Genomic DNA, 288,358 nt, shown 5'->3' on the forward strand with positions numbered 1-288,358 from the left:
CTTAGAACCATATTAAGACTGCTGTGTGCCTTAACGAGGGTTTAGACAACACTTCTCACTAAAAACATTTGAAAAGGATGTGAAATAAAGCTATTAAAAATCCCCAGCTTTGCTGTATATGATAAGATTATTGTTCAATACTAAATAACCTTGGGGGAGATATGATCATAGACATACAAAAGCCTACAGTTGGAGGGGAAGAAAACTTTTAAGGCGCTTCAAAACTTCTCCTTAATGAAGTAGCTTTATTTCCAATACTCTTGATATTTATGCAGTCCCCATGATAATGCTTTTAGTAATTAAAAAGAAAAACACAACTTGTGTCTTAAGCTACAATTCATTCTGCTCTTAAGCACATCAAATTAGTTTTTTGAAATCAGCTTATTAATTAGAACACGCCCCCTAATAAAAACATTATATATGCATCATAGAGGAAGAACAGTTTATTTACTCTTCCACTTAAAAGATCTTCAAATCTTCAAGCACTCAGACAATTTTTGTGTCTCTCTGAACCATTCACCCCTACCCCAAATCTATCTCCACTCCCACATATCTCAAGCCTTTATCTTCATAACTTTTTTTTAAAAATTTTTTTGTTCAAAATATTGCAGATGTCCCTTTTTCTCTCCATTGACCCATTCCACCCCCCCACATCCCTCCCCAGTCCCTCACCACACCATTGTCTGTGTCCTTGGAAAAGCTGTGGGACATTTACACCATGGAGTACTACGCAGCTATAAAGAAGACGGATCTCATACCCTTTGGGACAGTATGGATGGACCTGGAGAGTATTATGCGAAGCAAAATAAGCCAGGCAGCGAAAGACAAACATCACATGATCTCACTTATATGTGGAATCTAAAGAATTTAATAAACTGATGGACAGAAATGATTCAATGACATGGAAGTGGGAATCAGACTGATGAATCTCGGAAGGATGGAGGGGGGTGGGTAGGTAGAGGGGGAGAGATTCACCAGAGAACTTATATGCATAAATGCACAACCCAAGGGTATCTTCATAATTCTTAAGACATGATTTTCACAAGCTACTTCTCTGTTTTGTGGTTTCATCAGTATGCATATGTTTTTCTACATTTATATATGGTGTCCAGATGAATTTTAAAGCTAACCCATTTAAGGAATCATAAATGGATGGATTTTATTTTAATTTTTTGCCTTTATTACCTTGAAACGACCTACTTCTTTTCTATGGTTTCCAACATCCTTTCTTTGTCACATTTTTATTGTTTATGACTTTGTCCAGCCCATTCTTGAGATTGCATCTCATTGATTGTTCTACATAAAGTCAATAAGCTTACTTATTCTGTCAATATTTCCTGAGAGGTTTAGAGTTTCACTCCAGCCAACTCTAAATCAGAACTGACCAACAATAGTTTGAACCAGAGGTAGCTTTTTATAGCTTTGAAAGTGGCTTATGCTCAAAGAATATAATCATGAATTATATGCCATGACCTTTCAAAGATGCCACATTATATTCCACTGTAGAGTAACTTGGGGATATTTAATGAGTCAATCAGTATATAATACAAAAAAATGACTCACTTGTAAGTTTATGCTGATGAGACAAGTGAATGTTGTATACCTTTTATCAAAACAGTCTCCCTTTTGAAGTTTAAAGATTTTGAATGGGGCAGTTTTCCAGTCTTAGTTCAGGAAATAAATGTCTTGTAGCTTCAAAATAAAAATAAAAAATCTAAGAGAGGATTCGGGATCAGTGTCTAATGATGTGTTTTTTTCCTACGACAAATTAAGTTATTCAAAGTAAACTATATTATCATTTTGCACAGCACTTTCAATACATATTTCTCTTTCACAGTGCAATTTTCTTTAGTAGACTATACGGAGGAAAGTCTGAAAAAAATAACCAAGATTTTAGAGTGAAAAAGATGACCTCGATCTCAAACTTTTAAAAGCATCAACTTGGTGGAAGATAATACACAGTATGGGTTACATTAGTTAGAGGAAAAAATAAAATCTGCTCATTAATAAGAGTTAAATACTCAAGTTTTAAATATTATCTTATTTAAAGCATCAATATTGGCTTGACTAAAAAGGAAAATAAATGTGTACTATGGAACTGCAAAGGATATAAATATAAGAAAAGGTTTTCTTGAATGAAATAAAACTCTCACGGATCGAGCCTGCAACCTGGAAAGGAACATTGGAAGACCTGAATACCAATTTGTTGCTTAAGAAATGGCAAGGTAAGAGGGGAGCTCACCGTGTGACAGTTCGCTGGATATAAGCCAATCTTATAAAGATAGAAGTGCAGAATTCTAAAGGAGACTGGCAGACATCCCAGATCAATTAAGAAAGAAATCCTGCAGTATAAGCAACATATTCATCATTTAAATCTCAAATTTAGATAATGCTGCTGAAGGAGAGACATATGAAAGTAAAAATATAACTAAACTGAAGAAAAATTATAGATATAGGGATTCTTTTACATTGAGCTGAATCACTGGTTAATTCAATGAAGGAAAACTAATGCTTCACAGAGCAGATTATCTGATTGACTGATTGGGCCTGTTATCAAGGAGCCAAACTGATAATCTCACCTACAACCGTTTAAAAGATCAAATCTGAAAGTTACTGTTCAAACTGTGTCAGCACTAGAGCTGGATAAATTGTATTTGACATGCTATGTAGGATTCTAGATAAAATGTGGTAACTGTGTATATACAGTACGTATAGAGTAAACCATACAGTGTAGTGTAAACTGAACACACTTGGGCTCATGACTGTATTACCATGTACTATGATTTTCTTCCAATTAGGACCTGGAAAATAGAAATTAGGCTTGCATTTGAGTCTACCAAATAGAAAGAAACATCATCACAGTTATCTTTTACATTTATGGTATACATTTAGTATATGCTATTGAAATTGATACTTAACAAGAACGAACTCAGTGTCCTGGTCTGTTGAGGAAAGGCAATGCTCAAGGCACAGGCTTCCTCACCAGTAATGGGAAAGAAAAGCAAATTAATGCTGCTTTGAAATGAACTAAATAAATCAATGTATCAGTTCTTTAAAGAGCCCTAATTTCAAAGTAATTTCCTCCCTCCTCAAACACAGAGAGCATAATACTTTTTAAGAAAAGTGTTTTAAAAGCCATTCTACAACTTATTTTACTCTTAATGAAAATGAGAATGAAAGAATAAATATAATGCATGTGGCAAACAAGTCGGTTAAAAATATGAAAGAGTTTAACAAAAGGATAACTTTAATTATTAAAAGACAAACATTAGATGGGTTAAAAAATGGTGTGCTTCTTGAGTCAACATAATTTAATGATATATTTTGCACATACTTGATACAAAATATTCTGTAACTATGTTAGTCTTCTAGGTCTTTCAAATCCTTAGGAGCAATTTAGAAAAATTACCACGCTTTGTAGTCCTGGGAATATTTCATTTTATTCTTTGGCACCAAATATTCAAACATTATCTTTTATAAAATTTTCAAAATGAACTGAGCTTAATCTAGTTTTTTTGAGCCAAATCACAGGTCAAAACTGTTTTTGCTAAATGTCTTAAGGCATCATAGTCAATTTCTTTTCCAAATTTGTCATACTTTTAATCAACTGTATTTCATCTATATAGTTACTTCTACCACTAAAACACATTCTCCTTATCTGTGTTTTTATACATTTGAAACCACTGATTTCTTTAAAAGAAAATACAATTTTGAAAATAAAAGTAATTATTAATGTTAAATCTTTGAGCTATCATTTTATTATATATTATCATTGAAATTTTAAAATATCAGCTCATAAAAATTTGTAGAAAAACTCTATTCTTGTATATAGCCAAACTTTCTAACAGCCATTTAGCATGCATTTGAGTTTGGTAAAGCTACATAAAACATATGGCAAAAAATTATGAGTGAAGGCAAGATTTAAAAAAGAAAATAAAATATTCAGATTTTTTAAGGCAACCTATTATAATGCTCCCATTTTACAGGAAGACATCTAAGTCCCATAAAAATTCAATATTGACCAAACTCAGTAGTCTAGTGACAGAGCTGATTTTATAGGTTATGTCACAGTGTTTTGCTTTTCCTGAGATCTAGTGAGGCCAAGATGAGTAACAGAAGGCTGTCCTCTTTGTTTTTTGTTTTGTTCTGTTTTAAATACAGTACATATTTTTTGATTTCAAAGAGAGAAAGGGAGAGGGAGACAGAGAAACATCGATGATGAGAGTCATTGATCGGCTGCCTCCTGCACGCCCCCTGCTGGGGATGGAGCCTGGAACCCGGGCATGTGCCCTGACCGGGAATCGAACCGTGATCTCCTGGATCCTAGGTCAATGCTCAACTGCTGAGCCACACCGGCTGGCAGGGATGTCCTCGTTGAATGGACTAGGCTCTACATGACTGCTAGAGTCAAGAAAAGGGTCCTGCAATGAGTTGTAAGTTTACTTTTTTTAAAAGGCTTTGGTATGAGCCTTGCAGGAATGAGAAGGCTTCAAAGCGGCCATACCACGTTTCACTCCTTTTCCACCATAACTTTTATGAGGCAGGTGAAGAAGCCAAGCACATTTGAAAACGTCATGGAAAACACCATTCTTATGTCCTAATAGTGTAAGAAGAAGAGTAGATGATAAAAACAGCGTTACATCCTAACCTACGCTTTTTATCAAATCAGTACTGTTAGAATATTTGTTTGCGATAAATGCCATTGTAGATCAATCTGTTATGAGTTGCTCTCATTTTTTTTTTAATTTCTAAACAGTAGAAGTGTCTTTTATATGAAAGCTACTGAACAACGACTAAATATAGAATAGTTGATTTATATTATTCTGAGTAGTAATAAATATTTATAAAATCTGATTTCATTTTGTTGGTTCCTGTAGTGGCAAATTTAATGTTGTGGTAAGTCAGTTTGAGATACATGTAAAAAATAAGTTGAAACGGTCTTATATTATATCAGGCCCTTTCCACTCAATATATTTTTACTAAGAATCTATTCTGTATAAAATAATATCTTAGTTGGTATAATCAATCTAACTGGTAAGAATTGATTATCAAGTAGTATTTAAAACCAGGATCAGAACAATTGGTTAGGCTTGGCTGCTTAATTTTTGGTCTTATCATTGATTTTGAATATTCACTAACATTAAAAATAATCAAGAACATACTGATTATATGTGATGTCCTTTACTATTTTTAGCTAAATTATTTGACACTAAATTCACAATGCGCTGTGAGTACACAGTATTGATTAGTATCTTGGGCATACTACTTTAAATTTAATATTTAATATATTTAAATAAATAATCCTCATTAACATTTTGATAGTTGTTATTGTTCTCATTTTTCTTATATTCTCATGTTAGGAGGTGGGTATAAAATTTTAATGAGCATTTCCAACCACTTTTTGAAAATGGTATCATATATTTTAATCAATCCCACAATCCAATCTCATCTGTCTCTGTCCCTCTTACCAGTACAGATATGCATTTACTTGTCTATAGTCTTTCTCCTCCACTAGAAAGTAAACTCCAGTGGATTAGATAAGTTATCTCCCTTTTTCACTATTTTATTCTCCAGGGTTTTTAGAGTAGACCCTGGCAAAAGGAAAAATCTAATAATTAATACTTGCTGAGTGAATAAATGTTTCAATGCAAATCCAGGTTTTGGGCCTCCCCTTGGTGCCACTTCCAGGGATTGTGTAGATTTTGAGACAGAGTGATTAGAACTTTTTTCAGTGGCTTTCAAACCTTTTTGACTATGCCCCACAGAAATAGCTTTCATAGTCTTGGGTGTGTGTTTGTGTTTGAAACAAAATATTCGTGAAATAATACTTAACATTATTATCTTCAGTGAACCCTGATAAATCTCAAAGCTATTGTAACCATGCTATTTATTTAAAGAATAATGCTGGAGCATGGAAGATTTTTAGAGCAGTGAAAACGCGTATGATACCATAATGATGAATCTGTATGGTTACATATTTGTCCAAACCCATAAAATGTACACCACCAAGAGTGAACCATAATGTAAACTTTATGTATACCATATGTAACCAAGAGTGTACCATCAGGTAAATTTGGGGCTTTTAGGATTTTATGTAGGTTAGTAAATTGTAACAAATGTACCACTCTGGTGGTGGATGTTATTATGGGAGAGGCTATACACATGGGGGTACAGAGGTTATATGGGAAATCTATAACTTCCACCCAATTTTGCTATGAACATAAAAATGCTCTAAAAATATAAAATATTAATAAAAAAGAATGCTGATCTTGACATTGATTTCACAACCCACAATCCTGCAGTTTATAGAACAGTGTTTTAGGCAAAAATAACAAGGGATGAACCACATTAATCTTGGAATATGTGGAAAGAACACATGTACCCTAGTAAGCACTGGATGGTGTAACTGCAAAGTCTGTCTTTTCCTGAACTCTCTACCACCTTCCCAGCCACTTCCAGCTCTCTCTGTGTGGATACCACTTCCTTTTCATAGCCCTGACTTTCAGAAGCTAGAAGCCCTGAAAAGAATGGAAAATGTCCCTTCTAGATCTCACGGGTGAGCAGCTGAGACATTATGTAAATTTGGACTTGGATTCAGCTACAAACAAAGCAATATACTAAAATTATTTTATATAATTCTCACCATAACCATACAAACTAAGAATTGCTACTCTCCTTTTATAAGTTAAAAAATTGAGGCTCAAAAGGTCCAATGACTTACTCAAGGCGACAAAGCTAATGAGCAGCAGAGTCTAGACCCACTCCTGTTGCAAATATAGTCTCCCGATGGGGGAGACAGATGCCTGATGTAGAAAGAAGCTCCTGGAATCCAGAGACATTTCCTCTGGACCTCAGAGCTTCCAGATTCTCAGCGTGGGGAGGTCCAAATGCCTGGATGCTCAGGCCCCTTCCTATGGACCATGAAGTCAAAGAGCACAATGCTCTCTCTGAACTTCACCTTGCCAGTCTGTACCCTCCTCAAGCCCACCCTGATGGTGGGCGGGGGGGGGGCATATAGAAACAGCCCTGCTCATTTATTGTACAGTTCGGCCCATGGGCCCGTGACTACTAGAGCCCTGTGGGCTCGGAAGGACTGACCGCTGTTCCCCATGAGAAACTAACCTCGGCTCGGCTAAGGTCATACCCGCTGCAGCTCCGAGTAAGGCACGGAACTGGGCTCCTCTGCCATTGCATTTTGTCCAGTCTTTCAAGAGTGAAATCTTGACTAAGCAGAGCTCGTCAAAATGTACTGCAGACTAAACACTTGCAACTCCAGCCCCCTCCCCAAGCCCCGCTATCACCAAAGGCGTGAGCTCTGTCCCGTGCGTGAAGGAGCCAGGCCCTCCGGAGAAGGGCTGGGGCTCCACCTCTGCCCACCTCCTCCCGGCCACCTTGCTGTCTGCCCCCCTCCTGGGCTAACGGCTAGGGTTCGGCGCAGGGTGGCGGGCAGAGGCCCGGCCGCCGTGCGCAGGGGCCGAGCGGGTTGCGGCCGGGGCTGGGGAGCGGGCGGCTCCCGCGGGCGCAGGAGCCCGAGCGCGCGCAGCTCCGGGCCGCACGCTCCGCTCCGCGGGGCTCCGCTCGGCCGGGCGCGGCTGGCGGCCCGCCCCCCGCAGCCTGTGCTGCAGCCGCCGGCCGCCGGAGGGGGCGAGCCCGCGCCGACCTGTTGCTGGCGGCGGCCCCGCTCACCGGCTCGGCGCCACGAGGAAGCGCGGCCGCGGCGGGCGCGCTCCGCGGCAGGAAGTTCGCGCGCGGCTCGCGCACTAGCCCCGCGGCCCGGCAGGAGCGCAGCGCGGCGCGCCGTCCGTCCGGGAGCCTGTCCCGGAGTTTTCTTGGAGCGCCGCTGTCCCCGGGTCGCTGATCCCAATGCACCGGCTCGTCTTCGTCTACACTCTCGTGTGCGCAAACTTTTGCAGCTATCGGGACACTTCTGCAGCCCCGCAGAGCTCATCCATCAAAGCTTTGCGCAACGCCAACCTCAGGCGCGATGGTAAGAGGCTCAGCTCTGATTTTTTAATTTAAATTTAATTTTTTAAAAAGTCACTTTGGGTTGTCATTGACTACCCCCCTCCCCCGTTCATCGTTCATCTTTCATTCGAACCCTGGTGGAGGGGGGTGGGGGGTTCGTGCCTGTCCCCAGGCGTGAGAGCGCCCCTTTTTCTGGAGTAGGACCGAGAGGTTCGGGGTGCGCGCGGTGCCAGAGGGGCTGGGATGCGTGGGGTGGCTCATCCCCCTCTGCTCGGAGAAGTCAGCTTGGCGTCCAGTCGTCACTGATACAGAACCGCGGAGTTGCAGAAAGTTGCAGGCTGCGCCGCCCGTCGGTTAAGCTCTTAACCTTTTGAACTTGAAACTCATTTATAATCGATGGAGGGACGCAAGAGTGACTTTCTCTGGGTGATTTGTTTTAATTTTTATTCTTTTAGTGGAAAGAGAATGAGTGGTACATTTCAGTCCCTCAGTCACATCTGGGACAGAGTGACAACTTTTATATTTATTATTTAGGTTGAGAAGATGGTTGTGTGCCCATTTTTCCCGAGTGACTTTCGCACTGGGACTCCAAGTGGCTCAGAAACTCAGAGTCTGGGAAAACAGGGGTTTGGGGGGTCCATCTATACCACAGGGGGACAGAGCGCCTGCTGTTAGTTTCCTTGCACAGAAGTCCTTTCAACTGTTTGCAAAAGCAAAGCTCTTTAAGCAGCTGTCCTAAGCGAGGTCCCGAGCAGGCTTGTTTGTTTGTTTTTTACTCCGGAGGACACCTGGGTCATTGGGTCCCAGAGACTTTAATTGAGTTTATTTATTCTCTGGGCCTCTACCAAGATCTAAAGTTGATTTGTTTCTCAATTCTCAACTACAGCTGATGTTGCCAGTATTTTGCAGCTGTTTCTGCCACCTACCTGAAGTGACCCACAGGTTTTAGATTTCTCCTTCATCAGTAATATCTTCCTCTTCCTCTGCTTGCTTAAGGTTCTAACACATCCCCTAAGGAGACCACCAAGCTAACCTGAGGGCTTCCCCGTTTAAGCTGGTAACATCTGACTATTCTCGGGTAAATTCTTATTAGCCATCTTATGCCCTTATCAGTTTCTCTCTGGGAATGTCCTTCATTTGGACTTCACTGAAAGGCTCTTGAACTTTGAAACGAACAAACAGAAAAACACTTTATTCTATTTTCTGATGACAAGTAGACTGCAGATTCCAGCATGTTCAAGTCACCTGGAGTGGTATATGTGTGTGGAGAGTACAGGGAAGCCATAGTGTCAACTCCTGGCCAGAAGATGCCCCTCTATTTATAGAATTACTTCATTACAGTGTTTTATGTAAAATGTGCTACCAGAGCCTTTCTGATAACTTTCCAACTTAGTTAAAGCACAACACTTTCTTATTAAACTTTTTAAAAAAGGTTTAGGCTTAAGACCAGTCTTTAATATTTCCATCATTAATATTTCCATCAAAAAGCCTTTTTACTAGCTGAGGTTTTAGATTTGTCAGTGTTTGCATGTTATGTGCCCTTTCGGCTGCAGAGAGTGAAATGCCATTTCTAATTTGCATGACTTCATACCCATAATTTTGTAATCCTTGGCCTCCCAGTATCGGTTACAAGAAGTCAAGGACAGAATATAAAAGTATGTAACCATTGCCCGTTAACCCAAGATTCCGACTAAAACCAAGTCATGAAACTCATAATTTTAAAAAAAAGAATAATCTCATTTTACTATTCTATGTCAGAATTCCGTACATCTATCTAGTCTATATGACAAATGATGTGTTTTATCAGAATTTTGAGAATTACCCTGGATGTATTTCTTCATATTTTAGCTAAAGCAATTTTGCACTTACTCAAATAGTAGACACACACACAGACACACACACACACACACACACACACACACACACAAAATTTTGATTAGATTGTTCAGTACTTTTCTCAATGTCAATGTCATTCTATAAACAGGACTAAGAAAGGGGAAAAGGTAGTTAGATTAAAAGAAAATTATCACACACCAAGTGAAAAATTTTTAACTTTCATAATGTTTGGTTATTTTGGGAAATTTTCAAAAGGCAGCTTATTCTTAACTGTTATGGAGTACACATTCCTAAAGAGAAAAAATATTGCCCCAAAGTGTCAAAATTGCATCTCAGGAGGTGAAACAATCTCTGATATTACAATGGTTGGCGGTCTTCCAGAGGGCCAGTGCATATAAACAAATTAACAGTCTATCTGTAGGGTTAATATTTCATAGGGAGGAGATGTGATTAGAAAAAAAGCAAGCCTAATAAAAAGGCTCCTTAAGTGTGGATTGACGATAATATAAAAAAGATTGAGAAATATTGCCATAGACTTTTGGGGAGAGAGTAAAATGAGAGTCTTTGAAAGAGTCTAGACATTGTCTGGAAAATCTTAATGGCAAGAACTGAGCTGAAGAGAAAAAGTAATAACTTACTAAATTAAACCCTTGTCTGATTCTAGACATTTGCAACTCGTTGTCCCAAAGTTCTCTAAAACCTCATTAAAGACAGTATTCTTGATCTTTTGACTATCAGATTAAGGTTGGGTATAAGCTTGGGAAAGGCATGGCCATGGACTATAATAAGGGGAAATATAGATGGTAAATGTTTCCAAATATTAATTTAGGGTCTCTAAAAGATCTGGCCCTCAGATTACAAATGGTAAGAAATCGCAACAAAAAAATTAAAAATAACCCTTGAATAGGGGTTTAGAAACTATTACCTCATGATGGAACTATTACACTTGAGCTCCATGGGTTTCTCCCTGCTGATCCTGTTAGCTGCTGCCTAATGTTGGGGTTAAGAAAGGAACAAAGAGGGCAGGCATCCTGTACTGGTCATGAGGTGTGTGGGATCCTGTCCAGCCTGATTTTTTAAAAATAACTTGATCTACCTGTACTTAATAGCTCCAGATAACTAGAGTAGCTAAGAAATGATACAGAAACAAAGAGTAAGGTTGATAAATAATACAGTTTTCTTCGGTCCAGTGTAGTAGGCTGGTCTGCTGCTGTCACCTGGCCTTCCAGAACTCCTCATTATATAATACAGTTGACCCTTGAACAACTTGGGAGTTAGGGTTGTCAACCCTCCACCAGTCAAAAATCTAAAAATAACTTTTGACTCCCCAAAACTACCAATAGCCTACTGTTGACTGGAAGTCTTACCAATAACATAAATAATCCATTAACACATATTTTGTGTTATATATATTATATACTACATTCTTACAATGAACTAAGGTACAGAAAAGAAAATGTCATTAAAAATTATACGGAAGATAAAATACATGTACAGTACTTATTGAAAAGCAATCCTCATATAAGTGGACCCATGCAGTTCAAACCTGTGTTGTTCAAGGGTCAACTGTATTATTGTCCTTAAAGGGATATTGGTAGAACCCTTCCCAGCGCCTGCAGATGACTGAATGGATGGAATCTGGTCTCTGTATCCAAGAGAAAACTAGGTTCTACAGCTGAGAAGAATTAAAATTATTTGCAGTACTTCATTGAATATTTATACTTCTTTATACCATATTTATTATTCTTTCCCAAACTGATTTACTTTTGATACCCCTTCCCGATTGACCTCTTGGCACAGAGAAGAATCTTCATTTGGCAATAGCGTTCCCGTGTTCTTATTTTTGTGCCTAGGTACTTGGTGCTTTTTAATAATAACTGGCCACAACTGGCTTTATTCAAAGTGTAGATCAAGAAATGTAAAGGTAGCAATTAACTGACAGCATGACTTACTTACCTTTAAATCAAACTGGATGTGACTTCCTGCTTTTGGCGTTGAGAATACAGAGTCACTCATCACTTTCTTGACCTATTGTTGCTTTCGGAAAGTACAGGTGTTCTTGGTAAGTGATTCTGAATTTAGTTCTGTTGTGTTGTTTAATAGCCCAGTACTTGAATCATCTATTACATTATCATTATCTAGTGTCAGGCCTACAATTTTTGTAATTGTGGTCTTAGATTTTTAAGCACTCAAGCTTGTTTCTTAAATAACCTGGGTTTCTATTATCCTCATTGAAGACAGCACATTGACTTTGGTGCAAGGATCAAAGCTTAAAGGGAAGGCGGTAAGACAGGGGACAGTGTAAATAAATTAAAGTGTCTGAAAGGTAAGAACCAGATTAGTGTCTAAATCATATAATCTTCTGTGTTTATATTTCTGTTCAATTCTATGAGTATTAAAGCCTCATAATCTTACAGAGCATAGTGGTGACCACATATTTTAAATGCAACAAAGCTTTGACTCGCCACCATCGATTACATTGTGTAATAGAGTTTCCTTTTAAAAGGCTCGTTCGGCCTGGTGTCCATATACTTTGTAATAGAAGAGGCCACTAGGTTGTGAGTTACAGCAATGACCATGTTGTATTTATTAAATGACAGAGATTTTTGTCTGCAGGATTTTCCCTTTCAGTGAATGAAACCAAAACTTTATTGAGTCAGAACAATAGGGTCAAAGAGCGGGGGCAATGTCCACAAGAGTCACTGAGATCTGATGACCAGCCATAAGCAGGCTGTCACAGGGGACTCCTGAGCCTAAGTGGTCTCAGATAATCTCATCATTCTAAAAGTCTGGAAGGACATGCATAGTTATGTCACTGTCCTGGAGAGCTGAGTCATAATGCAAATCACTTTCCTTCTGGAACGTACTCTTGAACTTTCTTTGCTGAAATGATCTGATTAGCATAAAAGGCACCTCCTGAACACCTTAATAACATTCTTCCTTGTATTAAAATAGGAACATCTTTTAAGCAAACCAGGTGTAGGATGTTTCTAACCCTTCTATGCCATGCCATTTCTGTAATGCATTGGTCATTACAAAAGATCGAAACAGCTTTAGAGAAGAGATTTCTCCTTTGCACTACCTGATTCTTTTAAAGCTGTCTCTTTTCAGCTCATTCTCTACTTGATCTGGACTGTCTAAAGATGAAAAAAAGACAAATAGTTCTTTATCCTGAGCTCTGCTGCTGACCTGCTGAAACCCTTATTCATTTATTCAACAATTATTTATTGAAGAGCTAATATCTGTCAGTTTTTGTGCCAGATGCTCAGTTATTAAACGCATTATGAATGAAACAAACATGGTTCCTTCCTTCTTGGAGCCTATGGTCTAGTGGGCAAGATAGAAAAATAAGGGCTTAGTTCCAGTGTATTGTAGTTGTGTTTGCAGATGCATTCTGGAGAGTCCCAAGGTTCTCAAGAAGTATCTTAGAAGCCAGCATAGGCATACATGGGAGGCTGAACATGAATAGCTTCAGGTTCTCCACCCCTTCTTCAACAGAACAATCCCATGTATCTCCACATTTCTGTTTCACATGATTCATTCTAATATTTTTGCTTAGAAAAAAAATGTATTTCACAGTTTAAAAATCATGAAACCACTGTGTAGTATGATAGGTGCTTTAATAGAGGAAATGCACAAGGAGAGTTCACAAGGAGGACCTAATATTGATTTTAGGGATTGGAGAAGGCTTCCTGGAGGAAGTGATGCCTACACTTGGGAATGAAGGATGAGTAGGAGTTAAGAAGTCAGAGGCAGGGAGGAAGGAGGGTGGAATTTCCTAGTGCAGAGAATAGCACGTGCCAAGATATGGAGACAAGAATATAGGGAAGCAGGTGTCTGCTAGTGAAAGGCCTGGGAAGTGATGTTAGGGAGTTTGGCAGTCATGCTGAGGGCCATGGGAAGCCATTGAAAGATTTAATTCAGGGAAAGATATGTCCTGTTCTGTGTTTGAATGCTGAGTATTGTAGTGTTTCTGAGAAGTCAGCCAGGCCAGAGCTGTGATCAAGACCAGTCTTTCTACATCTCCACTGCCTGTGGGACATGGACACAGAATTTATTTTCAATATGCTAGAGGAGGACATGGCTGACTTTCCTTCTCCAAAATCTTCAAATATTAGGGACCCAGTGCCTCGGGACATCGTAGAGGTCCCCTCACACTGCGTACCTCTCTGCAGCTCAGCACCCCAGATATTAGAAACTGTTTACTGTATCTGTGAAAGTAACCTGTTTAGTGCTTGACCACATTTTAAGTTATTTCAAATGTTTACAGTTCATAATTAATGCAATTTGAAAGAAAGCATTTTTTACATTAACTCTTGTGAGAAGGACAATTTTCGACAAAAAACTACAAGGGAACAATATATAATAGCAAAAAAGAAAGAATCCATGACAAATGCTGTAGCAGAAATGTTCTGCCTCCCCACACAGTAGTTCAGGACCAAATGTAAGTCATAAATAAAGAAATAAGCCCCTGAGACAGGAAAGTGTACAAGTGCACAGACGGGAGGAAATATTTTCTTCCTAGGATTTTTTTTCAGAACAGGAATGAAGGAAACCTTTCTTACAAGCGTTGATGCATATAATAATGTATCTTTTCTCTGCTTTTCACCTATGCAGACATCTCTATAGTAACTTTAATGTCATTCAATCAGTACTGTGTTTTCTTGGGTTTTGTGCCATGTGCAAACTAGTGGTTTTTGTATAATTGGAAGACAGTGAGGTGAGTGAGAGAAGCATGGCACAGCCATGTGAGCTGTATTTCACTATGGGGAGTGATCATTTCTCAGATACTAGGTTTTTGACTGGAGCACCTTTCCATATAGAGTGTTTATGAAGACATAGTTTCAGGTGCAGTGCTCTGCCTATGAAAGTGAGCCGAGCATGATTTGAAAGTTTGTGTATGAGGATTCTTGATTTCCGAAGTTTGAAACCCAGCGTGCCTTCTTTGGCCTGAGGGAGCTTATTGACAATTGCTGGATGTGAGTTATGAGCAGGAGTTGAATATGCTGTGTTAGTTTTGAACAAGTCACTTCAGACCCAATTGCAAGAAGCTGCTGACAAGTTTTGTATTTCGCTGAAACACTTAATAAGCAATATAGCACCAGCCTGCTTTTATAGGATTTCGCCATTCAGCAACCTCAGCTATGTAAAACACAACCAAATGAACTTAATAAACATGCAACAAATTCACTTAAAAGCCAGAATGAGTGTCACAACGTGTATAAACAAGTTCATAAAAGTTCACGTGGTAGACATTAAAAGACCATTTGCCTTACTTTCCATGTAATTTCATCCCACTTGCTTATGTGGTCTCCCTCCATATCCCCAGCAGAATGGGAGCTTGCTGTTGGATCAGAGAGCAGGACTGGTTCGAGTTATCCCACTATTAGCATTGAGAAGTGACAGCTAGTAGTTTTCCTGCCTCCTCTTATATTTTCAAGCTTTGGAAAGCTTTCCTAAGACCAAAGCAAGCACAGCTGGCGTAGGCTTCTTACTGAATACTGTGAAAAATGATCCAACCTGCAGTGAACTGAATGTTTGTGTTGCTCCCTAAATTTATACCTTGAAATTTATAACCCCCAATGTGATGATACTAGAAAGTAAAATTTTGGGGAGTTGATTAGATTATGAGGGCGGAGCTCTCATGAATGGGATCAGTGCCCTTGTAAAAGAGACACCAGAGAGATCCTTCCCTCCTTCTGCCGGGTAAGGATGCTGTGAAAGGACATTGAATTCACTGGCACCTGGATCTTGAACTCTAGAATGGTAAGAAATACATTTCTGCTGTTTATAAGCCACTCTACCTATGATATTTTGTTTTAGCAGCCCAAATGGACTAAGACACAACCTATTTCCCTATATCACCAGGGAATCATTACATTACAGTAAAGTTGCTCATGTTTTTAATCATGTCCTTGTCATAAAGGAAAGTTTAGATTATATTTTTGATAGGTTTGCCAGGATCCTAAAATGGAAATGGTATTAGCCTAAGCATATATGGATTTCAACCAGAAAATTTACAGTGCTTATTTTTACAGCCTCGTGAAAAGGAACCATTGTAGCCTGGATGATAATAAACTGTTATCATTCTTTTAGTGGTAACTGAAACATTTGTGTTAGTCAAGAAGGAGGTGAGCAAGGATTTCTATCAGTATTTTGGATTAGATCCTATTGGGATTAGAATCATTAATAATTTGAATGAAGACATGGAAAACACATCTTCCAAACTTGCATATTTTAGCTGGAAAGAATACTTAATAGGTTGGATTACATGCCGAGGTTGGCTGACTTTTTCTGTAAAGGGCCAAATAGCAAATATTTTAGGCTTTTTAGGCCATGAGTTCTCTGTTGCAAATACTCGACTGTGCCATTGTAACATGAAAGCAGTCATAGAAATTACATAAATAAATGGGTGTGGCTGTGTTCCAACAAAATGTGATTTACAAAAATAGTGTGCTGATTGCTGAATTAGAGAATCCACATGCTCTGAGCTTGAAATGATGGGCTTTTCCTATTAAAATGAAATTCCATAGGGATAAATGCAAAATCTAGCTCTTTGGCTAGAAAATAAAGTCTACTACATAATTATAAAATGAAATAACTCGAACTAACACCAGCTTGTGCAATGATAGATAGATAAATAAAGATAGTCTATATCTATATCTCTCTTTATCTCCTAGCTAGTTTAGTTGAACAGCCCTTATGCTTCAATAAATGACGTACTTTGCTAACCAACAATAACATCAACAGTGTAAACCTAGTATTTCGCATCAATAACTTATCTCAGAATCAGAGAGTCAGCAATGCTCTTCTAAGTCAGTCCTGTGTGTGGGTGCTGTGCCTTAATTTCCCTCCTGTGCACGATTCTACCCCTTTCTGACTCCCTCAACCCCAAGGCCTAAACCCAGAGTTTACTACTATTCCCATCTTTCAACTTTCCTTCTTATTGACTCCATCATCTCACCAACTCCTATGTTCAAGTTTATTTGCATCCTCCCACAACATATGCAAGGTGTTTCGCTGATTCCCTTCATTTTATCACCCTATTAACTTCTTCAGTCTCACTGCAGCTCAGGCTCCGCTTCCTCTCTGCTTTACCCTCTGCAATTTAGTCATCTCCACTGCTCCACTGAGCTGCTCGGGTGCGGCCACTATTGCTGGTGGCCTCCTCTGTGATCCGCAGGTCTTTTCTTGAAACGTTCTGTTCCCTTGGCTTGACATTGCCCCTTTTTTGCCTTGACTTCTCCTAAATGACATGTTTTAAATGGTGGTAGAAATAAAGCCAAAACTAACTGAATACTTACTTTAGGTTCTTTGGAGTAGCAAAATTAGAGGCCTTAAGAAGTATATTTTATGTTTTGTTCTGTCTCTGTAACTATTATGGATAGTGAGAGATCTTAGAATTTATGGGGGATCGTGTGAGTATAAAAAGAAAGGGCATTCAAAAATAACAAATAATGTCATGTTATAACCTACCAAGTTCTACAACTGCAACATTTTTGGGTGGATATGTATAAATACATATATAAACTTATAATATTTAAAATAATAGAAGGATATTTATAACAATAGAAAATGACTTTGAACAGACATAGATTTTTTCCTTATATCATTTATCTATCTATCTATCTATCTATCTATCTATCTATCTATCTATCATCTATCTATCATCTATCTATCTATCTATCTATCTATCTATCTATCTATCTATCATCTATCTATCTATCATCTATCTATCATCTATATATCTATCTATCTATCATCTATCATCTATCTATCATCTATCTATATCTATCTATCTATCTATCTATCTATCTATCTATCATCTATCTATCATCTATCATCTATCTAATCTATCATCTATCATCTATCTATCATCTATCATCTATCTAATCTATCTATCATCTATCATCTATCTATCATCTATCTATCATCTATCTATCTATCTATCTATCTATCTATCTATCTATCTATCTATCATCTATCATCTATCTATCTATCATCTATCTATCTATCATCTATCATCTATCTATCTATCATCTATCTATCTATCTATCTATCTATCTATCTATCATCTATCTATCTATCTATCATCTATCTATCATCTATCTATCTATCTATATCTATCTATCTATCTATCTATCTATCTATCATCTATCTATCTATCTATCTATCTATCTATCTATCTATCTATCTATCTATCTATCTATCATCTATCATCTACCTATCTATATCATCATCATCATCTATCTATCTAATCTATCTATCATCATCTATCTATCATCTATCTCTTGGCTTGGTCTTCATCTTCCTGTCTGCCCTATAAATACTGGTATGTTTTTTTTAAGGTTCTGACCTTAGCCTTATCTTTCCACTTTCTCCCTGATAGCCTCTGGAGGATCTTAGTTTTGTCCAAAGGGTCAACTGCTACTTATGTGCCGATGTCTTGTAAATCTACATTCATAGCTTCTGCCTCTTCACGGAGATAGGAGCTCTCCTCCTATCTTTTTACGTTATTACTTGAGGTCTACAATGGATGATCCTACTGGCTTTTAAAGAACTCTTCAATGTAGGCCTCAGATTAAAATAATTAGTTTTTTATTGTTTTGACTTGTTAATAGTTTTTTAAAATGATAATTAGTTTTTAAAATATTAAGATATTCATCCAGTGGCGCATTCTTAAACAGTATTAATCTTTTTGTTGCCATTTTTCTTCCAGATACATCGTAATTGTTTCTGAATGAAATACTGAGTGCTTGTACTGACCAGGCGTGACAGTTTAGACTGAGGAATTGCACCATTTTATGTAGCCTTGCCTGACTCCCAGTCCTCTCTATTCAGAACTGACTACTCCTTTATTTTTCCCACATTTCCATCATAAAGCCTATAATGGTATTTATTTACCTCTGTTGATATTAGCAGTCTCTGTACTTAATACAGTCAGGCATTCTCATTGCCCATTTCATTATCTGCACATAAGAAAAGCTCAGTGAGGTTTGATGAATCCAGAATCAGCCAATCACTGTCTTCTTTTTATGACTGATCATTGAGCCACATGAGCCCTCTCACTATCAGATTGTAAATGAATGGGAGAAAGGATGTTTAAACTCTCAATCTGGGGCGACTGGTAGGCCTCTGTTAGTTGTCTGGTGGCTATTTATATCACTGACTACGATAGGAATTAGGAGAGGAAGAGCAGATAAGGGAAGGTCATGGAAATAGAAAAGTAACTTGTGGACACTTTAAGCTTCAGGAACTTTTTCGGTATTCATGTGGATGAACTCTAGAGGCAGGGGGGCAAGAGAGAAGCACTTATCTGCATAAAATACGTGCAGAATAAACATGGAGTAATCAACTATCATTATCTTCAAAGTAAGTGATATTTCTGATTGCGGGTGTGCATGATAATACCTGATATTTCTTGAGTACTCCTAACAAGGCAAAGTGCTTTCTTAGCCATTTAAACAGTGGCTTGGTAGAGAGAGTTGGTTATGTTTCCAAGAGACTTTGTTGAGAGTGCCAAGATCATTCATACTTTTAGATGCTGCCTAAGCATAAGCATGACATTTTGCTGTTAATTTTGGACTTATATCAATGAAATGTGGAGAATTTTCAACTGTCTTTTCCCAACCCACCCTCCCAAAGTAAGACCCACGTATGCTCTGATTAGAATGCATCCCTTTTGATATACCTTTCCCTTCCAGTATTAGTATTTGAGAACTTTTATGTGAAGTTTCTGCTACTTAATAAAAGTTCAAAAGAAAGAAGTAAATAAAGCAAGGGTCAGTAAACAATTCTTAAAGATGAATCTTGATGATTAACTATAGAAGGCTAAGGGAAGATGAATTCATCTCCATTCTGTTTAAAAATTTATTCATATAAAGAAAACATGTTCACACTATATGTTATTATACTGAGAATTAAACAAGAGAGTTGCTATTGAATGGAACAAAGGTATACATTTCCTATAAAAACAAGAAGTTCACTGATGAAATTGCTAAACATAGAAATAAAGGATTTTTAGACAGTTATTAATTTTAAAAAAGAATGGAGTGAGAGCTATTTGGAATTTAGTTTAGGTACAGTGTAAGAGGAGATTATTTAAATAACCCTGGAAGAGCCACTATGGCTTTATATTGTTTTGATTCAGTACTTAAGTTCACTAAAGTTCAGTGTATTTTTCACCAACCCCAACTGCAGTAAACATAAACACTACTCATTTGTTCAATAAATATTTATTGAGTACTGACTATGTGCAAAAAACTCTGGATGAAGCACTGAGGCAGAAATAGGTAAGCCTAAGGCACAGTCTCTGCTCAGTTAAAGCTTATACTTTGGCTAAAGGGATAAAATATGTGTATAAATAATTATACGGCAGGTAGCATCATCTCAGTGCTGTGATTATGTTACCTAGTCTATATATTTTGTAAATGTTGTTCATTAGATTCCATATATGAGTGAGATCATATGGTACTTGTCTTCCTCTGACTTGCTTACTTCACTTAGCATAATGCTCTTCAGGTCCATTCATGCTGTTGGAAATGGTGAGATTTCCTTCTTTTTCACAGCTGAGTAGTATTCCCTTGTGTACATGTACCACAGCTTTTTTATCCACTCGTCTACTGATGGACACTTGGGCTGCTTCCAAATCTTAGATATTATAAATAATGCTGCATTAAACATAGGGATGCATATATTCTTTTGAATAAATGTTTCTGATTTCTTAGGATATATCCCCAGAAGCGGAACTGCTGGTTTTTGAGGTAACCCCATCCTGCTTGCCACAGTGGCTGCACCAATCTCCATTCCCACCAACAGTGCACTAGGGTTCCCTTTTCTCCACATCCTTGCCAACACTTGTTGCTTGTTGATTTATTGATGATAGGCATTCTGACAGGTGTGGTTCTCATTGAGGTTTTAATTTACATTTTTCTGATGATGAGTGACATTGAGCATTTTTTCATATGCCTATTGGCCATCTGTATTCCTCTTTGGAGAAGTGTTTATTCAGGTCCTCTGCCCATTTTTAAATGGGATTGTTTGTTTTTTTGGTGTTGAGTTGTGTAAGTTGTTTTTAAAGTTTAGAGTAATAACCCCTTATCAGATATATCATTGGTGAGTATGTTCTCCCATTGGGTGGGTTGTCTTTTATATTTTGTTGATGGTTTCCTTTGCTTTTCAAAAACTTTTTAGTTTGATGTTGTCTCATTTGTTTCTTTTTTCTTTTGTTTTTCTTGCCCAAGGCGATATATTAGGAAAAGTATTGCTACAAGAAATGTTTGAGATTTTACTGCCTATGTGTTGATCTAAGATTTTTATGGTTACGAGTTTAACATTTAAGTCTTTAATCCATTTTGAGTTTATTCTTGTATGTGGTGTAAGAAGGTGGTCTAGTTTCATTTTATTTGCACATATCTGTCCATTTTTGCCAACAGCATTTATTGAATAGACTATCTTTACCCTATTGTAAGTTTTTGCCTCCTTGGTCAAATATTAATTGACCATAAAGTCATAGGTTTATTCCTGGGTCGTCTATTCTCTTACCATTCATCTATATGTCTGTTTTTATGGCAGTACCATGCTATTTTGATTACTATGACCTCTAGTATAGTTTGATATCGGGTAGCATGATTCCTCCAAGTTTGTTCATCTTCAAGATTGCTGTGGCTATTCAGTCTTCATATAAATTTCATATAAATTTTTGGGATATTTGACAAGTTCTGTGAAATACGTTGAATCTATAGATCACTTTGGGTAGTATGGACATTTTAATGATGTTAATTCTTCCTATCCATGGGCATGGTATATGCTTCCAATTATTAGTGTCTTCTTCAATGTCTTTCTTCAGTGTCATAATTTTCTGAGTACAGGTCTTTTACGTCCTTGGTTAAATTTACTCCTAGGTGTGTGTTTTTTTAATGCAATTGTAAGTGGGTTTGTTTTCTTAGTTTCACTTTCTGATAGTTCATTGTTGGTGTATAAAAATGCAACTGATTTCTGGATATTTATTTCGTATGCTCCTACTTACTGAATACATTTATCAGTTCTAGTAGTTTTTTTGTGGTTGAATCTTTAGGGTTCTCTATATACAGTGTCATGTGATCTGCAAATAATCGTAGTTATACTTTTCTTTCCAGTTTTGATGCCTTTTATTTCTTCTTTTTGTCTGATTATTATGGCTAGGACTTCCAGTACTATGTTGAATAAAAGTGGAGAAAGCAGATGTCCCTGTCTTGTTCCTTTTTCTTCTTCGTCTCCTTTGAGAAGACGAACATTTCTTGTAATACTAGTTTCATGGTAACACACTCATTTAACTTTTTTTTTACTGGGAGCTCTTTATTTCTCCTTTGATTTTAAATAATAAACTTGGTGGATAGAGTATTCTTGGTTTTAGGTCCTTGCTTTTCATCACTTTGAATACTTCATGCCAATCCCTTTTGGCCTGAAATGTTCGTGTTGAGAAGTCAGCTAATTGTCTTATGGGACCCCCCCTGTAGGTAACTAACTGTTTTTCTCTTGCTGCTTTTAAGATTCTTTCTTTGTCTTTAATCTTTGCCATTTTAATTATGATGTGTCTTAGTGTGGGCCTTTTTGGATTCATCTTGTTTGGGACTCTCTGTGCTTCCTGGACTTGTGTGACTTTTTCCATAACCAGGTTAGGGAAGTTTTCAGTCATTATTTCTTCAAATAGGTTTTTGATTCCTTGCTCTTTCTCTTCTCCTTCTAGTACCCCTATGACGCTGATAGTGTTACACTTCAGGTTGTCCCAAAGGTCCCTGAAACTATCCTCATTTTTTAAAATTCTTTTTTTCTTTTTGCTGCTGTGATTGTTGCTGTTTTTTCTACTTTGTCTTCCAAATCACTGATTCCATCCTCTGCTTCAGCCAACCTACTCTTCAATACTTCTAGTATATTCTTCTTTGCAGATATTGTATTCGTTTCTGACTGGTTCATTTTTATGGTTTCTATGTCCTTTTTCGTGCTGTTCAGCATCCTATAACCAGTACTTTGAACTCTATCTCTGATAAATTGCATGCCTCCATTTCATTTTGCCTTTTTTCTGGAGATTTTTCCTGTTCTTTTATTTGGGGCCTGTTTCTTTTTCTCCCCATTTTGGCTGCCTCTGTGTGTTTGTTTCTATGTATGAGGTAGACCTGCTATGAATCCCAGTCTTTGTAGGGTGGCCCTATGTAATAGGTGTCCTGTGGGTTCCATTGTTGCAGTCTGCTTTAACACCTGAGCTGGATGCTCCAGGAATGTTCCTTGTGTGGATTATGTGGGCCCTCCTGCTGTAATTGAGTCTTGATTGCTATTGGCCAGTTCTTTCATGGGATCCATCCTCAAGCTACCTGACTGTGAAGCTCAACTTCAAATACAGTGTGCAAGCTGCTGTGCAGGTACTGACCACATGAAACAGAATTCACCTGCTGAGATCTTCCTTTGGATTTGCCACTTGTGAAGCTTATTGGATGAGGCCCCCAGAGTTTATCAGCCCCAAACACACCAAGATTTTGCCATGTGAAGGAAGAGTTCTGCTCTTATAGGGTGTGCAAGGGAAAATGGTCCCTGTCCTAGAGTCACACAACACAGACTGTCCCAGATTCTCCCATGGGGAGACAGAGCTCAGCTGGTGTGGCTATCAGGAGGGGGAGGTACCAGCAGGCTTTCGGGAAGGTGGAGGTGTGGCCTCTGCCTCAGAGCCACACAATTCTATCTCTAGCAGTTGTGTTTTTCCAAGCTCTGCCTCATAGACCAAATTATAACCATAAATCATCAATCCTAATATTTAGTTCAAAAAATGATCTTGGTAAAAATAAATGTAAATGCAAAATAAATTAATTAATTAAATTTTTTTATCTCAATATTGTTGGCCAAAAAAAAAAAAAGAATACCAGTGCTAACAGAGTGTCTGATATATAGCAAATGCTTGATATATATGAATGAATGAACAAATGAGTATCTGAGCCCTCATCATTTCTTCCCTGAATATTATAATTTCTTCCTAACTGCTCTTTTTGCATTCCACCTAATTGTCATCTACCTAATCACATACCTGGAAGTCACCTTTATCTCCTCCTTGCTCCCTCTACACTAGCCATCCAGTCCCTGGCTATTGTATTGCCTTCTAATTAAATCACCATTTCTGCTCCTCTCTAAGCTCCTGTGAAAAAAAGAGAAATTAAATTGGCTAAGCTGTTGTTGAGCACAATATTATTTCAAGATTGAAAGACAAATCTCTTATTAGTTATTACTATTATTATAGTAATTAAAACTTGAGCAGAAAAGTAACTTTTAATTATGGAACTGTGAGTCATACTTTCTTAATTTTCTCTTTTGTATATTCAGATATTAGGTTAAATATTCCTGAACCATAAAAATAAATATGTGGGCTCACTTACCAACCCAATATGACTTAACTTTTTTGTGATGTACAATATGATTATTTGATCACTGGATGGCAGTAGAAAAAGGACAGCTTTGTGTCATTTTTTAATTTACTCCCTCTCTTAGTTGGGAATGTAAATTAATTAGGGAAATTTTATATTTCCCAAATATATTTTAAAAATTAAGAATAATGGCAATCTGCCATTAATATATAACTATTCTAGTCTATATGATATCAGTAAATTTTAGATACGATTAAAATATATTGAAATATTTACATGACTATTTTATTGTTTTGTTCCCTTTACACATCTAGTTGTATGCATGTGTAAAATTTATGAAAATCCAATTTAAAAACTGGTTAGTTGAAAATAATTTCCTGAACAACATGTGCATGTGCACAGCCATTGGTTCACAAATTTCCTTTGAAACAAGGACCAGTTAGTGGTCACTCTAACTTGCCAAAAGTCCCTGGAGACTCCTTATTACTTTCCACGTAAATAGGTTTATCAAAAATAAGTTACTTTTTTGGGACAAAAGTATTATTATGATATCAGAAGTGAGAATGTTGAAGTTTCTGAGATTTTTAGGAGACATGGGGCAGAGTGGTGAGCATGTAAAACTGTACGGAAATGAAATCTTCAGCTCACTACCAAGAATCAAAAACAATAATCAGTTATAGGTGTGCATTGGCCACATAATTGTTACATAAAAAAATTTGGTTGTGCTTATTCAAAGTGATATACATAAATGACCTTTTTAGTGCAGATTGGAAATCTGTGTATTGAGGTATGTCCTAGGCTGAGTAATGGCCCTCAAAGATTTTATATCCTACTTCTGGCTCCTGTAAATGCGACCTTATATGGAAAAGACTTTGCAGGTGTGATTTAGCTAAGGGTCTTGAGATGGGGAGATTTTCTTGGATTATCTGGGTATCCTTATAGGAGACAGACCAAGGGAGATTTGACACAGGCAGAAGAAAAGAGGACAGTGTGACCACGGGAGCAGAGATTTGAGTGATGTGGCCACAAGCCAAGGAATGCCAGCAGCCATCACAAACTTAAATTGGAAGAAGCAGGGAACAGATTTTCCCCTAGGGCATCCTGCCAACACTTTGATTTTCATTCATTGAACTGATTTCAGACTTCTGGCCTCCAGAACTGCAAGAGTATAAATGTGTATTGTTTTAAGCCAGTCAGTGTGTGTCAATGTGTTACATTACAGTACCGACAAAAATCTAATAAAGGTCTTTGATATGAAAAGTGGAACTGCTAGTTTATTGAGCCCAACTGTCTAACCTTTATTAAATTTCATTGGCCAGTAAATCTGTATTGATAATTTAGTAATGCATTTAGGTCTCTGCCTTTGAGAATTTTCTAGTAAGACAAGCTTCACTTTGGCCTTAGTTCTATATCAGAATATTTAGAAAATTCTGGCTCTAAATCTTATCTATTTTTCAGATAAAATTAAGTCCTGACATGATGAAAAAGGCAACGATACTATTTCATTATATTTTCATTGATTTTTAAAAATTTCCCTTAACCCAAATATGTCATGTATGCATTTGTTGGCTTATACATTTATTTGTTTATTCCACAAACTTTTATTGTGAGTCTACTATGTGTCACTTTCTATATTAGGTTCTGGGACAAAATGTTAAAAGTAATGTGATAATAATTACTTTGTTATTTGAGCATGGGATAATTATGTGACAATAGCTACCACCCACAAAGCACTTAGTAGTGTGGAGAGTATGTTGATGTAATATGGTATGTGTCAGTCCAATGATGATTTATATATTAGATGATGGAACATAAAAGAGATATATTTAGGGAAAATATTTTCAAATATTAGGATTATTGGAAATTTGGAGTTTAGGACAGTATCAGTGAATTCCAGTTGAATTTTGAGCCCCGTTCCCTTAGCTGAAATTAAACTCAATTCTTATCACTCCAAGCCATCATTGTCTAATAGAAATATAATGCAAGCCAATGTTATTTATAAAATTTTAGTAGCCACATAAAAGAAGTAAAATAAATAGCATGAATTAATTTTAATAATATATATATATATATATATTTAATATGTCTATTGATTTTAGAGAGAGGTAGGGAGAATGAGAGAGAGATAGAAACATCAATGATGAGAGAGTCATTGATCAGCTGCCTCCTGCACGCCCCCTACAGGGGATCACGCCCGCAACCCGGGCATGTGCCCTGACTGTGAATGGAACTTCCATCTCTTGGATAGTAGGTCGATGCTCAACTGCTGAGCCACACTGGCCAAGCTTAATAACACATTTTATTTAAGCCTATATCTATTATCATTTTAATGTTTAAGAAATATTTTTTTTTAATTTTAATTTCTTTTTATATTCTTTTTATCATATTGAGTCTGCAAAATATGATAGGCATTTTATACTCACAACATGTCCTATTTCAGACTAGCAACATTTTAAATACTCAGTAGCCACAATATGGCTAGTCATTATCAATTCGGACAGCACAATATTGAAAATTATTTACTTAGACCAGCACAACTTATCATTAGTCTTTTTCCAACATAAAAAAAATATTTAATTTATGAAAACGATTTCTCTAGCTTTGTTCCAATTTGTTGAAATTGACTGAGTTACTTTTTAGGGGGATTAATAACCCAGTATGGGCAAGTTTTTGTGGTTTATATTTTGTTTTTCTAGTTATTATATCAACATCGATACAGTTGATGTATCTAGTTACTTTTATACATCCCCTTTTAAAATAAAAAACACAGTCATCTAATAAACTTGCAGTAAACCAGACTACTCAGTTTATATGCCAGGTGCAAAATTTCTGATATTTGAGAAGCTTCTTATGAAAACAGCAGCTGGTACATTATTTCTCTGCCATGGATGGGGAAAAACTGTGTTTATCCAGCATTCGTTTTTCATTTCATTTACAGCTTAATTTGACTTCAGTAATGATAATATTCTCTTTTATCACTTGACCATTTTTTAAAATTACTCTTTCTGGATGATCAGTAAAAGATTTGCGAAAAACAAAATCCGGCCATGTGTTTGGGTGGTTTAACCTATTATATCTTTTATACAGATTTTTATATAATAACCCTATCTCCTTGAATTTAGAGGCCTTGGACAACATAATTTTAGAGCATGCATTTTTGTTGTTGTTAATCTTCACCTGAAGATTTTCCATTGATTTTTTTTAGAGAGAACAGAAAGGAGGGGGGTGGGGAGAGAGAAACATCTGGTGTAGGAGAGACACATCCATTGGCTGCCTCCCGCACACGCCCCTGACTGGGCTGGGGATCTAACCTGCAACCCAGGTACGTGCCCTTGACCAGGAATGGGACCCCTGACCCTTCGGTGTGTGGGCCAACACCCTTAACCACCGAGAGGCACGAGCAAGGGCATGGAGCAGGCATTTTTAGGAAAATTAAATGTTATGAAAGCTGTTGTTCTGCATTTTAATCTCTCAGATCCACTACTTGCTGTGCCTAGAAGTGATGATTAATAAAAATTATTACAGAAATATAAACCATTCCTGCTTTTGCTAAGTGACCTATTTCTACCAAGCTTTGGGGTTGGTGTTTATTGGCATGGCCTCTTAATTTGCGTATAACTTGGGGAAGCCAAAACCTTCTATTCTGTTAAGCAAAGTGGCTTGTAAGGGTGTCCTGTTTCTCCTTAACTGACTTTAGAAACATCTCATTGCATTATGTTTGTGTGAGAGGCTCCTAGGTATTGATGCCCTGCAAAACCTTCATCGCTGTAAAATTTATTTCTTCTTTTAGTGGAGGGCCCAACCTGAGTTGCCCATTTTGATGTCTCATCCGAGGAAGGACCTCAGCACAGTGTACCAGGTTTTCAAAACAAACACCCAAGATTGGAAATTTTAACATGCCCTGTGCACCATGCTTGCTTCTCGTTACCTGAAATTGTATCTTTCGTTTTTAGCTCCGTCTTCTCCCAGGAACCTATGCTCTGTGTTAGGGTAGAGACTTGGTCTTTTTTATTCCCTACTGTATCCCTGGCTCCTGGGGTAGCACCTGGTAACGTAGGAGGTGCTCACTAAATATTTGCCGAATGACTGAATGTACATCAGCCGTGTGCCGCTCAGGTGAAGCAAGACTTGTAGCAAGAGGAAAGTGTCTGTGGGGAGTGGTGACTGCCTTTGAAGCAAGAAGCTGAAGCTTGAGGTCCCCTCCCTACCAAGGCCCTGTTATCTAATGTTACATTTATAATTTGGTATTCTTGTTCTTAAAGAGAGTATCCCAAATTGTATCAGCATCAGACCCCACAAAATCTGGGCCATTCCCTGGTATTGAGGTAGGTATATATCTAGTCATATGAGATTTGCTCTGAAGACAATGTGAAAATACCCTCCACCAGAAGAACAAACCAATGCGGCAGGAGGGCTCTTCCCTGAAGAGCTGGATTAACCACACAGTCTTGACGTAATTTAAAGCATCCTGGGCACCCGACGCCTCAGTGACAGCCTTGCTCTGGTGTTACTTCCCTTGCATGCATTGCTGTTTCTGCCACCGAGGGGCTATGTATATATCTTCCAAGGATCTGCGGTATTTTGTTCCCAAACATAGGTCTTCCTGTCGTACATCTCAATGTAATTATATAATTTAATTAAGTGGTGTGTGACACAAGAAAACATGAGTATAAAAAAGAGAGAGTTTTGTTTCAAATATTATTTAATTGAACACTTTATGCAAGCTTTAAGAGTAAGTTGTTAAAAAATATATTCTTAGGTATAAGTGAGATGACTGAATTATTCTACCAAGAGTGAAAATAAACTAAATCTGAAAAGCATGAAGGGTGCTATGTATAAATGGCTTCATACACATCTTTAAATTTTTGTCTACTTTCAAAGCAGAGAAATTGGAAATTATGGATAAATTATGAACATGGCTTATGCAAGAAAGATGACAAATAATTTTGTTAGTATGGGACACACTCAAAGACAAGGTCTTTGTACTTCATCAGAACTTGGTCACAGGAATGCACTTTTATATATTTTAAGCTAAAATAAAATGCAGAACTCCCCATTTTAATTTCAAATTGATCAATCCAGAACTGTTTCAGTGGTGTCACGCAAGAGGATTTCCAGTGTGTGTACAGAGAAAAATAATTTCTTAAAAAGAGCCTTGTCCTTGTAATGTATAACAGAGCATCTCATACCAACAGAGGTTAATGAAATTCATTAACACAAGAAGAATATCTAGCCCGATGAGAGGCCATGTGGAATAACGATTAAGGGTAACAAGACTTCAGCTGATATCCTGCCCCTACCACCTGCTAGCTGTGTCTTCTTGGGAAATTATTCAGCCCCTCTCAGGACTGAGAAATTAAAAGCAAAAAAGAAAGACACCTACATTATAAAGTGATTGTGAAGATTAAATAGTTACTGTGTGTAAAGCTCTTAGCCCCTAATAAACTATAAAGCATTTAGATATCTGCATTAAGTTGTTTATGACCTGTGTTTTTTTCATATTTCAACATTTATTCAGAGTATGATGAAAGTTGCACCTTATTACAAGTAGTAGTAATGGCTGTGTCTACGGTATGTTCATATGACTATTTCTTAGACTCATTAAATTTTAGCACTGGAAGCCTTCTTTTGAGGCAGTCTAGACCATCTTCTTGCTCTCTGGTTGATGACAGTTCTCTGTGCCATGGAAGTGCAGTCACTTGCCTAAAGTCATGACAGGGTCAAGATTCAAACACAGGTTTTTTCACTACTTATCTGTCTCTCTTTCGACAGTGTCACAGATGCCCCCTGTCTATTTTTAGGAATACCAATCATCAATCTCAGTAAAGAAGGTGATAGGAATAAAAGTGGCTTAATCAGCACTTTCTTAGGTAGTATCATCAATAAGTCTCCCTTTTCCTTCCAAAGTTGTGTTGATCTGGGGCTTTTTTTATAGTAAATACAATGGCTATATATTTTTTTTAGCATTTTGAACTAAAAAGTAGTAGTAAGAATTGAGACTGTGTGGTTCTTCCATTTTGTGTTGCTGTTTTTTTATTTATAATCTTAACTTCCAGTGTTCAGCTTACTGGAGTGTATTCAAGCCAAAGTTGTAGATCAAGCCAGTTCACAGCCAGGACAGGAGAGGCTTGACTTTGTAGCAATCTCTTTTCTGTATGTAAAAACATGAATCTAAATTAACTTGGCAGTCAAGATGAGACGGATTCCTGAGTTGCCACTCAGAGCTTTCTTTAAAGTCTAAAAGCAATATGTATGCAAATACAAACTCGTTTTAAGAAAAAAGAGAAACACCTAAGCTGCCTTAAATAATCTTATCAGGATTTGAAAAGTAGACAAATCAGTTATAATGGAACCAAAGAAAAAAAATGCAAATCCTAACCCCATTTAAAAGCAGCACTTGCAAGTGAGTTTTGCTGGATTCATCAGTTCTTTACTGAATATCTACTATGTGCCAGGCACTTGAACTGCAGGAGACTGGTAGTCAGAGAGACAGGATTCTGCACTGTGGGAGCCCGTCTGGTGGGCAGGCCCTTGAGGCCGGGAGGTCACATGCACCAGAGTAAAGGCTGAGCTGAGCATGCCCCGGGGGCACCGAGGAGGGCCCTCCACCCGGGAGCCACAGGGATGGTTCCCTAGCACCTCTTCCAAAAGAGCTTTGAGATGCCATAAAATACAAAGAGCATCTCTGAAGATAAAAATCAATAGGTTAAACCAAACCTTGTAAAGTCCAGTCAGGTGCTAGGTTTTGTGTTTTCATGGAGGCCAAAATCAAGTAATTCCAAGATGAATGGTTTCCGTTTTATTCTACAAGCATTGGCTCAAGAACCCTTCCTATTCAAGTTTGCTCCCCTCTGGCATGTTCTGAAATGTGCAGGCTAAACACAGATACTGGTTTTAGTATAAATGTTTTTCTCTAATGAATGATTTTCTAAAACAGCCCCAGCAAACAATTCCTGATCTTGGGGAATTGAGTGGCAGCTTCCTATAAATAAATAAAAATCACATGTAAAAATACAGCAGACCTTTTAAAACAGCATGAGAAGACTATTTTCCTTACACAATGTTAATGATAATAAAACCTTATTCTTGAAATAAGCCCTATAAGGAAAACGTAAAAATGAAGCCATCGTCTTTCAGGGAGCTGAGGGAGCACACCAGGATCTCAGCGCCCGGGAGGAAGCCCGAGGCACATTGGTTTCCCTGAGCAGCTCTCCCCTGGGGCATTCCCTGTGTAACAAGAATGATTTCCTGATTCACTTAAGACACCTGGAGAGCAGGTTCTGAAACTGGGATGGGGGTGCAGCACTAAGGCCTGCATCTTTGCTCCTTGATGCATCGTAATGTTGCATCTCACAGAAGGCACTGGCCATGCTTGACTTACAGACTGTGTGCATTTTCTACAGGAATTTAGAAAACTGGCCATCACTCTATGCAGTCCTCTCCCATAGTCTCAAATTCTCATTTAGCTACATCAAGAAGCTGAGGACTTGGTGATAAGAGAACTCACAGAAGGCTTGAATACTTTTTGATTTATTTGACAAATATTTACTGAGCATCTTTTCTTAGTAAGGCACTGTGCTAGATAAGATAGAGATTTAAAAAACTGACTATATCATCTATGGACAGGAATATTGTGCATATTCACACACACCCGGACACACACACCCAGATGCACGATAATATTTTACATATATATGTATAGGCACATACACTTATATGTTCAGGTGTATCATGTTACATAAATATATGTGGTGTCATTGATGTGGTAGTGTTAATTAATACAGTAAATGTTAAACCATGGTGCCAGAACAGTTCTAACCAGGGAGAGTCACCAAACCCAGCGAGTTAGGAATCTTTTATGGTAGAGAAAATGGCATTGAACCAGACTATAAAGATGTTATATTAATGTCTTCGTGCTGCTGTTTCAAATTACCACAACCTTGGTGGCTTAGAACAATAGAAATTGATTCTTTCACAGTTCTGAAAGGCAGAAGTCCCAAGTTGAGGTGTCATCAGGGCCACACACCCTGCAGAGGCTGGGGAAGGATCTGTGCCACACCTCCTGTTGGCTGTTGGCTCTCCTTGGCTTTGCCGGCGTCCCTCCAATTCTGCCTCCATGGTCATATTGCTTCTGTTCCCCTTTCCTGTGTATCAGCTACCCCTTAGCTCCCTTTTATCAGGACACTTGACAGTGTATGGAGGACTCACGTGAATAATCCAGGATAGGCTCCTTTGCTCAAGATCCCGAACTTCATCACATTTTTGGCCACACAGGTAATTTTCACAAGTTTCAGTGTAGACATATCTTTTGAGGTGCCACCACTTAACCTACTACAAATGATGACCTTTTTAAAAGCTGCATTTGGGCCCGGCTGGGTGTGGCTCAGTGGTTAAGCATAGACCTAGGATCCAGGAGATCACGGTTAGATTCCTGGTCAGGGCACATGCCCTGGGTGTGGGCTCCATCCCCAGTCGGGGGTGTGCAGGAGGCAGCTGACCAATGACAACTCTGTCATCATTGATGTTTCTCTCTCTCTCTCTCTCACTCCCTCTTCTTTCCTGACTCTGAAATCAATAAAGGTATATTTTAAAAATAAGTAAATAGATAAAAGCTTCATTTGAGGAAAGCATTGTAGGCTACGAAACTAGACTAAGCAGAGGTACAGGGGCATCTCTTCTCTAGGAAACGGAAGGCATGTATGTGGGTAACGACCAGGGACATCTGGGAGCAGCCACGTGCAGGAAGAGGAGAGAGAGAAGCTGGCAAGGGTCAGATGGGCCAGGCTGCGGAGGCCCTTTGATTCTGGGTGGCCGGTTTACAATGACTTGAGTGGGAACCAGATAGGAAGCAATCAGCATAGCCCAGGTGAGACATCAGCCACGAGAACAGAAAGAAAGGGAGAGGTGTCACTGGAGGCATTTCCAACTGCCTGCATAACAGGGAAAGGGTCTGGACATTAACAATAGGGACATTAGAAGGTAGACAGTGATTGGATTAGATATCTGGTTGCCAGTATGATGCGGGGAGGGGTGCAGTTAGAAATGGAGAGCTGGCCTCCAGGAGGGTTTGGCACTAGAGGTACCTACATTGAGGGTGAGGCTCGGAAAGGTGGAAAGGGCAGGGGAAGAGAGTGTCTCCAGAGTTACACTCCTAGAGGACTCCTGCATTTATGTTTCAAAAGGCATCCTTTTCCACACAGAGGATTACTTAATTTACAGGGTTTTACATGCACGAACTGTAAGTGAGCTCGATCTCTTCATGTCGCCGTCTTTTGGAATACAGGTAGCTATGTGAATCTTGAGCTATGACTCTTTGCATTTTGTGCTAAAGTAATTTGCTCTAATTATGACCTCATTAAAATAACATGGTTATAGTTGCACTGTGTTTTATGGTAATGACTGATAAACAAAATGCTCACTGGCATTACAATTCTGTGCTCTATTGGTTCAGATATTCAAATGGTTTAATTAGGATTTAATTTGTACACCAGCCTGAGTAATTGTCTATTCGATACTTCTTTTTTTTTTTTTTCTTTTTGTTCAGAGAAAGTAAATTATTAAGACATGGCACAAGCCCAAAGCTTTGTCACTGTATGTAGTGTTTACACTGGTTTCCACGGAAGAGAATTTTCTTTATTAACCAAGAAAATAAGCAGTTGATTCCAATTATGTCATTTTACTTGAGGTTTGTGTTGTTTCAAGTGAAAAATCACTGGCTTATCTTTGTCCCATTGGAAGAGTAACTTCTACATATAACTTTCCCGTTAGCCTTTAGTATTTGTGATTGCTGTCCCAGAGCTCATTTCTAGTTCAGTTCAGATCCATATAAACCTGTTCTTTCTCCACTTAGCAGAGGGTCATTTCTCCGGGGCCATCTGGGGCTCACCTTTTCCCATTTACCACCTGTTACTTTCACTCGTTTTACTTTTCAACTATTTCCAGCAGAAGTTATATCTCGTTTCCTCCCCCCATAGATTATGCTCAGAGGATGCGGTGTGGCAGACCAGGTTCCTGCATTAGGAATTAGCTGTCCTCTTCTTGATTACCAGCTCTTACTAGCTATAAGGTCTCCCTGTCCATTGGAAAGAGTGTGATTCTGTAGCATTGTTAGAGCAGATAATGAAAGAATCAAAGGGGATCATGTGTATTTGAAAGTACCCTGAAAAAGTCTAAGTACCGTAAAATGTGCGGTATAACTGCGCTGTATGTTTAGTACTAGATATTTAGTTATTTTATTTTGAAGTGACGCATTTAGAGCACAGAGAAGGAAAGGTGCATGGACTAAAGTTATGCATCTCAAATTTATTGTGCATGTGAATCACCTGGGGGTCGTGTCGAAATGTAGATTCTGCAGATTGACCATTGATACAAGGTGGGCCTGAGGTTCGGCATCTAACAGGTTTCTGTGTGATGTCCATGCCGCTCGTTTGCCGACCACATACTTAGTAGCAAGGACTAAAGGACTTACACTTTACTAATTCAGATTTCTCCTTAATTAAATAATAGAAGAATTTAAAAATGTGTGTGTGTGCATCTGTATGTGTGTGTGTATATATATGTATGCATATAACTGTATTATATATATAAAGTTTGTATCATCTGTGGACCCAGATACATTCTTCATAATACACATAGGACTGGGAGGAAACATATGAACTTATTTAACTCAATTGGAGAAATCAGAGAATTTTAAAAACTGGAAAACAAAATGAATCTTTTTTTAAAAATATATCTTTATTGATTTCAGAGAGAGGAAAGGAGAGGGAGAGAGAGAGGTAGAAACATCAATGATGAGAGAGTCATTGATCGAGCCCGCAACCCGGGCATGTGCCCTGACCGGGAATCGAACCCCGATCTCCTGGATCCTAGGTCAACGCTCAACCGCTGAGCCATGCCCGGCCGGGCAACAAAATGAATCTAACCAGAGATTTTGCTGTTTGAAAGAGCTATATAGGGATATTTTTTGTAATGCAGATTTCTGTCTACAATAACTGCTTTGTAAATGTGGATTTCCTCTTTAGGTTTTCTTAAAAGTTGTTTGTTTTTTTTAAATGAAAAGTTACGTATGCATTAGAATCTATTGTCTATTTTTTTCTCTGTTCAATAAATATGATAACTTGAAAGGTGATATACATCAGTTCATTTTTTTTCACTAACACATCAAAGTATTACAGTGCGTTAGTTATTACAATGTATGGATTGCTACCATTTGTTCTTAATAAAATGTTCAGAAAACAGCTACCCCGGTAACATAGGCAGCCGGAGGGCTGCAAAGCTGGAGGATAACGATGAATGGGCACGTTTCTGCTTTCAGGAGCTCACTTTCTTCTGGGCAGCCGGGCTTGTGCACAAGCAGTGGCAAAGCCCTGGGGTTACTCTGCAGGGGGGAAGGCCTGTGCTCTGAAGGAGCGTGCTGTCCGGTGGCAGGTGGAGGTCAGCAAAGCTGGCAGAAGGCAGCTTGAACTGGGTGTTAAGTGGACCTTTTGGGAAAGGCAGGAATAATGGAATTCCAGACAGAGAATTTCAGATCTTAAGTAAATAAGAAGGCCCAAAAAGGTGATGCGCACATCGCTAGCAGAATAATTTGGGGTGCAATGGGAGACCACAATCAATCACTACAGAATGTGTTATGGGAAAGTCAGCCAGCACCATCAATCAGTGACCTAGTCAACAGGCCACGGTGGTCTGTGGCATCACAGTGAGGTTTATCAAGTCGACTGCAGCTTATAGAGGCCAGGACACTAAAGGGGCTCAGTGCGTTTGGAGCACTGTCGCTTTTCCTCATATCAGTGGTCCCATTTATCTAATATGCTTTACTTCTTCTATTCTAGAAATGACACTGTAAATTTTATGTCTATAGACATATTTGCAAAATGTTTCAGTTCCCATGAAATATTTTTTAGTGCCAGGCATCGCACATTATTACATTTTTGTTTAATTCTCCCTTTCTCCAGTATGTTTACAAGCTATAGAAGAATCAAACCTCTCTTACTCACTGCTGTATCCTAAGGAGCATTTAGGATGCAATTCTGTGTTGGTCCAATGCTTAAAGATCCTGTTTTGATACCCAAATTGTAAACAACAAACTAAAAATACACTTAATATTAACAATAGTTAATTGTTCATTGTTAATATTTTGTGCAGGACACTTGGTATAATGAACTTATTGTTCAGTAGACCAGAGCTCAAGAAATGCTGATTTAGTGGAACAAAGACTAGAAAGAAGAGACTCTGGATAGTTGTCAGAGCACAACCACTGCCAAGCTGTTGACTTCTAGCAAATTCTCTAGTCTGGGACTTGTTTTTCCATATGCAAAATGAGGATACTGGTCTAGATAGACTCTAAATTCCTTCTAGTTCTAAAATTTTATGATGTATGTAAGTAAAATATGGTCAGAATCTTTTAGGAGGTTGACCCAAATGTTTGAGTGTTTCTTAAAAGTACACAGTTTGGCCCAGCTGGTGTGGCTCAGTGGCTGAGCATTGATCTATGAACCAAGAGATCCCTGGTTCGATTCCCAGTCAGGGCACATGCCCAGATTGTGGGCTCGATCCCCAGAAGGGAGCGTGTGTGCAGGAGGCAGCCCATCGATGTATCTCGTCAATGTTTCTGTCTCTCTATCCCTCTCCCTCCCTCTCTAAAAATCAATAAAAACTTTTTTTTTTAAAGTATACAGTCTAGCAGGCAGGCTAATTATTTATATCTTATCTGTAGTAAAGCATAAAATTGATGACAGATAGGGATTGGTGCAAGGTGAACTCACCTGACAGATCAAATGTTTGCGTAGATTTAGGGTGCCATAGTCATGCTTCCCATGTTATTTATCATTGGAAAAGGAGTATTTGTGAAGGTTATGAGCCAGCTGAATTTCATCCTCACGTTATTGATGTAGTAATTTATTAAATGTTTATTTTTGCAAATTAATTCATGTGTATAGTTAACAAATCAAACAGACACTTCTCAGGGTTTGTAATAATGAACCACGGTCCTAACCATCCCTTTTCATGCACAAAATCCCTATTCCCAGATCACTCTGGTTTTTTTCTTCTTTAATTGGCAGTTGTTTTATTATTTCTTCTCATATACCGCTGTTTCCAGATTTATCAATCTTAGACGTCACTCATGGGCTTTTTATACTGGGAGGTGAGGATTCGTGGCTTTTGAGGAAGGGAAGGGAAGCACACTTGTTCAATCTCTCAGGCTTAACTGGAAGCCTGCAAATGTCATTTCAGAGATGTCTTATTGTTTCTGTAAAACCATTATAAGACAGCAACCAGACTGTTAAGTCATATATAGCCTTGGCTCTCTTGGTTGTCTCATCTCTAAGGACCAAATCACGGAGAAAAGTTTAGGCCTTATGTACAGGAGAACTGAGTGGCGCCCATATCCTCAGGCGCACAGAGTTGCCTCTACATTCACCCTTCCGCTCTGGTGGGAATACCCCTCCTCGCCTCCCACCCCATTGCACCTTCTGCCTGGAGGGGACGTTGTGTCCTGCCACTCAGATCCAATGCTGCCTTCTCTGGGAGTCCTTCCCTGGCCTTCCCCAGAGCTTATGGCTTCTCACTTTTCTATTCCTGCAGTCTGTTGGTGCATACATTTTATATGCAGGGTGGGACCAAAGTAGGCTTACAGTTGTTCATATGGAAAATAATAATTAATAAATAATAACACAAAAATGAACTGTGTTTCAAGTACTCACAACTGTAAACTACTTTTGCCCCACCCTGTACTTTCTCATGAGCCCTCTACCCATTTCCCAGGCCTCTCTATTGAGACCCTTACCTTCAGTTCCCTGGTGGACACCTCATAGCTGTCTTTCATGTACCTCAAATTCATCACACACAAAACTTTCAAATGAGGCTCCCCCTCCTGTAACCTGTATTTTGGTGAATGGCGCTCCTATAAACTGAGGTTCCCCCTTATTGTCATCTCATCCACAGTCCTCCACACTGCAGGGAGCAGGTGGAAATCAGATCAGGTCCTTCTCTTATTATAATTGTTCATTGTCACCAAGTTCTGACTTCTGAGTAAGGCCCCTGTTCTAACTTCTTTAGACCTTCAAGCCTCAATTTGCCCAGCCTTTGCACAAATCTACACCCTGGGTTTCTGGCATACTAAACCACGTGCTATTTCTGGAAAATGTGATGTTCTCTCTCACCTCTGGGATTTCATATATGCTGCACCATTTGGGAATGCTCCCTTTCCTTCACTTCTCACACAGACTTCCATCATCACCTGTAAAATTCCTCATCTTGCACCAGCTCATCTTGAATTCTCTCAAAACTGAGACCAGTGCTCCTGCATTGGGCTGCCCCAAGTCTTTGGGTTTACTTTTCCCAAAGCACTAAACACTGTGATGTAATAGACACTGAAAAGTATAGCGGCCATTTATTTAGAACGTATTTTGTTCCAGGGACTGTACTGTTTTATGGGTATTGTACCATCTAGATGTAGTTGTTTAATGACTAATGTAACAGACACAGTGATCAGTTTACCTGCCTTCCCCGTGACCCTTCTCTGAGAGACTAACCACAGTCCCTGCAGAAAGGTAGTGGACCTCCTGCTCTACCGCACTGGCCTCAGGACATTAGGCAAGGACAAACACTTGACTCAGCCCGCATCAACCAGAGTCCCACTCACAGGCAGCTTGAATTTGGGCTCAGAAGTGCTAATGAGATAAGGGAGGCACTGAGAGCTAAGCCAAGAGGAGTAACTGCTTTCCATGCTGCGCATACAGAAAGAAAGAAAGCCAGTGAGAAAGGAGACAGGAGATACCCAGCTCATGGGACCTGGGGGCAGGGAGGGGTGGAGAGGAGAGTCGACCTCTGCTTCTGAGTTATTACTTCCAGCCCTTCTTGGAGCCCGACTAAACGTACTGCCTTGGGCGCCAGGAAACCTCTCTGCGGCTGCCCCTAAGTTTCCCTTTTTACCTAAGCTTAGTGAGTGGGTTCTACTTCCTGCTTTAAATCACATTACTCTTAATTAAAATATTGATCTTAACAAAATACTGACTGAGCATCTTAAGGACAGGGAGTGTGGGTTCTCAGAGATAACATATGGCCTGATAGTTTGGAGGTGCTTAATAAATGAATGGATGAACGAATGAACCAGTCAATCCTTTGGACTTGGTTCCTTCAGATGGTCCAAACCGTAGTGGAACTCTTTATATCCAGTGTTTCTGGGGTTGTACCACTTGAATTAATTGGACTTTGTTACAAGGCTTATTATCCCAGTTTAGAATTCCATTTGTATATGTGATGCATTTTCTAATCTAACACAGTCATTTATTTTAATAGTATACGTAGGATATTCTAACTATGACTAATAGGATATATTTCCTTAAAGATACTTAGCATCTAAAAAAAGTAAAGGGTAGTGTTTAATGTGTGTAATCAATTGATTACAAAATCATTAAAATCCATTATTGATTTTACAGCAGTTACCTGGTACGTAATACTCCAAAGATAGTATCGCATATGTGTGAGTAGATGTGTGCCTGTGTGTTTGTAACCTCTAAGCACCCATTCATATACACACAGCTGGATTTAGACTTGCAAAGGGTAGTGAAAACAGAACTCTTAAAAGTGTAATTGCTACTTTCATGCTTCCTGTATATTTTATTAGAAGGTGACAGGAGTGATTAATATTACGGAAGTGCATGTGGTTGTGAGAGATTCACTGGGAGAGGAAGCGTGTCTGGGATCCGAATAGCTGTCTGTCCCGGAATGGGGTCATATTAGTAGTTAAGTTATTCGTTCTGATGGCTGCTAGGTATCTTCAGTTTTATCACATCATGTTGCTGGTAAATGATATGCACAGACCCTGGATACAGGATACACCAGGGCTCAGGGAGCTGCCACATAATAGGTTATACAGTCTCTTTGAGCCTCCATTTTGTTGTTATTATTTTTAATCTATAGAATGGAATTCATAACACTGATCTTGCATTCATGCATTATATGACTAGTCTACATACAGGATGGGCAAAAGTAGAATTACAGTTGTTCATATAGAAAATAACACAATAATTAATAAATAATAATGTAAAATAATATTATAATAATGTAATAATAATATAATAATAACAATAAAAGAATAAACTGTTTTATTAAACCTACTTTTGCCCCGCCCTATAGTGTAGACTAGTGCATCATATGACATAGTACCATCTCAATAAATACTAGTGATTATTACTGCTGCTTAACTCAAAGAAAGAAAATTCATTGCTGTGATTTAAAACTTGAATGCACATAGTAAGACATGGTAGTAAGGTCCTGAATGAGGATATTATTTTCAGAGAGTGAAAGCACTTGTCACAGATAACATCATCACACTTGAATGTGCTGGAGCATCTGCACTACTTACACTAGGCATCTCCAAGTTTGTAAATGTATTTGGGAATCGTTGCTGTATTCTCCTCAGCACAAAGGCTGGAAATATAATAACTTCAAAACTCGCTTTATCATTATGACTTTTCAAAAACTGCCAAAATGTTCAGCTACAGAAGTTCCTTCAGCTCTTAAAAATATCCATAGTTTATAAAATCCTGCTTAAAATCTTGATGAAATTATTTATAGTTACTATTTCATCATTTGTGACTTATAAATATTCAATATATTTATCAAAATTAGGATGGCATTTGATTGGATGCTGGCAACTATTTAAGCTTTTATTTATTTAACAAATAATTGACTGCTTATCATAGTACCAGGCACTTTTCTAGGTCCTCAGTATACAGTAATGACCAAGAAAGGCAAAGTCCCTACTCTTATGGAACTACCTTTCTAAGGGGGAAGAGGCAAAGGACACTGATAAATAAACAGAATTGCCCCCCCAAAAGTTAAAAGTACCTTGGAAAAAAGAAAACAGGGAGTTGTGACAGTGAGTGGGTAGACAGGTGGCAATATTAGGTGAGTTGTAGAGGAATGAACTCTCAGGAATGACATTTGAAATGAGACCCAAATTATATCAAGGAATAGGTTTTGTGAAGTTTGGGAGAGGGGGGTGTCCCAGGCAGTGGGAACAATAAGTGCAAACACCTTAAGGCAGGGGAACAGAAAGAAACGTGGTATTGTGACCTGAACAATGTCCACTGAAAGATATCAGGCCCTGATCCCTGCAACCTGGGAATGCTACCCTATATGGTAAAAATTTGGAAGATGTGATTATGTTAAAGATCTTGAGATGAGATGATTTTGCATTTTCTGAGTGGTCCCTATATGTCATCACAAGTGTCCTAAGAGAGAGGCAGATGGAGATTAGACACAGACAGAAGAAAAGACCCACAGAAGATGAGAAAGCACTGTGATGTTAGAGGCAGAGATCGGAGTGATGCAGCCTTGAGCAAAAGAACGCTGGCAGCCACCAGAAGCTGGAACAGACAAGGAATGAATTTTCCGTAAGGTTTCTGGGAAGAGCCTCGCCCATGCAGCACCTTGATTTTGGCCTTCTGGCCTCCAAAATTGTGAGAGAAATTCTTATTGTTTTAAGACAAAAAGTTTGAGGTCATGTATTACAGCAGCCTTAACAAAGCTAATACACATGGTGAGTGAGAACTGGAGTGATTCCAGACAAGCAGATCTTTTAGGTTGTTTTTTTGTTTGTTTGTTTATTGTAGGCCAAATTAGATTTTTTTTACGAAGGAAGTAGAAAGGTCCTGTGTTACATAGTTTTATACAAATCAGTTTGGCTGTTGGGGGAAATAGATTATGGTAGGGAGGAGATATGGGTGGGTTAAGAGTAGAAACAAAACTGGTTATGGGTCAGTTGCGGTAATCCCATAATGGTGGCTTGGTTTAGGGTGGAAGCCAAAGAGATGGAGAGAAGCTGAAGAATTTAGACGGCACTTTTGTTTTAGTCTGGGTTTTGGTTTTTTATTTTCTTTAAATTTATTTTTCAATATAGTTGAAATACAATATTATGTTAGTTTCAGACATACAGCCATAATTAGACATTTATATACCTTACAATTTTATTTTGGAGGTAGAGCCAATAAAATTCACTACTGGACTGGGTGTGGAAACTAAGGACACCAGTATCTTTACCTGAGTGTAAGTAGAATTATAAAATTAAGGGCCTAATAGCTGTTTTGTGTTCATCCTATTGACAGGAAATACAATCTGACAAATCATAACAATTCTGTCCTTTATTTTTAAAAAAGCTAAAATTAATTATCTAATGAAATGGGTTACTTCTAAGGTATTTTTCTAAGATATTTAGATATCTTCAGCTAAACCATAACTTGAAGGAGACAAGACTGTTTGTAAGGGCGACAGGCAGAGTAGGTAATTCTGTGAAAGTGCTGATCAGTGCACCCCTTCCCTGAACGTACAGCATGACTCCTCATTTTGAGGCTCTTAGAAACTTTATAGCCGTGCGTGGCCCCAAGTATGTGCACAACAGATTTTACCAGGACAGTTAGAGTAAAATTTCATTTTCACATTTTACCATTATTTCATGGTAACACCAACATTGTGATGAAACTAATAAAGAAAAATTGGTTAATATTTATGAGTACTCATACAATATTTTTTCCTGTGAGTTGGAGTTCACTAACAAAGAATAAAGTTCAAGAACTTATGTTTATTATTAAAGTAAGATGTGTCATTGATTATTCATATTATTCAATTTTTTATTATTATGGAAATAACATTAAAAATGACCAAGATTCAAAATCAATTCATAAAAAGGAATTGGTAAGTATAATAATATTGAGATAATAATAATAATGAGATGGTAATATTTAAATATTATATTAATAGAATAATGAACTGAAATGGTAATATTTAAATATAATATTAATATAACTAAACATTAAATGTTACTGTAGGGTAGGCATTACTTTATGAGTTATTGTTTATTTATTCTGTTTTCGTAACTAATGCTAGCTAGTGGCCAGTGGCTGAAGTGGCATTTGTTAATTCTGGGCTGAGGCAGTTAAGAGTCAATGCCTCTCATACATAAGGTTCTTGTCCTACTTCATCAACCTTGGAGTTTCAAACGGTGGAGCTACAAGAGGGTCCCCCAGGCTGCTTCGATTTTATGTGAGTGAGAAACAAACTTTCAGTTAGCTGCTGAGATGTAGGTGTTGAGGTTATTTTATTACTGTGACAAAATAAATAAAATAAAAATATTTTGTTACTGACTAATACAATGACTGCATAACACATTGTGCAATCACATTGCTCTTTTAGTGTATTCTCAGAACATCATGGAAAGATAGGTTTAGTATTAAGCATATGTTTTATTTTGACAAATCAGCTAATTATACTCTTTTTTAAAATCTATCTTCATTGTTGAAAGTATTACAGATGTCCCCCTTTTCACCATTGACCCCCTCCACCACCCCCAGGCCTTCACCGCACTATTTCCTGTGTCCTTGGGTTATGCACCTATGCATAGAAGTTCGTTGGTTAATCTATTCCCGCCCTGCCCCTCCTCTTCCCTCTGAGATCTGTCAGTCTGTTCTATGCTTCCATGTCTCTAGATCTATTTTGTTCATCCATTTAGTTTATTTTCATTAGATTCTACATATGAGTGAGACCATGTGATGCTTGTCTTTCTCTGACTGGCTTATTTCACTTAGCATAATACTCTCCTGGTCCATCCATGCTATCTCAAAGGGTAAGGGATCCTTCTTCTTTACAACTGCATAGTATTCCATGGTGTAAATGTACCACAGCTTTTTAATCCACTCGTCTACTGATGGACACTTGGAATGTGTCCAGATCCTAGCTATTGTAAAATAGCACTGCTGTGTAAGACTAATGATTGGTTACATGAGGAGAAGGTAAAGGTCTCAACAAAAGCATAAATATCCAGCATAAGGAATTCTTTAAAATAATGCTATGCAAAAGTATATTATCTGTAGTAATAAGATTAGTAGACTACTTTCCTTACAGAATGGCTTTATAAACCTGCTTTCCTCATGTTATAGAGTATAAAGAAAATAATTAAAAAGATAATAGAAATAGAAGACACCAGGAAAAAAATCACTATGAAAGAGGAGCCCCCATATAAAGAGATTACAGAAGAGGCTACAGGGAACCCAGACTAAGGTCACTGAGCATTTTCTGTCTGTCTGTCTGCCTGCCTGCCTGTCTGTCTGAAGGAGAGTAGGTAAGCATATTGTTACAGCTCTGTACAAAGCAGAGGAAGAAAGAAAGCAAGTTCTTGGAGTAATATCTTAACTTCCCCTGGGTATGTATGTACATGTCAAGATTATGTTACTTGTGCAGAAATTTTGAAAAAAGATGCATGGATTTTATTGAATTTTTATCAGCACTCTTGTCTATCTACTCAGTATACTATAATGAAGTACAAAGAAAGAACATAAAAAAAAAAAATGTGAAGGGGGGTGGGGGTGGGAAGAGATTAACCAAAGAACTTTTATGCATATATACATAACCCATGGACACAGACAATAATGCCGTGAAGGCCTTGAGGGAGGTGATACAGGATGAAAGGGATCAATGAGGAAAAAGGGGACATCTGTAATACTTTCAACAATAAAGATAAATTTTTTTAGAAAAAGAAAACCATGAGAAGTTGGTCTAAGAATACCTAATGTGAATGAAATCATCCAATTGGATAAAATGATGAGAGCTGTATCTAATACTACCTGAATTTCTGCTACTTTCCTCTGTTGGCATGCTCTGCATCTTTGGAGGATATTTAAGTCCCTAGATTTCTTGAACCAGAATGGGGGTCATATGTTTCTAATAGCACAGCTAGGGTATGTGCATCCAAAAATTCGTCCAGGTGCCACTTGTCAGTTTTATCTCTACTTCACCAGGCTTCTGCAAATGAGAATTTCAGCCTAGAGGTTATCTCATCAGAGTAGATCACCAAGTGGCTTGTTTTTTTTGCAGTTCATTGCCATCTAGGATACTTAAAGGAAAACACCTGGACAGTGTCTGTGTCTAAGGAGATTAGATGGTATTTCTTTTCCTTGGTGGCAGCAACCCTTTAAGGCACAATTACTAGACCATAAATGCCAGTTTTTGTAAGCTGACAAAGATATTGCATTTATAGCTGTTACCCGTCCATCTCTCTGAATGGTAAAGCATCAGCTTTAAGAGAAAACACATCTCATTCTTTGAATACATATTTTTTAGTACCTACTGTATTCTAGCCTGTAGGGATATACATGGACAAGGTTCCTGCTCTCATAGATCTTATATTTTAAGGGTGGAGAGGCTGTGGGAAAGATGGTAAATAATCAGTTAGCTTATTGTGTTGATTCTAAGATGCACATTTTGTTTCACATTTTAACAAATTTAAGTCAGACGCAGTTGAAGATGTCTTGGTAGCAATCCACATAGCTGTCACATCCTGTTTATGCCCAAACTTTTTAAAAGATGGGCACCTTTTGATAATTGAGTTGTGTTATGTCTACACAGGTTGAGTTTATTTGCCATTTAAAATGTCTTTGAGAAAATTACACTATAATTTGACATTAAAACAAAAGTTATTATTGCTGCAGAAAGGTCAGAAAGAGAGCACTTAACTTTGATGTTAGTAAAGCTAATATTCATTTTTGAAAGGTTACATCTTAGTATTTTACCTCAAGATAGTAAATGACATATTCATGTAAAGGGTGATATGTGATAAAAATCCATGGCTAAGTAAGACTAAAAGAGACTCTTAATTAAGTATGCCATCAGAACTCAAAACGGTGAGAAAATATTCTTAGTTTAATTGACAGCATTTTGCTTTGTTAGGAATACACAAAATAATAGTGCATCTTATGACTGATCACCTCTTGGAGTCAATGAAATACAATTAATAAACCAAAAAATGTCAGGTGGGTATAAGGTCTATGAAAATAGTTAACCAGGATAAGGTTATAGAAAATGACTGGGTTCCTGTGTTATAAGGAAAAACTAAAAAGAACGTGTTCCTAGGGACATGCCAGGAAGGCAAGCACTTATTGCCACATGTCTGCTCATGATTCAAGGTGATCACAGGAGGAAACGTTGCGGGGTAAGGGGCTAGCTGATGCGGAGCACGGTGGAAGTCTTCAGGCCCTGTTATTTTTCAGACCATGGAAGGGACTTGCGTCAGGGCTCCCTTATCATTAAACCGCACCCCATGGGGCCTGAACAGCTGCCACCCAATGCTACCTGGAAAGATGAAAACATTCTTTTGAAGTTGACAAAAAAAAAAGAAGGGAAAAACTTACAAACAAAAAAGGTGACAATGACAGAGTGAGGCCTTGTTGGGAAAATGCAGAGCTCAAATTGGAGGTGGATTAATGCATGTGCACTTGTCAGTTTCCTTGGAGTTTTCTGTGACTCTTATATTTTTAAGATTTATGCAAGATTCCAGTTTATTCCAAACTTTTCAAGATACACCTGCAGAATATTTGCAATGCTGACTATAAAAAATGAGTGGTCACAGTATTTATTTGGAAACTCTGCTAAATCAATGAATGTTTAGATTTTGCCTTTCTACGTCATCATAGGATAATTTAATTTCTGAATGCAGCATTGTAATGAATTATAAACAACACTAGCAGAAAAATCAGAAATAATCATCACCACCATTCACTAAGCATTCTTTAATGTGGTGAGACAGTGCCAAGAAGTTCATGTGCATTATCTGTGTGCATTATCTCATTTAATACTCACTGTCAGTCTTCCAGGTATGGATGATTTTTGCCCTATTTTAGTGTTCAATAAATTAAATTTCTCAAGAGAAGCCAGAATTCCAAAACAGATTTGTCTCATTCCAAAACAATTCCATACTGCCTCTTCTGAATCAGTATTTTTTAATGGTAAATATGTCTTATTTATTGTTTATAGCAAGCTTGTAAAAGAAAGGAGGAATACATTCATAACCATGCATGTAGTCATCCATTTGTGTCAGCCTTTTAATGTACCCAGAAGGTCTCAACTAAGGGTGACACTACTACCCTAGATTTTCTGGAGAAGGAAACCATCATTTTTGTTGAGCCTTTAGGAAAGGGTTTGGTGTGGACTAGAGCCAAAACTAGTGAGAGAGATTCACTAGGTCATTAAAACAATTACATTTCCCTGTCAAAACTTTGCTTCACTCTAAACTCACAAAAAGCATCTAAACTTTTTCTAGCCATTTTGATATATAAAATTGATTTTATTAGTCTTTTCTGAATAAAAGAAATAAATGAACATGGACACAGCTGATTTACTGAATGTAAACATTTATAATAATTATACATAGTGAAGGCGAGGGCTTTAAAGACTATCTACTAGTCTTCTACTCATGGACACCTCTGTGACCACTCTACTGGCTGTTGATACAGGACTTTAGTGAAGGGGACTCACCACTGTATCAGGCAGCCCTTTCACAGCTGTTGGCTTAATAGTCAGTGAGTCCTTTCATGCCTTAAAGTGGAATTTACCTCCTAGAATTGCCTACAAATTGCTCTGATTTAACAGCTGCATGTGTAAGATGACCCTTTCCTCCCTCCTGAAAACTCTTAAAATATATTGATATTTATTTTGTTCTTGGCCCTTTGTGCTTGTTACGCTGGAGGAGACTGGCACATGTGTTCTCTGTTGCTGAGCTATTAACAAGGGGAAGGTAAGGATTTTAGTTGGCTTGAGCTATAAACAAAATACCTGGGAAAACACAGCACTGGGAGCCTGGCGTGTTCCACTTGAAAGCACTGTTAACATAATACAGGAAAAGGTTTGATACAGTTGAGGTCCCGCTCTCCAGGATTCTGTCTAATCCACCTCTCTTCCCACTCTGCACCCTTTCTTTAGGGGAAATCTTATTAATGCTCATCCCTGCAATCGCCATCTCTTCACTCTGGATTCCTAAGTGTACCTGTTCAGCCCACCTTTTATGTCTTACTGCTCACTGGACATCCCTGCTCGTATATTTCACCATCACCACATAAATTGCAGCATGTCTTATGTCTTTGCCATGATGAGAAACAAAACAGAACGTTCTTTCCTGCCGAATGTGTTCTTCTATGTTTGTGTCTTAGTGAGCAGCTCTACCATTCGGCCAGGCGCTTGAGCTTGATATTTCAGAGGCCTGCTTGTTTCTTCCCTCTTCCCCTCTTACCTGTCAATAAGCTCTCTTTCATCTTCTACATAGCTTCCAGAGCTTTCTCCCTCCATTCCCACCACAACCATCGTAGTCTAAGCTGCTGTTTTCTCTAGCCGGCATCACCGTGTGTCCCGCATAACCCAGCTGCGTGCTCTGTCCTCTTGTACCTCCACGCAGGCTTCAGATGAGCCGCTGGGTTCCTTACATATTCCCCGCTCGTTGCTAATGTAGATGTGATAAAACACTGGCTCCTGCACACTTACTTCTGCAGCACCCCTCTGCCTTGTCTTGGCTGTCCTTAAGGACCTTGACCCTCTCCCACGGTCGCAGCTGCAGCGCACCGCCTGCCTTCCTAGGTATGAACACCCAACTCTCTGAGTCAAGTCCAACCTCTCCGCCGCTGCTTCCCCAGCATCAGAGACCGTGTGGGGTAAATCCGTGATCGCCTTTGAACCCAGCCTTGGTGGGCTGGCTGGGCTTTTCCCAAGCAAAGAGGAGAGAAGACCAGAGTCTAATACAGTGAACAGCCTCAGAAGGACTGTGCTAGGGGCCTTGCCAAAGAGAAGCAAATGTTTTGTTACATTTCTTGATTTTCTGCAGTGAGCACCCAACGTCTACATTAGATATTAAAACAGGGAAAAGGAAAGGCAAAGGTAGTGTTAGAGAAATACCAAATCCCAGGAGGAATAGAACAGAGAAATACAGGTGTGTACAAAACAAAGGGCTTTTGAAAAACCCTTCAAAGTCCGCATTAAAACGGCAAGATTGCTAATAAGTTATTTATTTTTCCTTTGAATTCATGAATTCGAAAACAAAGACAAATTCCACTTTAAGCATATTTAATTAATTGAATTCATGGCCTCAGGATATTATTGACTCATAGTTTACTAGCTTGAAAATTGATAGAACACTTATTAATAATAGATGCTCATCCTCACTATTTAACATTCACTAAGCAACCGTAGTTTTTGTCTCCATGGACAAATAAAGCGCTTGTTTGAGGCAATTAACTAGACATTTCAAGAACTTTTTACTTGAATTGTCTAGGTAATACCCTGGTGCCCTCTTTGCTTTCTATATACAGACAAAGAGAATGTAAAGTTTTCTTTCTTTTTTAGAAGGCCATCTTATAGAAAAAAATAATACTTCTTTCTGAAAAACAGCACCTGGGCTAATAATTAGGACCTGAGCATTAGTTCCCAGGTATTGAATAATGACTATTTCAGTCAGAAGTTTCCAAATGCTATGCTGCTATTCTTTTACTTATTTTGTTTGTATTTGTTGATCGCTTTTTTAAGACAAAGTGAATTATTTCCCAAAGAGGATACCATACTTAATAAATGTCAACTATCATGAAAGTTCCCAGGAAAACATTCTTTTAAAAAAGGAGAGGAATTACAAAACTCCCCAAACTCCCCAATGGTTTAAATTGTTGGGATTAACATCAGTAGGGAAAAAATATAAACACAGCTGTGTAGCGTGTGTAGGAGATCCAGGGTCAACAACTGTTGTCAGTATGTGCCCCAGCTTGGACTAATAGTACTTTTTCCCTCTCTTACTTTTTTCTCCACCTAACCTTTTGTTCCATGTTTCTCTTATATACACAGTCATCAGGAGCAAGGTGCAATTCCAGGTTGTACACATTCCAAGATTGGTAGGATAAAAACTGAAATTAAGGGCAAGTTTTCTTTTTCATAAGCCTTTTGATTAGCTGGAGGAAAGAATAAATTTTATTGATCGAAGGTTGTCTTTTAAATATCACGTAGGAGCAGAAAGATACTTGGGTGTCCCAGGCTTTGCTGTTGTGTTATCAGATGTGTCACATTTTATAGACGTGAGTTTCTTCAATGGTAAAATGAGGCTGCTGTTTACTTAAAAGGGATTTTTTGAGAACTAAATAAAATAAGATATGTGAAAAATCTAGATCACTGCTCAGTATGTAATCAATGCTCAAAAAGAAAAAAAGAAAGAGAGAAATTGTTATGGTTCTCACATGTTTTTTTTTATAAAATAAGGGGACTTTGTCAGTGCCCCTGCAGGTCTGGTTTGGGAACCAGTAATAACCAATGAACTGACTCATCTGTGATGAGAGAAGTACAGAAATTAAGAGTGTATGTTACAAATTTTACATAATTTTGTCTGTTGAATAATTAAAACTAGAGCTTATGTTCGTATATATTTAACTTTTTATTTCATTTATTAGTAACTTATTTTTGCTATCTTTTACAAAATTATTGGGCAATGGCAGATTGAAAATTAAAGAAGAAAAACATAGTCCTTCACCGCAGGTGGTTTGGGTACCCTGAACCAGATGATCGCTGAGATATATTTTTCCCGGCTCTAAATTTTTGTAATTCTAGATAAACTACACACTTTTATTCAGAGAAATGTACTCACAACAGATACAGATGTTTTTAAAACATTTGATTTAGTGAAAATGTCTCTTCTAAATTAAAATTCCAAATAAATATCCCATAATATTTCTTCGCATAGTCACCTGCATTAAATAGGCTGTTAAGGTGCCTAAGAGAAAAAAAAAAAGAATGTTTCTTCATCTTCGACAATCAAATTAAACTTCCAATTTGTTCTTTAAAATCTAATCTGCTTAGATTGAAAGTTTTTTTATTAATGAAAAGCAGCAGGAGATTACCAAGCAGCTGCGACTGCGATGCTTGCTGTCACTTGGTGTCATCCATTGCTTTTGTTAGACTAAGAAGGAGGTCATTCACTTCTCAAAAACACCACTTCGTGTCATTTAATTGTCCTGTTCTGGGTGGGTTAATTGCTTGGAACTAAGGCTGCTCGGGGGCTGTCTTTGAGATAGCTGTGGCATATCTGAGCAGCCCAGTGTAATCACAAGGGCTTTATAAGTAGCAGTCAGAAGATGGAGAACCAGAGAGATGGCCGCGTGAGAAGAACCCTGGCTTTGAGGTGAGGTGAAGAGCCAGGAGCCAAGGGACGCAGGAGGCCCCTACAGCAGCAAAAGGCTCCCCTGGAGCCTCCAGAAGAGTGCAGCTTTGTTGACACTTTGCTTTTAGCCCAAGGAGGCCCACATTGGACTTCTTATCTCTAGAACCGTAAGAATAAATTTATACTGTTTGAAACCACAAAGTGCATGGTCATGTGTCGAGGCAGCCTTGGGAAATGAACACAGGCAGGCGTTCACCGGGCACGGCGCTGCAGTTGCCTCCCTCTTGGCCTCTAGCACGGCCACACCAGCCCGGGCTTAGCGGTAATGCTCTCTTCCAAAAGTGTCTGTTGATTGATTTGCCGCAGAGCAGAGAGCAGCCGAAATGTACAGATCTCTGATTCTCCCACTCCTCTGACATCTAAATAGGCACAAAAAATTATTTTAAAAATTACCAATCAGATTTTTTTTTATACAAAGTCATCAAGAACCATGAATTGATCTGAGGTTAAGGGGTAATGCAGGTTGTGTGTGGGTATAATCTTAAACAATGGGGCAGGGGAGTTCTTTTTAAAAGAAAAACCGTAAATTTAGGAATGAAAGTGAACATGTATTTAGAACGCGAGAATGAAGAATAATAAATTACAAGCAAAACTTCAAATAAGTACCACTGATATCTAAAAAACGAGAAAAATCATATATAATTTGTTATTAATTAAATGACTGTCATGTCTTTATAATGCTTTTCTATATGTTTGAGTATATACTCTTGGATTCTTTCTTCATAGGGCCATGACTGTGTCATGTCATTTTCTGTAAAAAGCATAGAAAGGTCATGCAGAATTTTTTCCAGTATGGCTAATCAATATTTTTTTCTTTTCATTTATTGATAGTTTGGGAAAGTTCCTCTTAGCATCGCAGCTTGTTATCAGCCATGTCTTGTAAATTTTCAAAATTGTTGCAAACCTCCACCAAGTGTCTTTCATATACAAACTGAAAAATGTAAAGATTTTTTTCTTAGTTCACACATTTAGAACCTTGCCTCTCCTCCACTACTTCTGTTTGTTTGGTAACCAGCACTAGGGGACTTTTTCATATCTCTGCAGACCCTTGGGCTTTGCATTTCTGTGTCCTAACAGAAGGCATGGGAGTCAGCATGGTAGGTGGCGGGATATTGCTGGAAGCCATTCCTACATAGGACATTGGCAATGACTTGACTATACAAAGACGTGAACCGCATAAATATAGCCCATTAAACCCAAACCAAATGTTTTCTCAGCCCAAATTTCCTTAGCAGGGCTCACAATGCCTCTAGACACTGCATCATCACCCAACATGAGAGAGAAAGCCTGGTAGAAGGTAAGAAAGAATGGAAAGAGATCACAGTCTTGATTGATTGCATTCAAAATATCTTACATTTCAAATTGTACTGAAATATATGACTTGGTAATCCCATTGTTAGGGCCCTCCCTCAGGGCCTCAGAAGAAGCCAAAGCCTTCAGCTTTGTCGACTTTTCAGTAAAAACATCTCTGGTAAGACATGATCCCACACACTGACAGGATTCTGTAATTCTTTTGTTTTTGAAGTTTTTCAACCCGTAATTCTGAAATCCCAAATATTTCAGTTATATCTTAGAAACATGGGTCATATGCCATGGTCAAAACATTTATTCCCATGGGCTGCTCTCCTCAACCTCGAAAGCCCCAACTTTACATGAGGATAGAGTTTTCAGACCCATTTATGTTTGAAGAAGCTTTCTTATGTGCTTTCTCTGGATTTGACTAAGATAGACATCCTTAATGCAGGTGTCTCTCTTTGCTTTCGGGAATTCCTTCCATTTATTTAATTGTAGCCATAGCTTGATTGAAAATAGGTCATTTTGCACATTCCTACCCATTTGTCATTTAGCTAAATTTAAGCATTAGGTTTTTTTCAAGTATAAAGGAAAAGTAGAGAATGATGTTACCTGGAATAAAAAAAAAAAAATTAAAAAAGATGCAGCAAGATCTCTAATGAAAGCCGAGGGAATGGATCAGAGCCTTTGTGTAGCCATGGATGGGAAGTTTCGCTGAACCGATGACTCTCTCAGCTGGGTGGTACTTTACAAGGCAGCAGGAGTAGTTCCTACGTTTCACGGCTAAGGGAGATGAGGCCCACAGAAAGGAAATGTCCCATTATTTCTGAATAGGTATTTTCCCTCTGGGCTGATAGAGTTTTATTCTGTATTTGTAAATGTTTCTATATGTGTTTGCTGATAGCATGTATAAGCCATTGAACAATTTACTTGGATTTTTAATTCTTGCAGATAGAATTTCCCAAATTTGGTGAGAAACTTGGAAAGTTTTTCATTGGTGGAAAATTGATGTGAGGCATGAAGAAATTGCAAGAACATTTGGCATTCTCAGGGTACACAGTTTTGGAAACCTCTACATAAGAGCAAGATGTAGAGTTATCACTTAGAAATAACTTTTCTAGACTAAGTGTTGTAATTTAATGCAAAACAGATTGGGTTTTTTGTGTGTGTGTTTTTTTCATGTGAGGTATGCACCTGTCCTTTAAGTTTGGAAAAGTCCAAACTTTAGTTTGGAAATACACTTTGTGAGAAACCTGTTTTAAATATGCATTTGATGCCACTTTGAATGGAGAACTTATTCTGTCTTGGTGAACTTCTGAGGGACCATGAAGCAGCTCCAGTTTAGAATTCTCTTCAATCTTAATATCAGATTACACAGGGATCACTGAAGGACCTCCCAGCATGTTCCTCTCCCCTCATATATAATATTCATGTCAGTCAGCTGACTACTTGTTCTTTCTTTTCTCTGTGCTTTTAAACACCTGTTGATTTTGTGTGTAATTCTTGTTAAAGAAAAAGCGGTCAGGGAGAGTCTTTGACATACCCTTTGCCATTCCCAAACCCTTTTCAACTCCACAGCCTGTGTAATGCTACCTCCTTCTGAAAGTCATTCTTGATTTTCCTTCTTGGAATCAATCAGTCAGTAGATGTCCTTTCCTCCCTCCCTCTTTCTCTCTCAGTATAGGTACTTGCCAAGTGTCTTCCTTATTATATTCTGCCCTGCTCTGTAAATCATTTTTAAAGACTGGCCTGTAAGTGACAAGAGGCAGGCATGATTTCCTGCGGGAGCTGTGGCTTGTACATGGCTGCATCCTTCGTGCCCGCTACAGTGTCAGGCAAAAAGGTGCTCAATCAATGTTTTCTTTTTTTTTTTCAATGATTAGAAAAATGATTTAACAATACCTTCTTGATTTCTGGGGAACTCATATAACCTATGGAATAGACAATTTCCCTCATAAAACTAATTTTTAAGTTGCTCCTCCTAAACAATGATGCCAATGCCAGTCAAGCATCCAAAAGAATAGAGTCCTCTTTCACTTAAAAGCCTTTTTCTTTATTTTTTAAATCACATCATGGGGTCTCACTTTACTAATTCTGCTTTATATTGTTTTTATTAACTGAATTCGCTAGAAAATATATCTGCACTTATAATTCTATAAAATGACAGACATCTTGCAGATGACAAAAATTAATTGAAAGCCACATTGGTCTTACATTCTTAATTGAGACTGATATGTAATTGATATGACCAGTAAAATCTTAACATGAGGACCAGAAATGTATGGAAGTATACTTCTGTAGTAAGTTAGGTTACAAAATACATTTTGTTTTGTTTTTTAATTTATCTTTATTGTTGAAAGTATTACGGTGTCCCATTTTTTCACCCATTGACCCCCTCCACCTCGCTCCCACCCCCTCCCTAGGCCTTCACCTCACTAATGTCTGTGTCCATGGGTTATGCATATATACATATAACATCTTTGGTTAATCTCTTACCACCCCCACCCCCTTTCCCTCTTCCCTCTGAAATAGGACAGTCTGTTACATGCTTCAGTGTCTCTGACAATTTTGTTTGTCAGTTTCTTTTGTTCATTAGCTTCTTCTTAAAGAAGACCCTTCAACATTTCATGTAGTACTGGTTTGGTGGTGATGAACTCCTTTAGCTTTTCCTTGTCTGGGAAGCTCTTTATCTGACCTTCAGTTCTCAATGATAGCTTTGCTGGGTAGAGCAATCTTGGTTGTAGGTTCTTGCTTTTCATCACTTTGAATATTTCTTGCCACTCTCTTCTGGCCTGCTAAGTGTCTGTTGAGAAATCAACTGACAGTTGTATGGGTGCTCCCTTGTAGGTAACTAACTGCTTTTCTCTTGCTGCTTTTAAGATTGTCTCTTTGTCTTTAACCTTTGACATTTTAATTATTATGTGTCTGGTGTGGGTTCTTTGGGATCCTCTTGTTTGGGAATCTCTGTGCTTCCTGGACTTGTAAGTCTATTTCTTTCTCCAGGTAGGGGACATTTTCTGTCATTATCTTTTCAAATAAGTTTTCACTTCTTAAAGTGGGATTAGATGCAGTAATAATGGATGTTTGAGCTGTTTTACCAGGACTTACAACCATGCTTCATTTTATAATTCCCACTGAATTATGGATCTTATATTTCAAGAAATCACCTATTTTTTCAATCTGCCTCCCTATAACTACTAGAATGGATAATTTATCTAAACTGTAGGATGATCATATGTCTAAAATGTGCCCTTTTCTCAGCAGCAGCAGCAGCATTTTTCATTTTTCCCCAGGCTGAGTTTCTTTAAGTAGAAAATTGTTTAATTTATCCAGAACCTAGAATGGTAGAAAATGAGATTTAATTGTTTATGGAAAAATAATAAATAACTAGATCTTAGTAGGATGGATTTGTTACTAATGCTATTCATGTGTAGAATTTTATTTCCTTCTACATGGGAATTTTAAGAATTGGAGAAAAGTAGGAAATAAACATAGAGTCTATTAGGAATCATGCTGTTTGTGTGGTTATAGTCATTGTTATATTAATAAATAGCTAGATTCTTGTACTTTGAAATAATAACCACCATGGGGAAAGTTTCCTCCTGTAGGATTTTACTCAATAAAAAGAAGCAATATAGTGCTTGAGTTGAAGCTGTTTTCACTAGGATAAAAAAGCATTTTTGGTGATTATGTAATGGTTAAGGATTTTTTATTTTTATACCTCTTTCATTTTGGTTGCTATAAAAAGTTTTATCCTGAGATTCTAGTTATTCTTGGAATCTTTCCTAAAACTCTCATAATCTTCTTACCATTAAGAAGGGGAACAACAATGAAAATAGACCAACAATTAACCAGCATGCCATCACCAAGCCATGATCAGAGTTCTATAACATCATTGCAGCAATTTTTATTATTTTATTCAGCTTTATCGAGATATAATTGACATACAACATTGTGTATGTTTAAAGTGTACAATGTGTTGATTTGATAAACTTATGTATTGCAAATTGATTTGCCACCATAACATTAGTTAACACCTCCACCATATCACATAATTACCACTTCTTTTTTGTGGTGAGAACATTTAAAATTTACTCTTTCCAGCATCTTTCAAGCATACAAATCAGTATTATTAAAAATAATCACCATGCTTTACATTGCCCCCAGAATTTATTCATTTTATAGCTAGAAGTTTATACTCTTTGACCAACATCTCCCTATGTCTCCAGCCCACCAACCCATAGTAACCACTATTCTAGTCTGTTTCTATGAGCTCATTTTTTTCAGATTAACATGTAAGTGATATGATACAGTATTTGTCTTTCTCTGTTTGACTCATTTCCTTTAGCATATTGCCCTCAAGGGCCACATTTTCACAAAGGGCATGCTTTCCTTTTTTCTTATGGCTGAATAATATTCCATTATCTATCTGTCTACATATGCATCATTTTTATTCATTAATTTGTTAATGGACACTTAGATTGTTTCCATATCTTGGCTGTTGTGAATAATGCTGAAATGGACATGGGAGTGCAGATCTCTTCAATATACTATTTTCATTTCCTTTGGATATATACCCAGGAGTGGGATTGTTGGATCCTATGGTAATTATATTTTTAATTTTTTGAGGAACCACCATACTTTTTTCCATAGTACTTAACCAATTAAATTCCCACCAACACTGAACAAGGATTTCTTTTTCTCTACATGCTTGCCAACACACATTACCTCTTGTCTTTTTTAAAAAGAAAGATCTGCTGATATGAGGGTTACCTTGTACATAACAAGTTGTTTTTCTCTTGCTGCTTTTAAGATACTTTCCCTGTCTTTAACTTTTTACAATTTAATTATAATGCATCTCAATGTGAGTATCTTTGGATTCATCTTATTTGAAACTCTCTGAGTGTCCTGAATCTGAATATCTGTTTTTTATACAAATTAGGGAAGTTTTCAGCCATTATTTCTTTTCCCTTCCCTTCCCTTCCCTTCCCTTCCCTTCCCTTCCCTTCCCTTCCCTTCCCTTCCCTTCCCTTCCCTTCCCTTCCCTTCCCTTCCCTTCCCTTCCCTTCCCTCCCCTCCCCTCCCCTCCCCTCCCCTCCCCTCCCCTCCCCTCCCCTCCCCTCCCCTCCCCTCCCCTCCCCTCCCCTCCCCTCCCCTCCCCTCCCCTCCCCTCCCCTCCCCTCCTTTTTTTAAATGTAACTTTATTGATTTTAGAGAGAGGAAGGGAGAGGGAGAGAAAGAGAAACATCAGTGATGAGAGAGTCGTCATTGATCAGCTGCCTCCTGCACGCCCCCAACTGGGGATCGAGCCTGAAACCTGGGCATGTGCCCTGACCAGGAATCCAACTGCAATCTCCTGGATCCTAGGTCCATGTTCAGCCACTGAGCCACGCCCAGCCAGGCTCAGCCATTATTTCTTTAAACAAGTTCTCACTCTTCCTTCTCTTTCTGTGACCTCTATAATGTGTATGTTGGTGTACTTTTTTGTGTCCTATAATGCCAATTAAGCTATCTTCACTCTTTTCCAGTCTTTTTAATTTTTGTCCCTCATTGGATGAATTCCACTGTCCTGTCTTTGATTTCATGATCCTTTCTCCTTCTTGATCTAGTCTGTTGTTGAACCCTTCTATTGGATTTTTTTAAGTTCAATTATTGTATTCTTTGGCTCTTTGAATCGTTTGGTAGTTTGATAAAATATTTTCTATCTCTTTGTTGAAATTCTCACTTTGTTCATGCATTGCTCTCCTGACTTTGGTGAGCATCTTTATGAGCATTATTTTGAACTTTCTCTCAGATAAATGTCTTATCTCTTTTTTAAGCTCTGTGTCTAGAGTTTTATCTTACTGTCTCGTTTGGCACATATTCCTTTGTTTCTTCATTTTCTTTGACTCTCTGTGTTAGTTTCTGCGCATTAGGTAAAATAGCTATCTCTCCCCATCTTGACAAAGTTGTCTTGTGTAGGAGATGGACCTCATCAATCAGCTTCTGGTTGTCTCTCAAACCTGTGTGATTGTCCAAACTGCTTTCTTTGTTCTTATTGGCTCCAGTAGTTGAGGGTGTGCCAAGACCCATTGGTGTCCCAAAGAGGAAGATTGCAGTCAGCACATAGATGCAGCCTGGTTGAAAGCTGGACCCTCAGGCAGTAGATGGGAAAATACGTAGTTAGGCCTTCCAGGGAGATGGGCATTTTTGTCTGCTAATCTGTGCTGGAACCAGGTGGATGGCTGTTTAGGGGTACTCTTGAACCCATTAAGAACTTTTTGGTTTGCTACAGTCTTGTGGGACTCCTGAATACAAGCACTGTGGGCAGAGCCAGGTGATTAGGGGTCTATCCCTCAGGTGGCAGCTGCAAAAGCTGTGACACCAGATATGTGTACAAGCTCCTTCCCAGAAGATACTGGTGACTTGGAACAGGGTAGGGATAGGGTTAGGGAGAGGTCAACTGTCTTCTCTGGTCTCTGGAGAGGATCACAGTCACCCCCTAAATGTATGCTAAATTAGAAGTCCATAAAATGACTGCAGTGAGCTTTCAATAGCAGCAGGTAAGGGCTTGGGGGAAAGACATAGCATGGGGGTCTGGTTCCTGGTTTCTTATGCCCATTAAAACCACAACCAAACTGTTGTTTGATGCTTACAAATCTTTTTAAGCTTTGCTAGGCTTTCTATCTCAATCTAGTCACTAGTTACATTATGACATGTAAGTTTATCTCAAGTGCCAAGAGCTCTCACTTAGTAGCACCTGCCCTAGGCATTGTAATGAATAAATGATTACAAATTATTGCTGACTGCCAAAATCACAGTCATCTGTAATTGCCATGAACCCATTAAAAAATTCTGCCCTGTTCATTCATTTATTCATTCATATTTTTCAGCATGAACTAGAGATTAGGTATGTAGTGGACAATACAGGTATGCTTTCTGTAATTAAATTAATTTTAGTGATGCTAACAATAATTATAGCAATAACAATTATATTTTTGATAGCTTTCTCTGTGACAGGAGCTGGTCTGAGCATTAGAAATGTGTTCTCTCACTCAACCCCCACAAATTCAACATATTATCTCCATTTGTGGCTAAAGAAATTGAGGCAAAAAGAGGTTGAGTGACTTGCCAGCATCCACACAGCTATTAAATGACCCCAGAGTGCTTTACTCTAACAGCAGTGAATTTTGTGATTGTAGTGAATCAGTGTCTTATTGTCTCTGAAATTTATAGGACTTCATCTCTTCTGGGGCATTTTTAATTTACACTGACATGTACTCATTTACTGGTTTTGCAAAATAATCGCCAGTTGAGCAGCTTAAAACAACACGTATGTGTTATCTCAGCGCATTGGTGGCTCAGGAGTCTGGTCATGGTTTAGCTGGATCCCCTGCTCAAATGCAGGTCAAGGTATCAGCCACTGCTGCAGCCTCAGCTGAGGCCTGGGGTTCCTCTTCCAGGCTCACTGGTCGTTGGCAGAATTTGCTTCTTTGTGGTTGTAGGACAAGGTCTTTAGCAACTAGAGGCTACCCACCATTTTTTGCCACAGGTTCCTCTCCATAACATGGCAGTTTGCTTCTTCAAGACCAACAAGACAGTGTCCCTGCTGCTTATCTCTCAACTCTAGATTTTTTTGTAAAGGGCTCACCTAATTTATCCTTTTGGGGATAATCTAAAGTCAACTGATAAGGGACCTTAATTATATCTGCAGACTTCTTTTACCTTTATCATATTTTGTCACCTAATTGTAGGAGTGATATGCCCTCATCTTCATTGGTCCTGCCCACACTCTGGGGAGGGGATTATATGAAGGCATAGATTATAGGGAGTCACCTTAGAATTCTGGCTACCACAGCTTATAATAAGGAGGACTTGCTTAAGCTTGTGAAAGGCCTAGAACTAAGAGTCTTTGCTTTGCCCATACAACAAAATGCCTTGCACAGAACAAGTGGTCAGTATTAGCTGAGTGACTGAATAAGTGTGGAATTTTTATCTTTTGTTTGTCAATCACAGTTTCTCACCCATCATCTCTACTGACATGTGATCAATATTAATTATGCCTGTTTCTAGAAACAGAAACAGAAACAGAAACAGGGGTCTCTGCTCTCATTATTTGGAAGTTATGCTCATGCAAAGGTAGTTTATTCAGGCCCTGAAAATAGACACAAAAAAGGCATATGTTATAAGTCTGGCTGTGTTCCTTGGTGGTGGTATGCTAGCATTCTCCAGAGCTGAAAAATGTAAGCATATGCTATCAATTAATGGGTTCACGAGGGACTTTGCAAACAAATAGTGCCAAAATGTTGAGAATTGAAATGAGCTCATCTTGTTTACAGCTGGACTGCGTGGAAGTTGAGATTGCACAGCTTACTTAGGCACATTGTCTGAGTGCTTTTAAGTCATCCACCATGGATTTTCCTGCTCCTCAGCACAAAAACGTGTGCTGCTAATATGGGTATGACTTAAAAATCCCTGTGGGGCAGTTTAATTTTTAAATGAAGATTTAGCAATGCTTCTAAAGTTCCTTTTTATAAACATTAGCCCCCTTTATGTTCCTTTTACAATCATTGTATTAGGAATTTCTGACAACCATATATATCACTCTGGACTTCTTTGTAGTACTGTCTAAATTTCAATGCATTTGTCTAATTCATAATATACAAACAAATATCTTACGTTTAACAAACTGAGAAGTTTACTTTTTCTTTAAAGAATTATGAATTCTCCATGAAAAGAAGAATTTTTAAGAATTCTTTTATGTGATACTTTTGCACTTTACTCGCTTTTACTATCCCCCTCCTTTATCTTCTTGTGACACTATTTCCCTACTGTCACTTTGGAATCTGTGGGCTTGCACAGCTCAGTTACATGAGCCGTCACCTCTATGCAGAGTATCCCTGACTCCACAGAGAGCAAATGGCACGTAAAGCAGAATAAGCATTTAGAAAACATTTAAAACTTCACAATGAGCCAGTTTGAATAATTGGTGATGCAGACATCTTTTTCCACAATAGTGTACATGGGTCAGATAACTGACCTAGTATTTGCCACGTGGACATGGTTGGTTTTGTTAATTCTCGAGGTTTGATCTCAGCTCTGGCCTCAGTCTATGTGGGGTAACTTTATCCAGCAGATGCTTTATTAGGACTGTGACATTGCTAGTGAGCTTGTGTCATTTGAGAAAACCAGTGGGTATCAAAACGTAATGGAAAGAATGGGGAATCACAATGGGAACTAAAATGCAGAGGCATTGCTTTAGCTCTCCCTCCTCACTGTAGCTGCCGATGGGGAAGCGCAGGCTTCAAGTTAGAGACCGAGGTCCACCTGCCCGCCCAGCTCACAGCTCTCTGTGGGATCGCCACAAGTTACCATATGGGGGATCTTAATCCCTGTTTCCTCAGCCTATGAAATGCTCATCAGGGAGCCCCTTTGGGAGGTTTGTAAAGTGCTTCACACAGTGACAGGCACATAAGTTGTTTCACTAAATGTTAGCTGTTATTATCATTATGTTTTATTTTTTATGATACTGACAAAAACGGCATGTCTGGTGAGCAGCAAGAAGGAAATCCTTGTTAGTGGAAAAATAGGAGTTTTCCTGTATGGTGTTTCTGTAGGTTGATGGAAATTTGCATATGGAGTCAAAGTTTGAGGTAACAAGCAGCTGTTTTACAAGGTGCTTTTGAATATTACCACCTGTTTCCAGTGATGCGTAGCCTTAGAGCCTTAGAGCAGTTCTTCCGAGAAGTGTCCGTGTAGCTGCATGTGTGGTAATTCATTAATGGAATATTTCCCAATATTGGAAAGGTTTTACAAATAGGATTTTAACAGACTTACATCGCAGACTGAAAAAAAAGACTGGTTATATTTATAAAGAAAAAAGGTAATATTTATGTAATCATTACAATATGCCAATACTCATCTAAGCACTTCACATGTGTTAGTTCATTTAATCCTCATAAAACAACCCTGTGCGGTAGACACTAGTATTAATACTGCCATTTTCTAAATGAGGAAATTGAGGCACAGAAAAGAGAAGTGACTTCTTTGTGGTCATCTGATCGCTATATGGGTAACGTGAATATGAAGCCTTGTAGAGTAGCTGCAGAGACTTTGCTTTTAGTCAATATGCCAGTTAAAAAAAGGTCATTTCGTATATTTCCAAATACTACTACCCTTAGACCTGAGTTTTAGTGGCCCCGGCCAATCCCACACACACATAGAAAAACCTGGGAAACATCACAGGAGCGTCTGGTCTGTGCTGGGGAAGTGGGGCCGGAGCCCTCAGGCCCAGAACCGCTGCAGGGCATCTCCAGCCCTGAGTCCTTAGGAGAGCAGCTGCGCCTGAATGTCCCCAGAGGTGTGTGGGTGGCACATGGCAGAGGGACCCTGCTTCCGAAGATTCAAGTAATGGCAGTGCTTCCATAAGGGAGAAGATCAATTAACCCATCACACCCATGTTCTCAGGGGGCATGCAAGCTGTAGGTCACTGCATGGAAAAACGGCATGTGCTCAATTAGTTGTGAGCACCATTCCTTCTTTCTCTCCAGCAATCTAATGTGGTATTCAGAACGTGCCAGTCAGCATTTTGCAAAACAAAACAATCCATGTTACTCTTAAAAATACAAGTATAAGCTTAGACATAAGGCATGAGGCATGACACCTACGTTGGTGACTAGATAGACATGAAGTACTAATTTGCAAGTCGTTTTTTATTTATTTCTCTTTAATTTTTTTATTTTAAAATAATTTTATTTTTCGATTGCTTGCATTCAATATTACTTTGTGTTAGTCTCAGGCATACAGCATAGTGGTCAGACAGTCATATACTTTACAAAGTGTTTCCCTCAATATTTCAAGAACCTACCTGGCACTATACATAGTTATTACAATATTCTTGACTATATTTCCCATGCTGTACTTTACATCCTTATGATTACTTCCTAACTTCCAATTAGTACTTAATCCCTTCACCTTTTTCACCCAGCTCCCCAAACTCCCTCCCCTCTGACATCATCAGTCTGTTCTCTATCTATGAGTCCGTTTCCATTTTGCTTGTTTATTTTGTTCTTTAGATTCCACATATATAAGTGAAATCATGTGGTATTTGTCTTTCTCTGACTGGCTTATTTTCACTTAGCATAATGCCCTCTAGGTCTGTTCATGTCATCGCAAATGGTAAGATTTCATTCTTTTTTCTTTTTGGCTTGGTGTGCTTATGATTTTATTTTGAAACCATCTGAGTTATCATCTAAGTAAGCACTGCACCAAGAATCAACAGCTCCAGCTCACTTGCTGAGGCCGGGCAAACCTCTTGACCTCATTTACCCTCCCTTTTAAGAGTAGAGGAGTGATGGCTTCCAGAAGTACTGTAAGGCTTGACATGTGGAAGATCAAACTATTTAGTATGAAAAGTTATTAAGATAAAAGGAAATGAATAGTGATCTCACTTAAGTCAACATGTGATTAAGTCCTAACCAAACAGTTCATCTCCTTTTAGCAGTCTGGTCTCATTACTCCTCAGCACAACTTCAATTTTTCTACCCTTTGGAGAAAGAGTTTTAAATTGTACCATGGACATTTTCTCCCATACATTCTATGCCAGTCCCTTATACAAATGTATGCCTAGTTACAAATGATAGCTTGAATTGGCCAGGTTATTAAAGACTGACCAGTCTTGAAGGAGGCGACTTAATCAGTGATCCCAGAAGGCTCTACAGCTAAAGACACTTGTAAGAGATGTTCTTTAAATGACTACATGCATAATACATATTGAAGGAAGGGACACATGAATCTTCTATGTGCCCTCTCTCACTCCAAGCTGAGTGTTTTGTGTTTAGTTGGGTCTAAAAATATTTGCAGAATGAAGAAATGGAAATTGGGAAAGTATTAGTAACTATAATTTGTTCATTACTTACTTTTCCTCATTCTAGGATGAAATCAAGAGTTGAATAAATACACTATTCTCGTTTCTTAATTTTCATTAACTTGGCTTAAATTACACAATAAACACAAAGCTCTTCATTCACGTTTTTTCATCATTATTGATATTTTGAGGAATACCCATGTTATGGTCGCTATAGGTAACAGAGCTTCATTTGTTCATTTGTTTGTTTGTTCTGGCAAACATGTAGCCTTTTTTTTATTATTTTCAAGAAAAATAATACAGTTACTGGATACTTGGATTTGGAACAAATCCTTGGAGAAAACTCAAGTTGTGGCCCATTTCATAAACTGCAATTCATAATTTTAGGTAGAAATTATTAACTTTTCAAGGAACACATTGCAGAAAAGTTAACTGTAACAGTAACAGGAGACTTGGAGTTAATGCCAGATTCTCCAAGTGTTAACGAATTCTCTTGGGAATATATTTTGGCCTATCTTCAGATTGTGTTAATTCTTTCATGCCACTGGGGTAGAATTGAATGACTTATTGTTTCAAAGTATAGGCTATGAACTCTCTGCTCTCGAACTGATAGAGCTAACTTGCACTTTTATCTCCTCATATATCAGTAAGAGGGATTTTATTTCCAGTATGAAATATATAAAGAGATAAATATGATACTAGACTTTGTAGGATGCTTTCTTCTGGAGATTGGAGCTGTACATCTGGCCTTCCCAAACATTAACAGTAATGGAGATTGCATGGGCAAGTATTCATTACAGAGATGATAGGCTTTTCGATGGAGCGTGTTTTGTAGACTAAACCTTACAAGGGAAAGACTAAGAATATTTCTTAGGTATCAAATGTGCTTCTACTACAAAAAGTAAATCTTTTTCTTTATTTTCTCTCCTCCCTTGTCATCTCTCATTTTATTTTGGTCTTTTTTTTTTTTTTTTTTTTTAATCCCTAAGGCAGTCAGTGCCACTGGGATGAGAAACAGAGGTTATAACAGGAGTTTTAGGCATGGATAAGTCTTACTATAAATGAAAGTAAGAGTTTGTAAATCTCTCTCCAACCTCCTACTTATAGGGCTGAGATTCCAGTTCCACTTCAATGGTAAAATTAGTTTTCAATAGTCAAAGTCTTATTTGTTTATTAATCTACACATTATTCTTTAGTACCTACTATAGGAGGTGCTGGCTATACACTATTGAAGAAATAAAGATCTAATTCTTGTGATCATGGAGATTATAATTTAGTTAGGTAACATAAAACAAACGAAAGTAATTAAATACATTGTCAGAAGGGAATCTGGGTTAATTTAGGTTGGGTGGATGGTTAGATAAGATATCTGAGGATATACTATTTAAACTGAGATCTGGAGAGTAAGGAGAGGTGAGGGAGGTCAAGAGTAGAGGGAAGACATTTCCAGGTTGAGGAATCTACAGGAAGAAATATTAGTCATGAAAGATCTTGATGTGTTTGAGTAACTGGCAGGAAACCAGTCTGGTTGGTGTGCTGTCATCTGGGAGGACGACTGGAAACCTAGGCAGGAGTCCAATCATGCAAAATTTTGTGGGCATATTTAGTTCTGATTTTGCTTTCAACTTAGTAGAAAGCCATTAAAGAGCTTTTAAAGGAAGTTGTATATTTTAATGATATCACGTGGCAGTATGGATTGGAGGGAGGAAAGCAAATGGGAGATCCTAGGTAGGAGACGATTGCCTTTGTCCATGTAAGGGATGAAGTCATGGCTAAAGTTTTGGCAGTACTGTTGGAGAAAAAGCCTTAACTAGTTTATGTGGATCTAGTAATAGATAATAGATTGGACAGGACATGACACTGGTAAGGGTAGTGATAGAGAAGGATAGCTCAAGGTTTTACCTTAGATTTTTGTCCTGAGCAACTGGGTACATGTTAGTGCTATTTACTGAATAAGAGAATAAGCTTTGAGGGGGGAGGTAAAGAGATTAATTTTTTAAAATTAAGTCTGGAATGCTTGTGTCTCACATAGGTTTCTGGATATATTATTCTGGTCCACAGATACAAATCTTTGCATTCTTGACCTAGAAATTATATTGTATGAATGTGACAACTTAAGGAGACTGTATGTAGAGAGAAAAGAAGAGAGGGCCAAGGTTAATTACCAAGGAATTGCAACATTTAGAGCTGGGTTAGAGGAAAGAACCAGAAGATGCTACTGAAAAATGGCAGGGGGAAGCCAGGAAAGGCCAGAGGGGAATCAAGAAGTTATGCTGATTCGGTGTCCAAGAAAGAGATGATACTAAGGTAGGGGGGGCTAGGTAATGTGTCAAATGCTGCTGAGAAAGCTGATAATTTAAGGACCAAAGCGTGTCCAATTAAATTGAACAACGTGAAGATCATTTGATGTGTAAGATAAGAAGAGTTGATGGAGTAGTGGGGGCTGATGCAAACTGGAACGAGGTGGGGAATGAGTTGGGGGAGTGAGAGTGTTGACAGTAGCTGTAGACAACTCTTTACAGATTGTTTGTCTGAAAAAAGAGTGTAGAAATTGGAAACCGGGCAATAGTTGGAAGAGATTGTGAGATTAAAAGGAATTTGTTTTAAAATAATGGATATGCCTGAATAGAAAGAGAGGGAATAGCCAAAGAGCACAGACCTTGCAAAGAGAATTAAACAGTGGGAGACAGAGGCGTGTGAGGAACTGGCCTTAGCGAAGGAAGGAGAAGAGGGGTGGAGAACCATTGCGATTAGTAATCTGGTGATGTAATTAGAGGAGGGAGGTGAACCCGCATGGATTCCACTTTCTCACTGAAGAAAGAAGCAAGGTCTAAAGGCCAGAAAAGTGAGGGGTGAAGGGGGTTGGGAGGCTTGAGAGAGAAAAGAGCAAGCTTGGTAGAAGAATATTATAGGATGTGTACCCATTTGAGAACTATTCCAATGTTTGAGACTATTGATATGTAAAACTGATAAAAGAAAAGAGGTGTTTTGTTTCAGGATGAGAGAGGAGGAACAGATCTTTGTCCATTCATTTTTTCCCCCATGTTACTGGGGAAACCCCAGGGAGACTCCCAGGCTCCAAAGCACTCCATTTGGAAACACCAGCTCTAGAGTAAATGTTCCTGGCTCCTCAACAGAGACTAAGCAGTCGGTTGCTGTGACTGTGTGTACATGTGTACAATCATGCCAATCCCTTCCAGGGCTGACCTGTGTAACATGATTGAAATCTCCCAACACCCACATCTCTTTTTCCTAAAATCTTATCACTAATTTTTTTTCTTTTCATCTTGAAGGCATATAGAATTCCCTGTGAAAAACCAAATTCTAGAAGAGATTGTGAAACTTAGGTAACTGAAAGCAGGATGAATTCATGAGACCTGGGAGACCACAAAGTGCAGAAGAGGGTCCCTCAGAAAGCAAGTGGGAGAAGAACCATGGCCAAGTCCATCTATTTTATAATTTTGTAGTAGATTGAACTTGCTTTTCCTGGGCTATTATGTAAAGTCCCAGGCCCTGACATGTTTTCAGCCTACCTGTGGAGTGGCTCCTTCTCTTCTTGGGTCAACCTTAAAAACATGAGAGGGGGTGAGAGGAAATGTGTTCAAAATCCCAAGATGAATGTGTTCTGTTTTATTCCCTTAATCACTATTAATTTTCTACTTTTTATGTGATTCAGCACATTTACTTGTGTCAGAAAAAGTCAGCAACATGGTGTACTTTTAAAAAAGGGATTATGTTTCTCAAAATTTTGATAATAATTACTTATGCATGTGCTGTTGCATAACTCTACATGCTATGCAATCATTTCTTTTAAGAAGATCAGAATTAATGTATTTTTTTTCTGGAGACAAGTTTTAATTATAAAAATGTCCTTTCACAGTGACATTTCCTAATCTGTGAGAAAACCTATTATTTTTCTGAATACCATACTAAATGATTTTAAAATGTTCAAAGCAATGGGTCCGATTTGCAGTCTGGTCTGCTGTGTGTACATAGTGCTCAGAATAGTGGAGAGTCTCAGGGAGTGGCTCTGGGGAGTTCTGCTGGGTGTGCTCACAGGCCTCTGACTCTTCTGAAAAATGTGAATAATAAAATTACCTCTCTCATGGGGCTGTTGTAAGGATTTAATAAGTTAATAGACCCCAAACACTTCGACCGGTGCCTGGTAAGCAGTAGTCATAAGCTAGTGTAAACCTATGAAGAAGCTACAGAACCTGTTGGGAGGCCACATAAGACAGCTGAAGACTGTTTTTGACTCAGACTTCCAGAGATCAAATCTTGGTGCTGCCACTTTTCCCCTGTAACTTAGGAATGTCACCTTGCTGTCCTCCATGGCTGACTTAATCTTCACTGGCTCCGAGATCCTGCTTTTTCTCTAAGCTTTAGTTTCTTCATCTTTGCACTGCATCTCAGCACTTCCCACACAGGCTAATGTGACAACTCCAGGGATGATGCGTGGAAACTGTGCAAGGGCCCCACAGAGAAGACTTATTGAACAGTTGCCCCGGGGGGTGGAGGATGCTTATATCATGTCAGCCCCACCTCTGTTCCCAGGCAGATACCTTCCCAGACGACTATGGTTGTTTGTGACAGCTCACTCAGCCCTCATGGTCTGTTGCACATACAAGTCTCAGAAAATTAGATTGTTTTTGCAATGTGGTGCAAATTTTGGAACAAGTCACAAATCAAGACTACGAAGCCATTATTTATATAATGATAATTATTATTATTTATTTTATAAACAATGAGGCTCTGTTCTTAGTACGTAAGATTTACCTCCTAAGGAGTAAGCCTCAGCTTACCCATCGCTGAAGGGCGAGCTGTGAAAACTGACCCTTAGAGACAGCTGGCCCGCCTTTCCCCCGCAAGCATGCAGAGCCCATCTCAGGGCACTGCTGCTGGAGTGAATAAAACGTGAATCGGGTTTATAATTCACACAGAGGCCGATCACTCATGCACAGGGGCGAGGTGCTTCCTGGACCAGCTCTGGCTGTGTCATGCAGAAGCAGAGAAGGGTTGAAATATGGAAATGTATTGCATGGAGGCAGCTTCTCTTCCCTAGATACAATTAAGGACCTAATGGTATCTATCCTTTAAAATAAAAGAAAGTGTTTCATAGCTCATTCTGCAGTATTAATCATTTCATTTTTAAGAAAGTGAAAATAAATTAACAAGATCTTAATTTTTAAATACAGGGTGTCCCAAAAAATGTATACACACTTTGAATAATTATAAAGGCAGTGTTTATCAAAATACATTTCATTTGCAAAATGTAATCGAAATCAGCTGTTAAAGTGTGTATACATTTTTTTGGGACACCGTGTATATTCAATGGAAAACCCATTTATAAAATTGCAATGTGCTCATTCGTACACATAAAAGCAAGCATGGTTTTGGCCAAAGACTGTCAGACTCTATTTTAATGTAACAATGCTCCTTTCTCTCACTAAGGCATCAGCTGTGGGTCTACATAAATCACTGTTGTTTGAGCCAGCTTAGGGGCCCTGGGGAACGCTTTAGGATTTCAGCCTTAAACCTGGTAGTTTGCCTAAGGGGCTTTGGAGAGACTAGTTTCAGTCTAAGTTACATCTGTTTTAAGTCAGAATATAAACTGCATCATGGGTACAATGGTGGCTGCAGCTTCTGGGGGGGGACTGCTCTTGGGAGAGACCTATAAGATCTATAACCCACACATTCCTGCAGGCTCAAGGGAAGGTACTTTCTTAGCTTCTGGGTCTGCCCGGCCTGCCTGGGACATGGGACACTGCAATCAACCATCTAGAAATTACAGATTTCATTGATAGGAACATTAATAGTTTTTCCTTGTTGATCTTAATTAATTTGAGGATGGGGAGTTGTATGTTCCACTCTTTACTGTCGGGGCCTTAAGGCAGGTGAACTGACTTGTAAATCTCTGAATCTAGCATGAGCTGAGCAGCCAACTCCAATAGACTCTATAATTTGTGCTTGCTTTGCTGTATTCTGATAGGTGTATGTTACTGAGAAGCTGTATTAATTTTGTTATAACAGATTATGTTACCCATGTATCAGGGAGGCTTTTATTTAAATCAGTTTTTGGTCGATTTTTTTTTTTTAAATATATCTTTATTGATTTCAGAGAGAGGAAGGGAGGGGGAAGAGAGAGATAGAAGCATCAATGATGAGAGAGTCATTGATCCACTGCCTCCTGCACGCCCTCCCGCCCCCGGGGATGTGCCCTGACTGGGAATTGAACCTCAATCTCCTGGATCATAGGTTGATGCTCAACCTCTGAGCCACGCTGGCCAGGCCTGTCGGTTCTTAAAGTTGAAAGTATGCAACTTGTGATAGAAAAGGAATGCAATTTCAAGTCAGATGCTCTCATTGGCTGTCAAACCATAGAGATACTTCTTACCTGTGCCAAGACCCATTTCCTCATCTATAAAGTGGAGATGATCATTTCCCATGAGGTTGGGTGAAGATCAGTTGATGTAATTCTTGCAATAGCATTTGGTAAACTCTGAAATTTTGAGCTTTATAATTAAATTTCAGATTCAGACCTTACCACTGAATTTTTATTTTGTATAAACTTGGGATCTCTAACATCAAACCTCCATCAACATCAAAATGCTTCTTTTTCTTAATTCCTGTTGTTCCAAATCCGGTGTAAATTAATTATCTGACCCCTCAATGAAGCCCATTTTTATCACATATTCAGATTTTTCCTATATTCCAAGGTTCTGTTAAAAACCTAGTCTCTTCATGAAGTACTCTCTGAGGACTCCAAAGTCCATTGTCTGCTTCATGTTTGAACACAGCCTTTGATTCACAATTTACCATTTGCCACTTATGGATTCATATGTTTATTCCTCTCTAAGTGTCTGATTTGTCTTTCCTCCCTAACTTTAGCTTTTCAATTTCCTTAAAGATAGTAGTGCCTTATGATTATTTTCTTTAACTTCTAGATGAACTTTTCCTGTAGTTCTTTATCCCACTTTGATGCTGGTGCTTACTTGAAGGAGCTAATGAAGAGTTGGTACCCTTCAAACTTTTCCAGATGTAGATCGAAGAATTTTGGCTCCATGGGTTCTATGAGTGCTTACTCAGCTCAGAGAGTCATCAGGCTGTTCTGATATCTCTTAGTCTCACCCATCCACAAGGCTGGGGTGGCTGGCCTGGTTGTTGGTCTAAGACTGTCCCACCTTTGTGCATCACCGTTCCCTGTAAGTCCTTCCCACAGCTGTCGTCTTTGTTGGGGCACTCTGCCTTCCCTTCTCCCAGAGGTTGTAATATCTAGGCAGAGTCCAAATGCAAGAATTTTAATTTTGGAATGCCATATTTTGAAACAGAAAACATACTATTCCTTACATTTCAGAAATCTCATAGGTAGTGCTTCTGTGTGTCTATGAGTTTGCCCTTTGTGGTAATAAAGATTCTCAGTACGAAGAGGTGAATTGAGTGCTGAGAGGTAAACTGTGAAGCAGTCAATAAATAAGTGATATATTGAGCCCCGAGGGTGTGGGTATGTCTAGACATTTGGAATACATAACTCTCACCTTTGGAGAACTTTAAGTATAAGGCAGAATAAACAGATAAACTTGTAATTGTTTATTTAACTGTAATACGAGTTTGTAAAATTGCCTGTGTGCATATGTGTGTGTGTGTTTTAACTGAAAATATAGTGAGCACCCACCATGCACAAGAGCTTGTATTAGCTGCAGACAACACAGAGATAAACCAGACTCAGGCCCTGCCAAAGGCCCTTATTCTACTCACGGCACTCATTTGAGTATGTTCAAGAGGCAGTTATTAGCACAGAAATAAGCCGATTAATTCTATGGAGGACAGAGATATCTTCCCACAAAATGTGCAACTTAGGTTTCCTTTAGATGGAAAATTAAGGTTTCACTGAGCAGGTGCAAGATGTGAACGGCCATAGCATGTTCAGGGGATAAGTTATTCAGGTTATTTAGCATGCCTGGAACATCGAGCATGTAAGAGGCCACGCCATGGACCTTTATTATAAGTTAGTCTAGGTCTCCCTGCCTGTTATTCCAAATGAAAATATTGTAGGCTTTTTTTAAATACGATACCTACATGAGTGGGGCACAGCACCAAGGCATGAACCAAGCCCCTGAATAAAAGCAAAGTTTCTTTGTGTTGGGGGTAAAAATGTTTCAAAAGTCGTCCCTAGGCATCCTGAACCTATACCTTGCTGAATCATTTTTCAGAAGATAAGGCAGTGCTGAGCAAACAGTAATCTGTGGGTAAATGGCTTGCCTTTGGATTCTGTGTGGGCACAATAACATAATTTAGGAATAAATTTTGTTTTTTCATGTTGTGTCAAATACATTGAAAAGGTGAAGGAATAAAAGGATGCCTAAGAGCTGAGACACAAGAGAGGAACCGTGCCTGTTTCTCTCCCTCTCTCTCTCTCTCTCTCTCTCTCTCTCTCTCTAAATCATCTACATGATGCTCCCTGCATTAGAAGCTTAACACCACTATTTCTAACTCTGTGTTTATAATTTATCCTTACAGGACTTAGACACTACTTCTCCCATGACTTGGAGCCTGTTATAAGACCACTACGTGGCACACAGGGACACTCCAATGACCTGCTGCTGATACTGAGGCATCTCTGTTCACATCTGGGTCCAGACATACGCCTCACTTTCTACTTCAATAACGTATTTTGTTTATAGAGTACCCTTTAAGGGAATTGAGCAAGAGGAGCATCTGGAAAAAAGTGACTATTATTACAGTGTTTGGGTGATATGTTTACCTAAAGTTAATATCCTTTGGTCTGAACTCTACTATGTTTATTTTTAACTAAGGTACCAGCAATGTGGAGGGGAAAATCGAATTATTAAACATTTGTGCATTCTTAGTTATAAAACTTGTTCTAAAACTTCCTTTCACATCTGTACTTAGTTCGAATCTACATTTAGATGATAGCAGAATAGAGAAAAAGCATGTCCCATAAATATAAGATGTCATTGATTTTAAGATGTACCATCAATTTAATAGCAGCTTCGAAAGAAGCAAAAAAAAAAAAAGAAAAAGAAAAGAGTATATGTGCCATTAAATGCACACACTTTCTTCTTTTGCAAAATTCACCCTAAAACTTGTCCTTCCTCCAGGTTTTATGCATACAGCAGTGCAAATGCAAAATGTATGAGCGATCACTATTTCCTCTCTTTCCATCATCTCCTGTATCTTGTTTGTCACCAAGACCTATGGATTCTACTTCCCAAAGATGCACTGCATCAGTGTCATCTTCACTGCTACCTCGGTAGTACAGACTACCACAGTATCTTACTGGGAGAGCATCTGTAGCCTCCTAGTCGATCCCTCACTGCCACTGGGACCCTCTTGCCACATTCTTTGCTGTCACCAACCACCCCAGACATTCATTGTACACATCAAAGCCAGAGGAGTGATCTTTCAAAAAGTGATGTCTTATAAATCAAATCATGTCATTCACTACTTAAAACTCTACAGTGAACTTCCTTTCCCTTAAAAATTCAACTTCTTTATCATCTAAGACACCAACTCAGTGGTTCTCAGTGGGTCAGGAAATGCTGTGCGCCCTTGACACCCTTCCAGGGGGTCCACAAGGTCAAAACACTTTTCATCATCATACTAAGACATTATTTACTTTTTCTCCCTCATTCTTTCAAGAGCATTCAGAGGAGGTTTCAGAGGACTTGTGGCATGTGATATCCCAACACATTGATTACAAAAGCGGGTGCGAGAATCCATAATCTTCTATGAAGCCAGACAATAAATAGATTTGCAAACATATAAAACAATGTATCTCTTCTAACTGACTTTTTTTGTTTTGAAAAAAAAATACTTATTTCTCATAAAATAAGTTATTTCTATGAACAGATATGGGTTTGGTATTGCTATTTTAAGTGAATTAATAAATAAATATTTTTAAATACCTCATTATTAATTGCTCACATGGTACATTTCCATAGATAAAACACATGTTTTTAAAAAAAGCTATTTGGAGTCTTCAGTAAGAGTGTAAAGTCAACACAAATGTCCTTCAGTGAGTAAATGGGTAAACAGTGGCACATCCATGCATGAGCCTCCTTAGCAATTAAAAGGTATAAACTATTGACGCAGTGCTACAGCTTGGATGGCTCTCAAGGACATTATGCTGAGAGAAAACAAAAACGCAGTTTATATAACACATTAACATTCTCCAGGAGAGAGAATTAGGGAAAAGATATCAGTGGTTGCCAGAGGTTAAGGTGGAGAAAGCGTGACTGTGAGGGGAGAAGGAGCAAGTTTGTTTGTGATCATGGAAGAGGTGTGTAGTGATGGTGGTTGTGGCTACACAAATCTACACATTATGAAATTTGATAGAAATATATACCCAAAAAGTGCAAAGTTGTGAAACCTGAATAAAATCTGTATCTGAGTTAATAGTATTCCACCAACATCAATTTCCTTGTTTTGAAATGTACTATGGTTAAATAAGGTCTTATCATTGCTGGAAGCTGGAGGAAGGGAACTATATTTATATATAATAGTATGTATATTATATGAAGTATTATTATGCAAATTCTACATTATTAATATATTATATATAAATATTCTTTATAGGGTGTAAAGGAGCTCTTGGAACAAAAGGTTTGAGAAGCGTTGTCAGTAATAAATCTGTCACCTGCCTGCCTTTCAGCCCTTTTCCTCCCTGCATTTATTACATTTCAGCTGCCTTCCTTTCCTTTTCCTTCCTTGAACCTAGCTGAGGGCCTTTGTACCAGCCTTTATTTCCCTTGAAAATCAGGCCCCCAGACTCTTCCAGGCTAATCCAGCCCCATCATTCAGCCTCAGCCTAAACATCATTTTCTTAGAGCTTCCCTGACCACATGATGAGGAGCAGTTTGGGGCCATGCCCTGCGTTCTCTACTCTGTTTTCCGCACTAACAGTTCCCACCACCTAACCTCTCCTGTTTCCCTGTTTGTTTGCTGCCTGACAACTAGACTCTGAGCTCCATGAGTACAGGCATTTCCTCTGAGCAGTTACTGATGCTCCCCAGCGCGGAGAATAGTACTTGAATCACCTTTGAAAGTGAAATTCATATAATGGTAGAAGATTTTCGAAACCTTGGATAAGGTTGAAACTCTTCTGTGATTCCACATAGCCTAACGTTTTCTCATTCACCTTCCCATTTGCATATGTCTAAATTTTTCCATATTTTAAAACCAAGATTATTTATTTTCAACAACCTCTCTCGCCTACCTTTCCACCCCGAACGGGGTGAGTGCCATGGAATGGATGGGGCTATGAAGAGAGAGAGAGGTTGATGCTAAGTTGGAAGTAACAACAGTCTTATCTGAAATTTCTCCCTAGCTTTTATTTTGTTGCTTTCATGTCAGTTGCTAATATTCATCAAACGTCATAGTCACAGATGAGAGGCTCAGTCATGATATGTCGAGTGAATGCAAGTGAAATAAATCTGTGCTCAGTAAGTGGCTCACTGCTGGTTGCTCTCTTACTGTGGTGGGCTGTCAGGATAGGAGAGTCGGGCATTTCATGCCCATGCTTTTCTATGTTCTCTTGGAGGCAGAGAAAACTCGCAAATTAAAAAGTTCAACTCTCATTTGTCACTCATCGATCTTAGCGTGTAATTGTTTTTAATACACTTTGTTCAAATCCTTGACATTATTGCGTTTATGGACAGAAATATTAGTCATACTGTTGTACCTGTGAAGAAGGAGCACCAGGGATCACTCTCGGTTATTTTTTTATAGAACTGGTGGTTGTACCACCCATTTATCTGCTACGTCGAATACTTTCTTGAGTAATTCTTTGTTTCATAATTAAACAATAAGATATAAAGACAAGGTTATTCTTTAGACTCCCTGCAGCAGCAAATACAGTACTTTTTTATTTATTAATTTGATTGCGCAAGTTGTGAACTACCAAAGTAGTTTATTTTGGAAACTCACTAGTCTGTAAGCTTCTTTTGGGCTCAACATTACATTCCTGGCATCTAATATAGTGCCTGAATTGAGCAGATGTTTATGAATATCGGTTCAATGAACAAATGAGTTGGATGGATTTACACATAATAACTGAAATACTGAGTGCCATGTATGCTTTTAAAGAGCCTGAATGTATGTATAGTCTCTAGTCCAAATCTGGTGATGGCTGGTATTACTCAAGGGGTCTTTTTTTTTTTACTTAAGCACTACTTACTTATTGTTGATAAACACATATGTCATAACTTATTCTCTTGGTAGAATCAAAAGGCTGTAGTGGTAAAAGGCCAGAGGTAATGAATTGTAGTCTTTGGAAATTCCACCTTCAGGTCAGAGCAGAGCTAAAAATGGATTTTAATGCTGTAGATATAGAAAGTCCCGTTTTCTCTTAGTAGAGCACACGCTGTACTGATCCTCTTTTCACTTCGTTTAATCCCAGTTGCTGTAAAATTAGCAACTCATCAGGCTTTTCAGCCCCCTTGTATGCATAAGCCACCATTATCTTTTGAATTAAAAAATTCAAAGAGTATGACTTGTACTTCAGAGAATATACAAAATTACACATTTGTGGAGGCTTATTGCTCTGCTCAGAAATGAAAGTTTGTAATGTGCATTTATGCCGTAAATCATGTTTCCAACCTTCTTCTTTATATCTTTGCCATTAGTAATTAATTAACGAATGTGGTAATATGTAGGTATTTAGTCAGAGATTAGTTTTTCAGATTAGAACTGCTCTATCTCTCTTCATGTTTTGGGAAATCTGGAAAGAACATTTGGAAAGGGAATTGTAGGTAGAGATTGAAAGATTCCTATAGTCTGGAATGAGCCTATCAATTCAACAATTCAGGATAATTTTAGAGGGAGAGTGAGGTGATAAAGAGGCTTGTTGCAATTCCATAGATCTTTCTTGAGTAAGTGCCTTCATCTACGCATTGCACTAAGGTTATTAAAGATAGGAAAAGACTAAGGCACACTACTTATTTTACTTGTTGGGTAGTGGAGCGTGATGTATTCAGCTATACATTGGTTTAAATTTACTGAAAGGCTTTTGTTTCAAACTTTCAGATCTGTGCTTGATATTGTCAGAAGTGAAAAATTAAATCACTAAGGTGAAAATAAAAATTTAACCAATTATTTTTAAGCAATATTCAAAGGAGACTTCCAAAAGCATTAAATGGCCCTAGCCGGTTTGGCTCAGTGGTTAGAGCATCAGCCTGTGGCCTGAAGGGTCTCAAGTTTGATTCCTGGTCAAGGGCACACAGCTTGGTTGCAGGCTCAATCCTGGCCCCGGTCGGGGCACATGTAGGGGGCAACCAATCAATGTGTCTCTATCACATAAATGTTTCACTCTCTGTCTCTGCCTCTCCCTTCCAATTTCTCTAAAAATAAATCAACGGAAAAAATAATCTCAAGTGAGGATTAACAACAACAACGAAAGCATTAAATGGAAAAATATTTCTTAATCTGTCAAATTGCTAACTGAAAGCTTCCTTAAAGTACAAGTAAACCTAAATAATGTTAAATCTTACATTTACTTGAGAAACATATATAAAATATATAAAGTACATAGAGTGAATAAATAATATGACTTTTCATAATATTTCTGCCCTCATGGGTAAGCATTAAGTACTTTATACTATGGGAACAATCATCTATATTTAAGGCCATCTTTTAATCAGAATATAATCAACTTGTTAAAAGGAAATAATATTTTGTTGGACCACTTCCAAATAAACATGACTTACATATTAATGAGTCCATACATACTCAAAAACATTTGGATGAGTTTTTATTGGAATTTCAGGTTGAGGAGCTAAACCACATGTAATACATAATAAATTACCCAGAAAAAAAGACATCATAAGAAATGCAAATTAAAAGCACAGTGGCACCCAGCTAGCATGGCTCAGCGGTTGAGCATCGACCTAGGATCCAGGAGAGCTCGGTTCGATTCCCCGTCAGGGCACATGCTCGGGTTGCGGCTTGATCCCCAGTCGGGGGTGTGCAGGAGGCAGCCGATCAATGATCTTCTCATCATTGATGTTTCTCTCTCTCTCTCTCCCTTTCCCTTCCTCTCTCTGAAATCAATAAAGACATGTTTTTTTTAAAAAAAAGCACATGGCATATCACTTCACACCTGGGCAAATGGCTATCATCAATAAATCAACAAGCAGCAAGTGTCAGCAAGGAGGGGGAGAAAAGGGAACCCTAGTGCACTAGGAGTGGGGTTGCAGACTGGTGCAGCCACTATGGAAAGCAGTGTGGGGTTTCCTCAAAAAAAAAAATTAAAAATAGAACTACCTTAAGACCCAGCCATTCCACTTCTGGGTATTTATCCAAAGAAACCTGAAACACTCATTCTAAAAGACATATGCAGCCTCATATTCATTGTAGTGGTATTTACAGTAGCCAGATATGGAAGCAGCCCAAGTGCCCATCGGTAGATGAGCGGGTAAAGATATGGTACATGTGTACAATGGAATGTTACTTGGCCATAAGAAAGAATAAAATCTTACCATCTGAGACAACATGGATAACCTAGAGGGCATTAAGCTAAGTGAAATAAATTAGAGAAAGACAAATACCATCTGATTTCACTTATATGTGGAATTTAAAGAACAAAATAAATGAACAAACAAAACAGAAACAGACTCTAAAACAAACCGACGATTGCCAAGGGATCTGGGAAACTGGGTAAAAAAAGGGAAGGGATTAAGAAGATCTAGAACAGTTGCAGAGAAGAGAAGAAACTACAATAGTTTGTGCAATAATGCACACTGGAAGTAAAGCTTTCTTTCTCTATACATTTTTAATGCTGATCTCTAGACTTCTGCACTTGGGCATCCCACCCACAGGCATGTCAAAAACCCTACATTCAGCAGGGAACTCATCATTTCTCAGCCCTCTCCAAATCCCCACTTATTCTGCTGTGCTCTTTTTTAGGGGAATGATACCACCAATTCCCAAACCAGAGTTTTTCTAACTCTGTTTTGCTTAATTCCTTCACATCTCTCTTTCTTAATTTACGCTGTGTCCCCACTTACACTGCCTTAAATCATCTCTTCCCTGGCTGTCCTCAGGACGTTCTTCTTGGCCCGTGGCTTCCGGGCACTCCATCATTCACAGAGCTGTTACAAATCCTTTTTGAAATGTTGACCTACTTTTGTCTTACCCCCTCTTTAAAAATCCCTCTACAACAGCCCATCACCTAGAGAATATAGTCCAAATTCCTAAGTGTGATACATTAAGCCTTTTAGAACAAATACATCAGAGCGTCTGGGTGTGCACCTCCTTGGACTGACATTTTTTAAAGCCTCCTTGAAGGTTTCAGTATGAGGCACGGTTAAGAAAAAATGATCTAGAGAACCCAAAAGAAGTTTATATTTTTCAAAGATGAATCTGAAATGAAAACACGAAATTTAAAAATCTTACAGAGAACTGGAGACCCCTGGACTTGTTTCCACAAGAAGCTAGAGAAGCACTGCTCTATCCTCTGATGGGAAATATCATTCATCATCATCACCGTCATCATCATCATAATTAAAGACAGTAAGTCTAGGAACAGTTTCATTGGTGGATGCAGAGAGCCAGAGCTATAAGGAGGTAGTCCTATTAAGAGGTCTTTTCAATAATCTAGGTATTAAATGCTACTGAGAGAGCTAGATGAGGCGTGGTGAAATCACAGTACCCGTCGGCAAGTGTGGCAGGGACACATGCAGGTATAAGGACAGCACCACCCAGAGGGGCAGGTGGTAAACAGCTTGGCTTGGGGACATATACCAAGGTTTTTAAAGTATTGAATTTATTGTACCGCATAAGCACAGTCTCCTATTAGGGAACAACGATGAAGAAAGGGAAGGGGCATTCCTCAGACTTAGTATGAATTTTATTTAAAAACTGAAAATTCGAATGGTGAATTCAAATAGTTGCTTTGCCAAAGACTTCTCTTACAAAGCCAAATACAGCTGGTGGTTCATTAGGGCAGTGAAGTTGACAAATTCATCAATGCCACACTTCACTGAATTATCTGTGTGTGGGAAGAAATGGCCCAGATGTATGGATTATTTAAGAAAGCAAAGTACAGGACCCTCCTGTGACCAGGGCCTTTTCATCCCAGCTACATTTGCAAGCTGCATTTTCATGTTACCACATTACAAATGATCTCTCTGGGCCATTAAGAGAAAGGTAGATGGCAATTAATATATGTTGCGTATTGTATGTGTGGACTGCTTTTACTTAGCTTACTTTAAATTAGTTTATTTAGTTTTTTAAATAATGAAATAAGAATTTATGAACCCTTCACACAGAACAAGTGCTAAAAGTTTTACAATGACCTAAATTTAATTTTATAATTTCTTCATCCACCTATTTACTTCAAGCCAAGGTAATCAGCATCTTCAATCTCCTGCTCAGCATTGCCTTGCTTTCCTTTTTTATATAATTTTGTTACAAGTTTCTTATTATATAAAACAGGTATTCCACTGTGTATAATCTTTTTCACTTAGTGTTATTTTACTATGATTCAACCATACTATTCCCTGTTACTTTCGCAGCGTATTCTGCTCTTCTGTGGTTGGTTTTGTGTACCTGAGCCTGTACCATACTTCTTCATAATCACCTTGATATCTGCTTTTCTTCACAGGTACATTTGTGGTTCCTTACTTATATATGTAAATTTATAATCACATTACCAAGGTTCATTTAAAAAGCTCTGTTGGAAATAGCACAGCATTTTCAAGATCTTGACAACAAGAAACATTTAAAATGTCCTTAAAGGAAACTTTAGGTACTTCGTATCAGTCGTCAATTGCTACGATAAAACAAATGACCTTAAAATTTAAAGGCTGAACAATCATTTATTGTTCTCACAAGATCACAGGTCAGCTGCATGCTTCTGCTGATCTGAGCTGTACTGACTGTTTTCAGCTGGGCTCAGGCAGGTATCTGTAGGCAAATGATGGGTCCCCTGGGACTGGTTGGTCTGTGACCAACTCAGCTAGGACTACAGAACTCATCCTTCTGCAAACTAGCCCAGGCTTGCTGTTATGGTGGGAACAGGAGTCCAAAAGGGGAAATTGAAATGTGCAAGCAGTTTTCGTGCCTTTGCTATGTCAAGTTTGCAATTGGCCCATTGGCCAAAGCAAAAGCCACTGGAGGTGGGGTGCATTAGCTAAAAGTGTGGATAAGATTAATGCAATCAATCTGTGACACATTTTTTTAAATCAAGTATTAATCCTCATAGACTTGATGAGACTACTTTCTATTCATGCCATGATTGAGCAAATAAGTAAACATCACGGCTACTGGGAGCCAGGTTTTTCACTTTTGAGAAAGGGAGTTACAAATATAGAAAGAAGAAAGGATAGAAGAACCCCCGGTTTTGTATTTGTATTTGAAGGATCAGTGTGAACTAATGGCTTGTCATATAGATAGCTAGACACATCTGTTCCCTTGCTCTGTTTTCTGAAAAGGCCTAGAATTCATGACACTGTAATAGGCAGGAACACATTTAGTATCCAGTTCTTCATTTCTATATACCGTTCTCTGCTGAAAGGACCAGGGCTCCCTGGACAAATGGTGGATTCCAGGGCTGGGGCAGAAAAAGTCCACGATTAGCCTGGAAAATCTTGTATGTCAGTCAAAAGGTAAGGAAGTGTTCAAAGAGTGATGGGGACATGTCAAAAGGACACAGGGGCCAACATGAAGGGGCCCCCACTGGCCACATCTGGGATAACAGGAAGGCCGTAATAGTTACATTGGAGTGCGTAACTATTAAATAAAATTAGAATTCAGGAGCTTCTCTGTAGAAGCTCTTGTTTCAGTAGAAACCCATCTGATAAGTGTGGAAGGAATGATGGAATTAGAAAAACACCATTTGTCAGCCCTTCTCATAATAACTGATGCAGGCAAAAACATCAATGATGCTAAAAGAAATGGGTGAAAGTTAAGGCGAGAATACTTACATAGTCTCAAAATATTTTTTATTAAGCTATGTAGTAATTGTAAAAGGTAAGATAATAACTTTAAAGTGGAAAAACAGCCTTGCCAGTGTGGCTCAGTGGTTGAGCGTCGACCCATGAACCAGGCGATCACTGTTCGATCCCCCATCAGGGCACATGCCCGGGTTGCGGGCTCCATCCCCAGTCGGGGGCGTGCAGGAGGCAGCCGATCAACGACTCCCTCTCATCATAGGTGTTTCTATCTCTCCCTCTCTCTTCCTCTCTCTAAAATCAATAAAAAAACATATTTAAACAAAATTAAAGTGGAAAAACATGGCAGACATCACCTAAATCAAATAATAAAAAATAATGTTGTCAGTTGCGAGTCTGATTGACAGCTTGGGCTTCCTGATAACGATGCATTGGTAAGGACAAGACAGCACTTTGGCAGGAATACCAAAGAGCACAAACTGAATCTAATCACGAGGAAACATCAGACAAACCCAAACTGATGCTTGTTCTGCAAAATAATTGGCCTGTGCTCTTCAAAGATGTCAATGTCATGAAAGAGAAAGGTTTGGAAACTATCTCAAATTAAAAAGAGCTAAAGAGACATGACAACTGAATGCAGTGCATGATCTTGTGTTTTCATTTGCTCTAGGGGACATCACTGGAACAACCTAGAAATTGAATAAAGTTTGTAACATCTGTAAATTAGATAACTCTGTGACATCAATGTCAATTTCCTTATTTTAGCAATTATACTATGATTATATAAGAGAATTCCTTGCTTTTAGAAAATATACATTGAAATAGAAATAAAGGGGCATTACATCTGCAAGGTACTCTGAAAGGGGAAAATATGTAAATAAACATAAAGAAAAAAGGGAACATGTCATAAAATGTCAAAATACCTGTGAAGGGGTATTCATAAATTCTTTGTACTAGTTCTGTAATTTTCAACTTATTTCCAAATATTTGAAAAAGTGATAGATTCACAAATATGTAAGTATATATTTTCCCACTGCTCATTGATATATTTAACGAACTAATCAGTGTTGGTGAATCTCAATTTAATACCATATGAAATGAGGAAACTATATAATAGCTTTGATAGCCGTGTACTGATTGCCACCAATATTAAACTGAAGGGTGAGATTTTGGTTGGGCCCATTTCACGTAGCGCCCCAGATCTTGGCCTTTGTCTACTTTTGGAGAGAAGGGACTTTGTATAGGTAAGTAGGGTTGGTCTTCACCCAGAAGCCCTGCTTGCTAAAGCCCCGTGTCTTTTGCCAGAGGCATCCACTGATTCTTAGCTGCTGTCTGCCTCCAGTCATTGCTAGAATATGCATAGAAGCACAGGTTTTTGAAGGTCAAACACTTTGGTAAATTATAATCTGGGTATAGTTAATGCCGTCTCTATTACTGTCCCCAGATGTTTATGTTATTGTTGTACTGGGAACTTAGGAGGGATATTTAAGTTGTGCTCATTCAGCCCCACTTTGGAAATAAAGCCTAGCTGTACACAGTGAAGTCTTGAGGCTCTCTAAAATCCCAAGTTACAAAAGCTACATGAGGAGAGGTAGTCACGGCAAAAGAAAAAAATATGATTAGCACTTGATTATACTTTAATGAAAATGTATTTCCTCATTTTGGGTTAAGCATGTGTCCACTGCCTGCAGAAGCTGGTCAGAAACAAAGCTGTTTGGTGGTTTATTACAAAAACTCTGGAGCCAGACAAACTTGGGTTCAAATCCTATGTTGATTCTGTACATAATCTCTGAAATGGAGACTTTGGTCTGTAACAGGTAGGGCATGGGTGTGGTTCAACCAGGTAACCTAGAGAAGCACAGTGTTACCATTATTGTTACTGCTTCAGTTTTTGAAACAGAGAAGGGATACAGTCAAACCACCGGCTTTCTGATCTCAGATGTTGAAAACAATTCATGCACAAGAAAATTACTCTTTAATACAGAAACATTTAAGTGTATGATAACACACGTTCTCTTTCATTTAACTGAACTGTTCGTGGCAGTTTCACACACATAATTCGCTCTCCTCTGCAATCTTATTAGCATTATTCCCATGAAACAACCAAAGCACTAAAGCAAAAGCATTTTCATTAACTCAGATTTAATACATTTTTCTTATCTGCCATTGCTGCAGATACTGGATGATCAAAACTGCACTAGGTATTCAAAATCTTCTAGTTGATCAAAGAAAGGAAACTGCAGGAAATTCAAGGCCCGAAATTCATTTAGTTCTAGTTAAGCCACAGGCATGATCAGAGGCCATTTGTCCTTCAAATATCTTTAAATTTCTGTTTTCCTACTTAAATCTAATATTATCATGGTTTGCTGAAGGAGGAGACAGTGCACCTGGTGGACCTCCTTGTTTCCTCCATCCTTACATCTGATTAATGGGAAATCAGGAGATTTCTTATGGTACATTTTGTAATACTTTGAATAGAATTTGAGGGCACATGCGTGTGTGTTTGTGTGTGTGTGTGTGTCTGTGTATGTAAGTTGATTGAATCCCAATAAAAAGATTTTTAATTTTGAAGTAATTTTGCTTACTTAATATATATGAAACTAGAAAAAAATGCTAGCCTGGCCTGTATGGCACAGTGGTTGAGCGTCAACCAAGAAGTTGCTGGTTCGATTCCCAGTCAGGGCACACGCCCGGGTTGTGGGTTCGATCCCCAGTAGGGGGTGTGCAGGAGGCAGCCGATCAATGACTCTCATCATTGATGTTTCTCTCTCTCCCTCTCCCTTTCTCTCTGTCTAAAATCAGTAAAAACATTTTTGTTAAGAAAAAGAAAAACTGCTTAGTATACTTTTCAACTGGCTGTTTTATATTGTCAGAACAATTATTTAATTCATTTAGCAGGAGTCTACTATTGGAAAAGAAATGGTTTTCAAAATGTAATTGGAAACAGCCCAAGGTCTTTTTCGATCCTGCCTCAAGAGAACCCGTTTCACTGCCCATCATGTCCACATACAGAAATATCTCTTTTAGTTTAAGATATTCTCTGTCTCTAGAGAAATGTTTGAATGCGGGCATATAATCATGGCAGCTGGCATGGCACTGATGCACACGTTTCATTCCATTTACAACACGTGTGTAAGCTCAGTACATACTCTACAGAGAAGACAGTGAATGACAGAATCCTTGGCTCCCCCTTACCTGCCAGCACCTAGCACAGTGCCTGGCCCTTATTTTGTCCTCAATAACTGCGGGATGAATTAGAATATACAATTTAGGGTGGAAGAATAAGTATTTGGAGATGTACAAACCAAGTTCTCCTCGAATTTGTTCCTGTAAGTACTCTTATTTCAACACTTGAAACAAGGGGAATAGTGCAGCTAACGTTACAGAACAGAGCTCGTCCACCCGGCACTAGCAGAGCCAAACCCTGAAGAATGATAGTGGCAGTGGAAGGGCCAAACTGCCAGACCCAGGGCTCGGGGAGGGTTTTCAGGGTGTAGGGGAACGGGTGTGTGGAAGTGCTGGTGGGCTAAGTCTTAGCTGGAGGACCTCGGAGCTTGGCCATTGATGAAAAGATGCGCCAATGCAGGGTCTCCCTGGGCAAGGGCTTCAGTGTTCAAGGTCCCGTCCAGTCCTTTCATCCTGTGTGTGTGTGTGTGTGTGTGTGTGTGTGTGTGTGTGTGTGTGTGGCGGGGGGCAGATAGGGTTGGTTCTGGGTGCAGCTGGAGGTCAAAGTTCTCTGCGAATGTTTCAGCTGTAGGACTTGTGGTTTTGGCCTGCTGTCTCTGAAAAGCATCTCAGCATCTCATTAAACAAAATAGGATCATTTGAAGCTGGCTTTGTGGTTACACTAATGCTCCAAGGGTAAGTGGAATTTGATGAATGATTTTGTCATATAAATTATGTCAATACCACCTGGAATTAGTCAGTGATGTTGATGGAGCCCAGTAACACCAGAAATCCTGTCACTTCCTCCTGAGATATGCTTAAAACTGTGCTCCAAATACACTCAGTATTTCACTGTAAACTCTGATAGAATATAACAGGTATTAATTTGTGCAAACACTTTTTTGAGAGCTTTTTAGTTTTAATTATACAGAAATTTTTATTTATTTATCTTTATTGTTGAAAGTATTACAGATGTCCCCCCTTCCCCATTGATCCCCTCCACCAGGCATCCAACCCTGCCTCTTCAGGCCTTCTCCACACTATTGTCTGTGTCCACAGGTCATACATATATGCATCTAAGTTCTTTGATTAGTCCCCTCCCCCCATGCAGACTGGCACAGCCACTATGGAAAACAGTATGGAGGTTCCTCAAAAAATTAAAAATGGAACTGCCATTTGACCCAGTGATCCCACTTCTAGAAATATATCCTAAGAAACCCAAAACACCAATTAGAAAGAACTTATGCCCCCCTATGTTCATAGCAGCGCAATTTACAATAGCTCAGATCTGGAAACAGCTCAAGTGCCCATCAATAGATGAGTGGATAAAAAAGCCGTGGGACATTCACACCATGGAATACTATGCAGCTATAAAATGGAAGAATCTCTTATCTTTTGGCACAGCATGGAGGGAACTGGAGAATATATGCTAAGCGAAATAAGCCAGGCAGAGAAAGACAAGTATCACATAATTTCGCTTATGTGTGGACTCTAATGAACAAAATAAACTGATGAACAGAATAGATACAGAGATATAGAACCATGGTGCAAACACTTTTTATTTTACTGTGATATCTCTGGGTGTGAGGTCGGGAGTTTATTGCCTACTGCGTAATGGGATGTTTCTTTTTACTTATCTGAAAGTTACGGGACAGGTTTTGTGTCATTTCACTTAGTGTTTTTACTGATTACTCACTTTTCAGATTTTACATTAATCAGACCAGACCCAGAATAGACTCCGGAAAGTTATACATTGTTAACATTCTTGATCTATTGACACTTCTGATTATTTCTAACTCTGCAACCATATATGACAGAACATACAATTCAACTCAATTCAGCTGGGGCTTTTTTTCAATATTGTAAAATTTTATTTTATGGTTTTGTTATAGAGCCTTGAGAAAGGGTTTTAGTTGATTTTAACAACCTGTGGTTAGATTCTTGTTGGAGTATGTCAGAATCTAATCAAAGACCATATATGCATTTATGCATAACCCATGGACACAGACAATAGTGTAGAGAAGGCCAGTGGGGGGGGGGAGGCGGGGACAGATGCTGGGTGGAGGAGATCAATAGGGGGAAAAGGGGGACATCTATAATACTTTCAACAATAAAGATCAATTTTTTAAAAAATCTCTAGAAGATGAGGAAGGTGCAGCACCTTATATAGTATCAGCCATTTTCCCACCTGTCGTGGCCATGGGACTGTCTCTTTAATGTCTCAACCATGATCCCATTTTCAACTTGACATCTTGTCAGGTGTGAGAATTTTATATATGATGTCATATTTTCTAAATAAAAATTAAAACATTTTAGTTACCCAGCCACATATTTTATCTAGAAAGTTTAGAAGGGTTCAGGTATTAGCATTTCTCCAACTTATTTGCTGATCAGAGTGATTTGTTCTTCCCATCTCTTCAGGATTTATTAACTTTAGATCCTTCAGGACAGAATATAAAGTTTCCAGAACTTCAACAACATTTTGTTCTAGCAAACATACAAGGTACGAAATAGATGGAGGACTTGATGTTTTTAATGCTTTATGTTTTCTAATGATTTGAGGGTAGTTCTTCATGACATTTGGATAAAGAAGGTGGAACAAAGAATTGCACAAATATTAGGCTTCGCTCAGCTGTTGCACTTTGAGTCGTCCCTACTGCACTGAATTTGATTAAGTAGTGAATGGCAATGAACGTTTCAGTTGCCACTTAATTTTTGACACATTTTTTAAAAAGCCAATTCTATTTAAGTTTTGTATTCTATTCTTATTTTATTTATATTTCTCTGCCAGTAGCTATTAGACTAGTTCTTTATAAGATATGTTTATAAGTATTTTAAAATCCCATGCCCCATACTGAGAATTATTTTTTTAAATATATCTTTATTGATTTCAGAGAGAGGAAGGGAGAGGGAGAGAGAGAAATAGAAACATCAGTGATGAGAGAGTCATTGATCAGCTGCCTCCTGCCTGCCCCCGACTGGGGATCGAGCTCACAACCCAGGCATGTGCCCTGACTGGGAATCAAACCCTGATCGCCTGGATCCTAGGTTGACGCTCAACCGCTGAGCTGGGCCTGAGGATTATTTTAATGCTAAAAAAACTTCTAAAATATATAAACCTTTAGTAAGGTGTGAGGGTAGGACAATAGTTTGTTGAAGCTGTTGAATAACTTAAAGAAATGAACGTTTGAGGTCAAGAACTAGTTCCCTGGTATTTGTATTTTATAATAACTTTAGGTTCTGTTAACTTGCAGCGTGAACAGTTTATAGTGCCTCGGTCTGAGGACAAAATTAAAATATGCAATGTACAAGAGGCAACATTTACAGGATTAAATGGAAAAACACAGCGCGACGTGAACATGGCAATTGGTCCAGAGTGATGTCTCCATGGAGAGTGGTGTACACTCTTTTATTGTTTCCTTCCCTTCCTCCATTTCACTTCTCTCTTGCTTTTTTCACCTTGCAAATACATCAAAATTCATCAAAAAACAAACTACATTCTTAGAAATAAAGCCCCAGGTATAGAAAAGGCTTTGCCTGCTTTTATGCACTGTGTTCATGTTTTGAACATCTTGCGTGATTTCATGTGTGTGCCCTGAAGGTATTCTTGAATGCACCCACCTGCCCTGCAGAAAGGACAGTTACACAATTGTCCTCATGAGCTTCTGTAGTGCATTAGGCATCTGTCTAAAGACGGCTTGGAAGTGTAAGGCAGCGTGTTCATCAGCACTTCCACTGGGCTGCCTTGCAGCCCCAGCCAAGGTGTGTATCCCATGGTCACTAAATGAATCAGTGACCACAGTTGGTTTTAGGTAATATCTGTGAAGTGTTTGAACTCAGTGGAAAGGACAACACTATTCTATTTTCTGTCTTCTAAACACATCCTAAAATCGACCAAGAAAGGCATAATTTGGATATTATTAGGGTACTCACAGAGTTATGGCTTGCATGGGGTAGATTCAGAGTGAAGACTTTGAAGGCCGGATGCCTGGACACCAAACACAGTCTCCGCTGTTGACCATAAAGCCCTGAGCAGTGGACCTGCATTTTCTGAACTTGCTTCTCTCTGTGTTCCCCTCCCTCCCTCCATTGGTATCTCACTCTCCTCCTCATCTGCCCTTTGTGACAACGAAGGCTTTTTAATGGGGCCAGGTTTAGCAATTAAAAAATAAATAAATTCACTTAAGTTTTAAGGATGAGGCGTCTGTGACTCAGTAATATTCCCAGGGTCCTCTATCTAATTATTGCTGAGCTCCCTCCCTCCCTGTCTCTCTCTCTCTCTCTCTCTCTCTCTCATATACCACCTCCCCTAAAATAGCATAAAAGGAAAGACAAACCATTAAAGGACTGGCTGAGAAGTGTCCTGTTTTACATAATGCTGGGGATGATGCTGGAGCCTGTTTCCTGAGTATGTGATTTAAAGAAGGGCCTCAAGATCTTGTGCCTTGGGAGAAAACTGCCTCCCTTACTCCCAGTGGCCTGGCCATCCCTCTCCACCCTCATTCTATAATATTTAGCAGCACTGTTGAATGGATGTCTGATAGTTTCAAAGCTTGGAGCCTGGGGCAACTGCCCTAGTTTGCTGGATCTCAGGGGAAGCTCCTCATAAAGTGGTTGTATGACCTAAATACAGGGAAGTTTGAAATTATAGGGTTTTTGTTTTGTTCTGTTTTTTCTGTTGTTGTTGTTCAGGCATGATAGATGTTTACAAAATTTTGTAGGACTATGTGGGAGTTAAAATTAATAGCACTGCCAGATCTCTTTATCCAAACCTCTGGAGAAGCCTACATATCTGATCAGCAAGCTCATTGGCATACCTTTTGCGGATAATGGCGATTAATCTGATTGATGACATTTTTGTTTTCTCCCCTTAATAGGAATTTTCGAACATGCCCCTTGTCCTCTGCAAGTAGGTTTGAATTTACTTTTTTTAAATTGCAGCCATTTAAAGGATGTTTGTTGTAACATAATCTATTATTTTTGTATGTCAGTTCTCAACTGGTTAGTGCTGTAGTAAGTTGAGGATTTAAGAGTGTGGATAAGCATAATTAATTAATATAAATACTTATTTCTAAGATATTGGTGAGGTATTGAGCTGCCACTTGAATAATTTTGCACTCTAACAAAAAACAATAATTCAATTAAAAACTTAAATGGGCCATTTCATGTCAAGTTGGTAAGATCAATTATGCAGCTTCTCACATTTTATTTGAATTCAGAAAAGGCTTTTTTATTAGATGGAGGAAGGCCGCACAGAGCCAGATCAGAGGACAGACTAGGGAAAGAACAGATGGAGGAGATGCCTTTTCTGTGGCCAAGAGCAGGAGGAATGGGAAACATCCCCGGAAGAACTGGCTCAAGGGTCTAACTCGAATGCCGGTCGAAGGTATTTGTTTCCATGTGACAGACCTTTTTTATAAGAAGAAAAGTGTTGGTAAAGGGTTTGGAATTCAGGGAAAAAGGCTAATCAGATAAAAGCTGCAGTCTGGTGATTTTCCCAGCATCCCCTCATCCGCTGACCGGCGATTCTTCATCTATGTCCTGGGCTGGGGACATTCTCTCCCTGGAGCACAGTGGCTCAGATACCCTCTTGGTCACGTGTGTCCTGGGACACAAATGTCAAATTGCTTGCAGGTCTCCTGAAGTCAGGAGACCAGTCACACATTCCAGTCCCTGGAACAATAGCTTCCTACGTGCATTAACTACCAAGCCTATTAACTATATAACTAAAGCTAAACATTTTTAACTTCTTGAATTCCCCATCCATATGAAGGAAGCACATCCAAAAAGAAGGAAGCTAAGTGGAGAAATACTATTTCTATGGCAACAGTTCTATTACCCTGCGCTTCAGTAGTAATTGCTGTGGCACTTTGGATCACTGTGTCAGGCACCTCCAAAAGACTCAAGTTGGGGCAATAACACATCGATATCTATTATGTCACTTTATCTAAAATTCTGGAAAGGTTTCTCCGAGTAAAATATATTTTAAACTGATCATGTTAATAGCGTATTTCAAGTATATTTCAGATTTTAAGAATAATAAATTTCCAATTTATTTAACCTGCCTCTTAATTCTTTAAATAATTGTTTTTTACTATTACTGCTAGGAATTGATATTTACCACATAGCCTCAACTAAGTGCCAGACATTGTGTTACTATTTTATTGTTATTTCTGTTTCTGATAATACACTTGAATTAGATGTATTATTAAGTTTCATTTACAGATAAGGGAACTAAAGCTCAAGGACTCAAGAAACTTTATTCCTACAACAAATATTTATTAAACCAGCCACTGTACTGAATGTCAAACATACAGCAATAGGTAAGAATGAGCTAAAAACTGACGGGTAGGATTCAAACTCACATCTGTGTAACTTTAAGATCTATGTACATGCTTTCTGGTAAATACCTACTGCTGAATCTGACTTTGCCTGCCAGATTCTCTGTGTGTGTTATATAAGTATATTACTTACATATGAAATAATATGCTCTTTATATATTATATATAACATATATATATATATATGTTAATTCTATGTTAATTTCTTATAATAATTCTTCTGAATGAATTGCTATTTTCTGTTGTAGTGGAGTAGTACTTCCTTTTTCCTGCTTTTCAGGAAATTTCAGGAAATTGCTTTTCCACATATGTGACATTTGCATAAAAGCCACTGGTAGTAGCAGGTAGTTTGTATTAAAATTTTAAAAGTAAAATAAACATTGATGTGCCAGATGCTATTTGCATAATATTTTCTGAGTGATAGCTATTATTGCTCTTAGTTTCAAGGTGAGAGATCGGGCTTAGTAATGTTAAGGTGCTTGCTGCGTCTGAGGTTTGGCTCTCCTCTTGCCTAAGACACATCCGGGCCCCTGTGCCTTCCATGGCATCTCCTCGCCAGGATTCTCACCTGGTACCACTTCTTTCTCCCCTATCTCTGACCTTTACTGGTGGCTTCTTTTATGCATTTTAACTTACTCAAGGATCCCCCATCTGAAAACAAACAAGCACTCTCTCTTGGCCCTCTGTCCAGTCTCCCTAGCTCTGTAACTGAGCACTTTGAAAACATTCTGCATTTGCTGTCATTATTTTCTCCTTTCCTACTCACTCCTCGCCATCTAAATCCTGTTCTCTCCCTCTTACCTCAAAGCACCTTGCCTGAAATGACTGTGCCAATCTGATGTTACCAATGATACCTCATTGCCCGTGTGTTCACTTTATTTCTAATATGATTGAACAATAGGAGTTCATGTTTCTTACCCATTTCTCACACAAATGGGTTTTTGTTGCCTGCTCAAGACTTGCCTATTTTCTTGTTATAGCTGCCCCATTTCTTTTAAATTATCACATGTTTAATGAGGAACATAGGTTATTTCATCACGCTTTGACCAACACACGATCACTGTAAAGGCCAACTGTGTGTGTGTGTGTGTGTGTGTGTGTGTGTGTGTTATAGGAGAAATGCGTAGATGGTCTCTCTGTTGCTAGTGGGAGTGGGGTCCTTGTAATATCTGGAGAAAAAGAATTTGCTGAGACTCACATGGAAGGACAAGTGACTTTTATTGGAGTGGAATGACATCCTTGAGATTCCAAAGTCCCATTTCCTTTCATCTAGTCCTGGAAGAGGTGCAGCTGGGGATTCGGCAGAGCTGCAGTTTCGGTTCCATGGTGGAGCCGGGCGGGGTACAGCATTAGGCTAGTTGCAGTCCATCAGTCCCTTGTGTGGGGTCCACATGGACGTGGGCCATGTGGGTAGATGCGGGACTGTGAGAGCCCCCAAGCCCGGAGTCGAGCCCCAGCAAGCAAGAGCACAAGTGGGCAAGTTCTTTCGTTTAGGAGATTAAATATTCTAAATGCTCCCAGTTGGCGGTGGCCACGCCTACCCTGGCCAATGGCCGGTTCCCGGGTGTGACCGACGGACGAGGGTCTTCCTTGCGTCACCCACCCTTTACTGGGCAAGCGTCTAAACCGCAGCTTCCTGGCAGAGCTGCACAAGTGGACGCCCACAATAGTTGGCCTTCCCTTCGCTCCTTGCCAGTCACGCATAAGCAGGTCGGTTACAAAGGCATCATGTGGATAACACTGAACAGCCGAGCTGGGAAGGACACCGTGCAGATACGCAGCTGTCATTTTACCAGAGCTTTGGTTCCCAGAAGCGGGGACTGCGGTCTGTCGCGTGGGGCTGTGTTGGGATGACGGGCGGCGTGGGCGCCCGGCCCCTTGCTCCCGTGGGAAGCCCCTTGTCTCCTTCCTTGCTGGCCTCTTTCGCTTCTTCTGTGACTCACGAATCTTCCACCTTCATAAATGTCTCTGTTCTGCCTCTCGCTACACTGAACCCATCTCTGTTATGTGGCAAAGCACCGTCCTAGCCGAGGCCGCCCTGCAATTTGGAAGCCCCTGGAGACTGGGGCCTTGTTCCCTGCAGTTCCATAGATTCATCAGATTTTACAGGGAGCACGTGTTGCTTTGTGTCTCAGCATATCTGGGTTGATTTCCCTGATTACTCAGGTGTGTCTAAAACCCTGTCCTGTTGCATAGATGTGCTTCTTGTTCTGTGCTTTCGATGACAGAGTATATTCTAAATAACTGACGTGGCCCCCAAAAGTTTATTTTTATGTGGATGCATATTGGTTTTCATACATGATGACAATTACATTAAAGAATATAAATTATTCATCTTCAATTTGTAGCTATTTCAGCTATTTCACATATTTTCATAGGGATACTACACAGACCTGGACCATTTTTATAATAAGCCAGTTATGTTCTAGAAGCTCTTTGGGCAAATATTAATTTCTGCAGGAATGAGTTGCCATCTCAAATTAAATGAATAAATAAAATGACCATGATTTTTAATATACATATTTATAAAAAAACAGGCACAAGCAAAGAGTTAAATTTCAGCTACTTTGCATAGAGTTTTATCCAACTATCTAAAATACAGGAGAGAACAAAAATAATGTCTCCTTGGAGAAAAATTTATACATTGTAAATGGTCTCTCGGCTTCTTAGTATTCTTTCTGAAAACTCCTGCAATATAAAAAGGGCCTGTTTTTTTCCTCCAATGTATCGTTACAAAATCAAGTTAGATTGCTATTCCACTTCGGCTCAACGGACTGAGGTTCTTAAAAAGAGTTCATCATTTCGGTTTCATAATAAGAAAGTATTTGTTCAATTAAATCTTAAGAATGTAAACCGATTAATTGGAAAAGTAAGACTTAAAATCGTAGCATGGCCAATCACAATGAACACCAATATTCTATCTCATAAATTATGTCACTGTGCCTCTGAGAGTGAATAAAAAATTCTGTTCTAGACGTAGTTAGAATAAAGATCCCCGAGGATGGAGATGGAGGTGAAAGAGCTCCTCTGACTTTTTCTGCAGCCCACTCAGAGTATCTCATACAAAACTACCTGTTCTACCAGCGTGAGTGTGGATCTGGCTACCGGTGTAGAAGCAGGCTCATGACAACTTTGACAGTCACTGTAATGGACACCGGAGACAGAAACAACTCCCTCTGCTCTGCTCGTGCCAACCAGATTGCATTAGCCCCAGTTGGACAGAAAAGGGCAAATAAACAAACACTGAAAAAAAATAACACAGAGTCTCTTTGATTCCTACTTCAGTCCATTCAACAGGCATTTTCTGACATTTCCTGAGCACCTTCTGCATCCCGGCTAGGGAATTCCAAAGCTTCCAGCTCATCGATAATTAATGAGTGTTTATTATATCTCATCGGGAAAGATCTAAATGTCTCTTAAGAAATAAAGAAAGGACTTTCTAACAGTAACGTTTTCCATTTCATGAATGTTACCTGGTAATAAAATGAATAAAGTAAGCTCCTTTTTACTCTTCTCAAGAGTTGTATGAATCAGGATAGGCTAGGGTTTGCTGAATTTCTGTTGGGTTCTCCTCCTTGTTGTCACTCAGAATTGGGAAGTAGGTGTAGGCCAGGCTTTGAAATTAACACTGTGCAGTAATTCAAAAGCATGTCGGCTTCAGCCTGGAGCTTTTTACAGAAATAAAAAGGAAGGAGGACCTGAAATGTGCTTCAAGGTGGATGAGCCTGAGCCTCGAAAACATGATGCTCAGTGAGTGAAACCAGACACAGAAGGCCACATGTTGTATGAGTCTATTTAGATGAATACCCAAAACACACAGGTCCGTGGAGACAAAACCCAGACCGGTGGCTGCCAGAGGCCAGGAGGAGTGGGAAGGCCAAGCAGCTGCTTGCTGTGTGCAGGGCTCCTCTCGGCCTGATGAAACGTTTGGGACGAGATAGGTTTGGTGGTTGTGCCACGTTGTGACTGTGACGATATTGCCACTGAGTTGTTAAGTTAGAAATTGTTAATTTTATGTCATGTGAGTTTCACCTCAAAAAAAATGAGCCAAATCTTTAATTTTTTGAAAATTCAAAACAAGCACATTGGTTATTTGTGTGTTTTTAGCATATTTGATTGCATTCTATAGATGAAACAGTAGTGTATGTGTAATATATGGCAGGCATTTTCATTTAATAAATGTCCTATCCATAATGAAACTATTTGAGAACTGATATTTTCTTTTAGGAATCACCACTCTACTCTTTAAGATTTTCACCTAGAATTTTTCCCATCTGTCTGTGTTATCTCACTGTGTAATTGCCTGCCTGCCTTGCATTTTAAATCTTCCCAGGAAGCTGTATATTTTTTTCAACTTAACTTGTTATTGTGATGTCGGAAGTTTGTGTTTGGATAACCCCCACAGTAGAATAATTTTTGAAGCTCCATCACATGCTGGTTTTCCTCTCGCGCACCATTAATGAAGGTGTCAACTAGAAAGGTCGCGAACAGCAACGCTAGCAGCACCCACTGATCATTGGCGTGGAATTTGATGTTTTGCTCCTAATAATTGCCTTGTCCTTGTCAACTAATTCTCAGTTCATGTTGGGTGCCTCATGGTCAATACAGTTAAAATTAATTTTTGTCATTTTATGGTAGTGAGATGGTTTCTAATCTACACTGGCAATATCTGAGCACCAAACTTTCTTTGCTACTATCAGGCACTATTGCTGCAACACTCTTATTTAATTATTACTGTAGTTAATGACAGCGGTTTCTATAACAATGGAGGGCTGATTTTCCACTTCTGGATCACCCTGTTCTGGTGCTTTCTTTCCCTGGCTGTAATCTGTGGATGGTTTCACTGCTCATTAGCACCTCTACTCCTGTTCATTTTGACTGGCCAGCTGCCTGTTTTCAGTCAGGGATGAGAGTAAAGATTGATAGCTATGAATTAAATGGATGAACAGCCCGGCCAGGCGTGGCTCAGCAGTTGAGTGTCGACCTAGGATTCAGGCGATCAGGGTTCAATTCCCAGTCAAGGCACATACCCGGGTTGCGGGCTCGATCCCCAGTTGGGGGCGTGCAGGAGGCAGCCGATCAATGACTCTCTCATCATTGATGTTTCTATCTCTCTCTCTCCCTTCCTCTCTCTGAAATCAATAAAGATATATTTTTTTTAAAAAATGCATGAACAGTTGATCCCTCAGTATAAGCTAGCTTCCCCTGACATCAACACCTTAAGTGACAGTTGGGAGGACGCTTGATGTGATCCTCTGTCCAGTGTTTCTCTCCAGGGGTGTGCACTGCTGAAGACTGGGAGGGACAGTCATTTGTCTTACAAGATTATTCCAGACACTGAAGGGCATGGAGCACCCCCAGACCCAGAGGTCTTCAGGACAACCCCAGGTACCCCACACATTTCTGGGTGCCTCCACGTGGTGAAGATCCACAACCTTCTCACTTTATTTGATGCACAAACTGAGGCCCAGAGAGGTGTGCCTAAAGGCACCAGTTTAGTAAGTGGCAAAATTGATGCTGGAACCAAAATATCCACTTCCCTTGTCCACTTTCTAGCATAACTAGTTTCATGTGAAATATTTAAACTGGAACCTTAAGTAGACCCTCGGTACCGGTCTGAAACTCAGTTACCTTTCCTGCCTGATTTCCTCTCTTAGGCTCTGCAGGGCCTATTTCATACCTTACCCCCACTTCTCAGTTCAACACTCCTGTCCTCATCTCACCCAGAGCTGGTGCTTTTGCTTCTGATTTCGCTGTGAAAGTAGAAGATGGGGAAAACTAGCTGATCTTCACGCCGTCGGATCTGCCAGCCTGCCCGCGTTCACCCCCATATGCTCTTCCTGCCTTCCTGCTCCAGGCAACGAACCTCCCTGCTCCCGAGGCCCAGTTCCTTCCTCACACGCAAGACTGTGCTGCTGAGACTGTGCTGTTACCCTTGTTTCTTCAGTCTCTCCCCCCACCGCACCGCTCTCAGCAACATACAAGCATGCCGAATCCCTGCCTTCATAGTAAAAGAAATGCTTTCCATTGGCCCATGGACCAAAGGGTCATGGGTTCGATTCCAGGCCCAGGCCTGGGGGCATGTGCGGGAGGCAACCAATCAATGTTTCCCTCTCCTCTCTCTCTCTCTCTCTCTCTCTCTCTCTCTCTCTCCCCCCCTCCCTCCCCTCTTGCCTCCCTTCCACTCTCTCTAAACAAATCAATGGAAAAAAATATCCTCAGGTAAGGATTAACAAAACACAAAAAAGAGAGCAATGCTCTCAAGGCCCCTTGCTTCACCTACTGTGGTGTTTCTCCGCTTCCCTGAAAGCTTCCTTTCCTGAGAGAGGCCTTAGGACTTTCTTTCCCCACCGCTTTCGCTCAAAGCAACTCCCCCACCTCCTCAGGCTGTGCTCGTGCCGTGTCGTCGTCGTCCCCCCCCCCCCCCCCCCCCCCCGCAACCTCAAGGCTACCAGCAACCTCCACCTTGTCATCTGGTCATCCGGCCAGGACTCCTCTGCACTCCTCCTAACCCCGAGAGTACTGGACACGGGGACACACTGTTGTTCAGGACACATTGTCTGCATTTGATTTCTTAGACATGTTTTTGTTTTTGTTTCTATTTCCCTCCTGTCCCATTGGTTACTCTTTGGGAAGCTCCTTGGCTGGCTCCCTCTCTGTTCAGCCTGTAGATGCTGTAAATTCTTAAGGGCCCAGCCCTCAGCCCTTCTTTTTCTAACAAAGCAACCAGAGAAAGCTTTTAAAAATAAAGCAAATGTCGTTCCCTTCTTTAAAACCCTTTAGATGGCTTCTCGGGACACTTAGAATGAAATGCAAACCCTTTATTTGAACTACAAGCCCTTGCATAATCTAACCCCTCCTAGATGAGCCCTTCGCTTCACCCTAACCCCTGACCTCTAACTCTTCCCTGACACTTGTGGTTTGTTTCTCCTCAGGGTCTCTGCGTAGGCAGTTCCTTCTGAAATGCTCTCTGCCCAGGTCTTCTCAAGGGTTCCTGTCCCTCGCCATCCAGGCTTCTCCTCAAACATCATCTCCTCTGAGAGACCCTCCCTGATTATTTAAATTACTATTCTCTCTTCCTCCATCACTTTCCATTCTCCTACAGTGCTTCAATCTTACACATAGATGCATCTCTGCTTGACATGAGGTAGGTATTTATTTGCTGTTATTGAGAGGTAATATGGTAGAATGATTAAACACGTAAACCCTGAATTCCAAATTGCTGGATGCCGCCACTTACTAGCTCTGTGTCCTTGGCTACTTACTTGAACTCTCTGTTCCTCAGTGTCCTAACCTTTAAAATGGGGACATTGTTTAATTCTGATAGATTGTTATAAAGATAAAATGAGCTAACATGTATAGCAGGCTTAGAATAAATGACTTACCTAGTCAGTGCTATGTAAATGATTAGATAGTATCATTATTGTTTTTAGTCATTGTTGGAAACTCGCACAGGAAAATAAACTTCAAGAGGACAATTACTTTGACCTTCCTGTGTGCCAGTATTTTTCTAAGTCCTGAAGCAATAACAGTGCCTGGTGCGGTATTGGTTCTCAATATGTAGTTATTGAATGAACAAATGAGGAATTTGCCACTAATTGGACTTATGTCTCAGCATACTCTCAATTAGATTTGTGTGGCTTGGAAACATTAGCTTTGAGAATGGTCTGTATCAGTACAAAGGTTCGACTTAAAATACTGAAAAATAAGAGACTCGCATCTGCCTATCTATTAGTAGGATTTTGGAAGCCTTCAAAATAGGTTGGTTTGTGTTAAGACCCTTCCACTTACATGGGCATCATGAAGAGAACAACAAGGTATAAAGTATGTGGGGCGAACCAGGAGACAGAACAGTGGTAAATTAAAGATCTAGCTTTGTTCATTCGAGGAAAAATATGGCAGAAAAATGAGAGAATGACAATTAGAATTGGGGTTCTAATATTTAGCTTTACCTATTTGCTCCTGTAATTTTTAAATGTTCTTGAGAAATGTTCCCCTTAACATTTTCTACTTAGCGTTGTATATTTATTTCTCCCTAATTGGCCAGATTCCTCTGTGTCAGTATGTTACCTTTAGGAGGAACACAGGTTCTCCTGGGAATAAGCTTTTGAATGCCTGTACTTTTTAGCTTATCAAGTTATTAAAATATAGCCAAATATGATACAGAAAATGTTCCTGTAAAAGAAATGTAGGTTTTTATTGATAAGATATTACATATGGTATACAGGAATCTCTGTTTTTAAAAACATGTTTACATTATTTATTTGTATCTTTTTAAAAAAAAATTATTATGTTTTTATTGATTTCAGAGAGACGAATGGAGAGGGAGAGAGAGAGAAACATCAATGATGAGAGAGAATCATTGATCGGCTGCCTCCTGCACGCTCCCTACTGGGGATGAGCCTGCAGCCAGGGCATGTGCCGTGACTGGGAATCCAACCATGTCCTCCTGGTTCATGGGTCGACACGCGACCACTGCTCAGCTGCTATTTATTTGTATCTTGATGGACTGAAATAAGGCAGCTTCTTAGTATCAAAAATATGGCAGATTTACCTTAGCAGTAGGCTGGAATCATTTGAGCCAGCTATTAAGGAACACGATGCATTTAATTTGGCCAGTCAGCTTCACCAATTCTTCATAGCATCTCAAGTAAATCCAGAATTACTAGCCCATTCTCTGAGCTTCCTGTATGACATAAACTTACCATTTAGTTGGTGTCAAGTTTTTAGACTTTCACAAAAGTATGGAAAGTCACAGTGCAAATGCAAATCTGAAACTTCCACAGGTGCCTCTATAGCTCTTAGCTACAACCCGAAATATGTCTGGAATGTTTTTAAAAGGAGAAAAAATGTAAAAGTATATTCTCGTTGTTCTTCGAATTTTTGCTAAATCACTTAAAGTAAAAAATAATTTACCCTGAATCACTGAGAACAGTTGGACAGCATGGAAAGGTTTTTGCATTTTTCATAAAACTTAGACCAATTTCTTAATTATTGAACACACAGATAAAAAGAGCAAGCACACTTCCAGTTTCTTGTATTAATGAAGACACTTTCAGAGCAGACCTAAGCGTTGTTATATAATGAGGCATTGACAGCGGAGACCTTGCCATATGGGGACACAAATTCCTATAGCTTATGGCATATCAGTGGGATTGTTTTCTGTCAATTCCTGCTTTGGAGACCAAGTGATCACAGTTGGCAGTGTTTGCACAGAGAATATCTTTGTTTCTGTTTTACTCTAACTGCCCATCTGTTGCTTTAAATTTATGCAATTATTTCTGTTAGAATGAAGCTTATAGTACTGGCTCCAGCAAACTTATGTAAAAGTTTTCTTAATACCATTTAATTATAAGCTCTTGATGAGATAGGCTAGAAGTGAATTGATTAAACAGTGACTTGACAAACTGGCTCAACTGATAATCGAAGTTGTCCTGCATATGTTTCTGATATCCCATCGATGCCATCAACTTCTCTGTGCTATCCCACCTCAAAAGCTGACCCCTTGTCCCAGGTTTCACTGTCTTTCCAGTGGCAAAGACAAAGATCTCATTTTGCGATTTTGCTTTCAGTCAAAATATTTGGCACACTGGACATAGCGGCTGGCCTGTTTTTCCTTAGAACCTTCTCGGGCCTCTGCTTCCCCCATAATCTGGTTACATATCCCTCTCCTTACCTCCCAGCTCCCTGACTCTGTACAACTTCCTACTGAAGAATGGGGGGCCCTCCATGTTTCTTTGACTCTTCAACCACCTACTGAGCAAAGCTGCTTCTTCCAGGCGTCAGCTGCTTTCTATAGCCACAGCTCCCCAAACCTGCTCCCGTCGGGCAGGCCTGCCTTACAGTGTTTTCATTGCCCCTCGACCTTCCGACAGCTCCGTGACAACTTAGAATAAATGTGACGGTAACGCCAACCTGTATATGTGCTTCTTTCTGAAGTGTCTGCTCCTTTGTTGAAATAGTCTCCTAAAAACTCAAAACCTGGGGTTTGCTTTGTTTTAAATTCAGTCTGTCACTACCCTCACAATAAGTGTAACAAAATGGTATGTTTGTTTTGTCAGTGCTTTTTCAGGATAATTCAAATTCATAGATAATTGAAATATTTATTTTTAGTGCCCTGTGATCCCATTTCTAATGTCAATTTCTACACCATTTTTTGGTTTGTTTGTGGATTTATTTTTTTATTTAAAAAACTTTGGTGCTGACATTATTGCAGGAGTATATACCACTTCCAAGGAGTCTTGAAAAGTAAAGCAGTTTCATCAAATTCACTTATACTGTGGATTTTCTTGAAAAGAGTTATAGTGCTCTTTCATTAAATTATTTTAGCATTTCTTTTATGTGGGTGCCCACAGCATACTTATCTATGTACTTTAAATTAAAAATCCACTTCTAACACTTATAGCGTGGTTTTCTTATAATTTTTAAAATAATTAACCTTCCAGCCCAGAAATATTTGATGCATGAGTTTAAATGGGGCTTTTTCTCCTATACAAAATAGATGAGGACATTCATATGTCGACATTTGGACATATACTGATAACATGGATCATCGATCATTCAGGCCTATTTACAGCTTGTTTGGAGGTGCCTACAGCATGCCCACATGCCTTCAATGAAAAATCCACTTCTAACATTTACAGGGTGACCAGATGTTCTGGTTTGCCTGGAACTAATGGGGCTGCCAGGACACTGGACCATCAGTTTTAAAACCAGGACTGTCCCAGGCAATGTAGGAGGATTTGGCCACTGCTAATACTATTTAAGTTGCCCTAGGAGTGGAACAGTGGACAATTTTACCAGATTACAAGTATATTAAAAGTTATTTCTTGGATCACTTACATTTAAATCTATACATGCAAATATCAGTCATGTTGTTAACCCAAAACATATTTATTCTAATTATACAAAGATAATCTTACTATCTAGATATGATTTAGTTTCACCTCACATATTCTTACATAAAAACTAAGGTAAATAAAAAGCCAAACTTTCACTGTGTCAGCTTATTAATGTGGAACAATGTCCAGTTATTCATTCAGATACTTTTACTTATTAAGTAGGTACTGTTGGCCTCAAATAAAATAGTAAAGATTGAAGATAATATGAGCAAGATTATGATCATTACAGAATACCTCAGCATTTGTTAGATTTTTGTTAGTAAATTTGGGCCCATTGTAGATCTTCCAAATGCCCAAACATTTTTTATAACTGCCATCTGGGTGATGTTTCACTGTTCAAGAGAAGCCCTGTTCTTTTACGCCCAGGAGTTCAATTATATGACAAATGTTCCATCAAACTGACTCATCTCCAGTAGTTCATTTCTTCTTCCTGTACTGCTGGTGGTTCACCCATAGTACAGGCCTCAGACCCTTTCCATTAACTCTGTGAGGGAAGTATTTGTTTACGATTGCTGAATCATGCTCCAAGATTAGGCCGATAATAGAAACAACTGGAGCACAGTGCCACTGTGGGTCAAGGCAGAAAGAGATCACAGACTTTACCTTGAAGTTTAGCTTGAGAATCTGCCCTATGCTGACTGATTTGGTTAGCTGAGTCACCTCAAGGTGACCTTCAGTAACTCATCTTTGAGAAAATGACAAGGGGCTCCTTCCTCTGTGCCTGGCTACAGCTCCAAGTACTATTTGAGCACCAGAAAATTCTCACTGCATTGAGACAATCTAGCACCTAGAACGGTGCTTGACACACTGTAGGTGCTCGTTGAAATTTTGTCCAGTAGATCCTGCTGTGTAGCACCATAGTTAGCACCTCAAAAGGGAAAGAGGAGTTCCTTATTTCACCATTCGGCACTGAAGTAAATATTATTTCTGAATTGTTTCCTTTCTATTTTTTTTCTCATTCCTCTAACTTGACTTTTACGTTTTTTTAAAGGCAAAGACTACAACTTACATTTCCTTGTCTCTGTGAATGACATAAGGCAATTACAAGGCTCTCTTAAAAAAGTATATTGAATTTTTATTGACATGGATGAATGCAAATCACTGATATTTTTTGACTGATAGACTCATTGAATCCCTAGACATGACATGAGTTTGGAAGGGAGAACATATGAATTAATGTAATTTTAAATTAATTTCCCTCTTAATACGGGTCCCTTGTAGTAAAGTGCTGGTAGGGTAAGATTCTAGAATGGTGATGGATGCTGTAGGCTAAAAATTTGATAGGCGTGATTATTTTACCTGAAATCTGCTTCTGTTCATTGTCTGTTTTATTTGGCAACAACATCAATATATCAATTAGCAGAAGGAAAATAAACACTTCACCCTCATCTAGAGCAGGCCCACGTTGCCTCCTTTGTACTTTAACACAGGAGGACATTATCTTATGATCTTTCAAATGGTGTTCTTAAAATAAGCCTTACTGCTTAGATACAGAAAACCTGGATTCATACAAGTTGAGAGAGAGAGAGAACAACACAGAAGTCACAGCAGGACTGGAAACCCCCACTTTCTGATAAGGGACCCTTAGAAATTCTGAGATTCCAACAGGTGGACCCAGACATGCAAACAAGCTGGGGTTTTAAAGCAAGTGTGACTCAGGCTGGAATGTGAAGATTTTTGGGTTTTGGATAACTTGCCGTGATGAAGAAGGCCTTGTGGAATGGAAGCTAACCCTTCACCTCAGCCTGGCGCCCACCCACTCTCTAAAACTGCTCCTAAACCGAGAGAGAAAGTCCAAAGCAACCCAGGTTTCTAGGTTTCTTTTTCTTCTGTCTTTCCCTCCTCCCTCCTTTCCTTCTCCTTCCCTTTGTTCCTCTTGGGTTCACCCGCCGCTGGTAACTCAGAGAATGTTAACATTGATTAATATCTTCACCAACAGGCTCCCGGTGTGAATCCCAGATAACTCCCCAATTATTTACTCAAGTGTCTCTCTGTGGAATGTTGGATGTCAGCAAATGGCCTCTGAAAGGAGTGCAATGTGCTCTTTCCAAGGCAACATTCTGTACCTGCGGGGAAGATGAATTCGTGCAGATACTCATTTGTCTTTTTCTATTCAGGGGAGTGGATTATCCCTTAGAAACAAGAGAAATTTTATGACCCCATATTTTAGGAAAGAAGTTAAGATCAGATGCCCCACTAATCCTAAACAGCAGTAGTTTTCTTGTTTAGCTGCAAGGAATTAGTTGTTTTTAGTTTTATTTATTTATTTTTATCCCCTCCACCTCAAATCCACCCTACCCCCAGGCCTTCCCCAGACCAATATCCCCTCCACCCCACATCCACCCTACCCCCAGGCCTTCCCCAGACCAATATCCCCTCCACCCTACCCCCAGGCCTTCCCCAGACCAATGTCTGTGTCCATGGGTTATGCTCATAAACATAAGTTCTTTGGTTAATCTCTCCCCTCTCTGCTATGAGCATAGGGGGGCATAAGTTCTTTGTGATTGGTGTTTCAGGTTCCTTAGGATATATTCTTAGACATGGAATTACTGGGTCAAAAGGCAGACCAGTTTTTAATTTTTTGAGGAACCTCCATACCGTTTTCCATAGTGGCTGCCCCAGTCTGCATTCCCACCAGCAGTGCACTATTGTCCCCTTTCTCCACACCCTCGCCAGCACTTGTAGTTCATTGATTTGTTGATGGAGCCATTCTGACAGGTGTGAAGTGATACCTCATTGTGGTTTTAATTTGCATCTCTCTGGTGATTAGCAACGTTGAGCATTTTTTCATATGTCTCTTGGCCATTTATATGTCCTCTTTGGAGGAGTGTATATTTAGGCCCTTTGCCCATTTTTTAATTGGGTTGTCTTCCTTTTGTTGAGTTGTATAAGTTCCTTATATATTTTGGATATTAACCTTTTACGCGATGTGCCATATGTTCTCCTGATGTTCGCAAATATGTCCTTCCATACAGTGGGCTCCCTTTTCGTTTTGTTGATAGTTTCTTTTGCTGTGCAGAAGCTTTTTATTTTGATGCAGTCCCATTTGTTTATTTTCTCCTTCATTTCTCTTGCCCTAGAAGATGTTGTTTCTCTTGCCCTAGGAATTAGTTGTTTTTAAATACGTGCTTATCAACAATAGTGACTTCCTTTTAGGTAAGCTGGGTATTTAAGTGGGCACTAGGTGAAACCAAGAACCCTTGGATTTTTTAAATGGCTAGATATTTTAAACAGGTCGGGTCTATTTCATCATTCGGCTAACTTTATCATGATTTCTAACAGGAACAAAGAGAATGAAGATTTGTTCATTTTCTAGGTAATTTCCAATAAAGGAGACTTAGAGATTGTATATCAGCAACCTAAACTGTAAGAGGAGGGTATCTTTCTTTGTTTATTCCAGCATCAGTAATAGTCATTTTAGACATATTTAAAGTGCATTTCACTGGCTTGTTTCTTATTTTAAAAATAACCTCCAAATAAAAATGTATTCCTTCATTTGCACATATTCTTAATTTCATGTCCACTCTTTTTGTTCTTAGTTGATTACAAGATTTTTCTCCTACCCCTACCAGGTTGTAATCACCTTGAGTTCTAGAACTGGAATTTACCCATTTCCATGATTATAAAAACCTAGCTCAGTGCTTAGTTCATGGGTGTTCAATCAGTAATTGTTGAGTGTATTCTGATTACTGCTACTCATTGTCATTTTTACTGGTCATGTCTTGGTAGTTTCCTTAAAATAAATTTTTTGTAACAGTTTTGCACTGGCCCCTAGAATTAAAATGTGCCTGGTTAAGAAGGTTACAAAGTGAAAAGAACTTAGTATTTGAAATCAGAAAGACTTGAATTGAGCAACCTGGTAGCTCAGTTGGTATATTCAAATTGTGGATCAAGATGTCTTGGTGGGATACAAGTGGGACGTGTCTAACATATATTGTAAATAATAAAGTGTTATTTACAATAAAGAAATATCCTAGAAAGGATAAAACATTTCATATTATTTCATTTTTTTGTTCGTCTCAGAGCTAGACCGATGTGCGTGTTCATTTGTATGTGTGTGAGAGGCGAAACTGGGTCACAATCTAAAATGTGGATTGTCAAAAAAACAACACTATGCCAGTGAACATTTCCACGTTTCATAATAATTCTGAGCCTTGAATTTCCCACTTGAAAAAATGTGGCTAATGATAACTATTTTGAAGGTCTATCTTGAGGATTAATATATGAAGTACATTATAGCATACTGGGTCCAGTAGAAGATGCTCAGGAGCTTGTATGTTTTTACCTGTGAAGGGATCCATGCATTGATCAAATAAGTTCCAGTTAATTCACAAGCACTTAATTGCTTCTTCCTGACTTTATTCTGAATTTCTTTCTTCATTTTGTTAATTACATTTGTCCTGAGTACTTAAGTAGAAACAAAAGTAGGAAAAAAAAATCTCCTTTGGCCATATTTGGCAGTTCTTTTGGGTGTAAGCCTTGATGCAAATGTGGACAAGGTTGGGGATGAGAGCTTAGGAGAACCTATAAGGAAGAAGACACCTGGGGGGTGAGCTGACGATGGCTGCCTGGGAAAAGGTGACTTTCAGGAAGAAGATTTCATTTCACCAAGAAGCAGATCAAGAAAGGGATATGCAGAGGGATATGGTGATTATAAGGGAAGTTTGTTTTGTTTTGTTTTCTGTAGCTTTTGAGAATGTTTTGAGTGGCTGTAGATCTTTTTGAGAAAATCAAAAACTTAAAAGATGCCGTAGCTCATCATATAATCATTGTCCCTGATAATGGCTCTCCCCTCTGAGACAATTAACAGATGAGAAATCTGAGTTATTGACTATGCGACCTGATTTGCCTAAATAACAGCTGGAATCAGAACATATGTTTCTTGACTTTGAATCCACTACTCTTTCTAATGCCAGTCTTGATGGGTTAATGCCCTGGAACATTTTCCCTGAGCCCGACGGCCTCAGGCAGCTGAGCCTTTTCTCTCTCCTGTTTTAGCCATGGGTTGTAATTAAGTCTAGGATCTGCCCTTTCCCTCTGTCATTGGAGAGTAGCTTTGTCAGATGGATCGCAGAGCTGAATGAAACCTTAGAGATCTCCTTCAGAACTTTTCAAATGTTATTTTAACAGTGAAAACATTTTTGCAAATAAGACTTATGTGGCAGCTTAATATATAAAGCAGATTTTAAAAAACAATTTAGTTGAAATTAGTATTAAGGGACCTGGAGCACTGCCTGTCCCTCCTCCCACCCCACCCCTCAAAAAAACAACAACACTAGACTCCCCCAAATCACCATAATTAAAAAAAAAAATCTACTTGATTACCTTTCTTTTATAACCAGGGTTTCTTTGAATTCAGGGGAAAGAGAAGATTATTCTAAGCTATCCTAGGAGAAAAATCTAGTCTCTCAAATGTGGCAAAAATAGTCCTGAGGAGTGGAATGCAGTGAGCATGACTCTAGAGGAGTCCAGGGGAAGATGTAACATATGAGGAAATGGGCCCTTATGCTGTTTAAAACAGACATTTATAAGTAGTAATCAACTCAAGAGTATAATTGACCCACCATTTCTACCAACTTTCCCAAGGAAAACAAAATCTGTGAAAATAGACATATTTCTCTGAATATAAATAATGTTAGTGCTGATTTGAAATATGTTTGTGCAGTTGCCTTGTGAGGCCTGCAGCGATGGTTTCTTTCAGCGAATTCTGCAAAATAGCAACCGTGTTGGACAAGCTGCCCTGTAATCTGATAGGGAAGAGGCTGCTTTTCCTTTCACTGGTTATTTGCAAACCAGTGGGAGCCCCCAGAGCCTCCCCAGGATGAGGTTCAGTGATCTATGATAAGGGAAGTGGAAGCGGAGCCAGGCACTCACAGTTCACAGGGTGACAGATCTAAGAACGTGATCCGGAGGCCAGGTTTAGTTGCTACTGATGTTTTTAATGATGACATTGCCAGTGAGCTCATGTCTTACAATTTCCGGGCACCTGAGATCCCCTCGGGTTGGCAGCTTACTTATGACCCGTTTCAACGCTTTTTTCGTCCTGAATCCATGACCGGATGTTTGATAGTAGCTGCTGCTTCTTTGTCTGAAGACTCTTCTTGCCCATTACCCATTACCAGCTTGGCACACGGGGGTAACTCTCCCTCGGGAAGAAAGCGGGTCTGCGTGCCAGTGGTGCCGATCACCAGCACATTCTGCTTCAGGTCAATGGAACACTGGTGTCGCCTGAGCATATCTAGCCCTAGGAGCATGTCCATGGGCTGCTCCGCCAGGATAGAGAAAGAGCACTGCAAGAAGTCGCCTTCGATCTGGATCTGAGCTAGATGAACTCGGCCGATAATCCTCTGGGTGCCCACGCCTTTGGCAATCCCGGCCCACCGTCGGTCCACCAGCCGTATGATGTTGCATCTCTCAGCACAGGCCTGGCTCATGATAGTCATCTGCGCGCCTGAGTCAACAAAAGCCTTCATGGGATGTCCGTTCACTTTGCAGTTGATGTAGAGCATGGCCACTTGGCCAAAGCTCTCGGGAGCCTCTTCCATCGCTATGTTCATGTTCTCCTCGATGTTTCGCTGCCGGATTTCTTCTTCGATTCTCGCCTGAGCTTCCAAATCAAATGGGTCCGCAGAGTAGAGGCGAAGCTTCTCTTGCTCTCGCAGGGCCCTTTCCCTTCGCTGATCCATCAGGACCGTGGAAAATGTCTCCAGGTTTCCGCTGAGCAGGGCTTCGGCCAGGGGGGGGTTGCGCTCCTTGAGCAGGGACAGGTCGTGGGGGTTGGAGAGCAGCATGCTTCGAATCAAGGCAGGGCTGTCCAGGCCTTGAGCAGATGTCATCTCTCCGGAGTCCAGGCCACGGGACTGCTGGGCCGGCGGTGCGCGCTGCTGGTGGTGGTGGTGCGGGTGCCTGGAGCTGGATGGCCCGGGCATGGCTATCCCGGGGAAGTCTACTCGAGGCTGGCTTGAAGCCCGGCCCGAAGGCCGAGGCCCCGTGTTCTCCTTCTGAAGCAAAACCACCACATCGCCGTCCTTGAGGCCGTAGGAGCCCAGGGAGCCGCGGTCGTCCTCCAGGAGCCTCTCCATGTAGATGATCTGGGTGTCCGCGGCGGGGATGCCGGACTCCAGCTCGCAGAGGACGCGGAAATTGTGCAGCTCGAAGTCAGGGCTGACCTGGAGGGAGAAGGTTAGCTCGGAGAGGTCCCCTCGCACACAGTACACGGTGACCAGCATGGCATGCGCCCAGGGGGGCCATGTGGGCAGAGGGCATCTGTTCCCTGGCTGGCTGGAGCTGGTCCCCCTGGTGGCTCAGCTGCTCCTCAGGCCGGGCGCCTGGGTTCAGGCTCGGGCACCTGTCGGAGACGCTCGGCCACCTGCCAGTCTGGGGGCTGCCTGCTGCCGGGCCCCGTGGAACCCGGAGGAAGCATGTTGTGTTCCGAAGTTCATTTGTATGTGTGCTGCTTGGAACTAAGAACGTCCGTTCCCATAGAAACAAAGTTGCTTAGGTCCATTTAGGTTCTCAGGCTGGTCCTTCAGACCTGATTTAAGCCCAAGATATGAAAAAGATTTCGACTCTTCCCAAACAAAATGTTAACATTCATTGTGTCCATTTGAGAATTGTCTTCTTCATGCTTTTACTTAACCCCTGAACAGTGAGCGCCTGTTTCCTAATGGCAAGGATCATGCTGTGTGCTTGGTGTGAGCCACAGGTCAGGCTTGGTGTCTGCCCTTGAGGGTCTCACATTCTAGGGGGTACTGAGGGGAAGTGGGTAAATCATAATAGTGGAGGTAAATCCTTTTACAAGACACATTCGGCACACTAAGGAACTCAACAGAACACAGGGTGTTTCTCTAAAGAGGAGACAGGATGTTGAAGGATACTGAGGGATGAACATTTTCCATATGAAAAAAGGTGACAGTCACCCCAGACAAAAAGAATTGCATGTACAAAAGTAAAAATTCATGACAAGGCCTATTATTTCCTGTGAAAAGTAAAATATTCAATTAAGAAGAGAAATATGTATTTGGTTTTGAATGACAGACTATATGAAGCTTAAAGAAATTGATTTGAACTATTTTATAGAGTTACATATGAACCCAAGGAATTTAAATATTATCAACAAGCAAGATTCTTCCTTTAAAAATGTAAGAAGGGGAGAACAAAAAGAGAATAAATGGAAATGAAATAGAAATGGAAAAGATTTGAAGCAGGTGTTTGTGATTTTTTTTATTTAATTGATTTAAGAAAGGGGTTTTTTTGCAACATATGGGGGACATGGTGGCACTGAGGACACCTAACAGCTTTCTCAGTGGCTCACAGAGGGAGCTGTTACTGGAATATGAAAATATAAGAAAGACTAATAAACATATTTCTTGAGTAGAATGGACAGGGTGTGTGTTACCCACTGGGTGTGGGGAGTGTACAAAAAGGCATGTGTGGAGATAACACAGAGGGTCTCCAAAATGGGAGACTGGTTAGAAATAGACCATTCATCCCCGGCCAGTGTTGACTCAGCAGTTGAGTGCTGACCTATGGACCAGGCAGCCGTGGTTCGATTCCTAGTCGGGGCACATGCCTGAGTTGCAGGCTCCATCCCCCGTGGAGGGCGTGCAGGAGGCAGCCAATCAATGATCTCTCTCATCATTGATGTTTCTATCTCTCTCCCCCTCTCCCTTCCTCTCTCTGAAGTCAATATATATATATATATATATAACATATACACCATTCATTACCTTGGATGGGTGAGTGCAATGAACCATTGAGGAGACCCGTTGGACATCAGTTCTGTGTGAAATGCATGGGAATGCCATACTGGAGGCCAGATATGTCTAGCTCCTGACCTAGGGCACAGGGCCCCCTACCCACAGCCACACCAGAGCACAGGCTCACAGAGTAAGGGTACAGACATCCTTCAGGATAAATAGTGGCTGGGTAGGAATCCTCCAGTGCCAGTTTTTCACTGTATTTCACAATGTATTTTGCTGTAAAGAGCTAATGCTTCCCTGATTTGGTCTTTCAAGATGTACCTACTTAAGAATGAAAAGGTAGTACCCTCTGCTTGGCCCCCCGAACCCCCTTATTTCAAGTTTTATCAGAAGCCCTGCACCATGCCTTAGAAGAGAATGTTGCATCAGCCTAAATAATTTTTTTTTTGAGCCTGTTTGTCGTCTCATGAAAACTCATTGCTCACTCATTGCTCTAATTATCATAATGTTTCCATATTCTTATTAATTTATACTGGAAATGTTGACTGAACACCCACTGTGTATGAAGCATGTGCTAAGTTGTAGGGATACACACATGAGTAATGTTAATTGTGGGCTGTGTTCTGTTTTTTTAATAATAATCACAGAATTTTATAGTTATTATAGATCTTAAATATCATCTCATCTAGCACCTTCATCCATAAGGTAGACCTAGTTACATAAGTATTAGCAGACTAGTGATTAGAACTAGGTTGTAATGATGACAGTAAACAATCGATCACGAGTTAGGCTGTGTTCTTAAAGGAGTTCACAGGCTCAGTCTGCAAGAAGACACACGCGCAAGCACACATACAAATTGGGGGGTGACAAAACTGCCACAGAAGCTGGCACAGCACCGGAGAAACTGATCATATCTGGAAAACAAATGAAGAAGGGGAGGGTTCTTGTCAGGGGACATTCCTGAAAGGTTCGGGCCTATGAAGGTGACAGGAAGTTAACCACGTGGGTGTGGCCCAGGGAGGAGAAACATAAGTTGAGAAGAAGGCCCGACTTAGCGCCTTTAACTGGACAGACAGCATTTCCTGTTCCGAGGACTTCACAACATTTTGGGGGGAAATCTAGCATTGCAGTTTTCCTCTAGAAAATTATGAATCATTTAGATCTATTTTTCACTATCTATGGAGATAGATGGCCCTTTAACCCCCAAAATATTAAGCTAATAAATTTCTACTGTAGTTCTTAATATCCTGATTAGTTCATCAGAGGTCAATAATGGTTTCTCCTGAGTTTGGAACAATTATAATGTGTCACATGCAAATTGCTCAGCTGCAGAACAGATGAGATGCCAAGGAGGCTTACAGTCCATGTTCCTTTTCTTCCCCCAACCAGCTTTAGACAGTTTGTTCTTAAAATCTTAATAAATTAGGGAGATAATACTAGGTGTGTTTTTTAAAAAACAGCAGATGCAGTTATATTTTTAATATTTTAAAAAATTAATTACAGTTTATATTCAACATTATTTTGTATTAGTTTCAAATGTATAGCATAGTGGTTAGGCAATCATATACTTCACAAAGTGTTCCCCAGATATTTCCAGTACATACCTGGCACCATACATAGTAATTATAATATTATTGACTATATTTCCTATGCTGTACTTTACATCCCCATGACTATTTTGTAACTGCCAATCTGTACTTCTCAATCCTTCACCATTTTCACCCAGTCCCCCAACTCCCTCCCCTCTGTATCTATGAGTTCTGTTTCTGTTTTGTTTGTTTCTTTATATTTTTCTTTAAATTCCACAAATAAGTGAAATCATATGGTATTTGCCTTTCTTTAACTGACTTATTTTACTTAGCATAATGCCCTCTGGGTCTATGCATGCTGTCACAAATAGTAAAATTTTATTCTTTTTTATGGCCATTATATATATACATATATATATATATATATATATATATAAAATATATATGTATTATAGATATGTATTATAGATATATAATGGAATATAAAGCTGTGATATACATATCATAGTTTTTTTATTGACTCGTCTATTGATGGGAACTTGGGTTGCTTCCATAGCTTGGCTACTGCAAATAACACTGCAATGAACATAAGGCTACATCTATTCTTTCAAATTAGTGTTTTGGGTTTCTTTGGATATATACCCAGAAGTGTAATCGCTGGATCATAAGGCAGTTCCATTTTAAACATCATACTGTTTTCCCCAGCGGTTGAACCAATCTGCATTCCCAGCAACAGTGCACAAAGGTTCCCTTTGGATGAAATTATTTTTATAGAATACATTTTTTTTTTAGCTAAGCAAGAATTTAGGGTCTACATCCAAAGAAGCTAAGTCATATATGCATAAAAAACCATTGCCTTCCTTGATACTGAACATAATGCAGTATGTTTTATATCTTGCTGTAATTCTTTACTTTTGGGGACATTTTATACTTATGGGCTTTTTACTAATTTACCCTTTACTGAGAACAAACAAAGGAAATCAAAGGGCCTCAAGGTTTGGCCAGTTAACTGTCATCATTCCATAGATCGCACGATGTCAGGATTGGCAAAGATCCTTTGGGTTCTCTAGTTCAGCCACCCATTTAGGTCTTAAACCTCTGTTGCGAAACAGCCTGGAATCTGAAAAGATAAATACAGCCTCCTGGGGATGTTTAATACTTCTATTTATATATTACTTGATTCTTTCGTTTTACTCAGCACTATTGGTAATTCAACTACCATATACGGGGTGGGGCAAAAGTAGGTTTACAGTTGTTCATATGCAAAATAATGCAATAATTAATAAATAATAATATTAAGGATAAATTCTGTGTTTTGTGTACTCACAACTGGAAACCTCCTTTTTCCCCACCCTGTATATAATTCTCTTACCTCAGACTTTTAACTGAAAACCTCTTCTGATTATGTAATAAACTGGAGGGTCATTGGGAATATATATATAGATACTGCTGAAAGTAAAATGTTCTTACACCATAAATCCATATTGCACAGACCACTGAGAAACGGGCGCTCTGAATAATCTAGATGTGCTAATCTAGGCAGCTGAAGGTTATTGCAAGTTTTCTTGAGGAGTCTTTTGTGAAGTATGTTCCTTTACTTTATTCCTTGGTAAGTACAATATAGGAACATAATTGAATCTTTCTATGATAAGTGAGACTCCTGCAAGTTCTCGGGGCTATCACTCAGAAAATCAATTCTCATTGTATAGCCTAAATACCCAGAAAATAGAAAAGATGACACTGATTTCATACTGGCCAAATAAATAACTCCAAAGTTATTTTTTTGGAAAAGTTCACAATAATACCTTTATAATTTCTCTTTATAAAAACTTAATGCAACAAAAATTCCAGATAATTGATGGTTCCACTTAGTACAGTCATTTGATGTTTAAAGTGCCATTTCTTGCTTTACAGAGCAAAATAAATGCCTTTTCTTAAAGAAAAATAGAGTAGCTGCATAAACGTCTTTGTGTAGCACATACAATCATTAAAACGACTTAAGAAAGTATATTAGCTTGCTGTGTTTGGATTTCTTCCTTTATGTGACTGGTATTACTTTCAAAATCAAGTGTAATCAAGACTTATTAAGACACTTAAATCATCATTTGAGATTTTCAATGCAGCTTAGGAAAGATGCAGATTTTTTAAAGCAGTATCCTTAGGTTAAAAAATTAATTCTCCTATTTGCTTTACAATAATACAATAAATTGTGCTAGAACTGACATGAATGAATAACATTTATTTTTTTTCAGATAGTTCATTATTTAATAGATACATTAAAATGCTCTAATGGTAGTTCAGTCTTTTATTGGTATGTTTGGAAGTTTCCCATCTGAAAAGGCTGAGAATTGCCCATCTTGAAGCTTAAATACCATCAGGTCCTCTTAGATATGTAACTGAAGACACTCAGGAGACCTAAGAATTTAGTCCATGTGAACCCGTTGGGAACTCAGCTAATAGTTTTTCTTCATTGTCAGGGCAGAGATTATGGACAGAAGACACACACACCCCCTCCCCGCACACACACAAGTACACACACGGAGGGAGAAAGGAGAAGCGAGTGAACAAAGACACAGTTGGGACATGTTTTCAGCTCCTTCGAAAGTGCAATTGATTTTGTCATTTTCCATCAGGGAATTATTTTTATGGTGCATTTTACTTATTGCTTTAGTTTATAAATTATTAGTTTTAATATTGAACCAAGAAAAGAGATGCATATTAAGTTCTATCATGCCTGTGAAAAATAATAATATAGAATATAATCTCTTGATAACTTTTGGCCTTTTAAAAATATACAGGGTGGGTTAAAAAGTAGGTTTACAGTTGTTCATATGGAAAATAATACAATAATTAATAAATAATAATACAAGAATAAACTCTGTTTTGCTTGCTCGCAACTGTATACCTACTTTTGCCCCACCCTGTGTATTTTCCAGGTCTAGATATACATGTGGGTGTATTTACTTACCTTTAAAAAAATTAATTCCTTCAATTTTTTGCCTTATGGTCCCTTCTAATGTCTTACTCATATAAAAATTACTCTGATCTGTGGGACACATGACTTGTTATTAAAGGTTTAGAGATTACTTACAGTTTGTGAGAACAACATTTATAGATTAAATAAATTTAGTGTAGCAAATTAAAATTAAAATAGCAATTTATGACTTTGTGGATTGACAGTTCCTTGTTTCTCACATACCTTAGAAAAGGAACGTTTTCATGTTCTTATCTCTGCTGTGTGAAGACTCACATGTCACACAAAATTCTAAGAGTAGTGATAGTAGGGCCTTGTTTTGAATTCAGCTGTGATTGAGGAAAATCATTCAAACCATCTTTTATTGTGTACTATTTTATAGTAACTTGTAATCAACTCTTTCAAAACACACCATCACTATAGGTTAGAAATATCAAAGTGACCTATACAAAAATTCAAATACATGTTAACAACTTCAACATAAATTTTCCAGGACATTAATGGTTGTATCTACATGAATTCATCATCACATTTAGGCAACTATGTGTTATCCTAGAAATGAGAAGATTAGCTGGTTCACGTGTTGTTAATAATTAATCAACAGAGTATAAACCTCTGAGCGTCTTCTAGGTGCCTATCACTTGTTAGGATAACTGATAGAAAAGACATATTTCTGAATATATTCCTTAATCTCCAAGAGCTGTAGTGTGAATTAGAATAAATATCAATCTAGAGGTTTGAAAGTCAACACGTTTATTAATTTTTTATACTTCATTTTAGAAATTATATCTTCATTTCATTAAAACTATTTGCATGAGATGTTTACTCCATTAATTATTTTTAATGTCAGATACTTTATCTTAACTAACCTTGAAACTCCAAAGTTCCTAACACAAGGTCTTGATAGTGATGGATAACCAGAAATGTCTGAATGATTGGCAGAATAACCATAGACCTACTCACTGGACAAGAGTCCACATAAAAGAGTGGCAATAAAATCCTAGATCTTCCTGAGTCCTTTCTCTCTGCTGCCAGGGGGATGCTGCTAAGGCCTGAAACCAGTTTGTATTTATTTTCTATTTAGGTCTAATTCGGGGGGGTGATTTCTATGCTCTTATGCTGTTTGTCCTTCCAGCACAGTCATTCTTAGTGGGAAATCAGTGGACGACAACATCATTTCTTTGGAAGTGTCTGGGTTTGGTTTCATTAATTGCCTAGAAGTATATATATTTGGAAAGTTATAGACTTGTTTAGTATTTGCATAGTTAGTTTTCTGCTATTTGGAGATGAGCTCAGAAACATTTTAATAATTTCTCAAAGTAAGTATTTCATGACCACTTCTTACAAGCAAATCAGTGGACTAGGGGTTTTGAGGACAGAAAGATGACTAGGAGACACTTTCCTCCTTCAAAGAACAAGAGATCTACTAGGGGATAGAAATTAATATGAGTCACAATAGATATGTAATATACTCTGCTTGCTTAGAAGAGATAGTGTTTGCTTGTTGGATGGGGGTGACTGCAGGGAGTGGATAGGACTACGCAGAATGCTCACTGAGTTGCGCCTGGAAGAACAGTTTGATCACAGCCATAGTTAAATTTTACTTACTTGAGTTTGGAGGAACAATCCTTTCCTTGAGGTATCACACCACTCACTCAACACCCTTCTTGCACAAACATATATTTTACTGTTCAGGTTTTTTTTTCTTGTAGGTGCTATAACCAAGTGGATGCCATAGGATGGTAGGGTTGTTGCAGGGAAAGAACAGTAGTGTCACCTTCTTAAAAAGTAGTCTTCGAAAGCCCAGCATTCACACACGCACCCACTCGGACTCAAGCAGAATGAGTGCCCGTGTCTCTTTCCAGTGCAGAGTCTGACCAGTCGAGTTAAGAGGCAGTTCCTGCACTGAACTCTGTGCAGGTTTTTTTCTCAGTTCACCCATGTCTGCTTTAAAGTTTCTGAAGATTCTTTCAAGACTTCAGCATACGTTGCCCATCAGTTTTAACTTATGGAATTCTCTAGCCTGTGGAGATCTTAGAAAATGAATAGAGACTGTATCAGGAATTTCAAAAAGTCTTTGTGGGGGCTTTTAATATGAATGTATAAAACTAGTGGATGTCATATTCTAATTTTAAAGAAGGTGCTCATGGAACTACACATATATCTATGCTACAATGCAGAACTTTCTGAATGTAACCAGTTTTCATATTATCCACACACATCCACCTTTGACACATGAGACTTCTAACTGTAGGGTGCAGAGTAATAGCATGCAGTCCACCCAAACAGAAGGATCTGATGCCTCCAGCCACTGGCCCTGCCACCCCAAAAGCTAGTTACATGGCAAGTCTCTTTATTTATGGTGACACTTTGGGTGAACTGTCTTTGCAGCATGCATGTACATTAGTTTCCTGACAGGGCAAAGATATAGTGAAAAGACCTCAATTAAATGAAAAAGTCCATTGTACAACAACAACATGGGCAATTGGATATTTCCTGAATTATATGCATGATAGGTGATGTTTCTACAACTGTCTTATAAAAGAGAAAATTTCCAGATTGTTGTTTATATAGCTTTCTCTATTCTAATCAGCAGCTGAGTTAATTGATCACCATGGTAATTAGCATGGCTAAAACCCATCTGTCTATAGAACTTAATTGTATTCCAGCTGTGAAAATAAAAAACCAAGCTTGATAAACAAAAGCTTTATATTATTTTAAAAAAATAGCAAATAAAAGAAATCAACTCATCTTCTACTTTTTTCAGGAAAAAATAAATTTAGCAGCCTAGATGAAATGAGAATTTTTTTTTAGGCCATCGAAACGACATCGGGTTTAGAGCATTTTCCTTTGTATTAATGGAATGTTTGGGGAGTGTTATTGTCTCCGTGGGCTGTCTCTCTTTTCTGAGAGACATGAAACTCCTGTGTGCATCTCTGTTCCATCATTATTTTCATTTCACTTATGAATATTCTATTTTATTCAGCTCATAAAATGTGCTTAACTGCTCATATGCTCCTGTTTACTCGTGTACTGGTACATTATTTCAGTGCGCTTACTCACAGAACATAAAGAATCTCTCTCTGGAGGCCTCCAGAGGACAAGAGCTAATCAGAGTAAGCACATACTCTGGCTCCCAAAATCAGAGGCCCACTTGGTGACATATCATTGATTTGTTTTTTCTTTACAAACTGTAACTCGAATGGAACAGAAATGTCTAGGCAACCCTAACAAAACTGTTTTTGACTTTTTTATTTTTCTGTATTTCCTTCTTTTTCTTCAAAACAACTTAAACCACTGTTAATTTTGAACAAAGACTTGGTTTTATTTCATGTTCTTACTGTAGCGTTTTTCATCTAGAGTATAGAGTTGCGGTGGGCTCTTTATGCCAGTGGCTAAGCGACATTAGACCAAATGTTCTAAGGATAACTTGTAAATTACTGCTTATGCAACATGAAATCTACTGGCATTAGGTTGGCATCAAAAAGCAGAGCCCCACTATAGTCGTGGTTTTTGATATTAAAACTGAGCTCGCAGACTATTTCTTTATAGAGAAGTTTAAAGCAAACAGGATCATCAGCCCTGGAATTTGCAGGAAGCCAACTTGGGGAAAAATGTGAGTCAACAATGACAAGTTCAAGTAGGAGATGTACTTTCTGTGCGCTGGCATGAACATGTAGCAAGTTTATATAGCAGTTAGCCTCACGTGTCCACCTTCTCTTCTGTAGCCTTAAGACCAGTCCTTTATAGTATTGAATTTTTCATCTAAAATGATTAGAATCATCCTAGGTAGAAAGATACCTCAATCAGAGAAAAAAATCATGCTATGCTTTTAATAAAACAGACTCTGAATGAATCACTTCTTACAAAGAAGACTGCGTTCTGTTCTTTGAAAATACCCACCCAATCTGCCTCTGTTACTGAAAAAAAATGTCAACAAAATAGAGACATGCTAAAAAAAAAACTAGTATCAAAAATTTAATCAAGGTATGTTATTCTATCATATAAAACAACAGTGTTCTATATCTGCAGTACTGGAAAAACAGTCACACACACACACAAGAACTGGAGGCTGTATACAGATCAGTAAGATAGAAAGCCTGTTGTATCTTTGAAGTAAGTCCTAAAAGTAGGGTTTTAGTTCCCTGAATGGTCATTTATTATTTGAATGTCCTTGGACAAAGTATTAATTTTGTTCACCCTCATTATCTTTTATGTAAAATGAGGGTGATAGCAATTTCTTTTCCATAGGATTTTGGTGTGGACTTAATGGATAATTTGAATTTGCCTTATAAATGGAAAAGCACTCTACCGAAATAAGTTATGTTTTCCTCATATAAGTGCAAACAATAACAAACAACCTGGAAAAGTAAGAAGAAAGGAAGGAATTTATAAATCCTGAAGGAGATATGTAGAGTAATTGAACCCCTTATTACTTTAATTGGGTGCTGTTGTGCTTCTCAGCCCTTCCTGCCCCTCTCAAGCTTGCACTCTGGGCTGCCCAGAATAGCAGCAAGACTTGGTCACCAAGTCTGTTTCAAAGCCAGGAAGCATCCTTCAAAATGTAAGTAAATCCCGTAATAATGCATTATGTCAACAATTTATTCATGTCATTTTTTAACTTATTGATTTGAGAGAGAAAGAGAGAGAGAGAAAGATTGATTTGTTACTCCACTTACTTATGCATCATTGGTTGCTTCTTGCATGTGCCCTGACTGGGGATCGAGCCACAACCTTGGCGTATCGGGACACGATGCTCTAACCAACTGAGCAAACTGAGAGACCAGGCCAGGGCTCATTATTAACCATAACAGTCTGCAAAGTATTTTTGTTGGTTAAAAAAGTAGACAAGGTCCCTGCTCATTAGGTACTTATAGAATTATTGAGCAGACAGAACATAGTGAAAAGAAAATCTATTCACCATAATTAAGACTGAAAAAGTGTTGCATAGTAAATCAAGATAGTATTGCTTATGGTGTGTGCAGCCAACTGTTGAAGCTGACACCCAAGGATATAAGTATGATTTAAAATCACTGTTGTGGACAGTTTTGTCGTAGATGGAACAATGAGAGTGCCTCATTCTACAGGACACTCTTCAAAGCCTTTTATTTTTCTTTATTAACCAAATCCCGGGAGCAAACTGCAGAGCTGAGGAAATCAATCAGAGTGGATGCCCAGAGTCGTTTGGACTGGACAGTGTAACCACGAGGCCATGAGGTTAGCAAATGTAGGGGACTTCTCAGCACAATCAATAGCAGCCACCTAAATGCTCCTTTGAAGAATTGCTGTTTTGATAGAGGTCATTGATCTTTGGGCCATGGGGTAATAGATGGAATCTCTCAGAGAAAGACCTTCAAACATTTTGATGGTGTACCTTATTAGTTTTTTTTTTTTAAATAAGTCAGCTTTGACCATTCTCTCAATATGTACATATTTATAAACTCTATATAATACTGTATAACATAAAATATAAAAAGGATAGTTTCAAATTTGTCATTTAAAATAAATAAAAATAGAATTTCTACTATTTTTTTTTTCCTGCCCTCACCAGTGGATCTAGAGGTATAAGAACATCACTTTTGAGGTTATTAGGAAACAATTGTCTCTGATGCTTTGAATGTATGGCCAAGAGGCAGGCTTCCTTTCAGGATGGCATAGAACAGGATTAAAATAGGGCAGAAGTCCAAACGCAGCGTAGCCTTCAGAGACGTTACAGAGAACCACATACATAATGGCACGTGAGTGGGCTGACCCCAGCCTCTCCTCCTCACACCGTGTTCGGCTGGGTGGAGATCAGGAGAAGATGGTGCAATAACTACAGCCGTGGAGTCTGAACAAAAGCAGTAAAGGCAGGAGCCGCAGGAACACGACTCCGCCTGCCCGAGGCTCCCACCTGCTGTACTGACATACAGGGCAAAACCACACAGGCCATCGGGGGCCCCTGTAGAGAGTCCCTGAGACCTGACAGTCAGATGATGTGGGTGAATCCAAGAGAAGGGGAAATAAGAAAGCAGGCTCAGCCCGACCGGGCGTGGCTCAGCGGTTGAGCGTCGACCTGGGATCCAGGCGATTGGGGTTCGATTCCCAGTCAGGGCACATGCCCGGGTGGCAGGCTGCAGCCGATCAATGACTCTCTCATCACTGATGTTTCTATATCTCTCTCTCCATCTCCTTTCCTCTCTCTGAAATCAATAAAGATATATTTAAAAAAAAAAGAAAAAAAAGAAAGCAGGCTCAGAAACCCTTTACCGGTGCTTTCCAGTGGCTGGGAAGATTGATCAGTTCTTTAGAAAGAGCGTACTGCTGAAGAAAGAAAGCTGAGATGTTGTGAAGCTTGTACTTTTGAAGCAGACACTGTTGCTGCCCTGGCCCATCTCCCTGAGCCCACACGTGTTCCTGGAAATGCTGACAGCTTCCCGTCCTCCGTGCTTATGTGTTTGGGTTTCTCTACTCCAGGGAGCTTTCCCAGACCTCCTCAGCCTGGAAGTGCTGGGACAGTAATGTCCCCAGGAACAACCCTCCAACACTGAGAGATGGAATTCAGGACATAAGCACCACCAGCGTCTCCATCTTTCTGGGGGGCAATTCTACAGTATGTTCCACATGGTTCCTCAGAAGGGTTGAACTGAAGTTGCCCACAGCAGTAATGTGTTCATTAGATTTTCTCCCTGTCTTGCCTCAGTGTACCCGTTTTCTCATTTGTGCTTCCTGGGATAACCTCCCAAATGAAGAAGTACCTGTACACACGTCCCTGTTTCCATGTTAGCATCTGAGCAGAAACAAGTCATAAATAAATCTATTGTAGTGTGTGTGTGTTTGCAAATTATTTCTTCTAGAGTCCCAAGCAATTTATGTAGATTTTACAAAAATGTAAACACAGTTGATTTATCCCTCAAACCATTTGGTCAAAATCTTGGTGCCTGGATTAGGGATCCATCAGTCAGACAGTTGGACATGAGTCTTAAGGGCATGGACTTTGGGTATGGTAAGGTTCAGTTCCCTGCTTTGATACTTTTAGTTCTGTGAATAAATGTCTCTACATTTTAAAGTCTCTCATGCTGATGCCCTGTGGACTCCTGAGAAGTCCACCTGGCATTGATCTGGGGGCTTACTTTCGAGCATCCATCATGTTATGATCCTTGGTTGAGGCTGTGTCTATATTCTGCCCACAACTTCTTGAGACTACTTCTTCAGCAGAGCTTATACAGGCTTGACACTTATATGTGCAAATAGGTAATTTGTATGCATACTTTTGACAGCAGCCTTATGCATATCTCTCATTGTTTTGACATTATTAGCAAACATTAGAGAGACAGTGGCTTAGATCTCAGTTATTTGTATGCAATTCAGTCAATTTATTGTGATTCTTTGAAAATTCATATTCTCCGACCAATTTGTTTTACATGTGAAAAGTGGATAGACTAGCAGCCTAATAAGTAATGAGTGTGTTGTTTCATTTCGTTTTGCATCATATCATCATATTCAAATGTATTATTTTCCTAAGTCTTAGTATGAAATACTTTTTTATCTTTATTGTTGAGAGTATTGCAGATGTCCCTCCTTTTTCCACCCATTGCCCCCTTCCACCTGGTTCCTGGCCCACCCCAGGCCTTCACTATCCTATTGTCTATGTCCATGGGCAATGCATATATACATATAAGTTCTTGGGTTAATCTCTTCCTGCCCCTCCTCCCCCTTCCCTCTGAGATTCTTCAGTCTGTTCCGTGTTTCCATGTCTTTAGTTCTATTTTATTGATCAGTTTATTTTGTTCATTAAATTCCACATGTAAGTGAGATAATGTGATGTTTGTCTTTTTCTGACTGGCTTGCTTCACGTAGTATAATAGTCTCCAGGTCCTTCCATGCTGTAAAAAAGAGGTCCTTTTTTATAGCTGCATAGTACTCCATGGTGTAAATGAACCACAGCTTTTTTATCCATTCATCTGTTGATGGGCACTTGGGCTGTTTCTAGATCTTAGCTATTTTAAATAATGCTGCAATGAACATAGGGGTGCATATATTCTTTCTGATTGTCATTTCAGGATGCTTAGGATATATTCCTAGAAGTGGGATCACTGAGTCAAATGCCAGTTCCATATTTAATTTTTTGAGGAAACTCCTTACTGTTTTCCATAGTGGCTGCACCAGCCTGCATTCCCACCAGCAGTGCACTAGGGTTCCCCTTTCTCCACGACCTCACCAGCACTTGTTGTTTGTTGGTTTGTTGATGGTAGCCATTCTGGCAGGTGTGAGGTGATACCTCATTGTCATTTTAATTTGCATCTCTCTGATGATTAGTGACATTGAGCATTTTTTCATATGTCTCTTGGCAATTTTTATGTCCTTTTTGGAGAAGTATCTATTCAGGTCCTCTGCCCATTTTTTAATTGGATTGTTTGTCTTCCTTTTCTTGAGTTGTATGAGTACTTTATATAATTTGGAAATTAACCCCTTATCAGATGCATTATTGGCAAATATGTTCTCCCATACAGTGGGTTCCCTTTTCATTTTGAGGATGGTTTCTTTTATTGTGCGGAAGATTTTTTTAATTTGATGTAGTCCCATTTGTTTATTTCTTCCTTTGTTTCTCTTGCCCTGGGCGATGTATTGGTGAAAATACTGCTACATGAGATGTCTGAGATTTTGCTGCCTACATTTCCTTCTAAGATTTTTATGGTTTCATGACTGATACTTAAGCATTTATCCATTTTGAGTTTATTCTCATGTATGGTGTCAGTTGGTGGTCTAGTTTCATTTTTTTTCATGTACCTGTCCAATTTTCCCAGCACCACTTATTGAAGAGACTGGCTGTACCCCACTGTATATTCTTGCCTCTTTTGTCAAATATTAATTGACCATAATGGCATGGGTCTGTTTCTGGGTTCTCTGTTCTGTTCCACTGATCTATATGCCTGATCTTGTGCCAGTACCAGGCTGTTTTGATTACAGTGACCTTGTAGTATAATTTGATATTTGGTTTTGTGATCCCTCCAACTTTGTTATTCTTTGTCAAGATTGCTGTAGCTATTCGAGGCCTTTTGTTGTTGTTGTTGTTCCATATAAATTTTTGGAGTATTTGTTCTAGATCTGTGAAATATGCCATTGGTATTTTAATAGGGATTGCACTGAATCTATAGATTGCTTTGGGTAGTATGGACATTTTAACAATACGAATTCTCCCAATCCATGAACATGGTATATTCTTCCACTTGGCTGTACCCTCCTCTATCTCTTTTTTCAACATCCTATAGTTTTCCAAGTACAAGTCTTTTGCCTCCTTGGTTAAGTTCATTGCTAAGTATCTTCGTTTTTTTTGTTGCAATGGTAAATGGGATTTTTTCATTTTTTATTTTTAGTTTCTCTTTCTGAGAGTTCATTATTGGTGTATAAAAATGCCATCAATTTCTGGGTGTTAATTTTGTATCCTGCTACTTTGCTATATGCATTTATTAAATCTAGTGGTTTTTTGGTGGAGTCTTTAGAGTTTTCTATGTACAATATCATGTCAAATGTATTCTTAAGCTTATACTTGGAGATGGTAATCCTTTTGATTTACCTATTTTATTATCAACATTTTTAGTCCAAGATGAAAATACCTTGAAATTAAATGCCAACTTATGTATTTTTTAGACCTTTTTGTTCATGAGGGTCCCAATGGAAAGCACCTCTTCACTCCTGTGATGTTTTTTCACTCAGTGTCTTAGTTAATGCTACCCTCTGATAAATATGTTTTTTTAAAGAGGCTGTCAAAAGCAAAGATGTTGAAAAACGTTTGAGATCATATTAACACTAGTCAGAGTGTCCCAAGTCTGTATACCTTTTTTTCTTAGGTTAGCAATGTTTATATATTAACACATGGCTAATGTTAGAGACATAGATTGTGGTTATTTCACCCTGAATTTGACTTTTAGATGTAAGAAGGAAGTCATTTCTAAAAAAATTTCTGCAGTAAATGTATAGGTTGTAATAAGCATTTTGCCAACCTATAAACTTCCATTGGAGAGTCCATGGAAGCTATACCACTAGTTAATTGTTGGAAGAGAAATGCTAAGCATCTGTGTTTACTCAATGTTTACTGAGACCATGTCTACTTATTCTTTATTCTATAGCTACATAATATTTTTCATGCATAAGATATATGACAATTCTTAACAGTGGATTGTCTTTACATGATATTAAGACTAGACATTAGGATAAATTATGAAACTCCCTAAGAATGGATCAGTGGTGTGTCTTTTTATGAAAAAGCCAGAGCTATTGATGAAAGAATTGTCAATGCCATCTTTTTTTCCTTGTACTCAAAATCAGCACTTCCTAAATGCTGCCAAGTAGGTAGCTGCATTTCTAGAATGATCATATAAGTCCGTTTTTGGTGAATTTAATGAGATGGAAGTAACTTGGCCTTATTAATTGCAAAAGAATGATTGAATCTTTTGGGATTAAGGGCTCCCTGAAAAGACAGGATGGCCAGCATTATTTTTGAAATGCATTAGAGCAAAGAAGTTTATAATTTAGAAAGATGTAAATACAACACTGATCAGAAAACATTTTTGTTGTTTATCTTGCAGCTGTTATTGACTAGAGATCTTGGTTATTTAATTATACCTTATTTCAGGATATATTCAAGGTCATAGTTGTGGCAGGTTGTAATTATATACAAAGCTATACAAAGTGGAACATTTCACCCTGGGGAGCCCCTCAAAACGGCTGTAGCCTCGTTATTAAGTGAGCTGCTACAGAGTTTGGCTATGGTTACTTAAAGTCAAAGGTTTATGTATCTGTTTTCTTCCTTTGGGCAATCTTTGTTCCATAGTTTTCACTTTTGACTAACTGGAAGAACAAACCAATAAGTCTTTGAACAAAAAAAACAGTTTTTACATTTTTATGCAGTTATTACTCAAATAGTATCCAGAAAACTTTGACAACTATAAAAATGACCTGTAAGTTTAGTGTGGGTGAACATACCTTAACTTAACTAAATATTTGTTAAGGTTCGGATATATATACACTAAATTTTGGCTTAACATTGTAAAACTAGAAACCAAGATAAAATATTGTTTCACTTTTATTTTTGTAAATTTTAAAGGCCAGATTTTTTTCTTCTTCACAGTGTGTTTGACATCAACTGTTTTGAAGTTGACCTAGGAAATTGGAGGAGTAAAAGCTGTTCTTTATAAGTGCTACACAAGGTATATACTGTATTATCACACTCAGAACAATAATTATGCAAACATTATTCTATAAGCAGTCCTATTTGTCCAGTCTACTCATGAAAGCTGCATAAATTAATGCAGTTGTCTCGCTAAGCTCTTGAGCCCAAGTATCAGTCTTGAACATTACCCTGATGGTGTCCATTAAGTTAGAACTTGAAAGGAAAGTACAAAAAATAGCAGGAAAACAGTTGAGTCCACAGTGCAGAATAAGAACTCTATTTTTACTTTAGCATGATTATCTTAAGAAAGCAAATGAGAGAGTGAACTTTCTATATGTAAGCATACATGCATTCTATTATTAATTTAAAATCTCTCTTCTTTAGTAAATGGTTAAAGTCTGTTATATCCCAGCTTAAGACATTCTTCTTTCATTAACAAATTTCTGGTATTTGTGCATCACATTCTGTTTTTGTTCTTTGCTACACTAACTGGGGAAGAAAATAAGGTAGGATAGTCCTTTCCTTGCATCAGAGACCTAATGGAGATTCTCAGCACTTGTGAAATTAGGAGTTTTTAACATCTGCCTGAACGTGTTATTTATAAATCTAATTATCAGTACCCCTTCCACCATGCCCACGGCCAGGGTGTGAACATACCCTCTCCAAAACTATCCATCTCAGCAGCTATATATCACCTTGACTCCTGGAAGTTTCCCTTCATACATGCATTAGTTAGCTACTTGCAGAATAAGCTGTGTAACAACAATCTTAAAATACAGTGACTTAAAACAAAAATTATTTATTCTTGCTCATGTATCTAAGTCCCAATGGAATTTGACGAATGTACACGAGGCTTGTATGGCGTTGGCTCCTACATTCAGTTTGGAGCCACATCTGTTCTGTGTGTCTCACATCCTAATCATCTTTAGCCTAACAGACTACCCAATACATGTGCTTCTCAGGGCAATAACAGAAGCTCAAAAGGGTTGAAAAGAAACACAGGATGATTCTTAAGGCCCAGGCTCAGAATTGGCCTACGTGAACATCTGTCTCTATTATATTGTCTTAATCAAGTCATATTTCCAAGCCGGGAATCAATGAGGCAGGAAAAGTGAAGTGGTTGACTCCAGAGAAACTACTAGAAAGTTGTAGGTCAAAGAATCAGGAAACTATGGAAGGCTGAAGAACTAGAGCAATGATGAAAATCTACCATAATATGCACTTCATAATTGGCCCCAGTGCCCTTTCCTCTTTCAAAACAGTGCTGTGCAAGGAAGCTTTAGAATAGTCTCCAACTGGTAATACCAGTAGTTCAGTAGGTCAGGTTGAAGAGGATCATGTTCTAGTCTTCCTTAGACTGGTGGAGCTCAAAGGCGGTCCATGGACCTGCTGTCATTCCCTTGAACCCTTTGTTCTTGGTCCACAGTAAGGTGAGGAACTTGCACCAAGTGTAGATTAACTGTGACCCTAAGAACATTGTTTAGTTTGCTAAAACTATTTTTTATAGCAAGAAATTTTAAATGATGGAAGCAGTAGGTTGATTTTCAACCCAGCTCAACATCCCTATCACATAGCAGCCGGGCACACTGAGTAGCATTACCCTAGAACCCGTCTAGGGAAACGGGTTCCTTAATCCAAGGTTGTTTTGATTTTTTCACTAATTATAAATCATACACAAATCTCCAGAAATTAAATTAACACATAATGAATTCAATGGTCCTGTCTGTTGGAAATGATTCCATTAGTAGTACAGATTCATGCAGGGAATAATGTAATATTAGGATATATATGAAACTTGGCAGTGATGTTTGGGTACAAGGAAAATGGAGTACAAAATATGACTGTATCCTAAACCCAATACTCTTAAAATATAGCCATTTCTCTAGATCTAACTAGAAAAACGTGTTTGCCATTGCCTTTTTAAACATACTCTAGAAACTTTTATAGGTACATTAGGTACCTATCAAAACATAGCTGTGATATAATAAAATAAATGTTGCTTTTATTAATGCTTATCTGCCTTGTCTAACATTTTTTCTTGTTAGATTGGAAAGTTTTTTTTCCATTGTTATTTTCATTTAGTAGCTATCAATAAATTACTTGTAATATCTTTGGGAGATTAAATGGATAAAGTCAGATCACACTTTATAGGGTTTATATTTTCAGTGTATTATGTCAACAATCACAGTCACCTCAAACTTATTAGAAAAAAATTAATGGAAGAGCTCCAGGGCATAACATTTCTAGAAATAGTGCCAAGGAAAGCCAATTTAAAGGATTAAGCATATGTCTCCATCTCTACATTTTTTATTACACACGTTACTTCTACTCTCTGAAGCAATAAATTGTGTTAAGAAGCTGCCTCTCCACCCTCTGAGCCCCTAAAACGTTTGCTGCCCAGAAGTCATTGTTTGCTTTCTCCTTTGTGTTATCTTTCTGAGTGTCTGCTTAACTAAATGACATTTCTCTCATTTCTGCTTTAGATAAAGAATTTCCACATTTTTTTGTCCTTATAACAGTTCCATGGAGAAGTTAATATTATCACAGCTTTGCAGATGAAAAAACTGCCACTTAGATTAGGTGATTTTTTTCCCCAAAGACACACAAATAGAAAGTAGTACAGAACACTTCATTTAAACATACTTAAAAAAAAAAAAATCTCATTCATTTTAACTCTTTTATAATAGGGGTGGCAAATATAACATGTGAGTGTGACCATTATCTACCCTTCCATTCTCAAGATAGAGATTAATAATTATGCATGAAACTCTTTCCCTCAGAGCACATCTCCAGGCTTAGATACATAGAACAGACTGACCGCTGTCGGAGGGGAGGGACTTGGGAGGCTGGGTGAAAAAAGGTGAAGGAATTAAGAAAAAATTAAGAAAAAATTAAAAAATGGATGATGATAGATAGATGATAGATAGATGATAGATAGATAGATGATAGATGATATAGATAGATAGATGATAGATAGATAGATAGATAGATAGATAGATAGATAGATAGATAGATAGATAGATAGATGATAGATAGATAGATGATAGATAGATGATAGATGATAGATAGATGATAGATAGATGATAGAGACGGATAGATGATAGAGACGGATAGATGATAGAGACGGATAGATGATAGAGACGGATAGATGATAGAGATGGATAGACGATAGAGATAGACAGATGATAGAGATAGATAGATGACAGATGACGCATAGAGATGGACAACAGCATGGTGACAGCCAGAGGGAAAGTGGGTGGGGAAGGTGGAGGTGGGCAAAGGGGGGATAAGTGGGGACAGAAAGAGACTTGACTTTGGACGGTGATCACACGATGCAGTGTGCAGATGATGTTTTATTGAGTTTACATTTGAAACCTGTATGGTTTTATTAACTGGTGTCACCCCAACAATTTTAATTTAAAAAAGAAATTTTCTCAATGCACTATTCCAGAAAAGCGTCATAATTCTGGCATTCAGGATTAAATGTGTGTGATCCTCCCTCTATATTTTACTTTCTTAGGGTTATGTTTTTTGTATTTGGGCCCTATAACATCTACCATTGTGTCTTGCACAAACTAACAAATGCTAAATAAACATGTTAATAGTTTATGGTTAAATGAGTCCAAGCCATAATGTGGTAGAATGTGACTATAAGAAAGAGTGTTTGTTTTTTTCATTTTATCACCATTAAATAATTTATTTCTCAGTATCACTGAGCATCATCTTGTGCCAGGCACTGCATTATGCATTTGAGACTCAAGGATGAATTCACTCATTGGTGCATGAAAGGGAGACAGAAAAGGGCAAACCATGGCAGAAACACGTTCAAGGGCCGGGGCCCGATGATGGGGAGGCAACATTGGTGGCCGTGGCTCACCCCTGGGGAATGGGGGCCACCTGGGAACCCCTTGGATCACTATTCACAGAAAAGTGGGTATCACATGAGTGGGACAGACCCCCCAAAAGACATCTTAGTTTACAAAAGCAGTCTAGCAGGAGCATACATCATCTGTTTGACTACAGGGTTTGTGAATTTTGGCTTCAAAACTGCAAATGAACCTATTTTTTTCAACACGTGGGCTGATAGGTTAATTCCTCCTGCGCTGCTTCCTCATATGTAAATGCAATAAGCATCTTGCTCCCAGAATATTCTGAATTTCATTCATTCAGCAAGTGTTTATTGAATGCCTCCTAATATCTCCCATTAGGTGCTGATATATATTTCAGGTAGCCTCTTAAATCGTGATAAAAACACAAACAAACGCAACAGCTGTTAAATCAGTGCCACCAGTGGCCACACAGCTGCTTTCCTCCTCTTTTGTGTGCATAGAGCCCATCTTTTGCACGCCCAGGAAGTGTGTTGTGTGAGTGCGACACAGTCACGGCAACTCTGTTCCCCTCTCAGGACTGGCGTAGGCCTGGGAGTGTTTGCAGATTCTGTCCAGTAAGATGAAGGGAAAGCCTGCTTGGGGGTGAGCATGGGGGTTCCAGAAAGGTTTCTGCTTTCTTGAAGAGAGATGCATGTGGAGGAAAGCCCTTTCTTGGCCTCTGAATCAAACCCTGTAGGGGACGAGCTAGATGGAGCTGCTGGAGCCATATGTCCCATCTTGAGTAGAGCTGCCCACACACCCGGGACAGCAGAGCAGAAAGCTGGAAGCCACAGCTACATGGCAAAGCCTCGAGGTAACCAGCCCTGAATAAGTTCTACCTCCGATGTAGATGACACATTTTCGTTAAGTCATTTTCAGCCGGATCATCTGTTCCCTGCAGCATGAATTAGCCTACGAGGCCAGTGGATGATTGCACACATGGTGCTGTGCAAATAAAGTAAAAAGCCTCTCCCTGCTCACAGAATTTCAGGAGGATTCATTCAGCAAATAATCCTTGAGAACTTACTACACTTCCAAAAATTGATAAATCAAGAGAGAATGCATTTTTATTGAAGTTTTGGACTCTGTGGCACAGACATGAAATGGATAGTAAAAGCCATCTGTTGCTCAATGTAGTTTCCACGTGAGCCCTTTATATACACGAAAGGGTTGGGTCTTTAACCAGAAGTGAAAATAGAAGTGGAAAATGTGTGAATAGCTAAATCGGACAACCATGCAAAACCCTCACCCAGTATTGTAATATGGTGAAACATGCCGTTCTGAATAGTCTAGCGCATACTAGTCCCCTGGTACTTTTTAATTTATTCAATTTTCACACTTCCCCAAACCCTATTTTATTCTCTGTATATCTCTAGGTCTAATGTACACACATCTACGGGTTAGGAAATCGTGCTTTTAAATGCACTATTTTATTTAAGGACTATGTTAGCTAGATATATTTTCTATGTGCACAGGTGCCTTCAAATGCTTATGTATACTCCACGTGCTAAGGCAAAGCTGTCTTTACTTTTTCATTTTGAGGTACAAGAAGCTTTTGATGACTTCTGGTTCTTCCTGCTTCTAAAATTGCAGTTTTTCTGAGTTTAATTTAAAATGTAGCTTTGTTCACAACTGAAATCCCTTGGGAATAAACAAAAGCTGCATTTCTTTGCCAAGCAGTAGACAACCGAAGAAGAGAGGGCCTTGTTTCAGTCACTGGCGTCTCATAGCATGGCATCTGTAACAGTGTCACAGAAGATTAGGAAATCCAGCCCAGTTTAAAAGTTAGAATTTAATGGGGTGGTCCAGAACACAATCCAGTAAGGTTTAAAAACAGTTACTCAAGGTTAATGAATAAAATAAAAATATCATAACAGTTCAGAGCACCAGATACACTAGCAATATTCTAGAAGCCTTAAAATGATGGGAAAAGAAAGTTATATATTGTTTCCTTTGCAAGAACAAGCATAACAGAAGAACTCAGCACTTGCGTGTCCTGCCTGGTAGCATCATACTGAGGATGAGGCATGACCCCCTTCTGTCCCAGTGCAGCTCCTGATTCCCAGCCGGCTCCCTCGGTACTTGCTGATCGAGTGATGGACTGCTTTGGGGCTTGTCCCAGAAAACAGCTGCAGATTTCTTTTCTGCTAGTCGTGTTAGAGATTATCTGTTTATTATTAATACAGGGGTGGGCAAAAGTAGGTTTACAGTATTGAGCACGCAAAACACGGTTTATTCTTGTATTATTATTAATTATCGCATTATTTATTTGTAATGCGACTTTTTGCCCACCCCTGTGTATAAGTTCCCAGGGAAGCCAGAAAGGTGCTGGTTTATTATTTGTCATTTTTTCCACTTAGCCTTCCAGTTTGCTAGCATAAACCAAGTAGGCCTCTGGATTTGCCTGTTTGGGTACAAAGATATTCCTTTTAGCAATTTATGTACATACAAGCACATCATTCTCAGTATTTATTAAATGACCATAGGAATTGTCCTTTATTAAAGGCTAGATCTTGTCTTCTGTCAAATCTGGAAAAAAATGATTCTAGAATACCAGTGATTTAACAAAATATTAAGTTTGCCTCATATTGACATGTGTTTCCTAAGCCAGGGTATAGTGCAAGCATTTTTAATAATCTTTAAAGGATACCATGTATTAGAATATTTACAAGTTCCTAATTTAACAGTCTGACTCTATTATGTACACATATTCCAAACTTATGACCAGGCCTTAGTTGTTTAACATAGTTTTCCCTGTCAAAGGTAATATTAGTTGCTATTAAATTTTTGCTTTAAAATCAAGGGTAAGCAGACTAACCTCGAGATGGAAAGCAATCTCTTCTGTGGTATCACGTATCGACTCACATAGTTCCTTTATTTGTTCATTTATTTACTCTTGAGGCAAACACTTAACATCCGCTAGATGCTAGGACCATAGACAAGCTTGTCTGTGTGACCAGCCCCAAAACAACTGGACGTGCGAAGTCCTGAGATGAGAGTAACAAAACCCGGTGAATAGTAGCCTTATTTGTCCAGTCCTTCCCTCCTGGCCTGCTTAACTACTTACGAATATCGGAGTGTCTACTACTTAGAGTAGACGAGGCAGTTAAAATACGTCATGATGTATAGTCTTGGTGAACAGGCTCGAGGAAAGCTAAGTGTAGAGCTACAAGGAGTCAGAGGATACGACTTAGTGTTAAACTGAGTGATGTAAACAAGGGATGGCAAAAACACCCTTCTGTCTCTGGGTTTCTGGGCCTATGCCAGACATTGTTAATCGTTTCCATTCCCCCCCACTTCATATAGACGCAGGCTCAGAGTCCTTTTCCCAATATACTGCAGGAAGCCATCGCCATTCGAGTCTACCTACATCTCCAGCAAGACAGCAAGTTCTAAAAAACGATCAGGATCATGTCCTCAAATATATTTTCTGGCACCTTAGCAGTATTTTTTTCCCAACGTAGTCATCACATCTTCATCTATGAATCCTCTGCCCCTATCCATTTTTCTGCTGGCCATCTCTCCCACCAGCATTGCCATGATTTATAGCAAAATAACAAGGTGTTTTTCCGTGTCTGGATAAATCACGCAACCAATTAGAAAACAAAAAGACAAGTCAAGCCTTCACTTTAGTGTGTGGGAAACACACAGGAATTGCAGCAGCCACTAGAACTGTTCATCAGTTTCCAGTTCTCCCCTTCTTCCAGGCACCCACCTTGTTAGAAGTTAGATCTGGCCATGTGCTCGGCTTTGGCTGGTGAAATGTAAACATAAGCACTTAAAACGCCAATGGGCAATTGCCCATCTCCTGATTTCCCCCTGCCTTGACTGTTAATATTACCACAATGATGCCACCTTAGCTTAGGTCCCAGAGTGAGAACACATGGAGCAGAGCCTCACCAATCCAAAGGGGACATGCCATATGACCGGGAAATAAAACTTTGTCGCTAAAACCACAGAGATCTGGGCTAGCAGAATCTAACCTCTCCCAATAATACCGCTCTATGATTATGCATAGTCCAAGGGAAGAACCCATAGAGGAGGCTCCTCAGACAAGGTAACAATATTGAACACGAAGAGATGTGTTAGCATGAAATTTGACAAGGAAACCAAAGGCTTGTTTCATTCTGCAACACCATTCATTTTAAAACCCAACATTGATTTAGCATTGGCTTGGGGGGGGGGGGGGGGAGCACATTGAAAGGATTAAAAATGTTTTTTTAATAATATGGTAATAGTATAAATTTATCCATAAAAGTATAACCTCTTCCATTTCGTTGTCCAGTGAAAGTCCAAGTTCAACCCTTTTGTAAATTAACTCTCAAAATCTTTAGAATCACTTCTTCCTCTGGTACTGATGCACAGCTTCAAGGGAACATGACCTTTCTCGCGACCAGTGAGTGTGTGATACTGATTTGCTTAGCTTAGTACTTGTAAGGGCTCAGAATTTTAAAGAATACTGAAGAATACTGGGGCTTCATCTGCATTTTCTATAATTATGTCATTTTTAGCTTACATGAGTTACATGTCACTAGAGCCAAACAATTCTCTTGAAAGCTATCAGTGTTTGACAGATCAATGTTTATCACCCTCACAATGCATGGATTATTTGCATTCATATCTTATAGTTTTGACAGTTATTTGACCTGTTCTGAGATACATGGTCATTCCTACTGCTTTCAATTTTATTGTCTGAAGTGGGAAGAGGATTCGTGTTTTGAACCTCAAAGAAAAATCAAAATTCACCTTTATTTACTTGTACTCACTGTCTCAGCTTTGGTCGTATAAAGCACTTATTTCTTTAGAAGATAATATAGACGAGATAGCTTTTATCTATTTTTTATTATATTAGCATTTTCAGTCTCTTTTTTCATACTCATTTACATGCACAAACCCTTTTTTTATTTTAGTGCCACCTTTATAAAAGCATTTTAAGTGACACTTCGATATCCAAATATAAGTGATAATTCATCCACATCTGATGCTACCGATGCAGACACCTGAGGCTGAAATCAGATGAATGGTTATCTCCTAAGCATGACTAAATTTGCACACTCGAAAGTTACGCCAACGATGTCCCAACTTGCTCCACTTCCTAACAACCGGAACAGTTGTTACCTTTACCAATAATCATATTTCCCTATTTTGAAATATTAATATGTGAAAAAAGTGTTCTGGAATTTGGTGGAATTTGGTGTTGAAAAATGACTGGATCTATAAATAACACTAAAGACATATAATTTAATAAACATTTAAATATAATAGGTATATATAAAGCATTCAAAGATAATATGTGAGGTATAACTAAGGTACATATTATGTATATACATGTAGGTATATATTATATATATATGCACACAAATAATAAGCCATGTGATTCTTATTGGTTCTTGCTATAAAAAGTGTTTTCTAAAAAAAAAATGCTAAATCTAATTCTTCCAGGCTATTATTTGTCTTTCTGTTTTGCCGGTGATCGTTCTTTCTCTCTGAGCCGTGTTGGCAGTGGCCAAAGCAGGTGTTTTTGTCATCATGGTTATCCTGTTTCCTGGGGGTTAAGTTGCATGATTGAAAAGATCTCTCTCTTCAGCAGCCTTTGATTCCATAACACTTTCTGTCATTCCATTCACCATTGCCCTTCTCCATCTGCCACACTTCGGAATGCTGTTCCATTTTCTTTACAGCCTTTACAGGTAAACATCACAGCACAAAATCTACAACAGAAGAAAAGAGATTTATCAGAGAACTAATTGATATGAATTATGGCATAGCTATTTTAGGGCAATCTTTATTTTTACTGATTTTAATTTTCAGAAATGAAACCAAAAATCATTTCCATTTTAATATAATTCTACATCACTTCTGCAGTCTATAAAATGAACGCTGTTTTGAAGGAAAGAGTATGATTGCTCACGGTTGTGTGATATAAAACAAACCCTTGCATATTAAAAGATACAGTGAAGTGAGGAAAAATAAATATCAGCGTGGTACTGCGGGCAATTATCACACTCCCAGTGACTATTTCTGGCAAATTTTCAAAAGGCCTTCATAGTACTTTTCGATGGACTCGGACTCTTCAAGAAGAATTTTGAGCTCAGGGAATTAACAAAAGGATTATCCTTAAAACATTGTCTCCAAATTATTACTATGAGGAAGGTTATTTATGAAACTTTAACACATTGGTTTATGCCAAAAGGAACTGTGATTATTTTTTTTTTAAATGTATAATTGCCAACCAATTCCCTCCCCAAATTGTCATAAACAGAAAGGTTTTCTTCACTGCTGAGTTCTTAGAAAAGTCTCTGCTGGAGGATTCTAAAGAAAATCAGCTTTGCTCTTGAGTTGCTTGAAAGCAGAGTGAGCGGGGGGGGGGACTGGTAAAGAGCAGAGTGGCTTTTGGAAGACCAGCTGGCACTAGGGACGCATGCCGGGTGTTAACCCTGAATTCCTTGGTGGAGATTGTCCCACCAGTGGTCCAGGGGAACTGAGTTCATTGATGGCAAGCGTCAGGGCCTTAGGAAACACTGAGGAACAAGGTGTCGAAAATGCTTTCAGGCTGAGTTTTAAACGAACTTTGTTAAAAGAGCCTAACGTTTACCTTTAGCAGTTCATACGGTGAGACTCCAGCCCTGTGCCTTTCAAGGCGGGAGATACTTTATGGAAAATTTTCTAATTACATTTACTTGGATCTCCATGGTGTATTTTAGGGTCTTCTTTACAACATGACCCCTTCATTTTAAAGTCAGGGACTCCCTGCCCTACTGTCTTTTATTTTCTCTCTCCCTCGTTTCATTTTCCCTCTTCAACAATCTGCGGCACTATGTCTCAGCAACAAAGGTACTATTTTGTGACCTAGCACAGTTTTCAGTACCATGTTGCTATTTCTTGAGGGAGGGTGCAAAGTTTATTTGAGGCGGTTTAGTAGTAATAATAATAATGCATCAGGCCAGGCACAGACCTGCCGAGCTTACTGTATTCTCAGTTAGATGGCTGCGGAGGAAGAGAAGCTGTGGGATCTAGTCAGTCACCTGATTTCATATATTGCTCCACAGATATGAGAGCAGTCCCTAAACGTAGAAATGTATAGGAAAAATATAGTACATGTAGGGTGGTTTCAGGCATCCACTGTGGGTCTTGGAGCTGGAAAGTATCCCCCGGGGATGAATGCAACTATTGTATATTTTCAGTGTCTCATGTCCCCAGACTGGCAAGGCACTGGGGTCAGGTTAAGGAGCAAGACATAGTTCTTTCCCTCAAGTAATTTAATATTCTGCATGAGATTTTCTTTTTCTTTTCCTTTTTTTTTTTTTTTTTACTTTCCTGTGAAACTTCCAAAGAAATTTTAAAGCATTTCAAATATCATCAGTTTTTATCTCTTGTACCTAATCAGCCTCAGAAAGAAACCTCGACTTAGACTTAAAAAAGACAAAAGACAGAATACATTTTTTCTACACTAAAGGACTTATTTAAACTCCTCCCCAGTGTGTTCAAATTGATGCGCTAAGTGGCCATTAGGTGCTTCGGACATTTTTCTGGTTAACAAGAAGTAATATTTTACTAAACGATATGTGTTTGAGCATCTTGTTGGAATCACCCACTTGGACTCTTATTTTAGGTGACAGCATACAACTGTATATAACATTGTTACATAGCCCACTGAAGATTTTCCATTTCAGATCCCGTTGTCCCATCATTGCCTCACTTGTGTCTGATAGTCGCCATCCAACCAGCGCAATGCTGTCCCCTTGAGAGAAAATTGCTGAGTTGTCGTGTCATTTGGGCCTGAAAGGAATCGTAAATGCCACACTATCCGACTCTCTAAAGTATTAGTTTGAGAAATAGAAGCTAGAAAGATGACATGTTGTGTCGAATGCTGCTGTTTGCTTTAGTGGAGGAAAGTCACCAGGAGAACACAGCGGAGCTGAATTCAAAAGTCCGCTCTTGCCTATATACCAGCCTTTCCTTCTTTTGACTTGCAACAAATCACTTTAACTTCACTGTGTTGATTTCATTACCTGTTAAAGTAGCAAAACAAAATTTAATTTAAAAATAAAAAACAGAATGAAAGCAATAATATTTACTGCCTACTCTTTTGTCAACTTATATTTATGATAGACTTACAAAAGTGGATGCTTCTGAAATATACTGCACCCTACAAAAATTAAGTGTTCGCATTGTGGTTGCTGTTTTGCAGCAGAAGTAAGACTGGTTTATATATCATTCAACTACATCCTGGGTAAACATTGTTTCTGTTGTCAGTGTTAGAAAAGTCAAACCCTCTAGACAATGTTTATAAGAGTTTATTTGAGCCAAACTGAGGACATATGCTGGGGAGCAAAATCTCAAATGCTCCAGAGAACAACAGTTTTGTAGATTCTTTTATGCATTTGAAATTAAAGAAGGGATGTAAGGAAAACTGGAGAAAGCAAGGCAGGGATTGGATTATAAAATAGTTAACAAGATGATGTGCTCTCTTGAGGGTTAATTCTCCCTTCTAAGGGTATTACTTCTGGTATTTCAAAGGTGTGTTAACCTAGATGCACAAGAACAATGGACAAGGCTGGCTTAAAACCTTTCACTAAAGTTTTAGGCCTGGGGCATGACTGCCCACCATGACCTGCCCAGTTTGGAATTTATGATCAGATCACCCTGTGAGGTTACTTTCCATCTACACTATGATATATTGCATGATCACGGAACAGCCATTTTACAAATGAAATTTTGTAGTAAATCCCTTTGCAAGTTAGGAATTTCCTGACTCAATGACCATATGACCATTCTTTGCTTTGGGCTTGTAGCTGCAGAATATAGGATGTGTGACTACCAGTCATGCTGCTGGCCCCTGGATGTGATAATGGGGGCAATGGGGCAAATGAGTACGTCTTAGCTCTTCCACTGAATTTGTGTGAGGTCACACAGCTTTCACCTGCATCAGTGCTTGTTCCAATGGAATCATTGATAAAATATTTTAATCTTTGACAGCTCAGCTATTTTGTCCTTTGCATTTTATGTTGTCATAGATAATATAATTTGGGAAGAAATAAAAACATTACCCTTATTTGTAATTTCATTTCTCCTTAAACATTATACTACATGACAATGGATTACCAAATACATTCTATTGGGGCCTGGAATGACTGTTCCATGAAATGGGGAAAGCTAAGGGGTGATACTCAGTGTTCAGTGTCAAAGACACTGAAGTTGGTGGCCTCTGACCCTAGGTCATTGTTTACCAGAATTGATGTCCTGGAAGAGGTTCTAAGGTCAAAGACAGGAAAGTGAGCCCACAACAAACCATATGTTGGGAGGTAAGATTAAAAATCAGACATGAGGTATGGATTCAGAGCAGGGAGGTGAAGCCCTGGCCTATGTGGCTCAGTTGGTTGGATGTCATCCTGTGTACCAGAAGGTTGCAGGTTCGATTTCAGTCAAGGACACAAGGCTGGGTTTCAGACTCGATCCCTGGTAGGGGGCGTGCAGGAGGCAGCCCATCAATATTTCACTCTCACATCGATGTTTCTCTCTTTCTCTCTCCCTCTCCCTTCCCCTCTTTCTGAAAATCAGTAAACTATTCTTAAAGAAAAAGAAAAAAAAAGTAACACTGGGCTCCACCTGTAGCATCCCTGCTTCTGTAGGTCTTGGTGGAGCCTACTCTCAGGTGATACTAACGATGCTGGTCTGGAGACCACACTTTGAGAATGGTGGTTCTAGATGAATTCCAGAGATAAATGACAGTGCCGCAGTGACTCTTCATGAGCTCCTGGAATACGCTGTTTGGTGAGCTAAGTTTTCTAAGGGTTGGGTACAGGACAGACAAATATAACATCTCGACTTTTTAAAATTTATATTAATGGACTTTTTTTTTTTTTTAAATGTCAAATGCACAACTCGGTTTTTGAAGATAAAAACATCGTTCTTGTATTAAAATGCAAAATAAGAACTTGCATTTCTGCCATATAAACATACACAGAAATTCTATGAAAAGTGGTCTACATCATGATTCTGTAGTTGTACAGCTAGTGCAGTGCTCTAGGTAAGTGTGTATTCTGAATATACTGTTCATCATCAAGTCTTGATTTCACCGCTAGCATTGTGCCCCAAGCTTCTTAAACTCTTTGTAAGGTGTGGATATTATTGGTTGCATAGGGTTGTTGGGAAGATTAAATGAAGTCGGGTATTTAAAATACTTATTAGTGTGCCTGGCACATAATAGTTGCTCCATAAATGTTTGCTATTATTGGAACACCAGAGTCAATACCTTTATTCAGGAGTGTGACTTTGTATACAATACTTGGTAGTTACCTCAGGTTTAACTTGTAGGTTGCTCTGTGTGCCTATAATTCATTATAACTCTTCAGCTAAGAATAACAGTAAGTTGGCATGAAGTTATCAATTATATGTAAACAATGTGATTCAAAAGTCAAAGTGGATGACAGATAGATAGGAAAGAATCTAAAATTCCCGCTAACAAATTTCAGACTAAGAAGGAAGAATACCTTCTATAGCCCAGCAGTTCAGAGCACCAGCTCCGGGACCAGATTGCCTGGATTTACATTCTGACTCCACCCTTCCCTAACTCTGTGACCTTGAATAAGTTACCTTACCCCTCTCTGCCTCAGAATCTTCATCTGTCAAATGGCAATAATAAACTCAGGGAGTTGTTGTTTTTTAATTTATTTTTTTTATTTTTGACAGTATTACAGATGTCCCCGTTTCCCTCTGCCTTGGCCCCCTCCACCCAGCCCCTGCCTTCACCACACTATTGTGTGTGTCCATGGGCTGTGCATATATGTATATAAATTCTTTGGTTAATCTCTTCCCATCCCTCCCCTCTGAGATCTGAAATATATATGGTCACACACACACACACACACACACACACACACAAGGTCATGTTTAATAAAGAGTTTAGGTTCTGTAACTGAAACATGAAAAGTGCTTAAAACAATGCCTTGCACAACATAAGCACTAAAAAAGTGTTTGCTGTTATTGATGTCTAGCTTGTATGTATGTAGATTTGGGCAGTATTTTGCTTTTAAGGGAAAAATAAATCAGAAAATGATTTTTAATTCTTTTGCCTCTAGTTCAATACACTGCTCCATAGGTCTGTGGTAACTTTATAAAACTGGAAGCAAGTTTTTTCTTAATAAAACTACATTAAGAAGGAAAAGAAAGCCCCTTTCCCCAACCTCCACCATGCCTTTCTTAAAAATATAATTGGTGTTTCATTTAAAACCAGAGTTAGTACTTTTAAGACAATCTAGTCCTTAATAATGTTATGGAAAAAAAGAAGTCCCTTTTCTATTTGCAGAAACCTCTACAAGTGCACATAGAAAGGATGTCTACAAAGGATGTCAGTGACTGACAAGTTCTGTGGTCTTCTGTGTGTTGACACCATTGGCCTCTCTGTCCTTGAAATCGCCTGTCTCTGGGCAGCCCGACGTAGACATGGCGCTGCTGTGGGTCCCCTGCCTCCCTCGCAGACATCACTTCCCTGATTCCCCAGGCACCCCTTTTTCCCCGCGCCACCGGGCACGTAGGCCAGCACCCGCACCCTAGACCCCCTTCCACAGACACTGCCTCAGGGCGCGGGCATTCCCGGGGCCTCCCCTTCCCTCTCTAGCCGACAGCATCTGTTCTGTTCGCCCACATCAGGCCCAGCATTGTATTCCCAGAAGCGGGCTGCAGCTTCCAGCTGAATTTCTCACTGCCACCTGGAAACCAAGCTTCCAGTTCCTCAGAAGCGTTCACCGTCCCTGGGCCGCCACGTGTCCGTGTTCCCAGGGTGGACCAGGGCCTTCGAATCAGCTCGGTGCTCCAGACTCTGGCTCACCCCTTTGTGGTCCTTTCTTTTTCATTTTTTAATCCTCCCTAGACGATATTTTCCCTATTGCTTTTTAGAGAGAGTAGAAGGGACAGAGAGAGAGAGAGAGAAACACTGAAGAGAGGCACATCGATTGGTTGCCTCCCGCTCAGCCCCGACCAGGGCCGGGGACCGAGCCTGCAACTGAGGTACGTGCCCTTGGCCAGAATCGAACGCAGGACTCTTCAGTCTGCAGGCCGACGCTCTAACCACTGAGCAACCAGCCAGGCTGTGGCACTTTCTTCACTGCAGGCTCCTTTTGAGTTTCTTCCCCTGATGCAGACTTACTGCTACCTCTCCTTCCAGGTCAGAACCTTGTTTTCCAGCAACTACATAGTTTCCCCTTATTCCAGATTTCACTTTCTACAGGGAAAGTTACCCAAGGTCAACTTTGCTCCCAAAATAGTAAAAGGAAAATTCCAGAAATAAACAATTCACAAGCTTTACATTGCGCGCTATTCTGAGCCGTGTGACGAAATCTCAGGAGTCCCGCTCTGTCCCACCCAGGACGTGACTCGTCCCTTTGTCCAGCTCTCCAGGCTGTCGTCAGTCCCCATCCTCTTGGTTATCACATGGACTGTAGGTATCTCAGTGCTGTGTTCAAGTCACCCTTATTTTTCTCAATAATGACCTTGTGCAAGAGTAGTGATGCTGGCAATTCAGATACGTGACCGAGCAGCCATGAAGTGCTTTCTTCAAGTGAAAGGTTCAAGCTCTGGACTTAATAAGGGAAGATAAGAGGTTGTATACTGAGGTTGCTAAGATCTGCAGTAAGAACAAATCTTATATCTGTGAAACCATAAGAAGAAAAGAAATGTATGCTAGTTCTGCTGTTGTACCTCAAACTGCAAAAGTTACAGCCACAGTATGTGATAAGCACTGAGTTAAAATGGAAGAGGCACTAAATTTATGGGTGGAAACATGAACAGAAAATGTGTTCTGATTAATGGCAACGTGTTGCACCAGAGAGCAGTGAGTCTACACAAACTTCAGCAAGGGGTCCCCTGAAACCAGTGACTGCATTCGCATAATTTTTATTAGGATATATTGTAACAGTTATTCTATTTTATTATTAGATATCGTTGTTCATCTCTTGCTGAGTTTAATTTATCAATTAAACTTTACCATAGGTATGTATGTATAGGAAAAAAGAGTATATATATATATATATATATATATATATAGGGTTCTGTACTATTCCCTGTTTCAGGCATCCTCTGGGGGTCTTGGATGTATCTCCTGCAGATCGGGAGGGACCACTGGCTCCTAGGAGATAGTCCCACTGCAGGTGCTATCCTTCCAGCTCACCTTTCACAGCATAAATAGGCTAATAACCTTCCTTTTGATAAGTCTTTTACCCTTTCCAGAGCTTTCCTGATTCCACCTATATTAAATGCAGGTATATCTGCCTGCGTTTCAAATATTTCCACAGTTTGCCTTTAAAGCATGTAGCCCCCCGACTTGGACCATGCTCGGGTTAGTCCCCTTACTGTGATCCTGGCACACACCTGTGTTCGCCAGGCCAGCCCTGTGGCTCCCCTGCTTCTGATCAACACTGCGTTACACTCAGCACTTCATATTTCTTTGTGCCTGTGTGGCGCGCATCAACTTCTTTTGCAGGTCTACAAAGAAAACTGTTCTCTAAACATTGTTAAATCATATTAGAATCTAACATAGCCTCTAGAACAGTAAAAATACAAAATTACACAAAAGTAAAATAAGATAAAACCACTGAATATTCCCCCTGAAAGAGACCAAAGAGAAAATGTGCTAATCAGTCTTCTTCTTTTACAAATCAGGAATCAGAACACCTTAGATGGGGTTATTTTAAAATGTAATAGTTATATATTTAGATTTATGGTTACTTTCTATTTATGGCACACGGTATCCAATTGCTATTTACATTTTTGATATAAAGTTTTATTTTAGAATAGACTTGCTTTTGATTTAAAATATTAATTTAGAGAAATTATAAGTAAATAATAGTACTAGAGGTAATAAAATATGGCAAAACTTGTGAAAGTAATAACCAAGAGATAGAAGGGTTAAAAATATTGCAATGCATTGATTAGAGTCTGTACTTAATAAATGATTGTTGACTGACTGGTTGATTGCTCACATCGGTCTCCCTGCTCCCTAGCAAACAACCTTCACCCATTTACTAAATGAGCAGATAAGTAATTTTCATGGCTCCATTTTCAGCATAAGGTCAAGGGAATAGAAGAGTAAAGGGTCCTGTGAGGTGGTCTTTAGCTGAGCTCGCTGGAGGTGGTGAAGTGACGGCAGAGCCAGGGCCCTAGTCTGCAGGCAGGGCCTGTGGACATCCTTTGGCCACCTTGCCCTTCTTAGGACTCTTCGTCTCACACAGCGTTTAACCGGGCAAGGGCAACACATGAAACACAGACTGAGTCCAAAAAAAAAAAAAGTTGAGCTTCCCATATGCACAAGAACATTTGTAAAGGGAGAGAAGACTTTCCAGTTCACATGCTGATTCATTGCTCACCCTCCTGCTCTTATTTTGGAACTTTAAGAGCCACCCTCGCAGCCCAACTTTTCAGCGGTTTCCATCAGCAATTTAGGCCTTCCTGACCAGGCCCACTGAATTACAGGCCCCGGAGTAAATTCTCTGCAGGAGAACACAAAGTAAATTCTCGGCAACAAAACATTGCCTGTGGCTGGAGGTCTGCTTAGAGAGGGGCCTAAAAAGCCAAAATTTAAAGTGCAAAGGACTCTGGGTATTGGGAGACATGCAAAATGGATCCACTGTGCAATGAAATTCTGATATAAGCTACCAAGGGTTTGGTCAGGTTTCCCAGGTTAAGGGCACAGTCCCTACAAGACTGCACTATAGACACAAGCTACAAGTTTGGGGGTCCATCGCCACTCTACCCACACTTCTGATCAACTGGCTACAATTCAGGGTTTCCCACAAACCCGTCAGGTTTGAGAATTTGTTAGTGATGATGGAAGAAATGTCCAAACCTGTAGAGAATTTTTCTAAGAGTTGACTTGAGCCAAACTGAAGACATATGCTGGGGAGCAAGACCTCAGATGCTCCAGAGAATAACAGTTTTGCAGCTTCTTTTATGCATTTGAAATTAAGGAAGGAATTTAAGGAAGATTATATGGAGGTGGGAAAAGGCAAAGGGGGATTGGGTTAAAGATTACAGGATACTTAACAAGATGATGTGCTTTTTGAGGGTGGTTATGGCTTATTTCAAAAGTATGTTAACCTAGATGCACAGAAACGATGAACAGGCCTTGCTTAAGACAAAGGTAAACTTTTTACTAAAAAGTTGTAGGCCTTAGGCCTGACTACCCACTATGACCCACCCAGTTAGGAATTTATGATCATGTCACCCTGTGAGATCACTTTCCATAGAACCTCTTTATTTTTTTTCATTCACACTAGAACAGCTCATAGAATTTAAGAAAGCACTATAGTTGAAATTACAGCTTTACTATAAAAGGTACAAATCAGAACCAGCCAAATAGAGACACATATGACAAGCACGTCTGGAAGGGTCCAAGCATGAAGCTTTTGTTTCCTTGGGACAGGTCACCTTCCCAGCACATCCATGTATATCACCAACCAGGAAGCTTACCCACGCCCCAGTGACCAGAGTCTTTACTGGGGTGTCATTCTGTAGGCAGGACTGACTGAATCACGGACAATGTGATTGGACTCAATCTCCAATGCTTCTTACCTCCAAGGATGTTGGGAGGTCAGGCTGATATCAAGGCTCAAAGCCCAAACCTTCTAATCACATGTTGGCCTTTCTGTTATCTCCAGCACCCGTCCTGCAACTGCAACTACTTAGGGGTCCGAAGTAGATCACCTCATCAGCATAATGTGTCCCAGGGATTTACCATGAAAAAGAACACGTCTGTTACTTGCAAAATTCTAAAGGTTCAGAAGTTCCCTCTCGGGAACCGAGGACAAAGACCAGACAAAATGTTTATTATACAACATACAGAAAATAGAATCTGGATTGGATCTATTTTAAGTAATGGGAAACTAAGGCAAAAAATTATGATTTTTATGATGGAGAAACCACTGAAAAATTTCACTTGAATATATGGTCATTAAACACCATTAGATTTTTAAAGTTTGTTTTCACGCACTTCTTCATTCATTCAGCAATATCTACCTCCTATGCTGATCAATGAAGATACACTATTACATTGTCCCTGTCAAAAAAAAAAAAGTCACTTATTTGCATTACATTGAAAAGAGGAAGGATGAACTATTTGAAATTATTTGCTTATTTTAATTCCAATCAAAATGAACCTGAGTTCTGAGATAATTGTTCATTTTTACTTGTCAAATATGATGTTAAGAGAGCCGCCCATCCTCAAATACAATGTATTCGGCATCAAGTTTAGATTTGTGAGGAAATTTGGGAGGTGGGGGATAATAGAAGAAATGTGTGTGTGTGTGTGTGTGTGTGTGTGTGTGTGTGTGTGTAGTTTGTTTCACCAGAAGGTTACCATTCGGTCTTATATTTTGAAACAAAATCGAGAAGTGCTTTGAAATGTGATGTTTTAAACTGTTGTTTTTTTGCTTTCCTGTAATTGGAGCAACATACTAATTTCTACAAGTTGTGACTACTAACAGAGAGCAATCACCTCACAGACTTGTACCGGAGAGACGAAACCATCCAGGTGACAGGAAATGGCCACCTGCAGAGTCCCCGATTCCCGAACAGCTACCCCAGGAACCTGCTTTTGACGTGGCGGCTCCACTCCCAGGAGAAAACGAGGATACAGCTGGCCTTTGACAACCAGTTTGGATTAGAGGAAGCAGAAAACGATATCTGTAGGTAAGTGGAGAAAAAACAATCTATTTTAGAGAATTCTTCCAAGGTGAAAAAAAGATGAATTTAAAAACATCACATTGCCCGGCCGGGCGTGGCTCAGCAGTTGAGAGTCGACCTAGGATCCAGGTGATCGGGGTTCGATCCCCGGGTTGCGGGCTAGACAGCTGATCAATGACTCTCTCATCATTGATGTTTCTATCTCTCTCTCTCCCTCTCCCTTCCTCTCTCTGAAATCAATAAAGATATATTAAAAAAAAAACAACACACACACAAAAAATCACATTAAACTTCCCTTTGAGGCTCTTTGGACCTGCTCAAGATGCACCACTTCTTTTCCAAAGAGCCTTATGGCAGTCCTCGCAGACAAAATAAATTGGAGCATAGACGGCTGCTGCGGAGGGAGGGTCTCGTCACCTGGCTGACTCACGGAAACCCACTGTCACATCTGTCGGAGCCAGGCTGCGTGGCCCCCAGAGAAGGAGGGACTCCGCAGGCCCCTGTCCTGGCCAGGCTAGAACAGCCTCTGCGAGCAGATGGATGCATCCAATAATCCTAGACGACCTGCAGCCGGTCTTGCGGTTCTGCTCCTAGTCTGCCTTGAGCGTAAAGAGTGTGCACCCTCCTTGTCTCCAGGAGCTAACCCAGGCTGTCACCTGTGCAGCCCCGGGAGAGGGTGCCGGCCAGGACCTACGGTGTCAGGGCCTGACCCTGAAATCCTAGTTTTAAGGGGCCTGATATGTGTCAGAAGGAAGAAAAGGCACCCCAGAGACTGAGTGCTCAGACGGCCTGTTTCCTGCAGCTTCTGAGTCAGCATTGGAAGATGAAAGTAGGGGCTGATAATCTCCCTTTTTTGCATATTTATCAGAGAAAGCCCTGGCTGTTGTTTTTGAAATTGTCTGCTCACAGCATCTTATTGACTTAATTAGCATGTATAAGACTCGGGGAGGATTTCTTCCCTTTCTGCAGTTAAAGGCACACATTTGCTCCGCATTGCCAACAACTACTGAACTGCTAAATCCTTCCAGCAGGTTTGCTTTCCTTTGAATAATAAAAAGAAGGTGCCTCAAATTTGGCCACCCTTTGTTGCATGTTTATTATGATGACAGCTTTTATTATGTTGCTATTTTTTCCAAGAATAATAGCAGTGACTATTACTTTCTAGGACCATAGAGGGTAATGCATGCCCGAAAACCGATTCAGATACACGCCGGAAGAGGCAGGCAGTATTTACAAAGAGAATGAACTGGAGCAGATCTTGTGTCTTTTCAACCTTGAAAGAAAGAACTAATTTTCTGTGCCTGGGAAAAAAAGAGATTGTGGAGAAGGGAGCAGGGGAAACAAAAACACATAACACTATTAAAAGATTGTAAAGGTGTTGACATGGAAGGGGAAAGCGAGGTCTCCACTACTGAGCAGGCCTTTCCATCCTGGTAGTGAGTGTGCGCTTTTGGCATCTTGGCCTTAAAAAGAGAAGAAGAGGAACTTAGGATGGTTTGTTTTTTTGGCCCTACATCAAATCTAGTTGCTTCTTAAAATGTCTGGAGACAGGTAGAGGATAAGAAGTGGAAAGGAGAGAGGAAGAAGGGAAAGACACAGATCAGAGACTTGCCCCCGACTCTCTCTAAGAAACTTTGCTCTCTTGACATCAGATCCAGAGCAAAAGTTATATTGATGATGTGTTTTCAAAAAACAAAAATGACCTATTGCATTATTAACAAAGTTCCCAGTGTGCTCCTGCTTTGTGCAGTAAATATGATTTACACATATTGTATATAAAATGAAATGCAATTGATTTTTCTACCATCTGGTAGAAAGCCTCCTTGATGTTTACACACAGTATTCTTTTATTGCTTGAGTAATGATTCTTTGTTAGTTATTTTCACCTTCCAAGGACCATATAAACTTTAGGTAATTAGTTTACACAGTGCCCTAGAGTTGACCAGCTGGTATAATTGTATAAACCTTCTTATTCTGCCCATAAGAAAACTGAGGCAAAGGACATAAGGGCCTCATAAATCACTGCCAACAAAATTTAGTCACCGTATTACTGTTTGCCTCCTCCTTAGGTTACCTTGCCCAACCCAATAAGTGCTCCGAGGTGCATGGGTAGGACCAGTAAAGCCATATTGGATTTTCTTCATATTTAGACAAGATGTCTCTCATGCTGGTTCCTTTTGGCAATTGTGACAAAAAAATATAAAATGTTTGAGAGACTGCTGCTGTCACAGGAAAAGGACAGGGACTGAGGTGGGTCGGCCCTGACACTGTCTGGCATGTGTAGGTTCTTGACTTCATACAGGAAAAATTTGATGACACAAGTCCAGGTGATTTTGAGGCAAGATTATATCAACAGGAGTGAACCTAGGCAAGGTGCCTTGGCCCTTTGAAAACATGAGAAGAATGGAGCCGAGGCAAGGCTGCCTTGGCCCTTTAGAAAGAAAGTCACAGAGGCAGAAGAAGTGAGCCAGCTGGGCTGCATGGACTCAGGAAACAAGTTACAGAGGCAAAAGGAAGGATCTTGGAGACAGGTTCAGGGGGTTAGCCCAGGACGAGCTGCCACTGCCCACGGATCCCCTGGTTGCAAGTCTCATGGGAACCCTTAGAGCTTAAGAGAAAGAGAGCAAAGATATACGCCTGAGGAAGTAAGGTGGGGGCACTGGTCTGCTCCAGAGACAGCACTCATTGTGTCCTTTGTCTTAAGGATTTTTATATGTTTTCTAAAGGCAGGAATTTTAGGGGAGGTCTCAAAAGAATACTCATCAGCTTTCCAGATGTGTCCTTGGACATGCTGATGCATCAAAATGAGCTGATAGAGGGATTGGGGTCATTCTCTGTCAGTTTCACTTTCAAAGAATGTCACCATCACCTGAGAGGGATGGGGACTGAGGTGAGTCTTCCCTGGAATGGTCTGGAATGTGTAAACCATTTGCTCCTGAGTGTCCTTGGTTAGGGAAGATAATACCTTGTGATTTATTATCTGGCTGCAAATTGCTCAGCTGTTTCTGTCTCAGTTTATTCCACTTGCCAAGGAATTTTTCTAGCATCTTCCTAGCCAGCCTCACTGCCACTGATCACTATGAATGTTCATCATTTGCATTGAGAAGTCATTTGGGGAGAGGTAGACTGGAGGAGTGAGACACTGATACCCAGAACCAAAAGGCAGACAGTTCAGCATCAAGTATGTTCCAAGATCTTGGGTGTGTGAAAATAGAATAAATGATCCCTAGAAGATGTCGACTCTGTCACTAAAGATGTCGTACTATGGGATCGAGAGGTCGGATGTTATGGAGGGACCTCAAGGATCTAATGGCTACATGGAATATCTAAATAGGTCTTTCCTGTCTTTTTCAATCCTGGCATTCTGTTTCTCTGACCAATGCCGAAGGGGAACCTGTGATCTGGAGCTCACTCACACCATGGTTTAACCTGCCCAGATAGTTAGAGTACTGGTTAGCACACATCCCTACCCAAGTAATATGCTTTCCATTATGATAAAAGTCACATTTTATGATATTATCCTCTCAAAAGACAGCTTCCAAAAAGAGAAGGTAGTGATTTATTCTGTGTAACGAAAGTGCTATCTGCAGATTCTATATGCTCTACAGATACCGATCATTTCCTTTTTTAAGAAAGTACTGAATGTCATAAATTAATTCAAAATAGGAATTTGCTTGAAAAATTTTATACAATAAATATTTGGACATATAATTAGAGCTACATCTTCTCAAATATGATGATAGATTATAGTTATTAGATTTTTCCAGGAAAATCTTATAAGCCAGGTGCTCAGAACGTTGCCCGCTTTGACTTTTACTGATTTGGAAACAGTCATGGCTAAATGTGTATAAAGATTCTCACAAAACAGATTGTGGAAGTTTGCATTTGGAAAACCTAATCTAAAAACTAGTTTTGCTTTTAATATGTCTGTAGGTTATAATTTTCATTTCATCTGGTAGGTCCTAAGAAATCATTTATGTTGGTTTTCATTTGTTGGTGAAAGTATGAATTTCAGAGTCTACTTTAACCAGAATTTGTTTTATTTTTGTTAAATTGATATCAGGTATGATTTTGTGGAAGTTGAAGACATATCTGAGACCAGCACCATTATCAGAGGGCGATGGTGCGGACACAAGGAAGCTCCTCCCAGGATAACATCGAGAACAAACCAAATTAAAATAACATTTAAGTCTGACGACTACTTTGTGGCTAAACCTGGATTCAAGATTTATTATTCTTTCGTGGTAAGTAGCTTACCCACACTGTGATTAAAAGAAGACACTGTCTTCATGAAGTACAGAGATCGTTTTCTGTGATTAAATACTGTGGTGCGAAGGTGTATTCATTCCCTTTGGCACACTTTGTTCCTACCTAGGGCCAAAATGCTAGAGCATTTTCTTAGTAAGGAATACCATTTTGAATATATTAAGTCACCTCTTGGGCCCAGACATTTTGAAAGAAAACATAGCAAATAGAAAAAGTAAAATTGTTTATAGTAAAGCAGACACCATTCAGCCAAGTAGAAGGTGAGTGAGCGTCGAAACTCTGATCTGAAAAATTGTCTATGTATTTCCAGTCACGGAAAAGAGTCCCAAGGATGTTAGTTTAAATTATCCCCCAAATTTGGGAAGGGTCTATGTGATCATCATAGAGCCTCAGAGTTAGCCAGCATCTTAAACATCCTAATGCTTCTGACTGTGAGAGAGTGTTTAACCTCTTATTGAGCCAAAATTGACATTGCAGTTAATTCTACTTGTTGGACCGCACACACAGTCACAGTCCTTTCAGGTCATAAAATCATATAAAGTTCCTGCTTGTTGTTGGACACTCTCATAGGTGTAGTAGATACAAAAACAGGGTTCTTAACCTTCCCCTTGAGCTTTTAGTTTGATAGAGATAACAATTAAAAAGGAGTAACAACTGAGAATAATGCGTATTAAGACTGAAGTCCTGGGTGCTGTCCGTCAAGCCCACGGAGACAGCAGAATAATTTTGCCTGTATATTATCTCAACTATTCCCGCATCCTTTAACTATGCAGAGCATACTGTCTTTTGTTCTCTCAACAACATTTTTAACTCTCCTTCAGTTTGTTTCTATCGCTTTTCAAAACGTGGATGCCAAAATAGACCACAGTGCTAAAAATGGAATGCATTTGTTGTGGTTTTTTCCTCTTATGAGTTAAATTTAGAATAGAAGCAAATCTTGCTTTTTGTAAACTAATGGTTTTTCTGTTTTTACATTATTGAGAGTCATGAACTAGTAAATGAAAATTCTACATCGGAACATTGTAAATGGAGAAAATAGCATGCGGTGACTCTGGTTCCAGTTTTAATTTGAAAATAATCCACCGAGCATGATTCACATTATTGCAAACTCATGCAATGCTGCTCGGCATTAAAATTAAAGGGTGAGCTTTTGGTTTCTACATTTCTTTGCCTTTTCATGTGCTCAGTGATGCATGTGTTCTCAATTGTTCATGGAAAACACAGGCTTGGCATGTTGGAATGGTGATGAGTGGTCTTAATGAAGCGCCTTATTTCTCCTTTTCCAAGTGCTATTAGTGTGAGTGAATATACTTTTTTTTGTGAAGCTTTGGTTGTGACTAAGTCGAATGGTCCATAAGTCAGTTAGAAAACACCCCAACTATAATACAATGTCTTTAAGGCAAAATAACGTCTTCTTATTGAAAAGGCAGCACATATATGAATTTAGGGAAGGGTGAGTGCTGTTTGTGGTGTTTTGCAGTGTGGTGGAGGTTCATCACTCATCTCCTAGCCAATGGTAAGTGGAATGTTGTGCAGTCTCTGTGGTTTGAATGTAAACTATTGGGCATCACTCCACTCACGCATTCACTTCTACCAGTAAGTACATTCAATTGTGTTTTTTAAAAATGATGATAATTATAACTTTTTGTGTGTGTTTCATTATTGGCCACTTGGTCTAACATTCATTGAGAATAGCTCCAGGCTCTCTTTCCACTCCTAACAGGCTTCTTGCACAAAATATGATCAATTAGGATTGAAGTGCTTTGGTGGCTGAATTCCAAGAGGTAGGATGAGTTTAACCTTCAGGTATGTGTAGACTCCAGATCTAAGGGACGTTTTGATAAAAGTCTTCCATTCGAGTCTTGCTCCACAGGGATAGAAGGTCATTTATGGCTCTACCAATGTTTTAGGAAGAGCATTTTATTCATGTTTAAATTTTACTTGGAGAGACATTAAAGCGGAGTTCATTAACTCAAATGTATAGAAATTGGGCTTAAAACTCAAAGTGGGCCAGGTATAAATTAACAGGTAGAGAGTGGGATTAAAAATGGCAAACTTTCTTTAAGTCCGTAAATACTGATTTGTAAAATGTTATGTAGGTCTACAAAACCTCTAGGGGTTGGAGGCAGCTGTTTTGCAACCCCAGCTTTAAGGAATGGTAGGTGCTAGGGAAATTTGAACCTTAGATTTGTTTTTGAGAAGTCAAGTGCTCTTGGAAAATGGCAAGTGGCTATTTGGATAGGTTAAGGTCACCTTCCATGGAAATTCTCACCTCTTCCTTAGCTCAGTGACTCTCCAGTGTACAAGGACTTCCCCTGACATTGTAGGTTATAAGCATCCAGGGCCACTAGAGCCTCTTACATGAGAATCAGATCTACATGGTCCATGCTTATAATGTTTTTGGAATACCGAGTCGTTTTTAGTCAATTTTTAGTCAAATTTTCAGTCTAGCAAAGTGTGGAAGACTTATAGATAATCTCAGGATCACTTATTTTTGGTTGAGAATGGTTCTTATGTTACAATTTTGTTTCATATGCTTGGAATTCAATCTCTACCTTTTTATAGCATTTGTCACAGTCTCTCCTAAGGCAAGGGAGCACTGCCGCATGGGACCAGAGCTGTGCTATAAAGCTCATTTTGCATTGAATAAGGTTTCCCTGCTTACTGATTGTGTGATATTGAACAAGTCTCTTACCCTTTGCTTTGACATCTATAAAATGGGGATAAGAATTGGAGTTCATGTGAGTTCACATATATTTAGCACAGCACCTAGGACATAACAAAATTACTCAGTAATAATAGTGCTAATGATTCTACCTTTTCCATCACTAATTGTGTATGTATCTGTCTCTTCCAGATAAGTGGTAAAGAATTATTTGAGGATAGGACAAGTATCTTATCCCTGTGCATATTTTACAGAGCACCTTATATTTCTATGGCTAGATGGTGCATTTGTTGAATTGACTCTTTCCTAAGAATATATAGGGATTGCCTAATTTCATTTTCTTGCTCACTTGCTCAGCCTCCTTTCCTAATTTCACCCCACTGAGGAGAATAGATATTTTCAGAGGGCATAATTAAGCAGGATGGATAATATTATCAAACACTTGTTAACAAGATGTGATTGTCTAAATAAATTAGGCTCTCCCACCTCAAATCTGGTTTGTTAGGTTATGAATGGATGGACTTTTTTTTTTTTGAAGGCCATTAAGTAGGTTATTGGCAAGATGTCCAATTACAAGGCTCCAAAAATGGTGTGTGAGAAACAAGCAGCCTGAGTATGAATTTCAGCTCTTGCTGCTTCCTGGCTGAAGGCTCAGTTTTTCCATCTGTAAAATGGTGATAATATTGCCTAAAATTAAGAAGATGTGAGGATTAAATTAGATAACTTTTATAAGGCACTCTTCCTGGACAAGGGATTAATTACTCAAATACTTACTGCCCTTATTGTTATTATTATTGTTGCTATTATCATGAACATATCAGGCAACAAGTGAACTTGCTGGACCTGTACAAATGGCCAGTTGTCAGTGTGCACATGTACACACACCTCTGGCTGTGATCCATTCCCTTCATCCAAGGTAGAAATATTTCACTGCATATTGTTACAAGCATAAAAAATTGTGCCTTTAATAGAAGGTACATTTTCAAAATGCAAAAATAAAAAAATTGAGACATTTGAAAGTTATTCAAAAATTATGTTGCTTTAGTAACAAGCTAGTTTATTTTATAAGTTGAAATAAGCTAATAACCATTGTAAAAACTTTCTAAAATAAAAGAAGCAACTTTATCAGGCCAATTACTTAACCGTGTGTCTCTGCAGTTTGAATCAACTTCAAGGGTGCAGTTCCATTTCCACTGAGATTAAAACGCTACATGAATCATGGATTTGCATTATAAATAATTATGTAAAATATAAGAGGATGGAAAAGAAGACAAGAAATAGGACTAGAATCAAGGAGCTGAGTAAGATCATATCTCAATTATAACAACTTTTGCAGATTTTTTAAAAATTGATTTGAGAGAGAGAGAGGGAGAGGGAGACATCAACTTGTTCCACATAGTCCTACATTGGTCTGTTGCTTCCTCTGTGCGCCCTGACCAGAGACAGAACCTGCACCCTGGGCCTGTCCGGAGGACTCTAACCAATCGAGCTACCCAGCCAGGGCCTTTTCAGATTCTAATTGTGCTTCCCTAAAATCTAGCAGTTGTTGAAACGAAATCATGGTAGGAAAGTCATCCTCAGTTGCCTACACTGAATTTTGAAGGACAGCTAGGGGGTGAAGGAGGACCCCATTCACTTTCTGGATGAAATGTGTGAGATCCCATCTTTAATTGCACAGTCAGGTAAAAACAGGTGACTGTTCGGAGCATCCACTTCAGCCAGGACTGTAATAGAGCCAAGGACAGTCAAGGTCATGGTGGGGATCCTCACAGCAGAATCAGTTTACATCAGTTTCTTCCTTTCAAAATTGTCCTACTGGAAATTAGGAGCTGTAAGAGCCTCAGTATTGTTATTTAAGTGCCTACGGTGAGACAGACCAACCAAAACCCTGGAGATACAGAGTTTCTGCCCCCAGGATCCTGTGGGCAGTGGGAGGAAACAGACAGTAAGCATGTAAGTAAATAGGGTCGTCAGTACTTATATACACACAAATTATTTGAAGTTCAGTAAAAGCTAGAAAGAAGATAGAAGAGAGTAGTGGGATGGAGAGTGACAGGAAGAGGCTCAGTCCAGCCAGCGAGTCCAGGAAGCCCTGGGCATGTGGCATTTGAGTTGAGACCTGAAGGATTAGGCGGAGGCATCCATAAGGAGCTATGAGAGAAGAGTGATTTAAGCAAAAGTACAGCAAATGCTAAGACCCCGAAATAGAAAAGAGATTTATTTCCTTTGAAGGTAATGATTCTTTTGAAGTCTTAGGACTTAGGCTGCTGGAAGAAAGCAAACATAAGAGAGGGAAGTAGAACTTTACCTAACGACTGTCTCAGTCAACAGTGAGAAAGGGGATTTCTTACCCTCATCTCAGCCCATCCCTCTCTTGAGTATCTCTTAAGTCTCTCAGTACTGAGAACAGGTAAATTTTTTAGGTGGCTAAAACCAGAGGGACAGCTAAGGTCAGATACTAAGAAAGTATCAGTAAGATATCAAATGAAGTGTAGGTCAGAAAGAAAACCAGCACCATGGCCAGGCTCAGAAAGGAGGAGAGGAGAGCCACAGAGACAAATGCATGCTCAAAATTTCCCAAGTAAATATTATTGCACTAGGCCACCAAGTTGGCCAGCAAGCCTAAGAGCTTCAAAGGGTGTTGGTTGAAGCACTCATTCTGAAGGACAGAGTCTCATCGTTGCAGCCTTTTATAGGCAAGGGTAGATAAGTGGCCTTATTTAAAATCTTACAAATGTTTTAAAATTTCACCAATTCCAGAGACCATGTTGATGGACTAGGGGCCTCATTGGAAAGGGTTAGTGAATCAGTTATTTTGATCAGATTGCTTTCCCAAAACCTGAATACATAATGAGAACTTTAATAGAGTTCATGAGATAGGTATAGGAAAATTTAACATAGTCCTGGAGCAAAGGATAATTTGACCAAGGGTATGGCTAGTTCTAGAAGCACGTGTTAGTGGGTAAGCAAAATAAAGGGGAAGTGGGCTCTTGCAGAGGTGGGGGTAGGGAGCAGAAGAAGAGGAGCTGGGTTTAAAAAAAAAGATTAAGGGAGAAAGAGGAGTGGAGACAGGAAAGTGAGGCGGAATGGAATCTTATGATGGTATTATTTGGCTCTGTCTAATTCAGAGCACGGATGCTAGTTATGCATTTGTTTCAGCGCATTAGACAACAGGCTTTTTTACTGAGCACCTATTATGTTCCACGCACTATGACCAATACTGGATATAGAGTAGTGAACAAATCAGCCAAGGTTCCTGCCATCATAGAGCTTATAATTGGGTAGGCACAGTCCTAATGATGGTGGTGATGATGATGACGATAAATATGTTATAAAATAAAAATAATAAAAAAATACAACGTCTAACCCTTTGAGTTTTGTGAAGATCAAATGTATTATGAAGCAATGTACATGAAGTGTTTAATGCAGTGCCTGGCGTGTCATAAATAATGTGCCACTACTGAGCTATGCATTGTATGTAGACTGGTTTTAAAAATATATGGAATTTAGAGCTTTGACATCTTAGAGAGCTAGTGTCTAGGTCAACCCTCCTGTTTTACAAGTGAGGCAATGAACACAGGTTAGGCAGCTTTACAAGTTAAACAGTGAACCTGGAGAGCCTATGAGTTTGCCTGTGGTCACAGAACTCGCATATACAAGTTATTCACGAAATGCAAAAGCTTTGGATCAGCTTCAGAGGAAAATAATGTATCTAAAATGTTGCCTAAAATTTCAGGGAGCCCCTGAATCTCATTTATGATGCCCTGTGAGTTCTCTCAGATGCAGTTAAGAACCCCACACATATTGCCTCTGTGTGTCACCTGACTTTTGGAATGTTTCCTGCCGTGTCGACTAGTCGTTTTCAACACAAGCATGTGTTTGAAATAATACTTTACTACTGTAATTAATTTCCCTCACATGAGCAGATGCCTCCCCACTTGCAAAATAAACACATGTGCAGCTTTGAAGGGATGCTGTTTGATGCGCCTCAGCCAGTCTGGTGTCTGCTTAGCTAGTATTACACGGACATGCTCAAGTAAACTTTTGTCCTTGAAAACCAGAAAGGTGTAGTGATTTTATTTTATTTTAAATATATCTTTATTGATTTTAGAGAGAGGAGGGAGAGGGAGAGAGAGACAGAAATATCCATGATGAGAGAGTCATTGATCGGCTGCCTCCTGCACGCCCCTGACTGGGGATCGAGCCCGAAACCCAGGCATGTGCCCTGACCAGGAATTGAACTGCAATCTCCAGGATCCTAGGTCGATGCTCAACCGCTGAGCCACACCCGGCTGGGCAGATGGAATGATTTTAAATGACTGCACCTCTTTATATACATAGAACTTTCTATAACTGTGCTCTTTGATATAATAATATTTTGGTAGATCAAGAAAATGGAAAAAAAAAAGAAGAAAAAAGCTATGTGAACATATTAGAAAGTGGCTTGCATATTAAAGATATGCCTAAAACAGCACTATTTCTTTCTTTAACAGCTATGAAGTGAACCTCAGAGAAAAAACATCTCCACCTAATGTTCACTTGTAAATTCAGCAGGTATTTCTGAGAACTTACTGTGGATAGTAAGAAGATAATGTTGGTCCTATGATGGAGAAACGGTTATAAAGCACTGTGAATTGCAGTGATAAAATATGAATGTAATATTCTGGGCACACCAGGAAGAGGAACCTTAACCTCACAAGGGTAGGGATTGCTGGTGTAAGGGAAGAAAACAACATATTTTTCCCTCTGCCCCCTTTGATTCTCTCTGTCTGGGACCCTGCAAATTAGACTGACCAAAGCCAGGTTAACAAGAGAAAACAAACAGAAGTTTCTATCTTTTTTTTTTTTAATTAATTTTTAGAGGGAGAGAGAGAAACCTCGATGTGAGAGCCGAACATCCATCGGCTGCCTCCTGCACGCCCCCCCCAGGGATGGAGCATGAAACCCAGGCAACCTCCCGGTGCGTGGGGTGATGCCCAACCAACTGAGCCACCCTGGCCAGGGCCAAACAGAAGTTTCTTAACACGCATCCTCACATCCATGGGAACACTCAGCGATGAGCAACTCAGAGCTCGGGCTTATGCAACATCTTAACAAAAGAATACACACATTTAGAGAAGTGACAAGACAAAGGAAAAAGACTTTGAGTTTCTAGGACAGCAAATTGTGGAAAAATAGATGAATTAGATAAATATATGGAGGAACAAACAGAAGCTAACGGTTAGTGAGTGAAGTTTGTTATGAGAATTCCTGCGACGCCTCCCTAGGCTGAGAAGGGTCTGGCGCTGTCCGGTGATTAACTTCTGCCCTTCCTGGTAGAGGGGAAGGGAGGAAACCTCTGCACTTGTTATGTACTCGGGGGAGGGCGAGGGGAGGGCAGAGAGCTCTTGCCCTGTCTGCTTCTTAACTGTCTTCCTCTTAAAGCAATCCTGTTCTCAAGTGGCATCGTTTGGGGTGGCATATTTCACTCCCCTTTATTGGACTGAGTCAGGGAGGAACGAGCACCCTGGCAAGAGGGTGTTGCCTAAATAAAGGCACAAAGTACAAAAAAAAAAAAAGCAAGGTGTTTCAGAATCTTCCTATGACTTAATTCAGCGTGTTGCAGGCTAAGAGTACTAACAAACACTTACCTTTAAAAGAGATACAAAAGGCCAAAAGATCATCAGAATAGCAGCTTTATTCATGGTGGTTCAAGAAATATCAAAGCTGAGGACTCTCTCGTAAAACTAGAGTAGAGAGAGAGCTTGGCTGGCACCCAAAGCCAGGCGGGGTGTGTTACTACAGCGATGCAATTCCAGACCCAAGGCTTATTCTCAGGCGTCTGGGGCCTATGAAACAGGCTGGAGGTACACTTCCACACCCCTCTCACTGCCTGGAAGATCGCAGGTCTGGTCACAAATAATCACAAGCAGGGAGGGCAGCCAGTGAGGGCAGCCAGCCCCAAACCCCGCCACGCCTAACAGATGGGCCCGGGAAGTGGAGGAAGTCGGGAGTCAGAAGCAGGCAGCTCAAGAGAGAAATGTGGGGACAGGGTGGAGATAGAGGAAGGGAGAGAGGATGACAGAAACGATGAAGGGAAGGAATTCGTGATGAAAGAGACCAAAAATGTTGATGTCTCCGTATCTGTGGGCTGAGGCAGAAATGTGGAGGGAAGGGTTTCCTCCTATAGATGAGCAAAAAAAAAACAACCAACAAAAAAACAAAGGTTCCTGTGCCCATAGCATCCAAGCCCATAGTGATTTTTATGCCTTTATTTTTTAATCGGTCATTTTTGGTAAAGGGCATTGGGAACTTAGTCCAGCCCACCTATGGTTCTAAGGAGAGCTATTGATCAGCTCCATCCCTCTAAGAATCAGCTATTCTGAGTGGGAAGTCGAAGATCCCTGGAACTTTGGGGAAATTCCAGTCTCTTCTCTCAGGTGAAAGAAGGAATTGAAATCAATCATAAAGACAAGACTCATCTAGCCTTGAAAATAACTGTCCTTAATGCCCCCTTTATCAGTGGGAATGTGACAGATTAAGGCTGACCTCTGTTCAACATTGCTTTTTCCACCTGTGATAAAATTGAGCTACAAAGTGACTCCTCTTTTTTTGCAAATGAAAATCAAAACCAGACAGGTAAAAATAAGTAAAAAAAGAGAAGAGAAAGAGATTGAAAAGGCATGGAGCCACCTCTGAAAAATAGAGATGCATGAATAGATAATCGAGGAATCATTGCTTTTTGGCTGGGCCCTGCTAGTCATGCCCTGATTGGCCTCCCTGTCTCCTGTCTCTCTATCTTCAATCTGTTCTGCATGTGGTTGCCAGCTAAAGCAGAGCAGTGATAAATCAGTTTCCAGCTGAAAACTGCTGAATGACTTCCAATTTCCTATGGAGCACTGTCCAAACTCCTCACTCTGATACTGAGAGCCTCCTGTGTTCCGATCCCAGCCTAACGTTCTAGCTTCAATTCCCCCTTCTTCCGATACATGTTCTTCAGTCCAGATGAACAGCACTATTCCCTGATAGCCCAAATACCTTGTGATTGTCCACTTCTAATCCCTGGCAATTAATTTACCCATATAAAGAGTCAAGAATCCAAGCCCTTCTCTGTCAAAGACATATTCATGTCAAAGATCCTTCTTGTCTCTAGCTCCTCAACCACTTATATTCTTTCCCTTCATCAGGCACTCAGATTGCTGTGTGGTTGTTTTGTTTTTTTTAATAAACATTATGGTTCGTACCAGGTAGGTGTCAAAATGTTTGAGCTGTACCAACAGATATTCACTGAGTACCTATGATGCGTCTGATAATTGGTAATAAAAGTAACACCCAATGATGTGTGAAGAGAAGTTATACTAACAGACCACTGCTATGTTTTTTCAGACTTAGGACTTGTTCCCTCTCATTTTAATGTTGCAGCCAAACCAGCATGCCAATGGGTCTTAGCTGCTTCGATCCAGCACTCACTGGACATTAAGGGGGGGGTGGGGGGAGGAGCATGGCTTAGGGGAGAAGATGGAGGTGTGAGAGCCATTGTACAGGCCAGATGTCAGTGGACTGTGGAATGGAGCCAGACATTCCGATTCTAAAATCTGCCTCTACTATGTTTCATCCTCAAGGAGCATGGGATTGCATCAGTAACGGCCAGACCTCAGTAGTTCTTACATCAGCATGTAATTGTCACATCACAGACGACATGGTGTGGGTCTTCTATTGATGCAGCTGCTGAGCCTTGAAAGATGTGGGTCTTCTTAATAATCATAAAAATATCTTTGGGATTCTGATAGTGTACCACTCATTGCCGAGGCCTCAAGATTCCCCATAGTGATTTATTTGACTTTTTGAGGTTTTTCTTGACTGAATGGAGCATAGAGAGTGACATCTGTGTGTTACCTATGACGCCTAGGATACATGATTTAATTTGTGCACGCTACTGGTTCTTCATCTGTAAAATGGGAAGGTCCCACCTGCATTATAAGGCTGTTGAAGGATTACCTTTAAAATAGATGGGTTTGATATACATTGTGTACAGCAGATGGAACTACTGTTTTTACTGTTCTCATTAAAATGTTTCTGGAGGATTGGAATCATATTAGGTATGACCTAGGTCCTTTAAGAGGTCTTACGTCTTAGTCCATTTGGGCTGTTTTAAGAGAATATCATAGCCCGGGTGCCTTATAAACAACGGAAACTTATTTCTCACAGTTCTGAAGGCTGGGAAATCCCACTTTAGGGCATTGGCAGATTCAGTGTCTGATGAGAGCCAGCTTCCTGGTTCATAGATGGCTGTGTTTTTGCTATAACCTCACATTGCAGAAAGGAAGTGAGAGCTCTCAGGGGCCTTTTTTATAAGGGCACTAATCCCATTCAGAAGAGCTCCACCCTCATGACCTAATCACTTCCCAAAGGCCCCACTTCCTAAATTATCACATCAGGGATTAGGTTGCAACATATTAATTTTGGGGAGACACAAACAGTCAACCTACAGCCTCTTGGAACCAGATGAACACTGGGGGGACCCTTGGACTAAGAGTCTAAGAGTAAGGTCAGGCTTAGAAGCATTTGTGTAGCGTGACCCCAGCTGGAAACCCACAACAGGAGGGCAGGAAGCCAAACATTCCCGTTCTGTTCAGCTATGCTACATGAGATGTATCCTCCCTTCATTCCTTTTGGACTGTTCATGAAAATATCTTGAAATATACCTTTCATATGAAGATTCCAGTTTTAGTAGTATGTTGGGACTTGAAAAATTTCTTGATGCCCTTGCTATAGGAAGACATTCATTTCTCATCTAATTCTATAAGACACGGCTCAGGCAGCCCTTACAATATTTCTTTGGCTTAAAAACAAGCCAGGTCTCTGGAAGAGCATAGTTGTTCAAGGCTGCAAGTACTCAATGTGATGTACTGGCCTTTTTTTTTTCCCCTGAAATGCCAAAATCAGCTATTTTTACAAGGAGAAAAAGACACTAAAACCCTATAGTATTTTAATCTCTACAATAAATATCCCTATATCAGACAAAAGAGAAATATGAGTGAGCAATAGAAACATTTCATATAGCCATGAAAGATAACCTAGGTAAGGAAGGGGTTTTTTAATTGTTAAAAAATATATAAATATATTACAAAGTCTAAACCAAGAAAATCATTTTGGAAGGAAAAATCACAGTTTTACAGGCAGAGCTCTACATAATAATTTTCAACCATTTCCTAATTTTTATTTAATGGTATCATTAGTTAAAATAAACAACTATAAATGATTCTCTTTCCTTCTTTGCCTTTTGTAAGAGTTTCTCTTGTGTAACAAAAACATACGATATGTATCAATATGAAAATAAAATGATTATTTCTAAGATCAGTTGCAGACAGAATAGCAAAGCAGACCTAGATTTATGTGTCCCCTCCCCGCCCCCCCATGGAATCATCTACAACCCTGACCCACCCAAGTCTATCCTACCTCTGCTCAAATGTTCTTCCCTCACGACTAGCATAGCTTTCAGGCAGATGAGGCTGTGAATTAATTCTCTAATTAATTTGGTCACTTATTCATTCTCCTTAGATTTTGTGGATCTCCATCACTATGTCAAGTTCCAACCTAGGTGCTTCAAATCAGACAGGAAGCCTGCCCTAAGACAGTCAAGTTCGGCAGACAGGACCTGATACGCAGCATCTGAAATACCAGCTGAGAGGTTGTGGGAGGGGAGAAGAGAGAAAGTAATTGAGTCTGAGGAAGTTGGTCAGGAAATGATTCACGGAGGAAGCAGCCGCTGACCCAAAGAGGGGAATCGTTCAATCCAAGCAGAGGGAACAAAGTGAGTTACTGACTGGTAACAGCTTAAAACCTTACCCATCCCAAATTATTTGCATTGAAAAGTAATAAATCCTGCGGCTAAAAGGAAGAAAATCAGCCAAAGACCTTTCAGGCTTAAACCATGGAGTATAATTTAGATAGCATGAAGCATCACAGTTCCAAAAAAATGATTCTTAAGCAACTTTTTGCATTAAAACCATCTAGGAATATCTACCTATGAATGTGTGTATGTACATACATATTTTGTAAATAAGGAACCCAGAATTTATCCCAGACTTCCTGAATTAGATTCAGGGAAAGGGCCTGCAAAACTCTATTTTTAAAAGCTCCTCAGCTGATTCTGATGCTGATGTTCATGCCTATTAAGAACTATTTCCTTTGAGAATAATTCTTAATTTATAAAGCAGAGCCACGGCATTTATACTATTCTCTGACCATAACCACCCCCTACTACTCATTTCACTGCTTCGATAGGATCGAATTTACCTTAGCTACTTATGTTGTGTGTAGGCATTTCTTGTTAAGGTCACACTTTAAAGACAAAAAAAAAAAGAGAGAGAAAGAACTCATGGGCACAGTGGTGATCACTGGGGAAGGGAGGTTATAGGGGGATAAATGGTGATGGAGGAAAAGAAGAAAAATGGAAAAGGGACTTAAAAAAACACCACAAAACCTGTGTCTGTTGCCAGATCCCATCACTCAGTACAGTGGCATGTGATAGATACTCAGTTAATGTTCCTCAATGAATTAATGTTTTTGCTCAGGAACCTTCTAGAGCGCCTCCTGCGAACATTTCTAAAACACCTACTTGTGCCAAGCACACAGTAGGACTAAATGGGATAAGATATGAGAAAACACTTCGTAAAATGTCAGTGCCCCACACGGTTTTGAGATACAACAGGCTACTGAGGGTGCTTCTTAATTCCGTTAAAAATCTCTGTAGGCTGAAGTGTTTCGATCGCCAAATTCACATTTTTGCATCTAGGTCAATATATTTAAGCCCCATAAAAGGAAACCTATTGATTAATAAATTCCCTTACTCCCGAGGCTCTCTGCTTCACGGTTCCCACTGGCCACCCTTCTGGTGGGAGCCACCAGACAGGGCGTTCGCCCCGAGGGCACCCGCGTTGGGGGGCAGTGTTCACGCTCTGATACGTCCGTGAAAAGAGAGAACAGAGCAGGCCCCTTACCTCACAGACACCGCCCCCCTACGCGGCCCGCCTTCTTCCCTCAGTAAACCGGATTTCATTCTGAAGACACATTGTGTCAACCTGCCATTAAGATGCAATTCTTTCTATGTTACTATTTAAAAACAAACAAACACTTTGCTTATCGAAGATGCACTTAAGAGTGCCTGTTTGCTCCGCTGCTGGCAACGAGAATGACACTTTTTATGATGACGGTGCCGGGGTGGGGGGGGGGCCTACACAGGCCCCATCTCCCCATCCTCTCCTCTGCCGTGGGGTGATGTGAGTTTGCTTTCTGCACACTTCCTATCCTGTATCAGCTTTCTTTCCCCGTTCTAACTATTCTGTAACCTCTGCTTTAATTTCTATCAACTCTGCTTTTCAACACATGTCCGTTTGAATGACTCCTGCTTCATCTTATTATTTGGACTGGGGAGGGGGGGTCTCAGCAACCATATTTTTAAAGACCGCTCCCTGTACACAATTTATCCCACATAAGAGGTAGTTCCTCACTCCTGCTCTTTATAGGGGAAGAAAGATTGCCATACTTGGTCTATATGACTCAAAACAGAACAAGGGACTGAAGAGACCTCGCCCAGCTTTTGAAGAAAAGTTAAAATAATACCTGACAGTACAGCAAGTGCTCACTTACCATAGCTGATAGAGTCTGTGACTTTAAATGAAACGAAGTATAACGAAACCGGCTTACTGTAGGCTAATTGATATAAACAAGGGTTACATTCCTGTGGCATTTCATCAACATTGTAACAGAACAACGTGGAACAAAATGTTACTCGAGCACCTGCTGTGTCAGCAGTTAGGATGGGGCAGGGATTATGAAAGGACGGCAGAGAGTGCTGCAGGGTCACTCTCGGGCGTGGACAGACTTTGCTTCATGGCTGGAGATGGCAGGACCTCAGGAGAGAGGGCCGCCGCTTCACCGAACTCTGGGCCCACCATCTTCCGGTCCCATTTACCCCGGTGCAGTGCAGGCAGGAGAGGAAACACTGAGGATGAGTGTGGGCATTGTCGTTTCTCTTTTCATTTGGGTGATTGCAGTGAGTTTTCTCTCTCACTGCGCATCAACTGCCTTTTTACCTGCCTGACTCCTTACTCTCTTTCTCTAGGAGCCCCCTTCCTCTCTGTTTTTCTCTTGGTCTGGATGTGACTGCCGTAGCCTCTTCCTTGGGCAATGCCCAAGAATCTCTCCCCTTGTTTCACCGTGGGTAGAATGGTGATTGAACCCCACTCCCCCATAGCAGCCTAAGAGACCTTTCTAAAGCTCAAATCCAAACAAATATGCTATTCCTTTTCCTAAACCCCCGCAGTGGCTCCCTATTACTTGCACCAGCGTGGCAACATCATTTAATGGTTTGTCTCTGCCCGTTCCTTCTCCATTTCCTTCATCCTGGCCCATCTCTCCCCCTGTTTCCATCTACACTGAGCATATATATGTCCATGAATAGGTGTCGTTTGTTCACAGGCTCTGCAAGTTAGTTTCTGCTTTCTTTGCTTAGAGGAAGCCCTGTAAAGGCTCTGCAATTTGCATTCGGACTCTGCTACTTACTCAGTGTGGGACCTCCAGTGAGGCCTTTCAGCTCTCCAAGCCTGAGTTTTCTCATAAAGTGCAAACAGTGAGTTGCAGATTCCTTACCAAGACCAGAGATCATGTGTCCTGGGGCAGAGGCCGGCCGATTGCAAGTGTGCAGGATGGTCACCCACTTCTGACCTTTGAAACTCCTTCCCAAGTATCACCTCTTAAGTTGGGGCCTCTTCTAGGCCCTCAGTTAGAAAAGACCGCTTCTTCCTCCTTTCAACACATTGTCATTTTGCTACTATGCATCTATAACAATACATGACACTTATTTGTTTACATGTTTGTCTAATCCTAAAATTTCAGGAATGCAGTCTTGTTGATATCCATATGCCTAAAGACGGGTAAGCTCCTTGCATATAGATGACACTCACAGTATATGTATATCTATATATATTGGTCAAATGAATGGTTATTGCCATATCTTTATAAAGTTCCTTTTGATATTGGCCAGCTCATTGAAGCTAGGCAGACAAAAACTAGAAGCAACCTTTAGAATTCTCCACACTATATCCTTAGGTTGCGGTTGAGAACACTGTAGGCCCTAAAATGGAAGTGCACCCATATTGATGCTGCTAGATAGTGGACTTCTTGGTAAATGTTTTTCTCGCTATAACATGAATTAATATTTGCACCATCTCACTGCACATCCATCCCATCATTGGCCTGAAAATAAGATATGAACCCATCACTAGCCCATTCTCCATAGGAGTCTAGGGTGCCTCCTCTCAGGGAGGCGGTGCATGAGTCTGTCTATATTTCTTGTCAAGTTTGCTCAAAACTGGGCTTCAAAATCTCCTTCCCTGATGCCGTGTGGCCGGGATATCGACTGCTAATGTTTGGGGCAACCAACCCCAGCCCAGTTTTCCTGCAGCTGTGTTCTCCATAGAACCGTGGAGATGTAAAAGGGGGTGGGTCAAAACAGGAGAAAGTCAGGTGGCTCCTCCTGCCCTCTGCCACCTTGCTCTTGAAGTGGCAGATTTGCCCTCTCCTTCCAACCTGAGACATTGGACAATATCTGGAAACATTTTGGGCTGTCATCACTGGAAGGGGATACTAGTGACCTCCAGTCGGTAGAGACGAGCGATACTGGTCAGTATCCTTGGCTGGATAGGCCAGCCCCTCCCTGGCCCCAGGAAAGAATGATGCAGTCAAGAGTGTCAGGAGTGCTGAGTTTGAGGAGCCTGCTCTAAGCCATTTGTACACATTTTACTGCCCAAAGTTCCCATGTGATTCCCCGGAGCAGGAGGTTTGAGGGGAAAATGGAAAACAACGGAAGACCTACTAGGACTTAAACAAGAAGGGGGGGAGGGGAAAGACTGTGTAACGTAAGAGACAGCTGAGGGGAACTGGTACAAACCGCAGCCCCTCAGGCTCACTGTCAGCATGCTTTCTTTATGTTAGATATTCATACCCTGAGAATTCCCGAAGTGCGCAATCCGAAACTGATATAATTAACGAAATAGCTGGAGGTTTGGTAAATATTACAACTCGTGTTCTTTCGCTGTTATAATAACTGTGAAGTAAGAAACAGCTGTCTAGTGGGAGAATTTCTTAGTAGGTTTAAATGGATCTTACACATGAGATGGGATGTTAATACATACACAAAGATAATGTCCTAGATTTTTGTTTCTTGGACAGTTGTTTAACACTTACAATAAATTCTTAAACCTACCCAAATGTTTTATGAGATGTAAGTATATATATACTGCATCACCAAGATTGGCATAAATCTTTAAGCAGCTATTTTCAATGTACAAAAGGTATTTCTTCTCTTTATATCCATTGTCTTTCATCCATTTTTCACAAATTTTCATAATAAGAGAAATTTGTATTAATAAATGCCCAAAAGCAAAAGAATTGGGGTTCAGAAAAATATGGGAAGAGCTACCTACTTATAAATGCTTCAAAGGGAAGCTTTCTAATATAGGATTTATAAAAATAAAACACACAATTTTTTTCCCTATTCATTAGCTTTCGAAGGAGGTGAGTTTCTGAGGGGATGCATACATCTCAAGATGCATTGTAGAATGGATCAACATTCTAACTGCTTTTATTGCTTTCTCCTCAGAGCAGTTTTCTTATAGAGAGCTCAGGATATTAACTGCAAATGGGATTTTCATAAAATATAGTCCCGGCAAACCAAAGGATTTACAAACTAGAGGCCCTTTAGAAAAATAAAATAAAAGAGATGGAAATAATAAACATAAAACTAAAGCTATGATATGAATACATTCCCAGCAGAAGACAGTTGCTCCGTGGGAAACACGTAAGGCTCCTAAAAGCAGAGATGGAAAGCTCCAGCAGGTCATTCGTTGTAGGTGCGTCACAGCAGTGCGGGCGATGTCTTTTCAAAGGTCTATCTTTGACTACTTTGTCCGCTCTGGTGTGAAATGACTTACAGGATGGCTTTCTCACTCCTTCCATTGGGAAGCCATTCCACCATTTAATAGACGCCACTGTTGGGAAAACTTGTTAGCTACAGAGCCTACATTTTCTGCAACTCGATTTCCTGCCCTGGCTTCCAGTTATTGCCCCCAGGGAGCATCATAGACAGTTCTTTCCCTTCATGGTGATGCATTTTGAATTCTTGGAAATTTGTCTCATATCCCCCTAAGTCACCCTCTGAACAGTTTTACATGCGGTGAACATCAAGTACTCAATTCCTTTGCCCATGAAGAATGCACTTCGTTTTCATAATCTAGTCTCGTAAGTTATTTTCCTCATCTTGTTAATCAGTCAGTTCTCTGAATTCCCACAAGTTTGTCAACATCTTGTATTGAAGTGCTGACGAGATGATTGGTGATCTGAGCCCCGTCCCTCTGCTGCGCCCCACAGAGCAGCCCTGGGCCCCCGGTTTCAGAGGCGCCTGCGAGGTACCTTCCCGTTCCCGCTAGAGCTCGCTGTCACTTGCTCTATTTCATAATAGTACTTTCCACTTTAAAATTTCAGGTTACATTTCTAGATCCCGTGATACCAAAGACTATATAACAACTTTTTATTAAAAATCATTTACTCTCTATTACATAGAATATATTGTAATAGCCGTTTCGCATGGATCATTGATATTTAGAGAAATACTTTCACTAATTTCTATGTTCTTTCAGCCCTGAGATGGTTTGTAGTTAAGGTGATATGGACATTTCCATATAAAGAATGACCAAAATGTGCTGCTGAATCTGCCCCCACAATGACCCTACACATGTGCATTATCTACATGTTATTGAAGCTGCCTTTGTCAGGTAAATAATCCCTCTGGCATACAGTGTCAATTAGCACAGCCACCTTTTTCTCTTTCTTTAAAATCTGGCATGACCATACCTATCAGGGACACTCTCTTTTAAATTTCTATGACTTTAGTTTTTTAATATAAATGTTTTCTGTTTAATAAGATGATTCCTTTTCACAAAGTTCAAATTTTAGAGTTTTTCAGCTCAAGAATTAAGAGTATTATGAAAGCCGCTGTTGTTGTTTTGTCTGAATATTGTATTGTCACCAGAGTCTGTATTTTATATCTTAACTTAAGCCAAATATGTGAATACATTTTAAAAGACTTTGAACCCTGTTATCAGAGCTGAATCTGTGAGAATCATTGCAGTATCTTCAATGTCAATACTTAAAGCCACTGGAGTATCTCTGATACCAGAGGACAGAAGTGGAAAGTACTCTTTTCACTGGGCCTTAAAATAATTGAATTAGTCACCTGCTACCCCATCTCCATAGCATTCACGTTAAGGGCAAGTCCTCAGTAATTTACCAGGAAGAAAAACACTTTTGGAGATAAAACTAAATGTCAACTCATGTCTTGCTGCCAAGAAAGTGGTTTTTATAAACTTTGGTTGCCACACATTTAGAAATGCTTAAAAATAAAAATAGTCATTAACCCATAAGGCAATCTTTAACATTAAGCCCCATTTATGGATAAAGATAGCTTAAAAATTAGTTGGCCACCTGAAAATGTGATCTTTAAACATACTGATTAAATTCTCCCAGCTGATTAGGTAGTGGATCTCCATGAAGAATCTGAGAAAGACAAACATCATACCCTAGGAGCCCAGCCAGATCTTTAGTGAGAGTCCAGTGTGTCCAGGCACTGTACTGACTGCTGCGGAAGCATGGACGTTCATGAAAAAGTATCCTGTGAAAGTGTTTGTACGCTCTGGAACCACAGAGGACGCAGCAGCGTCTACATGAGACTGCTGATGTTTCTCAAAGGAAGTGATCTCATGTGTGTTCTAAAGGGTGAGGTGGAGTTAGCTAAGTGGGAAAGTGCTGGGAGAACTTTGCAAGCAAAGGAAACAGCTTCTGAAAATTTAAGAGGGCTGATAAACCGTGCAATAAATCTGAAACCTGCAGAAATGCGAGCGACTGGCTGGAAATGATGTTGGAGAGGAAGGCAGGAGCCGGATCATGAAGGTTTTGAAGTATTCATCAAAGGACGGAAAATCTACTCAGAAACTCTGAAGGATTTGAGGTTTGGAAGTTACATGGATAACATAGCACTTTTTATTTTGCTTTTGCTTTTGAAGACCAATATTACAGGCCAATGGGGGACACACCGCAGTGAGGCAAGAATTGAGGACTAGTTCGGCTGTCATACGAATCCAGAAACAATTCCATAAGCTCGTGTATTGGCATGTAGGTTAGAAGATATTGTTCTGAAGAATTACAAAACTGGTTTGAAGGATTTCATGACTAATTGAGGACTATTTTAATATGACTCTTAGATGTATGATATGCACAGTTAGGTGAAAGTGGTTGTATGTTTCTAGGAAAGGAAACACAGAAAGGTGAGCATGTTTGGTGGGAAAACTGAGTACCATTTTGGATACGTTAAGTTTAAGGAGGTTATGGATCATCCAATGGGAGGTGGTCAGAAAAAACTGGGCAAAATGAAACGAACTGGGCAAACATTTGTTGGCCTGGGATGTGCAATCAGGCATCATTCGTGTGTAAATTATTGCTGAAGCCAAGAAACAGATAAAGAGGTAAAATGAGAACACTAGAGCGTAATGTCACAAAAGCCAAAGGAAGGAAGACTTACGGAGGGAGTCATCAACAATGTTAAATTCAAGAAAGAAGTCACATAAAACAAAGACTAGAAAGGGTGCATTGGTACTGTTCATTCAGAAGCTATTAAAAATATTAATAAGAGCCTTTTCATAAGAGTGGTGGAGCAAGAGCCAGGCTCCATGGGACAAAGCAAGAATAAAAATGGCTGTAAATAACAAGTGTAAACTACTATTTCAAGAAGCTTGAGTGTAAAGGAACAGATATTTAAAGAAATGATACGTGGAGAGGTTAGAATCAAGGAAGTCATTTTTCAGATGAGTAAGAGAATCAAGGTTTTTTTTTGTAGGTTGCACGGGACAGACAAATAGAGGGAAAGGGTAAAGATACAGGAGAAATAAAGGCAGCACAGTGTGCTGGTGTTCTCCTTTTACTCCAGCCGAAATACAGACGAAAGAGTCCAGATGCTTGGGAACGACTGGATTGCTCCAGAGTTGGCCTTTTGCAGGGCTCATGCCACGGGACAGCTAGGTGGTAAGGGAGTATGGATAAGAGAAGGCTTGAAGTGATGAGTCGCGAGACCTTTAAGATCAGTAGAAGGCTGATAACTAGGGGAGACATGGAGGTGTTACGTGTGGAGGCCCCAGAGAAGCTGAAGAGAGAGGTACAGCAAAGAAATCCAAGGGCATGCAAGGATATGGAGGGCCTGGAGTGCACTGTGCATTTAAGATTTCAGGTAGAAAGGGAAGTGGGGTACATAGGAGGGTCATTAGAGTTGAAAAAGTCAAAGGGCTGTAAAGAGGATACTCTCTGTACTTTCTGCACATGTGCTGGCGTCATCTAGATGATAGTAACAAGAGGTGGAGACAAATACAGGAACACAGATGCCATGGTCCTGAGGAATGTGGAGGAGTGACTAGGATGGCGATAGAAGCAGCGATACAGAGATGAGAGCCAGGATTAGTAGCTGAGTGGCCTGGGCTTCACAGGCGGTCACTGATTACACAGGGTGGGGCAAAAGTGGGTTTCCAGTTCGAACGGAAGATAACACAATAATAAATAATAATACAAGAATAAACTCTGGGTTTCCCATACTCATGACTGTAAGCCAACACTTGCCCCACCCTGTATTTATTTGTATATGCCTACAACATCTTTAAAAGAATATTTAAGAAATTGATAATGTTGACTGCCGCTGAGTGGCATCCCTTTTGTAACTTTTAGATTTTGGCCCATATGAATGCGTTATGTTAAAAATATCAGCGCTTGGGTCCTGGCTGGTGTGGCTCAGTTGGCTGGGCATCATCCAGCGCACTGAAAGGTGGTGAGTTCGATTTCCCGTCAGGGCACATGCCAGGGTTGGGGGCTAGATCCCCAGTAGGGGGCATGCAGGAGGCAGCCAGTTGAAGTAATACTCTCATCTCATCTCTCTCTCTGTCTCTCCCTCATGCAGGAGGCATTCAGTCCATGTAGCCCTGTCACATCTCCCTCTCTGTTGCCCTTTCTCTATCTTCAAAAGTCAGTTAAAAGCCTTTTTTAAAATTATGTTATTTAAAATATATATATCAGTGGCTGAGAAGTGCCAGAGTGGAGCCAGGTGAGAGGCGCCGCCCGCATGACCCAGCGCAGCGGTTTCTGCGCGGCCGCTGACCTCTCAGCGCGCCTGGAGGCAGTGCCGCCTGCAGAGGACGCTAGGGGGGAGTGGTCGCCGAGGCTTCGGGGCGCTCGGCCACAGTGCTGCATGGGTCTAAAAGGCATCGCGGAACAGCAGCCTCTCAGAAGTGAATTTGTGCTTACGGTGCCCCTTTTTAAAATTAATCTGCTCAATAGCTTTTAGACTGAAGACACTCAACCAGTTTCAGAAATCCAATTTAAAGTTTCCTTTTTATTTTTTGAAGAGAATATGGAGTCCAGGCTAAAACAGCTCCCCAAAGCAATATTCTTTACTGTGTACAATAAATCAGCAGCTCTCTATCCCATCAGTAAGCTAAGAAGTTGGCAGAATAGCGGTGTTCTCTTGAGAGCAAAGATTCTTAACTTCTTATCGTCTCTAAAAGTTTATGGCTATTTTGTTGTTGTTGACGCTCTTAAAAGGATAGTATCTTCCACTTAAGCGGGAGAGTTGGGGATGTTTTTCTTTTCTTCATCCTGATGAAATCTAATGTATGCATTGGCTGAACAGTGGCTGTCAAGTCTGACAAGCCTCACATAGGATGGGCAAAAATAAAGGGAGCCATAGAAAGCCCAGCACTATTGGGCACTGGTTAAATACGATGTTGTTTTGCTTTGAGCAATCTTTCCCTTTCCTCTCCCACCCTCATTCCCTCCTCCATAACTCAATAGGAAGTTTCCCAGCCATTGCTGAGAATAAAACAATTCTAATTAGAGGGGTTTTGCCCGATCCAAATAATTTTTGGCTTTGATACATGAAATGTTATTACACAGTTCTCTCCCCACCTCATGAGGAAATGAGAGAAGGGTCCCCTCCTTGCCCTCATTCTCTATGCAAAGAGCTAAGTGCTAAAGGCAGAGCACTCAGCACTGCCAGCTTGCTGAATCAGCTCCAGTAAGAGCCTGTGACCCGCCAGGGGTCCTGCCACTGTTTCCTGTCCAATCTGCTGGGCGCAGCGACAGGGGGGCTTCTCCTGCCCCCAACCTGGGCGTCAAGGAGCTGCTGAAGTGCCGAGGTTTTCCTTTTTGCTCAGAGCCCGTGTTCCTATTACCGAGGAGGCCTCCTCTAAAGCTGTCAGTCAGAATGACAGGAGTTCACCGAGACCTCTCAAGGGCAATGAATTTCACATTAAGGTTCAGACTACTGTGGTCAGCATTTGTACACAAGAGATGGTGTGAGCTGCGTCATTAACTCTGCCCAGCACCCAACCCCTCGGGCAGCCCCTCCGTAGGCACCAGGTTCTCTTCCGCTTGTAGACAAGAGCTTTGAAGGTTAACTGTATTGCTTCTACCCATAATTATCCCATCGACATAACAGTGTACACAATATTGTACAAAACTTTGGAGAATTGTGCAGCTTTTGGATTTATATTAAAATAGAGCTTCCATAGCTGGAAATAAAGATCCCTGGCTGACCATGTGTATATATATACATGTCATGTATATAGACATACATATATATATATACATGGTCAGCCAAGGATCTTTATATATATATATATGTATATATATATATGTATGTATGTATATTTAGTTTATTCATCTTTAGAGAGAGGAAGTGAGAGGGAGAGAGAAACATCAGAAACATCAATGTGTGATCGCAACATTGATTGGCTGCCTCCCACACACCCCCTACCAGAGATCGAGCCCAAAACCCCAGGCATGTGCCCTGAATTGAACCAGCTTGTGAATCATTTCATGTAAAATAAAGTTTTCCTTTACAGAGGTCTTTTTTTTTTTAATGCCAGTGGGGTTTTTCCTTGAGGAAACTTACACCCATGTTGTGATCTAATATTGGAAGAAGAATTAGTTTACACCCTCTCCATTCTACCACGCTTTGCACTGTTTCCTCCTTTTTAAAATATAAATGTCAGTATTACCTGAAATAATATCAGCTGGAATATTATGAGACCTGTACACTGTACTGCAGCTATCTTTTGGACACAAGCTGGGATACATTTTGAAGTAGCACTTGGATTAAGGCGAATGCATAGCTCACTCGCACCCGGGACCAGGAGCTCTGCTGCCTCTGGCTGTCTTCCACGTGGACCTCACCTGCCCCCTGTGCACCTCACAGAGGACACCGCCGACCCTTCTAATAGTGTCAGTTGCCTCTGAAGCCGACATGTTTCTGTCTCTCCCTTCGATGTTGACAGATCGGGGGCTGCCCCGAGTGGGGACTGGGAGGGCCTGCAGAGCAGGGCGGTGGTCACGGCTCGCCACCAGGAGAAAGCGTGCGTCTGGAAATCACTCTGGAGGTCCTAGGAACTCCTAAAAGAAGGACTGTTTTCTTAAAGCATGGGCTAGGGTGGAAAACATCTGGACTAGGAGTGAGAAGACCTGGAATCTAGTTCTCGCTTTCTCAGGAGTTCAGTGTGTCCCCACTGGAAAGGAAGGGCTCTGGACTCGGATTCTGGAAACAGGCGTGGGTTGCGTAGTTATGTCGCAGTAACAATGACCCTGAAATTTCAGCGGTTTACTGAAACAGAGGTTGACGTACCAGCAGCTCATCACCTGTCGTAGCTGCGCTCTGTGTATCTCCAGGCTAAAGGATTAGCCCCCATCGGGACCTGCAGCAGAGGGGGAAAAGCGACTGTAGGACCACGCAAGGTGTTTGTTTTTTCATTTTTAAAATATTTTTAATTTTATTGAATTTTGGGGGGTGACATTGGTTCATAAACTTCCATAGGTTTCAGGTGTACAATTCCGAAATACATCATCTGTCTATTGTATTGTGTGTTTACCACCACAAGTCACATGTCCTTCCGTCACCATTCATCCCCGCTTTGCCCTCTCCTACCTCCCCCTACCCCCCTTCCCCTCTAGTAAACACCACACGGTTGTCTTGTCTATGGGTGTGTTTTTCTTAATCCCTTCACCCAGCCCTCCAACCCCTTTCCCTCTGACAGCTGTCAGCCTGTTCTCTGTATCTAAGTCTGTTTCTATTTTGTTTGTTAGTTTATTTTGTTCAGTAGATTCCACACATGAGTGAAATCATGTGGTACTTGTCTTTCTCTGACTGGCTTATTTCAATTAGCTTAATGCTCTCCCTTCATGCTCTCAAAAAAGGTAAGATTTCTTTCTATTTCACATCTGAGTAGTATTCCATGGTGTAAATGTCCCACGGCTTTTTTATCCGTTTACCCACTGATGGGCACTTGGGCTGCTTCCCAATCTTGGCTACTGTACATAATGCTGCAATGAACATAGGAGTGCATGTATTCTTTTAAATCAGTATTTCATGTTTCTTTGATGTATTTCCAGGAGTGGAAATGCTGGATCATAAGGCAGTTCTAGGGTGGGATATTTTTTCCACTTTAAAATTTTTTGAAGTAACTCCATACTGCTTTCCACAGTGGCTGCACCAGTCTGCATTCCCACCAACAAACATGAGGGTTCCCTTTTTCCCAGCACTTATTATTTGTAGATTTATTGATGATAGCTATTCTGACAGGCATGGGGTGATATCTCGTTGTGGTTTTAATTTGCATTTCTCTGATGATTAGTGACATGAGTATCTTTTCATATGTCTATTGGCATCTGTATGTCCTCTTTGGAGAAGTGTCTATTCAGGTCCTTTGCCCATTTTTTAATTGGATTGTTTTCTTGGTGGTGAGTTATATAAGTTATTTGTAAATTTTGGATACTAACCCCTTATCAGATGTATCACTGGCAAATATGTTCTCCCATTCAGTGATTTGTCTTTTCATTTTGTTGATGGTTTCCTTTGCTGTGCAAAAACTTTTTAGTGTGATGTAGTCCCATTTATTTATTTTTTCTTTTGTTTCCCTCACCTGAAAAGTTAGATCAGGAAACATATTGCTAGGAGAAATGTCTGAGATTTTATTGCCTATGTTTTCTTTTAGGATTTTTATTGCTTTGCAACTTACATTTAAGTCTTTAATCCATTTTGAGTTTGTTCTTGTGTATGGTGTAAAAAGGTGATCTGGTTTCTGTCTTTTTAATCTTCACCCTAGGATACTTTTTTATTGATTTGAGAGAGAGAGAGGGAGGGAGAGAGAAACATCAATGTGAGAGAGAAACATCCATTGATTACCTCCCAGATGCATCCCAACCAATTGTCAGACCTGCAGCCCAGGCAGGTGCCTGGCCAGGAAGTGCCCAGGATGACACTCCAATCAACTGAACCATCTGACCAGGGCCAGTTTCATTTTTCTGCCTATATCTGTCCATTTTCCAAACACTATTTATTTAATAGACCATCTTTACCCCATTGTATGTTCTTGCCTCCTTTGTCGAATATTAATTTACCATAAAGGCCTGGGTTTATTTTTGAGGTCTCTATTCTGTTCCATTGATCTATGTCTGTTTTTATGTCAGTATTATGTTATTTTGATTACTATGGCCTTATAATATAGTTTGATATGAGGTAGGGTGATTCCTCCAACTTTGTTCTTCTTTCTCAAGATGGCTGTGGCTATGGTTCCATATAAATTTTTGGAACATTTGTTCTAGTTCTGTGAAATATGCCATTGGTATCTTGATAGAAATTGTGTTGAATCTATAGATTGCTTTGGGTAGTATGGACATTTTAATGGTGTTAATTCTTTCTATCTATGAGCATAGTATATGCTTCCACTTATTTGTATCTCTTTCAATTACTTTTCTCGGTGTCATAATTTTCCAAGTACAGGCCTTTTACATCCTTGGTTAAACTTATTCCTAGGCACTTTTTTATGCAGTTGTGAATGGGATTGTTTTCTTAGTTTCCCTTTCTGATACTTCATTATTGGTGTATACAAATGCAACTGATTTCTGGATATTTATTTTGTATTCTGCTACTTCACTGTGTCCATTTATTAGTTTTAGTAGTTTTTTTGGTAGAATCTTTAGGGTTCTCCATATAGAGTATCATGTCATCTGCAAAGTGTTTTAAAGTTTCTCCTCACATTCTATTGGTCAAAGGAAGTGACATGGTCAAGCCTGACATCAAGAGAGCAGGAAGGACACTCCTCCCATGAGGCGGGCACCAGGGAGAAGCCCTGAAAAGACAGACCCAGTAGAGAGGGACAGCACAGTGCCTGTAAGTTAAAAGCATTTGTCAGTGATTTGTCAAGTCTTGCTTAGATCCTATATTACAAATTTTAATTTATGAGTGAGAAAGAGCAATAATTAGTTGGGATGTAGACATGATTTGCCAAAATATAGAATACTGGTTTAAAGATGACCCAGTCCAAGAATGGGCTGAACTCCTACGTGAATTCCTAGTTTGCATATGCATAGATAGTTTTTATCTTTACATTTCTTCAACTATCTCTAAAGTTAGTTCTTGGCTTTTAATTTTTTTGTTTGATTTTTCCAGAATACATAAATAACAATCCTTTACATGTGTATGGTAATTTTCATCTGACAAAGTACTTTTATATACATCTGTTCCTGTCCCATCTGTCCCTCCCATGACCAGATTGACCATGTTTGGTTTGTTTACTGTGTATTCCCAGTGCCTAGAACAATGCCTGGCAAGTAGCAAGCACTCAATCATTTGCTGTGGAATGGGACAGAACTACTTCTGTAGAGAGGCTCCTGGAGATAGTTATGAAGCTGGAGGAATGCTTTCCATACCCAGGGAAAAAGCACAAGAAGAGATTATGCCTCCCTTTGCCTTATGGTTGCAGAAATGACCAGTCAGGAAATCAGAATATCTCCTTTGAGAAGACCCAAACAATTATTTTATCTAATGTAGCTCTGCATATATCCACCTCACATGGTGGTAGAGAGAGTGAAACGAGATGAGAGGTGTTAAAGTTTTCTGAAAATTTCAAAATCTCAATGTATATTTTAGGTCACAGTATGTTAGGCCATTGTAGGTTGCATGGACCAATTAACACTTTTTCCCAAGGAGAGAAATGTAAAAATGTGTTGAATCTAAGACTTTCTATATGTCAGCACTTTTCTACCAGCTTTACATATAATGATCCCTTTAATCCTCAAAACATCCCTTTGAGATAGGAATCACTATTATTTCCATTTTCATATAAGAATATTGAGGCACAGAGAAATTAAGTAATGGGTACAAGGACTCTAGCTGGTCAGTGGTGGAGTGGGACTGAATCCAGAGAGTCTGACTCCAGGTGAATCAGGTGAATCTTTCCAGTAGAAAGATACTATATTGGAAAGAGTGCACTAGTTTTCAAAAGAATGCAATGAATGTCCACCTGGGCCATTTAGTTTCGTACGATGTTCTAATATAATCCTCACCTAACCTGGGGTATGTGAGTGTGGGGGTGTGGGGTGGAGAATTGCTTTATATTTTACAAATCAGGAATGTCTACCATAGAGAGTTTACCTTGCCCAAGGTCACACAGCCAGTGTTCAGTGTGGCATTAGGTACTGAGTGCTCTGCCAGGAAACACACATTTTTAAAATGCTTTAACACATTGATTATCAAATGTTTCTACCAACCAACATTACTGCAATCCTTAATTCAGCAAGGTGCATAGCAAAGGAGTGTCTGAACTCATCTGCTCTTCATTTTAAGGCATGGAGTTTGCTTTTATTTGTTTATACTGAGGGATCCTCTGATGAAATCATCCAGACCCATTTGTATTCTAGCATTTTTTTTGATCCCTGCTGGCTTTAGAGATAGCTTTTAGTAATCCCACCAAATCAATCCCTGCTGACCAACCCTAGGGGTCATCCTAAAGTACTTAAGGGATTCTCATCTATTGAATCCTCTCATCAGGCAAACATTCTAGCTCTGCTTTGAAGAACAAAGGTAATTGTGTACCCTGCTGAGGGATAAGATAAAACTAAATTGTATTTGAGTGAATAACTGAAGAATACTATTATCGTTTTAGGGGTTTCATTACCAAAATAAGGAATCACTTTTCATTCCAAAGGTTCCTTAGAAGATTATGGACATTCCAAAAAGTTTTTCCAAACCAACAGCCCTGAATTTCTTGTATTCAATTTCCCCCACTATTCTCATCTCTCAGAATAGCTATTTGTTGTTTACTGTTTGTTTTCTAGGAACTCCATTATGTTGTTTAAGATCACTAAAGTCGAGATGACAAAACATTTTTCTTTCTTTTTTTCATATACACAGAAAGGGAGGCCTGTGGACGGGTGAGTGACATGTGGCTGTATTAAAAAGCAGCTGTCTACAAGTTTGTGCAATGCAGTACAGTATGTGTGGAGACCTAGGCTCCAGGCACCAGGTCTGCCAATGACACTGACACTTGACCTTTCGGGAGCTTGGTTTTCTTGTACGTAAGCAAAGGGTGGTTAGGATGAAAGCTCACTGAGAGCAGTGACCTTGACCTTCTTTTCACTTCTGAATCTTCAGAGCCTTGCACCGTGTAGTCGGCAATGGTGGAAGTCCGTAAGTACCTATTGGTTGATGATTAAACACCCTACTTAAACAAAAGATGCCGAGCCTGCACTGAAGACCCTCTGATTTGCCCCGCTTCTTCCCCTTCGGCCTCATTTCCTGCCTAGTACTTTGGGTGCATGGCATATCCATAGGTCTAAGATCGTGCCACCCTCTGCCTTAGTGTCTGCTCTTCTCTCCTCCTGTTTCTCCCTTGACTATCAAAAGCTCTAATTATCACTCAAGGGTCAACTTCCAGACCACTTCTTCTGAGACCTTTCCCAAGACCTCCCAGATGGGTTTAAATTATCCCTTCCTCTGTAGACAAAAAGGACTTGGCTTATAGCCCTAATAGAGGATTTATTTCTATAGGTCTTGTATTATTAATTTATTCATTCCACAGGAATTTATTAACACACAACTGTGTACGAGCTAGTACTTTGCGTGAATCATCTCATTTGCTCCTCAGAGCAATCCAGTGACTATTAATATTTTCATTTAGCTACTACTTATTGAATGCATGTTAGCTAACAGATCTTACTCTATGTGCTGGGCTTTGAGCAGTGAAAAAGGTAGAAAATGCACTAACCTCTAGAGGTGACATTTTAACGAAGAAGAACAGACACAGAAACAAGTACAAACATAAATGAACAGGATAATTTCACATAATGGTAACCCAGTAAGGAGATAAATGTTGCCCAAATGAAAGGGAATGACAAGAGTGGGGAATTAGAATGAATCTAAGTGATAAATTCCCCCAGGGCAATTCTACAAGTTACACATCCATACATTACCTAGTGCCTAACACAGTGAGTTACATATTCTGGTCATTTAAAATTTTTAGTCAAATAGTGAATCTACTCTGAACTTAGTGATCTGTAATCTCCCTTCCACCTCCAAAACCATGCTGCTGAGAATAAAGAAATAGGTATAAGGTGTAAATATAAAGTATGAAGTATGTCTTAAAAATCCACATGCAAGGAATATCTCTGCTAAACTTTGGGCCTGGACAGCAACATAGTCAGCTCTGACTTTTCCTAATCCAGTGGAGAAAAAGTAATACGCAATCTCCAGCGTATTTTCTCTTTGACTTTGGAACGCATTGCCCTATTTATTTATTTACTTATTGGCAGTATACATTACTTTGTAATTATATTTGGCTTAGATGACTACAGCCGTGAATTTGCATCTACTAAGTACATAGCATGTGATAATACAAAAGAAAAGTATAGCAGGAAGTCAAAGAAACCCAACCCTAGTATTTAAAATTTGCTGTGCAAAGCCTAGTGTTTCCACTCACAGAAACTGCTGATGAATGCTGCTAATGTAATATGGGCAAAAGTAAAAAATGCTGCTGTTAACTGCTGATAAACAAAAGTAAAAAGGAATTGTGAAAGCCCGTAGACAGGATCTCTCATTTAAACGCTATTTGTCCTGTTTAGAAATGACTTTCCCAACTAGTCGGAGAAGACTGAGTTGTTGACTCAGGAACGATGCTGAAGTTATATGAACTGAGTTGCACACTTGTTCCCAAGAGGTCTCCTTCACTGGCTTTGACCACAGTCTGGCCACAGTATTGAGTTTTTACTCTGTGCAAAGCTTCAGCTTTTAGCAGAATGAAACCCAGGACCTGTGTGCTTGGCACTTAGCTGCAACAAGCTCAGCTAATGGGCCCAGACAGCAAGCCTGCTTTGAGAGTTGAAACCCAAAAACTACTTTGATTAGGGGCTAGTTGAGTGGAAAGTGGAAAGAGGAACTGCAAGGTCAAGAATGTGCTAATCTCACCTTCTTCTGTCAGGAGTGATTTGCAGGGGTATGAGTACTGCACTTTTGTTTCAAACTTTACATTAACCAATGCTCTGGTTTAACCACATAAAGGAGTCTGGAAATCCCCGTACAGCCAGGTCAAGAATAACTTGTCCTTTGAATTAACTGCTACTTCATTTACATACTTCTACAATATTAACACAACATGGCTATTAAATATTTTACATTCAGTGTAGTCTGTGGTGCCAAATGATCATTGCGATGGGTGGCAGCTCTGATGAATGCATACTGGTCGAGTGCAAGGATAACGATGAATGTGTACAGGGGAAGTTCCTAGACAATATTCATATTTTTTAAAAGAATGAACAGCTTTTGAATGTTTTGTAACTGACTTGCCCTTGACTCTCTTATAAGATGTTCCCCTTTACTTTGTAAACCTATCACCTGCTGAATAACATGAGTGCTTTTTCCCCTGGGAGGGTGACAAGCTGTGTGGACTATAGCTTTGTCTACTGGACCTCAAATGGTATTTTTCCCCTAACGTCTGATCTTAGAAATTGGCAATGGCATCATTTGAGTTTATAGAGGAAATGATTTTAGCTGAGGGATTTTGGTGAGATGGTCTTAATCTTCATAGTGTTTGTCATTTCCATTTTCTCTAATGTTTGTTTTAATAATATGACTAGCTTTTGGCCAAGATGAAGATAATCCATTTATATAATGCCATTCAAGTACAGAGATATTTAGAAATTCTTAGGAGTGTGAATTTCGGCACAGAGTCAGCCAATGAAAATGAAATGGTTTGTTGAATTTAGGGTATGAAATAGTGTTTCCTCCCTCAACAACAACAAAAACAAAACAAAAAACAGAAAGAGCGCTCACTATGTACCAAACATTGTGATAAGGGTAAGGAAATGAAAATATAAATAATTCAATCCAATACTTCGTCTTTTTATTTTAAACTTGCAGTTTTTGTAAGGTGGCAAAATAATTTCCTCAGCCATCCATTTTAACTTGGGCATGTAAATCGTTTTTAAGGTGAGTTTAGCAGTATCAAAAGCACAATCTTTAATAATTTTCAGGCTACCGGTGAACCGAACCAAATGTTCTTTTGAAATACATTTAAGGAATGTATGAAAACCTGTACTTAGCACAAATCAAGGGTGTTTGTTTACCTTATAAAAGGAATCTTTATAGATAAAAGGAGGAAAAGTTCCGCAGAGACGAAAGAGCACAGAGTCAGCCTCAAGTTCAGATGTGTGTGGAGCCTCTCAACAACCAGGCTCGCCTCCAGGGGCAAGTGGCTTAAGCATTCTGCCTCCTGCTTCCCTGTCCCTTAAGGCTGAGCAAATGATGGATGAAACCATGTACCGAAAGGGTTTCACATAGTGCCCAGCACATTATCTGTGCTCCATAAAAGGCAGCGGTCACTACAAAATAATCAAGGCGTTTTCTTAGTACTAAACTTGATTGTGTTTACAGGAGCCATTCACAGACTTTAAATCTGCAACCTGGCTTTAATTTTCTTTGTTAAATTTTTTATATGTTTTTATTGATTTCAGAGAGAGGAAGGGAGAGAGAGAGAGAAAAACACATCAATGATGAGTGAGAGTCATTGATCAGCTGCCTCCCCCCCCCCCCCCCCCCCCGCCGGGGATTGAGCCCAAAAACCAGGAATGGAACCGTGACCTCCTGGCTCATAGGTAGATGCTCAGCCACTGAGCCACGCCCGGCCAGGCAGCACCTAGCTTTTCAACAGCACATTGTAGAGACACTTCTGGTAGTATTTTTGGAGATGTAAATTAAATATTCATTTATCATTTGGTCTGTATCAAACCCAGTGAAAGCTATTAGGAAAGTTGTACGTTGCAGTTTGCAGTTTTCTGTGCAGCTCTTTGCCAAGGCGTCCTTGTTTGGTAAACACTGGCTTTCATCAGCCTTCTTGACCACCCGCCTCTCCTCTCCAGGATCACTCTGTTTTCCTCGAGTCTTAGTGCACAAGCAGTAATTGCAGGCTGCTCACCCTTCAACTTGAGTAGCCCCCTCTCTCTACCTGCAAACACCCCTTGCCTCTCTCCAGCTCTCAGGCACGGCTCGCATGACATCCTCCCAGCTGAGAACCTCTTCTCTGCTCACTGGAGGAACTTTCTTCTTTACCCATTGGCCTGGGGTTTGCTCTGATCTTTGCTTATCCTATTGGGAACAGCTTCCCAGACTAAGTTCTGTCTATCTGAAGAAATCTGAAACTCACAAGTATAAAAAGTTTCTTGTCTCATAAGAACTCAAATGAACTTTTAAAAAATATTTTTACATTAGCATCAAAATTACATGATTATTTGAAGAATCCTAGAAGTTCTCAATTAAAAAATTGTACTTTATTGTCCATAATGATCAATGAAAATGTTGTAAAATTAACTCTTCAACCAGTGGAAATCTGAAGGTATGTCTTATTCATGAGGCTATTTGTTATAAAGATGTAGTTATTTTATTAAAATTATGCTTCCAATAATAGATGATTCATGTTCAGGGCTTCTTATAGCTTTAAGAATATGTTATTAAATTTCACAGGCAAATTCTCTAACTTTGAAAGATGCTCTTTGATTCTTGTTAATTATTGATTCTTGAACTCTTAATATCCTTGTATTAAATGTTGTTGCCAATAAAAGCTGGTCTCCAGCCGAGGTCATTCCCCTATTATTTGAAAAAGAGCTGATTTGATGATGATCATGTAATGAAATACACTTATAAAGGTTTGGTTGGGTCACAGAGTTTGATTGATCCTAAGGGTTTTCAATTTCTCTGTTATTCTTTTCCTATAGACATTAGAACATTCGTATATTATTATTTTATGTACATTTCTTGTACAGCATTCCAGAAATCCATGTATTAAAAGTATCAAAAGTCTTTGCTCTAAAGGATCTCCTCCAAGGAGTGATCCTAGGACACAGGCCTCTGAGTTTAGCATTATTTGAGTTTCCCTCCGTTAATCATGAACACAACCGAGTGTCATGAGCACATGAAGAATTCACTGAAAGAAAAAACGTTGATAGTGCATTTGCTTGTTATTGTTTTATGAACTTTGACAAATCCCCTCTATGTTTCTTATGCATTTCAAAAAGCATTAGCTCAGTCAAGAAGCACGGGTACAATTAGGAGAGAATTTCTTTATATTTTTCTCTGAGAAATGACTATGGAACAGCAAACAGAAGAAATTTTTTTTTCAAAATTAAGGAAAATACTCTGACAAATGTCTTTTAAAACTTTCCCCAAATAAGCTATCCTTAGTATGTTCGATTGTTTTGGTTGAAAGCTTTTTAAAAACTCAAGTAACCGTGTAAGTTTTAAGAGATGGTGGAATACAGGCCTGTGAGCAATGAACAGTTTATGGCTCATCTACTCACATACGGCATAATCGCCTAGGATAAAAGTGAACAGCCATTCTCCCTGAGGTCTGGGAACAGGTGGTACAACTAATCACCTCTAATGCTTGGAATATTAGCCTGGCAACAGCTGTCTCCAAAGACTCAAAAGGCAAGTGTCCCCAGCTCCGCTATCAAAGGACAGGAGAGGCTTTTGTTTGGGCATCCGCTGCAGACACTCAGCGATTAAGCGCATGCAGACCACCCTTGGTGGAGGAATGAGTGCATTTTCCACTTACTAGCTTGTAATATATCACCTGTGCTCTGAGATGGGCTCAGGGGGACTGGTGGCAAGGAGGGCTGTCTGGAGATATTCTTTCTGAAAATGGAAATCCCATTCATATCTTAATCTCTAATAACAAAGAGTATTGTTCAAAATAGTCATTATCTGTAGTGTGCTTTTATCCCCCACTATATTTGCTTTCAGCCTGTGAGTAAACTGCCCTCAGGGTCACACAAATGCCTGTCTGGCACTGAGCTGATGGCTGACCACATATTTTCATGGATTTTTTTTTTTTTTAAATATATCTTTATTGATTTCAGAGAGAGGAAAGGAGAGGGAGAGGGAGATAGAAACATCAATGACGAGAGAGAGTCATTGATCAGCTGCCTCCTGAAGGTCCCGGACTGGAGACCGAGCCCGCAACCCGGGCATGTGCCCTGACCAGGAATCGAACCCCGATCACCTGGATCCTAGGTTGATGCTCAACCGCTGAGCCACGCCCAGCTGGGCTGGATGTTTTTAAAGACATCAAAAGTTGTGCTGTGCCCTGGCTGGGTAGTTCCATTGGTTAGAGCATTGTCCTAATATACCAAGATTGTGGGTTCGATCCCAGTCAGGGCACATATAGAAATCAATCAATGAATGTATAAATAAGTGAAACAACAAATTGACGTTTCTCTCTCCCTCCCTCCCTCTCTCTCACTCTCTCTCTCTCCCCAACTCTCTCCTTTCCTTTCTCTCTCTCTAAAATCAATGAATAAATTTTTAAGAATTTAAAAAGTTGTGCTGCATTATCCATGTTTCAGGTAGAGCCAAATGTGATCATTCTAGAATCCTTATATCATATCTTTAGATAGTTTTCCATTTAGTGATTGGTGAAAAGCATTTCCATACCAAGGTTTTTCTTTTCCATGAGAGAATACATGGGTAACACCATTCCATATAATGATATAACATATAAGGCTTTAGGGGTAAATGTTCACACACATCAATACGTTTTTCTTTTCCATTGTTGCTTCAGAAGTTCATTATTTCTTATTAAAATTAGATGATTATTATGAAAATTTTAGAATATATATATAGTGTTGACTTTAAAAATGAGATTTGTGCCCAGTTGGGCATGGCTCAGCGGTTGAGCGTCGACCTAGGATCCAGGCAATCGGGGTTCGATTCCCGGTCAGGGCACATGCCCGGGTTGCGGGCTCCACCAATGACTCTCTCATCATTGATGTTTCTATCTCTCTCTCTCCCTCTCCTTTCCTCTCTCTGGAATCAATAAAGATATATTTTTAAAAAATAAAAATTAAAATAAATAAAAATAAGATTTGTTATTTTACCAGCAAAAATAGGTTTATTCAGGAACAGCAGAGAATTACAATTCAGGATACGCAAGCTCTGGCAAAAACCATAGGCAAGTCCAGAGAACAAATGAAAGGAATGTTCTTTTATAGCAGAAAGGTGAAGTTGAAAAGAGCTGTTGTAAACAGAGAGTCCATTGAAGATAACTGGGAGTTTGAATTGTGGTGACTTTTCATTAAGTGGGCTGTGACAGTCTCTCTTTGCCATGGAAGGAGAAAATCTTCATCTCCCCCCCTGTAGTACTGTAAAGTGGAAAACACCTTCCTGTTGGAGATGCACAGCACTTCTCTTTCTATTTGGGACAAGCAGGGATGAGTGGTAGGGCATGAGAGTTCCCCCTACAGGCCCTTCTTGGTGAGATCTCCTTTATTAATTTTCACAGTAGAAAAAAAGAAGAAAATACTAAAAATCATCATTCATTGCCAACAGTGTCAATATTTGTGAGAATATATTTTTAGTCTTGTTTCAATTAGATATCTGCACATTTTTCCAGCAAAATTATGTGATGTGGAATATACTCTGTATGAACTTTTGATTTATGAGTCCATTTTATTTTAAGGATGCTAACTGTTGCCTGGCCGACATGGCTTAGTGGTTGAGCATCGGCCCATGCAGCTGATCAAAGATTCTCTCTCATCATTGATGTTTCTATCTCTCTCTCCCTCTCCCTTCTTTTCTCTGAAATAAATAAAAACATTTTTTTTAATTGTAAAAAAAAAAAAAAAGGATGCTAACTGTTATATCTGTTACAAGTGTATTTGCTAGTTTGGCATTATGCTTTCAATTTTGGTTTTGGTATTTTTTGGATTTGTACAACATTTTGTGTATGTGAGGTGTAACAATTTCTATGTTTTTGACTTTTGCATTTATGCTTAGAAATATCTCTTCCACACTTTGAGTGCATTATAGAATGATATATATCATTATTTGATGGGTTGGGAAGAACTTATAACTAACAGATGCACAATAGTTTATTGGGTTCTAGTCCTGTCCAGTAATAATCAGTTTGGGGATCCTGGGCATTCCACGTGGCCCTCTGAGCTTCAGTTTGCTCATCTCTCAAGGGAGAGCGTTAGACCCCTAGACAGTCAGCACCAAAGTGCAGAGCTTCCCTGCATGGACCGTGGGAACAAAGTCACCAATATATCAGCTCTTTTCTTTTGGGATGGAACAGACTGTCATTATAGTTCATGAGCAGGAGGTAAGGAAATCAAGGGCTGAATTTTTACTGACTTTTGGAACTAGTTATCTCTTGGAAATAGTTATCTCTCCTCAGAAGAATGGGACATTGCTTTTAAAGAATTTTTCTGAATTTACTGTAACAAAGAACAGAAATGCATTTTTTAAGCTGGATTGTTTTTGATACATGTTAAATGATTATTCACTGTTCATTCTATTTTAGCTTCTCTTAAGTGAGGCTGAGGGCACTCTTTTGCTAAGAGAACCCACAAAGAAAGAATTTGTTTTCCATGAGTGTGGAGCTTGAAAAAGATGTCTACTCAGGATGCTATTAAAAATATGTAACAAACAGTGGGACATAGGCACTGACCTATCAGAATGGACTCTGGCTATAAACTACTACGGGTAGATGAACAGCATCCCTGAATGTACACGAGAAATCAGAGAAATTGGAGCATAGAGGTTCCTCAAAAAATTAAAAATAGAACTACCAAATGATCAGCAATCCCACTTCTGGGTATATATCCCAAAGAAAGAAAATCACTATTTCTAAGCGATCTCTGCACTCCCATGTTTATATGAATGTGTAGAGGAAATGTGATATCATTCAACCATGTGAAAGAAGGAAATCCTGCCACTTGTAACCACATGGATGGACCTTAAGGGCATTTTGCTAAGTGAAATAAGCCAGACACTTAAGCCAAATTCATGGTTGCCAGCAGGAGCTGGGGAGCGGAGGACATTGGGAGATGTTGGTTAAAGGGTATGTACTTCCAGTTATAAGATGAATATATTCTGGGAATCCGATGTGCAGCATGGTGACTATAGTTAATGCTGTATTATATATGTGAAAGTTGCTGAGAGACTAGATCTTAAATGTTCTCACCACACTCACACAGACACACAATTGTAGTTATGTGAAGTGATGGATGTATTAACTTATTTTGGTAATTAATCATTTAACAATATATACATGTATCAAATTATCATAATATACACCTTAAACATATACAATGTTATATGTCAATGATTTCTAATAAAGTGGGGTGGAGGTCGTTCTGGTTGTCCTGTAGAAAGAACGTGAACTCTAGGGAAAGAGGAGAAGCACGGAGAGAGTTAACAGTAACTGGGAGAATTGCTGGTACCTTGGGCTTGGGAGGTTGTTGTGGAAGAGATGAGAAAGGATCATATTAGGGATAGATTTAGAAGGCGAAATTGCTGTGTTTCTTCCCACGACAAGATTCTCCTTCCAGGGCTAAAATTTGGAGGTTCTGTGTTTTCTTCTTAAAGGGGATATGGTTTTCTTTTATAAGTTCATTTTAAATGTCATTATAAATAATGACAAATTTTGAAATAACATAAAAAGCTTGGTTTCTTTTAAATGCCTAATATCCCTGTTGCTAAAAAATGATAAATCTACATTTTATCTGGATTTTAGTGAAAGTCTTTATCATTTGTTCCTGTTAAAATGTCTGACTGGAAACCTGTAGTCGAGACAGTGAAGGAGCTGAAAGTTCTTTGTGTAACATTTATCTGGGTGCATGTGCAGGAAAGGCCCTTTGTATGTAAAATGCTTCACAGAATATTTTTATCATGTGTCTGTGCAAGAAAATGAAGTGAGCCCCACCAGTGTGTCTCAGTGGTTGAGCATTGACCCGTGAACCGAGAGATCCCCGGTTCGATGCCAGTCAGGGCACATGCCCGGGTGGCGGGCTCGATCCCCAGTGGGGGGCATGGAGGAGGCAGCTCATTGATGACGCTTCTCTCTCATCCATGTTTCTCTCCCTCCATCTCGCTTCTTTCCTCTCTCTCTAAAAACAATAAAAACACAATTTTTAAAAAAGAAAATGCAGCAAACTGAAGTCACAGAACATAGTAAGCATACACCCAAAATCTAAATAATTAAGAATACTTTGAAGGATATCATCATAAGACCTCCCGCCAGTATTCTGCTTTATGTCTTTCCTGCTTTTCCGTTAGCTCCTCTTTTAGACACTGTTTCATCCAAGCCAGCTGTGATGATGTGAAACATGACTGCAGGGTTTTTACTCAGAAATGAGCCCTGATGGCCCTGGCTTCACCAGAGTTGGCTACATGATACAGAGCACACCATCTATCTCTCTGAGAATTGGTTTTCTAATCATTAAAATGAAGAGACTGGACTAGAGAATTCTAAAGTTCCAGTTTCAAGATTTTAGGATTGGTCCTCTCTGATTTTTACATGTGGTTGCCATAATCCATTACTTGCTTTAATTGCCATTGTTGTGATGATGATTCCTAACTCTACAATCTCAGGTGCAAGTCTAACATGAGGTCCACTCTCATAGAGCAAATGGCCTCCTAAAGATCTCTACCTGGGTAATGCAGAGGCACCTCAAACACCCTATGTCCAACATGACTCACTAACTTTCCCCAGGAGCTTGCTTCATTTTCTGTTTATTTTCCTCATAATGTCCTGATATCGCTCTTTTTGACTGAGTCTTGTACCCCACCTTTCTTGCAAATAACCATCTACTTACTTATCTACTTATCTGAGTCTACAAGGCTCAGCTCAAGAGTCACCTTCTAATGTGAAATTTTTCCAAGCCCACTTCCTCTCCAGGTGGAATTTTCTACCACCTTCCATGGTATTCTGACTAGTCTGATATCAGAGCACCCTCATGAGTTTATTGCACCTGTTTATTTATGTGTTTACATTTTTCACTCTTTGAGGGTAGAGATAGTCTCTTATTTCCCTGCAATTCTACCCTCAGCTTAGAATGTATCCACAGTAGGTGACTGACAAATACTGAGTCAATGAGTAAAAATGAAAATTGTGTGATCTGAGGATTGCTCATGTCTGTCTTGTCCAGCATATGTCTTCCTACCAACAGGCTCCTCAAGACATGGAGTCCTCATTGGCTCTCTTACCCATCTTCACCTGCTCATCTGCTTAAAAGACTCATATAAATCCTGACCTTCATTTACTTGCACACATCCTTTTCACATGCAATCTATCTTGCAGAGTGCAGAGACCACATTTTCTCTCCCTTCCCCATCTTCTAAGAGGTTGAGATTAGAATAACGATGTCTAGATACTTTCCAGTAGATGTTCATTCCTTCAACCCCACACTGGGCTCAGTTCTCTCTTGGTAAACAACTAAAATTTTCTCCATCACAAGACGTTTACATATAAGGCAGTCTCATCATGAGCAATTAACAAATGTATTTCAGCTCCTCAAAACGTGAATAAAATTTAGTCCTGACACTTAGCTCTCACTGAGTGAGTATACTGGAGTAAATAAGTTGACATATTTGAGTGGCTGAGCTGTTCTCAGCAATACCTCCTACTCCCTGGGCAGGCTGAAGGAAATGAACCAAGGTAATTTGTGTTGGCAGGATCGAGAAACCATGTGCAACATGTAAAAATGGTAGAATCAGCTTTCCTTCCCATTGTGTTTTTAAATTTACCAGTGCTGGAGTAATTTCCATGAAAGTCACGTACCAAGTGAAGAGAAGTTTGCCTCTTAAGAGAAGTTTCTTTCTCTGTGGTCCACTGCTATCACATGTCCTTTATGGTTTCTCTGAGATAAATAACTTTCTCAGGTCTACCCTTTACTTTCTTTCCTCAAGTACTACCCAGTACTTTGTTGTTCCCACAGTTATTTTCTGCCCTTCCATTCTTCCCTGACATTTGATAGAGTCAGAAATAGCCCTTTGTCAGTTAATTTATCTTTGAAAAGATCACTGATATTGTAGACTAGCTCAGCAGGCTGGTCAAACCAAATAAATATTAATACTGATGATAATTAGTATTGCTCTTTGAGTACTTTATTAAGTGCTAGTTATAATTACTTAATTAATGGAGTCAATTCTCAAAACAACCCTGTAATTTAAGCTCCCCATCCAAGCCTTTTACAGATGAGGAAGAGAAGGACTGGAGAGGTTAAGTAGATTACCTGAGGTCACACAGCCAGTAGATGGCTGAGTTAAAATCTGAACTCCTGTTCGCACATTTTGCATTTCACCAGTGCCTATAAGTAAATGTGAATGCAGTTGTCCATGTCTGGAATGAGAGGAGTTCTTGAGGAGCGGAGCTTAAGACACACGGCGGCCTGTTCAGCTGGAACGTAGCCCCTGTTCCTGTTGTTATTTAGTTGGAAGAAGATTCAGATGGCTGAGATGTTGAAACTGTGCATGTAATGAATTGAATGGAGGAATGATTGACTCACATGGACGTTTCTTTGCCTTCCAGGAAGATTTCCAACCCGCAGCAGCCTCAGAGACCAACTGGGAGTCAGTCACAAGCTCTGTCTCAGTAAGTAATTTATTTTTCTGTTGCCAGTGGGGGAAAAAACTGATGGATAGCTAAGGTCAACCCAGAATGACATCAACGACATTAGGGATGTATGGCTTGACCACAGGCCAGATCTGAAGCATCACGCCTCCTCTTTCATGTAGGTTACAGTGGGCTATGTCGGATGCCCTTTTCCCCTCTTTCAGAAAGTTTACAGGAAATGCCAGTGCTCATTATGGGAACACAGAATAGACAATGGCTTAAGTATTTATCAGTTTCAAAGCAGAACATTCCAACGAAAGGACTGTGCAGACACATCAAATGTCTCAAACTGGTCCATGGCCCAAGCTCAAGTGGGGAATTTTGAAAGTGTTTTTGAATATTCCAGAGGAAGCTGTTAACCTTTGCATTTTCAAGGATCTTTCCAGACCTGAAAAATTCCAATGTTTACAGTAAGATAACTTAAGTGCAAAGCAGGCATGTGTTCTATTTGACTTGGAAATAAAACATAACTCACCCTGCAACTATAAAATGGTTCATGCCCCTATTTTTTCTCCAAATTTAGTCATTTCTTAGTATTCTGTCTACTTATCTACTTTGTACAGAAAGAACAGACCTTGTTTTCACCAATTCTATGGGTAGCACTTGTATAGCAATAAAATGCAAGACAATAAACGCAGCTGTTCATTGAAAGGTCGGGAGCATGGAGAAAGCTTGTCTGTCCATGGTTCTAAAGTGGATTGGTGTGGCTGAATCAATGGAGTTGATTTTTCTCCCCCAAAAGTGATATGCTACCTTTTGCTCTCTGGGAGATTTTTTTAAATTGCCTCACATGGCAGGGCTTCCTCAGCTACGGATTCTGTAAGGATTTCATTCACCTGGTGTGGCTGCTGGACTAGAACAACACGATCGGAGCCAGAGATCAGCGAGGCCTCTGATAGTGATAGTGAGGACGTTTGCTTTGGTTCTGTCACTCCAGAATGCACGCTCTGAATCCAGCTAAGTGTAAGCAATCCTTGGCAGGCAGGTGAAGACAAAAATCAGGCAGGCAAGACCTCGGAGCTGGGAGGCTAGGCTGGAGGCTCAGTCAGTTAGCAGCCTGAGGCTGACAGCTCAAGGTAGATGCCAGAGGCAGCCTTTGCAACTGGACCTCATGTGGCATTCTGTCAAGCGATCCTCCAGCTTCTCAGGCGTCTTAGAGGTGACAGCTGAAGTTGTCTACCCAGTCCTGCCCAAAGTACAGTAATTACAAGCTTAAAGGGCCCATAGCTAATTCAGGGTAATCCAGATCCTCTAAAAGAGAGGGATCATCTGGTCCATTTGGAATACCTGTGGAAGCTCAGCCTTGAGTCCAGATCCACTGGAAAGTCTTCGGGTTGAGTTCCGAGTCCAGGCTCTGATTAGTCCTCTAGGAAGACCAGAGAGACATGGCTTCTTCCATTGGCATTCGGTTTTTCAAGAACCTTCTGGAGTAGGAGCAAGGGCCTTTGGACCTACCATTGACTTCCGTACAAACCATACTTTGTTTTTTGTTTTTTAAACCTCACCAGAGGATATTTTTTCCATTGCTTTTCCGAGAGAGTGGAAGGAAGAGGGAGAGAGAGAGTGAAAGAGAGAGAAACATCAATGTGAGAGAGACACATCAATTGATTGCCTCCTGCAGGTGCCCCAACCCAGGTCGGGGATCTAGCCTGCAACCGAGGTACGTGCCCCTGACTGGGAATTGAACCTGGGACCCTTCAGTCCATGGGCTGACTCTCTAACCACTGACCCAAACCTACTAGGGCCATACTTTGTTTTTGTTGAAAGAGGTTTACAGTCCTCAGAGCATTTATTTTATTTTATTTTGTTTACAAATTACCATTTTAAGGTAATTCAGTTAGGTTTAGAATTTGTTTTTGTAAATAGGTAACAAAACCAGAATGAGATCAAAATGTGCAGTGCAGTTGAAGGAGTCACACCCAAATAGTTCTTTCTCTCAAAAATAGATTTTAAATAATTACCTCAGAAACAAAAATGTTCTCATGGGTTTCTTAGGTCCTCTATTCACTCATAAGCATTTTCTTTACCATCATCCGAGTTTCTGTCAGTTGTCCCAAGTGAACACTTGAAAACTGCAGTAAAGCTCACACATAAGGGCTATTTTATATTTTATCTGTGGTTTGGGTTTGCTCTTCAGACTAATGTTAAAATAGATTACATTTCCCTCTCCCCCTTGGACTAAGAACCCCTCCATAGCTTTCTCTTGAGGACTTAGCAGGGCACACCTTACATTCCAGGCACAGTGGGAAGCAACCCTCGGAAATGCCTTGCCTTGAGCCTTGCAGGGAGTTCCCCAGAGCCATTGTAAAGAGCTTTTGTTTGTGTGGAAATGGCTTCATGGATGTGATTTCCCTGCTTTTATTTTAAAAACTCAGGGAAGCATTTTAATTCCAAAGCTTTTATATGTTGCCCATGCACCTAACACTGGCCAGCTTATTTTGATTTTTTGGATTTGGACCCATATCATTGTGATGCAAGGCTAATTGTAAATCATCTGGTGACTATGAACCAGATAGACAGCCAATTGCTTCTCCAGGCTTTGAATGGGAATTTGGAATTCTGGCACTGAATCTAAGAATTATCCACCTCTAGCATTTGATGCCAAGAGGAACATGAAAGATAGAAATGAGAGACTTCAGTCAGGGTTCAGCTTATACCAGAAACACACACACACACACACACACACACACCCCTAGTGTAAGCAGCTGGCCTGACACCTTCACCCATCTATCTCATGTCTCCTATCCTGCTCTCCAAGCCCCATTTTTCCCACCCCACTCACTTTCCCCTACAGGGCTTATTTGAAAACTGCACACTGATAGTAGGTAATGCTTTTACACACTTAGTTTTGCTAAAGAGGGACTATTCTATCAGAGCCAGTGATCATCGAATTGTTATGGAGCAATGCATAGATGATGGCCTTTCTCTGTTCCTAGTGGGAGTGGGTTTCTTGGGGTACCGCTGGAACAAGCACTTCCGAGGCCCCCACGGAAGGATGAGATGTGGCAGAACGCTTTATTTGTGTGGAATTACATCCTTGGGTTTCCAAAGTCCTATTTCCCTTAATCCAGTCCTGGAAGAGGTGCAGCTGGGGATTCAGCAGGGCTAGAAGCAAAGCCAGTGTCCAGAGTTTATGTTCCATGGTGGAGCTGGGCCTGATTTAGCATTAGGCTAGTTGCAGTCCATCAGTCCATTGTGTGGGGTCCACATGGTTGTAGGCCATGTGGGCGAATGCAGGGGAGCCAGGAGAGCACATCCCCTGCAACAAGAGTCCCAAGAGCACCAGAAAGCAAGAGAATGAACTGCTTTGGTTAGGAGATTAAATATCTTAAATCTTCCCACCCTTGCAGTGGCCATGCCTCCTCTAGCCAGTTACCTGTTCCAGGTGAGACTGACAGGCAAGTACCTTCCCTATGTCACCCAGACTTTACCGGGCACCGATCTGTTCTTCCCCCGTCCAGTACCTTCCCCCAGGGATCTGCTGGGAATAGGCCTGGGGAGTTTTAAACTGCAGCGTCCTGGCAAAACTGCACAAATAGATGTCTATAATATTTGGCCTTCCCTTTGCTCCCTTCCAGTTATTCATAACTAGGTTTAATTACAAAGCTATCAGAATTGCTTATAGACCTTTGGCCCTTGATTGGTTTAAAAGAGAAAACATTACCTGAGACTGAGAATATAAATGTGGGCTTTGCTGCCTGGGCCTCTATGACACATATTATTTCTCAATAGGAAACTGCAGTTAAGTTTCAGGAACACAAGTTTTCATTAATTTTCATTTTCCTGTAGTAATAGGAGATATTTGCCCTTGGGGGGCTCTTATTTGTTTGGCAGTCTCTTTAAAGACATTTAGGAACCATTTGAGACCGCGTGCTCTCTATTTCCTTGTTAATGGGTCATGAATTTTTACAGAGATGTTTGAATCATGGCTCATTTACCTCCAGATTGTACAAGGGTTAGTGAAGTGAGCACTTGGAAATTTACGTGGGGATATATTCCACGGCAAAATACATAATCCCTTCCAGACTCTCAATGATGCTGCATTCCCCATTTAAACAGTATTCCTGACGATGTGTTAATGGCACCTAGGATCACTAGCGAGCTACAGCACTTCAAACAAAATACATAGGTTTCCCAAGTGATCTTCCACTCTTAAGTCAAGAGAGACAGTTTTGTGGCTAATTATCCTTGTTGACAGTAAATAAGCTGGTTCAAGTGCCAAATTGTAAGAAGATGTCTCCTGAGCAGATTCAAACTCTGCTCACACAACACCTGCAATGTTAGGTGACCTGTAAAGAGGTGACATAGAGGCTAAACATGGGAGAGTGGGACAAATATGCAAAACTTGCATGGAAGGAGTTCAAAAGTCATTTGCTCACCATTAGTTGTTGATATGGATATGGATGTGGGACACTGAACCAAGAAATTGGATGACTTAATTTTAACATTTCCATCTAGCCCGTGTCTTTTTTAATGATTATAATGCAGATGAAATGAAAGTTTTATAATCTGCCTGGTATGGACTTGCCAAAAAGTAAATGACTACCATTTACCCATTAATTGTGCTTGTTTAGAACTAGTACTGTAGCCTGATATTTACGCACATGATGTCTTATAATGACCATCTTGTTTATGTTCTTTCCATGTAGTTGTATGACTATTGTATTTCACAGCAATGGGCTTTTTCTGAGTACACTGAGCTGTATGTCACTCTTAGGGGGTCTCCTATCACTCTTCATCAGTAACGGACTCCACTCTCACTGCGGATGCTCTGGACAAAACAATTGCACAGTTTGATACGGTGGAAGATCTGCTCAAGCACTTCAGTCCCGAATCCTGGCAAGAAGACCTTGAGAATCTGTATCTGGACACCCCTCATCATCGAGGCCGGTCATACCATGACAGGAAGTCAAAAGGTAAGAGATAGAGCAATGGAGGTTCTTCATAAGCAGACAGGAGTATTAACTGTAATAATACTTAAAGATTAGCAATGCAACATATCTAATCACTCAAATCAGATAATTATTGTCAGCCCCTTTCACATATCTTTTTCATAGCACCTTGATATGAACTTCTCTGTTTTCCCCAAACTGTGTTGCTTGTATGGGACTAAGAAAGGTTTGATTCAGTCAAAGATCTGTCACAGTTTGGAGCTAGAGAAGACCTTATAAAATTATTCGAATGAGCTTTGTATTTCTAGGCAAATAAGGCATTATTAGCCCCACTGTAAACAGTGAAGACAACCAAAGTCAAGGGAAGTAAATAATTTGCCAAAGCCTGTGCAGTTAGTTAGCTATGGAGAAAAAATGGGAATTATGGTCTCTTGCCGGCAATGGCAGAGCCTCCGTAATAATCTCTCTTGCCTCTCTGATGAATATTAATTTAGCACAGGACTCAGTGTTGGCGGAGAGGCTCCTGATAAAGCAATGGTCAAAACTTTGTAGATTTCAACTTTACTCATTCAATGTCCATTCCACAAAACTTTTGAGGACCTACCATGTGCTTGGTGTCCTAGGTACTTCATAGGATGTGCAAGGGCACCCATTCAGTGGGAAGATTCAAAAAAGTGTAATGAGGGGAGAAGAAAGGAGCATTCAGGCTGAGAAAACACAAGTTAAAACAATAATACTTAAACTCATTGAAATTTTCTCTAAAGTCTTATAAGGCTGGCTTGCATCATAGATGTGAAGGCATTTAGCTAAAACATAGCTTGTTTCCTATACTTTGTGATATCAAGAGTACTTTTAAGAACTGAACCAGGGCTGCTTTAAAAGATAATGTTCCTGTTGGTAAGCACAACCTATTAGAACATTTGGACCAAAATGACTCATTAGTTGACTCCTGCCTGAGTCTGCTGCTTATGGTTTAGGTGATAATCTTACATACCTACAAAGCATACTTTTAGGAGGTACAAGAGAGTCACTGGTGGCCCTAACCTTATAGAGATATTTATTCTATATGCATTTCACTGTAATTCTCAAACTGAATCTCCCCAGGCCTCAGATTAGATTAAACTCAAAGGAGAAATTGCTTTTCTGTAAGGCATTGCTGTCTTTGGGTCTCTATTAGGTGAACTTAAAGGAAAGGAAAATACTCAATGTTTTGAAAACCCAAGAAACCCTATTTTAAATGGCATTGTACAAAGAAATGATAAAATGATTTAATGACTCTATTATTAAATATCTTAATCACTACAGCTATTCAAGGGACAGTCCTTCTTGGAACCTTTCTTTTTTTTTTAAATATTATAATTTAAAAGTTACCTAAATTCATTCCTTTTCCCCCAGAAATTATTTCAAGTTTGAGGCAGGATGTCTGGGTTTACATCCTAACCCTGCTATTTGCAAGTCTTGTGATTTGTAGCAAGTCATTGAACACCCCTGAGCCTCAGTTTTCTCATTGGTGACACATATATGATAACACCTACTTCCAGGAATTGTCAGTAGTGCCAGTAAGAGAGCCTGGCACATAGTTCTTGTTTAAGAAACGTTAGCCAGCTACAGCTGCTTAGAGTCCTGAAATATGTTTGCATCGCTTCCTGGGTAAAGCCTTTCTTGTCCTCTCCCTGTGAACTCTGCCACCCCAAAACAAAGTTCAGAGTACTTGGAAAACCACAGCATGGACGTGTCCTCCTACTGCATTGTTATTGTGCCTTAAAGAGAATATGAGATACTACAACTTAAGGCTATCAGCTCTGGCTTTATATTAAATCACCTGGGAGCTTTAGAAAACTACAGATGCCTGGTCCCATCTCAGACACACTGCTCAGAGCCTCTGAGGGTGGCGCTGGAAGGAGTGTGGATGTTATTTTATGGCTCCTGCAAGATTGAGATTGATCATTAGAGGCAGCCAAGGTAGAGAGCCACTGTTTCAGAGATTGTTCATCCTGTATCTCCAGCACTTGGTACAGTGTCTGACACATTTTAGATGCTCAATTAATGTTTGTGGAATTGACAACATTAATAATCCCACACTAGGATATTTCTAAAGTTTACAGAAACCCATCCCGTAGATTGAGGAGTAGAGCTTTATTAAGAATGCCTTTGCCCGGCCTGGTGGCTCAGTTGATTGGGATGCTGGCTCATACACCAAAATGGTTGCAGGTTCGATTTTCGGTCAGGGCACATATCGAGGTTGTGGGCTCCATCCCTCCTCGAGGCTCATGAGTGTTTTTCTCTCTTTCCCCCATCCCCCTTCCTCTCTCTCTAAAATTAATAAACATATCGTTAGGTGAGGATTTAAAAAAATAATGCCTTTGGTTACGGAAGTAACCTTGCACGAGCATTCAAGGTTAGCCTTGTAAGAGCATTCAAGGTAACGTTCTACTTTTTTCTGACAGAGTAAACATTTCTCTCCCCGGTTGGCTTAGATTCCATTTCTTAATCTCTTGTTTAAAATGGTCCCGAGGCAGATCTGTACGTTTCATTTAACACTGGCAAGTCACCACAGCCTCTGCACTGGTATAAATGTGCTGATTTAATTGTTTATCGTTCCGCTGATGCCGAACCACCTGCATGTATCACAGAAGCAAAGGAAGCCAGGTTTAATATCTCAGCGGCTAGTTTCGGCATTTAGAACTTAAAAATACAAATGCATGCTTTGTATCCTGATGAATAAGAAAGGGAGCAGTAAATAAAGAGTGAAAACAGAAAAATAGTTATGGAGGCCCATTATCTATTGGTGACACCATTAGGTGTCAAATAAAATGTGAACTTTACAAGGTCCATGAAAAGGTTTCCTATGATCAGAATGATAATTTTTAATGCTGTTGTACAGAAGCAAACATCATTTATGAATATCTATCGAACATCCATTCTTCTGATTTGCCCAGACTGATCAAAAGTGGCGTTTTTCTTGATGTCAAAGAGCAAGATTCTAAGATAACCCTTCACTGTTAAAGGATCAAATACAGAGTTTTATAAACTCTAAAATGAAACACCAACACTGGGTGAAGAACTTATGAATGAGGTAGAAACAGTTAATATTCAGAATTAAAAGTTATGCTGTGCTTCTGTTGTTTATTTGAAGGAAGATTAGGTGACGTGAGTTTTGGGGTCTCTTTAAGAAGAAAGTTGAAAATGGGAAGAAAGAGAACAGTAAAAGTTTGGGGAGGAAAAGGAGAGAAAAGAGACAGATAACATTGTCAAGTATTGAAGCCAGAAACTCAGCACATAAGATCTACTTTTTAAAAATTCACAGGTAATAGATAAGCTCCAACTTGTCTGTAAGAACTTCTGGACTGAAGACAATATTACAAGTTAATATGTTTAACTTTCTGTTTTCTAGGGGGTAATGGAGAAAAGGGTAGTCTGGATCATTGAAATCTGTAGATAACTGTAGTTCCAAAACCCAATCTTTGCCAATAATTTCAACCACATGTTTTCTTCTTTTTTTAATGTTTTTATTGATTTCAGAGAGAGGAAGGGAGAGGGAGAGAGAGAGAGAAACATCAATGATGAGGGAGAGTCATTGATCGGCTGCCTCCTGCACACCCCCTACCGGGGATCGAGCCCAAAGCCCAGGCCTGTGTCACAGGAATTGAACTGTGACCTCCCTCTTGATTCTTGGGTTGATGCTCTACCACTGAGCCATGCTGGCCAGGCTCAACCACATGCTTTCAACCTCAAAGCTGCTCAGAACTTTTTATATTTTTTTTTCAAGTTCAAGTTTCATTTACTTACTCTATCAATGATAATATTACCAGAGATTTGCACCTAATAAGTAAAAAATCATATAGATGTTCTACAAGCTATGCAATTACCCTCAGACTCATTGCATAACCACTGAAGCTTAACTGAAACTATTCTGTGATTGCTTTAAAACACATACCTTTAAAGTTACGGGCAGTGTTTATATATTCAAGGTCATAGCATGAAATTTGACATTTCTAAATTAAATGATCGGCCTTACCTCTACTAGACTGGGCATTACTTGAGAAGCAATTTATAGAGATTAACAATGTGAGATCTGTTCTTTTACTTATTCCAGAAGGACTTGACTTTCCAGAATGATAGCGTGTTTAGCATAGAAAAATCCAACATGTATCATAGCAAGAGGGAAGACTGTTTCACAGTTTAAGTGTTGTGATAAAAATATGAAGACAATTATTGAGGCAGTCCATATTAGTAGTTCTGAACTATAATTATGCTTTAAAAGGGAGTTGCCATCTTTTGATGCAAATGCAAAAATCCTCATGCACTCCTCTTTTTAAAAATCAGTATTTTAATATTGAGTGGAGCAAATATATTGGTAGTAGTTGATTCCAAACGATGGAGTTTGAAATATATAATTTTTACAAATTCTAAATGGTTAGATGTTGTAACTCTGAGACAGTTATCAACCCATTTCCAAATATCTAATACCAATGATATGATTTCTCTCTAAAATCTAAAACACTCGACTCTTTAATTTGCAAACTATTTACAGGTAAATAACTGGCATAAGAAACTGAGGATTATCTGAAATAAATGTGTTGTGTACCAAAATGTTTGAAATGGCCCTGAGTTCTCTTAGGTCAGAATATCTTTTATTTTTAAATTAGTCATTTACAGCTGTTTCTGTGCCATGCCCCTGCATGCTAACCAAGAAGATACAAGATTTCAATAGTGATGTAGAATGTGGTGAGTAATTTCAGAGTGTACTAAGACATGAACATATTTTAGAAACAAGCTGATGCCACCACAAGTCCAATGCTTGTAACTTTATCTGCCAATTGGAGATCTGGGTAAGAATTTGCAAAACCCCCTTGGCTGACACTAGTGATGAATCAGAGAAGTCGGTCTTGAGGTTCTCCTGTAACTATCTGTATGTCAAACAAAGAGAGGTACTGGGCACGTTAAATCAGCCTGGATTTCTTTTTCTAATTTCTCGTGTTGAATGAGGGTTAGCTTCATCGAGTTTCCTGAATCATGTGGCATGCACCAAGTAAAAGCTTTCCTTATGAATATTAAAATTGTTTACCACAAATTTGATAGAAGTCGAGTAAAAGAAAGAGTGCTATCGTGGAAAGAGCATGGACTTCGTAGCTTTGTAAACTTGGGATAACATTCTAAGTCTAATCCTAAAACGCAAGGCCTTGAAGAAGTCACTTGTAGATCATGAGATCTGCAATTTAATTATAACCACTTATGGACATCTGTAATATTTTAAACAAAAATAAAATTTAAAAAAAAAAATTATAACCACTTTGCAAAGCTGTGTTAGGATTAATAACAGCAGAGTATATAACACCTAGTGGACCCTCAGTAAATGATAGCTACTATTATTACTTGAATTCAAAAGTCTGCACAGAAGCAAGATACTTCTGTGGACTCCTATGCTCTCTTCCCTGGGAGGCTCTAGATAATCCTCAGTAATCTGGAGAACCTCCTACAGAGTATACAAATATTGCAAGATTTAAGTATCCGTATAATCAGTACACTCATTAAAAGTTTACAGAACGATCGCCAAGTACTAAACTTTTCTATGACACTGTTTACCCAGAAACATTCTGGCACCATCTTGGTCGCTGGATGTTTCTTTTACAAATCTTCCCTTTTTATGCTGTAGGCACTGTTTATGATCCATATGATTTATAAGTCTCCAGATTCCCCACTCACTCTGTTTTCCAGAAGGCATTACTAAAAACCATAGTGTTCTTTACTGTGTTGCACGTGTCTATGAGAGCGTGCGCATGAAACGTTTTGGCTTTTTTGGCTTTTTTAAATTGGCTTTTTGAAATATAACTCACATACAATTTACCCATTTAAAGTGTGTACTTCAGTAGTTTTTGTATATCCACAGCTGTGCATCAATTATCACAATCAATTTTAGAATATTTTCACTACCCTAAAAAGAAAACCCATACACATCAGCAGTTACTCCTTAACTCCCCCACCCTCCCAACCCTAGACACCCACCAATCTAGTTTCTGTATAAATTTGCCTTTTCTGCACATTTCATGTAAATGAAATCATAAAATAGGTGGTCCTTGGCAGGAGAGTATTCTTATTCTCATTTTACCTGGTAAAATAAACAAATTCAGACACTTTCTGGGACAGCCACAAAGTGTAGAGAACCACGACATTACTGGGTTTGTTGGCTGCAAATCCCATGCTGTGGGAAACTCAACGGTGCTTAAAGTTCAGAGACTCACCATGTAGTGAATGAGAGAAGGAGGGATCTTTAAGGTCTCATTGATTCTTTCCATCTCCTGACCTCTTTTCTCTTTTCATTTCATAGATGTACTTTGTACATCCCCCCAGGTCCTGAGTTCCTAGAGTTCAGAGAATCACCTTATGGCGGTGTGAGCTGCTTTCATGCTTAATTCAGTACCTTGCAGATATTCATGCATTCACTCATCCATTCACTTTTCTGCACAGGTTTGTCAAGTGCTCATTATATGTCTAGTGACTTTAGATAAGTCACTTATCTGCATCTCAGTTTCCACTATCCAATGGGGTAGTAGTCTCTAGTCTCTAAGGTGAGTTATGAAAATTCAGTGATACTGGAGTTTGTGAAAGCGGCTCACACAGCCCCAGGCATATAGTAGGTATTCAATAAATTTCCACTTACTCATTGCTTAAGGATGTTTTTAAACCCTGAAAATTAAGAATTGTCTGATTGGGAACTTTTTTATGTGATTTAGGTTGATTTCTATAAACGCAAGTGGTAGATGTTTTCATTCTTTAGAAATTAAACCACCAAATGAAATGGGATTCAGGATTTTAAGTTTAAAGTATCTTGATATTCCCTCATTAAACGTTATAAAATAATTGTTCTTTCCAAATTTACTTGCACTTCTCAATTGGGGTTGAAATGTGAAAATAGTTTTCACAATGATGTGCTAATTTATAGAAAAGGGAATTGGAAAATTACAGTGAGGTCGTAATATCCATAAAGATGAAGACTCCTCCTGGGGAATTTATGAACCTTGAAAAAGGCTGAGATCCCCTAGTTGCTTGACATAAAAATACTACAATTATTTATATATTCCCTTTACCTCCCACCCTCACCCAAAGCACCATAAATATAGTGTTGTAACATCAAAGTCAAAATTTTAGCACTTTACATGACAGATTGTGACATTATTTTCCATTTGGCAAAGGGCATATTCCTGAGCAGCTTTAGGAGCCAGACTTCTGATGCCATCCTCTACTTTGTGTGGCACTACTTTTAGATTCCCTGGGGCTTAGCACAGTCATCTTTATGCATCATAGTTCTAGAACCCTGTTTCTCGATCCTAACCTAACACCATCAGTAGTTTCATTTATTCAGACAGTAGTTATTGAGCACCTATTCCTTGCAAAGAAAATCTGGGTTGCTTAGTAGGCCAAGATTTTCTGTAATCTTGATTATAATTTTCTAGGTTTTCATTCAGAGTCACAAAAAATAGATATTTAAAGAAAATTGGAAACACTTGTCCAGGGGTACATAGTGACTTCAGATTTTAGTGGATTTAATTGGTTATTTCAAATATTCTAAAATGGCCTATGTGCTTAAACTACAAAGATGTTGTATTTCTTTCAGCAGTGCCCTGCTTCTAATTGTTGAAACCAAATGGTTTTAGAAGAGGTGGACTTAAATGACACGAGGAGCAGAGCACTAGGAGAGGAGGGATAGAAAGATGATTAACTCTGTTTCCTAGAATCTTATGGTTTAGTGGAAGAAAAGCATCTAAATAAAGAAAATGATAAGCACTGGCCGGTGTGGTTCAGCGGTTAGTTAGAGCATAGGCCCGGGCACAGAAAGGTCTTGAGTTTGATTCCTAGTCAAGGGCATGTAGCAGGGTTGTAGATTCGATTCTGGGCCTGGTCCAGGCACATGCAGGAGGCAACCGATCGATGTGGCTCTCTCACATTGATGTCTCTCTCTCTCTCTCTCTCTCCCTCTCTCAAATTCAGTGGAAGAAATATCCTCAAGTAAGGATTACCGAGAGAGAGAGGGAGAGAGAGAAAGAAAAGAAAAGAAAGAAAATGATAAAACAAAATGACAGTCATGAATAGACAAGAGTCCCCTGAGTTCACGTGAAAAAAGATGAAACGCATTATATCGCTCAATATCAAATAAAAAAATAGGCTCTCTTACATTTGCCTGGTTTATTAGCCCAAACATGGTGTACTTTTCCAGTAGAATCTGATAGATGGATATGTGTGCACAGTAATACATGCTTGGGTATATGTAATTGATAACATCTTGAAAATCATAGCCCAGTGCCTATCAGCACACCTAGGAAGCCAGTCATTCGGACACTGAGTGTCCTCTAAGGGGACGGCTCCAACATGGCTCGTGGAAGCTGCTCTTTGCACCCTCCTTGAAACCTTCAGACTGAGGCTCATGGGTGCAAGAGGCATGAAAAAGCCTGGATTCAAACTCTGGCTCTACCACTGACTGTGTGGCTTTGGATAATTTTTGTTCTCAACCTTCTAAAAGTTCAATTTCTTCAACTGTAAAAATAAGGGCAATAATGGCATGTACTTCATAGCATTTTGGGGGATTTCATGACATCATACATGTGCAGAGCTTTTCATGGTACCTGGTACTTAGGTGTGTAGATGGCCAGGATCAAACACATCAGGCTGGCTCTCCTTTCTCCCACACCGAGCCCTTCCTGGGTTAGAAACTGAACAAGGGTGTGCCTTCTCCAATATGCTGCCGCTTTGCACATTCCTACCCCAGTGCTCAAAGCCCGGAACCCTCATCGTAGCCCCGGGAGCTTCTGTGACTGGGCTGTGCTTTGGGATCAGGGCTGCGGATAGAAGTGTGCCCCCCTGCACTGTGCAAGGCCCCACATTGGATTAATGTGTCGAGAGGAAACCCTTGAGGACAGTGAAACCTTCTCAGCCTTTCCAACAGACTGTGAGCTCACAGCCCAAAAAACTTAACTGATGTCGAAGAGCCAGGAAAAGGCAAAAAGACTCAAATTCCAAAGGACAGCAAAAGAATTATAACATTATGTACACCTGGATGAACTAGGGAAATTACATGAAATTAATGGGCCTTTTAATTAAATTTGGAACATCCTCGCTGCCCTATGATATTCTGCCATGGAGAATGAAGCAGGAAAGGAAAGAGCAGCCTTCCTCCTGGATTTGTACCTCTTGGCCTCCCTCCCTCCCAGCAGGCTCGTGCCAGAGACCCCTTCCCACCTAAGTACCACCTGATGTCTTAATTGCCTCTCAGCCCCTGCTCTGGTTCCCTGCTCTGCTGCTCTGCTAATCAGTCTCCCTTGACTGGAAACTCAATATCCCCTGCAGAGAGTCTGCAGCCTTGCTTTGAAATTATTTGCATCCAGTTAGAAGAACCTTTTAGTTCTAGTTCTAAATTGAGCGCCTCGGTGGTTTCCATCCCCTGATAAACAGGCAGCTGGATTCTGCAGCAGTCACCCTGGGCCTCAGTTCTTAGTCACATCAGGGAGCTGATGCATGAAACCAAGAGCATGGTAAATCTGCTCGTGGCCTATTGGAAAGGGAAGTGATCAGTGTAGTCAGGAAACGTATACAAAGAGCAGAGTTGTGTTTTAAGGCAGGTAAGACCTACATCCCTTATTCTGGTTTGGTGCTGGCACTTTGGGATCCAGATATATCCCTGTAGGGAAATCGGGCTGGGATATATTCTGGAAATATGTATATAGCCATTCGCCACCCCAGTCCTAGTACAACAGCCCACAGAAAAGCTTGATACAGCATGGGGTGGGGTGTCCTTCCTCCGGCTGTTGGGCACCTGTCATTCTCCCATTCTGCTTGCTGTGGCAAAGACTGTAGAGAAAAAGGGAAAAGGGTTTTAGTTCCAGTTTTCCCAATTACTACTTATTCACTTTGGGTATGTGATACCCACCTCGAATTGGGGGGAACAAGGAAACGTCATATGTGTAAGGTGCCCAGCAGAGGGCTGAGCTAAAGGGAAACTCAGTGCTGGTACCTCCTCCCTATACCTCCCCGCCTTCCTCACGTCACAGCTCTTCTTGCTAATTGTACCTCTTTCCTCTGCGATGCTCGACAAAATATACTCCCATTATCACAAGCTGCAGATTTGGCCTCTGCATCAGCCCTGTCCACAGGCCCGGTAATGCACAGGCCAGCATCAGGATTTATCTCAGGGTGACACTTGTAATGGATGATTGCCGCACTTCTTAATCCATTTGTGTAATCCTTCCTGCTTTGCCTGCAGTTATTTGCAGGGCCTTAGCAGCAATAAAATGGTTCCTTTCCCAAGACAGAGTTCATTCAATTTAAATCTGGATTGATTATAGCTAAACTTATGACGTCTTTACAAAGGAAGAAAAACACAGCAATAAATTATGCACAGTAATTATTTAGCATTTATTCAGCCCCCACTGTGTCTCGGGCTCAGCATATAAGAGCTGGGGAGAAATCCCCTGCCCTTGAAGAATCAAAGCATAGTTGCACATATAAAAGGCACTCAGGCCAGGGCACCAATCCAATTCCCATTTAATTCTTTATTCAAGGGGCTATGTGACCATCTGGCCAGCCCTTCAGCTGACTTCATGGGGTTAAGTGGGATCTTCACCTACACTAGTGCCTTCTTTTGGTTCCCCTTGGGTGCAGTCTACAGACAGCATCCTTAGCCTTTGAATTCTACCCCAAGCAGTTGGGGTTTACAACTAAGACTTGTTGGGACTGGAGTCCAGGGTCAGCCTGATGATACCTGCCTGACGTTTGTGGGATCCCTCCTGTAGTAGCCTCTCTGGTGACAGGGAAGTGCACTCGGAAGTGGTGTGGAACCCTCGCAGACAAGAGGCTTTCTTCTGAGAACATAGTCATGGGTGTGCTTACCTGCTAGAGGATTTGCATGTCAAGTGGATGGATGAGGGATTTTGAGGCCACTAACTAAAATGTAATTTATATAATATAATAATGTAAACATAATTCCTATATATATCTAGGACTAAAATTTAAAAATGTATGGTGACCCTCTTCATTCACAGAAGTCCCAGTAACCATACCACCTGGACAGTCATGTATTTAGAGTAATGGCCAAAAAAAAGAAATAGAGAAGAAAGGCCTGAATTTTTTTTTCTTTTCATTTTTGACCATTTGACTTTAAAAGGAAAATATTCAGGAAAAATCAAAATGAATAATAATAAACATCATTGAGTGCCATGCACACTAGAGTCAATCCTTCAGCTATTGCTGTGAAATGGGTAGTTATAATATTTACATTTTATAGATGAGGAAGTTAAGGAACTTCTAACGAGAAGGAGGCATAGCCATCATATGAAGGCTAGTAGTTTGACCACTCAGCTATATACCGTCTAGGACCCAATGCACAAATATGCACCATATTCACAATCCAAAAAATGCCATTTCCTTTGACGTTTTGGTTGACCTTTGAGTTGAAATAAGCTAAAACCCCTTTCTCACACTTACTTCTAAAATTTCATTGCCAGTTTAATATATTAGAATGACTGTCCCTGATATAATTCAAATTATATTTAAGTAACAGCTTAGAGTCAGGATTTATTCAGACTCAAGAAGCAATTTTTAAGATAAAGACAATTATTTTAAATTGCTGATCATTTCTTTTTTTTTTTTTTTTAACCTCAGAACATTGTTTATGCATTAAAACAAGGTACAAGGATCTCTTACCCTTTGAGACAGCATGGAGGGACTTGGAGAGTATTAGGCTAAGCGAAGTAAGCCAGGCAGAGAAAGACAAGTGTCACATGATCTCACTCATATGTGGAATCTAATGAACAAAATAAAATGATGAACAGAGACATAGAACCATGGGACAGACTGACGAATCTCAGACAGAAGGCGGGTTGGGGGGGAGATAGAGATTAACCAAAGAGCTTATATGCATATATGCATAACCCATGGATACAGACAATATTCCGGTGAAGTCCTGGGGGGGAAGGGACTTAGATCTGTAATACTTTCAACAATAAATATAATTTTTTTAAAAAAAATATACAAGTAAATTTGAGCCAATGTATAGACTTAGACAAATTTTTGAGGACTTTGGTTTTTCTTTGTTGTTGATTTTTTTTAAGGGCAGAGATGGTCAAAAGGAAAACTAGACTGTCCGCGTCTGGCGTTGGGGGTGGTAACTGAGACGCCAAAGGCATGCTCAGATTGCCCTCCCCGCGCAGCGCTTTGCTTAGGGCTGGGCACTTGCTCACAGTGTGTGCTTCTTCCAGTTGACCTGGACAGGCTCAATGACGACGTCAAGCGTTACAGCTGCACCCCCAGAAACTACTCGGTGAACCTACGAGAGGAGCTGAAGCTGACCGGCGTGGTCTTCTTCCCACGTTGCCTGCTCGTGCAGCGCTGCGGAGGCAACTGTGGCTGTGGGACCGCCAACTGGAAGTCCTGCAAGTGCGCCTCAGGGAAGACTGTGAAAAAGTATCACGAGGTAGGTGTTCTCCAGCGCCTTTGTTTCAGGGCCGCGTCTAGCAGTTTCAGCTGCAAAGGGCATCCGTCCACCGGCTGCTAGAAGACGGGGCATGCCGTCCACAGGCTGCTAGAAGACAGGGCACGCCGTCCACGGGCTGCTGGAAGACAGGGCACGCCGTCCACGGGCTGCTAGAAGACAGGGCAGGCCGTCCACGGGCTGCTGGAAGACAGGGCAGGCCGTCCACGGGCTGCTGGAAGACAGGGCACGCCGTCCACGGGCTGCTGGAAGACAGGGCAGGCCGTCCACGGGCTGCTGGAAGACAGGGCAGGCCGTCCACGGGCTGCTGGAAGACAGGGCACGCCGTCCACGGGCTGCTGGAAGACAGGGCACGCCGTCCACGGGCTGCTGGAAGACAGGGCACGCCGTCCACGGGCTGCTGGAAGACAGGGCACGCCGTCCACGGGCTGCTGGAAGACAGGGCACGCCGTCCACGGGCTGCTGGAAGACAGGGCACGCCGTCCACGGGCTGCTAGGAGACAGGGCAGGTCCTCCACGGGCTGCTAGGAGACAGGGCACGCCGTCCACGGGCTGCTAGGAGACAGGGCACGCCGTCCACGGGCTGCTGGAAGACAGGGCAGGCCGTCCACGGGCTGCTAGGAGACAGGGCACGCCGTCCACGGGCTGCTGGAAGACAGGGCACGCCGTCCACGGGCTGCTAGGAGACAGGGCAGGCCGTCCACGGGCTGCTGGAAGACAGGGCAGGTCCTCCACGGGCTGCTGGAAGACAGGGCACGCCGTCCACGGGCTGCTGGAAGACAGGGCACGCCGTCCACGGGCTGCTGGAAGACAGGGCCGTTGCCTATGGTGGTTTAGGTTGTTCCCTGCACAAGGGCACCCCGCCAGGGGGATGGCCCGGAGCTGAAATTACAGCTGTGCTGAACTTGTCCAGCTAAATGCCCCGGGGGAGAATCTAAGTTCATACTGAGGAAGGGACTCCGTTTTCTAATCCCCATAATATACCACTCGGGCTGGCAACGGCCTCGTTGGAATAAGTGTATGAGCAAACACATGGGGAAGTAATTTCAGAGTTTACTTGGCCTCCTTTGTAGAAATAACATGGTATTTATTTACAGGATCTGACTTCAAAATCTAGGTTCCTTTAAGAAAATGCTAAGAGCCAAACTTTAATTTGGTCATGTCATTAAGAAATTAAGCAGTGTAAAGACAGCAAATGGTTTGTCAGAAAATATACAGCGTCGGAGGCTTTTTCATTCTGTAAATATGAAAATATTTTTCTTTTAGAGATACCAACTTTTCCTAACTACTACTGAGTGCTACCTGGAGAATCAGCTCTGAAATTATGCAAAAAAATAAATAAATAAGTAGTAGAAATGAGAACAAAAATTTAAGAAATAGCAGTAACCTTTAATAATAATTATAATAACAAATACTCATGAGCATCTAGTATGTGCCAGATATTATTATAAGTTTCTCAATGCTAATGTAAAGGGTGGGGGTGGTATGCTATTTTAATTCTCTTTTTATAAGTGAGTATACTGAGGTTTAAGAAGAGCAGTAAGTTGACCAGTGTGACATGGTTGATAAATCGCAGAGCCAGGACCTGTGCTTTCTCTTAAAATATAGAGCATTTTAGTGAGTATTAAAGAGTAGACTTCGGGTAGTTAGAGCTTCCCCTGAAACTGCAGCTTTATTACTTCCTGACTGTGGGAGCATATGCGAATCACTAAAGTTTAGAGACTTGGTTTTCACATATGTGAAATGGGACTAAGAAAGTATATCAACATATATGCATAACCCATAGACGTAGACAACAGTGTGGTGATGGCCAGAGGGAACGGGGGGTAAGGGTAGGGGGAGGTGGGCGAAGGGGGGGATGGGGTATCTGTAACAGTTTCAACAATAAAAATAAAGTAGAAAAGATTTTTAAAAGTATATCAGATAAGCCCTTACAGGGTGGCTCTAGGGATCAAATAATATATTGCTTATGAAATGTGTTTTTTAAGATATGAAACATCAAACAGAAGTCTGTTTTAAAAATATAAACTAAAATGTGAAGCAAACATTACTGTTAGGAATTATTGTTTGAGTTTTTTTTTTATCAGTATCCACCAAAACAAAAAAGAGAGAGTGGAAACAATAAAACAATAATAGTAAGTTAGGAGGTAACTCCCATGCTAAATGGAAATGGAAATGGATACGTCATTAGTGGCATTTTCCACTTGAGAAATGCAGGAATCCGTGGGCACTGACCACACTTACCTTAGACAGGGAAAACACATTATTTTAGACCTGCATAGACCATACGCTCTTACCCACAAGAATATCTTACTCCACCCGCACAGTTTTCAAAGGAAAGAAAAGTCGTCATAGCCAGAGAACGCTATCGTCTGTGTTCATTGTGTTTTATTTTTGTATGACCTGATGAACTCTAGATTGGATAGTGTTCTTGAGTTCAAGAACCTGAATTTTGTACTGTTGAATTATAACCTAAAGATGAATGCAGAATGCAATAATCAGGGTAGAATTAAAATAATCTAGGCTGCGACAAAATTTCTACCTGGTCATAACTGGAAGGAAAAGCATTCGAGTCCAGCCTTTGAAGTTTTGGAGAGTGCTTTATTTTCATCTTGACTCTGTGCTCAGATACAAGTTACAGCTGGATTTTTTAAATTCTTTATTTCGGAAATGGCAGAGTTAAATATACACTCAAAAGGACTCTCGCCTCCCAAACAGGGACCGTTTTGTAGTTCCTTTCTTGTCTCTGTACACAATAGCTGTTACCTGCAAATTCCTGTAAACAATATCTAGAAGGGGACGCCCTTGATCTCTTTGTTCAGTCACACAAACAAGTCGAAAATGTTGGCATCTTTGGAAACTGCTGTCTAAAGCGTCTCTTTGAAGCACGTGTCATAACATTTTCATTCTTAGGAGCCTGCAGAGCTCTACACAGAATCACTCTGCCAAGTGCTGGACAAAGGGGCAAGGAGCGTCCATCACTCAGTCAGTAACTGCAAACCTGGAGCAGACACGCCTGGTGTATTTCCCCCAAACTCCTAAAATACCCTTGAAATGTGTCACGGGTGATCACCCTGCCCAGTGCCCTGAGGAAAGGAGCAGGAGGCTTGTTCCAGTTCCAGGCATGGGGGTTGCTGGAGCTGGGCTCCTAAGAGAAAAGCACTGCCCTTTATTCAGTTACTTCTGTGTCTGTATCCCTGGCTCAGAAAAGCGAAGGCCCAGGTTCCTCAGCTCCTGCTAATAACTGTTGAGATGTGAAATGAGTTTCTGCGAGAGACGAGCACCCCTAAGGGTGACTAGAACTCGTCACATAAACAGGCCTGTGTGACTCTCCACAGATGCTTCAATGGGCAGCATTCAAGGCATAAAATCGAGACATTACAGAGCTCCTAATGAGCCAGTATCGTTGCTTTGTTCACAGGCTGTGCTGTTTCTCCCGTAGGGGTTTAGTCTTCCTCATGTGCAATTCGCTGTTAGCATCTTATTTTCTGTTCTCAAAAGTTTGTAGGGATCCAGTTAAAGTATTTTTTCTTTTTCCTAACAACCATTCAACACCTCTTGGAATATATAGAATATAAAAGTTACCTTAGGTAGTGATTTTTAAATAGGGAAGTTTCCAGAAAATGAACTGTGTAGACAGTTAAAAGATGCTATATATCAGATCTCTTCTTCCCTTGATAACATGTAACAAAGAAATAGGATATTCCCTAGAAATACGATGAGCTTTTTCATTAATATTTACTGCTTTTCATCATTTGGTCTCCGATGCCCACTCAGTCCACAGTTCACAATGTAGGAAGCAGCAGAAAGAGAAAGATAGAAATTAATTTTTTTCATGCTTTCCTCACAATCTTGTCACCAAGTGGATGAACCCCTACACTAGAACTTACTGCCGTGATGGGACTGTTTCAGACCTACACTGTCTGATATGGTAACACTAGCAAAATGTGGTTATGGGGCTCTTGAAATGTATGTAACACACATAAGAAACTGAATTTTTAATTTTATTTACCTTTAACTAACCTTAATGTAAATAACCACACATGGCTAATAGCAACGATATTGAGTACACAAGCCTGTTTCTGACACAGTTACAACATCTGGAATCATTCTTGTCTGGGCACAGAATTAGCAATGACTTTAGAGGATTCTTTTTATTTTAATGTAGAATTTTATATTAAAAATTGCTTCCTACTACAGTTTAAGAGTTCGCGATATAGACAGATATCTATATGTGAAACAGAAGATTAATTAGAGGTAACAGAATCTTGAGCTTCAGGCTTGAGCTAAAAGAATAGTACTTTTGGCTTTTATATGCTTTAAGTATTTGTTATTGAAACAAATTTAGCTAAAATTGTAAATTAAGACCAAGAAGACAGAAAAACTTTTTTTTTCCCCAGAGTTTCTACTCTATGGTAAAGGCAGAGAGATTTCAGGTTATGATAAAACTAATAACAAAAGTCTAGGAAATCTCTAGCCTATTCTTTCTCTGGAACTATCATTTCTAGAGCTCGTAGAGAGTCCCCCTGACCCTTTCCTCCTTTCCCTCTCTCCCTCTTTGATGGAAACCACGAGACAGCCCTTTTTCAGGCTGTTTCTATGTTTTCCTCTGAGAGCCAGTCAATGGAGCCGAAAACTGTATGACCTGAAGGCAGAAGATGTGGATTCTGGTTCCAGCCCTGCCTCGTAGAAGGCAACCTAGGGCCAGCCACACAAAACCTCCCAGGGCCTCTGGTTACCTCACAACCCTCAATGTTGAGTTCCCAGGCGGACCTGAAATGACATGGTATCTGTTACCTGTTACACTCTTTCCTAGCCCCCAAATTTCATCTTACCAGAATTGTGTAAGGTACATAAACAAATTGGTGGTCGAAGTGATAGGTAAATGTGAATGAGTAAAGATATGGCCTGGACTAGTTAATGCTGATCGAGAAGTTAATTCACTCATCGGTAATGACACCCGGGCTACTTACCTCCTGGGGACACTGGGTGAACAAAAGCATCTCAAGCCTATAAAGCACAAAACAGATGTGAGTGGAGTTTTCTGAGAGCCTGTTCTGGCTTCCTCAGTTCTGACAGCCCTGGTAATTCACCTACCGAGAGAATGGACTCTACTGAAGTACTACAGAATGTGCCCACTCTTTCCCCTCCAGATCTAGCTTCACACTGGGCCTTCCTGCCAAAGGTCAGCAAGCCTGTCTTGGGGCAGGATGCTCCTCAGGCGGACGAAACCCATCTGTGTCATGAATGATTCTCGGCCCTAATGCCAAGCTCTGAAATGTGGTGCCCTTCTAGGTTTTCATCATGCTTTCTGCAGTGGAAAGGCTGCACACGTAGTCACTAATTCACCAAGGCACTGTCAAATCATTGGACTATTTAGTTTTTTAAAGGTAGGGATTGAACCTAAATATACCCTGCAGTAACCTCAGTGTGCTCACAGAAAACTATTAGAAGTAAATGTCCACAGATATCAAAATTCATGAGAGTCTTTTAGACCCTCACTGTAACCCCAGCCTGTGGTCACCTTCAGACTTTATTTGTCAACAAAATGTTGCTGAAGTTTTTGTCACTTGTGTCTTTTTTATTAAGTGCTGTGTCTTGTGACTTGGTATAAGTTCTTCCATTACAAGGCCCGCCTCTGCTGGCCACCATTGCCTGCAAGCTGAGCAGTTACCCAGGTAGAAAACAAGGTTTTCCCTTCTCAAAGTATTTTTTCTTGTAGTCGCTTAGATTTCAGAATAATTGACCACTGGCCCTTAAAATCTTAACTTTATGCACATTTTTTCATATAGTCTATAAGCATGAAAGAAAAAATGGAGGCAAAAATAAGAAGTACTTTATTTCTTAAAATAAGAAACTATATGCATACTGAACAGTGTCTGCTTTAGAAGGTGGGTAGAATCTTAAATAAACTCTTTTTTTTTTTAAATCCTCACTGGAGGATATTTTTCCCATTGCTTTTCAGAGAGAATAGAAGGGAGAAGAGAGAGAGAGACAGAGAGAAGCATCGATGTGAGAGACACATGGATTGGTTGCCTCCTGCTCACGCCCTGACTGGGGCCAGGAGGATCGAGCCTGCAACCGAGGTACATGCCCTTGGCTAGAATCAAGCCCATAACACTTCAGACCTCGGGCCAACGCTCTAACCACTGAGCAGCCGGCCAGGGCTTAAATAAACTCTTAATGATTCCAGTTTATACACTGCATTTGTCCTGCGATGTGTATTGTGTTCCTGTGTCAGCCAGTAATTTGAGACTGTTACACGGCCGTAACAGCCTTTTTTATATTCCCAATAAACAAGTATCCTACTCAGCAGATCGCTTTCTGCCTAGTATTGTTTTATTAGTGTAACAGCCTTGCAGCAGTGATTCATTCAGTGGTTTACTGGCACTGCTGTTAAATATCTTCTGTGATACGGTAATTTGCAAACCGAGCATTTCTGGCTTTGTGCAAGGGTAGGAAAGCTACCAACTGGCACTGTCATCCTCCAGTTAGCAAAAGTCAACGTCCTCTGGCGTCACGTGGTTTTTCAGGTGGTGAAGAGGAGTCGAGATTTCTACTTTCACCCATAGGTGATAAGAAATGGCTGGCTGCTCTTCAGTGGATTTTTATTTCAGTGTGTGTGCTTGCAGCTGTGAATCAGAGCTCGGAAAATAGGAAATCATTGTGTGATGGTTCCTATTAACAGGTGTCCAGCAGTGGCTGTAATTAATTCAATGCTTCCTTCCCTTTAATGGTGACCAGATAACCCGTAACTAGCCAGTTGGCTTTCTCAGATAAAGGCTTTTCATTTTTCTTTTAACTTTCCACCGCCTCTCAGAACAGCTTTGCTCTCTTCCTCCTTTGAGTGCTGTGTACCTGAACTTAAGACTATTATATGGTCTGAAAGCTTTGAACATTGGTGCTTTGATCAGCCAGCAAAGCAGTCCAATTTCCACTTTGTCCAAACAGTGCTTTCCTGTCTTGTCTGGGAAAGTGTCTGCCAATTCATTTTTCTCTTCTTATCAGCAAAACACATATATACTTTGCTCGTGTCGTTTAATATAAAGCACAGGGAAAATCCCCGAACAATCAGGAGACGAATTAGGAAAAACTGCCCAGGGCCTGCTCTCATCCCAGAGCACGCTCTTTTGTTTGCCATTAAATGAGAGAGCAAATGGACAGAGCGCCGATTTTATAGGTGCCGCTCATCGCAACTTCCTAGGCCTTCATAATGGCCCTTTTTTAACAGAGAACATTTATCTTATGCTCATCTTAGAAATCATTTCTCTCCCCTGCATCTGCCAGCCCCCAAGTCTGTTTACATGCAGACAGTCCTGGGCAACAGCAGCTAATTTGTACTGGAGAAGCTCTTGGCAAAGCTGTAGGACTCCAACCTCCAGCCCCGTCTTAGGCACTCTGAGCAAATATGGCATAGTAGGGCTTTCTTCTCCATCATGGGCAGGGCTGCTGAATACCCCAGAAGGTAAGTAATACCTTCTTCAACCATTGCTTCTTTTGCTAATTTTTCACGGAGAAGCAAATATTTTCTTTTCTATACTTACCCAACAGGAGAGAACATGGGAGCAGTGGGCAAATGTCAGCATAACTCTTCTCTCAGTACTTTAAATTTTATTTCAAAAATGTGAAGGGATTAAAAGTGGTCAAAAGCGTGAGCCACTCTTCTGGCCTCTGCTTTAGCTCCTGGCCTGTTTGTTCTGTCCCCTGTGTCTGTTGGAGGTAGAATAGAGGAGGAAAGAATAATTGTGCATATACGCTGCCTCCTGCATTGAGAGCATCTCCCACCACCTTCACCCAGGAAGTTTCTTGAGCAGCTCCTATATTGCCAGCAGGCTGCAGAGCTATACAGAGTTTCAATTTCATGGGTAAGGGCATGAGCTGGTCTACATGGAGTCAAATTCTGATTCTACCAATGACTAGCTTTGTGACTTTGGGCAAATAACGTAATTTCTCTTTTCTTATCTATGAGCAAAATGAGTTAAGTACTTAATAGTACCTAGTAGTGCTGCAATAAAGTCCAAATAATTTAATATTTACAAAGTTGCTTGTCACAGTGTCATTCATGACACAGATGGGTCTGGTCTACCTGAGGAGTCACAAAAGGGAATCACAGGCACATTGGAGAGGCATCGGGTCAGAGTGTTCTAAGAGCCCAGAGGAGAAAGCTCTGCTCCCAGGTCTAAGTTCTCAGAAGACCCTTAAGTCTTCTCTAAAGACTCTGGTCTCTAATCTATAAAATGGGAATAAAGATGGACCCCTCCTCTAGTATGTGATGAGGTTTGTCTGAGGGCAAAATAAATAGTCCATCTGTGCAAATTCTTTGAAAATTGTAAGATGCCACATAATTGTATGGTGGACTATGACAGAGTTTAGAGTCTCAGGGGAAAACAGAACAAAATCAAAAGTGAAGGCTAACGGGAACCGAAGAACATAAAGAAGAGAAACAATTAAACTGACTATATAGTATATATAACAAGCATATAATTTTCCAAGTATGTGTGATGTGATAACTAACATTTTACTTCAATGAATGCCACAGCAGGAGGAAAAGTTAGCTTCTATTTAAACTTACTAATTTAAAAAAATTATTTTCAAACTTATTAATTTAAAAATTTAAGAATATACTTTATTAATTTAAGAAATGCTGTATCAATACACAAATATTAATGTACAAAGATTTTAGTGGCGCCTGACCTGTTTTGAATTATAAAAGGTATTATATATTAAAATGTAAGTAAGAACATGAACACATTTTCATTTATTTATGGCTGGCTGCCAGTTACCTTCATTAGGGCAAAATGTTTTACATCAATCAAAAATTTAGCCATACTGCCGTATTGTGTCATGACTTTACCTATTGTGTTGTCTATAGAAATAATAATATGCTCGGCACTGTTATTTATCCATAACACAGGCTTTGGCATAAGAATCATTATGACAATATTTAGGACAGGCACCTGGGACAAAGCGGGCCCTTGGAAAGCTGTCAGTGAATACCTGCTGGCACACCTGAAGTCGTCTTGGTACTGCAGGTGGGCAATGCAGGAGGCATTACTCTGTGATTGGTTGACCCCTCTGCTTCAAGGAGTTCATCATTATAAAAATATTTACATGTGTGAATTCTAAAGGGGATTCTCAAAGGGTTAAGAACCAGCTGTCACAAAGAGAATAAGTTGTATCTGTCGAGTTGAACTCAGGGCTTTCTAACAGGAAATATGTTTATTGCCCTAGGTATTAAAGTTTGACCCTGGCCATTTCAGGAGGAGGGGCAGATCGAAGTACATGGCTCTCGTTGACATCCAGCTGGATCACCATGAGCGATGCGATTGTATCTGCAGCTCCAGGCCACCTCGATAAAGGAATGTGCACGTGCATTAAGCATGAAAGATCCTTTAGCTTAAGGAGGGTGTGTTAAGACACCCTTTTCCCACCAGCAACCGAACTTCCTACTAGCCTGCAAAGCAATGAATACAAGTGGTTGCTGAGTTTCAGCCTCGCTTTGTTAGTGCCATGGCAAGTAGAAAGGTGCATCGTCAACTTCTATATCCAAGAATATAGGATTGCATTTAATAATAGCATCTGAGGATATATCCATGTCTACATGTAAATAGGTGAAATGGTTCATTCAGTATATATAAACAGGTACACCAGAGATTACATAAGGTTGAGTCATGTAGATCCTTAAACTCTTTTGACAAAATAAGGGACATATTAAATACATGCTACATGTCTTTGGAATATTCGGAAGATTAATTTATTTTTAAATTTTTAATCACCAAACAATTTTGGATCTTGCTCTTTTAAAGAAGACACCTTATATATTAAAAACCAACAGATGAGCTTTTCTTATGTATGCATCTTAAATATAAAAAAGGAAAAATATGGTTTCTGGAGAAAAGGCACAAACAAACCATTTTTTCTCATGAGATACACTACATACTTACCTATGTAGACAATAATTACCTGTCTCCAAAAGTATGCCACAATAGTACAGGTGCTTTGGAAATTAAGTCATTAAGTCTCCTTTTTGAGCATCTTGCTGAGGCATGCAAATTCATTTAACACCAGCCTCAAAAAAAATCTCTCAGAGGGTTTATTATTATAATCCTACAAGAGGCAATTTATAAGCTGTAGCAGAAATTTTAATTGTTTCTCTCCAAAAACTCATCCTCAGAAGTAACTTCTTTGGAGAATGGCCTGGGGACTCTGTGTGAGCCTTTCAGAATACCGTTCGTTGAAAGATTTGGGTAGCTGAAAGTCAAAAAATTAAGCATTGAAGTATTAACCTAACTGGAAATTGGACAGAATACTTGATAGGATCCATATTTAATAATGGATTCAAACTCTCCAAACTATGCTAATTAATTTTATGTATTTCACTTTTGTGTTCCTGTCTCTTCGAGATACAGACATGGATTTACAATGGCATTTTGTATTTGACAAGCCATCATGGATTGTTTATAGCCTAAAAACTTTTGTGTATTAATGAAACCCAAATTTATTGATGTAAATCCCTAATCATGTACTCACCATCTCGGAAGCCCCATTTCTGAACTAAGTGAAATCAGATCTGGGGGTCTCTAGTTCTCCTGCAAATCTATGGAGCTTGTTCTAAGAAACCACATTGCAGACTGTGGGAGCACGAGTTTGGCCCTGCCCCGCCGCTAGAAAACTGTTTCTGCGTTGGTGGTTATCATTGGTATTTAGAGTGATTTTTCCTCTCTGGCTGGCTCCTCACAGTCTATTTGAAGGGAGACTGACTCCAGGAGTAGGAAATGATTCATCTTTCTTCAAAGCAAGGCTCTTAAGAGAGCAACACTGAAACCAAGATCGCTCAGGGGCTGCTCAGAGAGAACTGCATTTTTCTTGCTGCCTTGAAAGAAAAAGAGAGAGCCGATTTCTTTCATGAGTCCAGGTCCCTACTGACTAAAACCAATTTGAGTGAAGGGTATATGACAGGTGCTTGTTAAGTCCCCGTGTCAGATGACTGGCCACAATATACTTGGAATTTTAAGCACGGTGCACCCAGGACCAAATTCTCAACTATCCTTAGCTCATTTCTTCTCAGCTCTTTGATATGAAAGGCCAATGCTTATTGAAGATCCACCTTAAAAAATGTGTCCAAGGGGTGAGTGGGGAAATTAAATAGAGATTGTTTGGTTGTCCAAAATCCCAGAGTGCAATCAGCAGTAGCTGAGACAGACACTAATAACCAGGACTCACTCTGCTCCTGCATGACCCTTTGCAAGTTTCCTATGAAAACATCGGATCCCTGCACCCAAATCAAAACGTGTTACATCACGTTAGCTTGTTTGGCTTACATCGTGTCTGTGAGTAGGAAAAATGAGTGTTCTACCCAATTTTCAATAAACCTCCCAGGCTGCAATAACCAAAAGCCCTATCTGTTCTTATTTATTAGCTGAAATGTAAGCAGGCATATTCACTCGCTTTTCCTTTTCCTTTCCTCCGTGTTTATTAAAACTTCTCCCTTGGTTGTCTGTTATCTATTGCACTTCCAATAAATCTGTTTCATCGCCATCAGAGGAGCAAAAAACTCACCGTACAAATTGTATTTCAAAACAAACCCTAATAAATCCACCCGAAATGATGCCTTTCATTCAATATGTTCTTAGAGGGCAAAACACTTCCAAAGGTAGAATTTCTGTTTTTGTCATATTGGTAACATGCAGCTTTTCCCCCTCACAGCAAATGTAATGTGCCTCTTATCTTCGTGAAAAATAAATGTTGCTTTTGAACAAAAGTGCTCCATTCTTTAGCACTCGCTGCAGCTGTAAAAGCTGTACAGTGTCACGGTCTTGCTTTGACAAATGCCTGCACCTGCTTGGGGTGACACTTGGGGTACCGGTTTCTGAAGGCTGGGTCTTACAGTGTTGAAAAAGGTCAATCTTGCTCCCTCACAGTAGGATTCTACTCGGCCCCTGCCCTGAAGCCAGACAAGGAGGTGGGACTGGGTTTTGTTGTTCTCTTACTGCTGCTGTTGCTTCTTTGTACGATTGCTTGTCACCCCTAAGGCCTTTTGATGAAATATATTCTCCTCTGACATCACCCACTGAAGAGTTCACAGCCCATCTCTTCCTCCAGGACCTGAAACCAGTAACATCTCAGACGCGTTTCCCTTTCATCCGCCTTCACACCTTTTCCCATCTGGACAGACACCCCAGCTCCCGGGTCAGTGGGGCCAGCTCGGCGAGACCAGTTTAGGGGCTACACTCCTATCGAATTTGGTTTATCATTTGGGTTGGGGGCGAGGATAAAGAGAGCTCTTCCCAGTGCAGAACTTCTGCTTTGGCTTGTAGCGTAGCCTTTATCATCAGGCTACCGGAGACGGGACAGCAGCTGCACGGTGGGGCTGAAACTCTACCACTTTATTTAGTTTAGTGGTTTTAGGTTGTTTGGGGGAAAGGAATGAAAACATATGTATTATGTGGCAAGAAGGAATTTTGCCGTGGAAATACCAGTTAACATGTGAGGGAGGGTCAGGGGAAGGATTAAATAATGCTGTGCATAGTAGTTAATTAGGATAACTTGGATTTTTATGTAAAAAAAAATTTTACTCTAGCCATATAGTAAACAATATTTTAATGCAAACACATTAAGGATTTTATTTCATTTCCTGAAATGTGCATGGGTCCAGTTTTACTCTAAATATACTCAACAGATATCTAACTGTTCCTGTTCTCCTAAGGTCCTCTAGTAGAGCAATAAATTAAAATGCATAGATTAGTATTCGTGCCTGAAATGCTAGGAAATACGATTCTGTTTATTGACAGCTTTGGTCAAATATGCTGGGAGAGAGGATATTTATAATTCACTGCTCTTATTGACATTCACTTAAATTCTGTTGTTTTTAAAGATCAAGTTAAAGACTACACAGGCCTTCAAAACTTAACATAACATCCTGGGATATCTCCCAACTATAAAAGCTAGACATCAACAGTGGATAAGCAACTAATCTCTTAATTTAAGACGTTATGTTTGCTATTTATGTTATTGCTCTGAATTTGCAAGTTAATTTGTATCTTTTAAAAAGTAAATTTTATTTCTATAGAGTTCTCTAAAAATCCTTTCTTAGATCACATTAAAAGGGAGTGGAGCTGAGTCCATAATAAAGGTTAATGTACTCAGTGAGCAAGTTATGGGCCAAAAAATACTCATTTTCTAATAAAGCCATTTGACTTTCTAATTATTTTAAACTGTACTTAAAATTCATTCTCTTCTAGTATCTTCAAGCCTACCTTTTTCTCCCTGTTACTTCCACATTTCTCCTCTTTCTCACTAATCTCCACCCACCAATCTTCGAGTCAGAGGAGATCAGGATCAACATGTGCTTTGGGAAGGCACATTTGAGATCAGGAAATAAAATGCAGGGTTTCTCAAGTGAGCAAGTCATAAGGCTGAAATTGCGAACTGTTAAGAAATTACTGTTTTTAATTACATATATATATATACATATATATATACATATATATATACACATATATATGTTTTTATTCATTTCAGAGAGAGGAAGGGAGAGGGAGAGAGAGATAGAAACATCAATGAGAGTCCTTGAGTCAGCTGCCTTCTGCATGCTCTCTACTGGGGATCAAATAGGAAACCTGGGCATGTGACCTCCTGTTCCACGGATCAGTGCTCAACCACTGGCAAGAGATCACTGCTTTTTGAGAGCTGAGTACATCAAGTGAATATTTCTCAATGTTCTCCATTTTGGTACAAACTTCGGAATATGGTGCGGATATTTATTGACTTCTATTAAAGGAAATTTAGCTACATTCAATATGGGGGAAAGTAATTAATTTAAATGTTTCAGTTAGTCATACAACAACAAAACATATGAAAGTACACTATTAGGCCTGCTTTGTGGTTCAAAACACAAGGTCCATAACAGAAGATAAAACTGATGAAAGATGTTGTAGGTGGAATAAATGAAAAGAACAAAGATCCTCCAGCAAAACTACATAGAAGGTGAAAGTAAGGAGCTCAAAGAATAGAGAGGTAGATAAGCTCCTGATTACAGTCTCATTTGGATGGCTAGCAAAGAGTTTTGTCTTTTACATGTAGGAAAGGAAGCCGCAAAGCTTTCTGAGCACAGTGGGGGCTGCAAGTATAAGAAAGAGGCCTTGGGTGTAGCAGCGAGTCTGCCACTTTCTGTACCTATGTTTCTTCATTTACAAAATCAGAAGGGTAAGATTATAGATTCTTTTCAACAGAACAATCCTGCAATTTGGGGAAGTGACCGTCTGCAGGAAGAATAGGGGTAGGGATATGAATTAAGAAGGTCTTCAAAGTTCTAGGAAATGAGACAAGGGCAGAAGTGAGACCTCAGAGGCAGGAAGGGTGTAGGCCCCTGATGGTTGGGCAGACTGTACATTACAAATCTCCAAGATGTGCTATTTTCATGGACTAAGAGTTCGGGAAAGGCAAAAGAGAAGACTCCAAAGTCTCAGGGGTTGGGTGGAAGATCAGTGCAGGCTTGGGGGCTATCTTGGAGGAAGGAGACATGAGTTGGAATTTTGAGAAAACATAATCTCCTCGGAAAACTAAGAAGACAGGAAGGAGAGGCTAATTTTGAGAGAAGAGATCACCTCTCTCAGAAGAACCAAGGCTTATAATGTTGACTAGGAGTCATCATTAGAGTGAAGAAGCTGAGACCAGGAGAAGATAAAACACAGGACCTGAAAGACATCCATGACCATAGGTAGGCAGGTGAAAAGAGGACATCACAAAGCTCACGAACATGTCTTCCAAAGTTTGGTAAATACTTAGCAAGGGCTGGTGAGTCCACTTAGCCTAGCACTGTGCCAGGCATTACAGGGTCAGAGAACAAGAAAATAGCCATGTTTCCTGTTCTGATAAACTAGAGAAGGAAGGTTAGATATTAAACATATCATCAAACAAATAATCTATTATATTTGAGAAAAGCAAAAGTGTAACCTGGGATGACATTAAAAGGTAGAATTTAGATCTGGGGTGAAGAGGGATTCCTTAAAAAGACGATATTGGGGCAGAAACAGTAGCTTTGGGATGTGGAAGGAGAATGTGGCGTTAAGATGGTGGCATTAGAAGTTTTTAAAAAATGTGGCTATAGTAGAGAAATATTTTGAGTGTTGAATGGACCAGGGAGGTGTTGAGAGAGATATGAAAGAAGACTTCAGGATTTTTCCAAGGCTTCTGGCAAACAAACTGGGCAAGTAGAGATGCCACTTACTGAGATGGGGGACATGGGAAGAGGAGAAGATTGGGGGTAGACCAAGAATTCACTGTGAGATATTAATGCCAAGTGGGCTTTGACATACTCAGTAGGAGAGATTACATGGACAGGCCTGTGAGTCTGGAGCTTAGAAGAGGGGTCTTGAGAGTCATTAACTGTAGCTATTAAAGGCCACAGGAATGGTTGAGTCACTTAGGGGTGGGGGAAGATTGAAGGGGAAAGGATCACAAGAGTACAAAAATATCCTGAGTACCAGAGAAAGAAATTGCCCCAAGGGGACTGGGCCAGTTCTATCAAGTATTGTGGGGAAGATGTAGGAGAAACCTACTGATTTAACTGTCCCCAAACACTCCTCCCTACCCCCACTCCCGCTCCTTTTCTGGGAAAAGCCACTTCATCTACAGCGGCACTGTGCAATAGAAATTTGTATGATGAGAGTGCGCTCTATCTGCACTGTCCCAATAACTACGTGTGGCTATTGAGCACTTGAAATGTAACTGGTATAGCTGAAGACTTGAGTTTTAGGTATTTTAGTTAATCTTTATTTAAACGAGAATAACCACATTGTGAGTAGCGGCTACTGCATCAGCCGATCCTCTCTAGACATTACCCACAGACCTGTAGCCACAATAACGACTTCACTGTGCCATGCATGCACACTGGCCTCAACTGAATGTCCCGGGTAGCGCTGCCTGGCCCAGCCTGGGAGGTAAGCCTTCCTTAGGGTGTACTGAACCAAGAAGAGATTCTAAAAGTCTCTCTTTGGTTTTTTGGATGGTAGGATGTAAAAATCAATGTCTGTTGACAGCCAGCCTCCTTTCATATAGACCAAAAAGTCCAGAGAAAGTCAACTGCGAAGGGAGAGAGGGAAATATGACACCAACATGCAGAAAGTAGCTGAGAGTCCTGAGGGAGCCCCTCGTTCCCAAGGGTCCTGATGTCTGACCAGATTCCTCTCGTGGGGTCTGAGGATGCTAAACGGTAAAGAAAGGTGTGAGTCGGGTGATGAAACAATGTGGAAGGAAGTGTGATGAAATGGAGGTTTTGAGCGACTCCTTCCTGGAGAAGTTGATTAGTGTCTGGAAAGAGAGAGAGACAGTCGAGTCTCATTATTCACAGTAATTATGGTATTTTCTGTAACATGACTATAAACACGGAATTAGCAAAAACTGAATCACAGTTCCTAGGAAAAGCACAGGGTTAGGTTCCTGGGAGCCTCTGGTAAAAACATGCATCTCAATCAATCAACATGTAATCTTATTTTATATGTGTTTCTGTTTAAAGGCACCTTATTTAATATATATTGTTGAGTCAGTAACATTGAACTCACAGCCAGCAGCACTATAACTGGTGCCTAAAGGAAGCTTATCTAACACAAGGATTTTCACCATAAGTCACACGACAGCCTTCTTGCGCTTAAGAACCCCAGATAGCACTCCAGCACTATACTTGAAGGCCATTTTAAACGGTAACATCACCAAAAAAAACAAAACAAAAAAAACCCACACACAAAAATGTGAAAACACATGTCATGAAATATAAGATGAGAAGGACACTTGTTTATGAAAACTAAAGCAAGAGGTAGAGTGTCACCTTAAATGACCTTCGCGGGAGCATGTGTGTCGGACAGCTCAAACTTTTTACTAATCTGCACATGTTCATAAATGACCACATGCATGCACACACACACACACACACACACACACACACACACACAAACTCTAATGTATTTATTTTGAAGTTACACATAAATCTGAAGGAGTAGGCAAATTTGCCAATATAGAAGCTGCAAATAATGGATTTTGACTGTAATGATAGTGCCTTTTAATTGAATATTTACAATGCACTGGGAATTTTTCTGAAGCTTCCATGTACTTACTTGATTCTCATAACAACTCAGTGATAAATGGGTTCTGTGAAATTGAAAAATTAATATTTAAATTGATTTAAGAATAAATAACATGTATTTAAAATTTAAATTTATTTAAAATTTACACTCAATAAAGGTATAAGACTTGTATTATAAAGCAACATTATTTTGTTTATTATGTTGCATAAAAATGAAAAAGTGACTTGAAACCTGTATGATTTTATTAACCAATATCACCCCAATAAATTCAATTAAAAAAGAAAGAAAAAGTGAAGGACAGCGAGTTCAAGTCCATTATCCACTGTCAAAAAGTAGTAAACTCCAGGCAGATCCTCTACAAACCACATCCTTAATCACATTGCAACACCATCAGTCCAAGTCACTGGACACGAGGCAGAAGAAAAGAATTTCTTTATAAAGTTTTCTCGCCTACAGTCTCAAGCATGGACACTGAGGTCATCATTGAACATTCTGGTCAAGCCTCATTCCTTTAATCAATAATAAATAAGCATCAGTTATAAAGTGAACACATTTCTAGGCACCAAGGACAATAAGTAATATTCTAGCTTTCTGGAATTTACACCAAAGTAGAAACAGAAAATAAACACATATAATTTCAAATAATGGTAAGTATTATAAGAACAAAAAGCAAGTTAGAGAGAAGCTAAGGAAGGTCTCTCTTCTAAAGAGATGATATTTTTTCTCAGATCTAAAAGGAAGAGAAGAAATAATGGGTGGGAATATTTTGGGGAAGAGCATTCTATACAAAGGGAATGGCAAGTGCAAAGACCCAGAGGCAAAAAAAAAATCTAGGGATGGGCAAGGAACAGCAAGAGGGGTAGGGTGGAATAGGCAAGGAGCTCAAGGGTAAGAAAACAGAGGTGAAAGAATAGCCAGGGCCAATTTATATGGGGTCTTACAGGTCACAATAGGGAAGTCCTTAGTTTTGAGCAGGGAAATGGAATGATATGACAGGTTGCTTAAAATAATTCTCACTGTATAGAGATTTGACTGTAGGAAAACAAGAGTAGAAGAAGCTTAAAGAAGCAAACTGGAGAGAGAGGAAATTTCATCTAGGGAAGTCGAAGTAGAAGTGAGAAGCAGCAGTTTCAGGCTGTATCTGAAAAGCAACGCTTTGAATTTAGAGTGTAAGGGAAAGAGAGGAGTCAAGAATGCCTCCAAGGATCCAGGCCCAGACTCCCAGGTTAGTGTTAGAACCTTTTACCTCAGTGGGGAGGACAGTGGGTGAAGGAGGGTCAGGGGTAAGAGATCCCGTAGTTTCTTCAAACTTCCACAGCCTTTTGCTTAATCCTAGATCCTGGGATTGGGGTTTTTTATTTGTTTGTTTGTTTGTTTGTTTGTTTTGTGTTTTAATGTTGATTTCTGGGTCTCTGGGAAAAGTGTGCCCTCAATATGTGGGAATAAATCACCTTACTCATTCACTAAAACCCTCATTTAAAAAAAACACCCCAAAAAACAAACAAAAACAAAGCCTGGCCAGCGTGGCTCAGTGATTGAGCGTTGACCCATGAACCAAGAGGTCACAGTTTGATTCCCGGTCAGGGCACATGCCTGGGTTTCAGACTCAATCCCCAGCAGGGGGCGTGCAGGAGGCAGCAGGGATCAATGACTCTCTCATCACTAATGTATCTATATCCCTCTCCCTTTCTCTCTCTGAAATAAATAAAAACATATTTAAAATAAATAAATAAATAAAAATAATTTAAAAAACGTTTTCCCCCAGTTAAACATTATTTAAACAGCAATTATAACTGTGGTTATTACTTAAATAAAAACTGAAGGTATGTGTGATGAATTACTTTGTCCCTGTATACACACACATACCCAAATGAAGACACTGGAGTGTAACACAGAGCTCTGACAAGAAATGGTGAAGAGATGAACATGTTAACTTTGCTGAGGAATACAGCTTGCACTCATCTGAAGCCTGCAATGGAGGAAAAACCCAGACCAAATCAGCAAGTGTATTAATTGAGGGGGGGGGGGGGGGGATTATTTTGGTCAACTATTTCCCCAAAAATGCTTCCAAAAACAAACTAAAAATACTTCTCTGAATTCCAATACCTCAAGCTCACCCCATTAGGTTTTACAGGAACTGAAATCATTTCCTGTTTTATCCATAGGAGGAAACATATTTCTCCAGCAGACGTTTTAACGAAATGTATGAGTTTTGGGGCAAAACTGAGACTAATAGGACTTTCCTTTTTCTTCTCATAGGGATCGGAAATAGACTAAAAGCCACAGAGCTGTGAATAATATGAGTCTAAATTTGATCTTAAAATAGAATAAAGGAAGCCAGGCAGTGTTTAATCATCACAGTATTGTGTCTAGAATATATCTAGGGTTTTATGACATCTTTTTCGTTAATTTGTTCAACAATTTTTTTTTGAGAAACTATGTTTCAGGCCCAGTACAAGGTGCCAGGAGTGGGCCAATAATACCATCTTAATTCTTGCCCTTGTCATACTTGCAGTCTAACACTAACAGGTTGTACTGATTATCTGAAGCAACTTTCAAAACCATTGAGATCAGGGCTCCTCCATTCCCCTTAGAAAGTGTCTCAAGCTCAGATCTATTGATACTTGGGGCTAGATAATTCTTTGTTGTGGGGAGCTGTCTTGTGTGTTGCAGGCTATTTAGCAGTATTCTTGGCCTCTACTTACTAGATGCCAGTAGCACACTCACCCCATTAGTAGCAATCAAAAAATGTCTCCAGATATTGCCATATGCCCCCAGAAGAAGAAATTCATCTGCATGTGAGAACTTTAGGGGATGATATTTATAAGCAAAAAAGTCTTGGTTTTCTCTGGGCTCTCCCATTTATTCTGCAAAGTTGCCTTTGCCACATGCTATTGCCTGCAGAAAAGATTGGTGATTAGGTTCATGTGGACAGGCCAGTCAGTCAAACTAGACTGAATTGGTTTTAGAAGGGAACAGAATCCTGTAGTCAACTTCTGAACTACAAAAGCAAAAACTGTTTCTGATGACAAAAAATATCAGCTTCCAAAATATTCATTAATTTATTCAACAAAAAAGTTATTAGATGCCTTCTCCCCTTTAGGCCAGGCACAATTATGGGTGCTTGGGATAGTATACAAAGCAGACCAAAATCCCTGTCCAGCTTATAATGAGGGCAGGTAGATAAATAAGGAAACTGTATATACTATGTAAGAAGGAAAGAAGTGTTCTGGCTATAAATAAAAGCAGGGAAAGGGATTCAGTAGTCAAGGGGAATTCAATTTTTGCTAAGGTGTTCATCTAAAGTAAAGATCCAAAGAACATAACGGAGAAAACCATTCAAATATCTAATAAAGAATACTCCAGGCAAAATAAATAGCAAGTACAAAGGCCCTGAGGTAGAAGCTTTCTTAGTAAGGAACTGTAATAGTTGAGTGGCAGGAGGTGAAGTTAGGAAGCTAGTAGAAGCCAGATTTTAGTGAATCTTTCAGATCATTGGTAAGGACTTTGGTTTATACCAATAAAGATCTTTAGTGGTGTTCAGCAAATATTTCCAACTGTCTTTCCAGGCACAGAAGATAATTAGATTTCCCTGCTCCCTTAAAGTTAAGTGTGGCTATGTGTTATAGGTTGGATTATTTACTTCAATCCTTCACTTCTTTGCATCTACACCCATGACCAGACTTCGCAGACAGAGTATATTTCCCAACCCTTTTGCTATAGTTTTGGTCACATGACTTGTTTTGGACACCAGGGTGTAAATAGGCATAATGCAAGCAAGGAATTGAGATGTACTTGCCAAATGGGGTTTACCTTCTTGGGTTTCTGACATCACAGTGGGGGGGGGGCTGCGCCAACTACCTGGCTAGTCCACTGACTGTAAGAAGATGAGAAACCTGTATGGTGCTATCCCAGATGACTTGAAGCTTACTACAGACCACCCAGCCTAGCTTTGTCTAGCTCAGATGACTCCTAGCCTGGGTGCCGATGTAGGACAAATAAATGCTTATTGTTGCGTGCCACTGAGATTTTGCAGCACTTTGTTCCACAGTCAGGCACCTTGATTTAGCCAATGAAATGAGATTGGAAGTGGAATATGTCAGTTCTAGGGGGGTAGGGAAGATCTTTAAAAGCCACTGTGTATTTTCCCAGCCCCTCCCCACTGCTGCAGTGATGATGAAAGTGTATGTCAAGGCAGAGCCTCTACCAACCTGGTTCCCTGAGTGACTATGTTGAACAGAGCCCCTGATAACCCACACTACATATACAGCCCGAAGAAATAAAGATATGTGATATTAGCTGATGTTGTTGTTTCTGTTACTGATACTGCAATATAACCTAGCTTTGCTGATACAGGAAGTCCCCAAAGGACTTTGAGGTGAGGAATGGCATAATCTGACTCGTAAATAAACAACTCTGACTATGTTGAGAATAGACAGAATGGCGCAGGTAGGGGTAGAGGCTAGGAGACAAATTATGGGGTGGTTAATGCAACAAAAAATATAGGCAGGAGAAGATGGTGGCCTAGAACACTGTGGTAACAGCGGAGAAGGTAAAAAAGTGCTCAGAACCTGGATATACTTGGAAAATAGAGCTGCCAAGAAATTTATTTATGGATAGGATGCAGGATGTCAGACAAAGGGTGGAGCCAAGGATGACGCCGAGGTTTGGGGCCTGTGAAACATCAGATGGAGTTGCCATTAACTGAGATGGGGAATACTGGGGGAGGAAGAGGCTTGGCTATGGAGAGATCTGGAGCTTAACTTTGAACATGTTAGGTTAGGGGTGCCTATTAAGGAAATAGTTGGATTTACCAGTCCTTGGAAAGGTAGAGTCTAGAGATGTGATTTGGCTGTTTGTGGATACAGACTGAGATTGCATTTAAAGCTAGGAGATTGGATGAAATCACAAGAGGAGTGAGAGTAAACAGATAAATGGATAAAGAAATGTGCCCTAGGGCATCTTTGATTGACAGGTTAAGGGATAGCAAATAACCAGGAATAGCCAGTGAAGTGGGATGGAAAACTGGCTAGTGTGTGGGGCTGTGCTGAATGTCTTTCATTTACATCACTAGATACTTTCTTCAACATTTCCACCTGGATCTCTGTCCTGGAGGCTGATCTTGATGGAGCTGACTTCTGTTCCTTCCCTTTGGCTGCTATGTTGGGTTTGGCTCATGGGAAGGAACCCTCAGGAGATTAGAAAGATGGGAATAAGACTGTGTGTGGTAATTGGGAACATGGGTCCCTTTCCATGCTCCAACCCCCCGCCCTCCCGTCCTGTGGGAAATTTGGTGAAGGTCATCTGTAAGAGGAATGTGAGACCTTGAGAACCTGGCCAGCAACTTGGTCTGAGAAAGGCCAAAGAGAAACTGCTTCTACATGTGAGCCTAGATTGTAAACAGCTAGTGTTTTGATCTCATGCATGCTCCTCTCCCCTTGCATGCCCTGTTTTCCTGTTTTCTGTACTCTATAACACCTTGTGTTGGGAAACTCTGGGTAGCAGCAACGCAATAGCATTGGCCAGCCACGCCCAGTGCGGTCTGGCAGCAGGCTGGATAGGGCTTAAGGGACAACTTCGCCTGTCACCCACCACTGGTGCACATGTAAGTCCTAATAAACCCATGCCTTTCACAGCCATCCTCCAGGTTATTTGGAATTCAGACAATACACTGAGGTTTTCTGGTACCTCAGCACTTTACATAGCTGATTGGTTCTCAACTTTAAGAATGTATCAGAATCACATGCAAAGCTTGTTAAACTGAGTGTTGGACTTCAACCTCAGAGTTTCTGATTCTTGAGTGAGACAAGGATTTACATTTTTTAAGTTCCCAGGAGTTGATGATGCCACTGGCCCGGGAACCTCACTTTGAGAACCGCTGGGTGAAGGTATATATTCCCCTGATTTCCTCCTTGTGACCTTGCTTCAACCTGTCTGTGATCCTCAAAAGGTCACAGTTCCTCCCAAACCAGCCTGCTCTACATATTCTATTTCCTCTGGAGTTCCAAAAGTTGTTCTCAACTTTTCTAAGGTGGCATCAGCTCCATTTCTCAGAGCCCCGAGTTCCTGCCCTATCACCTATCATTCCCTTGTTCTTTAGTCGTATCTTGGTGATTAGTCTCTGTAAATACACCCTCCTTGAATTATCTTAATTTGAGTGAGCCTCTGTGTCACCGATATAGAAGTCTTGGAAATAAATGAATAAGAATTTTTAAATGGTACATGTGGTCAATTATGTCAAATGCTGCTGAAGGGACAAACAAGATGAGAATTTAGAAAGATGAGGACCATTGAGTTCCTTATAGAATGTTGGAGGCAAAAGCCAATTAGGGTGCATTTGAGACAGCATGGGAGGAGGTACATAATCTGGAAATTAGCCCGGTCCCCATAAAGATCCTAAGTAATATTGAGGGCAATACTATGAGGTTCTGAGTCACCAATGGTTCAATTTGCTAACCATGAAACCAGCCACTCAGATATCTGTGAGGCATCCTGCACCCCTCACTTCTTCTAACATCGAAGAAGATGTTATCAGTCAGCAAACCCTGTAAATCAATCAGCAGCAGTGGTTCCCAGCCTTTGGGATGCATCGGAATCATCTGGAGGGCTTGTTAAACCAGAATCGTGGGCCCTACCCCCCAAGTTCTGATGGAATAGGTCTGGGACAAAACCTGGTCACTTGCATTTTAAATAGTCCTCTGGTGCTAATGTTGCTGGTCATGGGACCAAACTTTGGAAATCACTAATGGGACTTGCAACTCATACGAAGAACATAAGTTGGAAAAGTTAAGCTTTGGGAATCCGGTGGCTTATGTACTAGAGGTTTTGTCTGTTTTTTTTTGTTTGTTTTGCTTTGGTTTTTTTGTGTGTTTTTTTAAGTCTGTTTGTTATATCGCTGACTTCACAGGCCACAGTAAGGTTCATCACCTACCTGGGAAAGCTATTAAAGTAAGTGGTGAAAGTCACTTTTAGAAAATGGAAGAACAACGCTGAATGCTGAAGTTGTTCATCTGACAAAACATGGTTTCAAGCCTCTCTTGAGAACTACTAGGCTTAAGGAGTTCTGAAAATTATTTTTGAGTTCTTTCATCATTTTTCTTACCAGTTATGTGATTCATCATAGATTCAAAGATGCTGCTTCTTCAGAACGTATCCTGTATCAAGAGTTGCATTCTTTCTTGTAAGACAGTACTCACAGTTTTATGGAGAATAAACTGTCAGCCTTTCTATAAAGCACAAAGCAAGGTTATCTCCCCAGGTAGATTGTATTTGTAGGATTACGATGTGTTTCTGAGCTGCTGAGGAAATGTAGTTGTGTGAAACTGTCAGTATTTTCAAGGTTGACCATTCTTATATAAGCATGGTTTAAAATCCTTTGAAAAGATAAATATTCAATTTCACAAAATTATATGTTGATTTGGAATCATCTCTAAAATGAGCAAACCAACAATTTAATCTGTAGAGAGGCTAATGGTTGTATTGAAATTTATCTGAGAAGAGCTAATGGCTAGAGACCAAATGTGCGGGGGAGTTGGCAAGCTCTTTAGGAAAGTTGGGTTATCAGATTTTCAAGTGTCCCATCCAGAGAAAGAAATTTTTGTTAGTAAAAATTGAATTTTAAAAAAAAATTATTTGCTCTCCTTTTGTTGTGGATGGGTTTATGAAAAACTTAAAACTTGATTAAGGAAAAGTAGCTCCGTGTAATGTAAGTTATGAAAGAGAAAGAAAGGCATTTGCAAATATGATTTTTATAGAATGTGTTTTTTGGTTAGGAGAAAATTTGGGTGGGCACATTGGATGGTGTTATTGAGGAGAGTGTGGGAGGGAGGAAAGAGGGAGCTCTGAGGTCAGGGAACGAAATGGGGAGATGAGTGAAGAGCTCAGGCCCAGACAGTGAAGAGGCCGGTCCAGGAAGACTCACCCAAGTTAGGCTCTGGATGGCAACTGTGATGACAGTTTTGTTCTGAAGCCAAGGAGAAATCCGGGACTCTGTCGGACTGACAGAAAGCATGTTACTTTATATAGAACAGGACAGTAAGAGGTGGGGATAAGAATACCACAGTCCAAACCAAACAAAAACTTGTTTTGGAGAGAGTGAGGACAGGAGGGGTGGGGTGGGGAGCCTCAGCACCTCTGCAAACCGAGCCCAACTGACAGTGACCACAGGAGGCCTGTCATTTACCCAATTTCCCTCTGGTGGGGACTCTGAGTTGCCCACAAATCTTAGATATTTTCACATTGTTGGTAAAAACAGTGAGCTAAAATAGAGATGGAGAAGGGGGAAAACACATTCCTACCTCCTCTAGCCCCAGCCCCAGGTGGTGGCAGCACACAGTGTCAAGCAACAGGGAACATTTTTCCCGTTTCCTGCACAGAGTCTATTGACTGACCCATGATCCCCACAACAGTGCCTTTTCTTCCAAGCCCTGGGAGAAGAGGTGGCGCGCATGCCCTCGGTGAACAGGAGCCAGAGGCACTTACTACTGGGCATCCTCACTATCACCCAAGAAATACCTGCTAACGTGCATTGAGTGTATGCCAAGAACTGTTCTAGGCACTTACCATTCCTCTTTCTTTAACTCTTACAAAAACTTTTTCCTTTCACTATGCACATTTATTTATTTATTTTTAAATATGTTTTTCTTGATTTGAGAGAGAGAAAGAAAAACATCAATGTGAGAAACATCCATCGGTTGCCTCTCGCACGCTCCCCAACCTGGGCTCGAACCCACAAGCTGGGTATATGCCCTGAGCAAGAATCGAACCTGTGACCTTTCAGTGCCCCAGATGATACTCAACCGACTGAGCCACACTGGCCAGGGCTCACTGCACATTTTAGTGATTTTTTTTTAAAATATATCTTTATTGATTTCAGAGAGAGGAAAGGAGAGGGAGAGACAGAAACATCAATGATGAGAGAGTCATTGATCGAGCCCACAACCCGGGCATGTGCCCTGACCGGGAATCGAACCCCGATCGCCTGGATCCTAGGTTGAAGCTCAACTGCTGAGCCATGCCCGGCCGGGCACTGTGCACATTTTAAAGTTGAGGAAACTAAGAGGGAAAATTGTAGTTCCCAAAGCTAAAAAGGTTCCAAGCCAGAACTAAACCCAGGAGGTCTGGTCACGGGGCCTGTGCTCTTTACAATACTCCACGCAGACCTTTGCAAAGAGGCTGATCCTCTGGGCTCTGTTCCTCCATCAGGGAAAATTCCAGCTGGATTTAGAACAGTGGAAGGCAGGCCCAAATTGAGGACCAGGGACAGACCTCATGTGTCCACAGTCCCCTCACGCCGTTTCTTCCCTTTTGGAGCCCAGCTCACGCACATGACCCTGCTCTGCCCGGTGGCCATCTCACGTCTTTGAGCGCCTGCCTACCTGAATACACCTGCCTCACAGTGTCCCCTGTGCCCTCCTGCGCTTCCTCTGATGCTCGCACAGCTTTCTCTACGAACCTCTGCTTCCTGCAGCGCCGGTGACTGCTCATCCTAAGCACCCATTCACTCGCCGAACTCTCCAAACGCTCGCGCCCTCCAGAGACCCTACCTTCATTTTCTTTGAATTCTTAATGCCTAACGCAGTGTGTGACAAACAAAAAGTGTCCAATAAGCTGAATTAATAATTAAACAATCAATTAAATGCCCTGAAACTCACAGTCTTTCTTGGTACCTGAGTCACTAGGGTTATATTTCACTAGCTAGACACTTTATCTAGATGTCCGTAAGAAAAGCAAATGCAGGGGAATTTTCCCTTCCGACTCAGAAATTAGAAGATTAAAAAACTACTTATTTCAACTCTGATCACACTCTTCACATGGATGGTAATTACTTGTGACTTACGTCTGTATTTGCTGCGGGAGGGCAAGCCCTCTGAAGTCATGGCTCTCTTTTCTCTCCTTCTTGGTCACTGACGTGTTCCCCGGCCTAGGGCAGTGACTGGCACAAAGCAGGCGCTCCTGGTCGCTTTTTAGAAGCAGGGAGGTGGGTTTATATATGAACTCTGCTGCCAACTTTCCATAAAACCTTGGGGACGCCTTACCCATTCTGGCCTCAGTTTTCTTCCCTTTATAACAATCAAGATCAAGAAAAGTGTATGTTTTATTTCTGTGGATGTATAGGCCTGAGATTTTTGTCACGGGGAGACATGATATTTCATGTCTCTAAAGCTGTACATTTGCAAGGCAGTAGTGGTAGGGTGGTCAGAAGTACTCACCGGTCAATGAGCCAGTCAGTGAGACACGGCCCCAGCTGGCCACATGCTCACTCTAGTTGTCACTGGAGGCAAATGCCATCAAGGGCACTTAGTGGGGAGCAGAGCTGGCAGCAGTGACCAGCCCAGTGATCACACAGATGACAATGACCCATTTAACCAGGGATGCCGTAGATTAGAAGATCCGTCCAGTTCCCAACCTCTCTGAAACTATGATACGTGCAGATGAAAGGAGAGATAAAAAACTAACTGGAAGAAACTAGAACCCAAGCACCCAGAGGTTGTTTCCAAACAGTGATGAGTGAACGTAATACCATTTCTATTTATTCCAAACTCTCACTTTTTCTCTGGGAGTCACACTAAGCTTAAGGCAAAGGGAACCCATCCTACCTCTCTTGTTTGCATATCAGAGGCACAATTTACACAAAGCTAAAAAAGCACAGGGGCACCTCAACTTTTTCTTTTTTCTGCCTGAAACAGCAAACTCAAAGGAGCTGAGGCTGGAAAAGCTTTCTGGGGACTGACATGCAAATGAGAACACCAGGCTCCACACTTGGCAGCTTCGGATTCCTGTGAAGTGAAAATGTTTCGCTTTGAAAGCAGTGTTGAAACACCGTAAGAGATAGAAGCGTGGTGTCAACGATTTGTATTCCACTCATGTTTTCTCCAAAGACTCAGGACTTGAAGCCCCATCACATGTTGAATAACCGTAGTTAAAACTTTCAGCGGCTTCCTCTCCAGCTGCTCGGCACAGCAGCTGATCAGCAACCTCTGGATCCTGCAGCGGCCACGGAGTTACCTCTGCAAAGCTCTGGAGATGCACCAGCTGCAGTTCTTCCCCACATCTCACACTCCCAGGAGGGGAAAAGCCACCCAGAAGTGACAAACCAGTCTCGAGCTATTGAGCACTGACTCACAGCTGCAGATTCTGCAGCCTAAGCAGCATCTGGCACCATCTTCACAAGGGGGTGGCTGTTTCCGTAAAGCAAATACAGCTCCCCCGGGATCATTGACAGGAATTTAGGTAAGAAATTTAGTGGCCATGTTTTATTTAAAGCATGTTTATTAAGTCACCACACTTTGTAACTATAGTATGGAGTTTAAAATACACAACGGCCCCCCAAAAGAGCCTGGCATGTTAATAGAGAAATACAGCTGTACCCAGTTGTTGGATACGATTTGCCTGTTCTGTGAGGAAACTTGAGATGCCTATTGGTGCTCCAGGCAGCCAATGCATGCGTGTTCCCTGTGGCCTGTGAGGAACAGGTGAACAGAAATGTGACATACGGGACTGGACTGTGGGTGCTAAAGGGGTGAAGGACTTTCTGTTAGCACGCAAAGGTGGAGCACCCTAACACTGAAGGGACAGCCCAGAGCGGGAAACCAGGTGGCACAACACAGGATTCTTTAGTGAAATCTTAGAGGCTTAGGAGAATTTCATTATTTTAAATCTGTGCAACACTGCAACTCTCCCCAAGAACTCCTTAGAGATACAGCTTTTGACAGTAAGACTGCAGGTTAATCGCAAATGGGTCTAGTTGCTAAGGACAGATCTTCTAGGACCAGATGATAAATGTGGATGCTGGGAATTATAAGTGAGCTTGGAGCCTGCGATGGAGCAGCCAGTAAGGCAGAGTAGCAACAGCCATCTAAAGAGACCAGTGGAAGACATTAAGGGGTGTCCAAAGGGAAAAGGCACACTTCAGGAACCCCTGCACCTCATCTGCTTAGGGAGTTTTCAGGGAGGGCCCTGGGCTTGGAGGACTCCAATCTTAAGGGGGAAATGCATATCAGTTCCTCTTGATTATGATCACCCTGGGGTGGATAGCAGTTGTGCCACCACATAAAGGAAGACAGTGACCAAGAGGGCCTGGGATCCAAGAGCCTGAGGGAGTTGTAAAGCATGGAAACTAAAAAAGACCCATAAATTCCTGGAGGGGTGTGTGTGGTGAAGTTTTAAAGTGTCAGAATGATTTAGAAGTGAGAGGATGAGGGGTTTTTTAATGTTATTGAAGGTGATATTTCAAAACAGACAAGATTAGAGGTGTTTGAATATTGTTAATGAAGCCTACACTTAATAACATCTAATAATGCACACACAAGGAACATTGGAGAAAGACACCAAAAGCATGTGAAAATGCCTGACACAATGTCTGGACATTGTAAGTGCCCCCCCCCAGTATAAACTGCTCCCCACAGTCAGTCAGTCCTGTGAATGAAGCCCAAACCAAGGCTTACCCCAGCCTGCACTGGGAAAACTCATTCATGACCAGAGTATGCGTCAGTCAACCAGACCAAGTGTTGTGATCTCTTACTATATGCCAAATTCAGAATTTAAAAACATCTAATAAACAGGCCTGCTCTCAAAGCATTGATAATTCCATTACTATAGATCAGTGACTCTCAGCCCTGGCTCTACATGAAGTATCACCTAAACAGCTTTGAAAAATACAGTACTTGCCAGAGAAGTTCTGATTGAATGGTCGAGTGAAGGGCACATATGTCTGTATTTTTAAAGTTCCTCAGGAAATTCTAGTGTGCAGCTAGGGTTGCAAACCACTGATATCACTCATCTCTTAATTAGTCTCCCATGCTACAATTTACCGTGTGCTCAGCTATCAGAGGACTTTCTCTTCAAATTATGTCAGGGTTTCTCATTAAAAATCTTTAATAGAGTCCCACGGCCTGGTAAAGTGAATTTAAATTGTAACCTGGTATCCAAGGGCCTTAGACATCAACTTTCAACCCATCTTTCCAGTTCTATATTTTGCCATATTGTCTGAAGCTATGCAATTCAACTTAATAAATCTTCTATTTTCCATAAAAGCACATGTCCATGCCTCAACAATGGCCCCATACTATTTCCCTGTGAAAAGCGCCTTTCCTCCACTTTGCTCACCTAGCAAAGGATACTCCTCAATTTCCCCAGCGCCTCAGATTTAAGTGACTGCATCCTCTCTGCTCCCTTAGCCATACGTCCACACTACGACCAATACCATATTTATTCGAGGAGCATATGACACAGACAGACTATGGTAAGTGGTCAGCACATTCTGACTCATTTGTCTTTTCCCTGACAGGACGAACATACGTCCCAGCCTTCTTTATTGCTGTGTTGGGGTCATGCACCGGCTCCCAGGCAACAGAGTGTAAATGGAAGCAGTGAAAGCTATTCCCAGACATGGCCCTTGAGACTATCCCAATGAACTTTCTGTTTCCTCCTAACTATAGCAATCTGAGAGCAACTTGAAATTTCTCAAGTTCAAGGACAGTGCCTTAGTCACCTTTGCATTCCCAAGAATGAGTACCGTGTCAAACATGTATAGTAGGTGCTCAATAAACATTCAAGAACTGATGCCAATACATACTAAGAGTAAAATAAATGGAATTAGACATTTAGAAGCAAAGCTGAAAGCTGATGGCTGCTGACAATGCGGGACACGGACCAATAAACAGAGAATGCAGTAAACCAAGAAATAGAAAACTGTTTCATAAAGGTCAGTGTGTCCTTTGGGAAAGTAACTGGCGTGTGTGGAGGTCAGCATGACATTTGTCTTCAGAGCAGCTAAAAGGCTGTGAAATACGTTTATAATGACGGTGATGATCAGCACTATAATTTATTGTGTTTGCTTAACATGCCATATGTTTTCCAAAATATAATATTGCCTATTATTTAATTTGATCCAGGAAACAATACAGAGGTAGTTGGAGCAGGTGTTATTTCTATTTGAGATGATGAAACTGAAGTCCAGTGAGATTAAGTCCTTGCTCGAGGCCACACCTTGGGTAGTGGTAGGATTAGAGCCCACTTTCCAGTGGGCAGTAGGCTCTCTGTTATTCTGCGCCACCTCGTGACTTAGATCTGTCATCTATGTGCCACATGAGATTCTCAGTTATCAACTGTAAAAGTTTAAAACAGTAAAAGAGGCAGGTCACATGTGTCTATTTCAGCTACCCTGATTAGCCCATTCCGAAGGCTCTTACTGTTGTTCATGCAGTGACTGGGTCCCTGAAGTTCATAGAAATGGCCAGATTGATGGAAAACTAAGAAAGGCAGACTTGGAATTCTTAGCAGCAGACATAGTGCAGGCCAGGAAGCAATTGTAGTAGCTTCTAGGGCTCCCTGACACAGGAGAGGCAGAAACCAAGGGTTTTATTTATGTGAGAGTTTTGATAAACCTGTAAGTCAAACAGGCTAAGCTGAAAATTGCATGAGGCTTGGTTTATCATGTAGAAGGCAGGCCTGGGGGTAGCTTAGCCAGAAGGTCAATGGAAGAGGTGAGATCATGTTGAGAGTGAATGAGACAAGTTTATGTGTTCAGTACTTTCATCTCACAAATGATTTCAATGATAGGCCAACTCACAAAGACAAAGGGTTCTGGTCAACCCAGGCGCTAATGGAGGAACAGCTCAGAGCCTGTGTTCCGACCAGGGCGGTCTCTTTCGTTTAGAGAAGCTGCTCATCACTAGCAAGATCAGCAGGGTTGTCTTCAGGGAAGGGGGTGCACTATGCATATGTTGCATTCCCAGTGTTTCTTTCTGTTCTTTCCTCTCCGGGGCTGATTGTACACTGGTTTAATACCTAATACATTAAACTTTTGAAAAAAAACACTACTACGATAAAGACACTGCATACCTGTGAAAACCGCCTAAATTTTAAAATTCTTATACAATGTTGTAGGTAAAGCATCATTGTAATAATAATATTAGGTGTTACGAATTAAAAGACTACTATGTGCCAACTAAAATTTATTTATTACACATGTATTTACCTGCATCATGTGTTGTAAAGGCCACTGTGGGTTGGCCTGGCCCCTTGCTTCTCATGGGTTACATTGTTTCTATTGGGAAATAGTTGCAAATTCCAAAGAAGTGACTTACAAGTAAGTTTTTGGGACTCTTCCACCCATAGATTTAGGACACGCTGTGTAGATAAGACAAGATTATACATTTCTTTCCAGCCTAATGCAAATTTAAGGGTATGATCACTACATGAATCCTGCTCATAGTTAGGAAATTTAAAGATCCTATGGGCTTTTATCATTCACATGAGGGTAATGGGCTTTTTCTAAGACCTATAAAATTGTAATATTATTAAAGAGCTTTAACACACGCAGCACCTCCATAAAACTGCTCTCTCCTTAGCAAGCACTTTCCCACAGAGTCTAATTGGGTGAGCCTTCAGTTCTTGCTCCTGGCTTTGAAGGAAGAAAATTAGAGCAAATGTCTCCATCACCCCAGGCCGCACAGCGAACACTCCTGCCTGGCTTGGTCCTGAGTGTCTGCAATGCTGTGCAGTCCACGGGCGGGCAGGGTCTGCTGCAGTCAGGTGCCTGATGGCACCAAGGTGGGGAAACGGGGGAAAGAAGGAGAGAGCAGGGAGTGATCTGACTTCTCAAATGCACTGATGAATTTAATCACAAGCACTTACTGCGTCCTTGCTGTGTCATCTACACTGTGCTTTCGGAAAAGGAGCAGCCAAGTCTCTGCGCAGAGTGATAAGTGGGCAGAGCTCTTCATTCCTGACAATGAATTCATGGTCTAAAATAAATGTAAATCTGCTTTTCCTAAGGCCAGTGTCATTTCTCACGTGCCTTTCGTAACAGGAGCTTTTTGCTGAGCTAAATGATGCGAGTTGTATAAAGTTACAATTTCTTTCTACAAATGTGTGCCCTAAACTCAAGCCAGACGCTTCTCTAGTTTCCCATTTTAAAAAACACACACACACAGTTACACACAGAAAAAATGGCCATGTCCAGCTTACTGAGGGATTGTATGTCAGTCCCACATTTTCTAAGAAATGTTCTGCATAGTTTCCACCTTACGTGCTGTCTCTAAAACTTAACCCCTGTAAAATGTGATTCTATCCTGCTAGGTTTGAGGATTGGATTCAAGATCCAAGTATCAGTTTGGATGTTTCCTAACTGAGTTATTAGGAAACATACATAAAATAAAAATTCTGTTGCCTTTTGCTCTTGTGTGTTTTTATGTTGCATTGTCTTGTTTCACTGTGGTTTGCAATCATTTTTGTCTTTGCATTGCATGCAAAAAAAACACACAACTGCTATGGCATATGTTGCCTGGAATATCACTGTCTTAATCCATTTGGGCTACTATCACAAAAATACCATAAACTGGGTGGCTTACAAACAACAAAAATTTATTTCTCACAGTTCTGGAGGCTGGGAAGTCCAAGATCATGGAGAGGCAGATTTTGGTGTCCGGTGAGGACTGCTTCCTCAGAAATGGCCATCTTCTTGCTGTGTCCTCACATGGCGGAAGGGGGCTTGGGGCTTTTTTATAGGGGCACCAACCCCATTCATGGGGGCTCATAATCTAATGACCTCCCCAATGCCCCACCCCCTAATACCACCACACTAGGAATTAGGTTTCAACATATGAATTTGGGGGGACACAAATATTCACTCCATAGCAATCAGTTTTCCAGGCGAGAGGAAAATGCAGGATCTCACAGGTAAAATATAGGGTGAGGGTAAGTGACATTATACAGAGTCACTGAATTGAAGCAGTGAGGTTATGGTGGGGCCAAATGTGGAAGGGGGTTGCTAAAGCGTGACTGAGAAACATCAAGACAGAGAACTGAGACTAAATTTTAACAATGAGCCTGAGAAAGTAGAAATGTAATACTAAATTGGGCACTGGGTATCCTATAAGACTTTAAGGACAGGAGTGAAATGATGAGAATGGCGTTCACCCGAGTAATAAGCTTCGACGAAGCGTGAACCATTTTATAGAAAGATAGCCAAAGGTCACAGGTAATTTATAATTCAGTCTTATCCGATGAGACTAGCACACATGCTCAAACTGGTCAACCAGGTAATCTGGAAAGACTGTAAATAGAATAAAACACCGTGAGTGTTGTGGAAGTGTGCACCTGAAACCTGTATAATTTTTGTGAACCAGTGTCACCCCAATAAATTCAATAAAGTGAAAGGAAAAAAAAAAAAAAAAAACATCGTGGAGGGGGACTCCTCTGGCTGGTATGTACTGAATAAATTAAATTAAAACAAGGAGAGATTTGGTGCCAGATGTCTCGAGGTGAAACAAAAGGACTTAAGATTAAGGCTTTGGAAAAAGATAGGAGCAAGAGCGACTAACATATAAAGGAAAAAAGTCGTGATTTAAGGATGAGTTGGAAGTGGGAACAAAAGAGAAAGAATTCCAAGAGTTCCCAGAGATTTCATGTGAGTGAGCCTCGTGGAAATCAGGGAAAGCCAAACCGTGAGAAAGGGAGGAAACTGTAGAAATGCAGAAAGCAGGGTTTAGGAAATAGCAAGTCCACCTTATGTCAAGTAACATCAAGTTATTCAGACAGAGATGCCTCAGGGGCGGTGAGGATTTGTTGGCAAGATGCAGCCCCAGAAAGACCTGCAGTGAGGCCGAGTCGGTATAAACTGAATCCAGCCACCTGTACAAATAGTGTGTCCACAGTCCCGAGTAAGGAAAAGTCATTAGGAATCAGGAAAACCATAAACTTTCTAGGAAGATGTGGGGCGAAGCTTGACCTTCAAAAGTCAGTATGAATTGAATAGGTAGAAGGAGCTGGAAAACATTCCAAATAAAGGAGAAATTATAAGAACAAATGGTCTGGAAATGGCAAAATATAAAACTGTCCAATGTGACGATTTGTAGACCAGCTTTACGGGTGAAAAGTTTCTAAGCAAAGGAAAGGAATACAGCATTTCTGGGTTACTTTGGCACCAGGTTGTGTTCATGGCAGCCAGGAATTTGGCAATGGTTAAGGCACTGGAGATTTTTGTTGGAGAAAGTCAATAGGGGAGTCAATTGGAAGGGACATAGCTGTGGTCGAATGGAAAGGAGCAGGCCTTGGCATCCTCAAATCCAGGTTCAAAGTCTGACTGGCAAAGTATTAGGCGTGTGATTTTGAGTGTTCTACACATTAACCTTTCTGAGCCTTAATATTTTTCTCAGCTCAATAGTCCTATACTATGTACTTCTTGAGGTGTGGGTGAAAATGCCTGGCACAAAGCAGGCCTGTGAGGGTGAATTAAATAAATGGATTGGAGGAGAGCATCTTGAAGCAGAGATTCTTTGAACAAGTTATTTCAATAATACAGGTGTAATTCTAGATTGTTATTTCACCCGAAGGAAAAGATAGGGATAGGTGGGAGATATGTTCTGAAGGGGGAAAAAGTGACAGAAATTGGCATTCTGTTGGACTGAGGAAAGGAAGCATGGAGATGAAGCCCCAGTTGATTATAAGTGTCGTGCTGGAATGATATTGTCTCCTGTCAGCTATCACAGTGTTCAAAACAGCTGAAATGTACTGAATTTGGCTTTGGGCTGAATCCATGGCAGATATGTGAGAAACTGGAAAGAGCATAATTTTCCATATTTCTAAGTTCGCTTTAACCTCTGTTGTAGTTTTTAAAAAATGACAGCCCTTTTGTTTGACTTTCCCTCCCTCAGTGATTTAGGCTCCATCATTCCTTTTCCCAAATTGACCAAGAGAGGAGCTAAAGGCAGAGCAGAGCAATAAATTTTCCCAAGGCCGGTGGAAGTCCTTTTGCACTCACTGCTACAAAAAAGCAACCGCAATTGCTTTGTGACCTTTGGTAACAGTTGCTCTGCCTTCTGGGAATCAAGATTGATTTTCCACATCAGCATAGATGGAGGCCAATTGCCCAAGATCTGAGATTGATGGTCTATCAAAATGCAACAGCTTTTCTGGAGAAAGAGTTTGTGGCAGATCGTCCCAGGTGCTAATAAAATGGTTCCTTATTCCCTGCCCCTAAGGTGAAAGTGCAGAGGTGTTCCCTTTGTGAGCATCAGAGAGTAATAATGAAACTTGGTTTTATATTGTAGCTTCCTGTCAAAGAGTTCATAGTATTTATTAACAATGTCTCCTTGTTCCAGACTCTCTCTCTAGGACTCCTTAGAAGGTAATGATCTTCTCTCTTCCAAAGACTGAGTCAAGGGGCACAGCCAAAACCTTGCAGAGAGACAATGTCAAGCACAGGTTGACCATTCTTGGTGCATTTATGCTGAGTCTGAAACAATTGTGATATCTCAGTTTGAAAGGTGCTCTGAAGCTCACAATTACATTCACGTACATAATCTCAGAGTTCACAGTGGGGTTTTGATACCCAAATCGACCACTGGCCCCAAATCTCTCTCTGGGGGTCTAACCCAAAGAGCTGGATGCCCAAAGAACAATTGCCAAACAGAAAGGAAACTACATTCTATTAACGACCTCTGCTGGAGCACATGGTCCAGACCAGGAAGCCTGGAGATCCCTCTTCTTCCTCCCCTGAATTTAAGATAGGTTTGCAGAGAACGTGTGCTCCGAGGTACCTACCCAGTTTCAAACAGGAACAGAGGTAGCTCTCATTGCATCTTCCCAGGAAAACAATCTACAAGTTTGGATTTTCTTTGAAGTGTTTCATTAAATCTTATGTAGCTCTGAATAGTGAGTACACTTAAAATATAATATTAAACTTTAATATCTTTGAACTAGCACAGCATTTTGATCATTTATATAATGCCACATCCTATTTAGACTTCAAAGCGAAACCCATGAACTCCTTTTCCATATCTTGTAAGGGCTGGGGCTGGGAAAAGGCAAAGCTTATTCTGGGGACTAACATGACTATGTAGTGGGTTGACCAGAAATGCAAATTATAATGTCCTAAAGGACAAATAAAACAAATGGCTTCACCTAAACCGACGTCACCATTCAAGAGCCCTACTCTGGTCTGGTCCCAGGCAGGTGAGGCACACGGGTGGGTGGGTCCCTGCAGATCACAGCATGGAGACTCTAACAAACCCCTTGGCTTGGAGCAGAGCCCAGCCTGTGGGGGAGGGAGCTGGAAAATGCTAGGCTGTGAGTCAGGGCCCCAAATCAGTACATGTAGTTCAGGGCAGAGCTCCAGTCTCAAGAATGAATTGGAGAGCCAGTCAGCAAACCGAGACTTAAGCAACCGTTAGTTGACCACGGTAGGGATGAGAGAGAAGGCGAAGATTTGGTCAGCAGAGCTGTACCGAGGGCCCACCCTAGGGACACTGGCAGCAAGATGAACTTTGATGTTGGGTCTGAGCTTTCAGATTCACATTAGATCAGATTAACTAAAAAAGAAAAGAAAAGAAAAGGCAGGGGAAAAAACAGGACAAACTCATTAATCACATAGTGTGCAGAATTACTGGTATTTATGTGGGCTGGGAGTCGCTACCAAAGCTGAAACCTAGTTCCCCACTGGAATTCAGAAACATCTGGTCATTTTAGATAAACTAGAGGAAAAAAGACCATCAGGAACTTATTTGTATCAGGCGCCAAGGAATCTGGGAGCCAACTCATCCTGTAAAAACCTTGGATAGGGTGGGATGGGGGACAGGGATTCTGCTTTCAGCATACTTTCTGTCCCTTGGGTTTGCCTCCCATTCCTGTCCTCCTGGGGACCTGCGTCTTAGAAAGGAGAAGTTAAGGTCGGAGGCCGGCTCCGCTGACCGTCCCGTAGGACACTGAAGCAAGTGAAACAGCACTTCCTGCCCCTGACTGAGCGCACCCCGCTGTCCTGTGCCCCTCTGCTCTTTTCACATCCTGCTGCTGCTGTTATCTTTCTAGAGCGGTGCTTCCCAAAGCGTGGTTTCCAGGATACCTGCATAGGAATAACTCGCTGCTTGTTACAAATCTGCTCAGTGGCTGGGCCTCGGGCAGGGCCCCTCGCCTGGGAGCATCCAGGGGGACACCCCGAGGATTGCCATGCGAATCAGCTGTCCTGTGGTCCTCGCAAGCACTAAGTTTGAGAACCATTATTACAGACCTCAGATGGCAGCAGGGCACTTTCATGCATGAAAGCTTGAAAATGGTGTTCAGGTGTGTACAAAACCAACTCGAAGCGGTGAGAATGGCTTTCCAGGCAGCCCACAGCCGGGCGCGCCCCGTGGCCTTGCTGGCCCGCCTGTCCTGTGCCTTCAGAGGCGGCGCTGCTCGGCCACCTCTCCCTGGACACGCTCTCTTTGCCACGCCTCTGTGGCTTTGTGGCTCCTTTGGACAGGAATTCTTTGCTTCTTTTGTTTTCTTAGAGAACAGACTTTTTTTTTTGAAGATTTCTCTTTTTTTAATTGATTTGAGAGAGAGAGGCAAGGAGAGGGGGAGAGAGAGAAACATCAATATGAGAGCGAAACATAGATTCGCTGCCTCCTCCACGCCTCCTACCGGGGATCGAGCCTGCAATCCGGGCATGTGCTCTGTCCAGGAATCAAACTAGTACCCTTCTGGTGCACGGGACAAGGCCCAAGCAGGTGAGCCACTCTGGCCAGGGCTCTCCTGCTGCTTCTTAACGACTAAGTCTCATCGCCCTCTCTAGGAGCTTCCTTAACCCCCAGCAATAGCAGGCCCTGTCCTTCCCCACAGTAATGGCTATTCCATGTGCGCACTTGCCTGAGCGCTGGTGTCCAGTTGTTTGGTCAAACTAGCCTAGGTGTTTCCGTGGATGTGATTAACATTTACTATGAGTGGACTGTAAATAAAGCTTTTAGCCCAGCCAGTGTGGCTCAGTGGTTGAGCGTCAACCCATGAACCAGGAGGTAACTATTTGATCCCCCATCAGGGCATGTGCCTGGGCTGCGGGCTCCATCCCCAGTCGAGGGCTGCAAGGGGCGGAGGGTCAGTGTTTCTCATCATCTATGTTTCTCTCCCCCTCTCCCTGTCCCTTCCTCTCTCCGAAGTCAATAATACACACACACACACACACACACACACACACACACACACACACACATATATATATATACTTTTTAAATAAAGCATTTGGTCCTCAAAATCTAATCAGTTGAAATTTAATCAGTTGAAGTCCTTCAGAACAAAGACTGAGGTTTCTCAAAGAAGGAATTCTGCCTCAAGACTGCAACATAGAAACCCTGCCTTAGTTTCCATCTTTTAGGCCCACTTTGCAGGTTTCAGGCTCAGGACTGCAGTGTCACCCTTACCTGAATTTTCAGCCTGCTGGCCTGCCCTATGGATTTCAGACTCGCCAAGTCCCCACAATCGCATTAGCCAATTCCTTAAAATCTCTCTCTCTCAATATATATGATAGATGATAGATAGACAGGTGATGATAGATAGATGATAGATAGATGATAGATGATAGATAATAGATAGATGATAGATAGAGAGATAGAGAGGTGATAGATGATAGATGATAGATAGATAGATAGATAGATAGATAGATAGATAGATAGATAGATAGATGATAGATAGATAGATAGATGATAGATAGATAGATATGATAGATAGATGATAGATAGATAGATAGATAGATAGATGATAGATAGATAGATAGATAGATAGATGATAGATAGATAGATGATAGATAGATGATGATGATAGATGATAGATTAGATAGATAGATAGATAGATAGATAGATAGATAGATAGATAGAGATAGATAAAGATAGATGAGAGATAGATAGATAGATGATAGATAGATAGATAGATAGATAGATAGATAGATAGATAGATAGATAGATAGATAGATAGATATCCTATTGGATTATCTCTGGAGAACTAAGTTAGTCACAGCATCTGCCTTGTTCCTGGAGTGAAGGTCAGGAAGCTTCTGCTCAGCGCCACTAACCTGTTGCCCAGGAAGAGAGGAAGGAAACACTAGGTGTGCGAGGGGTGTGTCTTCTCTGCCCTAACACCTTTCCCAAACACCCCCGGGGCTAGAGGAGGAAGATTGCTTTCTCTGCAACCTCAAGCAATCCCTGTGGATTTCTCCCAGCATTGTGCAGCCTGCTTCTGGGTCCTGCACGATTATTGTTTAGCTCTCTTAACTGCCCTTTGTATCCATAAGCTTCCCTGAGTAGTCCCTGTATCCGATGTTTCCTTATATTTACTCCCCATGACTCCAGAGCCCAGCTCAGGGACCTGGTAGTTAGTAAGTACTTCATTTCTGCTGAAATACAGACTGAAAGGCTATTTTCCTTTCAGGATGTTCCTCCCGGGCCCCACTCAGACCCTTGCATTGCCCCTGAGTGACTCTGTGCCCCTCTCACCTGGAAGGAGAGTTCAGCTCTGCCAGGGACTTCACGCTATCGGTTTTCCGTGTTCCACAGAAAAGTGGCTCTTGAACAAGGTTAAGTTCATTTCAGCTTATTGTCAGTGCTCTGTTTCACCCTCATAAATACAGGCTGACAGATTGAGCTTAGCTTTGATTGTGAAGTCAGGGTGAAGACTTGCTTTTTAACCTTTTGTTTGGAATGTGGATCCTTTCAGAATGAAGGCTCTATACCTCCCAAGTGGCATTTTAATCAGAAGTGATTGTGAAATGAATTTGAATTTCATTCTCTGTCGAGAATCTTCTAACTAGCTGCTGTGCACAACACTATCTCCTACCTCCTGGTACTTTACATTGTGTGAAGCCCTTTTCTATACAGTAATAAGAGTTCAATAAACATTAGCTATTCTTTTCTTTAATCCTGACAACAAACCTGGAAGGTGGCTGTTCATATTAAATTGTCAAAGCATCTCAGAGAGCTAAGGATATTGTTCAAGTTTACAAAGCTAGTGACTCAAGGATATAGGCATATATAGACCTATGTAATAAAAGCTACTGTTTATTATACCCATGAAATAGGTACTATAATCATTCCCATTTTATATCTGCAGAATTACTGGATAAAGAAGGGAAGAAACTTGCCCAGAGTGGTACAGCTAGTAAGCGGTGGAGGCAGAATTCAATCCCAGGTCCCTCAGAATCCAGAGTCCGCCACCTGCCCTGCCCTGTACCTATATAATCATGCGTGCCCGTATGCATGTGAATGCTTGCATGGGCACAGTGTAATTTACCATGTTTTTAAAAAGCAATAAAACAGCTGACGCGGTGAGTGAGGCACAGCCAGGAGCTGGGTCAGGCCTGGGACTTTCCCGCCACCAGGGCTGCCTTCCCGAGCGCTGCGTCGACACCAGTTTCCAATTAGCTCTGACGACTGGGGCCAGGGGGAACACAGGTCACTGAAATCCCCAAATAATGCTTAAAACACATTTTACGCAATGCCTGTGTTAAAATATCCTGCCGGAACTGTTCAAAGCGAAGCCCTGGACATGTGTCTGAGTTCACTTCACTCCCCATCCTGTGTCCCTCCTGGAACAGAGGTTCAGACCAACTCCCAAGTGCCCAAGGCTGGCAAACGGGGAGGCTGCGGGGAGGGTGCTGCGGGAAATAGGAAATGTAAGGATGTCCACAGAGACTGAATGAGGAATTGTGAGCTTTATTATATAAATTGTTAAAAATCTAAGAGAAAATTGTGAGGAATTGGGAGAGAAGGTCAGGCGTGTGTGCCAATGGGCGCCAGTGAGGTTTAATAGATCGAGGACAGGATTTGGCACTTTGTCTATGCTGAGTGCATATTTGTTGAAGAGATGACTGACTGGATGAATAAACATTTAGGCATTGTTGTGCCTCAGCTGGCCTTCTGCGTGTATACCACACCTTGACCTCAATGAACAATTCCTGGAACCTGTATCTCCTAGACACCTGAAAGTGGGTATAAGGAACAGGGGCTGTTTGAAGCTGATCTTTGACTGTCTAGCATGTAGTTCCCCATTCTTATGAGTCCCTGAAATCTCTCAGGGATCCCACACCCTTGAGGCTTCGAGTGAACAGGTGACCTTCACTCCAGAAGAAGTCCCTTTGCTCTCTCTACGTCCCCTGAGTCCATGGCAGGCACATGTCTTAAGACTTGCTCTCCTGTAACTGTGAGTGTGAAGTGAATGACGTGGGGGCTCACAGGAGGCTGGAGGTCATCTTAGCAGCAGCAGACCGGCTGTGTCTCCTGCCAACCTCCGGAGCACCGTGGTGTCCACTCATGTTTTCACTCTGGGCTTCCAGTCTCCTCTTAGCTCTGTGAGTCCTGGTTACCCTTCCAGCACATTCCTTTTTTGGGTGAAGATTGCCAGATGTTTTCTGTAAACTGTAATCAAGAATTGCAACTGATGCAAAACTGTGTGAATCATTTGAAATGAAAGAGCAGTGAAAAACAATGGCCATGCATTTAACCCTCACCAGTACCACAGCCATAAAACCCACAGCACAGAACCTAGAGCTCAGTATTATTTTTTACCCACTGCAGCGACTCTGTCTGACACCATCTACTGCTATAAGCACAGCACTGCAATTGCTGTACAATTTGCTCACATAGAAATAGCAGGGGCTCAGCCTGGGAGTCCGAGAGAATGTTTCCATTGCTAGAAGAAATCCATGTTGCTTATGGACTCAAAAATTGGAAAATGTTTATTTGCAGTTGAAACAACTGCAGTTTAACAGAAAAGACTTGTCACGGAAATCTTCTGCAAGTTCTTCTCACTGGTGACCTCCCCACGAAAAATTCCTGTAAGGTTTAGTGAGTGACTTGCACTAGGGCAAGCTCCAGTGCAGATTTTGTGTAGGCAAACACTCCCACCGGTCCTCTGGGACCTACATAAACAGGCTGTGAGTATTAGAAGAATCCCTCTTGTTAAATGGATAACACTTCCATAGGCCATCTGGGAACCAGGTAATTGTAACAATATTTCTGGGCCAAATTCCCGTCATTGCTGCTGCAAATCTGAAGGAATGGAAAAGGCATCTTCTGTTTCTTAGAACTGCATTATCTGTGGTATAGTACGGGAATAGAGGAATGAAATAATTAAGATCACAACTAGATTTTTACCACTGATTTAGTCTCGATATCACCAAATGAAATTATATGTTTAAAAAAATAAACTAATGTGTTGGGCCTCCCCCCCTCTACTTTCTCTAAACTCTCCTTTCAGATGACTGAGTTATTGGACTCAAGAAACTAGAGCAGTGACTGTGTATAGCTGTTTGTGTGGCTGGACCAAGGTCACAGTGGCGTGGAGGTGGGGAGGAGGGAAGCAAGGGAAAGTGCGAAAGGTCAAGTTCAGAGCAAGCATTGGGATTCAAAGACAGGAATGGGCCAGTTTTCGATGTATTGCCTCTCAGCTCTAAATCTGCCATTTGTCACCTGTTTCTGTGATAATGGGACTGGGCCCTTAAGTATTTCCCATTTGCAGAGAACATGGATTAGACATTGTCTGTAGAGGGCAATGGGGGTGGGAAGGTATTGCAGGAGGAAAGGCTTCTCTTTCACTTTTGGGGGCTGCTGCTTTGTTTCTTTCTTGCTTCTATCACAAGGCTGCCAGTGACATGTGTGAGGAAAACCCAGTGACAGTCTTCCCCAGCCACTTTCCTGGAGCTCACCCCCTGGCAAGTTTGTAGGGCCAGCCCTGACCCTTCCCGGGGATCATCTTTCCATGGACATGTCAAGGTGGACAACATGCACCCCAGGCCTCATGGTGCCCTAATGATGAGTGGGCTTCCATCCTGGATCCCTCAGTTTGCCTATCCCCAGCATCATCCAGCCATACTTGGTCCTGTTGCCTGGTCCTGGGGCAACAGAGAGAACTTCCTCTCCATCCAGTAGATGGAAACCACACCTTAACCTCCAACAAGGTCTTCATCCCAGCGCCAGGCAGGGGGCCTCTCTTCTAAGTTTGTTCCTACTTTAGGTATTCCTTCTCAGTCCTAGGGGATTCTCTAAAGTTATCTTTATTATAGTCACATAATTATAGTCACTTCTCTATTGTAGTAAATAATGCTTTACTTTTAGCTTTCCCTGTATGGTTTTTGTCTCCAAACTGGAACCTGATTGGTAAAGAATTGGTAGAGGGAGTAGTCCCACAAAGGTGGGGTTTGATGGTTGGTTTGGTCATGTCCTTATGCTGGACCGCCGAGCTGAGCTCCTTGACAATGGAGAACAGGGTACTAGTTATCCATGGCATACAATGTCATTAAAATTAATTAAGCTATAACCTGTGTTTGATCTTGATGAAGTACCCACTGAAACAAGTGCTTTAGGCTCCCAAGTGGCTGCTGCACTTGACTTTTATGGCAGTAATGATGACCACAAGTACTGTGATAGGGGAATAATTTTTTTCAATACACTTGAGCATTTACAAAAAGAAAATGACATCTTAGTTCCCTCAACTTTTAGTTTAAGTTGCTAAGAGCTTCCATGACAACCTTGAATGGATTCCCCTTTTTTAGAGTCACAGAGCTACTATTTCTTAAATTAAAATGCAGCATTTAATTATGTGGGATCCAGAATTACAACAATAGTTAAATTCACAGTCTTGTCAAGTTTCTCAAGTGAAATTTTGGATATTTATTAGTAAAGAACGGAATAAGGAAACTTGGACTGGGACAACTAGTTGGGCACATAAAAAACTGACAAGCTTGAATCTCTATGTCATTCTGAGTCTTCCTTACCAATGGAATTAGCTTTTCCTCCAGTGTCTAAAAACAACAGCCTACCTTTGCTTGAAAATCTGTGATTACCTCACTTGGGGCAGAAGCCTTTAAAATGGATTCTCATTCCCCTAAGGACACAGCCCAAACATACTCCCTTGCCATTAGATCCATGGTCAAATTTCACCATGTACTAAGAGGCCAGAACTAACAATAACCCAGAAGAAAACAGCTTGCATACCAAAATGATTGCAAAATTTTGCTATTACATATGGGCAGAAACCCTGAGGAAGATATGCAGAAATGAATTCTAAGGGTATTAGACCAAGTGCAGCACTTAGGTACAAAACCAACCTGGAAATATTTACCATAAAGGGTAGCATAGCTATACAGAAATCAAAATACTTTGACCAACAAGAATGTTAAGCAATGGGCTCACTGATCATGGTGTTCCTAGGAATTAAATAGGTTGGTAAACTACTAGAGTATTTGTTGACATAATAGAAAAAACTCTGGATCTGGAGCCAAAAACCTGACTTGGGTTACCACAGTGAAGAGTCATGGCCTCAGAGTGAGTTTCCAGACCTTAAAAATCAAAACTAAGGGCAAAAGTGTATGCAGAACAAAATAGCTAAATTTTAAATAAAGACAGAATTAATTTATTGATTTCAACTTTTGCCTTACTTAAGCTCCAGTATAGTTCGTCATTGCACAGCTAAGGGGGAATTGTCTCATTTCAAGGGTCTAGATTAGATAGGCTTCCTGACTGAAGTTTACGGTCTCTAGAGCAGTGATCTCCAACTTTAGCTGGCATCAAATCACCTGGAAGGCTTGTTGAACCACAGATTGCTCAACACCAAACCCAGAATTTCTAATCTAGGTGATCTGACAGGAGGCCCCAGTTTTCATTTCTAACAGGTTACAGATAATGAGGTTGATGCCGATGCAGGGGCCACACTTCAAGAACCACTACAGAGACAGCTATATGAATAATAGCCAATAGTGCCCATAGTAGGGGCTCACTTAAAGAAAAAAGACTTAGCAGCCTGAGTGAGGGAGGGAATATCATAATGCCAACATCACCTAGTAAGTGTATTCTGAGGAAGATACTGAAGATGAATTTCTTACCCTTTGCATTTTTAAGGGGTACTTTATTATTCCCACTGGGTGGGCTCAGTTCTCTACTGCCTGGTACAAGATGACACATTTAGACAGACCTGAGAGGCTGGGGTCCTGCTGCCCAGCCTCATGCCCTAGGGCAGGGCAGGACAATGACAGAGGTAGAATTTCAGTTTGGCTCCAGAGACCTCTATTCCTTAGAGCTCCCTCCACCCAGCCCCCACCTTTCCTGACATCCTTTATTCACTTGCTGCTCAGGCCTTCCGACCCAGACCTGGCCTCCCAGGCCACCCTCAGGGGCGGAGGGGTGGAGGTGGTGGAGCAGGAGTGAGGGAGACAGTTCACGTCAGGTCAGCAAAAGACACTTCAAAACCTGACCATGGGTTTCTTCACTTAACACATTTGATCGTTTCTTGGAAACTGTGACTTGAAGTGAAACAACATGTAGCAAAACCAATTTTAACACAGGCTAATTGATATAAATAAAGGTTAAGTTCCTACCACATATTTCTGGTCACAAAAACATCACCAATCTTCTAAATAAAGACTCGAAACACTCCTAATATTAAACATTGAAATGTGAGCTATACATTCATTTAAGAAAGATAAATAGAAACAAGAGAGTCCTTTACCAACCCACACATTCCAGTTCAGGGTCCCTGGTGGCCCTTCCCCACAGCTCAGGACGCAAGGCAGGACCAACCCTGGACAGGATACAGGATGCCCTTCCCTCGCAGGGCCACTCACACCCTCACCAACACTCACGCAGACTGGGCCATGTGAGACATGCCAGTTTACCTGACTGGCTCATCTTTGGGTGTGGGAAGAAGCCCGAGTACCTGGAGAGAACCCATGCAGCCCTGGGAGAGCTTTCAAACTCCACCCAGACAGTGACCCCCAAACACAATCCATTTTTTTTTCTCATCAACATTATAATGAAATAAAGTCGAATAAAGTAACATTTGAGGACCTGCTATACTAAATTTGCAAACTACACTAAGGTGTTATTGCTACGAATCATAAACCCATTTTTCAAGGCTTTATTGGTAATAATTTCCAAGTTGCATCTGGCAGGAGACTCAGATAGGTGTTATTTACAGTTGAGTCAACTTTAAATTATGTTCTTTGCTTTAATCTGAGAGTCCATGATTTTAAAACATGCTTTGGCACAACCTAAAAACTTAAAGGATTGCTTCAATTAAGTAGAAAGCTCCAAGCATAAATTTGAAAATGCGAGAAAATATTCGCATTCGTTGCTATTTTAAAATTCCCATTTTTTTTCTTTCATGACTACCTGCAAACCAATTAGGCTGCGGGTTTATGTTGTTACACTTTCTCTTACAATACTGCAGAGGATGATGCAATTCTGCGCAGTCATCCTGGAAAGGAAGTGAGAAACAATGTGCCTTTAGCAAGAAATAAATTCCAAAGGAGCCAGCAGAAATCCAGAAAAATACTCTGTTCTTTTCCTGCGTATCCCTTCTTCCACTGCACCCCAGTTGGAGGAAGGGGGGACAATTCTTGAATTCTACATCTTTCTTTGGACTCAAAGAGTCTCAGAAGGGCAGAGAGTTGTCCCAAATGGCAGGAAAAAACTTAGTGAGATACCTGCTTTCAGAGCTGTTTAAGCACAGGCTGGGGGTAGTAGTGAAGATCTAATTTGACACAAACCTGGAGGTTCCGCTGAGGACTGGAGCCAGTCATGGGAAAGTGACTGGAGATTCAGGGAGCACTCTCTTTTTCACACTGTATCTCTGTTCCCAGCTGCTCATTGCGTCACATTTCTACTTTTGCAGGTTGGCTCACAGAGGAGGGTAGATGCACCGCCACTCCCAAGATTATCAACCCCATTCAAGAAAGCAGCCCAGACTGGGACTGCAGCAGCTTCAGCCCCACGCTTTGCTGTGGAGGGAGGGACCCTGGCTGGCCCAGCTGGCTGCCCAAGTCGAATCGGCATCAGTTTGGTGGGGAGCCCTGTTGTACTCACTCAGCTGCGTGGGGTCCTACTTGGGTTGGATAACAATGTCTAGACAGAAGGGAACATTTTGGGTCCTGGGGCTGGGAAGACACCCCCAAACCATCTACTATACTGGATGAGCACTTGGTAAGAATTTGTGTGAGACTCAAGCATCAGATGTGGTTTTCAACTAAATGGTCTTTCAGGCATCCTTTGATGCGATCACTCTAAGAGAATGATTGGCAAGGAAATGTAAGAGCAGGGACAGCGCTTGCACTGTGCCGGCCTTAATGACAATTTGAAGATTAGATGTTTTAGTAAGAACGTTGAAGATGAAAGGGGCTAAAACAGCATTATGGCTTTACTGCCAATCCCTGGGAAAGCAGGTTGAGAAATGAATTAGTCTCAGAGCTGTAACGATGTACTGACGACGTTCACTGAAGAACTGCTTTTGCTGTGCTTTATACGGTAACTTCCACCTCAGAGAAGACTTCCTACAAGGCCCAAGGAACTAGAGTTCCGAACGGAGAGGAAACTAGGATTTTAGGATTACCAAGGGCCCTAAGGTCAGTTCACCGTACTCATTCAATACATAACCAAGCCTTCAAAACTGTGGTGTCCGGGCTGGACCAGTACAGGTGGATGATCTAGTCTCCCTTCCTCATTTTACAGGTGAGAAACTTGAAGCCTACAGCTAGGTAAGGGCATAACTGGTGCTATCATCTGGGTTTCCTAATCCCAATTTCAATCCCAGGAAGTACTGGAAATTCCTCTGCATGATGTGATATGTGATTTGGGAGAATTTGAGAAGCTCTTTCTCAGCAACTTGTAAGTATTTCCTCCACTAGCCTATTGCTCATGCAAGGAGCCATAGCAGTTCTTAACTTCTGTTAAGCACTACTTTCTCCTGCCGGTTCTCTTTTAAAATGGAAGCACAGCACGTCCTCCAATAACATTGTTTTGTTCAATGTTGTTTCATTATAACATTAATGAGAGAGAAAAAATCAATTCCTGGCCTGGGTCACTGTCTGTGTGAGGTTTACACATCTGCCCATATCTGCAGAATGAATCTCAGCTCTATCTGTTTTCCTTTCCCTCCAGGCCCTCCCACATCCCAAAGATGTGCATGTGAGGTTAACTGGGGTGTCTACGCTGACTCAGTGGGAGTGAGCATGGGTGAGGCTGGGAACAACCCCACCATGAAAGAGTGTCTCTCCAAGGGGGATTTCTGCCTTGCACCTGAACAACTGGAACATGCTCCAGCCACCCATCACCCTAAACTGGAATATGTGGATTAGAAAATTATATTACTAGTTTTTACTCACCTTTTTTTTTTTAATCCTTACCAAAGGATATTTTTTCCATTGCTTTTCAGAGAGAGTGAGAGAGAGACAGACAGACAGACAGAGAGACAGAGAGGCATTGATGCAAGAGCGATCGGGGAGCCGGGAATTGAGCCTGCAACTGAGGTACATGCCCTTGGCTGGAATCAAATCTGGGACCCTTCAGCCCAAGGGCCGATGCTCCAACCACTGAACCAAACCAGCTAGGGCTACTCCCCTTTCTTAAGCGTACCTATAGCTCATATTTATTTCAATGTTTAGTATTAGAAATGCATTTTGAGTCTTTATTTGGAAATTTGGTGATGTTTTTATGACCAGAAATATGCCATAGGAATTTAACTCTTGTTTATATCAATTAGCCTATGGTAAAATCGGTTTTGTTCAACGTTGTTTTGCTTAGCGTCTCAGTTTTCAAGAACCTAAGGTAACACTGAGTGAGGACTTACTGTATTGCAAGAACAGGTAATAGATTGATTTAACAGCCCATTATTATGTTTCTTGAAATAAAAAAGGAAATAGATTCAGGAGACACATGAATAGAAGACTGAATCTCAGCTCTATCATTCACCAGCTGTATGACTTTTTCTAAATTATTTCCATCTGGAGTGTCAGTTTTATCATCTATAAAGTGAGAAAATACAGTATGGATCTCATAGGGTAGGTAGGATGAAATGAAATAATACATGTAAAGCCTGACCTGCTAATAAGAGGCACTTAATAAATAATGTGTCGATAGTAAGCACTCAGTAAATAGCAGGTGCTATCATCTTTCTCATCACCATTGTCACCGTCGCCATCATTTCTGTGCATGAGTTTACCTGGGACAATTTCTTCCCAGTGGAGGGTGGGACTGCAGTAATAGGAGAAGGAAACCAGAAGAAAGGTGGTGTATTTTCTGGGAGATTTGGAACACTAAAGGAAAACTGTATACTTCACAGTTTGGCAGATGATCAGCCTGGCTTATGTTAAACAAATCAAAACTCTCATGGATTCGTGGATTAAAATGTCTTTAAAAATCACTTTAGTTTAAGAAGACCATAATGTTATATCAGAGTTTCCATCAATCACTTTTCAATCATTTGATTATTTAAAAATCTTTCAAAAGGTAACAGTGCATAGCCTGCCTATACTTTTATACAACCTGTGGAAGCAAAAGTGGTTGCATGTTTTTTCCATTGTTTACACAGCAAAGAAAGTGTTTTTAGAGCTTGTTTTTCCGTGTGGTCGTAGAAAGCTTTGAGGACCTCTTGGCTTCACATTGAACTAAGGATCTGACTTGAGGAGCTGCAGCTAACTGCTGAGGTCAGTCCAACGCCTTAACCGTGGAACCCAACTGACCAAATCTGGTGCTGTTGGGAACCAGGCAAAGAGAAATTGAAGCTAATGCATTTTATTTATTTGATTCTTGTTGATTCTTACGTCCATCAAACTTTGATGGGCCACACACATATAGTGGTCCCCACACCCAGTTTGGAGTATATTCATGGCCTCCCGCTGAAGCACTGAGAGTCTGGAATCGTAATCATCCCATGAATCAAAACTGCTCAATCCTTCTTTTCTCTAAATCCAACTGCTTTCACATTTTCCAGTGAAGCATTTATGCATATACTATACTCAAAAGTGAAAGAACTTGTTTTATTTCCAGTTCTCTATCGGCCCTTAATGCCCTCTGGGTTTCTCAAACCTGGTGAGCTCTTCTGTTTGCAAATGTCTGTGAGACCCCTTTTGCCTCTTCAGCACAGTCTGTAACGAGAGGCAGAAGGAAGGACCTCTACTTAGGCTCTTTCTTCAGGCTCACACCCTGATCTTGGTTCCCTGGATCTTACCACTCTTCCAGTGAGAAAGGAAAATGAAAAGGAATGAAGAAAGGAAAGCTATTTATTTATGCTTCCTGTGAGACCTAGAAAAAGCTGGCTGAAGATATGTTCCCTATGTCTTCTCTTCTAGAGTCTATTCTGGTCCTAACAGGGCTTCCAGATGTCCGTTCTAGACTGAAGGCCTCCTAGCTTACCACCTCAGTGAAATGTGAACAAAAATTAGATGAGAAGGTAAGGAATCCACAAGAGTCAAGAAAACATAGCCCTCCATTGTGATAATAAAATTCTCGCTCTTCCTATTAGAAGACCTCTCCCAAAGCATGGTGTCCAGTGATTTTCCTGGAAGTCCATTCAATTCTTAACTTATACAGAGGACTGTTTTTCCTAGGTGGTAGAGCAGATGAGGTCAACAGGGTATATATACAGAGAGAGCCTTGAGTTCCACCGAGATATTAAGATTGTGTGGTTGGCTTATTGGAGAGGGCGAAATAAGGGTGAGAGAACAAACTTGACAATGGGTTGTAATCAGATGATGAGGGCTTTGTAAACCTTCCTAAGGAAATTGGACTCTATTCTGTGTGCAATGGGATGCCATTGACTGTGTCTATGAAAGGAGATGATATGTTTGAAAAGGATAATCCTGGCAAGAGAAATTTACTTTTATAAGTCACATTCATAAAAATGGCAGGTTTGATTTACTCTATAGAAGCCAAAATGCTCCAACTGACAGCTAGTCCAAGACTGAATAGTTGAGTGGTAGGATCCTGCAGTACAGGAGACCTTTCCCATCTATGATGCCATCAAGGAACCTGTAGTTTCACATCAGGAGAACCTGCAGCAAAGTGGAAAGTGTACTGGACTAGGAGGGGGGAATCTAAATTTAAGCCCTAGCTCTGCCATTTACTCCCTGAGTGACTGGAATTAAGTCACTTAAAATTCTTGGGTCTCAGGTTTCTTATTTGCAAATTGAAGCTAAAACCTGCCCTTTAACACTTAGCTGTTGTGCAGATAAATGCAACCATCAAGTGAAAATACTTGATAAGCAATAGAGCGGTGTGTGTATGTGTTTTAGCTCTGACTTCTGGCTCATTGCCTTATCAGCTAAATCAAATAGCCTCTCACTCAGTTTTCCATGGATTGTCTGCACAACAAAAGGTTTGCTGAGAGCTAAATACTGATTCCTTTCTGTGCAAGGTTTACAGAAGTTTCCCAAAGCAGTTCTCAGCCAAGAAGTTGTTTGCTGACTAATTACTGTAAATTCTTTTGATATCTACACAGTGATTTTTTTTTCACTATTTCCCTCTCATTCCCTCCAACTTTCCACCTTCTAGTAAAGACTGTTCTAGCCTCATCACTCAAATAGGATCTGCCACAGGGATTGAAGAGGCGTGCACATGTGACAAAAATCGGGTATCTGAATTATTCCCTACAAAATGTCAAATTTGGAACCGGAGCACTTCCTTCTGGGTGGCACTGGCTGGTGCTAGGTGTATTGTGAAGACAGTGGTCTAAGGGCAAGACAAGCAGCCAACCTGTAGAGAGAAGCAGATGTGCTTTAAAAGGATGAAGCTCCCACAGTGGTCCCTGGTACCACTTTGTCTAAGCCAAAATCACCCTGCCTTTTCTCAGATCTGATTCACAAACTGATAGCCTTTTACTCTTAAGCTCATTACCATTAAGTTTCTGCCATTTGCAAATTTGAAAACTCCTCCACTATACACTGTAAGCTGCAATCAGAAGTTTTGTTATTTATAATAAATTTTAGTGGGCTCTTAATGTCTGTTTTTGAGCAAGTATGATAATTTTAACAATGACTCCCACATATTTTTACATTTCTTTCATCAAAAGATATGTTTATGGCCCCTTCCCTAAGTCTAGGTGGGCTTCTGATTGCTTCAGCCAATAGAATATGTAGATGCTGCTGCTAGTGATTCCTGAGGTCAGTCAGAAAGGGCCACGTAGCTTCTTCCTGGTCCTGTAGAGACCTCATTTTAGGAGAGGCCAACCATCACAGAAGAAGTCTAGTTATGCCCTGGCTGGTTTGGCTCAGTGGTTAGAGCATTGTTCTGCGGACTGAAGCGTCCCGGGTTCGATTCCAGCCAAGACCATGTACCTCAGTTGCAGGCTGGATCCTCACCCCTGGTCAGGGTGCCTGCAAGAGGCAACCAATCAATGTGTCTCTCTCACATCGATGTTTCTCTCTCTCTCCCTTCCATGCTGTCTGAAAAGCAGTGGAAAAAATGTCCTCAGGTGAGAATTAAAAAAAAGAAGAAATCCAGTTATCCTGAGATCACCATCTAGAGAGGCCCCATGTAGGGTCTGCTGGTTAACAGCTCCCTCTGAGCTCCCAGCTGACAGCCAGACAGTAACCTCTGCCAGTCATGTGCCTGGGCCACCTGAAAAGTCCAGCCCAGTGCAGGCTTCAAAGGCCTGAAGCCCACTAACATCTGGCTGCTACCAGCTGAGAGATGATTGAGAACTGCCCAGCCAACCTCTTTCCAAATTCCTGACCAACAAATCTTAGAGAGAGAAACAGAAGTTGTTTTAAACTTTTAAATTTGGGGGGGGGGGGGGGGATTCTTATGCAGCCATAGTAATCAGAACAACAAATGATGCAAAAACTTGAGGCTCTGGGAGATTATCTACAAAACTGAGGCCACGTCTCCCCTTACAGAACCGATGTGAAAAATTAACAGTACCTGGGATGGTACCTGTAAAGTGCCACAGTGTGTTAGTACATCACCGGCTCTCAGTACGCATTCCTTCCCTCTACCATCCTTCCAATATTGAAGATGATCTAAATAAAAAGAGATTTTACAGGCTGTAGATGGCTTACCAACATTAGTTATTTTTGGACTCACTGTCCAAAAAAAATGTATTCCCAGAAACCCAGTAAATCATTCGTCTGAGGTATCTTCATAATCCTTTCGTTGTTGGGTCATTATTCACAAGTTTTCACTAACTGTCATGTTCACATTAATGTTCCATTTTCCTTAACTCTTTAGTGGGTTACTTAAAGACAGACAGTATTTGTTAGAATGTTATTTTAGCTCCATAAGTAGATCAACAGATCATAAGTGCTTGTTGAAGCTGAAGACCAGATATTTTAATTTTCAGTGGTAGGAGAAAAGCATGTACTTCATTAGAATCAAAACATAGAGAAAGACAAATGCCATATGATCTCACTTACATGTGGAATATTAAACAAACAAACAAACAAACAAAAACCCAACCTCACAGAACAGGGAACGGATTGGTGGTTGTGAGAGGCAGGGCATGAGGGGTGGGCAAAAGGCTAAAGGGGGTCACAAGGTACAAACTTCCAATTATAAAATAAGCTCTGGATATCTAATGTACAGCATGATGACTATAATTAATATTACTGTACTGCACACTTGAGAGTTGCTAGATTTTAAAAGTTCTAGTGGTAAGAAAAAGGTTTTTTTTTGGTTTTTTTTTTACTTTATCTTTATTGTCGAGACCATTACAGATGTTCCCCTTTTAACCCCACTGATCCCCTCCACCCCACATCCACCCCACCCCCAGGCCCTCCCCACACCAATGGCCATGTCCATGGGCCATGCCCATAAACGTACAAGTGATAAGAAAAAAGTTTTTTAACGTAAACTGTAACTTAAAAATTAAAATTTAAAAAGTAAATTAAAAGAAGTTTTTGCAGTTACGTATGGTGGCAGATGTTAATTAGACTTATTGCTGTGACCATTTGCAGTATATACAAATATTGAATAATTATGTTGTATACCTGAAACTAGTTATCGGGAAAAAAATATATATATATATGTATACACTCTCTTTGCATTCCCCTTGCTTATGAAATGACTAGTAAAAGAAGTTCACTTTGAAGATGATTCTCAAAATTCATCCAAGGGTTTCTATTGACTTTCCAAATGATGAAAATTCTCAGGAGGAACACATGAGGTCCTTTGTCCCTGCCCACCCCTCCCCCGCAATAAAAGAACATAGTTGTTTTGTTCCTTATATACACTGATTTCCTCTTCTACTCCTATATGAGTTTTTTTGTCTAAGTGATGTGAAAGGAAACTATCACGATTTCTCTTTGCTATCAAGTTAAAAAGTATTCAAGGCTTCTGACGAGAAAACCACATTATCCGGAGAAACGTACAGTAATCATAACAGCAGTTTCTCTTTCTCAAGTTCAAAAATCCCCAGATAGAACAAAATACAAAAAAACACAAAAGCAAAAGGATACATATGTAATTAGACTAAGATAATGATACATCCCCCAGCTCTCTCTAACCCTAAGAAGTTAGAGATATTTCTTGACGGGCGAGGGTATTAGGACTCTTTGTGGAATTTACTTTTCACAGTTCAATGATGAAAATAATAAATTCCACAAATAGATTTCAAGTTGGTCAAGCATTTGTGCCTCTGGAAAGTTAATCTCCTGAGCAATGAGCTCTGTACATGCCTGGAAAGGTTCAAGACAACAATGACATGTGAGAGCAAATCATCCAAGTACTGCGCAATTCCGATCCTCATATCACCAAGTGGGATGGGGGGGGGGCAGACCAGAAGATATTTTTGTTGTTATTTTATTACAACTCTTTCTTCTTTCTGTTATTGCTGCCAAAAGCTACGCTGGCAGTACACGGGCTTTTCAGTGTTTACATTAACTGGTCTTAATCAAGGAACCCTGACTTACACTCAGTCTTTTCTCCCAGGCCCGGTTCTGTGTTCTTAGAGACCCTGGGGAGAGCACTGACTCAACAGGCTGGTTGCCCCCTTGGGCACAGAGTCACAGAGCTAGAAGGAATGACGACAACCCTTGCTCTTCCCCTAGGCTCTCAGTAGGACCAGACCCACATTATCTTCAATACAGGTAATTTGTCCTAGCTCAGAAAAGTTCTGGATGCCGAGACTGAGCAGACCCCTTTGGCAGCTAAATTTAGTTTTACAATCTTTATACTTAACATTACCCTTCCCTCCAGAGAATCCCATAACTGTGCTCCCAGGTTAAATGTTTTCGCTTTTTCTTCCTACAGTGGATTTTGAAGCCAAACATGATTTCACGTATGGTTGTTGGGTCACCATTAAGTCGCCTCTCAGCCCTCTAAGTGAAGAAATCCTCATCCCCTTCACTTTCCAGGTGTCCTTACCCATGAGAATCTGGTATATGCATGTTTTACTTCTATGAAATACCTCTCTACACAACATAGAGCTCTTATTGACGAGAACTATTGTCCCCACCAAGGGAGTCTACTTCATTTATGCCCCAGTAACAAAAAACGGTAACAGTCATTTAATGGGCACTGCTGTAGGCAGAATTCTCTGGTGGCTGCCAAGCTTCCCATCCCCACTCCTGCATTCGTGTGGGTGGACCCGCGAACACGCTGGGATACCAGTCCCCTGATCGGGTTACTAGTCAGTTGCCTTGAGGTAACCCACATGGAGGTTATGGCTTAACGAACTGGAGCAGCAGAGATCGTTAAATACTGCAAATTTCACTCACTCAAAGACAGACCTCATTGTACTGCGCTTTGCTTTACTGAGTTTCGCACACGTTTCATTTTTAACAAATGGAAGGCAGGACCCTCTACCAGCAAAAAGATTACGACTCCTTTGGTGAGATACTCACTTCCTTATGGGGTCTGGAACCGAACGCCCCCATCAGGTGGGCCCTTTCTGAAGTCACAGAGATTAAAAGTAAGAGAGAGACTCTATGCAAGGGGATTCTCTGCTGTGGGCTTTGAATATGAAAGGGCCATGTGGTAAGGTCAGGATGTGAGCATGGCCCCTCGTAGCTGAGAGAAGTCCCAGCCGAAGCAAGTAAGGACCTGAAGTCTACAAACCCGAAGGGTCTTGAAAAGGAATTCTTCCCTAGCCGAGTCTCTAGGGAGCAGTGCAGTTGGCCAATACCTTCACTTCAGTCTCCAGAGACCCCGAGCTGGGAAATGAGCCATGTAGTGCCTGGCCTTCGGATGGACAAAGCTGTGAAATGATAAACATCTGTTATTTTAAGCCACTAAATGTATGATAATTTGTTGCGCATCAATAGAAAACTAATATAGGCATTCATCTATGTGCCAGGCATTACAGAGTGAAGGCATTTCTGGCATTATCTCATCTAATTCCTACAGCACCCCTTGAGGTGGTCACTGTGTCTGTTGTTAGAACAAGAAAACTGACACCTGGCTGGATGGACTGAAGAGGCAAAGATTGGTTCGCTCAAGACTCAAATTTCACTCCCACTTTAAAGACATGCCCCGTTCCACTGCGCTTTGCTTTATTGACCTTTGCTTTACTGAGCTTCCCAGATGTTCCTTTTTTTTTCTTTACAAATGGAAGGCAAGACCCTCCACCAGCAAAAAGATTATGAGTGGCTTTATTGGGATATTAGCTTTTTACAGTGGTCTGGAACCTAACTCGGTATCTCCAAGTTATGCCTGCATTTGAATTTTTAAGACCTATCCCCAAGCGATGCTCTTTCCTCTGAATTGCTTTTCCTGTCCTTATAATTTTATTGGTACAGGCTGTTGCTGGTGCCTTGATGAAAGCATTTTGATTCAAACCACTGGGCTTCTTACAGGAACCAGCCACCAAGGAGGCATTTTTTTTCCATTTAATTGTGCTTTTAAAAAATTGAATGCAGATTTGAGTATTAAAATTATCAAGCTTAAACTCTTTCACAAAATACAAACTGACTAAGATATTCCTGTTCGTCTTACTTAAAAATGAAAGAGTATAAAGAAGGAATGTACTGGCTCATCGCCTCCACCTTGTCCCTGCCAGCACTCACTACCCTCTCCAGTCCTGCCGATCACACTTGGGATGCCTTATGGCCACCCGCAGGCTTAGCTGCCACCTAAACTCTAGTCTTCCTCCCAGGGTGAGAAAACAGAAGGACTGATGGATGTGTGTTATAACCAAGTCAGCCTTGCTGCTGGGCTCATTCTGACCCAGTACCCGGACCAGGTGAGTGAGTCTCTGTTTTCCCCATGATGACCCTGTTACCTGTATCTAAGTTCCATTTATGAGATTACTATCTGGCCTTATCATGCCTCTTTCAAGGAATTGCTCTATTTTCACCACCGCCAGAAAGCTTTTCCCACCAAATCACAGGATTTCCAAAAATATTAAAGAAATCTGCCCTTGCTGCTACATGAGAGAGCAAGGAAGGCCTGGTGAAAATGTGGAAAGAATTGCCAACGGAAAGTGGAAGGCAGGTGCCAGGCGTATGTGGGGAAATCTGATTATGAATGTGAAACAAAGTGGAAAATCACATTAAATTGAAATGGAGAGAAAGAACAGAAGAGAGAGTAGAAAAATAGAACAATGTTTTCTAAAGAATAAAGAAAGAAGAATTCAGGGAAAACTGTGAGCCCATAAGACACAGCATCAAGGCCCGGGAGGCCTCACAGGGTTTGAAGAGTCTGCCTTCTACTGTTCTGCGGTGGGAGAGAGGTGCGTCCTCAAGATGCTCCATGGGAATCAGCAGCATGACGCTTCAGAGAGTATTGTTAGGTCAGGAGTCCAATCATTAGAGACTTGGAAGAAATCAGATGGAGGTAATAAAAATTATGACATATTAAACATTTAACTCTATGTGGAAGCACTTTTCTAAGTATTTTAACTAATTTAATTTTAACAAAAGTCCTTGCAAGTTCTTGCTATTTTTATGAGAAAACTGAGACACTGAGAACTTAAGTAATTTGCCCAAGGGGGGGGGGGGCAGTGACAAGGGCCAGTGAAGACACCAGTGTGGCAGGAACATCAGAAACAAGTGGGAGATGATGGAAGATGAATGTGAAATAGTGAGACAGAGGATTCTGGAAGGATTTATAGGCCATTGGAAGAAATTTGGCTTTTATGCTGAGATGGTAAACCGTTGAAGGGTATGGAGCAGAAGAGTGATATGATTTGACATGCATTTTAAAGTCATTTTTCTGGCTGCTAGGTTGAGAGGAAATGATAAGTAAGCATAGCTGGGGCTGGGGGCTGAGGGTAAGGCTAGGTGTGCACACTGAGTGGAGCCAGGCTGGCCAGGGAGGAGGCCATGGCAATAATCCAGCTAGAGGAGGGTGGGGTGGGAGGCTTGGTCACTAAACTAATACCAGGTATAGACTGATTGTACTTGATTGAACCCATCCATATTTCTACTGACTAAATAGAGACAGGAGATGGTGAGAGATGGTAAATAAAATCACTACACATTTATTGCAACTATATGTATTCCTTAATTATGATTTCCTACCTGTGGATAACTTAGTAAATTCATGGTCAACTTATGATAATGAATATGGCAGTGCAGGTTCTGTAAAGCAACATCCTGTGCATTCTTTTGGAAACAACCCAATAAGGTATGTATGTCAGCCACAGGTGACTCCTGTCATATAACATAAGATAAAAGACTCAGTGAATCTATAGGTTAACGTGTCCAGAATCATGTGAACTGTGAGTCAGAAACCTGTGCTTTCCCCACCAAACCCAAATTCCTAAGTAAGCTTGTGCCAAGGATCATCTCCAGATGAAAATGAAACAGGTGGCTCCGAGCGCTGGGTTAGAGAAAAGCAAGCACAGAGCACTACTGGCTGGCCTTTGGGCGGAACACCCACCTCCTGTAACTATCTAACTACCGCACTTGGCTCTCAGCATTGAAATTATGTGCACTAAAAGTTCAACTTTGATAAAAGTTGCAAATTATTAGAGAAGACCTATTAAGATGAACAAAACCCAAATAAACGAATCTTATAAAGTCAGATCTCAGCAAAGGCTTTCATTTTATAAGATGATTTGAAGTTGAGCCATGTAAGGGCCTTTTGAGAAAGAGCCTGAAGTGCTTCCCCTGCTCACTGCAGCTTCAAGAACCAATGAAGCATCCACACCCCATTAGGCCTGATTTCCAATTCAGGAAAGCCCAACCTGTCATTTTTTTTCTCTTTGCTCAATATGTGGTGACATAACTCAGTCTTTTCTTTACAGCTCTTCTTTTTTTCTTGGCTGTTCAATAGATTATCTCCTCTCTAATGATAGGGCCAAACTAAGATGAAGTGCTAGTCTTGGGCACAAAATTTAGGGATGTTAGCATTAAAAAAAACTAGTAATCAAGATAAATAATATTTCAATGTGATATTTTTAAATATCACCATTAGTGCCCTCAAACCCATAGTGAACAAAATATCAACATTTTAAACACAGAGAGTGTCAGCATTACTGACTTCTCCTGCCTTGGGCTTCAGGGTGGCTCGGCACAGCACAGCACAGGTAAATGATGCGTCTTCTGATGTTTTATGCTTCAATATTTTTTCCACATGTCTGTTCAGTACGAGCCAGAGATGGGTTCTCTTACGTGAGACTGAAATATAGAAAGAATAAGACCAGAGACAGGGCAAGTATTGTGCCTTGTAGAATACACGGGGCAGACCATGATTTCCCTTGAATTGGTTACATTTCCCTAAAGCATCACGAAACGTAACCTGTCATCATCTTCCTCTCTGCCACACAGTAGTACTAAGTGGGCGCGACCTCCTCAAGCCCCACTGCCACGGGGAGTGTCAAACAGTCCCTGGCCTGATGGCACAGCCTGGCTTAGGCTCTGAATGCCTCAAGTACATGCTGATTATCTGCAGATGAGAATAACATGACTTCCAAGTAGACAAAGCCCAAACAGCAATCAAACAGTTAACACAAGGCTGTGACTGTCAGGCAATTGTTTATACTTAGCACAATTTCTTGAGCCATTAATTAGAGGATAGCAGTTCCTCCTGAGATGCTGCTGATTAAAATGTATATACACTCTGCTGGAAAATAACTTCAGGGTTGATGTGAAAATAGCAAAGAGAGGTTTTAAATAAATACCTTTGAAAGAAAGGGCAGTTTTGTAAGGAGGAGAGCACTTGTCTCCTTGCCCTGCTGGGAGCTGAATCTCCCAGAGCCATTTTGTGGTTGGCTGGGCAAGTTTTTCCAAAAGATAGAAGATGTGAAGAATAAAGAAGTGATTCTGCTAAATTCTTAGCAGCTAACAAACATTTTTTTTTTTTTAAATTTGACTTTCTCTTTAATCTTTTGTAATCACAGATACATAATTCAAGGTGTTTTCATAAAATATGCATGTTATTTTCCCGATAAACAGGTATAAGGGCAGAGCTCAACAATTAGCAGAATCCACACACTCACTGCGAGTGAGCCAGGCCTTTTTGGTCTTAAACTACTCATTAAACATCGTGGCTCTTAGGTCTCTCTTGTGGGCCAGTATAGGAGCTTTGTTGAGCTGCTCTTAGAGGACATAAAACTCAAGAAGTGAGGAAGTAGCTAATGAGCTAAAATATAGCTCACCTGCCTTCTAGCCTAGGGCCTTGCTCTTCAAATGACCAGCAGCAGCATCGCCTACTTAGGAGCTTGTTAGAGCTGTAGCCTCACAGGAGCCACCCTAGGCCTATTGAGTCACAATGTGCATTTTAACTGGATCCTCAGGCAATTCTTAGACACATTAGAGTTTGAGAAGTACTGAGATAAAAATGAACTGTGCCCACAAGCCTGGGCTTTCAACGACATCCTTGGGACAGGGTGGAAACAACCAGAGTGGCATATGACTGCAACTGGGGGCACATGCAAAGCAGATGTGAGCCATTAAAAATTTAGCAGCCCTTCTCAGCAAGAGATATCTTAGCTAAGGATATCTACCTATCTAGCTTGGCAGGTAGATATCCTTAGCTAAAACTATTCTCAGGTTTCTGGAAATTTTAAGGAAGAACAGCTGTTTCACTGAGGTTCAGAGGAGGTGATGGCTAGAAGCCACTTGAAGACTGAGCAGGGGAGAAAAAGAAAGGAGATGAAAACATCTTCAGGTTATTTGTGGCTGCACACTGGCCCATGTGAGACTTGGCACGTTGACTGGTCCCTGTTGCATGATTTTACAAAGCCCTCCCAGTGGCTCATACCTGGTGTCTCATTGACAGTTTTCACCCTTTTTCTACATGGATCACTAAACCTTGGGTTTATTTTGCCGCATGTAAGTCAATACAGGTTTCATACAAGTAAATATCAACAATAATAGCAGTGGCTTCCACTTAGGGAGTGTCAGCTTTGTACCAGACAGTGTCCAAAATGGCTCCAATGATCTCTTTAAACCGAGATGGTCCCGAAAGGAGGCATTATCCCATCCTTTGAATGAAGAAGTTGAGACAGGCACCACTACTTCAAATTTTTCTTCAAATCATTTCATTTGTCTTGAATAATTTGCTTGAATAAAGAAGCAATTTTTCTTGCTGGTTCCTCTCTTTAAGTCAATCAGTCTTTTCCATCAGTTGATCTACAACCAGCATCTCGGCTCATCTTTGTCAGCTATTTCCCCACCCTGACCAGCGCCTGGCCATGTCTTGCCATTCCCTGCCATGGGATAACCCTGGGTTCGGACAAGTAAACCCCTTTCTTGCCCCCACCATACTGAGGCAGACCACCCATCTCTCCATACCCAGTATTTCATGGGAAGTCTTGCTCGGCATCAAAGGACCACTTTCTATTTAGGAAATGACTCATTTGCTAAGAAGAGTGGTTATATCTTGACTTCAATGAATAAAAATGGTCTTTCCTCTCTTCATGCCCACTGTTCAGGTTAAAAAAAAGTTTCTCCCACCCTGGCTGGTGTGGCTCAGTTGGTTGGGGCATCTTCCCATACACCAGAAGGGCACAGGTTCAATTCTGGGTCAGGGCACAGGCCTAGGTTGTGGGTTGATCCCCGGTCAGGGCATGTACGGGAGGCAACGGGTGGATGTTTCTCTCTCACATCGATGTTTCTCCTCTCTCTCTGAAATCACTAAGAACATATCCTCGGGTGAAGTTTAGAACAAAACAAACTTCTCCCACTTCCTACTAATTATTCATCAGCCCAGGTGTACAGAACTTTGAAAGCGAAATGGTTGTGATGTAAGAAAATAAAAAGTTACTTTCCAGTAACAAGTCAATCCCTAGTGAAGTGTGTTATAAACTGTTTTTGTTCAAAGCAGCGGAAAGTATTTGCATAACCACAGGGGATAGTTTAATCTGGAAGTACAGCCCCACAAAGGTTAGATAACAATGTGGAATTTATTTGACACCTGAAGTTTTATCTTTTTTTCCTGTGTGTCAACACTGTCTGGGAATGTGTACAGATCACCTGGATGGGTGTGTAATGCATAAATGCCCGGGGGTACATTGCACGGTGATTGATACATAGGAGAGCAATCTCTCGTTTTGTACTTATTGAATTGAATTCTTGAATATTAGCTTCCTCCTGTTTGGTGTCACAGTCTTGTGAGTATGTTTTCCATCTTCTGCTGTTACCCTGCATGAGAGGCAAACCCTATTCTTTCTATGCCTATCCTCAAACATGACCAGAAGGTCATTCTAAATACACTTAATACTAGTTTTCATTAATTAAGTAGTCATCATGTATGAATACTACACTTACAAAAGTCATCCATCTATCTGAAATAGAGCTGACATCAATATAACTAGTTAATACATAGCGAGGTACATGCAGATCGTTTTTGTTTTTTTAAAAATATATCTTTATTGATCTCAGAGAGAGGAAAGGAGAGGGAGAGAGACAGAAACCTCAATGATGAGAGAGTCATTGATCGAGCCCGCAACCCGGGCATGTGCCCTGACCGGGAATTGAACCCCAATCGCCTGGATCCTAGGTCGGCGCTCAACCGCTGAGCCACTCCCGGCCGGGCCAGATCTTCTTTAAACTGTGTAACACATCATCTGCATCATGCGCTCACCACCCAAAGTCAGGTCTCTTTTCACCCATTTGCCCTCCCCTCGCCCATTTCCACCCCACCCCCTTTCCCTCTGGCCATCTGTTTGGGGTTTATTTGGGGTTTTGCTTATTGCCTGTGCCTTTATTACCCAGCCCACTAACCCCCCTCCACTCTGACAGCTGTCAGCCTGTTCTCTGTATCTCTGAGTCTGTTTCTATTTTGTTTGTTAGTTTATTTTGTTCATGAGATTCCACATATAAATGAAATCATATAGTACTTGTCTTTCTCTGACTGGTTTATTTTATTTAGCATTATACTCTCCAGGTCCCTCCATGCTGTTGCAAAAGGTAAGACTTTCTTCTTTTTTTACAGCCAAGTAGTACTCCATGGTGTAAATGCACCACAGCCTTTTTATCCACTCATCTACTGGTGGGCACTTGGGCTGCTTCCAAATCTTGGCTAATGGAAATAGCACTGCAATGAACATAGGGGTGCATATATTCTTTTGAATTAGCGTTTCAGGTTTCTTTGGATATATTCCCAGAAGTGGAATTGCTGGGTTATAAAGCAGGTAAATTTTTAATTTTTTGAGGAAACTCCATACTGCTTTCCACAGTAGCTGCACCAGTCTGCATTCCCACCAATAGTGCACGAGGGTTCCCTTTTCTCCACACCCTCGCCAACACATGTTGTATGTTGATTTATTGATGGTAACCATTCTGACAGATGTGAGGTGATATCTCATTGTGGTTTTAATTTAACTTTGGAGTTATCATGTTTCCTGATATCAACTATACTACAAGGCCATAGTAATCAAAATAACATGGTATTGACATAAAAACAGACATATAGTTTGATGAAACAGAACTGAAAGTCCAGAAATAAACCCATGCCTTTATGGTCAATTAATATTTGACAAAGGAGGCAAGAACATACAATGGGGTAAGTACAGTCTATTCAATAAATGGTGCTGAGAAAATTGGATAGATACATGCAAAAACTGAAACTATGTCACCTCCTTACACTATATACAAGAATAAACTCAAAATGGATTTAAAACTTAAATATAAATTGTGAAACCATAAAAATCCTAGAAGAAAACATAGGCAGTATAATCTCAGACATTTCTCTTAGCAGTATTTTTTCTGATGTACCTCCATGTAAAGAAAAACAAAAGAAAAAATAAACAAGTGGGACTACATCAAACTAAGAAGTTTTTGCGCAGCAAAGGAAACCATCAACAAAATGAAAAGGGAGCCCACTGTATGGGAGAACATATTCGCCTAGGATACATCTGATAAAGGGTTAATATCCTAAATTTATAAAGAACGTATAAAACTCAACACCAAGAAAACCAACAATCCAATTAAAAAGTGGACAAAGGGCCTAAATAGACACTTCTGATGTTTTATCTTTAAGAAAAAGTATGTAAATTGTGACTACTCTCCAATAATATGTCTTTATTTGTTTTATTGTAAAAATGATTTAAGTTTTATAACTTAAATTACCTAAATTTAGGTTAAATTACCTAAATTTTTACCTCCAAGTTTTGGGTGATGTGCTATGTTTACTCTCTGGCTTTTAGTATCCCTGGCACACCACCATGTCTGCCCCTTAACATCCAGTCTTCAGATATCACAGTCCCCTGAGGATTTTGCTCAATAACTATTATGGAGAGCGAAACAGTCGTTCAGAGAAGGACAGGTGTCTGCATGCTGCACTTTCAGAAAATTTAAGAGTAGTGGTGAACATAGATCTGCTGCTCAGCTCCTGCAATCTTAGCATCTGTTCCCAATTAGAGACCCAGCAAGTACGTTGAAGCACTGTCACTGAACCAGGTGTTCTTGGTGAGCTGCATAGCCTCCCAGTGACCACTCTTCAGACAGCACCTCTTATAATAGCTTCCTTCCCTTGATATTTTTACAAGCATCATAATGAGATCTTATTGTGAATATCACTTTTAAGAACTTGTTTTCTGCCTTATGCAGCAATGAGAGGAAGCCACTGAGTCAGCTAGATATGTGTATGTGTTCTCTTCAATAATCTTAAAATGGAAAATAAATGCATCCATGTGACCTCAATATTTTACCACATATCTTCATTGCCAAAGGAATGAACCCTATCATGGAGGAGAGAGTTTGGGAATTGTGCTTAGGGCCACCCATTATTTCATTGGGAAGTTCACTGTTACTTGGGAGGCCAGGCAATGACATTCAACAGATTTATTAGTTATGTCTTTGAGCCTTGGGACCTTTGTGATTTTTCTTGTTGATGAAGCTATCTTTCCTTATGAGAGACTTTGCCAAATAATGCTTTAGGCTTAAGACACTTAAATAATGCTGGCTTCAAATTTAAAGAAAAGATTATTGAAAATGTCTTAACAGTAATTTGGAAGACAATCTGCACATCTATCTATGAATAGTAATTTTTAAACTAAGTACATCTGAGGCCATAATTGTAAGTGTTATAACATGAAAGGATTGGTGAATTTGAGAAAGAAAAATTAAAAACAAACCCTTAAAAAAATAAGTCAGGACATCTTAATGGCACAAAGTAAAAAACTCAATAGAAACTGACAGAAATTTCCCTAATTCATAATGTAGTTCTTTGTTCTGCAGATTTGTTTGTTACTATGAAATTAGCGACATTTGATCTTTTTAATTGTTGTTATGAGAATATTTTTCTTCATTTATTTTGAAATATATTCTATTTAAAAAAAGAGTATGTAGGGTATACTCAAAAAATGTATACACACACTTTGAATAATTATAAAGGCAGTGTTTATTAAAATACATTTCATTTTTAAAATTGAGCTATCTGCTGTTAAAATGTGCATACATTTTTGGGGACACCAACCATCAAAAGAAAAGAAACCTAGCAGTTACCTCAGTAGCTCTTGTGCCCCAAAGTTTCTACTCTTTCCCCTGGATAACAATCATTCTTTGTTTCTATCAGTCCCATTCTTTTAAAAAATGTTTAAGCATATGTGTATTTGCCCCTAAATGGTAGGTTTAGTTGTGTTTGTTTTGAGCTTTGTACCTGTTTGTAGTCTTCAGGGACCTGCGAGCTATGAGTATTAGGCCCATAAATTCTTTTATTATCCTGTCCTCATCTGGCTTTGGTATCAAGGTAAGGCTAACATCTTAAAACAAATTTAAAAGTGTTTCCTTCTCTTCTATTTTTTGGAAAAACTTGAGAATGATGGGTATTAATTCTCATTAAATATTTAGGAGAATTTAGCAATGAAGTCTTCTGGTTCTGAGCTTTTCTTTGGTGGGAGGTTTTAATTATTGATTCAATCTTCTCACAATAATTGGTATGTTCAGATTTTCTATTTCTTCATGATTCAATCTTGGTAGGATTATGCTTCTAAGAATTTATCAGTTTCTTCTAGGTTATCTAATTTGTTGATATATAATTGTTCATAGCAGTTTCTTATGGTCCTTATTATTTCTGTGCTGCAGTTGTAATGTCTCCCCGTCTCCCCGTTCATGTTTTATTTTATTTGAGTCTTCTCTGTTTTTTCTTAGTTACTCCAGCTAAAGTTTTGTCAATTTTGTGTGTTATTGTGGCTTTCAAAATAAATAAATAAATAAATAAATAAATAAATAAATAAATAATCTCTTAGTTTCACTGATATTTTCTAATGTCTTCCTAGTCTCTATTTCATTTCTTTCCACTCTAATCTTTGTTATTTCTGTTCTTCTACTAACTTTGGGCTGAGATTCTTCTTTTTTTGGTTCCTTGAAGTATAAAGTTAGGTTCTTTATTTTAGATCCTTCTTTTCTTTTTTGACCCTGTGTTGCTTTGTGGGCATTAGATAAAATAGCCACCACCTCTATTAGTCTTAATAGACTGGCCTCATGTAGGAGATGAAACACTTCCATCAGCTCAGCCTGACCTCCTGATTACCTCCCAAACCTCTGTGATTGTTTAAGCCACCATCATTGTCTTTAGTGGTTCCCAGTAAATAAGGGTATGCCAAGGTCCTTCAGTGTCCCCAAGGCATGGGAAATGCCAATATACCTGTTCAGGCTCCTGAAGAGCTAAGATTGCCTGGCCGCTCTGCTCTGCAGTGAAGGCTGACCTGAAGCTCAACCTTCTGTCGGCATCTGGGAGAGTCAGGAAGTTAGATATGCAGCCTTACCCCCGTCAAGGAGAAGCTGGGAGCTGGTTATTTCTCCCTCCTCACCCTGTGCTGGGACAGAGGGAATTGCTTGTGTTTCCAAATAGAAATGTGTTTCTAAATTGCTTGTTTTGTGTGGTCCTGAGGAAGTTGTGAATATCAAGCCCCATCAGCTCCCAGAGCCAGGTGATTTACCAGTTCCTTGGGTGGCAGCTGGAATAGTTGGGGTACTAGATGTGTGGACAAGCTCCTTCCATGCAGAATCTGGAGGAGTGGTTTTTCTACTGGAGTGAGCCAGAGGGAGATGCGTATTTTTGTCTGCTCCCTCTCTGCTGAGCCTGGGTAAGATAGTCTCAGGGAGTGTTTGTGCACCTCTTTAACAACTGCTTCTTTGTTTGCTATTGCCACTTAGGACTAGTGAATGCAAGCCCCTTTGGCTCCCAGTGGTAGGGAATTTGAGGGTCCATCCAAAGGTGGCAGGCTGAAAAAATTAGGGTACTCGATGTGTGGTCCAAACACTTTGCTCCTCAGGAAAAAACTGGAAGTTCCCAGTTGATTGTAAGACTCTTTGCCAGGGGTGAGGCTTATGGCCAGAGTGTGTCTCAGCCTTTCCTACCCATTTGGTATCTTAAATTTATGTAAAAGATTTTTTTGTTTAAAAAGCTGTTATTTGCAGAACATCCAGTGAAAATTTTAGTGGATGGATTCAGCTGTTGCCGCCACAGCATAGAACCTCGAAAGGAGATTATCTGGGTGGACCCACCAAAGGAACACTGGGCCCTGCCGCAGGGTTGGCTGATTCCTGTACGATTCTTCAGCACTGCCAAGAACTGCTCTTTCTCAAGCCTGCCCTTGACCATTGATTGACAGCACTCGAATATCAGTTTGCAAACAAGTAATGGTTTCTGAGTTCCAACTATGCAATTTAACTATGCAAGTTTAGATTTGTTGGCCTAAACTTCAGACTAGGGAGGCCACCCCTAGCAGTAGGTAGGATGGTGGAGTTCATGGCCCATGCCAGCTCTCGGTCAGCAGAAGCTACATGCATCCAGCGGGCAGCAGGAGAGCTTCGTGCTCTGAGAGAACTGTCACATCCACTCTCCAAATGGCTACGGGATGTTTTCTAAGGCAAAGGATAGTCTTCAGCTGACTTTATGATCGAGGAGAATAGGACAAGGAACGTGGAAATGGAAGAAACTCCAAAGAGAGGACATGAGAATGGTGTGTAAAGCACAACAGGTGTTTAATAAATTCATAACATGAATAAATAAGCAATGTAAAGTACAGGACAGAGTGGATTTCCTCAAGCCCAGCTATAGCGGGGCCTGCTCCCTGGCTGGGCGGGCACTCGTTCCCGCCTTGTCTTTCCTGTCTTCACGGCGTTTCAAAGCTGGAAAGCTCAAAGCTCCATGTCTCAGTCTCCTTACAGCTGGAGTTACACTTGGGATTTAGCTTCCACTGACCTGCTGCACTTATATGAGATTTGGATTTGAAACCAAGTGAAGTGGGGAGAGAGCCGCGAGGCATTCATTCTGCTGATGTAAATGACGAGAGGCCGTGGAAAACTGGTGAGCGGCTTCCTAACCTGACGGCCTGCTCAGGTGGAAGCTCCCCATCGCTGAGAGGCCCCTGCAAATGCAAGCCACAGCCTGCGGCTACCCACTCCAGCAGGTCTGTAAGCCACTCAATACGTCATAATAAATCTATTTTTGCAAGGACTGTTGTCTGCAGCCTAACTCTACTGTAGTACAGCCGCTGAAGTGTGTGGCTTCCTCAACTCTTGCACCACTCCACACCCGCTTGTAACTTTTTCTTGCATAATGCCTGCCTTAATGGCTGGTCTGAAGTATACTTATTATATGTTTTTATTATATTATTAAATTATTAAAATATATTTAATATATTAGAATATATTAAATTAAATTTTATTATACTACATTTATTATTATATTATATTATATTATATTATATTATATTATATTATATTATATTATATTATATTATATTATATTATATTATATTATTATATTATATTTATTATATTATATTAATTATATTATATTATATTATATTGACTTAGAAATTAAACAATTGGATGTTTCCATTGATTTGGTCAACATTTACAATCACTATTTCCCCAGAGCCCAGTAGCTCTGTCTAAGGGCACCTGGACATGACTATGTACATTTCATTATTTAATTTCTCCATCCTGCTTAATGCAGGACCTTACTCCCACTTCTGTCCCATGAAAACTTCCTCTAGTCTGTATGTACTTTCCAAGTCAGTATATTAACAAATTCTTGTAATCCTAATGTTCATTTTTATATTTTTAAAAACAACACAATGAAATGCTTTTTTGAATTTTTTTTTTTCTGGATTATAAAAATATACAAGAGAAGTACTGTGAAAATTTTAATTCAATAAACAAACCATAGATATATGTAAAAAAGCCACAAACATTTAAATGTTTTAAAAGGATTTTTATACTACGTTAAAAATCACAAAATAAAAATCACAATCAATATATATCTCTATCACTTAGATGTCCTTCCAAAGGTCTCTGTACCTAAAAGCCATGTAGCTGGCTGTGCCCTTGTCCTGCTCTGCTCAGCTTGCGCTCCTTTAAGCATTATCAGACATGACTAGTGCTCTAGTTCTTAAAATCAAATTCTTACCAAATCCAAGACCCTGCATCTTTGTATTTTGAGCCCTCGGGCATTTCTTCCACCTGGCATAAACAATCCTCCTGTGTTCTTCCCAAATGTCCTTTCTATTGACATCTTGTCTTCTGTGCCACTTGAGGGTAACACCTTCCCCGTGACCACTGCTTTCTGCATGAGAACACTGATTTTTGCCAAGGCTGGGTTTCCATGTGCTTCCGAAGTAACCAAATACCCAAAATGGCTGTGGGATGCTGTATAACCCCATTAGTCGTCACGCTGTCTGAGCCAGACTGCTCCAAGAATAAATGGAAGAATGCCTTCCTCCCTTTATCTGGGTCGTGATTTGTAACCAAAGCAAGATGACTTAAGCCCCATGTCCCAGCATAACCTCCTAAAAACAGCTTCCTTTTCTGTATGAGGCTGAAATTTATGCATGGAGTTCGATGAGAGATTACACACCAGCCATTCTCTGGTGCCTTTTCTTCCCCCAGGCTTGTACCACAATCTTCTTCTGCAGCCAAAAATAAAGCCCCTAAGACAAGATTAAATATTGTCTCAGGCCCATCTCTCATTCATAAACTCCAGCAAAGACAAGCCCTAAACCCCAACCTAAATCACCACTACTCATTTATTTAAACATTCACTTTGTGCTGGGCATCGATGATTCTAAGATGAATTATGCATGGTCCTTTCCCTTAAGGAATTCATCATCTGACGAAGAGCAGTTAGTGACCACCTTCAAGACTTGCTACACTATATGTTAGAATCGGGAAATAACTTATGCCCAGGAAATGCCTGTCAAATTTAAGCCCCCAAACAAAAAGAAAGAAAATTAAAGACAGATTCTTACCCTTTTATTACCTACAAGTAAGGATGTCTAGTAGAGAAAAAATCTTTCTCAGGCATCAAACCTGAAAAAATAGATTTAAACTAACCCTGTCTTTTAAAGCAAGGGGTTAGACCACTGAAATAACACAGACGATTGGACTGTCAGTTCAGACTCCTATGAACTGGAAATCTTACATGGATTCCAGGTTTAATAATAATTTCAAGGATACATGTAATCATAAGGCAGATCCAAAGCAGAGAGAGGTCCGGGGCTGCCAGTGCAGGGCTCCGGGCCCTTTCTTAGTGCATGAGGATGCACTTTGGCCCAGATTACCTTATGAGGTTTTTAAATTGTGTGTGTAGAGATATTGCTTACATAAAATGTGTTGTTTCAGTCATGAAACATCTCTGTTTTATATTCAGATAGATATTTATCTTAAATGACATTTCCAAGGAGCTATGCCTGATAAATACATGGATTCCAGGTTTGTTTTCTTGAAGTAATCCTTGAGAGATCATACATCCTGCTAAAGTCTTCCATTGGTAAAGACTCTCCTGCGAGCAAATACTGTTTTCCAGGAATTCAGTTAGCTGGGCAACCTCCCTTCTTTCTCAGAGGCATCTCCCCAAGCCCACAGGGGAAAAAGGAGTTGGAGGCCTGTTCCTTGCCTCTTCCCACCACATACAGGATTGCAAGTCAGGTGGTCACCTCCAGGAGGTAAAACAGAAAGGCGCTAATGCAGCTGCTGTGGGAGATTGGTGGAGAGCGAGTGTGTTACTGGAGCATTGGCGTATTTCTCTTCTCCTTCAGGAAAAGGGGTGCATTCCTGCCCTCACATGTCAAGAGGGTAGGACTTTGAAGAATCACTTAAGAGCTCACATGCGATCCCTGGGGTTTAGGACTAGAAGGACTTGGAGCTCTTGCTCAGAAATGTTGAGAGGAAGAGGCCACCTAGAGTTAGCAGAAAGGGGAGAGTAGGATACAGAGGGTGGGAGCTACATTCCCACTGGCAAAAGAAAAGCCGGATTTGATTGTCCCAAAGGAGACGTCACCTGAGAGGGATTAAATGATCCCAGCAAAGGGGCTGTATGTGGGGTAGATGGGCTGCAGCAAGGCTGAGGGGGAGCTGTGAGAAGCAGCTGAAGGGGCATCGAGGTATCATCCTCTGAATTTTAGGTACAAAATCCTCAATGGCTATGGGTCTAAAAATCCTCCAAGGGAGAAAGAGCTAGTATTTTGACCTCAATCATAAGCTGAGGGCCCCAAAGTCAGATACAGCCCTGTGGAGTCAGAGGCAGCAAGGATGTGGAAAGAGAGGTGACCGCACCCCTTTTTACTGAGTCAGCTGCAAGCTGGGGCAGGAGAGAGCTTTAAATCGATCAGAATTTGTAGAGATATCAGAATGATCTGGCTTTTAACACGATTTGCTAGCATTCAAATATGACTGAAAGTGCTATGGGAACTAAGGTGCCATTTAGAGAAAGAGAAGAAAGAGGGAGTTTAAAGCAAAAGCTGTGAAAAATAGTAAACTTGCCTGCTTGAAACTAAGTTTTGATTATCCAATAGATGAGTTATACATGCAAACCAAAACATCCTTGCTTTAGTAGTATTTATGCCCTGTGTGTGTGTGTGTGTGTGCTTGTGAGTATAATCTGTGTTTATGCATAAATTTTCCTTATTTCTTCCCCTTGGTGTTAGTGAAAATGAATCAGTAACACACATCATGCTTGAGAAACTATACAGTTCCTTGGGCAAGAAGGAGTTTGAGAAAGGAGAACTATTTATTAATGTTATAGGGAATTTATTTTCTACCTATGAGAAAATGATTCCTTAAAAATGAGAAAATAAAGTGATCCTTTGTTAAAAGTAAATGCTGGATAATTTAAGCTTTAATTGAGGAAATTAGAGAGCTCAACGAGCACTGAGACCCTTCATGCCACATGAGTATTAGCCTTTTTCACGGACAGGGAAAGGCAGAAATGATTCATTCTGAAGATGATTTGCCCCAAATCCCCAGTCATCTTCAAGGTCATCTTCAATAGAAATAAAATCCAGGGTTTCTTTGACTCGAGAAAAAATGGGCTTCAAACAGAAATACAAACACTTTCCTTTAACGCAAGTTTAATGAAATGTTTTGATTTTCAGTTGTCAGATTGTTGTGTGGCTCCTTCGTTTTGTTAAAGAGCTTTGATTGCCTTTCGCCATTAGATTTAACTGCCTGCATGCATGCCTTTCTCACTGGAGCTGGCTCCTGTCACTTCCATTCTGCCATCACACTTCCTAACTGTGCTCAGAGAGCTCCAACATAAAGTGATTTCCCTTTTCTGCAAAAAGAAACTGGAAAGATCTATTTAGAGAGTAACAAGAAAAGTTCTGATTATTCCTGTGCAAACTGACTAAAGAACCAAGCCCAGGTTGTAGGAAAAAAAATTTTTACCTTTTTTTGCTAGAATCTTGACATTGATGATTGATAAAGAGCTGATGGCCCTTGATGTAGAAGACTTTCACTTGGGTTTATCTGCGAGACCCTATTGATTTCATTATTGACTGGTAAGCAAGGGCAGCAAATCCTACAGATTAATATACTGCTGATTTCCTTTCTTCAGAACAATACAGTTGAAAAACGAAAACTTTAAAAGTGTAGAGAGTCAATAAAAATACTTTCAATCAGATATGAAAAATCAGAAAGAACAAAGAAGACAGATTACTGAATTCTATTTCTTTTTATTCAGTCGTTCTTACCTCAAAACATAAATTTTTATTTTTAATATATTGAACAAGTTAGAGAAAAAGAATGATTATATAATTGGCTGTTAGTTTCTTGGTTTCCCTAGTTTGTCAGATTATTGTTGTAATGATTAACACCTTTTAAACCTAAAAATCCATAATATGGACATTCCACAGCAGAAAATTTCAAAAGGGCTTATCAGTCGATAATCATTTAATTATGCCTTCTTAGATTCAAACTATGAAAACAACACTGAAAAGGCTATTGTGGGAGGCAGAACTTTTGGGTTTTGATTAACAGTGAACCAAATGTGAATGAAACAGATTATAATATGTAATCACATTTTGGCTGAACAGATGCTTAAATAGAATCCAACATCTGAGGTTTCCTGGTTATCATGCACCACTCAAATTCAACAACATAAAGTCTCCAAAGAAAAGGAGACGTTTGGTAATGTTATATTCTCTATGTCTAGCATATATTTTGGAGCTTCCTTTAAAAGTGGAGAATGTTTAAATGACCTGTTAAATACGAGGTGATGTTTTAATGAAGTAGGTCATTGGCTAGAGGACTACACACCTAGTTTAGGTTGAAAGCGACTTTTTCACCTTTGGATCCCTTTATTTGCTGATGGCATTCATCACCGCCACTTCCCACAAGAAGGTACCTCACCTATTTCAAATCTGTCGACCGTAATAGCGGAAGCCCTCTAGATTTTTTTTCCCTCACATTCAAATACACTTAAATTCTTCTAGTTGGTTTTCTTCCAAAAAAGTATGCACAAATATTGAATTTTGAGAAAATATCCGTGTTTGAAAAATGGAAGAAGCGAGGTATAGGTGAAAAGAACAAGTTTAAAATTATTTTTTCTTTCTTAGAGCATTGCATGTGAATTAGATTATATCCAATGATTCTTTGCCATGTGAGAGAACTGATAAAACAAGAATGAACATCACACCCTGGCCGGTGTGGCTCATTTGTCTGGGCGTTGTCCCGTGCACCAAAAGGTTGCCAGTTTGATTCCCAGTCAGGGCACACACTTGGATTATGGACTTGATCCCTGGTTGGGGGCGTGCAGGAGGTAGCCAATCAATGTTTCACTCTCATCTCACGTTGATGTTTCTCTCTCTCTCCCCCTCTCCCTTCCTCTCTCTCTAAAAATCAATAAAAAATATTTTTTTTAAAAGAGAACGAGCATCACACAGTCCTACCCTTCCATTTAGATGAGCCATGTGGTGCATACACTGGACATGCATGTGTACATTCCCTAAATATCTATACTTACAAATGCCTAATTGTGCATTTATATATGCACGTGTCTCCATATGTGCCTCACAGAACTAATGAACTCATGCATTAATCAATGAATTATTAAAGAATTGCTTTGTCAAAGTTTCCTAGTGCTGCAGTAACCAGGCCTTCTCCATTTATTTTTTTAAATGTTTTAAAATATTTTCTTATTTTTCAGTTATGGTATATGTACAATATTATATTCATTTCAGGTGTGCAATCTTAAGATTAGACATTTATATAACTTATGAAGGGATCACCCCAATAAATCTAGTACAATAAATCCGACACCATACATGGTTATTACAATATTATTGACTATATTCCCCATGCTGTATTTTACATCCCCATAACTATTCTGTAACTACTAATTTGTACTTCTTAATCTCTTCACATTTGCACCCATCCTCTCCCAAACTCCCTCCATCTGGCAACTGTGAAAATGTTCTCTGTATCTATGAGTCTATTTCTGTTCTGTTTGTTCATTTATTTTGTTTTTTAGATTCCACATATAAGTGAAATTATATGGCATTTCTCTTTCTCTTTCTCTGACTGACTTATTTTACTCAGCACAATACCTTCTAGGTCCATCCATGTTGCTACAAATGGCAAGATTTCATTCTATTCTATGGCTGAGTCAAGTTCCATTGTATATATGCACCATTTCTTCTTTATTCATTCACCTATGGATGGACACTTAGAGTACTTCCATACCTTGGTTATTGTAAATAATGTTGCAATGAACATATCAATGTATATATGTCTTTTTGATATTTTGAATTTCTTCAGATAAATACCCAGAAGTGGAATCTGCTTTTAAGAGTCTCTCTTTGTCTTTAACTTTTGGTGTTTTAATTATGAAGTGTCTGATGTGTCTTGGTGTGCACCCCTTTAGGGTCATCTTGTTTGGGACTCTTCCTTGACATGTATGTCTATTTTCTTCACCAGGTTAAAGAAGTTTTCAGTCATTATTTATCAAATAAGTTTTCAATTCCTTACTCTCTCTCTGCTCCTTCTGGCATCTCCATGATGTGAATGTTGGCACACTTAATGTCCTAGAACTATCCTCATTCTTTTAAATTCTTTTTTCTTTTTGCTGTTCTTATTGGGTATTTTCTGCTTCCTTATCTTCCAAATCACTAATTTGATTCTCTGCTTCATCTACTCTACTACTGCTTCCCTGTAATGTATTCTTCATTTCAGTTATTGGATTCCTCATTTCTGACTAGTTCTTTCTATGTTTTCATCTCCACTTTTACATTTCCTATCTCTTTGTTGAAGCTCTCACTAAGTTTCTCTACTCTTCCCATAAATTCATTGAGCATCCTTATAGCTAGTGTTTTGCCCTCTGCATCTGGTAGATTGCTTGTCTCCATTTTATTTATTTATTTTTCTGGAGTTTTATTCTGTCCTTTCATTTGAAACATTTTTCTTCATCTCCTCATTTTGGCTGCCTCCTTGTGTTTGTTTCTATGTGTTAAGTAGAGCTACTATGTCTCCCAGATTTTGTAGAGTGGCCTTATGTAGTAGGTGTTCTGTGGGGCCCAGTGGCCCAGCCTCCCCAGTCACCCAAGCTGCACCATCACCCCAGGTAGACTTTGTGTACTCTCCTATTGTAGTTGGGCCTTGATAGCTGTTGCCACATCAATGGGAGGGATTTACTCCCAGGCAGATCAGCTTCAAGGACTAACAGTGACCACAGCAGAGGATCTACTGTGCAGGGACCAACCTCATGATCTGAAGCTGACCAGCAGGTGTGCTGGCTCTGGGGCCCCCTGGTAAGTGCAGGCCAAGATCAGTCACTGCCTGTGCCCTGCCGAGGGCCACCCCTCATGAGCTTCAGAGTGATCTTCAGTTGGCTGGTACTTGTGCTGAGCTTGGAAGTGCATGGGAGACACCAAGCTGTCACTAGTGCTGGGCCTGGGGCCACTTAGTAAGAGGTACAGGGCACGCTGAGGCCAAATGTTGCTTATGAGTTTGTTATGAGTTTGTTAACCTTTGAGAGATTTTAGGAAAATCAACAGCATGAACCAAGACAGGACTTTTATATGAAAAAGCTACTGGAAATGGCTCTCTTGGGCCCACAAGCTGGGTGAGGTTTTAGGAAATCACTGGAGCAGGATGAGAGTGTTAGCCAGGTTGATGGAGACTCAGATGTGGTGCCGACCTGCCAGCTCTGTGGAGGGAAGGCTCAGCAAAGAATAATGGCTTCTTCTAACACCTGTTTCTGAGAGCAAACTGCCCCTCCAGCCCTTGTTTTGAAGCCAGACAATTTAGTTTCTACTTGTATGTCCCTGTTGCCTTTTAAGCTGCTGCCCCAGTGGTGGAACTCAGGGGGAGTGAGTCCAAGTAAGTTTGTGTGAGGGTCTTTTAAGAGGAACTGGGACTCCAGAAACCCTCTGTCTCTTTCAGCCACAAACTCTGCTGGTTTTTACAGCCAGAAGTTATGGGGACTTCTTTTCCTGGCACT

The 288,358-nt window shown here is 40.2% G+C and overlaps 2 protein-coding genes across 3 annotated transcripts; one reads left to right on the top strand and one right to left on the bottom strand.

The window, feature by feature from the left end:
* The first annotated feature begins 7,690 nt into the window (after nt 1-7,690).
* PDGFD (platelet derived growth factor D) lies at nt 7,691-222,468 on the top strand. Of its 2 annotated transcripts, none has more exons than XM_081154798.1 (7): nt 7,691-7,987; nt 147,381-147,567; nt 151,625-151,805; nt 193,258-193,320; nt 198,059-198,257; nt 210,482-210,696; nt 219,946-222,468. In XM_081154798.1, exons 1-7 carry the CDS (start codon nt 7,864-7,866, stop codon nt 220,069-220,071), a joined length of 1,095 nt encoding a protein of 364 aa, XP_081010924.1. In that variant the 5' UTR covers nt 7,691-7,863; the 3' UTR covers nt 220,072-222,468. The 2 variants fall into 2 exon arrangements, with proteins under 2 accessions (XP_081010924.1, XP_081010923.1); XM_081154797.1 differs by having other exon boundaries at nt 7,704-7,987; nt 147,363-147,567.
* DDI1 (DNA damage inducible 1 homolog 1) lies at nt 108,685-109,902 on the bottom strand (the record flags this gene model as incomplete). Its single annotated transcript, XM_081153632.1, has 1 exon — nt 108,685-109,902. The coding sequence occupies exon 1, from the start codon at nt 109,885-109,887 to the stop codon at nt 108,685-108,687; it is 1,203 nt and encodes a 400-aa protein (XP_081009758.1). The 5' UTR covers nt 109,888-109,902.
* Nucleotides 222,469-288,358: the final 65,890 nt, after the last annotated feature.

This window comes from Miniopterus schreibersii (genome assembly GCF_964146895.1).
Source record: "Miniopterus schreibersii genome assembly, chromosome: 12".
NCBI lineage: Eukaryota > Metazoa > Chordata > Mammalia > Chiroptera > Miniopteridae > Miniopterus > Miniopterus schreibersii.

What these genes read in the sequence shown, in the direction of transcription:
- PDGFD (XM_081154797.1), top strand. Translation starts at nt 7,864, where the DNA reads ATGCACCGGCTCGTCTTCGTCTACACTCTCGTGTGCGCAAACTTTTGC. An exon ending in GCAGAAAACGATATCTGTAG is followed by an intron (nt 147,568 to 151,624) that starts GTAAGTGGAGAA and finishes AATTGATATCAG; the next exon opens with GTATGATTTTGTGGAAGTTG. An exon ending in AGATTTATTATTCTTTCGTG is followed by an intron (nt 151,806 to 193,257) that starts GTAAGTAGCTTA and finishes TTTGCCTTCCAG; the next exon opens with GAAGATTTCCAACCCGCAGC.